This window comes from Gorilla gorilla, chromosome 19 (assembly GCF_029281585.2).
Source record: "Gorilla gorilla gorilla isolate KB3781 chromosome 19, NHGRI_mGorGor1-v2.1_pri, whole genome shotgun sequence".
Lineage (NCBI taxonomy): Eukaryota > Metazoa > Chordata > Mammalia > Primates > Hominidae > Gorilla > Gorilla gorilla.
In genome coordinates, this window is record NC_073243.2 from 110,792,557 (window position 1) to 111,073,709 (window position 281,153).

General features: G+C 56.1%; 4 protein-coding genes and 1 long non-coding RNA gene across 7 annotated transcripts; 3 read left to right on the forward strand and 2 right to left on the reverse strand.

Annotated features, from left to right (window-relative positions):
• Nucleotides 1–7,547: 7,547 nt before the first annotated feature.
• On the forward strand, nt 7,548–24,731 carry LOC129527852 (uncharacterized). Its single transcript, XR_008672952.2, has 2 exons — nt 7,548–8,053; nt 23,624–24,731. It is a non-coding gene; the product is annotated as an uncharacterized lncRNA (long non-coding RNA).
• An 18,582-nt stretch (nt 24,732–43,313) lies between these two features.
• CLPTM1L (CLPTM1 like) lies at nt 43,314–72,706 on the forward strand. Of its 2 annotated transcripts, none has more exons than XM_055366831.2 (17): nt 43,314–43,734; nt 43,970–44,070; nt 46,539–46,728; nt 48,699–48,844; nt 49,724–49,802; nt 52,465–52,582; nt 53,259–53,353; nt 55,359–55,443; nt 56,884–56,987; nt 64,709–64,774; nt 65,712–65,762; nt 66,657–66,739; nt 67,385–67,419; nt 68,477–68,532; nt 68,617–68,661; nt 69,659–69,774; nt 72,110–72,706. In XM_055366831.2, the coding sequence occupies exons 1-17, from the start codon at nt 43,573–43,575 to the stop codon at nt 72,192–72,194; spliced, it is 1,617 nt and encodes a 538-aa protein (XP_055222806.1). In that variant the 5' UTR covers nt 43,314–43,572; the 3' UTR covers nt 72,195–72,706. The 2 variants fall into 2 exon arrangements, with proteins under 2 accessions (XP_055222806.1, XP_055222807.1); XM_055366832.2 differs by having other exon boundaries at nt 43,329–43,734; nt 48,702–48,844.
• A 22,977-nt stretch (nt 72,707–95,683) lies between these two features.
• Nucleotides 95,684–137,704, forward strand: TERT (telomerase reverse transcriptase). 2 transcript variants are annotated; one of them, XM_019013021.4, is made up of 16 exons: nt 95,684–95,981; nt 96,086–97,439; nt 108,871–109,066; nt 111,218–111,398; nt 112,430–112,609; nt 113,104–113,259; nt 118,347–118,442; nt 119,460–119,545; nt 122,041–122,154; nt 124,436–124,507; nt 126,383–126,571; nt 130,357–130,483; nt 131,712–131,773; nt 135,362–135,486; nt 136,268–136,405; nt 136,942–137,704. In XM_019013021.4, the coding sequence occupies exons 1-16, from the start codon at nt 95,763–95,765 to the stop codon at nt 137,043–137,045; spliced, it is 3,399 nt and encodes a 1,132-aa protein (XP_018868566.3). In that variant the 5' UTR covers nt 95,684–95,762; the 3' UTR covers nt 137,046–137,704. The 2 variants fall into 2 exon arrangements, with proteins under 2 accessions (XP_018868566.3, XP_055222862.1); XM_055366887.2 differs by having other exon boundaries at nt 95,698–95,981; nt 113,140–113,259.
• A 6,652-nt stretch (nt 137,705–144,356) lies between these two features.
• Nucleotides 144,357–165,140, reverse strand: SLC6A18 (solute carrier family 6 member 18). The gene is made up of 12 exons (XM_031003400.3): nt 164,884–165,140; nt 157,690–157,830; nt 157,162–157,299; nt 154,512–154,693; nt 152,052–152,162; nt 150,766–150,878; nt 149,665–149,793; nt 147,671–147,827; nt 146,775–146,979; nt 146,161–146,320; nt 145,764–145,926; nt 144,357–144,681 (listed from the first exon to the last, which is right to left on the reverse strand). The coding sequence occupies exons 1-12, from the start codon at nt 165,041–165,043 to the stop codon at nt 144,469–144,471; spliced, it is 1,872 nt and encodes a 623-aa protein (XP_030859260.1). The 5' UTR covers nt 165,044–165,140; the 3' UTR covers nt 144,357–144,468.
• A 313-nt stretch (nt 165,141–165,453) lies between these two features.
• On the reverse strand, nt 165,454–188,446 carry SLC6A19 (solute carrier family 6 member 19). The gene is made up of 12 exons (XM_004059083.5): nt 188,190–188,446; nt 181,109–181,249; nt 179,440–179,577; nt 177,746–177,927; nt 176,700–176,810; nt 176,207–176,319; nt 173,585–173,713; nt 173,326–173,482; nt 171,152–171,356; nt 170,722–170,881; nt 169,043–169,205; nt 165,454–168,694 (listed from the first exon to the last, which is right to left on the reverse strand). Exons 1-12 carry the CDS (start codon nt 188,389–188,391, stop codon nt 168,491–168,493), a joined length of 1,905 nt encoding a protein of 634 aa, XP_004059131.1. The 5' UTR covers nt 188,392–188,446; the 3' UTR covers nt 165,454–168,490.
• Between the last annotated feature and the right edge of the window lie 92,707 nt (nt 188,447–281,153).

A 281,153-nucleotide genomic window follows, 5' to 3' on the forward strand; every position in this document is an offset into this window, starting at 1 on the left:
AAGTCTGACAACAGAAAAAAAGCCACCTTTTTTGAAACGCAATTCATCAGCAAATCCTACATTCCCTGGCGCCTCGCCTGCTCTCCTTCTCCTGAGGATGCACCAGATCACAAACACAGCTGGCCCTGGCGCCACAGCCAGGACCCATGATTCAGCAGGACAGAGCCAAGGATACTCATGCCCTACTGACAGATGGGTGTCCCACAAACCAACTGCCACTGTGCCGGTGCCTGACTGGGGGAGCTGGGGGAAAGCAGAAATGGAACCGATGGTCACACCCTGGCCTCCTCCTCCCCTCACCCCAGCCTGTCACTTAAGTGAACCAGGGCCATGGGGAGCTAGGTGTGGCCTGACCTGCAGCCCCCAGCTGCTCTCTGCAGCCAAGAGTGAGAACCGCGGCACCAGCCATGACCCACAGCTGTCAGCATCCCCACAGAGGACGGGAACCTCCAATAACCACCCTCCTGGCAGAGAGGGCCAAGGGCTGTTCTGTGAGACCTGTGTCTCAGGTGTGTGTGTGGGAGAGAGGCAGGCAGACATTCAGACAGACAGAGGGGCAAGGGCGGTTCTGTGAGACCTGTGTCTCAGATGTGTGTGGGAGAGAGGCAGGCAGACATTCAGACAGGGAGAGGAGGAGAGAGACAGAAGGAGACTCAGCAAAGCAGAGAGAACTTAGATCAGGGTCAAAGACTTTGGACGGCCCTCCCCTAGTCAGGGTGGTCGGCCATCCCGGTCCGCCCCGGACTGAGGGGTTTCCTGGATTCAGGATTTCTGGGGACCAGTGGTCGCCCCTGTCCTTAGTACTGGCCAGCCCTGCTCTGCTGAGTTGGGGAGAGCAGCCCCAGGCAAGCAGGTCTGAGGAAGGGGTATGGAGCTCGAGATGGGGGTGGCAGAGGGGAGATCACAGGAGAGCAGGTGGGGCAGGCTCAGACCAGCTCCCCATGTGTCGGGGTGCAGGAGGGGCAGCAGTGGCCGTGCACAGCGGGAGGGCGGTGTTTGGGGTGGACTGAAGGTGCCAAGCTCCAGCCCCGCTGTGTGGGACGCACTCAGCCTTTAAGGTGCTGCACCTGCACTTCCGCAGCAAGGAGCGAGCGTCACAGAAGCCAGTGCAGCCGGCCAGGGAGGACAGGGCAGAAAGCCACGAGGACAGGACCTGCGGGCAGCTGGCGGAGCCAGGCCAGACCAGACGCTGCCGGCTTTGAAGAGCGGCTCAGCCGCGGCCACGCGCGCCCGGCGTCAACGGGGCGTCTGACGTTTTCCTTTGTTTTCTTTTGTTTGAGAAGCCGGAAGTTCAGACTTTTACATTTGGGTAAAACGCTCCAGTGTTTGGGTGTCGGTGGCTGCGTCGCTGCGTCAGTCACTCACTCGGTGGCAACAGCAGCAGCAGGGGCGCCCACCTGGCTGAGGAGCAGAGAGACACGGTACTCACGGCGGGTGTGGGGGGCACAAGGCGCTCACAGAGGCCCCAGAGAACCGGCTCAGAGGCCAGCAGGGCACAAGGGGGAGTCGGCCGGGTGAGCAGCTCTGCGCCCCACCGGCCCCCACACCGACCACAGCAGAGGAGACCGGCGGCCTCACTCCCCGCGCCGGCCCCAGAGCCGCGCCCGTGCAGGTGCAGTAGGGCCCGGGGCACAGGCGCGGGGGAGCCGGCAGGGATGGCTGCGCCCAGCCAACGGCAGCAGGACCACGAACACCCCACTGCACCCCGTTCCATGAGGGCAGCTTCGTGTGAGCCACACACGGCCCTGTCCAAGGGATCCTACTGCCCCGGCCCAGGCCACGCCCCAAGGAACGCCCCGTGGGTGGTGCTGAGCGGCACAGTCCCCAGGCCCCGCGGCCGGCCCTGCATTCACTCTCTCGTGCCTTCCCTGGGGAAACGCCCAGCCTGGCAGCACAGAACCTTTAGTTACACAGGCCTGAGTTTGAGGTCCGGGGAATGGGAAAGTGAAACGTGATAGCTGAACCTGCGTCTCCCATGTTCACACTATGTCCAGCAGTGAAAGTCCATCGAGCCTCCGACCCAATCAACAGGCATTCTTCTACTCTTCCCCTGGCTGGCCTCCCTTCCCACCTCACAATGCTTACGTGAATAAAGCGTGTCCCTCATGCCACTAGAAGAGCCCAGCCTGGGCCACAGCCCCCTCTTGGTGGTCCTGGAGAGGCCTCCTCTCCAAGGACACCAGCCCACCATGGTCCTCTGAGGACACAGGACCAGACACCAAGCGGGCAGGTGGCATGGAAAGAAAATATCGCAAGCTCTATTTGCCTAAAAATATCGCTCTTCTAAGGTGAATGCAGAAGAATTTTCATGTATATGACTGACCTTCACAAATCCAGCCAGCATTAGCCCATCAAGCACTGAACACATTTATCTAGAATTTAAACAATTTTACTTATTCTGCAAGCTGAGATCCTCTTTACCTAAAACTGTTTGTCATACAGATGAAGGGACCCGTCAGACAGAACATTTTATTTGATTAAAAATTGGATGGCATACATATTTACACAGTATTAGTGGGACAGAAATGACCGTTTTGAAGTATGCCCTCAGCCATGGCTGCCGGCCATGGGCTCCAGCCGGCCACGCCCTACAGGTCCCCATCGTTAAGCTCATCCTGGTTCAGAATCAAAGTTTAATATTTAAGTGGCTTTTCAATATGTGTATTCAAAGATAGTATTATGACCTGTAAGCTACAGAAACATTCTCATATCCTTTAAGCCTTGTTCACACAGAGAAACTGTATCTAAAATTCTAAAAAGTTCTATTAATCACAATGGTAATTTTTAAAGCTTAGAAAGAAGAGGAAAAGACATCACCTGTAGGTCTGTTACCCAGAAACGGCCAACACCCCACCGGTGCCCTGAGTTCATCCCGTGCCCATACCGAGTCCTGGTTTGCTCCGGGTCCTGTCGCCGGGACACTGGACATTGCAGCTGGGCAGCTGCAGACCCTCCCTGTACTTTCTCCACCCAGGGTCGGGCATCGGGGTTGTGGAGGGAGCAGGCAGATGGGAGAGGGCAAGGGCGAGACTCGGGGCTGGGGCCCTGGGTTAGAATCTCTGGCTCCCTCACTTTTTGGCAAGGGTCCAGGCACCTGTGCCTCAGTTTACTCATCTGTGCAGAGAGCAGTCATCGCGCCCAGCACAGAAGGTTGTTGAAAGGATTGGACAAGTTAAATGATGGAAATGGCTCAGATGTTTATGCGCCAGTGCCACAGATGTCCCAGATCCATGTAACTATCAGTCTAATGCTACCGTTACCACTCTTAAAAGTATTTCAGATAATGAAATAAAACAGACTTTCCAGATTCCGACATGATGTAAAAAGGCATCCGTGGGGATCGCTGACCTGAGGTTTCTGGAGATGAGCCTGGCCCTGCCATGACACAGGTGGGGTCATGATGCAGAGGACAGCCACCTGCAGCTGCCACCACCTGACAGGATACAGGACAGTCACCCCCACCTGTCACCACCTGGGAGGACAGATGGGACAGCCACCCCCACCTGTCACCACTTGAGAGGACACAGGACAGCCACCCCCACCTGTCACCACCTGACAGGACACAGAGGGCTTCTTGGAACCACTTGTGTTGTCTGTGTGTCCAAAGGGCGTGAAAGGACAGCCCAGTGGCTGTTGACTGCACAGAAATGATGCCCTTGAGACCGGAGGCCCAGGACACCTGCCCCGATGGGCTCAGCGCTGATAGGCTCAGCGCGGGGCTTGAGAGCAGGAGTGTGTCCTGCTTCTGCATGTGTGTTCTGAGCAGAGTCCTTTTCCTGCGTGGCTGCCAGGACACTCAAAGCCACTGCTGAGCTCAGGTTCAGTGATGGAGTGGAGCTGTCATTTCCTCCTGTGTGGTAGCCATACTCCCAAGGCCCCCCACCTCCTGTTGGTGACACCCTTGTTTGGTGTCCCGGCGATAACCATCTTCTAACCCACAGAACACAGCGAAGTGGAGTGGAGGAATGTGATTGTGTCACACAGGATTGCGATGCCCATTTCTTTGGAACCTGGCCCTCCCCTGTGGCTTTGAGGAAGCACATGGCTGGGCTGGGGAGCCCCAGGTGACAGGAACAGCAGGTGGCCTCTGGAAGCTCACGCAGCCTCTGACCAGCAAGGAAGTGAAGTCCCGAGTCCACAGCCGCAGGGCCCGGGATCCTGCCAATATCCCGAGGAGCAGAACCCAGGTGGACCCCGGCCCACGGGAGCCTTGAGTGAGACGGTAGCGGTCTGACATCCGCGCTGCACTGGTGAGGCCTGAGCAGGGGACCCCGGAAACCCGGAGGGAGATGTGGGCGGTGTTCAGCCGTTTGGCTCATGGCTGGCATTGCCATACGTGGGAGGCACTCGCTTCTCTGCCATTTTTATTTTATATTTTCTTGTTAGCAGCCCTGGGAGGGGCCTGGCACAAAATATGCCTCAAACACTGTGGAGAGAATGAAGGAGGGTGAGCGGGGGGGTGGGGGGTGGGGTGCTCAGAAACCCCTGGGGAAATGAGGTGTGGTATGTAAAAGCAAACATTTATTATTTGTAATAAAAACATTCACTGTTTTGTGTGTGTGTGTTTGTTTATTTGTTTGTTTTGAGACAGAGTCTCACCCCATCGCCCAGGCTACAGTGCAATGTCGCCATCTTGGCTCACTACAACCTCCTGGGATCAAGCGATTCTCCTGCCTCAGCCTCCCGAGTAGCTGGGATTATAGGCGCCCGCCACCACACCCAGCTAATTTTTGTATTTTTATTTGTTTTTGTTTTTTGTTTTTGAGATGGAGTCTCACTCTGTTGCCCAAGCTGGAGTGCAGTGGCGCCATCTTGGCTCACCGCAACCTCCACCTCCCAGGTTCAAGCAATTCTTCTGCCTCAGCCTCCCGAGTAGCTTTGTATTTTTAATAGAGAGAGGGTTTCACCATGTTGGCCAGGCTGGTCTCAAACTCCTGACCTCAAGTGATCTGCCCGCCTCAGCCTCCCAAAGTGCTGGGATTACAGGTGAGCCACTGCGCCCAGCCAAGACTCACTATGACATGGAACTTCTTCCATTTGTTTTCGCGTTTTGGGCTCTGAAATACTTACTGGTAGTGCGTGATCACCGCAGTGCCTTCCCTAAACGGGGAGCCGTGCCCACGACACAGGTCCCCCGACGCACCAGTGTGCCCCCACCCCTCCAGCCTCAACAGGCTTTCCCAGGCCTCCGCACGACCGGGGTGCTGGAGGTACATCCTGGGAGGTCCTTACCCAGGGACTGAGGTGTGAACGCATGAAAACGCAGCCTCCCTGCCTTGCACGGGCAGCTCAGAGCCATAACTCGTCCCCCAGACCGCCTCTCGGCCTGTCGCCACCCACGGGGCACTTCCTGAGAGCAGAGCCTGCTCTGCCACCTCCCTCTGAGGCCTCCCTGCTACTGTCGGAGACCACCTCCCTCCGAGGCCTCCCTGCTACTCTCGGAGACCACCACCCTCCCAGGCCTCCCTGCTACTCTTGGAGACCACCTCCCTCCGAGGCCTCCCTTCTACTCTCAGAGACCGCTTCCCTCATTAGCTCTGCGGAAGCAAGCCCTCTTCCCGGGACCACGGTGGCTGCACTACGGGGAAGTGGGTGCCGCACTGGCTTTTTCTGGAACCACACGATCAAGAGGGTTTGGCTATCGAAATGCCTAGAAAGCTTCAGGACCAGGTGCTCTCCTGAAAAGCTATTTGGTCAAGTGAGTGGTTTAGGTGGGCATGCGTGTATATGTGGGCGTGTGTGGGTGTGTGTCCATGAAAGTGGCCATGTCTGTGTGCGTGTGTGCATGTAAGAGTGCCTGAGTGGGTGGGTGTCGACCATGTGCATACGTGGGTGTGTGCAGGTATGTAAGGTGTGTGCACATGTGGGTGTGGGCATGCATGTGTATGGGTGTGCGTGTGGGGGTGTGCATGCATGTATGTGTGTGCACAGGTGAGTGTGCAAGCATGTGCAGGTATGCATGGGTGTGAGGTGTGCACGTGTGTGGGGGTATGTGCCTGTGTGTGGATGTGCATGGGTGTGTGCCGGCATGCATGGGTGTGGGGTGTACACAGACAGGTGTGTGCATGGGTGTGCATGTGTATGGGCACGTGCACGTGTGTGGGTGTGTGCACCTGTGTGTGGGTGTCCATGTAGGGGTGAGCATGTGTGTATGGATGTACGTGTGCACAGGTGGGTGTGCAAGTGTGTGTGGGTGTGGGGTGTGCACAGTGCAGGGGTGTGTGGGTGTAGGTGTGCACATGCCTGATGGTGGACAGGAACCTCAGGTTCCTTCCTACTGCTCTTTCTGGCCCCACTAGTGGATCCGGAGTAGAAACCAGCCAGAGAGAAGCGCACAGGGGAAGCACAGCCATCACTTAGCAAAATCACTTAGTGAAATCTGGGGGAAAATGAGAGTGGGCTGAAAGCAAAATCAGTGTGTCTTTCAGCTGGAGAACATAGCAATCAGGGGAACAGGGGCATGGAACAGCCCGGAAACTGAATACACAGAGCTGCGCAGCCGTCATATGCCCCAGGAGGAGGAGGGCGGCGGGTGTGTTCACGCACCACGTGCAGCCCCGGCTGCTCTGCTGCTGGAGTCCATTCGGGCTGCTGTGACAACACGCCTAAGCCTGAGCCACTTGTCAACAACAGACATTTATTTCTCACAGTCCTGGAGGCTGCAAGTCCAAGACCAGGGTGCTGGCGGATGTGGCGTCCCATGAGGCCGCCCTCTGCTTCCAAGACGGCGCCTCTTGACAAGGCTCAGGGTGGACAGAGCGAGAGAGCTCCCTGGAGCCTCTTCTACCCGGGCCACTCATGCCATTCGTGAGAGTACAGCCCTCGTGATCTACTCACCTCCCAAAGGTCCCACCTGTTAACACCATCACATTGGGTATTAGGTTCCAACCTATCAATTTTGGGGGCCACTAACACTCAGGCTACAGAAACTACTAATGCATCCTGGGATATTGTGAAACTGAAAGGTGACAACGTGCCAGCAGCCCTCGCTGGCTCTCGGGGCTTCCTGGGCCTCCGTGTCGGCTCTGGCCGTGCTTGAGGAGCCCTTCAGCCTGCCGCTGCGCTGTGGGGCCCCTCTCTGGGGCTGGCCGAGGCTGGAGCCAGCTCCCTCTGCTGGCGGAGAGGCGCGGGCGGGAGCGGGGGCTGAGCCCAGCGCTTGCGGGCGGCGCGGGTTCCGGGTGGGTGCAGGCTTGGCTGGGCCGCCGCCTGCTGGGCTTGATCGGGGGATGAGCTCCCTCTGGGCTGCCGGAGTGCCCAGGGTAGGTGCTGCAAAGTCCTAAGGGGAGTGCTACTGAGAGGCGAGGCCGGCTGGGCTTCTGGGTCCGGTGGTGACTTGGAGAACTTTTCTGTCTAGCTAAAGGATTGTAAACGCACCAATCAGCACTCTGTAGCTAGCTAAAGGTTTGTAAATGCACCAATGAGCGCCCTGTCCAAATGGACCAATCAGCTCTCTGTAAAATGGACCAATCAGTTCTCCGTAAAATGGACCAGTCAGCAGGATGTGGGTGGGGTCAGATAAGGGAATAAAAGCAGGCTGCGGGAGCTGACGGTGGCGATTTGTTAGGGTCTGCTTTTGCATTGTGGTGGGTTTGCTGTTTTGGTTTTTGTGGTAAGTTTTAATTGCTGCTCAGTGTTTGCGTTCGTGCTGCGTTTGTGAGCTGCAACGCTCACGGTAAAGGTCTACAGCTTCACTCCCGAAGCCAGCGAGACTGTAAATCCCCTGGGAGGGGCAAAGAACTCTGGACGTGCTGCGTTTTAGGAGCTGTGACACTCACCGCGGAGGTTTGCGGTTTCACTCCTGAAATAACTGAGACCACAAACGCACCAGAAGGAACAAACTCCAGACCCACCATTTTTGGGAACTGTAACATGTACCGCGAGGGTCTGTGGCTTCATTCTTGAAGACGAGACTAAGAACCCACCAAGTTCTGGATACAAAACCACCTCAAAATGTGAGTTTCTAAAGGATGAACTAAAAATAAAGACCACGAAAGTTGCCCATGGTGATAGCTCCACACGTCCGGAGACGGTGTTCAGCGCTGCTCCAGGAGAGGTATGTGGGCAGAGTGGGGAACCGCATTCCTCCATGGAGGCTGCTCTGGAGGGCTGGTGCCTGCATCGTGGTTGCATTCAGCCCTTAACAAAGCTGTAGGCAGCCGCTCCGTGTGGTGCGGGGGAAGCCGGTGCAGGCATTACTTCTACAGCGTTCTGTGTGCTTTCTTCTCGGGAGTGATACAACCCACTGCCTCCACTGTGAGGTTTAGTTAATGCCGGATGACAGTCTGATCTCACGTAGCCAGGTACAGATAAAGTACAACACACTCCTTAGTTCCCTTCCGTTCCTGTCTGTCAGGTGCCCACAGGGGGCCTGCACTTCAACTCTTGAGCAGCTGGGCTCCCACCCCTAGCCTGAGCCCTGCTGTTTCCTGCTCTCTGCCCTGTACCCTTGTCAGAGCCTCAGCCCTCTCCCTGTGCTGGGTTGGCCCAGGTGAGACGGAGGGACGGACGCCTGGCCCTTAACGTCAGTGCCCAGTGCACACTTACCCAGTGTGTGCATGGCCTACCAGCGGTACCCAGCCATGGGGCGGCAGGAATCCCTCTCTGCCTGCAGTCCTGCCACCCTGGTCTTCTGCCTCCCCAGGGAGTTTCCACTTTGCAGGAGAAGTGGGGGCCAGAGAGATGGGGGGAGTCAGTGGAGGGAACAGGGAGACAGGCCCTTCCCTTCATGGTCCTCAAAGGTACAGGCGCTGGTGGGCTTGCCTATTATGGAGGCTGCAGCCTTTGTGTTCCTTCCAGGACCACAGAAATATAACACACACACCCCCAAAGTAAATAAGTGATTAAAATCAACCAGGATGGGGTCTTGAAGCCAAAATGGAATATAAGCAGTAACAGGTGAACTTTATCGAAGGGAGTGGGGAAAAGAAAACCTACTACATGCTTTGGAAGACAGTATCATGGGCTGTAAGACAAAAAGAATGGCGTGCAGACACTGTGCCCTAGTTTGTGAAGCTGTTTTGCCCGGCAACCTGAGTTAGCAATTATGAGATTACTTTGTGTGTGCTCCAGAATTGAGCAAGGAAGCGTATTGTGGGTAATTAGAGCCGGATACATAATTTGCGGGACCTGGTGCAAAATGAGATTGCAGGGCCCTTGCTCAAAACTCATTAAGAACTTAAGGATGGCGACAGCAGAGCCTTAAACTCTCTGAGCAGGAGGCCCTGTCTGGCCGCTCGGGTCACCTTCCAGCGGCCGCGCTGTGGGTGACGAGCCTCGCTGCTGGAGAAGGGAGCTACCAGTAAGGAGCATGAGAGGCTGGGAGGGGAGGCGGCAGTAGGAGCTTGTAGTTTCAGCACGGAAGTGTCGGTAGATAGCTGGGTAGACAGGTGTGAGCCTGGCATGGGCCTGTGTGTTCTCACCGAGGCTTTAGCTGTGTCCACTGGGGGACCTCGGAGCAGGGACACCCTACAGCCATGGGCACCCCCAGAGCCGGATCTCGGGCACTAACATCCTTCTCCAGGGTCAGGCACTGGGGCCCCCAGATAGCACTGAGGCAGGGAGGGTTCCCGGGTGAATGTGGAGTGGTCCCGCAAAGTAAGGTAGAGCGCCCAAAGGGCAGCGTGGGGGGGCGGGTGGTCAGTAAGGCAGAGCGCTCAGAGGGCAGCGGGGGGCCAGGAGGACGCAGGACCAATCTACACGGTTCCAGAGCCAAACCTGGGACAATCGGAGCAAAACGATACACAAGTATACCAATGGGCCAGGTGCAGTGGCACATGCCTGTGATCCCAGCACTTTGGGAGGCCGAGGCAGGTAGATGGCTTGAGTCCCAGAGTTCTAGACCAGCCTGGACACATGGTGAAACCTTGCCTCTACAGGAAATAAAAAATTAGCTAGGCATGGTGGTGCATGCCTGTGGTCCCAGCTACTCAGCAGGCTGAGGTGGGAGGATCATCTGAACCCAGGAGGCAGAGGTTGCAGTGAGCTGAGATCATGCCGCTGCACTCCAGTTTGGGTGACAGAGTGAGACTCTGTCTCAAAAAAAAAATTATAGTAATAGTTCATAACTCATAAGGCTAAATGCCCACAAGTCCATACGTAAATGTATAGATAAATAAGGGGAAAGAGGGTGAAATGCTCGTCTCCTCCGAATTGCAGTTAATGTAGAAGGAATAATGGCAACAGAGAATGGCCATTTGGCCAACAACACGGGAACCATCGAGGGATGTTGCGATTAGTAGGCAAAATTAGGATGAGAAATGGGATATTTCTTGGCCTCAAACTATCTCCCGACAAGATAATTAAAGGGAAAATGTAACTTTGTGGCAGAGAGGCCTGGCAGATGCCCCTGCTCCCAGCAACCGAGCTTAACACACCAGTAAGAGGCCCAGATCGTAGGTCTCCTGATGAGATGCCCTGAAGTCAGCCTGGCATAGCTTCTGTGGGTCCTGCCCAGAGGACGTGTCCTAAATGCAGTCATGAGAAGCAGCTGTGTGCTGGGCAATGGCCCCACACTCCAAGCTGTCCCCACTGGGAGGCAGCCAGGGAGAATGACAACCAAACGCAATGTGTGGTCCTGGACTGGGCTGTGGGCCAGAAAGACACTGGGATGGGGCCTGTAGATAGTTAATAGTATTGCACTTCAAATAATTTGTTAAAAATAGTATTGTGTGGGTGTTAACTTCCTAATTTTGAACATTGCACCATGGTTCTATATGAGATAACTTCTAGGGAAACTACTTACAGGATATGCTGGAATTCTTTGCGCTGTTTTTGTTTTTTGTAACTTTTTTCATGACTGTGAAATCATTTCAAAATGACTATTTAGAAATTAAAAATGAAAACAAGATGGTCTTTTGTCCTCAGAGAATATCCTTGTAAGTATAAACAGTGTGAGTGCTGTGCTTACAAGTCACCTGAAGGCTGGGCGGGGTGACTCACGCTTGTAATCCCAGCACTTCGGGAGGCCAAGGCGGGCGGGTCACCTGAGGTCAGGAGTTGAAGACCAGCCTGACCAACGTGGTGAAACCCCATCTCTACTAAAAATGCAGAAATTATTCCGGCATGGTATCCCAGCTACTCAGGAGGCTGAAACAGAATTGCTGGAACCCGGGAGGTGGAGGTTGCAGTGAGCCGAGACCACGTCACTGCACTCCAGCCCGGGCAACAGAGCGAGACTCTGTCTCAAAAAAAGAAAAAAAAAAATTATTTGAAATAATTATTTCACTTGTGTGGTTGCATCACCAGCACTGTGATATGTAGTTGTCCTGTGGCAAACGGTGCCCTCCAAACACATGTCCACCCCCAACTTCAGAATATGAACTTGTTTGGAAACAGGCTCTTTGCAGATGCAATGAGTTAAAGTGAAGTCATTCTGGATTAGGGTGGGCCCTAAATCCTATGGCTGATGTCTTATGAGAAGACATCAGACAGGCTAGCACAGAGGAAGGAGCCCCACGCTGAGAGGGAGCAGACTGGAGGGATGCAGCCAACAGCCAGGGCACACCCAGGGCCACCAGCAGCCACTGTGTGGGAGAAGGGGGTGGGAGGAGCCCACTCTGCCTACACGTCACTGTCAGACCGTGGCCTCTGAGACGGCAGGTGCCTGTTGTCCTGAGCCATGTGGTGTGCAGCACCTTGTTATGGCAGCCACAGGAGACCAACATCACCATCCAGCTCACGTCTCCAGTTTAGAGTTCACCTTCTTCCTTTCGATGGTGAGGACGGCATTCTGCAGACGTGGAAGACTTACACGCTCGGAAGCCAAAACCACAAAGCAGGATTCGTTTGGAGAGGTCTAGCTGCTGTACAGATAACTGCTGTATTAGATTTTAGGTTCCTTCCCACCCAACCTTCATTTCCCCCATGATCAGACCAACAGTAAGGCAGCCTCACCCTTTCTGCCCCTTCGTCCTTTAATGCAGGAAACATGAACCCTAAAATTGGGGTTTTGCCGGCAGGGTTCTTGACTTCACCCAGGAAAGAGTTTGACGGCAAGCTGGAGGTGTTAGCTGCTCCTTGTGGAGCGGGGTTGACTCACAGGCAGTGCGCCCAGAGTCCACAGTGTATGGGCTGTTGGCAACTGTATTTATATCTACTTTTTACGTGCAAATTAAGTAGGGATCAATGCAAATTGAGGGGTGGGTTATTTAGAATTGTCTAGGAAAGGAGTGACAACTTCTGGATCGTTGCAATGAAAAAAGGTGGTAACTTCCAGGTCATTGCCATGGCATTTGCAAGCCATCATGGCCCTGGTGGGAGGCTCTTATGCCAATGAGCAATGATGGCAGCCAGGGATCACCCTCCTCGCCGTCCCGATTCCTGTCTCCACTTCATCCCATCCAGCCCAGATCCTGTTTTTGGTCAGTGGGTCAGTGACCAGAAAACAAGTCCTGCCACTTTCCTACCTCATCCCCTCTCTTCAGAGATGAGATCCTTCCCCTTAATCTTAAGGGGGTGCAGAAGGGCAGGGTCTGTCTTCTGGAATTGCTTCCTGCTGTGTTCATGGGCATAGGTCCTGCGTAACATTGGAGGAGGGAAAATCTCTGATCTAAGGGCCCCAGAGGCCAGACACTTTCATTCTCCAGGTCAGAGGATAGGATGGGTTGAAGCCTGTACCAGTGTTGTCTTTGTGTGGAATTGTTGCAAGCTATAGGACTCGAGCTTTGCTAGGAACCAAACGTTAGTAATGATAAGATAGTTATTAAAGGTCCTGGGAAAGGTCCTTTGCGTTTCCTACAGCCCACATGGTTGCCAACAGCCCATACGCCGTGGACTCTGGGCGCACTGCCTGTGAGTCAGCCCCGCTCCACAGGGAGCAGCTCACACGGCCAGCTTGCCCTGTAACTCGTTCCTGCGTGAAGCCAAGGACCCTCCTGGCTAAACCCCAATTTTAGGGCTCATCTTTCCTGCATCAAAGGAAGATGAGGCTGCTTTACCGTAGGTCTGATCATGGGGGAAATGAAGGTTGGGTGGGAAGAAACCCAAAATCCAATAAGGGAGCCAAAAGTTAGTAATGATGAGATGTTATTAAAGGCCCTGAGAAAGGTCAGAACCAGGCAAGAAGAATCAGTATGGCCGATGACTGCACGTGCTCCTCGCCATGTGATTTGTGTATTTGCAAAACAGCTTTACGCCTTCCAGGGGCTCACAGGTGAAGGGCATGCTGTCCTCCCCTCATGCCTGCAGGGACGCAGAAGACGCAGGTTTAACCCTGGACAGGTGTACCCAGTGAGTGACTTCCTGCAGTTTAACAGCAGTGGGAACACTTAATGCCCGACATAGGCCCTTTTATTTTGGTTGTAATTGATCCTTACGGGATCCTCTTTTTTAAGGTTTTAATAAGACTGAGTCTTTTGGCTGAACAGGGAGTATTTGCCATCATTAGCCTGCCATCATGCCTGGCAAATTTTTGTATTTTTCGTAGAGATGGGGTTTCACTATGTTGTCCAGGCTGGTCTCCAACTCCTGACTTCAGGTGATCTGCCCTCCTCACCCTCCCAGAGTGCTGAGATTACAGGCGTGAGCCACTGCTCCTGGCTGCCTTATAATTTTTGAAGGGCCTTTGCCTGGCCTAAATGCCAGGCAGGGGGGCATAGTGAGGCGTGTCCAACCCGTTTCCTGTCATGGCCTGAATTAGTTCTTTAGGGGTGTTTTTGGTGGGGGGAGCAGGGAGGGGATTTCCTTTGACCAAAGGACTTAGAATCAAAAGACTTCTAGCCAATAAAACCTTCTAGGCCAGACAAGAATAGAGGGGGGCAGGCATGCATTAGTCCTCAGAACCCTTTAGAGCAATAAGAGTCAAAAACTAGAAGCCGAAAATAAGGTTATAAGTCAAGAAAATCCAGGAGCATAGCATCAGGCTGTACTGGGGAAAACACTGCTCCCACAGATCTCTAAGATGAAGCCTTTAGCATCAGGCCACAGCATCAGTTAGAACTGGAAGAGAAAAAACTACAGGAGCTGACCAAGAAGCTGAAGGAAAGAGCCACCATCCCAGACCTTTTTCAAAGGGAGAAAGCTGACAGCAGAGACACACAACAGCTGAACCTCTGGGACACCAACCCAAGCAGTTTTTGTTTTGTGGGACAGGGTTTCACGCTCTCGCCCAGGCTGGAGTGCGGTGGTGTGATCACAGCTCACTGCAGCCTTGACTTCCTGGCCTCAAGTGATCTTCCCACCTCAGCCTCCCAAGTGGCTGGGACTGCAGATGTGCGCCACACCCACACTACATTTTTTTTTTAAAGTGGTTTTTTTTGTTTTTGTTTTTGTTGTTTTTGTTTTTGTTGTTTTTTTTGTAGAGATGGGTTTTTGCCATGTTGCCCAGGCTGGTTGTGAACTCCTAGGCTCAAGTGATCCACCTGCCTTGGCCTCCCAAAGTGCTGGGATTACAGGCGTGAGCCACCGCACTCAGCCCAAAGAAGTTTTAGAAGAAGCTGGCCATAGCATTAAAAGCAAAAATTCTCATAACTTAATAAATCAATACCTTAAGAAAACGCAGTTGCAATACATAGACCATTCCCTAGAAAGTCTGCCACAAACCATTTTTCTTTAATCGACAGGGTGCAGTGGCTCATGCCTGTAATCCTAGCACTTCAGGAGGCCAAGGCGGGCAGATCACAAGGTCAGGAGTTCGAGACCAGCCTGGCCAATATGGTGTAACCCTGTCTCCACTAAAAATACAAAAATTAGCCAGGCGTGGTGGTGGGCACCTGTAGTCCCAGCTACTCAGGAGGCTGAGGCAGGAGAATCACTTGAACCCGGGAGGCAGAGGTTGCAGTGAGCCTAGATCATGCCACTGCACTGCAGCCTGGGTGACAGAGTGAGACTCTGTCTCAAAAAAAAAAAAAAAAAAAATTTCTTTAATCACAGCAGGCTTAATTGCACACAAAACTACTCTCAGAAGTTCCCCTTCACAAACCCCATTACAACCCACACAGACCACCCATGACATGCCTGGACTCTCTGACCTGTCCTACACCTCCCTCGCAACCAGTCTCTTTATTCTGGGACCAGAGATCCTTTCTCATACAAAGTCACTCTTTCTTGGCCGGGCGCAGTGGCTTACGCCTGTAATCCCAACACTTTGGGAGGCCGGGGTGGGTGGATCACCTGAGGTCGAGTTTGAGACCAGCCTGGCCAACATGGTGAAACCCCGTCTCCACTAAAAATACAAAAATTGGCCAGGCATGGTGGCGGGCACCTGTAAGTCACTCTTCATATCCCTCCTGAAAAAAAAAAAAAAATATATATATATATATATATATTTATGTATGTATAACTCCCCACTTCTCTCTTTTCTACTCGTACTGGTTCCCTCATATTTTGAGCCCGTCATTTAATACTTTCTGGACAAAAGTTATTCTTTTCCCAATAAAGAATATATCTTCCCTAGCACATTTTATATTCAGGTAGGAAGCAAGAAATCTTCAACTGCCCAACAGACATTAGCATCCTGTAGATGAGAAGCATTCTACAGTTTCAAGATTTTTAACCCATACAAAAAAGCTCACTACTTAAAGCCATTTTAACCATTCCAAAACCTATGAACATCTGGTTTACCTAGGTAAAAATTAAGTTAAATTTTAGAAGACACAACATTCCCTTCAAACTAACATGTTTAGACTTGTTTATGAGCACTCTTTTATTTATAAGCCAATGTGATAGCATGCTAGTCACAACACATACCATGCAAATGAAGTGACCTGTACAAGACAGCTGGACCCAAATTATTTATAAAATTGGGACCTGTTTACCTGACCAAATTTTATTTGCCCTGATAAGTATGAAAGACAAGGGGAAGTGGAGAAAGATTCTGTAGGAAAGGGGGTGGTGGTGAATTACATGGCTCAGTGTGAAACCTTGCTTGCAGTCCCTGAGCCACCAGAGAGCTCACCCAGCAGCAGAGACACCAAAGAAAAATGAAGTGGCCACTTGTCAGCCTGCAGGAAGCCATCCACCAGGCCAAGGGTCTGAGGCCCCCAGTACACTTACTTGAGCAGAACACCTCACTGGGGTCAGGAGATAGAGACCATCCTTGCTAACACGGTGAAACCCCATCTCTACTAAAAATGCAAAATATTAGCCAGGCGTGGTGGTGCACACCTGTAGTCCCAGCTACTTGGAAGGCTGAGGCAGGAGAATCGCTTGAACCCAGGAGATTGAGGTTGCAGTGAGCCAAGATTGCACCACTGCACTCCAGCCTGGGTGACAGAGCGAGACTAAATCTCAAAAAAAAAAAAAAAAAAAAAAAAAAATTTCATTGGGACTAGCAGAAGAAGGTTAACTGTAGTGTTGACAGGCAGCTTTTATCTTTCTCACCAGGGAGGGTTAGGATGTTCTCATTGCCAATGGCCCTTTTGCTTATGGTAGGCACACTGATTCTGACCCAGGGGCCAGCAAGTCAAGAGCTCTTGTCTGGGTGTGTCAGATGCCAGTCTTAAAACACACTCTCAGGATGGGTAAGGCTGAGGGGCAAGGCACTGACAGCAACTGTTAGCAATTGCACATTTTGGTTATTTATCTTGCTTTTAATTCTGCCTCTCTTGCCCTGTTTGTATTGTTGCAAACTTTAAAGGGCATGTTTAGGAGTTGGCTCAGGGGTTTCAGGTCCCATTTCTGCTTTCTGTAGCTTCCTCCTCATGTTGGAGGCAGGTTCAGGGATAAAATGTATACCCAGGAGACCTTGCCCTTCTGGGGAGTTGGGGCCTGCGTCAATACGTTTCCTGAGTGCCTCAACCAACCTACCTTGAAACAGTGTGATTTTCATCCTTCCATGAGTTATTTCTCTAACCTTGTCATAACTGACTGGCTTAATCTCACGCTTCTCCCTCTGCCTCTCCCTCACGTCACAGCAAGTGAGCAACAATGCTTGTAAGCCATGACAAGTGAAAGAGCGTGGTAGACTTGATTCTTCCATAAAACCCCGGATTATCTGAAAACCGGCCACATGCCTCCTTGCATGAAGCCAAGTCAGACATAGAAAATGGCACCTGCACTCCAAGTGCCCCCATTTCCGTCAGCTGCCTCTTGCCACAGACACAAGTTTGACTTGAAGGGCTGATATGGGGCCCTGCTTCTGGGGGTGCCCTGCTTCTGGGGGTGCCCATTGGACTTGCTTTCTTGGCAGTCGGGGGTATAGGCTGGGGCTAGTTGGATAAGGGGGGTGGGGGCCTGATGGCCCTGGGTGGAATCCTGCGCTGGCTGAACCCCCCTCAGAATTGGGGAACTGACGAGGGTCCAAGGAGGGCACAGGCCTTCTAGGGGGAGCAGCTATGAGGGGTTCCCTTAGATGTGCCTTCCTGGTGCGTGGAAGTAACATGAGCCAGTAAAGGGCCGTAAAAGCCTGTACATACGGGACCTCCTCCCACTTTTCTTCTTTTTTACGGAATAAGTCCAATTGTGAAATAGCATTATAAAGTGTAGAACCATGTTTAGACCAATTCTCTTGATTTTCTCATTTTTGTATTGGACCCAAATGGTCTTGCAATAGAAAATGAATTTCTTTAAGTCGAATTTCATCTATTACATATTCTATACATCAAAGATGAAATTAACAACCCTTCGCTTACCATCAAAACTACAGGACACTGATGATACTGATGCTATGAATGTGCAGATTATGAAGACTTAAATTTTGACTCTTCCATACTCAACAGATCTAAAGCCGGGAAAGCTGTTGATTACTATGAGCTATGATGAAGTTGACAATTGAGTAGTCTTCCCTATAGAAATATAAATTCATGTACTAATTTCATCAGAGGATGTTTTACGTTCATGAGCCGTACCGTCACCGGGCCCGAAAACAGATGTAATTCCAGAACATTGAAACCAAGCAACCTTAATGTCTACACCACCAGGCCTTTACCACGACCAGTGCTCAGAAATCTGCAGGTCTAACCACAGCTTTATGCCAATTGTTCTTGGGCTAGAACTAGTACCCTGAAGAACATCAAACACTGGCCAGCATAAAAGACACTCCAGCTGCAAGTGTTCTGGGATGCTCATCATCCTTATGTCTAGCAAGGATTTCTACTGGGCACAGGCATTTTTCTAAGTCTAGCAAGAGCAGAAGCAGCTGGACCTTTGCTGTCATCCCCTTTCAGATTCCCATGTCCTGCAGAGAAGGAATAAGTCAAGGTAGCAAGTCATTAAAAAAGCGCTGGCAAACAAAATATGACAAAACAAGTATTTTTACTAAGCAAAGCGTAGAAGGAAAAGTAGATAAAGTGACAATAAGAAAATGCTGTTTCAGAAAATAACTCTCGGTACGAAACAAGAAAAGGCAAGGCCAAGATTCCCCTAGGGTGGCCTCTAACACCACAATCCTAGAGGGAATACCAGTGCCAAAAACTCTGGAGTGTCTGGGGGTGGCCTACAATCCCAAATGCCAAAAACCCAGAGCAGTCGAGTATCAGCTAACAAGGGTCCCCACACCAATGTCAAAAACCCCATAGCATCTAGCTGGTGGCCCACAGTGAACCCCAAAGGCCAAGCTGGGGCCACAGAACAACATGACCCTGCTGTCCTAGGGTCAGCACAACAGGGGACCTCCCACAATCAAGTGTCCTGCCTTAAGTAACTGCCCAAGTAGAGTTAGCAGGGAGCCAAAGCAAAAATTGCAGATGAAACGTACATTTCAAAGCAGAAATTAAAATGGCCAACAGGCAATGAAATGGCATTAGAGGAGAAAGGATTGAGAGAAGGAATGACAAGGATGTGGCTGGTCAGGTGTGCTACCGGGACTTCAAACTGACCATCTAGCCAGAAGCCTAATTTCCTGGCTCATATTGGCAGGGGTGGGCAGAGGGGAGGACACTCACCCAACCACAGGGGCCAAAATGGTGCTGATCATTCTCCACCTTAATCCCTAGGTAAAGGTCTCCTCCCAGGGTTTCCCCAGCTTGGGCAGGCTTGGCTGCTGCGAGGAGACTGGCACATGGACCAGTGACCTGCTGGCCAGGGCAGGGGTCCCATGCGTGGTGGTGGCACTGTGGCCACTACCCCAACCACTTGGCTCTGCTACCTACCAGGAAAGATGACGGCTCTGAAGAGAGCCTTTGGCTGAGGTTACAGCTCTGCTGCAATAGCCGCTCTATGACTTTGATTTTCTTTGATCGCTGCAGAGCCAATCGCCATCTCTCTGATCGCTGCTTCTTCCCATCTCACCAATCACCGTGTAGCCAGTCACCAGATGACTGGTTGCCGTCTTGCTACTTTGCTGGACGCCTTCCTGTCAATTGCCACCTCACCACTTCTTTAGAGAGATGGCAGTTGTCCTACCCACTGCGGACCATCACCTCTCTGCTTTCTCACCACCCCTCCACCCACCACTGCCATCCCCACTGTTTCATCTTCATGGCTGCCAGGTGATGCAGGCCAAAACTGGGGCTTAGCCCAGGAGGGTTCTTGGCTTTGCCCAGGAAAGAATTCAAGGGCAATCCGGCAGTGTTAGGCAGCAAACTTTTATTGGCCAGCACTGTTCCTTGCAGAGTGGGGCTGACTCATAGGCAGTGTGCCCAGAGTCCACAGCATATGGGTTGTTGGCAACTGTATTTATACCCACTTCTACCCGCTTTCAATTACATGCAACTTAAGGGACAGGTCAATGCAAATTAAGGGGCAGGTTATAGAGAACTTCCTAGGAAAGGGGTGATAACTTCCAGGTCATTGCCATAAAAAGCAGTGGCAATTTCCGTAAACTGTCATGGCATTTGTAAACTGTCATGGCACTGGTAGGCATGTCTTAGGCTAGTGACCAACAAGGGCAGCCAGGGTTTGCCCTCTTACCATCTGCTGGTCTTTGCCAGCTTCTCCACTTCACCTCATCTGGACCGGGTCCGGCTTTGGTCAGCAAGGCTGTGACCAAGAAACAAGCCCCACCACTCTCCCGCCTCCCTTGCACTTAACGCCACCTCTGGAAGATAACTGCCTATCAGCACAGAGATACCTTTTTTATTCTTCTTTGCAGATGCATTTTGTGGGTGTGTCTCAGTTATTTATTAAACCTTCTGCTCTTTGATATTTGGGTGTTTCCAAACCTTTGTCACTACATGTGATGCCACAGTGAACAGCATGGAGCACTTGCTGCGCGTCTGGCCATCTCAGGGACAGATGTCACATTTGTTGCTGTAGCTGGGTAAGTGGGAGGCCCCCCCAACAAAAGCCACCTCCCCTCCCAGGCAGCGGCGCCCCCATGAGCCGCCCATCTCCTTGGGGATGCAGAGGCGCTGTTGGAAGTCTGCCTCTCGGACTAGGACTATCTGATGGGTGGGAAATGGCGTGCAGAGGACCTGGGGTGTGCACTTTTACTGTAAGTGAGGCTGAGTGTGTCTTCACAGGGGAGAGCCCATTGCCTTTCTTCTTCTGCCCATTTTTCCAACAGATAATTAGGTTTTTGCCTTGATTTTTAGGAGCTTGTTATAGTTTGCAGAGCTTGATTCTTTGTGCGATAAGTTGGAAGCATTTTCTCATGTGCTATGGCTTTCATTTCCCCATGTGCTACACCTTTGATTTTCTTCATGGGGTTTTGTTCATGCAAAAATGTATATTTTTTGGTTTTTTGTTTTGTTTTGTTTTGTTTTGTTTTTTGGTTTTTGGTTTTTTTTTGAGACGGAGTTTCGCTCTTGTTGCCCAGGCTGGAGTGCAATGGCACCATCTTGGCTCACCACAACCTCTGCCTCCTGGGTTCAAACAATTCTCCTGCCTCAGCCTCCCGAGTAGCTGGGATTACAGGCATGCGCCACCACGCCCAGCTAATTTTTATATTTTTAGTAGAGACGGGGTTTCACCATGTTGACCAGGCTGGTCTTGAACTCCCACCTCAGGTGATCCACCCTCCTTGGCCTCCCAAAGTGCTGGTATTACAGGCGTGAGCCACTGTGCCCAGCCTGTATATTTCATTTTTAATGTTTTATTTTTTAGAGCAGTTTTAGGTTCACAGTAAAATTAAGACGAAGGTACAGAGATTTCCTATAGCCCCCCTCCCCAACTACAGCCTCCCCATGATGAACTTCCCCACCAGCGGTGCATGTGTTACAGCTGATTCTCCTGCACTGACCCCTGTCGTCATCACCCAGCACCTGAAGCCTACATTCAGGCTCAGTCTCGGTGCTGTACTCTCTAAGGGTTTGGACAAATATCTAACGACACGTGTCTACAATTATAGCATCACATAGAGGAGTTTCACTGCCCTAAAAATCCTCTATGCTCCTCTTGTTCAACCTTCCCTCCCCCCAGCCTCTGGCAACCACTGATCTATTTAACATCTCCATGGTCTTGCCGTTTCCCAAATGTCCTAGAGTTGGAACCCCACAGGGTGTAGCCTTTTCACATTGGCCACTTTCACTCAGTGGTAAGTATGTAAGTTCTTTCCCTGCCTTTTCATAGTTTCGGAGCTCATTTCCTTTTAGTGCTGACTCCACTGTCTGGATGTGCCACAGCTTGCTAACCCATTCACCTACTGAAGGGCATCTCGGTTGCTTCCAGGTTTTGAAACTTATGAATAAAACTGCTATAAACACCCATGTACAGGTTTTGTGCGGACAGAAGTTTTCAGTCCCTTTGGGTATATACCGAGGAACATGATTACTGGACCGTACGGTGAGATCATGTCTAGTTTTGTGAGAAACCGCCAAACTGTCTTCCACAGTGGCGGTCCCATTTTGCATTTCCACCAGCGATGAACAAGAGTTCCTGCTGTTCCGCATCCTTGTCAGCGTTTGATGTTGCCAGTGCCTGGGTTTTGGCCACGCTAGTAGGTGTGTGTGGTGTCTCATGCTGCTGTAATTAGCATTTCTCCGATGATGCGTGACGCTGAACATTCTCACGCATGTATTGCCATGTGCAGAACTTCTTCAGTGAGATTTACATTCCAGTATTTTGCTCACTTTTAAAATCTGTTGTACATTTGTTATTGTTGAGTTTTAAGAGTTCTTCGCATATTTTCAGTACTGTCCTCTATCAGATAAGTCTTTTGCAAGTATTTTCTCCCAGTCTGTGGCTTGTCTTCTCTTGACAGTCTCTTGCAGAGCAGAAGTTTCTCACATTAATGAAGTCCAATTTACCCATTATTTTCCTCATGGATCATGCCTTTTAGATCCAACAGGTATGTTGAATGTTGAATCTAAAAGGTCATCTCGTGCCCAAGGCCATCTAGGTTTTATTCTATGTTATCTTCTAGGAGCTTTATAGTTTTGTGTTTTACATTGAGGTCTGTGATCCATTTTGAGTTCGTTTTTGTGAAGGGTGGGAAGTCTGTCTGGATTTGCTTTCCTGCACATGGGTGTCCTGCTGTCCCAGCACCATTTGTTGAAAAGACTCTCTGCCCCACGGAATTGGCTTTGCTCCTCTGACTGCATCCACATGGGTCTGTTTCTGGGTTCTGCACTCTGCCCCCTTACCCACCCACTTACCCGCCCCCTTATCTGCCCCCTACCCGCCCGCCCGCTTATCTGCCCCTATCCGCCCCCTACCCACCCCCTTATCCACCCCCTACCTGCTCCCTCATCCATCTTTCATTCACCACCCTGCTTTGATTAGTGCAGCTTCATCAGGAGCCTAGGAGCTGGGCAGCATGAGTCCCGTGACTTTGTTCTTCTTCAATTTTGTGTCGGTTGTGCTGGGTCTTTCCTTTCTCTACGTAAACTTCAGAATCATTTCTCAATAGCCACAAAATAACTTGCTAGGATTTTGAGTACACACACACACACACACACACACACACACACACACACACACACATTTGAGATGCTCCTGGAGTGCAGTGGTGTGATCTCGGCTCACTGCAACCTCCACCTCCCGGATTCATGCAATTCTCCTGCCTCAGCCTTCCTAGTAGCTGGGGTTACAGGCGTGTGCCACCAGGCCTGGCCAATTTTTGTATTTTTAGTAGAGATACGGTTTCACAATGTTGGCCAGGCTGGTCTCAATCTGCTGACCTCAGGTGATCCTCCTGCCCCGGCCTCCCCAAATGCTGGGATTATAGGTGTGAGCCACCGTGCCAGACCTGAGTATACATTATTTTAAGTGATAAATTTTGGCAATCTTGTATTTGTTCTTCTGAATTATAAGATATGGTTAGAAAGCCTTTTCCTCTCCTGTGACATCCTGCAGCTGTGTTTTCAACCAGACCTTACTTCCTTCTCGCATGAAGATCTCTGGTCTTTGGGGATTATTTTGGTGTGGAAAATAAGCTAAAGGTTAAGTTGTATCTTTTAGTTTTCTTTTATTTTTTTCGAGATAGTCTTGCTCTGTCACTCAGGCTGGAGTGCAGTGGCACGATCTCAGCTCACTGCAACCTCCGCTTCCCAGGTTCAAGCAATTCTCCTGCCTCAGCCTCCCAAGTAGCTAGGATTGCAGGCACCCACCACCACACCCGGCTAATTTTTGTATTTTTAGTAGAAATGGGGTTTCACTGTGTTGGCCAGGATGGTCTCAAACTCCTGGCCTCATGATCCGCCCACCTCAGCCTCCCAAAGTGCTGGGATTACAGGCGTGAGCCACTGTGCCTGGCCAGTTGTATCATTTTCTATGTGGCTATCCAACTGTCCCAAAAAATTGTCAAAAGTCTGTCTTTTTCCACCTCATCGTATACCTAATCTCTACATATATTTGGTTCTATTTGTAGACTTTATCTTCTATTCCTTTGGTCTGCCTATCTAAAAAGCAAAATTTCAAATACTGACACTGATAGATGAAGTTGCTTTCGCTTCTTCCCTGTTTCATCCAGTTGGGGGCTAAGTGTCCTTCGGTTTGGACTGTGCAGCTCAGGTCACCTTCTCTCTGTGGAACAGCAAGTGAAGAAAGAGGCGCAGAGCCCTGTGTTCCAAACCATGGAGACAATTGAGAAAGTGGGAACCCATTATTCCCCAAGCCCAGCCAGCAAACCTCACCAATGAAACAGATAAGCACTTCCTGCAGGTGGGGCTGACACTGGCCAGGACACAGCCCTCTCACAGCAGTGTTCCAGGTTGTTTGTGCACAAAATTTCACAAAGGTCAGAGCTTGTCTCTCCAAACAGATGAGCTTTGCGGTTAACCTGAATTCACTGAACTGGGATTTTTATTATTGTTATTCTATTTTACCTCTAACAGAAGTTTAAGGTCTGTGTAAGTTTCGTTCCTCTGATTGTAGGGGAGATGCCCAGAGCGCCGTTTGGAGGACAGAACCTGGCGTCCTTTCCTTACCTTCATTTCAGGTACCCAGCTCCTAGCAAATGTGTCTTCCTCCCGGGTTCTTTGGGGTAAAGAATTTGGTGAGAAGGAGTTGAATGTTATGGCTGCACTTCTCAGACACCTGCTCAGAGCCAAGCATCCTCTCACCCTTTCTTTCAACTGGTAGCCAGAAAATACGGGTTGAGCATCAGGGATTCTCAACCGCGTCAAGCTCCAGCCCTGCCTGTTGTGACAGACATTTCCTGATGCCTGTTGGTCTCTGGAATGAAGGTCATGGGCATTATTACCCACACAGCCATTCAAAATCAATCGGCTTCATGACCTGTTGTGAAAGGATGGTGATTGCCGTGCCAGCACGTGACATGGATTCGGATGCCTGTGCACACAGGTGCACCTTCCAGAAGGTGAGGTCACCCAAGCGCCCACCGCCACGTGAGTGTGCTGCTGCACAGCGACCAGTTGCTGGAATGTTCTGAACAGAGCCCAGTGCCACTCCACTTTGATGTGCGCTATTGTTAGAACTCCAGAAAAATCAGAGTGCGTTAAATTCCTGCAAAAATTCTCTGTGTCTGTCTCTACGTAAATGAGCTAGGGCTTTGCTCAGCCTCCTCCCTGCATCTGGCAAGAGGAGAAGCAATTTTTAATTCATGTACTTGAGGGCAGCCAGCACCCAGCACCACACCACAGCAGCCCCTGGGGAGGGCAGCACCCAACACAGCACAACCCTAATTCGTGTACTTCAGGGTAGGCAGCACCCAACACACCACAGCCCTTCCCAGCCAGCGGGACAACCAGCGAGAGCCCCGAGAACTCCCACAGCAGCCCCCGGGGAGGGCAGTGCAGGGCCGTGCATGCAGGGAGGAGGGAAGAACCAGGAGCAGCCCAGGCTGCCTGGACCCCAGCAGATGAGTCCACTGGTCCACAGAGTGCTCACTGCATGGCCCAAACTGCTTCTTTTTTTTTTTTTTTTCTTTTGAGACAGAGTCTTGCTCTGTCACCCAGGCTGGAGTGCAGTGGCGTGATCTCGGCTCACTTGCAACCTCCACCTCCACGGTTCCGGTGACTCTCCTGCCTCAGCCTTCCGAGTAGCTGGGACTACAGGCACCCGCCACCATGCCTGGCTAATTTTTGTATTTTCAGTAGAGACAGGGTTTCCCCCGTGTTGACCAGGCTGGTCTCAAACTCCTGACTTCAGGTGATTCGCCCTCCTCAGCCTCCCGAAGTGCTGGGATTACAGGTGTGAGCCACTGTGCCTGGCCAAACTGCTTCTTTTACTTTCATTTCCCTATGGAGAGCCAATGCCAGTCACTTTCGGTGGAAACCTGATATTGGCTCTTGTCGCTGAACTAGAAAGAGGATGGCCGTGTGGACTCCTCCGGAGCTTTCTCAGCCTCGCTCACATTACCCTCCTCACCATGATAAGGACTAGAATTATTGCAAAAGCTGGAGCCACACACTTAAGAATAGGGAATGAAAACTCACTTTTTTTGTGGATAAAGGAAAGCTGTTCCTCGATTCACGACACGGCCGACCACAAGCGTGTGGGTTTTGCACACCAGCCAATTCTCCGGGTCTCTGCAGACACCACCCGAGTGTCCTGCAATTTAATTCAGCTTCAACACTGCCCGGTGCTAGCGCAGACCCTGAAGGTCAAAGGCTTTGCCCACGAGGCTGCCCCCACTCCGCCAGTCACAAGCATCGTGTCCCCAGGCTACCCACATGTCTGTCCAACGTGGCTGCAAATGGAGAGTCCCACCATCCCCTCCTTAAATTCAGTAATTTGCTGGGATGGCTCGTGGAAGTCAGGGAAACACTTTGCTTACCACTACTGCTTTCTTGGAGAAGATATGAAGAATACAAGCGAACATCCAGATGTGGAGGTGCCTGGGCCAAGGTCTGGTGCCTGGGGCGAGGGCTGGAGGGGTCCCCGGCACAGGAGATTCCGTTGTCCCCGTGGAGTTGGGGTGCATCCCCTCCCACACACGGACGTGTTCACCAACTCTGAAGCTCTCCAAATCCCATGGGCGAGGGTTTCTGATGGAGGTGTCATCACGTGGACACAATTGGTGACATCACTGGTGATTGTTCATTGGCCTCCATCTCCAAGCCCTGGCCCCAGAGATTGAGGAATGGGGCTGAAAGTTTCAGCCTTCAATCACACGGCTGGTTCCGCTAGTAACCAGCCCCACCCTCAAGCTATCTAGGGGCCTACCAAGAGTCCCCTCGTAGCATAAGCTCAGGAGAGGTTGAAAGGGGCTTGTTATGAATACTCACCTCCTACCATGCAGGACATTCCAAGAAGCACTGTGTCAGGAACTGGGGACAAAATAGAATAAATATATATATATATATATATGTAATATTTTTTTTTTGAGACGGGGTGTTGCTCTGTTGCCCAGGCTGGAGTGCAATGGTGCGATCTCGGCTCACTACAACTTCCACCACCCAGGTTCAAGCAATTCTCCTGCTTCAGCTTTCGGAGTAGTTGGGATTACAGGCACGTGCCACCACGCCCAGCTGATTTTTTTAGTAGAGACGGGGTATCACCATGTTGGCCAGGCTGGTCTCAAACTCCTGGCCTCAAGTGATCCACCCATCTCGGCCTCCCAAAGTGCTGGGATTACAGGCGTGAGCCACTAGGCTAATCCTGAATATACATTTCCTACTGTCACAGCAGATATTCCCAGCATCCCCCTCCAACTTCCCACCCCTGAACCCAGCCCCACCATGAGTCCCAGCCTGCAGAAGACCCCACACCAGCCTCAGTCCCAACCCAAGACAGCCTCCAGCCCTGTCCAGCCCCTGAGTGTTCCCTCCAGTGTGCCCCCTGGAACCTGCAGACCTGCCCTCCACCCTGCCCTGATTGGCCCCAGGCCTGTGCATCCCAGCCCTTTGTCCTCACCAGCTTTCTCTTCTCTGACAGGGCGACCCACCAGCAGCCACACCCTGAGGCTTTTTTCTTAACCCCACCCCCCAATGAGCCCACTGCACATCTCATTGATGCTGGCAGTTACCTGCATCATCCACGCCACAGCCCACTCCTCCCGTGGCTTAGCACCTGCATTGGACACCATTAACCACACTCTCCTCCTGCCCTCTGCCCTCAAAACCCCTAGGGCTCCCCAGCTTCTGGTCCCCCAATCCCTGCGTGTGGATGTCTGGGACACTCAGTAGCCTGGGTGCCCCTGGGACCTTGGAGAGTGCAAAGGTAGCTAGGACTGTGCTCCACCCGGCCAGAAGATTCCAGGGTGTCACCAGGACCATGAGGGGCCCTTGCAGGGACCCCTTGGCCACCATCTCACCCCATCTGTCCAAAGCTGGTACCTTTGGAAAACTCTTCTCACACCCCTCATGCTCTGAAGCAGGAGCTGGGTGTCGACTGGAGGGACTCTGCCGGGAATCCTTTGAGTGACCAGGGCCTGAGAAAGCCTCAGGCTGTGATCACCCCGAGAGCCACTGTCAGGGCCCGCATGGACCAGAAGCCACGTGAGGGTCAGACCACAGAAGAAGGGTCCCTCCATCTGGCCCACTCAGGGCACTGTGCAAAGTGAAAACGTGGAGTGCCTCATTAAAAAGCAGGGGAAAGTGCTGTGCAAGGTAGTAAAATATACAAGTTTTTCTTTTTTATCAGAGTCTTGCTCTGTCACCCAGGCTGCACTGCAATGTCACCATCTCAGCTCACTGCAACATCTCCCTCCCGGGTTCAAGCGATTCTCCTGCCTCAGCCTCCCAGGTAGCTGGGACTACAGGCATGAGCCACCAAGCCCAGCTAATTTTAGTATTTTTAGTAGAGACGGGGTTTCACCATGTTGGCCAGGCTGGTCTTGAACTCCTGACCTCAGGTGATCTGCCCTCAGTGCTGGGATTACAGGCATCAGCCACCGTGCCTGGCCTAGCTTTTTCTTTTTCCACAGTTTCTCAACTTGTTATTTTTTAGTTGCTATTTTATGTCATTCTAAGTAAAGAAATTCTGAAAATTAGAATCATTAGCATGGATCTGCCATTCATCTTATATCGTCCAGTTTTTTTTTTTACTTTAAATTTTAAGAAATGAGTTTGAAGAAATGAATATAAGATAAATCAAAACCACGGTGAGTTATTAAACCCATTTTCTGTATTGAAACACTAAAATTCCGAAGGTGGAACGTCATCCAGTGTGAGACATCATAGCCCGGCCCATATGTACGCAGCACACACAGCTCTGCCCGCACTCATCTGTGAATTGCTCATTTACATGTCACTGATACAAAACCTGCAAGGGAACTTCTACTCCTCAGTTCTCTTCCCGATACATCGTCACCTATTCTTAAGGAACTTCAGGGATATGAAGAAAATGCATTGAAGTGAGCTTCTGCGAAGGGCTCTCCGTGTTTTGCTCTGACCGATTACGCGCTACATCTTGAGAAAAACTTGCAGCTCATTTCCAGCTAAGACAGTAGAAAACTCTAGATCTTTGCCAATACGATGTTGTCCGGTTTTAAATGCAAAAAAGAAAGCATGGAACTCATCCGGAAGGTGAAATCTCAGTTTCTGTTTCACAGTTCGCACATGCACCTGTCCTCAGGGACCCCCAGAAAGGAGGAAAGGTCCCACAAAACCAGCGCAGTGGCTGCTTTTATGCCACCTCCCAGTCACCACGTTCCACCCTCTCTGTTACCACATTCCATCAGCACCGCACCTTCCACAGGACCGCCTGAGGAGGAAGGACGGGGCCCGGTCGCTGGCGTTTCCTCCCACTGGAAGCTGCTCGGCTTGAAGGGAAGGCGAGGCTGGGGCTGCAGCTCCTCACCCCGTCCTGGCTGCGACCAGCCCTGTGGCCGCCGTGAGCCTTGCTTATGTGCTCTGTTCAGGTTCTGAGCGGCGTTGCGCTCAGAGGGTGCCCGTGGCTTGCTCTTGCAGGGGCTCCATGCCCATCCTATCTTGCTTGAAAAACATAAGCTTAGTGATAAAATTGGTAAGAATTTCAAGACAGTGACCCTGGAGCCTTAAACCCGAAGTGACCCTTGCCCTCCCCAGGCACAGTGGGGCACCCAGGGGCAGGCAGAGTGGTCCTGGAGGTCATTCTGGGAGGGGCCAGTGCCTCGGCCTTGATGCCCATGCTGTTCCCTCTCCACGCGTCCTCACCTATCCCCAAGAGCTGAGCGACCGCCAGGAGCCAGCATGCACCCCCGCTGCAAGGCCTGGCCCCGCTCCTGGCACTGCAGGCTGGAGTTGCCTGTGGGGCTGCCCAGTGCACAGCTCCTGCACCACGCGGGCATGGGTCCATGCGGGCATGGATCTCCATGGGAGGGCGGTGCTGATGCCGAGTTCACGCCTCGGCCTGTGCAGATGCAGAGGCACAGCCCAGCTCCTGCATGGGGTGCTGGGTCCCCCACGTGTGACCCCGTGGTTGGGGGCTTGCAGCCCTTCCTGCCACCTGCTGGCCTCTCCACGGCCACGTGCTTCCTTCCCACTCCCTGGATGGCACAGGTGTGGCGTGGCCTGTGTCCTCCAATGTCGGGGGCACATGCACAGCCCCCAAGGGTGGCTCCCAGCCTTGCTCCCACCCTCTTCCCCCTCAGGTGAGGCTGGGAGTCTCAGGACAACATCATCTCCTCCCCACGGCCCTCCTCGTCGGCACCACCCGGCCCTTGCACACACTTGCCAGGGTGGGCCGAGCAGGCAGTTCAGTGGGTGGTCCTGAGCCCTGGCCCCAGCCCAGGCATCTGGCAAAACCCTTCCTGGCCTCGGCTCCTCATCTGCAGTGGGCATGACTATCACTCCACCTCGGGCAGTCGTGGGCATGGAACTGAGTTAATCCACCAACGGGGCGCAGGATGGCACCCACTTAGGTCCATTGGTTTCTTTTACATCATCTGACGCCATCTCTTGTCAAGCACTTGGGCCACATCTCTGTGACATGGGGCTTCCTGCCACTGGCATGCACCTGGGAGCACTTCAGGCCCTGTCTGCACCCGCACCCCATGTCCCAGGAGCCCAGGGTCCCCCAGTAGCCTGGTCCGCTTGGCCCACAGGGGAACTGCCTTGCTCTGGGGGGGGCTCTGTGTCCCGCTTTGTAATCGTACATCACAGCTGTCACCATTGCAGTGGTCAAGGGGGCAGTGACAGCAACAGTCAGGCCAGGGGCTGAACTCTGGGCACCCGTCGGCACAGAGCGAGGGAAAGCTAGATGAAGCAGCGGGCGCGGCCGTGGGGAACCGACTTCTTCTGCCAGGAAAAGGGCTATTTCCATAAGCTGCTGGCTGTCAAAAGGCATTTAGCTCCCCCTGTGTTCCAGAGAACATAATCTATTATTTGTTCAAAAGTAGGTTTCCTGAGGTAACTACAAAACCCCCAATACTGATGCTAAGTCACATGGAGAGCTGCGGGAGGCTGGCCTGGCTTTTTGTAAGATAATAGCAGGGCTTGTGTGTGCTCTGCTGAAACCTGCCATCCCATCCATTTCCTCCTGGGAAACTGGGCCATCGATGAGGGTGACAGCCCTGCCAGCCAGCGACATCCTCCTATGCTCAGTGCCCAGCAGCACGGTCAAAGGATGAAAATATGAGTGCTGGAGAGCCCTCTCCTCCCTGCAGTGCCTGCCACCCATCCCTTCCTCCTTCTGACACTGGCCCCCAGTAAGGACAAGGGCAGCACGATGCCCCTCCCTACAGCCATGCCCAGGTGGGGACCCCGTGGGCGGAGTCCAAGGTCCTCCCTCTTCCCGCCTCCCTCCGATCACTTCCGGCCCTCATTACCCTCTTGACTCTCATTCCCATGAAGCTCACAAGGGCAGAGCCTGTGCTGACCCTTGGGGAAGACTCGAAGTGAGATTGGAGGGCTGTGGAGGACAATGGGCTGTGATGGGTGGGACTGTGCCTGCCTCCAAGTTTAAATGTTCAAGTCCTGACCCCCAGGACCTCAGAATGTGACGGTATTTGGAGATGGGATCTTTACAGAAAGGATTTCAGTTAAATGAGATCAAGAGGGTGGGCCCGTTGTGACTGGTGTCCTTGTAAGAACAGGAGATCAGGAGGCGGACATGCAGAGAGGGGCGACCCGGTGAGGACTCAGGGAGAAGATGGTGTCTGGAAGCCAAGGAGAGGCCTCAGGAGGAAGTAGCCCTGCCACACCTCGATCTGGGACCACCAGCCTCATGGACTGTACTTTGAGCAATAAATGTCCTGTCTAAGCCCCAGCCTGCGGTCGTCAGAAGCGCTGGAACCAGAGCGACTCCACCTCGAGTGAGGGCTGGAAAACGAGGCTAGGGCTTGCTAGGCTCCACTCCCAGAGAGTCAGGCATTCCCAGCCTCTAGACGTTTAGGGATAAGGGAACAAATAAATAATGTTTACTAAACAGACCCAGACTTGGGAGTCCAGATACCCTGATATCCAGAGAACAAAGGCATTCCTAATTTTGCTTTAAAGATAAATAATATTGATTCTTGCAAAATATACTAATTAAGAAAATTCTTTATCATCAACCCTTGTAGCAGAGCACATCTCCCCATATATACCAGGATTGTACCCCAGGTGGGCGCCTTTCTCCTCTTAGTTTCGGGAATGTCCTGCTCTGTCTATGGAGCAGCCGTCCTTTCACCACTTTACTCTGTTAATAAACTCGCTTTCACATGGGACTGTGGACTCCCCCTGAATTCTATCTTGTGCGAGATCCAAGAACCCTCTCTTGGGTTCTGGATCAGGACCGCTTTGCTGTAACACGGTGCTGCTCCATGGCCACATGAGCCGACGGATGCAGAGACCGACGGCGGGCTCTTCGTTACCCTGGCCCGCCCAGGCTCCCTCGGACCCCAGCCCTTCTGTCCTCATGCTCTGATGGTGGCGCCGTGTGGCCTGCCCTGCACGCTGGGCACTGCTCAGCTGCTCTGTGGGTCGTGGGCACTTCCTGACACTCTACAGAGAGGGGCCTTCCTGGAGTCATGAGACAGGACACTGAGAGCAGCCGCCTTGTCTGGAGACTGAGTCCAGTGTCAGGGACAAGCAGTGACTGCCTCCCTGACCTCTGCTTCCTCCACGCTGGCAACAAAGGCGGGAAGCAGGAGGCCGGCCTGACACCAAGAAGCAGATGGCAGGGGCCGTGTTTCATCCCAACGCCCAGGAGCTGTTCTTGCAAATTCTGCTTGTACGTAGGTGACGCCCAAACTGCATTGTCCACACTTCCCCAAGCCTACAAATTCACTTCGTAGGATTTTATTTTTACTGAATGAATCCTACAGGGCTTGTCTCCCAAATGCTGAGATGAACAGATGGTGGTTGCTGTCATCCCTGGAGCTCACACATCCCCCAAGGGCACCACAGCTCCTGCTGCAAATAAGCCTGTTGTTTTCTTTTTTCTTTTTTTTTTTTTTTGAGATGGAGTCTCTCTCTCTTGCCCAGGCTGGAGTGCAGTGGCACGATCTTGGCTCACTGCAACTTCCACATTCCAGGTTCAGGCAATTCTCCTGCCTCAGTCTCCTGAGTAGCTGGGATTACAGGCGCCTACCATCACGCCCGGCTAATTTTTTGTATTTTTAGTAGAGATGGGGTTTCACCATGCTGGCCAGGCTGGTCTTGAACTCCTGACTTCAGGTGTTACACCCGCCTTGGCCTCCTAAAGTGCTGGGATTACAGGCATGAGCCACCACACCAAGCCAAGCCCGTTAGTTTTCATGATCCGAGAATTAGAAATGAGAACACTGAGTTACAACATCTCTCCTATCAGGTTGGCAAAACTCCACAAGGTCACCAGCACACCCTGATGGGGAGGCTGCAGGGAAACACACAACCTCATGCTTTGCTGCTGGGATGCAAACAGCACAGCCCCTGCGGGAAGAAGCTCAGAGATGCCCGGAAAGACCTGTGTGCATTCACAACTGCATCCTTCAATTCCACTTCTAAGCAGCTACCTTAAAGTCACAAAATATCAGAAAATGGATGTTCAAGGTCATTCAACGTAACCCTGCTTTTAATACCTACAGACATTTTTTTAACCAAAGGATATATCCTGGCAAAATATATTATGTATGTATATAACTAAATGGAACCTCTGAGATGAAAAATACCTTTGAAATGAAAAATTCATAAAATGAGCTTAGCAGCAGTTTGAAAACTGCAGAAAAATACCAGTGAACTTGAATACAAGTGAGAACTTGAATACAAGCATTAGAAAGTATTCAAACCTAAGCACGGAGACGGGAGAAAAGTTTCAACATAAAAATAAACAGAACCTCACTGACACTGAAACAGCATCAAGCAGCTTATATACATATAACTGGAGCCCCAAAAGGAAGAGGCAGGCAGAGAAATATTTGAAGAAGCCTTCACTGCAACTTTTTCAAACTTGAATCTCACAGATTGATAAGCTCAGTAAGCCCCAAGCAGGACAAACAAGGCAAAAGCAGCCAGACAAATAACACACTAAACACAAAGAAACACAGAAGAACAGCTGCCAATCTGTCGTCAGAAGCAATGCAAGTCAGAAGACAATGGACTGAACGATGTGATTTAACATGACAGAAGAAAAAGTGCCCATCAACCTAGAGAATTAGTGAAAATATCTTTCAAAAAACGAGGGCAAATTAAGGATATTTCCATACAAATGACAATTGGTAGAATCCACTTTCAGTAGATCTGCATAACACAAAATGCTAAAGGAAGTTATTGAGGCTAAAGGAGTATATATCAGCTGTATTTCACGTGAAAGTGAAATGTATGACAATAAAGAAAGGAATAGAACAGAAATGGAACGTTACTGTTTAAAGTCATTAAAATCCACATGAAGGGTTATAATATCTGGAAGTAGACTAGCTTAAGTTTAAGCTGCAAATTGACAATTATAGAAAAAAACACTGAACAAGTAAAGCAAAAAGATCTAGCTGAAAAGCCAATAAGAAGACATATTTGAATCCAAAAAGATAAATTTATAATTCTAAAGGAAGAAAAAAGAGGAAAAAGAACAAAGAATGAATAGGACAAATAAGAAAACATTGATAATTAAATTTAAATGATGTAACACTCTAATTAAATGGCAGAGATTGTTGATTGAAATACAGAACTAACTCTAAGCTGCCTACAAGAAACCCGTTTTAAATATAAATACACAGATAGGTTAAGGCCAAGCATGGTGGCTCGTGCCTGTAATCTCAGCACTTTGGGAGGCTGAGGTGGGAGGATTGCTTGAGTCCAGGAGTTCAAGACCAGCCTGGGAAACATGGTGGAACTCCATCTCTACAAGAAATACAAATATTACCTGGGTGTGGTGGTGAACCCCTGTGGTCCCAGCTACTTGGGAGGCTGAGGTGGGAGGATTGCTTGAGCCTGGGAGGGTGACGCTGCAGTGAGCCAAGATGGCACCACTGCACTCCAGCCTGGGTGATAGAGCAAAACCCTGTCTCAAAATTTTACTTAAAAAAAAGAAAATAGGCTGGGCATGGTGGCTCACACCTATAATCCCAGCACTTTGGGAGGCCAAGGCAGGTGGATCACCTGAGGTCAGGAGTTCGAGACCACCCTGGCCAACATGGTGAAAACCTGACTTTACTAAAACTACAAAATTAGCTGGGCATGGTGGCAGGTGCCTATAATCCCAGCTACTCAGGAGGCTGAGGCAGGAGAATCACTTGAACCTAAGAGGCACAGGTTGCAGTGAGAGTTAGATAGTGCCATTGCACTCCAGCCTGGGTGACAAGAGCAAAACTCCATCTCAAAAAAATGTGTAGATAGATAGATAGATACATATGTATATTTAAAACACAGGTAGGTTAAAAGTTAAAGGAGAGAAAAGGGCATACCAGGGAAGCACTGTCAAAAGAAAGCTGAAGTAGTTATGTTGACACGACACAAAGCAGATGTCAGAACAAAGAACATCACCAGGGATAAAGAAAGACAACAGGGTCAAGTCATCAAGAGGACACAATGACCCCAAATGAGTATGCTCCTACTAACAGAAATTCAAAACACATACAGCAAAATTCAAAAACTTTTATCACTGAAACATGATTACGTTGGATGTAGTAAAAATGTTCAACTTTTCTCTTTGAAAGTCACCAGAAGGAGAGTGGTGTTGGCAACAGGGCTGACTAGAACTGTCTGGCGCTCATCCCCTCCTCCCCACAAGGAAGGATCAAGGCAACAAGCTGACAGTGACAATTTGACTGGAGCGTCGAAGGCAGAGTGCTGGACTGCAGCAGAGGCCCGGAGACACTCCTGTGGTGCTCGGAAGCCCAGGTGGCCTCTGCTGCCCAGTCTTCCTCACCCACCAGTTTGACCTAGAAGCAAAGAGGGACTTCCTGTGGCAAGGAAAAGATAAGCAGATCTCCACCAGCTGCCACTGCTACAGCAAATGCTGGTAGTCCTTGCTGCAGGAGAACCCACAGTCCTTGCAAGCCCTGAGCCCAGTTGGGAGCACTGCAAGGAATTCTCACAGCAGTGTTCCCCCGATTAGGAGCAAAAGGTGTGCACCTCCCACCCCACACCCATGCCATGAGCCAAGCTGCTATTGCATCTGGAGGGGCTCTGCCCTGGAGCCAGTAGCACATGTACCTCTCCAGCACTGGGGCTCCACTTTCATGCCACCAAGCCCACATGGGCAGCTGAACACCACAACCCCAGCTGCATAGAGCTTGGGCCCAGGCTTAGCTGTGGCTCTGGTCCTGCACAGCAGGGAAACCCATCCCCACCGCAGCTCTTCCAGCTGTCTGCTCCTCCCACCTGCAGCAAACCCACCCTTGAGCCAGCCAAACAGCTGCAGGTCTCCCCACATAGGACCCACCAGCCTCCAAGCAACTGATAGCAGGAGCTCAGGGCCTGATAAATCAGCCCCACAGCACCCCCACCTGCAGGTACGCCCCTGGCCTGCCCAATGGCTCTGTGCCTCCAATAAGGGCCTAAGAAAAAGTCCCACAGGCTGCCCCTGGCAATATACAAAAATTAGTAGCATTTCTATACACAAACAAAAACCTAGCTGAAAAAGAAATCAAGAAGGCAATCCTATTTTCAATAGCAACAAAAAATATAAAATACCTAGGGATAAATTTAACAAAAGAGGTGAAAGACCTCTACAAGGAAAACTACAAAAAACTGATGAAAGAAATTGAAGAGGATATGAACAAATGAGAAGACATCTCATGCTCAAGGATTGGAAGAATTAATATTGTTAAAACGATTGTGCTTCCCAAGGTAATCTACACATTTAAGGCAATGCCTATCAAAATACCAATGGCATTCTTTGTAGAAAAAGAAATAATATTAAAATTTGTATGGAACCACAAAAGACCCCAAACAGCCAAAGCCATCCTGAACAAAAAGAACAAAGCTGGAGGCATCACACTCCCAGACTCAAAATACACTACAAAGCTACAGTAACCAAAACAGCATGGAACTGGCATAAAAACAGACACACAGACACACAAACCAATGGAGCAGAACAGAGGGCCCAGAAATTAATCCGCTTTCTACAGCCGACTGATTTCCAACAAAGGTTCTAAGCACACTCGCTGTGGAAAGGACAGATTCTTCAATAAATGGTGCTGGGCAGTGGCTCACACCTATTACAGCTACTTGAGAGGTGGGAGGATTGCTTGTGCCCAGGAGTTCAAGACCAGCCTGGGCAACACAGCAAGACCCCGTCTCTACAAAAAGTTTAAAAATTAGCCAAGTGTAGTGGTGTGTGCCTGTAGTTTCAGTTACTTGGGAGGCTGAGGTGGGAGGATTGCCTGAGCTCAGGAGTTTGAGGCTGCAGTGAGCTATGAGCCACTGCCCTCCAGCCTGGATGACAGTGCGAGACCCTGTCTCTAAAAAAAAAAATTGTACTCTAGTGCTTACAGCAGACCAATTCATAGTAACTGAAAATGGGGACATCCTACTGCCTATCAACTGCCCATCAGCATCTGGGTGGCTAGCCCAGCTGTGGTGCATTCACACCAAGGAATGCCACTTGGCAATTAAAAGGAACTACTGTTATGTGGAACAATGATGAGTTTCACAAACACTGTGCCAAGTAAAAGAAGCCAGATACAAAAGACTGAATGATTCCATCCATGTAAATTTCTAGAACAGATGCATCCACAATGACAGAAAACAGTCTGGCTGCAAAGGGGCAAGAAGGAAGTTTTGGTTTTTGTTTGGAGTCAGGGTCTGACTCTGTCACCCAGGCTGGAGTGCAGTGGTGAGATTGTGGCTCACTGCAGCCTCCACCTCCCAGGCTCAAGCAATCCTCTTACCTCAGCCTCCCAAGTAGCTGGGATCACAGGCATGTACCACCATGCCCAGCTAATTTCTTCTATTTTTGTAGAGATGGGGCATCACTATGTTGCCCAGGCTGGTCTTGAACTCCTGGGCTCAAGTAACCCTCTCGCCTTGACCTCCCAAAGTGCTGGGATTACAGGCATGAGCTACAGCGCCTGGCTGTTTTTCAGTAATGGAAATGTTCTATATCTCCGTTGTAGCAGGATTTGCATGGGTGAAGACATTTGTCAAAACTCATAGAATTGCACACTTAGAATGGGTTTTCTTTATATAAATTATTCATCAGAAAATTAAAAGGGAAAAAAGGCTGGGGGTAACAACAAAAATACCCTTTTAGATGAATATAAAATAATCCTTAGAGAACTATCGTCTCCTTATCCTTGGCAAGCATCCCCTCAGGGAGAGCTGCTGTTCTCTTTCCACCCCTCTGATGTCAGCCCCAGTTCCTGGGAGCCCAGATCCACAGCGTTGTCAGCCTAAGAGAGAGGTTCTCTAGAAGAATAGATGTTCGCTTGAGAACAGAACATTACAAGGAGAGTACACATGCCATAGTAAACCATATGCCTATTCAGGGAGGTCAAGGAAGACAAAGGTCTTTAAAGGAAAAACGAGCAGGATCACAATGGTTTTGAGATAATTCTCCTTGGCTACAAACATCAATAACAAAGGTCATTCCAGTCTGAGGTTGGACAGGCAATTGCTGGGCAGTTGTCCTTGCAGAAATACTTTTTGTGTAAGGGTGTGATGGCCTCTGTGCCGGGTTGTGGTTTTTGTAGTCCTTTCTGGTATCAGGCATGCAAACATAAGTGTCCTCTCTTCATGGCCTTCCCCACCACTCTTTGTCAGGGCTTTCTTAACATTAGTGACTCCATTTTGATTCTGACAACTTTCACAGCATGTATTTAGAGCAGCCGCTAGGTGTTCATCCACAGAGGTGGCCGTGAGCAGTTCCTGGGATCATAACAAGAGTCCATTCTGCTTGGGGCTTACCATAAATGAAGTAAAGACAGGCCCTTGGGGAAAGGTTGGGCAGACTGAGCCCCACATGAGCAGGGCAGGAGATGGGCCCGCGCCCCAACAGAAATGTCAGGCGATCATCAGGTGATGGTCAAGCTGTTGTTAAACTAAAATAATTATTGGTTGCAGCTGGTGCCAGAGAAAGGTAGGCTCCCAATAGATAGAAAACACCTAAAGCTGGTGATGAGCCACTTCCCGATAAGATCTCAGGAGTTGGCACAGGTGGGAATTGAACAATGAGAACACTTGGACACAGTGCGGGCAACATCACACACCAGGGCCTGTCGGGTGGGAAGGATAGCATTAGGAGAAATACCTAATGTAAATGACGAGTTAATGGATGCAGCAAACCAACATGGCACACGCATACCTATGTAACAAACCTGCACGTTGTGTACATGTACCCTAGAACTTAAATTAAAAAATTAAAAAAAAATCTCAGGAGTTGGTGAGTGAGGTCAAGCATGCACACTACGAGGCAAAGTGGCAAAGTTTAACCAGCGTGTGACCTTCCCCTAGGAACTGGTAAGGGAAGACTGCCTCAAGAGGGCACCGCACAACTCCAGTAAGCACACTGTACACGTGGCCCTCCCAAGTGCCGGCAGGCCACTGCGCATGCGGACAGCCCACCCCAAGGGAAGAATCAGGGGAGAAGGGACGCAGCCCCCCAGAAGCATGCCAACATATAAACCCCAAGTCAAAGGTCAAAACTGTGTACTTGCTCTCTCAAGATGTCCACCTGGCCCTCCTCCAAGTGTACTTTACTTTCTTTCGTTCCTGCTCTAAAACTTTTTAAATAAACTTTCACTCTTGCTCTGAAACTTACCTCAGTCTCTGACCCTGCCTTGTGCCCCCTGGATGAATTATTTCCTCTGAGGAGGCAAAAGCTAAGTTGCTGCAGACTTATACGGATTTGCTGCTGCTGACACCAGGAGATGGCATTCTGGGCTCCCTGTGGCCCTGGAGAGTAGCAGCCTCCCCTCTTTCTCCAGGAGCCCCCCCGACTAGGAAATGGCAGCAGGCACTCAGCTCGTTACAGCCCTTGCCATTGATACCTGTGTGTGCATGAGCCCGAGTCTCACCCAGGGCCCTAGGAATGAGCCACGGCCTCCCTCTGGCATGAACGGTTAGCCTTTGGGAAACCCTCAACAGATGCGCACATTCAACTGGCAAGATTCTCAAACACCGGCCCACCAGCCAGCACCTGGAGGGCTGCTCATGCACATGGTGGCACTTATCAATAACTTTTCAATGATGGAAAAATCTTATCAATAACTTTTCGATGATGGAAAGATGTTCTTGGGTGGGCTAGGAAGTCCTGTAAGAGCTGTGTCCTTGCAAGAGGAGAGCCAGCAGCCGGGCACAGGGGTGACACCTTGGGCCTAGATGTCCCTGCCCCTGACCTGCTAGAAAGCTGACTGGTCTGCCACAGAACGCTTCTGCTTTGCCTCCAGGAAAAGGCCTTGTTATCTGCGAACTCCCAGAGGCACCCATCGCAGGATACCCAGCTTTGCCTGAGGGCTCTTGTCCCTGCTTGCCTATAAATATCTGCACCTGGGACAGAATTTAATCCAGATCAAAACTCAGTCTGAGACTTCCTTTCCTAGAACTACAACCCCAGGGGCAGGTAGTGTGGGCAGAGACAGAGTCCCACCTCGCCCTGCCGACACAACATCTGTTGAATGAGACCAAATGTGGGTTTGTGGCCCTTCATCCATAAATCCTGCAGATGTGCCAGGCCCGGTGGCTCACGCCTGTAATCCCAGCACTTTGGGAGGCCGAGGCGGGCGGATCACAAGGTCAGGAGATCGAGACCATCCTGGATAACACGGTGAAACCCCGTCTCTACTAAAAATACAAAAAATTAGCTGGGCGTGGTGGCAGGCGCCTGTGGTCCCAGTTACTCTGGAGGCTGAGGCACGAGAATGGTGTGAACCCAGGAGGCGGAGCTTGCAGCGAGCTGAGATCGCGCCACTCCACTCCACTGGGCGACAGAGCGAGACTCTGTCTCAAAAAAAAAAAAAAAAAATTCCTGCAGATGTCAGAATGCGCAGAAGAGAGAAACCCAAAGTGTGAATGAATACAGAGAGGCAGGAGATCCAACACCTTCCTCCCCAGGAAAGCCTGGGCACGAGGTCCCCGAGCTGAGCTGAGCCTGGGGGCTGGCTCCAGTCTGAGGACCGCCCACAGCCCTCAGCAGGGTGTGTCCACATTCAGATGCCCTCCTCTCTCCCTCCATCCCCCTCCCAAGGCTGCATCGGCAGCTGTGGCCTCGTAGGGAGAGGTGTGGTTTGGGGGTGATTTCCTATTTCCTTCGTGTCTGACCACTGCCCGAGGGCCTCACAAAGGAACCAAATCTTTTGGAGCCTGCATTTCCTGTCATCCTGAGTGGCCTTTGGAGTCCTCCATGTATAAGGACAGCAAGGGCCCGCTGTTCATGTTAGCTTTCTGGAACATTCCAGGCACTCCATGTACTAACAGGTTCCTTGCCAGAGGGCCCTCAAATGATGGAATTGATAAAAGCATTATAAAATGTTGATAAATTCTCTAACCATAGACGTGGAGCTCAGTGAGTACGAATGCAAGATGTGACACCCCCAGGCCTAGAAAGAAAGCCTTAGCTTCAGAGACGTGGGTAACCTTGGCTCTCCACGGGAGTGAGGCCAACAAGGCCAGCAGAACAGGGTCAAGCAGCTCCTGTTGCCCAAGCAGCCACACCCGCCTGGCCTTCACTGCATCCAGCTGTGCAGTGGCAGAGAGGGTGCTGCGTGGGGACAGCAGGAGGAGAGGCCTTCAAGACCCAGGCCAGCTAAGCCTGGGGAGATAGAAGCAGCCACCACGCTGGGGGAGTGTGGATGCAGGAGTTTGAGGAGTTCTGCGGGGTGCTGAAGCACCTCCTGCGGGGTGCTTTCTTGAGGGAGTTCTGCAATGATGCACATTCTTTCCAGGGACTTTCTTTCAAGTGCTGTCATATGCTGGCGCGGCTTGCCGGCAGCCCAGCCTCAGGTGGTTGGAGTAGGAAGGCGACAGATGCAGGGCTCCCTTTCCTCATCGGGTCTCTCAACAGGGCAGGGGGACGGCCATGAGTGTGCAAATGTGTCCAGACCACTGCAGAACCTCTCATCTGCTCAGCTGGAGAGGCCCTTCCTGTCTCTGTGATCTTTCCCAAGATGGCCAATGTCCTGCACCACCGGCCACCCCTTCCGTTGGTCACTGTGGATGACACTAGGGGTGGACACTGACCAAGGAGGCACCAACCTGATTCCAGCTCCTAGAGCTGGCCAGGTGCCTGACAGGAAAATGAGGCATCTGAAGAACACGGAGAGATGGGGGTAGGGTGGTAGGGAGGAAGGGAGATGAAGCCACACCCCAGAGCTCCTGGGTTTGCAGCTCCTTCCCGAGGCCTGGCTAGGTCCCTGCCTCGGTCCCTGCCTCTGGATACCGTGAGACATCCACCCTGGATAGCCTACCAGTCCCCTTATGTTTGACAGCTGGAGTTGGAATTTGCCTCCCGCAGACCACAGGTCTACAGCCTTCATTCACATGTCGCACAGACTGTGGCAGGACCAGCACCCGCTACCGGTGTGGGACGCCTGGCCCTGTAGGGGACCCCAAGAGTGGCTGGAGAGCAGGGCGTGATGCCTCTTGGGCCACCCTGCAAAGGGCTCACGAGCCTCCTCAGGAGGATGCATTTGATCAGGGTAACAGGAGTCAGCAGAGGGCTTTCCAAGGACAGGTTTGCCAAGAAGCGAGAACAGACTGAGGGGGGAAGGATAGAGGCACTGGGTGTAGTCAGACACCACTGCAATGGTAGACGAAAACCGCGCCGTGAGAAGACTCTGTGGGGAGAGTAACTAGGTGCATGAGAGTGAGAGGGGCGAAAAAAGCCTCGGATGGCTCCGAAGCTCCTGGCCCAGCTTCCAGGGGTTGGTGGCCCAGAACCGCCCCTGCACGCGGCCTCGGGTGCCTGCTCCAGGCAGACCTGCTTCTCTGGCTCATTCTCGGCACCAATCACTGTCCCATCCGCCAGTCAGCCAAGTCCTCTGAGTTCTTCCCGGAGCCCAGCACCCTGATGGAATTGTCCCTGCTCTGAAAACCCTCAGCAATCTATTGGGTCTTCAGTAGCATCTACTCTTTCTAGAAATGTCGAACAAGGTTTTTCGATTGTGGTGCACGTGTGGCAGACACAGAAACGGAAACGACCTTCCAGAGAACTGGCCAAAGGACGGGAGCTGCTCCAGTAACTGAAGGGCACAGACTGAGCGCTTCTGATGGAGTCGGGGAGGTCGCCGGCCCATCCACCGGCTGCCCGAGGGCCTCCCACTGACCTCCCCCGGCCGCCCTCCGAGGGGCCTCTGCTGACCTCGCCGTGCTGGGCACGCTCGGCTTTAGCGGGAAGCTGGGGGTCAGGTTCAAGGCTGTGAGGAGCCACTTCGGCCTAGGAATTTGAATTTTTTCTTCAAAAGCGCCTGTCCCCACAATGGGTTTGTACTGGGGAAAAAACCCACACGCGGGATGAGGTGCCCGGCTTCTGTGAGGGTTCTGAGCACTTCGTTTTTCTTCCCTTTAGATGCTGACAACTGTGGACTAGAAGGGTTGCAAGCCCAGTGCCGGAATTCCAGTATCACCTTCCACCAGGCTCCCCACACGTCGACATGGCCCCCACTTGGTGGTCTGGCAGGCGTCGGCGGTTGGGGACGGCGCCCCGGGGACCCCGCGGCCCTAGCCTTCCCCGGCGCCCCGCGAACGCCCTCCGCGGCCCCAGCAGCTGAGCGCCTGGGTCCCTGAGAGGCACGCCAGGAGGGCGGCGCGGGCGGGTAACGTCACATACGCGCCGCATCCCGGACGCGCGTGCGCGGCGGCGGCCGAGACTCCGTTTCCCAGGGAGCCGCGCGGCGCGTCCACTTCCGGCAGGCGGCGGGGCCCGGAAGCGGCGCGCGGGGCCGGCGAATCCCGCGGCGCCAGGTGGGAGCGGGGCCGGAGCATGCGGGGCGGCCGGCGGTCTGCGGCGCGCGGCGCATTCGTTCCCCTGCGGCGGTGGCGGCGGCGTGCGGCGGCTCTCCAGTGAGCGGCGGAGCCCGGAGCGGCGGGCTGGGCGCCGGGCGGGCGGGGCCCGCGGCTGAGAGGCGGGCGGGCCGGGGGCGCCGGGCGCGGGGCCGCCATGTGGAGCGGCCGCAGCTCCTTCACCAGCCTGGTGGTGGGCGTGTTCGTGGTCTACGTGGTGCACACCTGCTGGGTCATGTACGGCATCGTCTACACCCGCCCGTGCTCCGGCGACGCCAACTGCATCCAGCCCTACCTGGCGCGGCGGCCCAAGCTGCAGGTGAGCGTCCACGGGGCCGGGGGCCGGGGGCCGGGCGGGTTGGGGTGGGGGCCTCTCCTCCAGGCCCCAGACGTCGCCGTCCCGTCCCAGTTCGGAGCTGTGGCCGCGCGAGTCGAGATGGAACCTTTCCTGGTTCCCCAGCGGCCAGGTCTTCCGCTCTCCAGCTGGCCGTGGGATGCGAGTGCGTCCTGCCAGGGCCTGGCCGAGCTGACTGTCGACGCCCCCTCCTTTCCAGCTGAGCGTGTACACCACGACGAGGTCCCACCTGGGTGCTGAGAACAACATCGACCTGGTCTTGAATGTGGAAGACTTTGATGTGGAGTCCAAATTTGAAAGGTATGGGCGTAGGACAAAATGCCAGTGAAAGGGAACACATTACTCATGTTCAGATTGTTTAAAAGTTAGCTTTCTGCACATAACATGTTTATTTTAGAGAACTAGTCTTACCGAATGTCTTGAAGTGGTAGAATATCGTAACTGGAGGCCTATGCGTGGCCTGTAAACATTCAGCCTGGAAGGTGACAGGTGATGAATGTCGTTTAAGAGGTAGTTCTCAGCAGAGTGTGATGGCAGTGGGATGTCCTGGAGGGGGAGGCCCCGAAGGAGCAGGGGCCACGCTTGGTGAACCAGTGGAGAGCAGACAACTCTGCAGTTTCACTACCGGGGACCAACTTGTCTTCCTGGTGGAAGTAGTTCGCTTAAGTTACTTGTGAGGGAAAAGAGATGAGGATAGAGGGAGCAATTTTGTAGAAAATCATAAATGAATGACATGTGACGTTAGAATAGATCAATGTCCAAATATGTAGAGTGCCTTAAAAATTACATCTGACATGGCCTAATTTTTTTAATTGAATAAGTATAACTTTAAATATGATTTGCTTCTCACAAGTCAACCATTTCCCTTCATTGCCTGGGAGGTATCTGAGGAGAGAATAATGAAAGTTTGAGACTCATGCTGGGCTCCACACCCTCTAGGCAGCCAGTCCCTGTGGGTAGCTGGAGGCACTGGCAAGCCGGTTTCTGCCTGGCCTCTTTGGGCCTGTGACCTCAAGCCAGTTCCTGCCCTGTCTCTGCCTCCACGAAAGGGAGGCCAGAAGTGCTGGTGACCAAGCTGCCCGCTCGGTTGTGGCTGCCCACACCTTTCAAAAATGCTCAGGATTCGTCTGCACTGGATTTAATTTCCCAGACATGAATACTGCCTCTTCCGTGCCGGGCCCTGTACCAGTTACCAAGGACAGCTAGTGAGGTTTTCCATTTGACCTGGCACAGTGTCAGCCTGGAGGAAGTGGGGAGAATGAGCACTCTAACACAGCTCCCCCTCAAGTGTCTCCAAGTGCACATTCCACCAGAAATACACAGCCCTGCACCCTCTGCCTGAAGAGAGACACTTAAGATGTCCTGGTGGAAACGTACTCTTTCCTGGGTAGTGAGGAGCCATAGATGCCTTTGTGTTTTTCATTACAACTTTGGCCGTAAGATTTTTTTTTTTTTTTTTTTTTTGAGATGGAGTCTTGCTCTGTTGCCAGGCTGGAGTGCAGTGGCGCGATCTCTGCTCACTGCAACCTCCGGTTCCCGGGTTCAAGCGATTCTCCTGCCTTAGCCTCCAAAGTAGCTGAGACTACAGGCACCCGCCACCACGCCTGGCTAATTTTTTTATTTTTAGTAGAGACGGGGTTTCACCATGTTGGCCGGGCTGGTCTGAAACTCCTGACCTCGTGATCCGCCCAGCTCGGCCTCCCAAAGTGCTGGGATTACATGCGTGAGCCGCCGCACCTGGCCAACCGTAAGATTTTTGAGAGGCCGGGCACAGTGACTCATGCCTATAATCCCAGCAGTTCGGGAGGCCAAGGCGGGAGAATCACTTGAGCCCAGCAGTTCAAGACCAGCCTAGGCAATGTGACAAAACCCCATCTCTACAACAGTTTTCAAAGTTAGCCAGGCATGGTGGCACGCCCACCTGTAGTCCCAGCTACTCGGGAGACTGAGGCAGGAGGTCACTTGAGCTCAGGAGGTTGAGGATGCAGTGAGCTGTGATTGCACCCCTGCGCTTTCAGCCTGGTGACAGCGAGACCTTGTCTCAAAAAAGAGACTTTTAAAGAGGAAGAAGAACTCATGTAACCATAAACAGGTGGAATGCGAGGTTTTTCCATGGGGCTGGAGTATGGACGTCAGGCCCTGGTGTGCGGGTGAAGAGCCAGGCGCCTGGTCCGAGGCCTACAGTTGTAGCAGCTCACCGGGCCTTTCCTCAGCTCGTGCTGGATGCCGCACAGTCAGGACTGACAGCCTTGAAAGTCAGTCCTTTGTGGCTGATCATCTTTTTATCCTTAAAACTACAACACCCAAAAAAACTACCCACATTAAATTTCTGAGGTTCCAGTAATGTGGGCCGAGGCACCTGGAGCCCTCGCGGCTGCTGCCCTTCGCTTCTGTCGCTTCGGAGTTGGGTGATTCAGTGTGTGTGGTCAGCTGGTACCCTGGCCAGGCCCAGAAGCTGCTTTCCATCTGGCTGCTTCAGCCTTGTGGCCTCAGGTGGGTTATTGACCTCTCAGCCTCCTGAGATGGAGGCAGGAAGTGCGGGCCGTTTTGCTTTCGGCTGTAGGCGCCCACACCTGTGCCGAGTTCTCAGGACACACATACACACGCACACGCACACACAACTCGTAAAGCCCTGGGCAGGTGGGTTTCATTTTTAGTACTTCTGAGCTAAAATTAGTTTATTGAAGCAGCTTCATAAAGGTATTTGAATAGGCTCTAGAGACACAGAATATAATATGTATGTAGTGGAAATGATTGTTCTGTTTCAGGACAGTTAATGTTTCTGTACCAAAGAAAACGAGAAACAATGGGACGCTGTATGCCTACATCTTCCTCCATCACGCTGGGGTCCTGCCGTGGCACGACGGGAAACAGGTGCACCTGGTCAGTCCTCTGACCACCTACATGGTCCCCAAGCCAGAAGAAATCAACCTGCTCACCGGGGAGTCTGATACACAGGTGAGGGTCTTCATGGGTTACTGATAACAGGCTGTGCCTCTCCGTCAGAACAGACATGTCTTTCTCCACACAGGCGGGCGATGTCTAGGGCTCCAGTGACTTTGTTGGGAGTAAAGCCAAAAGCCATTGGAATGTTACTGGCGTGCATTTTTGACTTTCAGCTGAATCATATCCATGAGTTTGCAGGCAAGTTTTATCTAAAATTAGGGACAGTTGAAGTGATCGCTGGCATTCTTGATGCAGAGTCCCTCGGGGAGTGGGCCCTCTCAGTCTCTGGGGGCACCTACTGCACCTGGTGGGATGGAGCGCTGGTCCTGCAGAGTTGGCTTGCAGCTTCTCACCAGGAGCTCTGGGGATGAGAGCTGGGCTCATTCTGCACTCTGTGTAGGACTGGGCTATTCCTAGGTGTTTATTCTAAGAATGTAATTGGAGATTATGGAAAAGGTAGAGGTAAAAGTTGTAGTTTGTACATCTGTAGAAAGGTGTATGCGCAAATAAAAACTGGAAGTCACTTAAGTGATCATGAATACAGGCCAAGGATAAAGCAAGGGAATTCTGACACCCACCTTTGTGTTGAGTGGAAGGTGAGATAATTTACAAAATAAGGCCGGGCGCAGCGGCTCATGCCTGTAATCCCAGCACTTTGGGAGGCTGAGGCAGGTGGATCACCTGCAGTCAGGAGTTCGAGACTAGCCTGGCCAACATGGTGAAACCCCGTCTCTACTAAAAATACAAAAATTAGCTGGACGTGGTGGCACACGCCTGTAATCCCAGCTACTCGGGAGGCTGAGGGGGAGAATCATTTGAACCTGTGAGGTGAGATGATGCCACTGCATTCCAGCCTGGGTGACAGAGGGAGACTGCCTCAGAAAAATTTACAAAACAAGAAAGATGGCAGCTTTCCAGGAAGAGGCTGTGAAATTGTTCCAGACAGAGAGAAAGAGAGGTCTCTCGGAGTTGATGGGGTTTTGAAAGCCCTACCAACACCTGCTCCTGCCTCTCCCCAGTTTGCATCTGTCTCCTTAGGAACATCCCTCACCTGCCCCTCTCCGTGTCCCTCTCATCTGGGGCCCCCATCCCTCCTCTCCAGTGTCCTGAAAAGTGGGTGGGGTGATGGGTATGTAGCATGTAGCGCAGGAAGCCTCCCTTGCAGGTAGCAAATGTGAGGAGGTGTGGAAAACCGTTTGTAATGTAAATTATTGCTAAACTGTATCTTTAGGTAGGAAATGGGTAAGGCGATAGTGTTTCCTAGGATGTATCAGATCTGAACCGAGCTAAGATTTCCCTGTCAGTCCGTGTCCCATTTAAGTTTAACTTCATGTAAGAGCCATGCGTAATCCTCAGTATGTCTCCTTTAGGCAGTCCCACATGCTTGGTTTTAGAAGCTGACTCCCTCTCAGTCTCCTTATAGCCACAGGGCTGTGTGAGCTCTGGACTTGCACAGTCTTCTGCCAAGGTCAGGGGGCTCTCACCCTCTCAACTTCTGAGAAGTGGGCCCACTTAGTTTGAGGACCCCAAAAAAGGAATTGGTGAAGTCCGTGACCACATGTTGCAAAGCAGCACCCCCTGGCTTCCGTGGAGATAAGGATCGGGGGGGGGGGTGTTTGGCGAGAGTCTGGGGGAATTGGCAGCTGTGGGGCCGCTGTGCCCTCTCTGCTGGGCTCTCCCCCAGTTGTGCCCGTGCGTGGCCGTCTGTTCACAGGTTAGGGTGCCGACCCTGCTGTCCGGGCGTGGTTTTTCCATGTGCGTGGCCATCTGTTCACAGGTTAGGGCGCTGACCCTGCTGTCCCGGGCACAGTTTGCCCGTCTGTGTGGCTGTTCTGTTCACAGGTTAGGGTGCTGACCCTGCTGTCCCGGGCACAGTTTGCCCGTCTGTGTGGCTGTTCTGTTCACAGGTTAGGGTGCTGACCCTGCTGTCCTGGGCATGGTTTTCTGTCCCAGCACTGGCCTCTGTTTTCCTCACTTAACAGCAGATCGAGGCGGAGAAGAAGCCGACGAGTGCCCTGGATGAGCCAGTGTCCCACTGGCGACCGCGGCTGGCGCTGAACGTGATGGCGGACAACTTTGTCTTCGACGGGTCCTCCCTGCCTGCCGATGTGCATCGGTACATGAAGATGTAAGTGGGGCCCCAGAGCTGGAGCGCCGGGGGGAGGGTGCTGGGACCCTGGCTGGCCAGAACTCGCCAGCAGGCCACTCCTGCACCCTGGAGTCCCCTCTGTGGGGAGGCACTTGCTGCCCGGGCCTCCCAGCTCTTTCCCACTCCCTCGTTGAGGTTGTGCTGCTACCACAGGGCTGGAAGGGGGAAGAAAGGAATTCAAGCTGGAGCATCCTGCCCTTTGCTCCTGGCTGGCTAAGGCTTCCATGGAGAGAAAACGGAAGGCGCTGATGGGAACGGGTTGCTTTGCTCCCCTTGTGATTTTTTAACTTGGCTCATTCAGATTTACTTAAAAGTTAATCTTTAGATTATTTAGTATCACTTGCCATCAGTTAAATACAATTATTGGAATTCACGTGTTTGGCCACCTGAGCTCACCTCGTCTCTCCCATGTGTTGGGGATCCCGCCCCCCCAACTCCCGCGCCACAGCTCCGCCTCCCAGGTGGCTGCAGGTGACTCGCCCTTCCAAGTGTAGCGGCCACATCCTGGGATTGCTCCGTGTCAGTGCGTCCTGGGATTGCTCCGTGTCAGTGCGCAGAGGGCCCTGGGTTCTGCTGTACGGCCGTGTCCCTGTAATTCCCCCGCTCCTAGTGGCCGTGGAGGCATTTTCCCACCTGTGGCCATCACTTCGTGGGGAGTGGGTCTCACAAGCGTGCATATGTTGTCAGGCTCTCTGCTTCCGTTTGGGGAGGCTGTGCCCTGGGGTCATTGTGACTGAGAAGCAGTTGAGGGTGGTGCTGGGGGCACTTCTCTGGGGTAAACCCAGTGTCTAGATGTGTTGATTCATTGAAAAGTAAAAGCCTTGGTGCTGACTTTGGAAAGTTGTGCTTTAATCCCAGGATCCAGCTGGGGAAAACCGTGCATTACCTGCCCATCCTGTTCATCGACCAGCTCAGCAACCGCGTGAAGGACCTGATGGTGAGTGACACCTCCGCCCTCTGGTCGTGCAGCTGGCGAGACACTGACCCCAAGACTGGCCCCGCAGCCCCTGCACCCTAATGGACCGGGCCACTGCTGACATTTGACATGGAGCTTTTACCCATGCTGGGAAGCACTGCCTTCGAGTGTGCGAGGGTTGTGACGGGGGGGGCCCTGGTGGTGCGCTGGGTTTGCCGTTGGCTGGCTGCGGGGTCCTGCTGAGCCTCTGGACTGTCACTGGTGAAAGGCCCCTGGAAGATTGTTTATGCAGCGCGTAGAGGGCAGCGCTTAGAGGGCAGGCACATGAGCACGGTGTGAAACAGTGTCTGCGTGTGAGCTCCTGGTGTGCCATGTAGATTAATTCACAGTGTCCTGAGCAAACTCCTGCTTTCCCCACCAGGGCTGGTCCTGCACAGGCGGCCAGAGGAGCGGGTGACAGCCCTTCCTCGGAGCTGGAGCCCCCGGGGTGGCCCCTGGCAAGGCGGAAGGCCTATGCGAATAGAAGTGGCTGCTCTCTGGGCTCTGGCGCCCTGTGGTTACGGGCAGTGACAGCGCCTGCTCTCCCAGAGTTGCTTTGAGAGGAGATGAAATGTGGCCAACCTTTGGCCAGTATTGAGACTCACAGAAGCGGTTAATATTTAATGTCTCTTACCGCACATGAGGCACTGTGCTAAGCACTTTGTGAATCTTTCTGTAATCGTGGTGCTGGGAGCTGTGGCGTTGTTTCACGGATGAGGTTATTTGGGGTTCAGAGGTGAACGCTCAGCTGGGGCCCTGCAGGATCGCCGCCCTGCCCTGCCTCCCTTCAAGCCATCACTGTCACTCCGGACCACCCACTAGGAGCCCGCCACTTCCACTTAAGGCTCTCGGCACCTCTGACCTCTGAGGCGGGCCCTTTCCCCTTTTTTGTTGATGAGGAAACAGTCCTGGGGAGAGCAGAGGGCTTGCTTGCTGGCGGGGGGGTGCAGCTGGGAAACGGAGAAGCGAGCACCTGGCTGCTTTGATCTGTGCCCAGGCCCTGCTGCCTCCTGCTGACTGCGGCTCTCAGAACAGTCCCTCTGTACTGCTGTTCCCTCAGACCCCTTGCAGTCCCTAACATATTGTCTCCTTCACTTCTGGGGTCACTGATTGCTCCTATACAACCTGCAGGCTGGGGGCTGCGCAGGCAGTGGCTGGAGAGCAGGTCTGGCACCAGCCTGTCCCTGAATAGTTTCTCTGTCGGCCCCTGCAATTCCAACCTCTTTCTCTGTTTGCTGGAGTTTGCTGGTGTGCTGCTGACAAACCTCAGGACAGCAAGTTCTGCTAAAATGCCCCATACAGAGCTGTGTGAGCTGTGGTACCAGCTCGTGGTCACCTCTTGTGAAGCCTCATGCCGCTGGCTCCTTGCAGGCATTCAGGAGATGGTAGACAGGGGCAGGCAGCTGCAGAAGGCTGCCCTGTGTGTCTGTCTGCAGATCTGTTTCGTTAGAGGCCCGGGGCAGGCTTTGCGGCGCAGCTGTGCCAGTGGTGGCCTGCGCTCCAGTGGTTATGGAAACACGTGTGCCGACAGCAGCTTTTCCCCCGAATCAGAGTCTCTCTCATGTGTCGCTGTTGCTGTGTCTCACTTGGGGCCAGATTCGAGAGGTGCTGTCTTGAGAGAGGAAGCAGGCAGCTGGGATGCAGCAGGTGCAGGAAGTCGGCACCTTCTGTGGCTGGGCCCAGCACTGCCAGATGGAGGAGGCAGTGACACCCTTCGGACACACTTGGCAGCTCGAGGGGTGCCTGGAGGCCACCGTCCACGTGCACTGATGCCACTTGGCTGCGTGGGGCACCCTGACAGCCGCTCTCAGGACAACCTGGCACCTGCTGGTTGTGGCTCTGATTCCGCCACACCCTGACACCAGCCGTGCCCGCCATGGCAGAGCAGGCGGATTAGAGCACAGCCCTCGCTGGATGTTCCAGCACGTGGAGGGTGGTGCTCACCGGGTGTGGTCACTGCCCACGTGCTGTAGGGTGTGGGTTCGCGCTTGTGAACCCGTTCCTCACCCTCCTACCTCGGCACCCTGGGACCTGGCCTGCAGCCTGTGTGCGTGAGGCCCCGGCAGGCTGCAGGACTAAGCTCGTGGTTCTGAGGCCTACACATCCACTCTACTGCCCGTGCTAGCTTTGCGTTCCAGAAGCTTTCTGTTGTCCCCATGGCCACCCCCTGCTCTGTGCTTTAGGCCCTGAGGGCACTTTGCCCATGTGCTGCAGGGCTGTGCTTGTCCCGTGGTCTCCAACTCTTAGGACAGGCCAGGGCTCTGCAGGCCAAGCTCAGCGCTGTATGCTGTGCCATGGATTCCTAGCAGCTGGGTGGCAGGCACCACCTCCGGGGCACCAGGACTTGTGCGGCTTGAAATTGAAGGGGCACGTGCAGCAAAACAGACCAGGCACTGCTAGCGCTGCTGAGCTCACGGGGTCCTGGTGGGGGTGGGAGCCTCCCTGTGCTGGAACGCAGCACGCTGGGGCCTGAGGCCTGTGGTGACAGAAGGAGGGACTGGGGGACGACGCTTGCTGGGCCCAGTCATGGCTGACCTGGGGCCACACAGGGATGGGAAGGGGGATGGCAGGGTTGGCGAGGGCTGCCAGGCAGCTGGGTGCAAGGGTATGAGGGCAGGGCCCTCAGTGTGGCTTTCTTCATCAGGTCATAAACCGCTCCACCACCGAGCTGCCCCTCACCGTGTCCTACGACAAGGTCTCACTGGGGCGGCTGCGCTTCTGGATCCACATGCAGGACGCCGTGTACTCCCTGCAGCAGTTCGGTATGTGCCGCACACGGCCGGTGTCTGGGTGAGGCCGCCCTGGAGCCACTCGGGCGTCCAAGTGCGAATCCTGACACAGGCCGGGGCCTCCTCGCCTCCTGCTGCAGATCCTTGCACAGACATTGAATCAGAGGCTAGTAGCGCCTGCCTCACTTTTCTCCTTGGAGATGACCTGTTGATTGTCTGGAAATTGGCTTTATTAAGAACATAATATGTGAAATGCCATGAGTTTGGTCAAATGAACCTTAACTGTTGACGAGATTGACTTTTATTTGTTTGTTTGTTTGTTTGTTTGTTTGTTTGTTTTGAGACAGAGTCACGCTCTGTTGCCCAGGCTGGAGTACAGTGGCGCAATCTCTGCTTACTGCAGCCTCCGCCCCCCGGATTCAAGTGATTCTTGTTCCTCAGTCCCCCCAGTAGCTAGGATTACAGGCGCGTGCCCCCACGCCTGGCTAATTTTTGTATTTTTAGTAGAGATGGAGTTTCACCGTGTTTACCAGGCTGGTCTTGAACTCCTGACTTCAAGTGATCTGCCTGCCTGAGATTCCCAAAGTGCTGGGTTTACAGGCATGAGCCACTGCGCCCGGCCTGAATTTTTATATTGAAAACTGTATTTGTAATGTTAGGTAAGATTGACATTGCCTGTTTTATATTGTATGTTTTTTTTCCTTGACAGGGTTTTCAGAGAAAGATGCTGATGAGGTGAAAGGAATTTTTGTAGATACCAACTTATACTTCCTGGCACTGACCTTCTTTGTCGCAGCGTTCCATGTGAGTCGTCCACCGGGGGGCTTGCCGCAGGCACTTGGGGGGCTCCCTGGGCCCCGGGCCTCCTGCAGGGGTCCTGGAGCTGGGGTTTGTGGGCGCCATCCAGCCCTGTGGCCCTCAAGTGTCCACTCCCATCACTCAGCAGCCAGCACGCCTGACACCAGGCGACCATTGTCCCAGTGGGCGGTTTCTCCTAGTTCTGAAAAGGGAGGGACCATAAAGCTCCGTCCACAGCCTTGGCGACTTGGGGTGTGCTGGCTTTGGGGGCGGTTTTGAAAAGGATCCAGGGTACTCTGAGCAGTGTCCACACCAATGAGATGAATAGGTGTAGGCATCTCACTCTCCCCTGCCCAGGCCCCGACCCCATGCAGAGCCAGGGGTGGAGCTGGGCAGCCTCTAGCAGAAAGTAGTTCTCTTGTATAAATTCTAACACACTGATTTTTAAATGTAAAAAGTCAGTCCTGTGTGTATACAGTAGTTCCCCCTTACCCGATGTGTATACAGTAGTCCCCCCTTGTCCTCATCCGGTGTGTCTACAGTAGTCCCCCCTTATCCTCATCCGGTGTGTATACAGTAGTCCCCCTTTATCCTCATCCGGTGTGTATACAATAGTCCCCCCTTATCCCGTGTGTGTACAGTAGTCCCCCCTTATCCTCATCCGGTGTGTATACAATAGTCCCTCATCCTCATCCCGTGTGTATACAGTAGTCCCCCCTTATCCTCATCCGGTGTGTATACAGTAGTCCCCCCTTATCCTCATCCGGTGTGTATACAGTAGTCCCCCCCTTATCCTCATCCGGTGTGTATACAGTAGTCCCCCCTTATCCTCATCCGGTGTATATACAGTAGTCCCCCCCTTATCCTCATCTGGTGTGTATACAGTAGTCCCCCCTTATCCTCATCCGGTGTATATACAGTAGTCCCCCCCTTATCCTCATCTGGTGTGTATACAGTAGTCCCCCCTTATCCTCATCTGGTGTTATACAGTAGTCCCTCATCCTCAGGGGGTGTGTTCAAAGACCCTCATTGGATGTCTGGATATATATCAAATAATGTAATGAATGAATATATGTATTATGTAATGGTTATGATAAAGTTCAATTTATAAGTTAAGCACAGTAAGAGATTACTCACAATAACTGGTAACGGAAACAGGACAGGACAGTGTGATAAAGTTACGTGGGTGTGGTCTCACTCTCAGAATATCTATCTCATCGCACTGCTCCGTGCTAACCGAAACCATGGACAGTAAACCATGGGTAAAGCAAGGCTGCTGTGCTCTTACTGTCGTTCGTGGAGCTGAGCTGCTAGGGAGAGCCATCCTTGTGGCTGTTAGGCTGGCCTGTGGTTAGGCGGCACCCAGGAGTGCGGCCAGCACTGGTTCTGAGTGCCTGGGAGTTTGGCTGCCAGTCAAGCTAAAACTTTCCAAAGCCGTACTAGAGAATTAAACGATTTTTATTAAAAGGTCAGTGTCTCTAAGGATGAGCTCATGCATGGTTAGGTTTTTTTAAGTTTTTTTTGGAGACAGGTCTCACTACATTGCCCAGGCTGGTCTCAAACCCCTGGGCTTAGGTGGTCCTCTGGCCTTGGCCTTGCAGTAGCTGGGACCACAGGCATGGGCCACCATGCCCAGCCCTTGCGTTTTTAGCACAGTTGAGAGATGAGGCTGCCCTGAGTGGGCACAACCCCAGAGCAGGGGTGCCCAGCCAGGCCCATGATCCAGGGGAATCCAGAGCCTCCAATTGCCTGGGGGCCTTTCCAGCAATTCAAGTCAAAGATACGTATTATTTCAGAAGTGCCCCTGCAAAGCCTGCCTGGGCACTCTAGGTTCTGACATGGCAGGCCAGGTGCGTAGAGGCATGGGTCCCGAGTGTAGACACTTATCTTGATGCGTCCTGAGGCTGAGTACACCTGCAGTCTCACGGTCACACACGAAGCCTCTATCTCTGTGTCACAGGAGATAGAAACAGCAGGAGATGTGAGTTGCTGTCGTGTGTGTTCTCTCTAGCTTCTCTTTGATTTCCTGGCCTTTAAAAATGACATCAGTTTCTGGAAGAAGAAGAAGAGCATGATCGGCATGTCCACCAAGGCAGGTAGGCGCCCCGAACGTGGCCCTGCTCAGATACTCTGCCCCGGGGAGCTCACTGGAGCCTGCGGTAGAGGGCTGCCTGCCTCACTGCTGGCTGCAGACACAGCCCCGGGTGTGTGCTTGGCTCTTGAGAAGCCTCTGAGACCAGGCACCGTAAAGCCCAGGGAGCCGTTGCGGCAATTGTGGTGGGACCATCAGAGGCTGCACGGCTCAGGGCCTCCAGCGGCTGCGCGTCTCAGGGCCTCCAGAGGCTGCACAGCTCAGGGCCTGGCTGTGGACTCTGGCGTGCATGGGGTCTGGGTCTGGGCTGTGGAGAGTGAGATGCATGGACCTCTCGAGCCTTCCCGGCTGCTCATGGGCGCTGAGCAGGGCTGGGGCCTCACATCTCCTGTCTTGGTTCCCTCGCCCCATCCTCCTGCCGGTGTTCCTTCCCCGACCAGCGCAGGCCTGGGCGTGTGGGGCCTGCCAGGTGATGGCAGTTGATAGGCCCGTGGTGCTGTGCCCAGCAGTGACAGGCAGTGTGCAGCTGTTAGGTAGGGCAGTCAGGGACCCCTGAGGCCAGGCAGCCCAGGCAGGAGGCCTGCCAAGATCTGGGACCAGTGTTCCTGGCCAAGGGTGCCTGCCGTGGTTTAAGGGGCCCAAGTGAGTGAGGGGTCCTCCTGACCTTGCGGGGGTGGAGGTTGTCACAGTGGGGTGGGGAGCGGCGGTCTGGACAGGGGCGAGGGGTTGATGGGTGTGAGGACGAGGAGTGGGTGTGTCCTGTTGGTTAGGAGTGAGGAGCATTTGGCTCCAGTATCAGACCCGAACAAGTTGTTTTTCTCGCATGGAAAAGACACCCAAGCAGGTGGCCCTGGCTGCCTGGGGGCCCTGCCGTGTTCTGCGTTGTTGTCTCCTAACCCTAATGCCTTTCCTGGCGTCCCGGGTTGGAGTGGCCAGCAGACAGCGGCTGTGGCCTTGACCACTGTTTGTCCTGTGGCTCCATGGATCTGCTTCCCCTGCGTGCCCTCGGGGCTTGCAGGAGGAGGAAGACGTGTTGAATAAGCTGGAGTGGTTCTTAAGGTACAGCTGGGGAGGAAACAAATCCAGACTTGAAAAGCCACGCGCTTATCACAGAACTGGCATAAGACACGCCCGGAAGCAAAGCTGTGCTGGCCCCGTCATCCGACCTCTGCCCACGTTCCGTGCTCATTTGCAAGTGTGGCTCAGACACGTGTTTGTGGAGCTGGTGTGGGGCCAGCTGTTCAGTTCAGCAGCCTTCCAAACACTTTCCTAGCTGCTGAATGCTTCATTGTTCTTTTTAAACGGGGTGACGTGGACTGAGGAGTACCTGAAGCTTCTTGGGCATGGTGGGTTGGGATGGGGGACTGGGGGTATGTGTGTGACTTGGGGAACACAGGTGGGGTCTGCCCTGCACCCCCTCCCAGCCCGACCATCCTGTCCCCAGTGCTCTGGCGCTGCTTCAGCACCGTGGTCATCTTCCTGTTCCTGCTGGACGAGCAGACGAGCCTGCTGGTGCTGGTCCCGGCGGGCGTTGGAGCCGCCATTGAGGTGAGTCCCGGGCGGTGACCTGAACTGTCTGAGGTCCATGTGCCTCCACGCACTCAGGAAAGGCTTTCAGCCCCGGGACATGAGACCTTCTGTGGAAGCCTGTGTGCTTCTTCCTGATGGCCTCAGTGTTCTGGAAGCTGTGGGAGGGCAGGCAGTGGGTGTAAAGGCTTTGAACAAGTGGAGAGCAAGGAAATGGGTGTTCGGATGGTATCAGCTCATGAGGCCCTGTCCACCAAGCAGAGTCCTGAGGCCCTGTCCACCAAGCAGAGTGTCCTGAGGCCCTGTCCACCAGGCAGATAGTCCTGAGGCCCTGTCCACCAAGCAGAGTCCTGAGGCCCTGTCCACCAAGCAGAGAGTCCTGAGGCACTTTCCTCCAAGCAGAGAGTCCTGAGGCACTTTCCACCAAGCAGTGAGTCCTGAGGCACTTTCCTCCAAGCAGAGAGTCCTGAGGCCCTGTCCACCAAGCAGTGAGTCCTGAGGCCCTGTCCACCAAGCAGAGTCCTGATGCCCTGTCCACCAAACAGAGTGTTTTCATGTGCTTGAGAAATCCCACCATGTGCAAAGCAGAGGTGTAAACCGTGGGGCCTTGAGAGGCTTGTGCTGTGGCTGGAGATCTGAGCACAGCGGCCAGGTAGGCAGTGACGGAAATCACTCGGTGCCCTGTGGTCCAGCCTTGGTTGTTCCAGAGCTCAGAAAAGCCGGCCAAAAGGGAGCCTCGTGAGGCAAGACCAGCTCAGGAGCAAACCCTTGAGGGGGGCGATGGCCTTCAGGGTGAGAGGGCCCAGACTTCAGCCTAGCTCCTCCCTGAGCTCTGTGCCACACCGGCAGGAGCCGGAGTCTGAGGTCTCCGCAGTTGGTGGCCCACCTGTGGGTGGGGGCCTCTGCGGCCGTCATGCCTGTAAAGGAGGAGCTGGATTAAACGTGCCGGCAGAGGAGAAGCTGGATTAAACGCGCCCCCAGTGGAGGAGCTGGATGAAACGCAACCACAGAGAACGAGCTGGATGAAATACACCCGCAGAGGAGGAGCTGGATGAAACGCGCCCGCAGTGGAGGAGCTGGATGAAACGCGCCCGCACTGGAGGAGCTGCATGAAACGCGCCCGCACTGGAGGAGCTGCATGAAATGCGCCCGTCGACGAGGAGGTGGAGGAAACGCGCCCGTCGGGGAGGAGCTGCATGAAACGCGCCCTTCGGGGAAGAGCTGGATGAAACGCGCCTGTCAGGGAGGAGCTGGATGAAATGTGCCCGTCAGGGAGGAGCTGGATGAAACGCGCCCATAGAGGAGGAGCTGCATGAAATGTGCCGGTCGACGAGAAACGGCATGAAATGTGTCTGTAGAGGAGGAGCAGCATGAAATCTCCCCGTAGAGGAGGAGCTGGATGAAATGTGTCCGTAGAGGAGGAGCTGGATGGAATGTCCCCGTAGAGGAGGAGCTGGATGGAATGTCCCCGTAGAGGAGGAGCTGGATGGAATGTCCCCGTAGAGGAGGAGCTGGATGGAATGTCCCCGTAGAGGAGGAGCTGGATGAAATGTCCCCGTAGAGGAGGAGCTGGATGGAATGTCCCCGTAGAGGAGGAGCTGGATGGAATGTCCCCGTAGAGGAGGGGCTGGATGGAATGTCCCCGTAGAGGAGGAGCTGGATGGAATGTGTCTGTAGAGGAGGAGCTGGATGGAATGTCCCCGTAGAGGAGGAGCTGGATGGAATGTGTCCGTAGAGGAGGAGCTGGATGGAATGTCCCCGTAGAGGAGGAGCTGGATGGAATGTGTCTGTAGAGGAGGAGCTGGATGGAATGTGTCTGTAGAGGAGGAGCTGGATGAAATGTCCCCGTAGAGGAGGAGCTGGATGGAATGTCCCCGTAGAGGAGGAGCTGGATGGAATGTCCCCGTAGAGGAGGAGCTGGATGGAATGTCCCCGTAGAGGAGGAGCTGGATGAAATGTCCCCGTAGAGGAGGAGCTGGATGGAATGTCCCCGTAGAGGAGGAGCTGGATGGAATGTCCCCGTAGAGGAGGGGCTGGATGGAATGTCCCCGTAGAGGAGGAGCTGGATGGAATGTGTCTGTAGAGGAGGAGCTGGATGGAATGTCCCCGTAGAGGAGGAGCTGGATGGAATGTCCCCGTAGAGGAGGAGCTGGATGGAATGTCCCCGTAGAGGAGGAGCTGGATGGAATGTCCCCGTAGAGGAGGAGCTGGATGGAATGTCCCCGTAGAGGAGGAGCTGGATGGAATGTCCCCGTAGAGGAGGAGCTGGATGAAATGTGTCCGTAGAGGAGGAGCTGGATGAAATGTCCCCGTAGAGGAGGAGCTGGATGAAATGTCCCCGTAGAGGAGGAGCGGGATGGAATGTGTCTGTAGAGGAGGAGCTGGATGGAATGTCCCCGTAGAGGAGGAGCTGGATGAAATGTCCCCGTAGAGGAGGAGCTGGATGGAATGTCCCCGTAGAGGAGGAGCGGGATGGAATGTGCCCGTAGAGGAGGAGCGGGATGAAATGTCCCCGTAGAGGAGGAGCTGGATGGAATGTCCCCGTAGAGGAGGAGCTGGATGGAATGTCCCCGTAAAGGAGGAGCTGGATGGAATGTCCCCGTAGAGGAGGAGCTGGATGGAATGTCCCCGTAGAGGAGGAGCTGGATGGAATGTCCCCGTAGAGGAGGAGCTGGATGAAATGTCCCCGTAGAGGAGGAGCTGGATGGAATGTCCCCGTAGAGGAGGAGCTGGATGAAATGTCCCCGTAGAGGAGGAGCTGGATGGAATGTCCCTGTAGAGGAGGAGCTGGATGGAATGTGTCTGTAGAGGAGGAGCTGGATGAAATGTCCCCGTAGAGGAGGAGCTGGATGAAATGTGCCCGTAGAGGAGGAGCTGGATGGAATGTCCCCGTAGAGGAGGAGCTGGATGGAATGTCCCCGTAGAGGAGGAGCTGGATGGAATGTCCCCGTAGAGGAGGAGCTGGATGAAATGTCCCCGTAGAGGAGGAGCTGGATGAAATGTCCCCGTAGAGGAGGAGCTGGATGAAATGTCCCCGTAGAGGAGGAGCTGGATGGAATGTCCCCGTAGAGGAGGAGCGGGATGGAATGTCCCCGTAGAGGAGGAGCTGGATGGAATGTCCCCGTAGAGGAGGAGCTGGATGAAATCTCCCCGTAGAGGAGGAGCTGGATGAAATCTCCCCGTAGAGGAGGAGCGGGATGAAATCTCCCCGTAGAGGAGGAGCTGGATGGAATGTCCCCGTAGAGGAGGAGCTGGATGGAATGTCCCCGTAGAGGAGGAGCTGGATGAAATGTCCCCGTAGAGGAGGAGCGGGATGGAATGTGTCCGTAGAGGAGGAGCTGGATGGAATGTGTCTGTAGAGGAGGAGCTGGATGGAATGTGTCTGTAGAGGAGGAGCTGGATGGAATGTCCCCGTAGAGGAGGAGCTGGATGGAATGTCCCCGTAGAGGAGGAGCTGGATGGAATGTCCCCGTAGAGGAGGAGCTGGATGGAATGTCCCCGTAGAGGAGGAGCTGGATGGAATGTCCCCGTAGAGGAGGAGCTGGATGAAATGTCCCCGTAGAGGAGGAGCTGGATGGAATGTCCCCGTAGAGGAGGAGCTGGATGGAATGTCCCCGTAGAGGAGGGGCTGGATGGAATGTCCCCGTAGAGGAGGAGCTGGATGGAATGTGTCTGTAGAGGAGGAGCTGGATGGAATGTCCCCGTAGAGGAGGAGCTGGATGGAATGTCCCCGTAGAGGAGGAGCTGGATGGAATGTCCCCGTAGAGGAGGAGCTGGATGGAATGTCCCCGTAGAGGAGGAGCTGGATGGAATGTCCCCGTAGAGGAGGAGCTGGATGAAATGTGTCCGTAGAGGAGGAGCTGGATGAAATGTCCCCGTAGAGGAGGAGCTGGATGAAATGTCCCCGTAGAGGAGGAGCGGGATGGAATGTGTCTGTAGAGGAGGAGCTGGATGGAATGTCCCCGTAGAGGAGGAGCTGGATGAAATGTCCCCGTAGAGGAGGAGCTGGATGGAATGTCCCCGTAGAGGAGGAGCGGGATGGAATGTGCCCGTAGAGGAGGAGCTGGATGAAATGTCCCCGTAGAGGAGGAGCTGGATGGAATGTCCCCGTAGAGGAGGAGCTGGATGGAATGTCCCCGTAGAGGAGGAGCTGGATGGAATGTCCCCGTAGAGGAGGAGCTGGATGGAATGTCCCCGTAAAGGAGGAGCTGGATGGAATGTCCCCGTAGAGGAGGAGCTGGATGGAATGTCCCTGTAGAGGAGGAGCTGGATGGAATGTCCCTGTAGAGGAGGAGCTGGATGGAATGTGTCTGTAGAGGAGGAGCTGGATGAAATGTCCCCGTAGAGGAGGAGCTGGATGAAATGTCCCCGTAGAGGAGGAGCTGGATGAAATGTGCCCGTAGAGGAGGAGCTGGATGGAATGTCCCCGTAGAGGAGGAGCTGGATGGAATGTCCCCGTAGAGGAGGAGCTGGATGGAATGTCCCCGTAGAGGAGGAGCTGGATGGAATGTCCCCGTAGAGGAGGAGCTGGATGAAATGTCCCCGTAGAGGAGGAGCTGGATGAAATGTCCCCGTAGAGGAGGAGCTGGATGAAATGTCCCCGTAGAGGAGGAGCTGGATGAAATGTCCCCGTAGAGGAGGAGCTGGATGAAATGTCCCCGTAGAGGAGGAGCTGGATGGAATGTCCCCGTAGAGGAGGAGCTGGATGGAATGTCCCCGTAGAGGAGGAGCTGGATGGAATGTCCCCGTAGAGGAGGAGCTGGATGAAATCTCCCCGTAGAGGAGGAGCTGGATGAAATCTCCCCGTAGAGGAGGAGCTGGATGGAATGTCCCCGTAGAGGAGGAGCTGGATGGAATGTCCCCGTAGAGGAGGAGCTGGATGGAATGTCCCCGTAGAGGAGGAGCTGGATGGAATGTGTCCGTAGAGGAGGAGCTGGATGGAATGTGTCCGTAGAGGAGGAGCTGGATGGAATGTGTCCGTAGAGGAGGAGCTGGATGGAATGTGTCCGTAGAGGAGGAGCTGGATGAAATGTGCCCGTAGAGGAGGAGCTGGATGAAATCTCCCCGTAGAGGAGGAGCTGGATGGAATGTCCCCGTAGAGGAGGAGCTGGATGGAATGTGTCTGTAGAGGAGGAGCTGGATGGAATGTCCCCGTAGAGGAGGAGCTGGATGGAATGTCCCCGTAGAGGAGGAGCGGGATGAAATCTCCCCGTAGAGGAGGAGCTGGATGGAATGTCCCCGTAGAGGAGGAGCTGGATGAAATGTCCCCGTAGAGGAGGAGCTGGATGAAATGTCCCCGTAGAGGAGGAGCTGGATGAAATCTCCCCGTAGAGGAGGAGCTGGATGAAATGTCCCCGTAGAGGAGGAGCTGGATGAAATGTCCCCGTAGAGGAGGAGCTGGATGAAATGTCCCCGTAGAGGAGGAGCTGGATGAAATGTCCCCGTAGAGGAGGAGCTGGATGGAATGTGTCCGTAGAGGAGGAGCTGGATGGAATGTGTCCGTAGAGGAGGAGCGGGATGGAATGTCCCCGTAGAGGAGGAGCTGGATGGAAAGTCCCCGTAGAGGAGGAGCTGGATGAAATGTCCCCGTAGAGGAGGAGCTGGATGAAATGTCCCCGTAGAGGAGGAGCTGGATGAAATGTCCCCGTAGAGGAGGAGCTGGATGGAATGTGTCTGTAGAGGAGGAGCTGGATGGAATGTGTCTGTAGAGGAGGAGCTGGATGGAATGTCCCCGTAGAGGAGGAGCTGGATGGAATGTCCCCGTAGAGGAGGAGCTGGATGGAATGTCCCCGTAGAGGAGGTGCTGGATGAAATGTCCCCGTAGAGGAGGAGCTGGATGGAATGTCCCCGTAGAGGAGGAGCTGGATGGAATGTCCCCGTAGAGGAGGAGCTGGATGGAATGTCCCCGTAGAGGAGGAGCTGGATGGAATGTCCCCGTAGAGGAGGAGCTGGATGGAATGTCCCCGTAGAGGAGGAGCTGGATGGAATGTCCCCGTAGAGGAGGAGCTGGATGGAATGTCCCCGTAGAGGAGGAGCTGGATGGAATGTCCCCGTAGAGGAGGGGCTGGATGGAATGTCCCCGTAGAGGAGGAGCTGGATGGAATGTCCCCGTAGAGGAGGAGCTGGATGGAATGTCCCCGTAGAGGAGGAGCTGGATGGAATGTCCCCGTAGAGGAGGAGCTGGATGGAATGTCCCCGTAGAGGAGGAGCGGGATGGAATGTCCCCGTAGAGGAGGAGCGGGATGGAATGTCCCCGTAGAGGAGGAGCTGGATGGAATGTCCCCGTAGAGGAGGAGCTGGATGGAATGTCCCCGTAGAGGAGGAGCTGGATGGAATGTCCCCGTAGAGGAGGAGCTGGATGGAATGTCCCCGTAGAGGAGGAGCTGGATGGAATGTCCCCGTAGAGGAGGAGCTGGATGAAATGTCCCCGTAGAGGAGGAGCTGGATGGAATGTCCCCGTAGAGGAGGAGCTGGATGGAATGTCCCCGTAGAGGAGGAGCTGGATGGAATGTCCCCGTAGAGGAGGAGCTGGATGGAATGTCCCCGTAGAGGAGGAGCTGGATGGAATGTGCCCGTAAAGGAGGAGCTGGATGAAATGTCCCCGTAAAGGAGGAGCTGGATGGAATGTCCCCGTAGAGGAGGAGCTGGATGGAATGTCCCCGTAGAGGAGGAGCTGGATGGAATGTCCCCGTAGAGGAGGAGCTGGATGGAATGTCCCCGTAAAGGAGGAGCTGGATGGAATGTCCCCGTAGAGGAGGACCTGGATGAAATGTCCCCGTAGAGGAGGAGCTGGATGGAATGTCCCTGTAGAGGAGGAGCTGGATGGAATGTCCCCGTAGAGGAGGAGCTGGATGAAATGTCCCCGTAGAGGAGGAGCTGGATGGAATGTGTCTGTAGAGGAGGAGCTGGATGGAATGTGTCTGTAGAGGAGGAGCTGGATGAAATGTCCCCGTAGAGGAGGAGCTGGATGAAATGTGCCCGTAGAGGAGGAGCTGGATGGAATGTCCCCGTAGAGGAGGAGCTGGATGGAATGTCCCCGTAGAGGAGGAGCGGGATGAAATGTCCCCGTAGAGGAGGAGCTGGATGGAATGTCCCCGTAGAGGAGGAGCTGGATGGAATGTCCCCGTAGAGGAGGAGCTGGATGAAATGTCCCCGTAGAGGAGGAGCTGGATGGAATGTGTCTGTAGAGGAGGAGCTGGATGGAATGTCCCCGTAGAGGAGGAGCTGGATGAAATGTCCCCGTAGAGGAGGAGCTGGATGGAATGACGCTGGAGCTCCACAGGCAGGGTCCCTCCATAGGTACTAGTCACAGTGCCGTGCCCGGCTCTGGCACCCGTCCTGAGCTCCGTGGGTGATGCCTTCCAATGATTTAGCCATGAGGTGGCGGCTCTCAGAGCGGTCCCAAAACTGGCTCCAGGGCTCTCCGAGCGCCAGGCAGAAGTAGGTAGGGGCTTATTTGGGTGCATGTAGCGTGGCGTAAAGAACCGCACTCACGTGCTGTGTTTGTTGTCTGCTGGGCGGTGGCTGTGCAGCCCATCTGACCAGGTACGCCTGCCGTGTGTGAGTTAGAGGCCCAGGTCCAGCCTCCAGCGCTCTGACCTGAGCTGTGGGAGGGACAGGAAGAGGACAGTGGGCTGCGCGGGGCCATGGGCAGCGGGTCCTACCGGTTACTGTCTGGGTCGTCATTCATGGCTCCTGGCCTTTGAATATTAAAGGAACTATTTCCTGATTTCTCCCCTCAGCTGTGGAAAGTGAAGAAGGCATTGAAGATGACTATTCTTTGGAGAGGCCTGATGCCCGAATTTCAGGTAGGATTTAGTTGTAGTGGCTGAACCCCAAGCCTCTCTGAAGAGTGTGGTTTTGCCCCCTGCGCAAAGAGTAAGATGGCCATCTGCAGATGAGTCACTGCGGGCCTCTGTCAGGGGAGCCTCCGTGGTGGAGGCAGCACTGGTTTCTGATCGCAGCCACTCTCTTCGCCTGAGGATTCCCCAGTCATATACCTAGTTCTGAGCGTCTTCAGTGCAGACGGCAGCACTTCTGGGCCTGAGCCGGCCTCTGGGAGGAAGGATGCTGGCTGGCCAGCGCGGGTGCTTCGTTTTGGCACCTTGTCCAGAGGCGCTCCCAAGGCTGGTGCTGACTGGGGTCCGTACAGTCCTGGCAGTCCTGACGTGAGTGAGCCCCTGCCCTGAGCTGGTGGCTGCCCCAGTGCCTGGGCGCTCATAAGGCCCCTAGGCAGATGAGGGCTGGGGCAGAGCTGGAGTTGAATCTCAATGCCCACGGATGGACCTTGATTGAGGCGGGGCCCTCAGCAGTCACAGGCTGAGATTTTCCATGCTGTGGGCAGGGGGGTCGGGAAGCCCAGCAGATGCAGCGCAGCCACTGTGTTCCACCTGGCACCATGGCTCCTGGCCGGCTGGTTCGGAGCAGTGTTGGCTGTGCCCGTGCCCTCTGCAGTGTTCTCACTGAAGCGGTGGCACTGAAAACTGAGCCGCCTGAGCGAGGAACAGCAGTGAGGCCGCGTTGCCCCCGTCAGGCTTGCGGGACCCAGGGCCAGGGTGAGGCGGGAAGGATCCATGCGGATCCCTGTCCTCTGGGTCCTCTCCTCGCCCAGTAGGGACCTGAGCGCCCTCTGTAGTGAGGCCTGGGTCAGCTCTGCAGCGATATGTGACGCCCCTTAGTCACAGCTCAGCTGTGCTCAGATCCTCCCTGAGTCTATTAATATCACTGTGTTGAATTTCACAACAGTTTGGCACTTACAGCGAATCTGAGAGGAAAACCGAGGAGTATGATACTCAGGTAAGTCACGTGTGATTCAGGGCACGTGCATGCCAGGCAAATCCAACACCCTCAAAGACGGGGCTTTTACTGTCATTGCTCAGTGTGGAAGTCTCCTTGGAATACGGGTCAGCCCGCCTTGAGCAGGGATCCCAAGAGTGAACACATAAAACCCAAATTTCTTACTGGGAAGGGCGGGGGCTCGCAGAGACTCATTTCCCAGTCCTTACGGGCACAGCCTGCCTGTGTCACCGTATAGTAGGGATATTTTCATCGTTTGTAAGTCACATTCGCCAGGCAGCTGACACAGGCCATGGTGTCTGCTGTGGTTGCTGCGAACGCACTTGCCGTCACCAAGGGCATAACGGCCGTGGCTGCACGGTGGCCTGGAGGAATGGCCCCAGCAGCACAGGGCGTCACCTTTCCCCATTGCTGTTGGGGGAGCTGGAATTCTCAGTTCAAGTTAATAGAACATTTCTGCACAGGAATGATTTTAGTTTGGTTTAATCTTCACCAGCTTACATCCAACTTTCATGGAGTGGTAAAGCTGAAATCAGAATAGATACGCTGGCAATGTAACTACATTACTTAGTAGGCAGTTTTTTCAGGTTTCTTTCCATTATGTTTATTGATCTGTTGTGGGTTGGTTGGTTTTGACCAACCGGAATTGATCTATTATTGTTAACTAGCGCCTGTAGTTACACCCGGGCTCTGGCGTGTGCAGTGCCTCCTGGGGCTGTGGCGAGTGCACGATGCCCTGCCTGTGCCCCTCACGCTGCCCCCTGCAGAGCAGCCCTGCCACCCCGAGTGCTGTAGCTCGTTCTGTCTGTCCCTGTCGGGGTGAGCTCCATGCAGTGTGTTTACAGAGGCTTGGCGTTTGGGCCTCTAACTGGAAGCCATCTTTGTTCCCTGCAGGCCATGAAGTACTTGTCATACCTGCTGTACCCTCTCTGTGTCGGGGGTGCTGTCTATTCACTCCTGAATATCAAATATAAGAGGTAGGTTGCCGCACACGCTTCCCCTGCTGCGTCTTTCCCCTGAGAAAGCCATTTGGATGACTGAGCCAGAGTAGGGTGCGACTAGAGGGCAAACTCGGGGCCGGGGCACTTGGGCGAGCGCCTGGGAGGGGTCCTGGCCCTGCAGCTGCACACAGTGGGCTCTGGGCCTCAGTGTCCCCCTGGTAAGGTGTAGCTGAGAGGACTGACTCCAGCCACCAGGCTTCATGGGAGGCTTGGGCCTGAGCTGAGAGGGGTCCTGGGGCCCCCAACCTCTGTTGCCCGGGTGGGGTGCTGGCCCTGGGCCAAGAGGGATCCCGGAGCCTACAGCCTCTGCTGCCCGGACAGGGTGCTGGCCGTGAGCTGAGAGGGGTCCTGGAGCCCCGAGCCTCTGCTGCCCAGGTGGGGTGCTGGCCTTGAGTTGAGAGGGGTTCTGGAGCCCCCAGTCTCTGCTGCCCAGCCAGGGGTGCTCAGCGCTGTCTCCAGCTTGAGAATCAGGCTCAGCACTGCTGCTCTTGGCTGCCGAGCTGCCGTGAGAGCACCTGGGTATTTTCAGAGGATTTTTAATGAAAGAATTATTTTTCGTCAATTTAATACAGATATTAAGCTATGGGAGAAATGGGACTGCTCCTTTTTTTTCCGTTTCAGCTGGTACTCCTGGTTAATCAACAGCTTCGTCAACGGTGAGTCCATGTGCTTCCCTGCTTCAGTAATAGTGTTTCCAGCAGGCACCGATTTCATTGTTCTTGCATTGAAACCCAGTGTGGCAAGCCCCCCTGTGATTTGAGGCTAATCCCTCCCCACCCTGTTCTGGCACATGTGCGGTGCCCAGGGCTCCCCCCAGGCTGTGAGCAGATAAAGCCCTGCGTGGCTTCACAACAGTGACTGGTTCTGAGAAACAGGTCCTTGTACAAGCGACAGGGAGTGCTCACACCAGCTGTGGCAGCCCCTCCACGCCAGGCTGTGTGGTGCAGCCGCCTGGTATATGTGTCCATCACTGATGAAAACAGCGTTGTGTGGTGCATGACTGTTGTCTGTTTTCTTCATGGAAACAAGGAAACCTAAGCATTAAAACAACACCATCCACGTCTGGTTCCTTAGAGCAAATGGAAGCACCAGGCTCTGGTGCACGGCGCGCCCCCTCCTGCCGATGCAGTGTGGGGACCCTGCAGAGCCCTGTGCTCAGGGCCACATGTCCTGGGAGGCCCGCCTGCCCCAGGTGGCACCTTCAGCTGCATGGGCTGCTGTGTCCATCCCCCGGCCCCACCAGACCAGCCCCGATCGCAGCTTTGTGGTCTCTTGGGGAAGTGGTCCCGTGAGCATTAAGGGCGAGGGCCTGTCTGGTGCAGAGCAGGTGGGTCCTGCACTGCCGTCCTCCCTGGTAGGAGTCTCACACCTGACCCCTGGGGCAGGACCTTGTGGGTCAGGAGGCCGTGTCCTCATAGCCCCAGGGTGCTCCAGTGCTCTTACTGACTTGACCCCGTGGGCAGCAGTTACACTGATAAATAAATAGAAGAGCTTTGCTCTCCAAAGTTGCCGTAGACTCTTGATAAACTTACCAGCCAGAAAGCTGCTTCACACCATGATAGACTCTGAAGTTGTCTGGATAGCAGACCTTGTTTTCTGCCCACTATGCATAGACGTGGCAGCTCGGCCCTCCACGCCTCGTGAGTGCCGTCTGTGCGTAGATGTGGCAGCCCGGCCCTCCGCACCTCGTGAGTGCTGTCTGTCTTTCTGCAGGGGTCTATGCCTTTGGTTTCCTCTTCATGCTGCCCCAGCTCTTTGTGAACTACAAGGTAAGGCGGTGTGTGCTGCCCGCGGCCCGGCCCCCGTCTCCTGTGCTGCCCACAGCTGACCTGGGCCTGTCTCTCCTGTTGCAGTTGAAGTCAGTGGCACATCTGCCCTGGAAGGCCTTCACCTACAAGGTGAGTGTGACAGCCGGTGAGGAATCCCTTCTCACTGAGCAGAGCGTGAGCAAGGGCGTCTTCCAGCCAACAGCATTACTGGGGCCATCTCTGCCCAGAGTGCATCTGCAGCTGTCCCTTTCATTGAAAAATATTGAGGAGGCTCCTTTAAAAAAAAGCGAAGAGCTGTAGAGTAACTTCAGACCCTGAAAGACTGGGGTGGTTCTCTCACTTGTCACAGATTGGTTTTCTTTTTCTTTTTCTTTTTTCTTTTTTAGTGTTTATGTTTCTTCTTAGCACATGTGTCAAGACACAGACCGCCTGTGGCCCAGTAACCGGTGCCTGGGGACAGCGGATTCAGGCCTCCCAGGCAGGAATGGAAGCCGCCCTCATGGGCCGTGGCCATTCCCCGCTGGCAGAGCTGTGGAGGCCCCCTCGGCTCCGTGTGGGATTAGAAGTGCCTCAGCATTGCAGGCGGAGCTGAGTTAATGGGACATGATTTGCACTTTTCTGAAGTCAATTACAAGCTCCCAGAGGAAAGGGCAATGCTCAGGTGGCTCTGCCCTCGGCTCTCCCCTTGGCTCTGGTCTCGGGCGGCTCTGCCCTTGGCTCTGGTCTCGGGTGGCTCTGCCCTCGGCTCTGCCCTTGGCTGTGGTCTCGGGCGGCTCTGCCCTTGGCTGTGGTCTCGGGCGGCTCTGCCCTTGGCTGTGGTCTCGGGCGGCTCCAGCCTTGGCTCTGCCCCTGGCTCTGGTTTCAGGCCATTCTCTTTGGGTTCCCCGATGTGGGAGCCTGGGCAAGACCTGCAGTGTGTCGGGTGCCAGCAGCTGTGGGGAGCCCATGAGGGAACAGAGCTCCGTGTCTCCACTTGCCGGCTTTCTGCTCTTTTTGTTGTTGCTGTGAGGAGTTCCAGTTAGTTCCAAGTATCTGCCAAAAGCTGTTTGCTTGGTTAGGTTACCAAAAACAGTAGGATTCCAGCCCCAGCAACTGGGGTTCACCCTCCTCCCGTCTGGCCCTGCAGGCTTTCAACACCTTCATTGATGACGTCTTTGCCTTCATCATCACCATGCCCACGTCTCACCGGCTGGCCTGCTTCCGGGACGACGTGGTGTTTCTGGTCTACCTGTACCAGCGGTGGTGAGTGTGGCTGTGTATGCTCGGCTGTTGGTCCGTCTCAGCGGCGTGGCTGCTGCTAAACGGAATGACGGCTTTCACCGCACCCTGCGCCTGTTTATCCATTTGAGGGAAAAGATAATTTGCAGGTGGTGGTTTTTCCTGTCTTGCCTAAACTTGGGTTCCAGTTGCCCATGATATGTCCTGGCAAGAAACTGTTCCAGCTCTGTCTCCTCACTGTGCTTTAGAAATGCTCATTTCTATGTGAATTATTGATGAGCCACTGAAAGCAAATGTCTCTCCTTAAGCGATTTATTTACCTATTCACAGTCATTGCTATTGAGCAGAACAGAGACCGTAGCACGGCTAATCCATACTTGGCGCTAGCCTTGAAGTGTCCAGCCAGCAGTGTAGACCTGCAGGGCAGAATGTCACTGGGGAGCTCACTCACCTCAACATTGGCCACACCCCTTAAACCAGCCACCAGGGCCTCTGAAGACGACATTGTGTGGACCTCTCAGCTTGGCCTTCAGGTTGAAGGCTGACGGCTGAGGAAAAGGCTTTGTGGAATTTTCTAAACGCAGAGGCTCAGGCCCCACCCCGGGTCTCCCGCTTCTCCTCCAGGGCTTACATCTGTCCTCTCTATCAGCATTTCTAAATGCAGAAGCTCAGGCCCTACCCTGGGCCTCGGAATTTTCTAAACGCAGAAGCTCAGCCCCACCCCGGGCCTCGGAATTTTCTAAACGCGGAGGCTCAGGCCCCACCCTGGGCCTCCCGCTTCCCTCCAGGGCTGACATTTGCCCTCTCAGTCAGCAAAAGCTCCCTCTAGCTCTGCTGTGCCAGGGTAGGAGCCAGGGATCTCGGGCTCCCCTCGGGAGGGTTGCATCTGGACCACTGCAAGCACTGCCCTCGCCTCCAGTCCCGGCCCCAGGGCCTTGTCCAGGGGTGGAAGGAGTGTGTGTCACCCCCAAGGCCTGCTGCCAAGTGTCTCAGAGCCTCCTGGCTATGTCCTTTCTCTGGCCCTCGAGGTCCCTTTTCCCATCTCCCTCCCCCGACCAGGAGGCCACCTCACACACCACGGCTGTGACACTTCCCTGTGCCCTTCCCAGGCCATGGCCCTCCTCAGGGCCTGGGGCCATCCTACTAGTGCAGGAGAGGGATCCTCTTCCCCCAGGCCGTCCTGGTGGGTCCTGCCTAGGTCCGGGGTGCCGGCCCTTGGGGAGGGCAGTGCTCCCGTCCCCGCCCTGTCTCCACACTCAACCTCGCCAGGTGTTTCAGAGCCTCTGTCCCAGCCAATGTGAGGCTGGTATTGTTCTGCCTGTTTTAACTCTTTGTTCGGGTGCAGTTGGCACATCCACACAGTGGCTCATGGCCGCCCTTGCCTAGCTCTCCAGGCCTGGCCGCCGGCTGCCCACCCAACCCTGTTGCTGTCTCGTGCAGCCCCTGCACTGGAGCTCCAGCTTGTGTCAGCGGGAAGGGCTATTTCACCATAAGCAACACACACTCACACGGGGCTTGATTCCTGTCCCCCATTCACCATTCTCAGATCCCCCAGCTGGCCTCCTGCCCCCTGCAGAGCTTGAAGTTGTCCAAGCCATGGAGCCCCGGACGCTGCTGCGCCTGGTGTGGTTGTCTCAACTGTGAGCCCTTCGAGTGGCTCCCAAGTCCTCACAGGTGGCCCGGGGCGTGCCTGAAACTGTGCTGTACTCAGGCTCTGTGTTTCTGGCTCCAGACCTGCAAACGGTGTTTGGCCAGGATCACAGGGCCCTTGGTGGGCAGCAGGTCTGTTTTTAAGCTGAAACCCTGTATTTCTGTTCACGGCCGTGTAGAGCTGCCCCTTACGCCACAGCTTCCTCATCCATACGTAAGGGTGATGTTGGCAAGGCCTCCGGGGCGCTCAGGACCAAAGGCGGCGGCAGTGTCCTGCCAAGTGTTCACAGCTGAGGAGACGCGGTCCCTGAACACGGCGGTTCCTGTTCTGATCAGTCGAGTCTCCGTGATGCCACCGTTCCCAGAAGGCAGCTCGTGCAGCCTCCAGGTCGTCCCTTCAGCCGTGGCAGCCCGTGCGGCCTCCGGGTCCTCCCTTCAGCCGTGGCAGCCCATGCGGCCTCCGGGTCGTCCCTTCGGCCAAGCTTCCCTTTCCTTGAGAGCAGCGCGCTGGCCTGGCCATGCAGAACAAAACACAACTCAGAAATCCCTCCTCAGCCCTCGGCAGTAAAACTTCTGAGGATTCGACTTTTTAGTTAATTTGCTCACTGTGGCAGCTCACTGGAAAATAAATCGAGGATGCCAAGTCCTCCTCTTAGAAAAATAGCCCCTGCAGTGGGGTTTGCTGATGTGCTCATTTGTGTCGTTGCAGGCTTTATCCTGTGGATAAACGCAGAGTGAACGAGTTTGGGGAGTCCTACGAGGAGAAGGCCACGCGGGCGCCCCACACGGACTGAAGGCCGCCCGGGCTGCCGCCAGCCAAGTGCAACTTGAATTGTCAATGAGTATTTTTGGAAGCATTTGGAGGAATTCCTAGACATTGCATTTTCTGTGTTGCCAAAATCCCTTCGGACATTTCTCAGACATCTCCCAAGTTCCCATCACGTCAGATTTGGAGCTGGTAGCGCTTACGATGCCCCCACGTGTGAACATCTGTCTTGGTCACAGAGCTGGGTGCTGCCGGTCACCTTGAGCTTTGGTGGCTCCCGGCACATGAGTGTCCGGGGTTCGGCCATGTCCTCACGCTGGCAGGGGTGGGAGCCCTCACAGGCAAGGGGGCTGTTGGATTTCCATTTCAGGTGGTTTTCTAAGTGCTCCTTATGTGAATTTCAAACACGTATGGAATTCATTCCGCGTGGACTCTGGGATCAAAGGCTCTTTCCTCTTTTGTTTGAGAGTTGGTTGTTTTAAAGCTTAATGTATGTTTCTATTTTAAAATAAATTTTTCTGGCTGTGGCATTTTTCTTGACCTGGTATAATGAAAGTATTTCAGATATTTGAGTTTAACCCTTTTCCAGAAAGTAATACATGATATGGATTTATTTATGCATTAAAAGAGCAAATTTAAAGAGCCGTTCCCAAGCCTTTGAGTCATGAGTGTTCTTAAATACGTAGCATCTCAGTTTTTTAAGACTAAACTATTGTACAGAGCCATGACCCATCAGGTCAAGCTTATCTTGCCCTAGGTTGAGGCAGAGAGAGAGAAATGGAATAGAAAGATGGGTGGAGAACTGCTGGACTCGGTGTGTAGTGAAGTTTAATGTTTGTTGAAGTTAGTTTTTGTGGGGTTTGTTGTTCTCAGCTCACAGCAGCCTCCACCTCCCATGTTCACACAATTGATCCTCTTGCCTCAGCCTCCTGAGTAGCTGCGACTACAAGTGTGCACCACCACATCCAGCTTTTTTGTATTAATATTTTTAGTAGAGATGGGGTTTTGCCATGTTGTCCAGGCTGGTCTCGAACTCCTGATCTCAAGTGATCACCCGCCTCGGCCTTTTGAAGTGCTGGGAGTACAGGCATGAGCCACCACACCTGGCCTCTAAATATATAATCTTTTTTTATTCCTGGTCATTTCCTTGCTCTAAGTCTCCTTTGCCAATAACAGCTTTCATCCTATTGTGTTTCTGGAACAGGCTCCCCTCTCATGGGCCTGGCTTCCTCATGGCTGAGGGGCTTTGGGAGCCCTGCTCAGAGCCCCAAGCCTGCAGGAGGCCTGTTCCATGTGTCTCCACGTAAATGGACGAGACACACCATTCCAGGATGCTCATTCAGGCTGAGAACCAAATCCAGATGCTCTCAGTCCATTCGCAGATGACAGTGAAGTTTCTGTACACTCTGCTTTCTTTCGGATCAGATAAATCTTTTATAATTAAGGTGTTGTAAACTTCACTCGATTTGAGAGGAATGCACTGGGGCTTCAAGTTGGCGTCTTTCAGTTTTATTCATTAAAATACGAAGATACCAGATGAGATGGCACAGGAAAACAAATACGAATACACGGCCTGTACTGTGTTACTTAGTCGTGTGTTGTAAGTGGGGTCTGGAAGGGTGGCTGGGAGAGTGGGTGAACTGCCGGTTCCAGATGGGACGCACAGCACCTTAAGGGGCCTGGGGGGGCACACGGGAGGCGGCTCCAGAGGCAGGGCAGATAGTGGGGGCCCGCAGGCAAGTCAGCGGTGGGGGAAAGACAGCAGAAGGCGTGAGGGTCTTCATTGGTGTGTGTGAAGGTCACGAGGTCATACGGCCCTGCCCATCACAGGTGCGTCGGTCTGCGGGGAAGTTGAGGCATCAGGGAACAGGAAGTTTTAAACGTTTACAATGGACCTTACCCACACAGGCCGTGCCTTTGCCTGCGGTGTCAGATTACTAGGGTGGGGTGCGGTGGAGGGTGTCCCTTCCACACCTGTGGTTTTATTTGTCTTTGGGGGAGGGGAGCCTTGCTTTATAAAACACAACTGGCTGTGTTCTGTAAGGCTTCACCCAGCACATCCTGTTGGCAGCAGCTAAGCACACAAACGGGAAAGGTGTATCGCCCAACTCCACCGATGAACTCAAAGTGCCTGGCTTTGCCTGGGGGATGCTGGCAAGGTCAGGTGCGGTTCCCAGCGTTTCTTCTGCCTCCTGGGGCACATCCTGCCGTGGGTCAGCGCCTGCGGCCGGCTGCTGCAGAAACAGCGTCATTCAGCCCCTGCATCAGCAGCCAAAGCCAGGCCTAACTGTCAGGAGCTCCGTGGACAGCTTTGCTGCTCTCGCTTTTCAGTTTCAGTATCAAAAATAGTAGCTACAAGAACTGATTTTTGTCATAGCACCTGCTCTTCCATTTGGGCTGGCGTGCTGAGCAAAGGTGGGTGCAGGAGCCTCATCAGCCTGACAGCAGAGTCAGCTTAACCTGAGTTTTCAGGAAGCACCATGGCAGGCCCCCAAAAGGGGCAGATGTCCACCGTGCACTGCGTCTCCTTCTGCAGTCGGCCCTCCAGTGCCGTTTTCTTTCACCTGCAAAGGGCCTTAATGCGTGAACCAGCTGCTGGCGACTGTTAGTCTTGCTCTGTTTAAACAGTAGCAAGTTGCAGAGTGTTCCTTTGAAGACACCGCAAGTCACGTGTGTCAGTTACTCCTGAGAGGTTGCTGGGGCGCCTGCCTCTCCATTCTTTAAGATGAGCAGAGGTTTAAAAAAAAATGAGTTTGGGGAATGAGCCTTGAAAGTCCTTCCAGCTTCAGGACCAGCACTTGCTCTGACAGTCCGACTTCTGCCCTGTGGGCCGGCGCTCCTGCAAATGGGCAGTGTTTCAAGAGATGACTGAGCCTCATGCAGATCCATCTCATGGGAACCCTGAAGCTTCACTGACCAACAGAGGCTCCACCTGGGTGACTTGAAACATGCTTAAAGGGTTTATCCGTCATTCATCCCGATGAGTTTAGTTCTGTTTTCCTCTTGGATTTCATTGATATTTCTGCATACCATCAAAGCCCTGTCTTACGATTGATCATAAGGTGGGACTTAGAAATGCTCTAAGTACCTGTGGATTTTAGAATGTGTCAAAGCCCTCGAAGCTGAAACAGAGGACTGACATGGCGAGGGCCCAGGGTCCCCCACGGTGGAACTGTAGTGTCCTGATCGCAGCTGGTGGGCTCCGTACCTGGGCAGGACGGGCTCTACTGGAGCAGCCAATGTCCGGAAGGAGCTTCTGTCTCTACCCCTTGGCACTGGCCACTCATTTTATAGAAGACATTTTCTTTAGACCAGAGTTTATTAGAAAGCCAAGGAAAATGGGAACACGTCCCCCTGTGAAGTACCTGCCACACATAGCCCTGTTGAAGCCAGTTTGGTGGCTGTCGGGTCTTTGGCATCGAGATCAGTCTGTTGGCCTCGGCCCCGGTGAGCCCCACAGGCCAGGGGTCTGGAGGAAGGATGGGGTGCAGCCTGCGATAGGTGAGGCTACGGAACCCTGACGAAGCAGGGGCTGTGTTCGAGGAGTGATCCATGCGGAGGAGGGAAACCAGGAGGAGGTCTTGGCGTATACCACACTGCTTACCCCTTTCCTGAAGCAGGCACAGGACCCAAGGGGGCGTGGCGCCCTGTGGCCCACCATGCTTTCAGAGCAGCAGCCTCTGCAGAGACACTGGACCCAGAAAAGCCACCGCCTGAGTGTCCCCCAGCCACGGCCACAATCCCCACAGCTTTCATGCTTCAAGCAGCATATTTGTTCTCTGCCAGGAGTCCAGACCAGACCTCCCTGGGCGGCCGCTGGGGTGTGGGCAGGCTGTGCCCTCCAAGGGCTCCAGGTGCTCCATTCCTCACGCTCACCACCTCGAGAGCTGTGCTCCTTGCATTCCCGGGCTTGTGGCCTTCGCCTCACCCTAACCTTTGCCTCCGTGGTCATATCCCTGATTCTCACCCTGACCCTCCGTGGTTCCATCAGTCCCAGACGATTACCCAGCATCATCTCCCATCCAAGATCCAAGTGTGATGGGGGCCACCGAGTCCACTCTGGCACGTGGGATCACATCCGCGGTTCTGGGGCTGAACAGGGATGTCTGGGGGGACATGCCCACCTCCCCCTCATCCTGCCATTTCCCTTGTTGAACCTTCAGTTGTGATGTCCCAGTGGCTTCTGTCCTGCTGGCTGGACTCAGCTGGTGCACTGAGAGGCAGACACTTTTTTTTTTTTTTTTTTTTTTGAGACGGAGTCTCGTTCTGTCACCCAGGCTGGCACTGCAACCTCTGCTGCCCGGGTTCAAGCGATTCTCCTGCCTCAGCCTCTTGAGTAGCTGGGGTTACAGACATCTGCCACCACGCCCGGCTCATTTTTGTATTTTTAGTAGAGATGGGGTTTCTCTATGTTGCCAGGCTGGTATTGAACTCCTGACCTCAGGTGATCTGCCCGCCTTGGCCTCCCAACGTGCTGGGATTACAGGCATGAGTTACTGCGCCTGGCCGGCAGGCACTTTTAAAAAACTTGTTGCTATACAATTTCCACACAGTGTCATGGCAGATGCCCCCCGTGCAGCTCAACAAGCCCTGCATGCTTCCAGACTCCAGCACCAAGCACCCGAGTCAGGCTACAGGCAGACCCCGGCCCCACGGGGCCCTCTCAGTGGAAACCAGGCAGGTGAACCCAGCCCATGGGTCACCGGGTCCAAGTCCCACACATGAACAGTCATGCTGGGAGCTCTGGTACCCAGGTTCTCGGGCTGGGCTCTGTCTGGCGTCCATCTGTGTTGTCGCAAGTGGCGCTCATTGTGACTTTCTTCCATGTGGCATTCCATGGCACGAACCGGGGCCGTTACGGATCAAATCATGCACGTGGCTGTGCCTGCCTTTGGGCACAGACCCAGGGGGGACATGACTGTCGTGGTGCGTGTGTGCTGAGCTCCAGTACATGTCACCCGTGTTCTAAGGGGTCTGTGCCACTCTGGCTGTGCACCGTGGCATGTGAGCCCCATGGCATCACCCCTTCTCCAGCACACAACGCTGCTGTCTAATTTTAGCCACTCTGGTGGGTGTGTAGTGGAGTCTTTTTGCGGTTTAAATGTGCATTTCCCTGCTGACTAGCGGCGTTGAAAACCTTTTTGTATCCTCACCAACCATCTGGGTGGCTTCTCTTTGTGTTTTCTGTTTCCTGTTCCCTCCAATCACACCTTGCAGAGCTGATTGTGCAGGGCTGGCTCACTGAAGCTGCCGTGGCCACGGCCGGTGAGGCTGAGACCATTTCCTCCTGTCTGTTGTCTAAAATCATCCCCTAAGGCATTTGTGGATGCAACTGATGAAACCGCCTAAGTCTGCGGTTTCCTTTGTGGGATATTTTTTTCACTACTGTTTTAATTTTTGTAACTTCTGTGATAATAATACCATGCAGATTTTCTATTTCCCCTTGATGTTTTATTATATTTTGTTTAAAGAATTTGTCCGTTTGACCTAAAATGACAACTGTCTTTTTTTTTTTTTTCAAGACAAGGTCTAACTCTGTTGTCCAGGCTGGAGTGCAGTGGTGCAATCTCGGCTCACTGCAGTCTCAACCTCCCTGGGCACAGGCGATCCTCCCACCTCAGCCTCCTGAGTAGCTGGGACTACAGGCACACCTGGCTAATTTTTGTATTTTTAGTAGAGGCGGTTTCACCATATTGGCCAGGGTGGTCTTGAACTCCTGACCTCAATTGATCTGTCCGCCTCAGCTCCCAAAATTGCTGGGATTACAGGCCTGAGCCACCATGCCCAGCCAATTTTTGTATTTTTTTGTAGCAATGGGGTCTTGCCATGTTGCTTAGGCTAATCTCGAACTCCTGGGCTCAAGCAATCCACCACCCACCTCGGCCTCCCAAAGTGCTAGGACTACAGGTGTGCACCACTGCGCCTGGCCCAAATATCAACTGCCTTGGCATGACGTTGGCATAGCACTGTCTTGATTTATGTGACACCTGTGGCAACGTCTGCTTCTCCACCCCTGTGTGAGCTTGTGGGGGCGGCCACAACAAAGCACTGTGGCTGGCGGCTTCAATAGCAGACATTGGCCAACTCAGTTCTGGAGGCCACGGTCCCAGATCAGGTGTGGGCAGGACTGGCTCCCTCTGAGGCTGCGAGGGATGCTCTGTGTCAGCCTCTCCTTGGCTTGTACATGGCCGTCTTCTCCCTGTGTCCTCACATCATCTTCCCTTGATGCCCGTCTGTCTCTGTGTCCAGATTTCTCCTTCTTATGAGGACACCAGTCACTGGCTTAGGGCCACCCTAATGACCCCATCTTAACTAATCACACGTGCAAAGATCCTATTTCCAAATAAGGGCATATTCTGAAGTTCTGGGGGTTAGGACTTTAACACGTAGATTTTGGGGAGAACACAGTACAATCCATAACAACTTCTTATGAGATCAGAGGTGGGACTTGGACCCCGGACCCAATTGAGGACTAGCTGAAACACGGCCAGGGCGGAAGCGGCTTTCCATGAGACACGCCCACCAGTGTTTACCATTGCCGTGGCAACCCCCAGGCGTTACCACCCACTTCCATGGCAATGACCCCACTACCCAATGGTTACTACCCCTTCCCTAGAAATTTCTGCATAAACCGCCCCTTAGTCTACATGTAATTAAAAGTGGGTACAAACCTGACTGCAGACCTGCCCTGAGCTGCTGCTCTCAGCACACCACCTATGAGGAGCCCTGCCTGGCAGGAGCAGCCCCGGGGCTGTCACACCACCTGTGGGGAGCCCTGCCCTGGACGCACTGACTTCGGGAGCCCTGCCCTCGGTGCGCTGCCTGTGGGGAGCCCTGCCCCACAGGAGCAGTCCTGGGGCTGTCACACTGCCTGACCTGTAACCCTGCTGCTTCCATACAGCTGTTTCCTTCCACCCTACTGAGGCAGGCGAATAGGGTCTGGAGGTGGGGAACCTAAGGCTGATTCACGCTGACTTCCTAGAACTAAATCAAAAGGAAAACCCCAACTTTCCGTGCCCAAGTTACCAAAGAACCAGAAGCTATTCCCTTTGCAACACCTCCCCCATTTTTCTGAGTGGCAGATGAAAAATTGAAAGTACCTCTGATGAGTCCCCTCCTGCAACCAATCAGACTGGTCGTGGGCCGAGTCTTCATTTGTATGGGAATATAATGCTGTAACTTCACTTCAGCCTCTGATTGTTTGCTTCCCACAACCAAGCCAACCAACTGTGGGTCACTACTTCATTTACATAGGGCATACACCAAGTAACCAATGGGAAACCTCTAGAGGGTATTTAAACCCCCAAAATTCTGTACCTGGGCTCTTGGGCCACTTGCTTGAGCCCACTCCCACTCTGTGGAGTGTACTTTTGTTTTAATAACTCTGTGCTTTTTTTTTTTCATTGCTTTGTGGATTTTGTCCAATTCTTAGTTCAAAACACCAAGAACCTGGACACCCTCCACTGGTAACACTACCACTGGCTCATCCTTGAGTGAAGCCAAGAACCCTCACCTGCTAAGCCCCACTTTGGGGCTTGCGTGTCCTGCATCACTTACATAGTTACTTGTATCTTTATTTTTCTGGAATGACCTGTTTTTGTCATTTTCATTATTATTAGTTTTTCTTAGAAGAGTAAATGTTAAATGTTTAGCTTTGTTGATTGTTGATATTTTGTTTTCTCCTTCACTAATTTCTGCTCAGATCCATTACTTGTTTCTTTGTACATTCATTGGTCTATTTTCATATTTCATTTCGTACCTTTAGAGCTGGTTAATGAGCTCATTAATCTTTAGCCTTGTTCTAGGAACTTTCACTTCTGGACAAAATGAAGCAACAGGAACGGGATTCGTCCTCCCATTTGACATGACAACACCACCAACAATAGACTAGACAAAATGTATGAAATCACAGCCCTAAAGATCCTGGAGCTCGGCCAAGGAAAGAAGGTGAACCTCAAAAGGCAGGAGCCACATGCGGCAAGCCTACAATCGCTTACCTGGGAAGACTGTCCGGGCAATGGTGTCCACCTGAGGCTGGACCTGGTCGTCTCCCTGGGGCGAGGAGATGGAGCTGGAGACCAGGGAGGCCAAGGTGGCTGAGGTCTGAGAAAGCACTGGAGGAGTGAACTGTGTGGAAACTGGGCTTTGGGATATGTGGCTGATGACTGGTCGGCATGTGTGTCAGAAAAAGGACTGGATTACAGGAAAAGGTCCAAATAAGAACCACCCAATAGGATTGGAAGGAATGGTGTTCGCACAGCAATAGTGCCAGTTCTAATTAGCCAGAGTCGAAAAGCTTCTAATTCACCAGGTTTTTTTGTTGTTATTTGTTTTGTTTTGTTTTTGTTTTTGTTTGTTTGTTTTTGAGACAAGGTCTTACTCTGTTGCTAAGGCTGGAGTGCAGTGGCGCGATCTTGACTCACTGCAATGTCTTCCTCCCGGGTTCAAGCAATTCTCCTGCCTCAACCTCCTGAGTAGCTGGGAGTACAGGTGCATGCTACCATGCCTGGCTAATTTTTGTATTTTTAGTAGAGACAGGGTTTCACCATGTTGACCAGGCTGGTCTCAAACTCTTGGCCTCAAGTGATCCACCCATCTCGGCCTCCCAAAGTGCTGGGATTACAGGCATGAGCCACCGCCCCCAGCCCTAATTCATCAGGTATTGACTGGAGTACTCAGTGGAGCCTGGCCTCAGAGACAGGGTCTCACTGTCACCAAGGCTGGAGTACAGGGGTGCGACCTTGGCTTACTGCAGCTATGACCTTCCCAGGCACAGGTGATCCTCTCACCTCAGCCTCCCAAGTAGCTGGGACCACAGGCACATGCCACCCCATGTGGCTAATTTTTATATTTTTTGTAGAGACAGAGTTGCACCATGTTGCCCAGGCTGGTCTCAAACTCCTGGGCTCAAGCGATCCTGATCCACCTACCTCAGCCTCCCAAAGTGATGGGACTACAGGCGTGAGCCACCACGCCCAGCCCAAACGTCAATTTTCTTGGCATGATGACTCTTTGGAGTACTCCAGTCAATACCTTGTGAGTTAGAAAAGCCCAATTCACAAGGTATTGACTGGCGTATTCAGAAGAGTCTGGCCTCAGTAGCAGAGAAAAAATCTTCCTCATGGATCAACCCCTGCCCTGGTCCCACTTACTAGAGCCCAAACACAGAATTCAGAAAGATCGAGTTTTTCCAAGGAATGTAACTGTTTCCCAGGAAAAAACTAAACAATATTTTTAGGAACACAAAAATATACATCACCAAACAAGATGAAACGCACACTGCGTGCATCCATATTACCAGGCATGCGAGGAAACAAGGAAACAATTCCTGCAATGGGGAGAAAACCACCCAGAGCTGACTGGGGAGCTACAGACATGACATAATTAGTAGAAGAGGACATTAAACCCATTATTCACCTTTATTCCACGTGTTCAAGTCGCTAGAGGAAAGATTAAGATGTTAAGGCAGAGACATGGAAGATAGATAGCAAAAGATCCTTGTCAAACATCTACAGATAAAAAGTGTAATGTCTGAGAAGAAAAATACATTGGATTAGATCAATGGAAGATGAGGCATTGCAGAAGAAAAGATTAATGGATTTGAACACACAGCAACAAAAACTACGTGAAGTGAAACACAGGAAAAAAAGATAAAGAAACGAAAAGAAAAGGGCATCAGTGAGCTTCAGCAGAAGTTCCATCGGCCTTACATATGTGTAAGCAGAGGCCCTGTAGGAGCAGAGGCAGGGGGAAAATACTTTAAGAAATAATGTCTAAAAGTTTTTCAAATATGAGGAAAAACATAAAACCACAGATCCAAGAAGCTCAACAAAACAAAGCACAAGAAACAGGAAGAAATTAAAAGTTATATCACAGTCAAATTGCTGAAAACCAGCAACAAAGAGAATATCTTAAGAGTATCAGAGGAAAATAGATTAATGACAGGCCAAGAAACAATGAAAACAATACAGATTTCTTGTAGGAAACAACACAAGATAAAAGACATTTTTTAAAACCAAAAGGAAAAAAAATGCTACATTAAAATGTTTTTTACCCACTGAAAGTATATTTCAAAACATATTTTAGGCCAGGCTTGGTGGCTCACACCTGTAATCCCAGCACTTTGGGAGGCCAAGGTGGGTGGATCGCTTAAGGTCAGGAGTTCGAGACCAGCCTGGCCAATATAGCGAAACCCCATCTCTACCAAAAACACAAAAATTAGCTGGGTGTGGTGACACATGCCTGTAATCCCAGGTACTCAGGAGGCTAAGACAGGAGAATCACTTGAACTGGGAGGCAGAGGTGGTGAGCCAAGATTACACCAGTGCACTCCAGCCTTGGTGACAGAGTGAAACTCCATCTCAAAAACAAACAAACAAACAAAATACATATATATAAATATATATACACATATATAAATATATATACACATATAAATATATACACATATAAATATATATACACATATAAATATATATATAAATATATATACATACATAAATATATATACACATATAAATATATATACATATATAAATATATATAAATATATATACATATATAAATATATAAAAATATATATACATATATAAATATATATAAATATATACATATATAAATATATACACATATAAATATATATAAATATATACATATATATAAATATATACATATATAAATATACACATATATAAATATATATACATGTATAAATATATATACACATATAAATATATATACATATATAAATATATACATGTATAAATATATATACATGTATAAATATATATACATGTATAAATACACATGTATAAATATACATATATAAATATACATATAAGTATATACACATATAAATATATAAATATATATACATATATAAATATACATACATATATAAATATACATACATATATAAATATACATACATATATACATATATAAATATATACATATATAAATATATATAACTATATATACATATATAAATATATATACATATATAAATATATATATACATATATAAATATATACATATATAAATATATATACACATATATACATATATACATATATAAATATATATACATATATACATATATACATATATACATATATATACATATATACATATATAAATATATATACATACATAAATATATATACATATATAAATATATATAAATATATATAAAAAAAGAACTTTTGGCTGGGCACCTTTGCAAATCTCATGGCACATGTAAGTCTCATGGTAACCTCAAATAAAAAAACACATAACAGATACACCAAAAATAAAAACCAATAAATTAAATCATACCACCAGAAGAAATTACCTTCACTAAAAGGAAGACAGGAAGGAAAGAAAGAAGGAAGAGAAGACCACGAAACAACCAGAAAACAACAAAACAGCAGGAGTAATTCCTGACTTATCAATAATAATGCTGGGTGTAAATGGACTAAACTCTCCAATCAAAAGACATAGGGTGGCTGAATGGATGAAAAAAACAAGACTCAATAATCTGTTGCCTACAAGAATGTACTTCACCTATAAAGGGACACAGACTGAAAATAAAAGGAAGGAAAAATATTCTATGCAAATGGAAACCAAAAAAAGAACAGGAATAGCTATACTTATATCAGACAAAATAGATTTCAAGACAAAAAGTACAAAAAGAGACAAAGTAATTATACAATAATAAAGCAAAAAGATATAACAATTGTGAATTTATATGTGCCCAACACTGGGGACACCCAGATATATACAGCAAATATTATTAGAACTAAAGAGAGAGAGAGATCCCCATACAATAATAGCTGGAGACTTCACCCCGCTTTTAGCATTGGACGGATCATCCAGACAGAAAATCAACCAAAAAATTGGACTTAATCTATAATATAGAACAAATGTACCTAATTGATATTTACAAGACATTTCATCCAGTAGTTGCAGAATACTCATTTTTTCCTCAGCATATGGATCATTCTCAAGGATAGACCATATATTAGGCCACAGAACAAGCCATTAAAAATTCAAAAAAATTGAGCCAGGCATGATGGCTTATGCTTGTAATTACAGCACTTTGTGAGGCTGAGTTGGGAGGATCTCTTGAGTACAGGAGTTTGAGACCAGCCTGGGCAAAACAGTGAGACCCTGTCTCTACAAACTTTTTTTTTTTAATTAGCCAGGCACAGTGGTGTGTGCCTGTAGTCCCAGCTACTTAGGAGGCTGAAGTGGGAGGATCACTTGATCCCAAGAGTTCAAGGCTATGGTGAGCCATGATTGCAACACCACACGCCAGCCTTGGTGACAGAATGAGACCCTGTCTCAAAAAAAAAAAAAAAAAAAATCAAAAAAATTGAAATAATATAAAGCATCTTCTCTGGCCACAGTGCAATAAAAGCAGAAATCAACAACAAGAGGAATTTTTAAAACTATACAAACACATGAAAATTAAACAATATACTCCTGAATGACCAGTGAGTCAATGAAGAAATTAAAAAGGAAATTGAAAAATTTATTTAAGCAAATGATAACGGAAACATAACATCTCAAAACCCACGGTATACAGCAAAAGCAGTGCTAAGAAGGAAGTTTATAGCTATAAGCAGCTACATGAAAAAAGTAGAAAAGCCAGGCGCAATGGCTCATGCCTGTAATCCCAGCACTTTGGGAGGCCAAGGCAGGCAGATCACCTGAGGTCAGGAGTTCGAGACCAGCCTGACCAACACAGAGAAACCTTGTCGCTACTAAAAATACAAAATTAGCTGGGCATGGTGGCACATGCCTGTAATCCCAGCTACTCGGGAGGCTGAGGCAGGATAACCGCTTGAACCCAGGAGGTGGAGGTTGCGGTGAGCCGGGATCGCGCCATTGGACTCCAGCCTGGGTAACAAGAGTGAAACACTGTCTCAAGAAAAAAAAAAAAAGTAGAAAAACTTAAAAATACAACCTAATGATGCATCTTAAAGAACTAGAAAAGCGAGAGCAAACTAAACCTAAAATTGGTAAAAGAAAAGAAATAATAAAGATCAGAGCAGAGATAAATGAAACTGAAAGATAACAATACAAAAGATCAACAAAATTAAAAGTTGGTTTTTTGAAAAGATAAACAAAATTGACAAACCTTTGCCCAGACTAAGAAAAAAGGAAAGAAGACCTAAATAAATAAAGTCAGAGATGAAAAAAGAGACATTACAACTGATACCACAGAAATTCAAAGGATCACTAGAGGCTGCTATGAGCAACTGTACACTAATGAATTGAAAAACCTAGAAAAATAGATAAATTCCTAGATGCATACAACCTACCAACATTGAACCATGAAGAAATCCAAAGCCCAAACAGACCAATAACAATAATGGGATTAAAGCCATAATAAAAAGTCTCGTAGCAAAGAGAAGCCCAGGACCCAATGGCTTCCCTGCTGGATTTTACCAATCATTTAAAGAAGAATGAATTCCAATCCTACTCAAACTATTCTGAAAAATAGAGGAAAGAATACTTCCAAACTCATTCTACATGGCCAGTATTACCCTGATTCCAAAACCAGACAAAAACACATCAAAAACAAACAAACAAAAAAACAGAAAGAAAGAAAACTACAGGCCAATATCCCTGATGAATACTGATACAAAAATCCTCAACAAAACACTAGCAAACCAAATTAAACAACACCTTCGAAAGATCATTCATTGTGACCAAGTGGGATTTATTCCAGGGATGGAAGGATGGTTCAACATACGCAAATCAATCAATGTGATACATCATCCCAACAAAATGAAGTACAAAAACTATATGATTATTTCACTTTATGCAGAAAAAGCATTTGATAAAATTCAGCACCCTTCATGATAAAAACCCTCAAAAAACCAGGTATACAAGAAACATACAGGCCAGGCACAGTGGCTCACACCTGCTATCCCAGCACTCTGGGAGGCCAAGGTGGGATGATTGCTTGGGCCCAGGAGTTTGAGACTAGCCTGGGCAACAAAATGAGACCTGGTCTACAAAAAACTTTTTTAAAAAATTAGCCAGGCATGATGGTATATGCCTGTAGTCCCAGCTAGTCTGGAGGCTGAGGTGGGAGAATCACTTAAGCCTAGGAGGTCGAGGCTGCAGTGAGCCATGAACATGTCACTGTACTCCAGCCTAGACAACAGAACAAGACCCCACTGAATAAGAAGAAGGAGAAGGAGAAGGGAGAAGGGAGGGAGAAGGGAGGAGGAGGAGAAGGAGGAGGTGGAGGAGAAGTGGAAGGGGAAGGGGAAGGGAAAGAGGAAGAAGAAGAAACATATTTCAACATAATAAAAGCCCTATATGACAGACCGAGGTAGTATTATGAGGAAAAACTGAAAGCCTTTCGTCTAAGATCTGGAAAATGACAAGGGCCCACTTTCACCACTGTGATTCAACATAGTACTAGAAGTCCTAGCTAGAGCAATCAGATAAGAGAAAGAAATAAAAGGCATCCAAACTGGAAAGGAAGAAGTCAAATTATCCTGTTTGCAGATGACATGATCTTATATCTGGAAAAGACTTAAGACACCACTAAAAAACTATTAGAGCTGAAATTTGGTACAACAGGATACAAAATCAATGTACAAAAATCAGTAGTATTTCTATATTCCAACAGCAAACAATCTGAAAAAGAAACCAAAAAAGCAGCTACAAATAAAATTAAACAGCTAGGAATTAACCAAAGAAGTGAAAGATCTCTACAATGAAAACTATAAAACATTGATAAAAGAAATTGAAGAGGGCACAAAAAAAGAAAAGATATTCCATGTTCATGGATTGGAAGAATAAATACTGTTAAAATGTCCATACTACCCAAAGCAATTTACAAATTCAATGCAATCCCTATTAAAATACTAATGACGTTCTTCACAGAAATAGAAGAAACAATTCTAAGATTTGTACAGAACCACAAAAGACCCAGAACAGCCAAAGCTATCCTGACCAAAAAGAACAAAACTGGAAGCATCACATTACCTGACTTCAAATTATACTACAAAGCTATAGTAACCCAAACTACATGGTACTGGCATAAAAACAGATGAGACATGGACCAGAGGAACAGAATAGAGAATCCAGAAACAAATCCATGCATCTACAGTGAACTCATATTTGACAAAGGTGCCAAGAACATTCTTTGGGGAAAAGATAATCTCTTCAATAAATGGTGCTGGAGGAACTGGATATCCATATGCAAAATAACAATACTAGAACTCTATCTCTCACCATATACAAAAGCAAATCAAAATGGATTAAAGGCTTAAATCTAAAACCTCAAACTTTGCAACTACTCAAAGAAAACACTGGAGAAACTCTCCAGGACATTGGAGTGGGCAAAGACTTCTTGAGTAATTCCCTGCAGGCACAGGCAACCAAAGCAAAAACAGACAAATGGGATCACATCAAGTTAAAAAGCTTCTGCCCGGCAAAGGAAACAATCAACAAAGAGAAGAGACAACCCACAGAATGGGAGAATATATTTGCAAACTATTCATCTAACAAGGAATTAATAACCAGTATATATAAGGACCTCAAACTACTCTATAAGAAAAACACCTAATAAGCTGATTTTCAAAACTAAGCAAAAGATCTGGGTAGACATTTCTCAAAAGAAGTCATACAAATGGCAAACAGGCATCTGAAAATGTGCTCAACACCACTGATCATCAGAGAAATGCAAATCAAAACTACTATGAGATATCATCTCACCCCAGTTAAAATGGCTTTTATTCAAAAGACAGGCAATAACAAATGCCAGTGAGGATGTGGATAAAAGGAAACCCTTGGACACTGTTGGTGGGAACGGAAATTGCTACCACTATGGAGAACAGTTTGAAAGTTCCTCAAAAAACTAAAATTAAAGCTCCCATACAGCAATCCCATTGCTAGGTATATACTCCAAAAAAGGGAATCAGTGTATCAACAAGCTATCTCCACTCCCACATTTACTGCAGCACTGTTCATAGCAGCCAAGGTTTGGAAGCAACCTCAGTGTCCATCAACAGACGAATGGAAAAAGAAAATGTGGTGCACATACACAATGGAGTACTATGCAGCCATAAAACAGAATGAGATCCTGTCATTTGCAACAGCATGGGTGGCACTGGTCAGTATGTTAAGTGAAATAAGCCAGGCACAGAAAGACACACTTTTCATGTTCTCCCTTACTTGTGGGAGCAAAAATTAAAACAATTGACATAGAAATAGAGGAGAATGGTGGTTCTAGAGGAGTGGGGGACAGGGTGACTAGAGTCAACAGTAATTTATTGTATGTTTTAAAATAACTAAAAGAGTATAATTGGATTGTTCGTAACACAAAGAAAGGATAAACGCTTGAGGGTGATAGATGCCCCGTTTACCCTGATGTGATTATTACACATCGTACGCCTGTATCAAAATATCTCATGTATGCTATAGATATAAACCCTACTATATTAAAAATTAAAATTTTAATGGCCAGGCACGCTGGCTCATGCCCGTAATCCTAGCACTTTGGGAGGCCGAGGTGGGTGGATCACCTGAGGTCAGGAGTTTGAAACCAGTCTGGCCACCATGATGAAACCCTGTCTCTACTAAAGATACAAAAATTAGCCAGGCGTGGTGGCACATACCTGTAGTCCCAACTACTCAGGAGGCTGAGACAGGAGAATCGCTTGAACCTGGGAGGCGGAGGTTGCAGTGAGCCGAGATCATGCCACTGCACTGCAGCCTGGGTGACAGAGCAAGACTCCATCTCAAAACAAAAACAAAAAAAAGAAAATTAAAATTTTAATTTTTATGTACCCTATAAATATATACTCTACTATATTAGAAATTAAAAATTAAAACAATTATAAAAGGTAATTAACCACTTAGTCTAAAATAAGAACAATGTATTGTGGGGTTTCTAGCTTCTGAAGAAGTAAAAGTTATGGCCACAATGGCAGAAATGTGAGGAGGGAACAGTGGAAGTTACTGTTGTTAGACGCTCATACTCTCTGTAAGTGACTTAATTTTAACCAAAGACAGGCTGGGAGAAGTTAAAGAGGCATTCTATAAACCCTAAAACAACCGCTAATAATGGTGAAAGGTAATCTCTATTAATTACCAATAATTACAGATATCTCTAAAATCGAGCTGCAGAATTGGCACATCTGATTACACTGTGTTTTTGTGCCCGTCTTGTTTCTTCCACCTCTCACTCACGGTGCTTTTTTTCTTGCATGCTTGGAGATTGTCGATTGCGTGTTCGTGTTTGGTTAAACTTAGTATGTATGAATCCTGAAACGAAAAATGTTGGTGATTTCCTCCAGAAGAATTAGAGTACCTGGCAGGAAGCAGGTGGCCCTGTGGACCTGAGCCACTTCAATCTTCAAGGGTCTCTGGCCAAGGCCCAGGTGCAAGGCCTGATGACCCGAGGGCAGGAAAGCTCGGGTGGGAAGGGGCGATGAGAAGGCTGCCTCGCTGGTGAGCAGCGCATGAAGTGCCCTTATTTACGCTTTGCAAAGATTGCTCCGGATGCCATCTGGAAAAGGCGGCCGGCGGGAATGCAAGGAGTCAGAAGCCTCCTGCTCAAACCCAGGCCAGCAGCTATGGCGCTCACCCGGGCGCGTGCCAGAGGGAGAGGAGTCAAGGCACCTCGAAGTATGGCTTAAATCTTTTTTTCACCTGAAGCAGTGACCGAGGTGTATTCTGAGGGAAGCTTGAGTTAGGTGCCTTCTTTAAAACAGAAAGTCATGGAAGCACCCTTCTCAAGGGAAAACCAGACGCCCGCTCTGCGGTCATTTACCTCTTTCCTCTCTCCCTCTCTTGCCCTCGCGGTTTCTGATCGGGACAGAGTGACCCCCACGGAGCTTCTCCGAGCCCCTGCTGAGGACCCTCTTGCAAAGGGCTCCACAGACCCCCGCCCTGGAGAGAGGAGTCTGAGCCTGGCTTAATAACAAACCAGGATGTGGCTGGGGGCGGACAGCGACGGTGGGATTGAAAGACTTAATTCCATGAGTAAATTCAACCTTTCCACATCCGAATAGATAATTTTATCTTACTATTTTCTTAAATTTCATCAAATAACATTCAGGAGTGCAGAAATCCAAAGGCGTAAAACAGGAACTGAGCTATGTTTGCCAAGGTCCAAGGATTTAATAACCATGTTCAGAGGGATTTTTCGCCCTAAGTACTTTTTATTGGTTTTCATAAGGTGGCTTAGGGTGCAAGGGAAAGTACACAAGGAGAGGACTGGGCGGCAGGGCTATGAGCACGGCAAGGCCACCGGGGAGAGAGTCCCCAGCCTGGGAGGCTGACAGCAGGACCACTGACCGTCCTCCCTGGGAGCTGCCACATTGGGCAACGCGAAGGCGGCCACGCTGTGTGTGACTCAGGACCCCATACCGGCTTCCTGGGCCCACCCACACTAACCCAGGAAGTCACGGAGCTCTGAATCTGTGGAAACGAACATGACCCTTGCCTGCCTGCTTCCCTGGGTGGGTCAAGGGTAATGAAGTCGTGTGCATGAAATGGCCATGTAAATTATACGACTCTACTGATGGGGACCGTTCCTTCCATCATTATTCATCTTCACCCCTAAGGATTGAATGATTCCAGCAACTTCTTCAGGTGTGACAAGCCATGACAAAACTCAGTACAAACACCATTCTTTTACTAGGCCCACAGAGTGCGGCCCACACCCCTGATGTATTAGAGTCCAGGAGAGATGAGGCTGCTTTCAGCCACCAGGCTGGGGTGACAACAGCGGCTGGAACAATCTGTTCCTTTAGACTAGTAGACCCTGGGAGACAGGACCCTGAGGCTGCCCCGGCAGGCAGTCCCCCAGATTCTAGGGCCTGGTTGCTGCTTCCCGAGGGCGCCATCTGCCCTGGAGACTCACCCTGGGGTGCCACACTGAGGCCAGCCCTGTCTCCACACCCTCTGCCTCCAGGCCTCAGCTTCTCCAGCAGCTTCCTAAACCCTGGGTGGGCCGTGTTCCAGCGCTGCTGTCTCACCTGTCCCACTGTGTCTTGTCTCAGCAATGTAGCTCGCACGGTTCCTCCTTACATGGGGTGTCTGTCTCCTCCCCCAACACTCACATGCGTTGAAGGGAGGAGGTTCTGCGCCTCCCAGACTGGCTCCTCTGAGCCTGAACCTGGCTCGTGGCCCCCGACGCAGGTTCCTGGCGTCCGGCTGCACGCTGACCTCCATTTCCAGGCGCTCCCCCTCTCCTGTCATCTGCCGGGGCCTGCCGGTGTGTTCTTCTGTTTCTGTGCTCCTTTCCACGTCCAGCTGCGTGTGTCTCTGCCCGCTAGGGTCTCGGGGTTTTTATAGGCACAGGACGGGGGCGTGGTGGGCCAGGGCGCTCTTGGGAAATGCAACATTTGGGTGTGAAAGTAGGAGTGCCTGTCCTCACCTAGGTCCACGGGCACAGGCCTGGGGATGGAGCCCTCACCAGGGACCCGCCCTTCTCTGCCCAGCACTTTCCTGCCCCCCTCCCTCTGGAACACAGAGTGGCAGTTTCCACAAGCACTAAGCATCCTCTTCCCAAAAGACCCAGCATTGGCACCCCTGGACATTTATCCCACAGCCCTGGGAATTCACGTGACTATGCACATCATGTACAAACTCCCGTCCACGACCGACCCCCGCTGTTTTATTTTAATAGCTACAAAGCGGGGAAATCCCTGCTAAAATGTCCTTTAACAAACTGGTTAAACAAACGGGTCCATCCGCACGGTGGACAGTTCCTCAGCAGTGAAGAGGAACATGCCGTTTAGAAAGCCTGCAGGCATCTCAAGGGAATTATGCTGAGTCAAAACTGCCACCTCCATGGGATATATACGCAACATGCTCAAAAAGAAAGAATTTCACCCCATGGCAGGGGAGTGGTTAGGGGGGTTAAGGACGGTAGGGGCAGCAGCTGGGGGCTACTGCACGCACCTTTTACTAAAGCCAGTTTCCTGGTTCTGACGGTATTGGCTCAGTTATGGGAGACTAACCATAGGGGAGTGGGGATGGGGGAACCCGGAGGCTGTGCCATCTTTGCCATGCCCGAGTGTCCTGGGCAGCATAATGCTCTAGAGATGCCCACGTCCTGATTCCCCCAGACCTGTGGACAGAACCCGCCCGGCCCCAGGGCCTTTGCAGGTGTGATCACCGCGAGGACCCTGAGGTCCGGGATCCTTTGGGATTACCTGCAGGCCCGAAAAGTAATCCAGGGGTTCTGGGAGGAGGCGGGTAGGAGGGTCAGAGGGGGGCAGCCTCAGGACGATGGAGGCAGTCAGTCCGAGGCTGAAAAGGGAGGGGGGGCCTCGAGCCCAGGCCTGCAAGCGCCTCCAGAAGCTGGAAAAAGCGGGGAAGGGACCCTCCATGGAGCCTGCAGCAGGAAAGCACAGCTGGCCCTTAGCTCACCAGGGCCCATCGTGGACCTCCGGCCTCTGTGCCATAGGAGGGCACCCGTGCTGCCCTTCTAGCACGAAGTGTGTGGGGATTTGCAGAAGCAACAGGAAACCCATGCACTGTGAATCTAGGATTATTTCAAAACAAAGGTTTACAGAAACATCCAAGGACAGGGCTGAAGCGCCTCCAGGCAAGGGCAGGGCAGGCACGAGTGATTTTATTTAGCTATTTTATTCTATTTACTTACTTTCTGAGACAGAGTTATGCTCTTGTTGCCCAGGCTGGAGTGCAGTGGCATGATCTTGGCTCACTGCAACCTCTGTCTCCTGGGTTCAAGCAATTCTCGTGCCTCAGCCTCCCAAGTAGCTGGGATTTCAGGCGTGCACCACCACACCCGGCTAATTTTGTATTTTTAGTAGAGATGGGCTTTCACCATGTTGGTCAGGCTGATCTCAAACTCCTGACCTCAGGTGATCCGCCCACCTCAGCCTCCCAAAGTGCTGGGATTACAGGCATGAGCCACTGCACCTGGCCTATTTAACCATTTTAAAACTTCCCTGGGCTCAAGTCACACCCACTGGTAAGGAGTTCATGGAGTTCAATTTCCCCTTTACTCAGGAGTTACCCTCCTTTGATATTTTCTGTAATTCTTCGTAGACTGGGGATACACCGTCTCTTGACATATTCACAGTTTCTGTGACCACCTGTTATCCCATGGGACCCACTGCAGGGGCTGCGATGCCCCCACCCTGCCAGCAGCTGGGAGGCTGCAGGCTTCAGGTCCCAGTGGGGTTGCCATCTGCCAGTAGAAACCTGATGTAGAATCAGGGCGCAAGTGTGGACACTGTCCTGAATCTCAATGTCTCAGTGTGCGCTGAAACATGTGGAAATTAAAGTCCATCCCTCCTACTCTACTGGGATTGAGCCCCTTCCCTATCCCCCCCAGGGGCAGAGGAGTTCCTCTCACTCCTGTGGAGGAAGGAATGATACTTTGTTATTTTTCACTGCTGGTACAGAATCCACTGTTTCATTTGTTTGTTTGTTTGTTTTGTTTTGAGAGGGGGTTTCACTCTTGTTGCTCAGGCTGGAGGGAGTGCAATGGTGCGATCTTGGCTTACTGCAGCCTCTGCCTCCCAGGTTCAAGTGATTCTCCTGCTTCGGCCTCCCATTTGGCTGGGATTACAGGCACGCGCCACCATGCCCAGTTAATTTTTTGTATTTTTAGTAGAGACGGGGGTGTGGGGGGGGTTCACCATGTTGGCCAGGCTGGTCTCGAACTTCTGACCTCAGATGATCCACCTGCCTCCACCTCCTAAAGTGCTGGGATTACAGGTGTGAGCCACCATGCCCAGCTCAGAATTTACTCTGTTTAGAAACATCTGGGTCTGAGGTAGGAAGCTCACCCCACTCAAGTGTTGTGGTGTTTTAAGCCAATGATAGAATTTTTTTATTGTTGTTAGAACATTCTTGATGTTTTACACTGTGATGACTAAGAAATCATCAGCTTTTCAAAGACAGACTAACTGCACCCATAATACTGGGGTGTCTTCTGGGTATCAGCGATCTTCATTGAATGCTGGGAGGCGTTTCCTCGCCATGCACATGGTGTTAATTACTCCAGCATAATCTTCTGCTTCCATTTCTTCTCTTCCCTCTTTTAAAATTGTGTTTTCTACGTTGGCTTCTCTGCAGAGAACCAGAGTAAGCTACAACTTAACTTTTGTTGGAACAAATTTTCCAAACCGCCCCTTTGCCCTAGTGGCAGAGACAATTCACAAACACAGCCCTTTAAAAAGGCTTAGGGCTCACTAACGGGATTTCTAGAAGAGCGACCTGTAATCCTAAGTATTTACAAGAAGAGGCTAACCTCCAGCGAGTGTGACAGCCCAGGGAGGGTGCGAGGCCTGTTCAAATGCTAGCTCCATAAATAAAGCAATTTCCTCCGGCAGTTTCTGAAAGTAGGAAAGGTTACATTTAAGGTTGCGTTTGTTAGCATTTCAGTGTTTGCCGACCTCAGCTACAGCATCCCTGCAAGGCCTCGGGAGACCCAGAAGTTTCTCGCCCCTTAGATCCAAACTTGAGCAACCCGGAGTCTGGATTCCTGGGAAGTCCTCAGGGGTCCTGCGGTGGTGCCGGGGCCCCAGGTCTGGAGGGGCCCAGTGGCCGTGTGGCTTCTACTGCTGGGCTGGAAGTCGGGCCTCCTAGCTCTGCAGTCCGAGGCTTGGAGCCAGGTGCCTGGACCCCGAGGCTGCCCTCCTCCCTGTGCGGGCGGGATGTGACCAGATGTTGGCCTCATCTACCAGACAGAGCGCCGGGGCCCAGGGTCAAGGCCGTTGTGGCGGGTGTGAGGCGCCCGGTGCGCGGCCAGCAGGAGCGCCTGGCTCCATTTCCCACCCTTTCTCGACGGGACCGCCCCGGTGGGTGATTAACAGATTTGGGGTGGTTTGCTCATGGTGGGGACCCCTCGCCGCCTGAGAACCTGCAAAGAGAAATGACGGGCCTGTGTCAAGGAGCCCAAGTCGCGGGGAAGTGTTGCAGGGGGGCACTCCGGGAGGTCCCGCGTGCCCGTCCAGGGAGCAATGCGTCCTCGGGTTCGTCCCCAGCCGCGTCTACGCGCCTCCGTCCTCCCCTTCACGTCCGGCATTCGCGGTGCCCGGAGCCTGACGACCCGCGTCCGGACCTGGAGGCAGCCCTGGGTCTCCGGATCAGGCCAGCGGCCAAAGGGTCACCGCACGCACCTGTTCCCAGGGCCTCCACATCACGGCCCCTCCCTTGGGTTACCCCACAGCCTAGGCCTATTCGACCCCTCTCCGCTGGGGCCCTCGCTGGGGTCCCTGCACCCTGGAAGCGGGAGCGGCGCGAGGGCGGGAAGCGCGGCCCAGACCCCCGGGTCCGCCCGGAGCAGCTGCGCTGTCGGGGCCAGGCCGGGCTCCCAGTGGATTCGCGGGCACTGACGCCCAGGACCGCGCTTCCCACGTGGCGGAGGGACTGAGGACCCGGGCACCCGTCCTGCCCCTTCACCTTCCAGCTCCGCCTCCTCCGCGCGGACCCCGCCCCCGTCCCGACCCCTCCCGGGTCCCCGGCCCAGCCCGCTCCGGGCCCTCCCAGCCCCTCCCCTTCCTTTCCGCGGCCCCGCCCTCTCCTCGCGGCGCGAGTTTCAGGCAGCGCTGCGTCCTGCTGCGCACGTGGGAAGCCCTGGCCCCGGCCGCCCCCGCGATGCCGCGCGCTCCCCGCTGCCGAGCTGTGCGCTCCCTGCTGCGCAGCCACTACCGCGAGGTGCTGCCGCTGGCCACGTTCGTGCGGCGCCTGGGGCCCCAGGGCTGGCGGCTGGTGCAGCGCGGGGACCCGGCGGCTTTCCGCGCGCTGGTGGCCCAGTGCTTGGTGTGCGTGCCCTGGGACGCACGGCCGCCCCCCGCCGCCCCCTCCTTCCGCCAGGTGGGCCTCCCCGGGGTCGGCGTCCGGCTGGGGTTGAGGGCGGCCGGGGGGAACCAGCGACATGCGGAGAGCAGCGCAGGCGACTCAGGGCGCTTCCCCCGCAGGTGTCCTGCCTGAAGGAGCTGGTGGCCCGAGTGCTGCAGAGGCTGTGCGAGCGCGGCGCGAAGAACGTGCTGGCCTTCGGCTTCGCGCTGCTGGACGGGGCCCGCGGGGGCCCCCCCGAGGCCTTCACCACCAGCGTGCGCAGCTACCTGCCCAACACGGTGACCGACGCACTGCGGGGGAGCGGGGCGTGGGGGCTGCTGCTGCGCCGCGTGGGCGACGACGTGCTGGTTCACCTGCTGGCACGCTGCGCGCTCTTTGTGCTGGTGGCTCCTAGCTGCGCCTACCAGGTGTGCGGGCCGCCGCTGTACCAGCTCGGCGCTGCCACTCAGGCCCGGCCCCCGCCACACGCTAGGGGAACCCGAAGGCGTCTGGGATGCGAACGGGCCTGGAACCATAGCGTCAGGGAGGCCGGGGTCCCCCTGGGCCTGCCAGCCCCGGGTGCGAGGAGGCGCGGGGGCAGTGCCAGCCGAAGTCTGCCGTTGCCCAAGAGGCCCAGGCGTGGCGCTGCCCCTGAGCCGGAGCGGACGCCCGTTGGGCAGGGGTCCTGGGCCCACCCGGACAGGACGCGTGGACCGAGTGACCGTGGTTTCTGTGTGGTGTCACCTGCCAGACCCGCCGAAGAAGCCACCTCTTTGGAGGGTGCGCTCTCTGGCACGCGCCACTCCCACCCATCCGTGGGCCGCCAGCACCACGCGGGCCCCACATCCACATCGCGGCCACCACGTCCCTGGGACACGCCTTGTCCCCCGGTGTACGCCGAGACCAAGCACTTCCTCTACTCCTCAGGCGACAAGGAGCAGCTGCGGCCCTCCTTCCTACTCAGCTCTCTGAGGCCCAACCTGACTGGCGCTCGGAGGCTCGTGGAGACCATCTTTCTGGGTTCCAGGCCCTGGATGCCAGGGACTCCCCGCAGGTTGCCCCGCCTGCCCCAGCGCTACTGGCAAATGCGGCCCCTGTTTCTGGAGCTGCTTGGGAACCACGCGCAGTGCCCCTACGGGGTGCTCCTCAAGACGCACTGCCCGCTGCGGGCTGCGGTCACCCCAGCAGCCGGTGTCTGTGCCCGGGAGAAGCCCCAGGGCTCTGTGGCGGCCCCCGAGGAGGAGGACACAGACCCCCGTCGCCTGGTGCAGCTGCTCCGCCAGCACAGCAGCCCCTGGCAGGTGTACGGCTTTGTGCGGGCCTGCCTGCGCCGGCTGGTGCCCCCAGGCCTCTGGGGCTCCAGGCACAACGAACGCCGCTTCCTCAGGAACACCAAGAAGTTCATCTCCCTGGGGAAGCATGCCAAGCTCTCGCTGCAGGAGCTGACTTGGAAGATGAGCGTGCGGGACTGCGCTTGGCTGCGCAGGAGCCCAGGTGAGGAGGTGGTGGCCGTCGAGGGCCCAGGCCCCAGAGCTGAATGCAGTAGGGGCTCAGAAAAGGGGGCAGGCAGAGCCCTGGTCCTCCGGTCTCCTTCGTCACGTGGGCACACGTGGCTTTTCGCTCAGGACGTCGAGTGGACACGGTGATCTCTGCCTCTGCTCTCCCTCCTGTCCAGTTTGCATAAACTTACGAGGTTCACCTTCACGTTTTGATGGACACGGAGTTTCCAGGCGCCGAGGCCAGAGCAGTGAACAGAGGAGGCTGGGCGCGGCAGTGGAGCCGGGTTGCCGGCAATGGGGAGAAGTGTCTGGAAGCACAGGCGCTCTGGCGAGGGTGCCTGCAGGTTACCTATAATCCTCTTCGCAATTTCAAGGGTGGGAATGAGAGGTGGGGATGAGAACCCCGTCTTCCTGGGGGTGGGAGGTAAGGTTTTGCAGGTGCACGTGGTCAGCCAATATGCAGGTTTGTGTTTAAGATTTAATTGTGTGTTGACGGCCAGGTGCGGTGGCTCACGCCTGTAATCCCAGCACTTTGGGAAGCTGAGGCAGGTGGATCACCTGAGGTCAGGAGTTTGAGACCAGCCTGACCAACATGGTGAAACCCTATCTGTACTAAAAATACAAAAATTAGCTGGGCATGGTGGTGTGTGCCTGTAATCCCAGCTACTTGGGAGGCTGAGGCAGGAGAATCACTTGAACCCAGGAGGCGGAGGTTGCAGTGAGCTGAGATTGTGCCATTGCACTCCAGCCTGGGCGACAAGAGTGAAACTCTGTCTTAAAAAAAAAAAAAAAGTGTTCGTTGACTGTGCCAGGACAGGGTAGAGGGAGGGAGATAAGACTGTCCTCCAGCACAGATCCTGGTCCCATCTTTAGGTATGAAGAAGGCCACATGGGAGCAGAGGACAGCAGATGGCTCCACCTGCTCAGGAAGGGACAGTGTTTGTGGGTGTTCAGGGGATGGTGCTGCTGGGCCCTGCCGTGTCCCCACCCTGTTTTTCTGGATTTGATGTTGAGGCACCTCCGCTCCAGCCCCCTTTTGGCTCCCAGTGCTCCCAGGCCCTACAGTGGCAGGTAGAAGAAGTCCCGATTTCACCCCCTCCCCACAAACTCCCAAGACATGTAAGACTTCCGGCCATGCAGACAAGGAGGGTGACCTTCCTGGGGCTCTTTTTTTCTTTTTTTCTTTTTATGGTGGCAAAAGTCATATAACATGAGATTGGCACTCCTAACACGGTTTTCTGTGTACAGTGCAGAATTGCTAACTCGGCGGTGTTTACAGCAGGTTGCTTGAAATGCTGCGTCTTGCGTGACTGGAAGTCCCTACCCATCGAATGGCAGCTGCCTCACACCTGCTGCAGCTCAGGTGGACCACGCCGAGTCAGATAAGCGTCATGCAACCCAGTTTTGCTTTTTGCGCTCCAGCTTCCTTCGTTGAGGAGAGTTTGAGTTCTCTGATCAGGACTCTGCCTGTCATTGCTGTTCTCTGATTTCAGATGAGGTCACAATATGCCCCTGGCTTGTGCAGGGAGTGAGGCGTGGTCCCCGGGTGTCCCTGTCACGTGCAGGGTGAGTGAGGCGTTGCCCCCGGGTGTCCCTGTCACGTGCAGGGTGAGTGAGGCGCGGCCCCCGGGTGTCCCTGTCCCGTGCAGGGTGAGTGAGGCGCGGCCCCCGGGTGTCCCTGTCACGTGCAGGGTGAGTGAGGCGTGGCCCCCGGGTGAGTGAGGCGCTGTCCCCGGGTGTCCCTGTCCCGTGCAGGGTGAGTGAGGCGCGGCCCCCGGGTGTCCCTGTCACGTGCAGAGTGAGTGAGGCGCGGCCACCGGGTGTCCCTGTCACGTGCAGGGTGAGTGAGGCGCGGCCCCCGGGTGAGTGAGGCATGGCCCCCGGGTGTCCCTGTCCCGTGCAGGGTGAGTGAGGCGCGGCCCCCGGGTGTCCCTGTCACGTGTAGGGTGAGTGAGGTGTGGCCCCCGGGTGAGTGAGGTGTGGCCCCCAGGTGTCCCTGTCCCGTGCAGGGTGAGTAAGGCGCTGTCCCCGGGTGTCCCTGTCCCGTGCAGGGTGAGTGAGGCGCTGTCCCCGGGTGTCCCTGTCACGTGCAGGGTGAGTGAGGCGCAGCCCCCGGGTGTCCCTGTCCCGTGCAGGGTGAGTGAGGCGCGGCCCCCGGGTGTCCCTGTCCCGTGCAGGGTGAGTGAGGCGCGGCCCCCGGGTGTCCCTGTCCCGTGCAGGGTGAGTGAGGCGCGGCCCCCGGGTGTCCCTGTCCCGTGCAGGGTGAGTGAGGCGCGGCCCCCGGGTGTCCCTGTCCCGTGCAGGGTGAGTGAGGCGCGGCCCCCGGGTGTCCCTGTCACGTGCAGAGTGAGTGAGGCGCGGCCCCTGGGTGTCCCTGTCACGTGCAGGGTGAGTGAGGCGCCCCCGGGTGAGTGAGGCGCTGCCCCCGGGTGTCCCTGTCACATGCAGGGTGAGTGAGGCGCGGCCCCCGGGTGTCCCTGTCACGTGCAGGGTGAGTGAGGCGTGGCCCCCGGGTGTCCCTGTCACGTGCAGGGTGAGTGAGGCGTGGCCCCCGGGTGAGTGAGGCATGGCCCCCGGGTGTCCCTGTCCCGTGCAGGGTGAGTGAGGCGCGGCCCCCGGGTGTCCCTGTCACCTGCAGGGTGATTGAGGCGTGGTCCCCGGGTGAGTGAGGCGTGGCCCCCGGGTGTCCCTGTCCCGTGCAGGGTGAGTGAGGCGCTGTCCCCGGGTGTCCCTGTCACGTGCAGGGTGAGTGAGGCGCAGCCCCTGGGTGTCCCTGTCACCTGCAGGGTGATTGAGGCGTGGTCCCCGGGTGAGTGAGGCGTGGCCCCCGGGTGTCCCTGTCCCGTGCAGGGTGATTGAGGCGCGGCCCCCGGGTGTCCCTGTCACATGCAGGGTGATTGAGGCGTGGTCCCCGGGTGAGTGAGGCGTGGCCCCCGGGTGTCCCTGTCCCGTGCAGGGTGAGTGAGGCGCTGTCCCCGGGTGTCCCTGTCACGTGCAGGGTGAGTGAGGCGCGGTCCCCGGTTGTCCCTGTCACGTGCAGGGTGAGTGAGGCGTGGCCCCCGGGTGAGTGAGGCGCTGTCCCCGGGTGTCCCTGTCCCGTGCAGGGTGAGTGAGGCGCGGCCCCCGGGTGTCCCTGTCACGTGCAGGGTGAGTGAGGCGTGGCCCCCGGGTGTCCCTGTCCCGTGCAGGGTGAGTAAGGCGCTGTCCCCGGGTGTCCCTGTCCCGTGCAGGGTGAGTGAGGCGCTGTCCCCGGGTGTCCCTGTCACGTGCAGGGTGAGTGAGGCGCGGCCCCCGGGTGTCCCTGTCCCGTGCAGGGTGAGTGAGGCGCGGCCCCCGGGTGTCCCTGTCCCGTGCAGGGTGAGTGAGGCGCGGCCCCCGGGTGTCCCTGTCCCGTGCAGGGTGAGTGAGGCGCGGCCCCCGGGTGTCCCTGTCCCGTGCAGGGTGAGTGAGGCGCGGCCCCCGGGTGTCCCTGTCACGTGCAGAGTGAGTGAGGCGCGGCCCCTGGGTGTCCCTGTCACGTGCAGGGTGAGTGAGGCGTGGCCCCCGGGTGAGTGAGGCGCTGCCCCTGGGTGTCCCTGTCACATGCAGGGTGAGTGAGGCGCGGCCCCCGGGTGTCCCTGTCACGTGCAGGGTGAGTGAGGCGTGGCCCCCGGGTGTCCCTGTCACCTGCAGGGTGATTGAGGCGTGGTCCCCGGGTGAGTGAGGCGTGGCCCCTGGGTGTCCCTGTCCCGTGCAGGGTGAGTGAGGCGCGGCCCCCGGGTGTCCCTGTCACCTGCAGGGTGATTGAGGCGTGGTCCCCGGGTGAGTGAGGCGTGGCCCCCGGGTGTCCCTGTCCCGTGCAGGGTGAGTGAGGCGCAGCCCCCGGGTGTCCCTGTCCCGTGCAGGGTGAGTGAGGCGCTGTCCCCGGGTGTCCCTGTCACGTGCAGGGTGAGTGAGGCGCAGCCCCTGGGTGTCCCTGTCACCTGCAGGGTGATTGAGGCGTGGTCCCCGGGTGAGTGAGGCGTGGCCCCCGGGTGTCCCTGTCCCGTGCAGGGTGATTGAGGCGCGGCCCCCGGGTGTCCCTGTCACGTGCAGGGTGATTGAGGCGTGGTCCCCGGGTGAGTGAGGCGTGGCCCCCGGGTGTCCCTGTCCCGTGCAGGGTGAGTGAGGCGCTGTCCCCGGGTGTCCCTGTCACGTGCAGGGTGAGTGAGGCATGGCCCCCGGGTGTCCCTGTCACGTGCAGGGTGAGTGAGGCGCGGTCCCCGGTTGTCCCTGTCACGTGCAGGGTGAGTGAGGCGTGGCCCCCGGGTGAGTGAGGCGCTGTCCCCGGGTGTCCCTGTCCCGTGCAGGGTGAGTGAGGCGCGGCCCCCGGGTGTCCCTGTCATGTGTAGGGTGAGTGAGGTGTGGCCCCCGGGTGAGTGAGGTGTGGCCCCCGGGTGTCCCTGTCCCGTGCAGGGTGAGTAAGGCGCTGTCCCCGGGTGTCCCTGTCCCGTGCAGGGTGAGTGAGGCGCTGTCCCCGGGTGTCCCTGTCACGTGCAGGGTGAGTGAGGCGCGGCCCCCGGGTGTCCCTGTCCCGTGCAGGGTGAGTGAGGCGCGGCCCCCGGGTGTCCCTGTCCCGTGCAGGGTGAGTGAGGCGCGGCCCCCGGGTGTCCCTGTCCCGTGCAGGGTGAGTGAGGCGTTGCCCCCGGGTGTCCCTGTCACGTGCAGGGTGAGTGAGGCGCTGTCCCCGGGTGTCTCTGTCACGTGTAGGGTGAGTGAGGCGCGGCCCCTGGGTGTCCCTGTCAGGTGCAGGGTGAGTGAGGCGTTGCCCCCGGGTGTCCCTGTCCCGTGCAGGGTGAGTGAGGCGCCATCCCCGGGTGTCCCTGTCACATGCAGGGTGAGTGAGGCGCGGCCCCCCGGGTGTCCCTGTCCCGTGCAGGATGAGTGAGGCGCGGCCCCCGGGTGTCCCTGTCACGTGCAGGGTGAGTGAGGCGCGGCCCCCAGGTGTCCCTCTCATGTGTAGGGTGAGTGAGGCGCTGTCCCCGGGTGTCCCTGTCATGTGCAGGGTGAGTGAGGCGCTGTCCCCAGGTGTCCCTGTCAGGTGTAGGGTGAGTGAGGCGCTGTCCCCGGGTGTCCCTGTCACGTGTAGGGTGAGTGAGGCACGGTCCCCGGGTGTCCCTGTCACATGTAGGGTGAGTGAGGCACTGTCCCCAGGTGTCCTTGGCTTTTGCTCACTTGAGCTTGCTCCTGAATATTTGCTCTTTCTATAGCCACAGCTGCGCCGGTTGCCCATTGCCTGGGTAGATGGTGCAGGCACAGTGCTGGTCCCCAAGCCTGTCTTTTCTGATGCTCGGCTCTTCTTGGTCACCTCTCCGTTCCATTCTGCTACGGGGACACAGGACTGCAGGCTTTCGCCTCCCGCCTGCCAGGCACTGCAGCCACAGCTTCAGGTCCGCTTGCCTCTTTTGGGCCTGGCTTGCTCACCACGTGCCCGCCACATGCATGCTGCCAATACTCCTCTCCCAGCTTGTCTCATGCCAAGGCTGGACTCTGGGCTGCCTGTGTCTGCTGCCACGTGTTGCTGGAGATGTCCCAGAAAGGGTTGTCTGTGGCCTGAAGGAAAGCAAGTCACCCCAGCCCCCTCACTTGTCGTGTTTTCTCCCAAGCTGCCCCTCTGCTTGGCCCCCTTGGATGGGTGGCAACACTTGTCACCTTATTCTGGGCACCTGCCGCTCATTGCTTAGGCTGGGCTCTGCCTCCAGCCGCCCCCTCACATGGATTGACATCCAGCCACAGGTTGGAGTGTCTCTGTCTGTCTCCTGCTCTGAGACCCACGTGGAGGGCCGGTGTCTCCGCCGGCCTTTGTCAGATTTCCCTCTTGGGTCTTAGTTTTGAATTTCACCGATTTACCTCTGACGTTTCTATCTTTCCATTGTATGCTTTCTCTTGGTTTATTCTTTCATTCCTTTTCTAGCTTCTTAGTTTAGTCATGCCTTTCCCTCTAAGTGCTGCCTTACCTGCACCCTGTGTTTTGATGTGAAGTAATTTCAACATCAGCCAGTTTCAAGTGTTCTTAAAATACTTAAAAGTGTTAATACTTCTTTTAAGTATTCTTATTCTGTGACTTTTTTCTTTGTGCATGCTGTGTTTTGACGTGAAATCATTTTGATATCAGTCACTTTTAAGTATTCTTTAGCTTATTCTGTGATTTCTTTGAGCAGTGAGTTATTTGAACATTGTTTATGTTCAAGATACGTAGAGTATCAAGATACGTAGAGTATTTTAAGTTATCATTTTATTATCGATTTCTAACTCAGTTGTGCAGTGGTCTGTATAATACCAATTATTTGCTTTGTGATCTAGTGTGTGCATGATTTCCAGAACTGTCCATTGTAAATTTGACATCCTGTCAATAGTGGGCATGCATGTTCACTATATCCAGCTTATTAAGGTCCTGTGCAAGGCTTCTGTCTCCTTCTAGATGCATGAAATTCCAAGAAGGAGGCCATAGTCCCTCACATGGGGGATGGGTCTGTTCATTTCTTCTCGTTTGGTAGCATTTATGTGAGGCATTATTAGGTGCATGCACGTGGTAGAATTTTTATCTTCCTGATGAGTGAATCTTTTGTAGACTTCTATGTCTCTAGTAATCTAGTAATTCTTTTTTTAAATTGCTCTTAGTACTGCCACACTGGGCTTCTTTTGATTAGTATTTTCCTGCTGTGTCTGTTTTCTGCCTTTTATATATATATATATATATATTTTTTTTTTTTTTGAGACAGAGTCTTGCTGTGTCGCCCAGGGTGAGTGCAGTGGTGTGATCATAGGTCAGTGTAACCTTTACCTTCTGGCCTGAGCCATCCTCTCACCTCAGCCTCCTGAGTAGCTGGAACTGCAGACACGCACCGCTACACCTGGCTAATTTTTAAATTTTTTCTGGAGACAGGGTCTTGCTGTGTTGCCTAGGCTGGTCTCAAACTCTTGGACTGAAGGGATCCATCTACCTCGGCTTCCCAAAGTGCTGAATTACAGGCATGAGCCACCGCGCCTGGCCTAATTTTCAACACTTTTATATTCTTATAGTGTAGGTATGTCCTATTAGCAGCATGTAGGTGAATTTCCAATCCAGTCTGACAGTCGTTGTTTAACTGGATAACCTGATTTATTTTCGTTTTTTTGTCACTAGAGACCTGTCTGGTGCACTCTGATTCTCCACTTGCCTGTTGCGTGTCCTCGTTCCCTTGTTTCTCACCACCTCTTGGGTTGCCGTGTGCGTTTCCTGCCGAGTGTGTGTTGATCCTGTCGTTGCCTCCTGGTCACTGGGCATTTGCTTTTATTTCTTTTTGCTTAGTGTTACCCCCTGATCTTTTTGTTGTCGTTGTTTGCTTTTGTTTATTGAGACAGTCTCACTGTGTCACCCAGGCTGGAGTGTAATGGCGCAATCTCGGCTCACTGCAACCTCTGCCTCCTCGGTTCAAGCAGTTCTCATTCCTCAACCTCATGAGTAGCTGGGATTACAGGCGCCCACCACCACGCCTGGCTAATTTTTGTATTTTTAGTAGAGATAAGGTTTCACCATGTTGGCCAGGCTGGTCTCAAACTCCTGACCTCAAGTGATCTGCCCGCCTTGGCCTCCCACAGTGCTGGGATTACAGGTGCGAGCCACCGCGCCCGGCATACCTTGATCTTTTAAAATGAAGTCTGAAACATTGCTACCCTTGTCCTGAGCAATAAGACCCTTAGTGTATTTTAGCTCTGGCCAACCCCCCCCCAAGCCTGTGTGCTGTTTTCCCTGCTGACTTAGTTCTATCTCAGGCATCTTGACACCCCCACAAGCTAAGCATTATTAATATTGCTTTCCGTGTTGAGTGTTTCTTTAGCTTTGCCTCCGCCCTGCTTTTCCTCCTTTGTTCCCCGTCTGTCTTCTGTCTCAGGCCCACAGTCTGGGGTCCCCTTCCTTGTCCTTTGCGTGGTTCTTCTGTCTTGTTATTGCTGGTAAACCCCAGCTTTACCTGTGCTGGCCTCCATGGCATCTAGCGACGTCCAGGGACCTCTGCTTATGATGCACAGATGAAGATGTGGAGACTCACCAGGAGGGCGGTCATCTTGGCCCGTGAGTGTCTGGAGCACCACGTGGCCAGCGTTCCTTAGCCAGTGAGTGACAGCAACGTCCGCTCGGCCTGGGTTCAGCCTGGAAAACCCCAGGCATGTCGGGATCTGGTGGCTCCGTGGTGTCGAGTTTGAAATCGCGCAAACCTGCGGTGTGGCGCCAGCTCTGACGGTGCTGCCTGGCAGGGGAGTGTCTGCTTCCTCCCTTCTGCTTGGGAACCAGGACAAAGGATGAGGCTCCCAGCTGTTGTCGCCCAACAGGAGCATGACGTGAGCCATGTGGATAATTTTAAAATTTCTAGGCTGGGCGTGGTGGCTCACGCCTGTAATCCCAGCACTTTGGGAGGCCGAGGCGGGTGGATCACGAGGTCAGGAGGTCGAGACCATCCTGGCTAACATGATGAAACCCCATCTGTACTAAAAACACAAAAATTAGCTGGGCATGGTGGCGGGTGCCTGTAATCCCAGCTACTCGGGAGGCTGAGGCAGGAGAATCGCTTGAACCAGGGAGTTGGAAGTTGCAGTGAGCTGACATTGTGCCACTGCACTCCAGCCTGGCAACACAGCGAGACTCTGTCTCAAAAAAAAAAAAAAAAATTCTAGTAGCCACATTAAAAAAGTAAAAAAGAAAAGGTGAAATTAATGTAATAATTTATTTGACTGAAGCCCAGCATGTCCACACCTCATCATTTTAGGGTGTCATTGGTGGGAGCGTCACTCACAGGACATTTGACGTTTTTTGAGCTTTGTCTGCGGGATCCCGTGTGTAGGTCCCGTGTGTGGCCATCTCGGCCTGGACCTGCTGGGCTTCCCGTGGCCATGGCTGTTGTACCGGATGGTGCAGGTCCGGGTTGAGGTCGCCAGGCCCTGCGGTGAGCTGGATGTGCGGTGTCCGGATGGTGCACATCTGGGATGAGGTCGCCAGGCCCTCAGTGAGCTGGATGTGCGGTGTCCGGATGGTGCACATCTGGGATGAGGTCGCCAGGCCCTCAGTGAGCTGGATGTGCAGTGTCCAGATGGTGCACGTCTGGGGTGAGGTCGGCAGGCCCTGCTGTGAGCTGGATGTGTGGTGTCCGGATGGTGCAGATCTGGGGTGTGGTCGCCAGGCCCTTGGTGAGCTGGATTTGTGGTGTCCGGATGGTGCAGATCTGGGGTGAGGTCACCAGGCCCTGCGGTGAGCTGGATGTGCGGTGTCTGGATGGTGCAGGTCTGGAGTGAGGTCGCCAGACGGTGCCAGACCGTGCGGTGAGCTGGATGTGCGGTGTCCAGACGGTGCAGGTCCGGGGTGAGGTCGCCAGGCCCTGCTGTGAGCTGGATGTGCGGTGTCCGGATGGTGCAGATCCAGGGTGAGGTCGCCAGGCCCTGCTGTGAGCTGGATGTGCGGTGTCCGGATGGTGCAGATCCAGGGTGAGGTTGCCAGGCCCTGCTGTGAGTTGGATGTGGGGTGTCCGGATGCTGCAGGTCCGGGGTGAGGTCGCCCGGCCCTGCTGTGAGCTGGATGTGCGGTGTCTGGATGGTGCAGGTCCGAGGTGAGGTCGCCAGGCCCTGCTGTGAGCTGGATGTGCGGTGTCCGGATGGTGCAGATCCAGGGTGAGGTCGCCAGGCTCTGCTGTGAGCTGGATGTGCGGTGTCCGGATGGTGCAGATCCAGGGTGAGGTTGCCAGGCCCTGCTGTGAGTTGGATGTGGGGTGTCCGGATGCTGCAGGTCCGGGGTGAGGTCGCCCGGCCCTGCTGTGAGCTGGATGTGCGGTGTCTGGATGGTGCAGGTCCGGGGTGAGGTCGCCAGGCCCTGCTGTGAGCTGGATGTGCGGTGTCCGGATGGTGCAGGTCCGGGGTGAGGTCGCCAGGCCCTGCTGTGAGCTGGATGTGTGGTGTCCGGATGGTGCAGATCCAGGGTGAGGTTGCCAGGCCCTGCTGTGAGTTGGATGTGGGGTGTCCGGATGCTGCAGGTCCGGGGTGAGGTCGCCCGGCCCTGCTGTGAGCTGGATGTGCGGTGTCTGGATGGTGCAGGTCTGGGGTGAGGTCGCCAGGCCCTGCTGTGAGCTGGATGTGTGGTGTCTGGATGGTGCAGGTCTGGAGTGAGGTTGCCAGGCCCTCGGTGAGCTGGATATAGGGTGTCCGGATGGTGCAGGTCTGGGGTGAGGTAGCCAGACCCTGTGGTGAACTGGATGTGCGGTGTCTGGATGGTGCAGGTCTGGAGTGAGGTCGCCAGGCCCTCGGTGAGCTGGGGGTATGGAGTCCGGATGATGCAGGTCTGGGGTGAGGTCGCCAGGCCCTGCGGTGAACTGGATGTGCGGTGTCTGGATGCTGCAGGTCCGGGGTGAGTTCGCCAGGCCCTCAGTGAGCTGGATGTGCGGTGTCCCCGTGTCCAGATGGTGCAGGTCCAGGGTGAGGTCGCCAGGCCCTTGGTGGGCTGGATGTGCCGTGTCCGGATGGTGCAGGTCTGGGGTGAGGTCGCCAGGCCCTTGGTGGGCTGGATGTGTGGTGTCCGGATGCTGCAGGTCCGGCGTGAGGTCGCCAGGCCCTTGGTGAGTTGGATGTGCGGTGTCTGGATGGTGCAGGTCCGGGGTGAGGTAGCCAAGGCCTTCGGTGAGCTGGATATGAGGTGTCCGGATGGTGCAGGTCCGGGGTGAGGTCACCAGGCCCTGCGGTTAGCTGGATGTGCGGTGTCCAGATGGTGCAGGTCCGGGGTGAGGTCACCAGGCCCTGCAGTTAGCTGGATGTGCGGTGTCCAGATGGTGCAGGTCCGGGGTGAGGTCGCCAGGCCCTGCTGTGAGCTGGATGTGCTGTGTCCGGATGGTGCAGGTCCGGGGTGAGGTCCCCAGGCCCTGCGGCGAGCTGGATGTGCTGTATCCGGATGGTGCAGGTCCGGCGTGAGGTCGCCAGGCCCTGCGGTGAGCTGGATGTGCTGTATCCGGATGGTGCAGGTCCAGGGTGAGGTTGCCAGGCCCTGCGGTGGGCTGGATGTGCGTTGTCCGGATGGTACAGGTCCGGAGTGAGGTCGCCAGGCCCTGCGGTGAGCTGGATGTGTGGCGTCTGGATGCTGCAGGTCCGGGGTGAGTTCGCCAGGCCCTCGGTGAGCTGGATATGCGGTGTCCCCGTGTCCGAATGGTGCAGGTCCAGGGTGAGGTCGCCAGGCCCTTGGTGGGCTGGATGTGCCGTGTCCGGATGGTGCAGGTCTGGGATAAGGTCGCCAGGCCCTTGGTGAGCTGGATGTATGGTTGTCTGCATGGTGCAGGTCTGGGGTGAGGTCGCCAGGCCCTTGGTGGGCTGGATGTGCGGTGTCTGGATGGTGCAGGTCCGGGGTGAGGTCACCAGGCCCTCGGTGATCTGGATGTGGCGTGTCCTTCTCGTTTCAGGGGTTGGCTGTGTTCCAGCCGCAGAGCACCGTCTGCGTGAGGAGATCCTGGCCAAGTTCCTGCACTGGCTGATGAGTGTGTACGTCGTCGAGCTGCTTAGGTCTTTCTTTTATGTCACGGAGACCACGTTTCAAAAGAACAGGCTCTTTTTCTACCGGAAGAGTGTCTGGAGCAAGTTGCAAAGCATTGGAATCAGGTACTGTATCCCCACGCCAGGCCTCTGCTTCTCGAAGTCCTGGAACACCAACCCCGCCTCAGCGTGCGCCTGTCTCCACTTGCCGGTGCTTCCCTGGCTGTGCAGCTCTGGGCTGGGAGCCAGGGGCCCCGTCACAGGCCTGGTCCAAGTGGATTCTGTGCAAGGCTCTGACTGCCTGGAGCTCACGTTCTCTTACTTGTAAAATCAGGAGTTTGTGCCAAGTGGTCTCTAGGGTTTGTAAAGCAGAAGGGATTTATATTAGATGGAAACACTACCACTAGCCTCCTTGCCTCTCCCTGGGATGTGGGTCTGATTCTCTCTCTCTCTCTTTTTTCTTTTTTTTTTTTTTTGAGATGGAGTCTCACTCTGTTGCTCAGGCTGGAGTGCAGTGGTGTAATCTTGGCTCACTGCGACCTCCACCTCCTGGGCTTAAGCGATTCTCCAGCCTCAGCCTCCTAAGTAGCTGGGATTACAGGCACCTGCCACCACGCCTGGCTAATTTTTTTACTTTTAGGAGAGACGGGGTTTCACCATGTTGGCCAGGCTGGTCTCGAACCCCTGACCTCAGGTGATCCACCCACCTTGGCCTCCCAAAGTGCTGGGTTTACAGGCTAAGCGACTGTGCCCAGCCCCTGATTCTCTTTTAATTCATGCTGTTCTGTATGAATCTTTAATCTATTGGATTTAGGTCATGAGAGGATAAAATCCCACCGACTTGGCGACTCACTGCAGGGAGCACCTGTGCAGGGAGCACCTGGGGATAGGAGAGTTCCACCATGAGCTAACTTCTAGCTGGCTGCATTTGAATGGCTGTGAGATTTTGTCTGCAATGTTTGGCTGATGAGAGTGTGAGATTGTGGCAGATTCAAGCTGGATTTGCATCAGTGAGGGACTGGAGCGCTGGTCTGGGAGATGCCAGCCTGGCTGAGCCCAGGCCGTGGTATTAGCTTCTCCGTGTCCCACCCAGGCTGACTGTGGAGGGCTTTAGTCAGAAGATCAGGGCTTCCCCAGCTCCTCTGCACACTCGAGTCCCTGGGGGGCCTTGTGACACCCCATGCCCCAAATCAGGATGTCTGCAGAGGGAGCTGGCAGCAGACCTCGTCAGAGGTAACACAGCCTCTGGGCTGGGGACCCCGACGTGGTGCTGGGGCCATTTCCTTGCATCTGGGGGAGGGTCAGGGCTTTCCCTGCGGGAACAAGTTAATACACAATGCATGTTACTTAGACTTTACACATATTTAATGGTGTGCGACCCAACATGGTCATTTGACCAGTATTTTGGAAAGAATTTAATTGGGGTGACCGGAAGGAGCAGACAGACGTGGTGGTCCCCAAGATGCTCCTTGTCACTACTGGGACTGTTGTTCTGCCTGGGGGGCCTTGGAGGCCCCTCCTCCCTGGACAGGGTACTGTGCCTTTTCTACTCGGCTGGGCCTGCGGCCTGCGGTCAGGGCACCAGCCCCGGAGCACCCGCAGCCCCAGTGTCCACGGAGTGCCAGGCCGTCAGCCACAGATGCCCAGGTCCAGGTGTGGCCGCTCCAGCCCCCCGTGCCCCCATGGGTGGTTTTGGGGGAAAAGGCCAAAGGGCAGAGGTGTCAGGAGATTGGTGGGCTCACGAGAGCTGCTTCTGCTCTTTGGCTGAGCTGCCCTGAGCAGCCTCTCCCGCCCTCTCCATCTGAAGGGATGCGGCTCTTTCTACCTGGGGGTCCTGACTGGGGCCAGCCTTGGGCTACCCCAGTGGCTGTACCAGAGGGACAGGCATCCTGTGTGGAGGGGGCATGGGTTCATGTGGCCCCAGATGCAGCCTTGCACCCCATCCTGGGTGGCGGCCACCAGACAGGCAATCTGGGGGGTTGATCATGGGACCAGGCTCCCTGGTGCTGACGGTGGGACAGTCACCCTGGGGGTTGACCACCGGACTGGGCGTCCCCAGGGTTGACTATAGGACCAGGTGTCCAGGTGCCCTGCAAGTAGAGGGGCTCTCAGAGGCGTCTGGCTGGCATGGGTGGATGTGGCCCCAGGCATGGCCTTCAGCGTGTGCTGCCGTGGGTGCCCTGAGCCCTGAGTCGGTGGGGGCTTGTGGCTTCCCGTGAGCTCCCCCCTAGTCTGTTGCCTGGCTGAGCAAGCCGCCTGAGGGGCTTTCTATTGCAGACAGCACTTGAAGAGGGTGCAGCTGCGGGAGCTGTCGGAAGCAGAGGTCAGGCAGCATCGGGAAGCCAGGCCCGCCCTGCTGACGTCCAGACTCCGCTTCATCCCCAAGCCTGACGGGCTCCGGCCGATTGTGAACATGGACTACGTCGTGGGAGCCAGAACGTTCCGCAGAGAAAAGAGGGTGGCTGTGCTTTGGTTTAGTTTCCTTTTTAAACAGAAGTGCGTTTGAGCCCCACATTTGGTATCAGCTTAGATGAAGGGCCCGGAGGAGGGGCCACGGGACACAGCCAGGGCCACGGCACGGCTCCAACCCATTTGTGTCCACGGTGAGGTGGCCGAGGTGCCGGTGCCTCCAGAAAAGCAGCGTGGGGGTGTAGGGGGAGGTCCTGGTGCAGGGACAGGCTCTGAGGACCACAAGAAGCAGCCGGGCCGGGGCCTGGATGCGGCACAGCCCGAGGTCCCGGATCCGTGTCCTGCTGTGGTGCGCAGGCTCCGTGCGCTTCCGCGTACGGGGCCCGGGGACCAGGCCTCGGCTCAGGCACCGTGCGCTTCCATGTACGGGGCCCGGGGACCAGGCCTCGGCTCAGGCACCGTGCGCTTCCGCGTACCGGACCCGGGGACCAGGCCTCGGCTCAGGCACCGTGCGCTTCCGCGTACCGGGCCCGGGGACCAGGCCTCGGCTCAGGCACCGTGCGCTTCCGCGTACGGGGCCCGGGGACCAGGCCTCGGCTCAGGCACCGTGCGCTTCCGCGTACGGGGCCCGGGGACCAGGCCTCGGCTCAGGCACCGTGCGCTTCCGCGTACGGGGCCCGGGGACCAGGCCTCGGCTCAGGCACCGTGCGCTTCCGCGTATGGGGCCCGGGGACCAGGCCACGGCTGCCAGGAGCCCACTGGGCTCTGAGGATCCTGGCCCTTGCCCCACGGCTCCTGCTCCCCACCCCTGTGGCTGTGGTGGCTGCAGTGACCCCGTCATCTGAGGGGAGTGTGGGGTGAGGTGGACAGAGGTATGGCATGAGGATCCCGTGTGCGACACACATGCAGTCAGGAGCACGTTTCAAACAGGGTCTGAGGAAGCTGGGAGAGGTTCTAGGTCCCGGGTCTGGGTGGCTGGGGACACTGGGGTGGGGCTGCTTTTCCCCTGGGTCCCTATGGTGGGGCGGGGCACTAGGCCGGGTCCACTTTCCTGACTGTCTCCCATGCTGTCCCCGCCAGGCTGAGCGTCTCACCTCGAGGGTGAAGGCACTGTTCAGCGTGCTCAACTACGAGCGGGCCCGGCGCCCCGGCCTCCTGGGCGCCTCTGTGCTGGGCCTGGACGATATCCACAGGGCCTGGCGCACCTTCGTGCTGCGTGTGCGGGCCCAGGACCCGCCGCCTGAGCTGTACTTTGTCAAGGTGGGTGCCGGGGACTCTCGTGAGCAGCTCTGCTGGACCTTGGGAGTGGCTGCCTGATTGGCATCTCATGTTGGGTGGAGGAGGTACTCCTGGGTGGGCCGCAGGGAGTGCAGGTGACCCTGTCACTGTTGAGGACACACTTGGCACCTAGGGTGGAGGCCTTCAGCCTTTCCTGCAGCACGTGGGCCCGACTGTGCACCCTGACTGCCCGGGCTCCTATTCCCAAGGAGGGTCCCACTGGATTCCAGTTCCCGTCAGAGAAGGAACCGCAGCGGCTCAGCCACCAGGCCCCGGTGCCTCGCACCCCAGTCCTGAGCCAGGGGCCTCCTGTCCTGAGGCTCAGAGAGGGGACACAGCCCGCCCTGCCCTTGGGGTCTGGAGGGGTGGGGGTCAGAGAGAGAGTGGGGGACGCCGCCAGGCCAGGCCCTGAGGGCAGAGGTGATGTCTGAGTTGCTGCGTGGCCACTGTCAGTCTCCTCGCCTCCACTCACGCAGGTGGATGTGACGGGCGCGTACGACACCATCCCCCAGGACAGGCTCACGGAGGTCATCGCCAGCATCATCAAACCCCAGAACACGTACTGCGTGCGTCGGTATGCTGTGGTCCAGAAGGCCGCCCATGGGCACGTCCGCAAGGCCTTCAAGAGCCACGTAAGGCTCACGTGTGATACAGTCATGTCCAGGATGTGTGTCTTTGGGATATGAATGTGTCTAGAATGCAGTCGTGTCTGTGATGTGTTTCTGTGGTGGAGGTACTTCCATGATTTACACATCTGTGATATGCGTGTGTGGCACGTGTGTGTCGTGGTGCATGTATCTGTGGCGTGCATATTTGTGGTTGTGTGTGGGGTACGTGTGTGTCCATGGTGTGTCTCTGGTGTGTGTGCCTGTGGTGTGCATGTGTGTGTGTCTGCGACACGTGCGTGTCCATGCTGCATGCTGCATGTCTGTGATGTGCCTATTTGTGGTGTGTGTGTGTGCATGTATCCGTGACATATGCGTGTCTATGGCATGGGTGTGTGTGGCCCCTTGGCCTTACTCCTTCCTCCTCCAGGCATGGTCCGCACCATTGTCCTCACACTCTCGGGTGCTGGTTTGGGGAGCTCCACATTCAGGGTCCTCACTTCTAGCACAGGTGCCCCTGTCCTGTCACAGGGCTGGGCCTTGGAGACTGCAAGCCAGGTTTGAGAGGAGAGTAGGGATGCTGGTGGTACCTTCGTGGACCCCTGGCACCCCCAGGACCCCAGTCTGGTCTTTGCCGGCTCCATGAGATATAGGAAGGCTGATTCAGGCCTCGCTCCCCGGGACACACTCCTCCCAGAGTGGCCGGGGGCCTTGGGGCTCGGCAGGGGTGAAAGGGGCCCTGGGCTTGGGTTCCCACCCAGTGGTCATGAGCACACTGGAGGGGTAATCCCCCAAAGTCATGCCAGGCTGGGGTGCAGAGGTGAAGAAGTATCCCTGGAGCTTCGGTCTGGGGAGAGGCACATGTGGAAACCCACAGGGACCTCTTTCTCTGACTTCTTGAGGCTATGGCAGCTACTTGCAAATCTCAGCAGAATTTTACCCTCGTGGAAAGCTGATGGCCACCACCTGTGCCCAGGTGTAGAAAGTCACCAGAGCCCAGGAGACCCCCCGTCCCCGCCGCCCACCTGTGCTCGGTTGTAGAAAGTCACCAGAGCCCAGGAGACCCCCCGTCCCTGCCGCCCACCTGCGCCCAGGTGTAGAAAGTCACCAGAGCCCAGGAGACCCCCCGTCCCCATCGCCCACCTGTGCTCGGGTGTAGAAAGTCACCAGAGCCCAGGAGACCCTCCCTCCCCACTGCCCACCTGCGCCTGGGTGTAGAAAGTCACCAGAGCCCAGGAGACCCCCCATTCCCACTGCCCACCTGCGCCCAGGTGTAGAAAGTCACCAGAGCCCAGGAGACGCCCCCCCATCCCCGCTGCAGCGGAAGCTACCGCCCCCACCGTGACCCTGGTTCCGACCTCGACCTCCATGGTCTCCCTCTCCTGGTCTCCACGTGAGTGAGATCAGGCAGGAGGTGGGTTTTGGGGTTCAAGCCTCAGCTATGCTGAACGCCTCAGCTACGCGTTCTGTCCATGAATGGCATCCGTTGTGGAACACGCCATGTGGATGTATCCTTCCTGCTGCTGTGGAGGCTCCTGGGTGCGGACTGCACGGCTGCGCCTGCTGTGAGCCTGCTGGGTTCTGGGAGTGTCCCAGCGGTCAGAGGCCCTTGCCTCTGGGTGAATTCCAGGGATGGGGTTGCTGGGTCACAGACGTGCTTTAGGGATGTTGTGGGAGTTTCCAGGGGGGTGACAGTGACACCCCGGCTGGCTGCTTGCGAGGGCGATGCCTCCGGTGGCCGCTGGCCTGAAGGTGTCGAAGCCGCCTCGTGGGATTGTGCAGGGGGCTCTCTTGATGCCCACGTGCCCACAGTGTTCCCGTGCTGGCCGCCCCGGTGCTCTTGCGGGAGGTGGCTGTCCATCCTGCCCCTCTCTGTATGGGACGCCTGCCTGCCATCATTGGCTTGCAGGAGCTCTTTGTGTGTTCTGCTGCAAGTCTGGCATCACATGCGTGCACTGTGAATCTTTGTGCCGTGTGTGTCTTGCTTTTGTGCTCTCAAGTCAAGCCTTTTGAGGATTGGAAGATTGTATTTCTATTGCAGTCCACTAACACAGTCCACTTTATCAGCTGTTTGTGGTTAAAGCTGTTTGTGTTCTCTCCAGGAACTCTGTTTACCTTGAGGTCCTGGTGACGTTGCTTCTGCGCCTCCCTTTAGAACAGTCTTTACTGTGTCAGCTTGCAAACCTGGGTGGGGATTGGTGGAATTGGTTTTCATGTGTGGGGTAGGTGGGGATCTGTGGAGTTGGTTTTCATGTGTGGCGTAGGTGGAGATCTGTGAATTGGTTTTCATCCGTGGGGTAGGTGGGGATCTGCGGGATTGGTTTTCATGTGTGGGGTAGGTGGGGATCTGTGGAGTTGGTTTTCATGTGTGGGGTAGGTGGGGATCTGTGGAGTTGGTTTTCATGTGTGATGTAGGTGGAGATCGGTGAATTGGTTTTCATCCGTGGGGTAGGTGGGGATCTGTGGGATTGGTTTTTACGCGTGGGGTAACACAGAGTTCAAGGCGAGCTTTCTTCCTGTAGTGGGTCTGCAGGTTCTCCAACAGCTTTATTGAGGAGACCACATCTTCCTTTGAACTATGGTCGTGTTTACAGTAAGTCAGGGATGTGGAGGCCTCCCCCTGGCTCCCTGTTCTGTTCCTTCCACTCCGGGGTCATGCGGTGCCTGCTGTGGTGTGTGGCCGGTGGGCAGGGCTTCCAGGCCTCCTTGTGTTCATTGGCCTGGATGTGGCCCTGGCTGGGCTCCGTCCTTGGAATTCCCCTGCGAGTTGGAGGCTTGCTTTCTTTCTTTTTTTCTTTCTTTTTTTTTTTTTTTTGATAACAGAGTCTCGCTCTTTTTTGCCCAGGCTGGAGTGGATTGGTGTGATCTTGGCTCACTGCAACCTGCGCTTCCTGAGTTCAAGCAATTCTCTTGCCTCAGCCTCCCAAGTAGCTGGAATTATAGGCGCCCACCACCATGCTGACTAATTTTTGTAATTTTAGTAGAGACAGGTTTCTCCATGTTGGCCAGGCTGGTCTCGAACTCCTGACCTCAGGTGATCCTCCCACCTCGGCCTCCCAAAGTGCTGGGATGACAGGTGTGAACTGCCGCGCCCGGCCGAGACTCGCTTCCTGCAGTTTCCGTGAGATCTGCAGCAATAGCTGCCTCCAGCCTTGGTGCTGACATCCTCCGTTTTCCTTCTCCAGGTCTCGCTAGGGGTCTTTCCATTTCATGACTGTCTTCACAGAAGAGTTTCACGTCTGCTGATTTCCCGGCTGTTTCCTGCGTAATTGGTGTCTGCTGTTTATCGATGGCCTCCTTCCATTTCCTTTAGACTTTGTTTATTGTTCTTTTCCCGGCTCCTTGAAGGAAAAGCTTCGATTATGGATGTTTGAACTTTCTTTTCTAAACAAGCATCTGAAGTTGCAGTTTTCCCTCTAAAGCAGGGATCCCGAGGCCCCTGGCCATGGAGTGGCACCGGTCTGGGGCCTGTTAGGAGCCAGGTGCACAGCGGGAGGCTAGGTGGGGTGTGGTGAGCCAGCGTTCCCGTCTGAGCTCCACCCCTCTCAGATCAGCAGTGGCATGCGGTGCTCAGAGGCGCACACACCCTGCTGAGAACTGTGCGTGAGAGGGGTCTAGATTCTGTGCTCGTTATGGGAATCTAATGCCTGATGATCTGAGGTGGAACCGTTTCCTCCCAAAACCATCCCCTTCCCCACTGCTGTCCTGTGGAAAAATCGTCTTCCATGAAACCAGTGCCTGGTACCACAATGGCTGGGGACCCTGTGCTAGAGACCTGCTTCAGCAGCGTCTCGTCAGTGTTGATATATTGGCTTTTCTGTGTTGAGTCCAGAAGAATTACGGATTTCTGTGATGCTTTCCGCCGACCTCAGACCCATGGGCTATTTGTGGGCGTGTTGCCTGCTCCTGGGTTGGGAAGGGTGCAGGCCCATGTACCTTCCTGTTACTGCCTTCCAGGTTGGTGTTCAGGGTTGAATCGTACTCGATGTGGTTTTAGCCCACGGCCCTGCCGCCAGCTCCTGGGGGCTGGGGAACATGCTAAAGCACAAAGTCACCGTGCACCTCTTTTGATGCCTCACAAGCTCGAGGCCTCCTGTGTCTGTGTTAGCATGTGTCACGTGCCTGCTCATATCCTGTCTTGGGGACGCAGGGGCTTAGCGGGTCCCGTAGTAAATGACAAGCATCCTGGGGGAGTCTGCAGAATAGGAGGTGGGGGTGCCGGTCTCTCTCCCGCATCTTCAGACTCTTCTCCTGCCTGTGCTGTGGCTGCACCTGCATCCCTCCAATCCCTCCAGCACTGGGCTGGAGAGGCCCGGGAGCTCGAGTGCCACTTGTGCCACGTGACTGTGGATGGCAGTCGGTCACGGGGGTCTGATGTGTGGTGACTGTGGATGGCGGTTGTGGGGGTCTGATGTGTGGTGACTGTGGATGGCGGTCGGTCACAGGGGTCTGATGTGTGGTGACTGGATGGCGGTTGTGGGGGTCTGATGTGTGGTGACTGTGGATGGCGGTCGGTCGTGGGGGTCTGATGTGTAGTGACTGTGGATGGCAGTTGTGGGGGTCTGATGTGTGGTGACTGTGGATGGCGGTCGGTCACGGGGGTCTGGTGTGTGGTGACTGGATGGCGGTTGTGGGGGTCTGATGTGTGGTGACTGTGGATGGCGGTCGGTCGTGGGGTTCTGGTGTGTGGTGACTGTGGATGGTGGTCGGTCGTGGGGGTCTGGTGTGTGGTGACTGTGGATGGCGGTCGGTCACGGGGGGTCTGATGTGTGGTGACTGTGGATGGTGGTCGGTCGTGGGGGTCTGGTGTGTGGTGACTGTGGATGGTGGTCGGTCACGGGGGGTCTGATGTGTGGTGACTGTGGATGGCGGTCGGTCGTGGGGGTCTGATGTGTGGTAGCTGCAGGTGGAGTCCCAGGTGTGTCTGTAGCTACTTTGCGTCCCCGGCCCCCCGGCCCCCGTTTCCCAAACAGAAGCTCCCCAGGCGCTCTCTGGGCTTCATCCCGCCATCGGGCTTGGCCGCAGGTCCACACGTCCTGATTGGAAGAAACAAGTGCCCAGCTCTGGCCGGGGCAGGCCACATTTGTGGCTCATGCCCTCTCCTCTGCCGGCAGGTCTCTACCTTGACAGACCTCCAGCCGTACATGCGACAGTTCGTGGCTCACCTGCAGGAGACCAGCCCGCTGAGGGATGCTGTCGTCATCGAGCAGGTCTGGGCACTGCCCTGCAGGGTTGGGCACGGACTCCCAGCAGTGGGTCCTCCCCTGGGCAATCACTGGGCTCATCACCGGACAGACTGTTGGCCCTGGGGGGCGGTGGGGGGAATGAGCTGTGGTGGGGGCATGATGAGCTGTGTGCCTTGGCGAAATCTGAGCTGGGCCATGCCAGGCTGTGACAGCTGCTGCATTTAGGCACCTGCTCACGTTTGACTGTGCGGCCTCTCTCCAGCTCCGCAGTGCCTTTGTTCATGATTTGCTAAATGTCTTCTCTGCCACTTTTGATCTTGAGGCCAAAGGAAAGGTGTCCCCCTCCTTTAGGAGGGCAGGCCATGTTTGAGCTGCGTCCCGCCCAGCGGGCCCCTCAGTGCTGGGTCTGAGGCCAAAGGAAACATGTCCCCCTTCTTAGGAGGACAGGCCGTGTCTGAGCCACGCCCCGCCGAGCGGGCCCCTCAGTGCTGGGTCTGTCCACGTGGCCCTGTGGCTCTTTGCAGATGCGGTCTGTCCACGTGGCCCTGTGGCTCTTTGCAGATGCGGTCTGTCCACGTGGCCCTGTGGCTCTTTGCAGATGCCTGTTAGCACTTGCTCGGCTCTAGGGGACAGTCGTGTCCACCGCGTGAGGCTCAGAGGCCTCTGGGCGAATTTCCTTGGCTCCCAGGGTGGGGGTGGGGGTGGCCTGGGCTGCTGGGACCCAGACCCTGTGCCCGGCATCTGGGCAGCAACTCCTGGATCACATATGCCATCCGGGCCACGGTGGGCTGTGCGGGTGTGAGCCCAGCTGGACACACAGGTGGCCCAGAGGAGACATTCTGTGTCACGCACTCTGCCTAAGCCCATGTGTGTCTGCAGACACTCGGCCCGGCCCGCCCACGATGGCCCTGCATTCCAGCCCAGCCCCGCACTTCATCACAAACACTGACCCCAAAAGGGACGGGGGGTCTTGGCCACGTGGTCCTGCCTGTCTCAGCACCCACCGGCTCACTCCCATGTGTCTCCCGTCTGCTTTCCCAGAGCTCCTCCCTGAATGAGGCCAGCAGTGGCCTCTTCGACGTCTTCCTACGCTTCGTGTGCCACCACGCCGTGCGCATCAGGGGCAAGTGAGTCAGGTGGCCAGGTGCCATTGCCCTGCGGGTGGCTGGGCGGGCTGGCAGGGCTTCTGCTCACCTCTCTCCTGCCCCTTCCCCACTGCCCTTCTGCCCGGGGCCACCTGAGTCTCCTTTTCTGGCCCCCGCCCCCTCCGGCTCCTGGGCTGCAGGCTCCCGAGGCCCCGGAAACATGGCTCGGCTTGCGGCAGCCGGAGCGGAGCAGGTGCCACATGAGGCCTGGAAATGGCAAGCGGGGTGCGGACTTGCTCCTGTGTGGAGGACGAGGGGCGGGGGGTGTGTCTGGGTCAGGTGTGCGGCCGAGCGTTTGAGCCTGCAGCTTGTCAGCTCCAAGTTACTACTGACGCTGGACACCCGGCTCTCACACGCTTGTATCTCTCTCTCCCGATACAAGAGGATTTTATCCGATTCTCATTCCTGTCCCTGTCGTGTGACCCCCGCGAGGGCGCGGGCTCTTCTCTCTGTGACTGGATTTCCCATCTGGAAAGTGCGGGGTTGACCGTGTAGTTTGCTCCTCTCGGGGGGCCTGTGCTGGCCATGGGGCAGGCGGCCTGGGAGAGCTGCCGTCACACAGCCACTGGGTGAGCCACACTCACGGTGGTAGAGCCACGGTGCCTGGTGCCACATCACGTCCTCTGGATTTTAAGTAAAACCACACACCTCCCGGCAGGCATCTGCCTGCGACCCTGCGTGTGCCCGGGGAGAGTGGTAGCACGGAGGAAATTCGTGCACACTCAAGGTCATCAGCAAGGTCATCCGCAATCAGGTGGAACGTGGAGGCCTCTCTCTGGGATCGTCTCCAGCGGATAAAGGACTGTGCACAGCTTCGGAAGCTTTTATTTAAAAATATAACTATTAATTATTGCATTATAAGTAATCACTAATGGTATCAGCAATTATAATATTTATTAAAATATAATTAGAAATATGAAGTAGTACACACATCCTGGAAAAACGCAAATTGCACATGGCAGCAGAGTGAATTTTGGCTGAGGGACACGTGTGCACATGTGTGTAAGCGGCCCCCAGGCCCACAGAATTCGCTGACAAAGTCACCTCCCCAGAGAAGCCACCACGGGCCTCCTTCCTGGCCGTGAATTTTATTAAGATGGATCAAGTCACGTGCCATCCACGTGTGGCAGGGCTTTGGGGAATGTGAGGTGATGACTGCGTCCTCATGCCCTGACAGACAGGAGGTGACTGTGTCTGTCCTGTCCCTAGGACACGGACAGACCCGAAGCTCTAGTCCCCATCGTGGTCCAGTTTGGCCTCTGAATAAAAACGTCTTCAAAACCTGTTGCCCCAAAAACTAAGAACAGAGAGAGTTTCCCATCCCATGTGCCCACAGGGGCGTATCTGCTTGCGTTGACCCGCTGGGCTGGCCGGACTCCTAGAGTTGGTGCGTGTGCTTCTGTGCAAAAAGCGCAGTCCTCTTGCCCGTCACTGTGATATCTGCACCAGCAAGGAAAGCCTCTTTTTTCTTTCTTTCTTTCTTTTTTTTTTTTTTTGAGACAGAACGTCACTGTTGTCTGCCCGGGCTTGAGTGCAGTGGCGCGATCTCAACTCACTGCAACCTCTGCCTCCCGGGTTCCAGCATTTCTCCTGCCTCAGCCTCCCGAGCAGCTGAGATTACAGGCACCCACCCCCTGTGCCTGGCTAATTTTTGTATTTTTAGTAGAGAGGGGTGTTTGCCATGTTGGCCAGGCTGGTCTCGAACTCCTGACCTCAGGTGATTCACCCACCTCGGCCTCCCAAAGTGCTGGGATTACAGGTGTGAGCCATCACGCCCAGCCAGAAAGCCTCTTTTTAAGGTGACCACCTACAGCGCTTCCCGAAAATAACAGGTCTTGGTTTTGCAGTAGGCTGCAAGTGTCTCTTAGCAACAGGAGTGGCGTCCTGTGGGCTCTGGGGGTGGCTGAGGGTCGCGTGGAAGCCATGCCTTCTGTGTGCACCTTTAGGTTCCATGGGGCTATTCAGCTCTCACTGTTTGTCTGAAAACGCACCCTTGGCGTCCTTGTTTGGAGAGTTTCTGCGTCTCGTTGGTCGTGCTGAAACTAGGGGCAAGGTTGTATCCGTTGGCGCACAGCGGCTACATGTAGGGTCATGAGTCTTTCACCGTGGATAAATTCCTTGAAAAAAAAAAAAAAAGGAGTCCGGTTAAGCATTCATTCCGGGTCAAGTGTCTGGTTCTGTGAATAAACTCTAAGATTTAAGAAACCTTAATGAAAGAAAGCCTTGATGATTCAGAGCAAGGATGTGGTCACACCTGTGGCTGGATCTGTTTAAGCCGCCCCAGTGCATGGTGAGAGTGGGGAGCAGGGATTGTTTGCTCAGAGGTCTCATCTGGTATGTTTCTGAGGTGTTTGCCGGCTGATGGTAGACATGTCGTTGGTGTGTATGAGGGTCTGTGTCTGTGTGTGGCTCTGTTTGAGTGTACACATGTCCAGCACATGCCCTGCCCGTCTCTCACCTGTGTCTTCCCGCCCCAGGTCCTACGTCCAGTGCCAGGGGATCCCGCAGGGCTCCATCCTGTCCACGCTGCTCTGCAGCCTGTGCTACGGCGACATGGAGAACAAGCTGTTTGCAGGGATTCGGCGGGACGGGTGAGGCCTCCTCTTCCCCAGGGGGGCTTGGGTGGGGGTTGATTTGCTTTTGATGCGTTCAGTGTTAATATTCGTGGTGCTCTGGATACCATGACTGCTCTGTCTTGAGGAACCAGACAAGGTTGCAGCCCCTCCTTGGTATGAAGCCGCACGGGAGGGGTTGCACAGCCCGAGGACTGCGGGCTCCATGCAGGCTCTGTCCAGCGGCCATGTCCAGAGGCCTCAGGGCTCAGCAGGCAGGAGGGCCGCTGCCCTGCATGATGAGCATGTGAATTCAACACCGAGGAAGCACACCAGCTTCTATCACGTCACCCAGGTTCCGTTAGGGTCCTCGGGGAGACGGGGCTGGTGCAGCCTGAGGCCCGGTATCTCCCAGCAGGCCCTCGACAGGTGGCCTGGACTGGGCGCCTCTTCAGCCCATTGCCCATCCCACTTGCATGGGGTCTACACCCAAGGACGCACACATCTAAATATTGTGCCAACCTAATGTGGTTCAACTCAGCTGGCTTTTATTGACAGCAGTTACTTTTTTTTTTTTTTATACTTTAAGTTCTAGGGTACATGTGCACAACATGCAGGTTTGTTACATAGGTATACATGTGCCATGTTGGTGTGCTGCACCCATTAACTCATCATTTACATTAGGTATATCTCCTAATGCTATCCGTCCCCCCTCCCCCCATCCCATGACAGGCCTCGGTGTGTGATGCTCCCCTTCCTGTGTCCAAGTGTTCTCATTGTTCAATTCCCACCTATGAGTGAGAACATGCAGTGTTTGGTTTTCTTTCCTTGCAATAGTTTGCTCAGAGTGATGGTTTCCAGCTTCGTCCATGTCCCTACAAAGGACATGAACTCATCCTTTTTTATGGCTGCATAGTATTCCATGGTGTATATGTGCCACATTTTCTTAATCCAGTCTATCATTGATGGACATTTGGGTAGGTTGCAAGTCTTTGCTATTGTGAATAGTGCCGCAATAAACATACATGTGCATGTATCTTTATAGCAGCATGATTTATAATCTTTTGGGTATATACCCAGTCATGGGATGGCTGGGTCAAATGGTATTTCTAGTTCTAGATCCCTGAGGAATCACCACACTGTCATCCACAATGGTTGAACTAGTTTACACTCCCACCACCAGTGTCAAAGTGTTCTGGTGCTGGAGAGGATGTGGACAGCAGTGACATTTTTATGAAAATAGTATCACTGAACAAGCAGACAGTTAGTGAAGGATGCGTCAGGAAGCCTGCAGGCCACACGGCCATTTCTCTCGAAGTCTCCGGGTTTTTCCTGTGCATCTTTTGAAACTCTAGCTCTAATTATAGCATGTACAGTGGATCAAGGTTCTTCTTCATTAAGGTTCAAGTTCTAGATTGAAATAAGTTTATGTAACAGAAACAAAAATTTCTTTTTTTTTTTTTGAGATGGAGTCTCGCTCTGTCGCCCAGGCTGGAGTGCAGTGGTGCAATCTCGGCTCACTGCAAGCTCCGCCTCCCGGGTTCACGCCATTCTCCTGCCTCAGCCTCCCGAGTAGCTGGGACTACAGGCGCCCGCCACTGCGCCCGGCTAATTTTTTTGTATTTTTTAGTAGAGATGGGGTTTCACCGTGGTCTCGATCTCCTGACCTCGTGATCCGCCCACCTCGGCCTCCCAAAGTGCTGGGATTACAGGCGTGAGCCACCGCGCCCGGCCACAAAAATTTCTTGTACACACAACTTGCTCTAGGACTTGGAGGGAAGTGTCCTCGAGCTGGCGGCACACTGGTCAGCCCTCTGGGACAGGATACCTCTGGCCCATGGTCATGGGGCACTGGGCTTGGGCCTGAGGGTCACACAGTGCACCATGCCCAGCTTCCTGTGGATAGGATCTGGGTCTCGGATCATGCTGAGGTCCACAGCTGCCATGCTGGTAAAGGGCACCACGTGGCTCAGAGGGGGCGAGGTTCCCAGCCCCAGCGTTCTTACCGTCTTCAGTTATTTTTCCCTAAGAGTCTGAGAACTGGGGCCGCGCCTGCTGGCCTTCGTTCGTCTTCAGCTGGCACATAATTGCACAAGCTGATGGTAAACACTAAGTACTTATAATGAATGAGGAATTGCTGTAGCAGTTAGCTGTAGAGAGCACGTCTGTTGGAAAGAAATTTAAGTTTTTGATTTAACTGCTTTGGAGAATGTTACTTTATTTATGGCTGTGTAAATTGTTTGACGTTCAGTCCCTCGTAGACAGATACTACGTAAAAAGTGTAAAGTTAACCTTGCGTGTGTATTTTCCCTTATTTTAGGCTGCTCCTGCGTTTGGTGGATGATTTCTTGTTGGTGACACCTCACCTCACCCACGCGAAAGCCTTCCTCAGGTGAGGCCCGTGCCGTGTGTCTGTGGGGACATCCACGGCCTGTGGGCTTTGCAGAGTTGAGCCCCCCGTGTCCTGCCCCTGGCATCGCAGCGTTGTCTCTGCCGAGTCCTCTCTCTCTGCCGGTGCTGGATCCGCAAGAGCAGAGGCGCTTGGCCGTGCACCCAGGCCTGGGGGTGCAGGGGCACCTTCGGGAGGGAGTGGGTACCGTGCGGGCCCTGGTCCTGCAGAGACGCACCCAGGTTACACACGTGGTGAGTGCAGGTGGTGACCCGGCTCCTGCTGCTCTTTGGAAAGTCAACTGTGGCGGCTCCTGGGGCCCCAGTGAGACCCCCAGGAGCTGTGCACAGGGCCTGCGGGGCCGAGGCGGCAGCCTCCTCCCCAGGGTGCACCTGAGCCTGCGGAGAGCAGGAGCTGCTGAGTGAGCTGGCCCACAGTGTTCGCTGCGGTCACGTTCCCGCGTGGGGTTGTTTGGGATCGGCGGGAGAATTTGGATTTGCTGAGTGCTGCTGTCTTGAACCATGGAGATGGCTAGGAGTGGGTTTCAGAGTTGATTTTTGTGGCTCAAACTAAAATCAGGCACAGGGGACCTGGCCTCAGCACAGGGGATTGTCCAGTGTGGTCCCCCTCAAGGGCGCCCCACAGAGCCGGTGGGCTAGTTTTAAAGTGCGATTTGACGAGGGACGAGAAACCTTGAAAGCTGTAAAGGGAACCCTCAGAAAATGTGGCCGCCAGGGGTGGTTTCAGGTGCTTTGCTGGGCTGTGTTTGTGAAAACCCATTTGGACCCACCCTCCAAGTCCACCCTCCAGGTCCACCCTCCAGGGCCGCCCTGGGCTGGGGGTACGTCCGGCGTTCCTTGTGCCGCAGCCCGGAGCACAGCAGGCCATGCACATTTAAATCCACTAAGATTCACTCAGGAGGAGCCCAGGTCCCAAGCAACTGAGAGCTCAGGAGTCCTGAGGCTGCCGAGGGGACGGAGCAGACGGGGAACGCTGCTTCTGTGTGGCAAGTTCCTGAGGGTGCTGGCCAGGGAGGTGGTTCAGAGTGTATGTTGGGGTCCCACCAGGGGCAGAACTCTGTCTCAGATGAGTCGGCAGCCATGTAACAGGAAGGGGTGGCCGCAGGGAGCTGGGAATGCACCAGGGGAGCTGAGCAGCCGGCCGAGGTCCCAGGGCCAGGCCACAGGAAGGGCAGGGGGACGCCCGGGGCCACAGCAGAGGCTGCAGGAAGGGAAGGGGATGCCCAGGCCAGAGCAGAGGCTGCCGGGCAAAGGGGGGCTCCCTGAGCTGGGTGAGCGAGGCTCATGTCTCGGCGAGGGAACCTCCTTGACGTGAAGCTGACGACTGGTGTTGCCCAGCTCACAGCCCAGCCGGGTCCCACGCCCGAGCAGGAACTCAGAACCCTCCCCTTTGTCTAAAGCACAGCAGATGCCTTCAGGGCATCTAGGAGAAAACAGGCAAAGTCATTGAGAAACGTCTTAAAAGAAGGTGGGATGGTGGCAATTTCTTGTCCAGATTTTAGTCTGCCCCGGACCACAGATGAGTCTTTATAACGGGATCGTGGTGTTGCCATGGGGACACATGAGATGGACCATCACAGAGGCCACTGGGGCTGCACCTGCCGTCTGAGTCCTGGCTGTCCCGGGTCCAGGCCAGGTTCTTGCATGCTCACCTACCTGTCCTGCCCGGGAGACAGGGCAAGCACCCCGAAGTCTGGAGCAGGGCTGGGTCCAGGCTCCTCAGAGCTCCTGCCAGGCCCAGCACCCTGCTCCAAATCACCACTTCTCTGGGGTTTTCCAAAGCATTTAACAAGGGTGTCAGGGCACCTCCTGGGTGATGGCCCCGCATCCTGGGGCTGACATTGCCCCTCTGCCTTAGGACCCTGGTCCGAGGTGTCCCTGAGTATGGCTGCGTGGTGAACTTGCGGAAGACAGTGGTGAACTTCCCTGTAGAAGATGAGGCCCTGGGTGGCACAGCTTTTGTTCAGCTGCCGGCCCATGGCCTATTCCCCTGGTGCGGCCTGCTGCTGGACACCCGGACCCTGGAGGTGCAGAGCGACTACTCCAGGTGAGCGCACCTGGCCGGAAGTGGAGCCTGTGCCCGGCCGGGGCAGGTGCTGCTGCAGGGCCATCACGTCCACCCCTGCTTTCGTGTGGGGCAGGCGACTGCCAATCCCAAAGGGTCAGAGGCCACAGGGTGCCCCTCGTCCCATCTGGGGCTGAGCAGAAATGCATCTTTCTGTGGGAGTGAGGGTGCTCACAAGGGGAGCAGTTTTTTGTGCTATTTTGGTAAAAGGAAATTGTGCACCAGACCCGGGTGCACTGAGGTGTCTTCAGAAAGCAGTCTGGATCTGAACCCAAGACGCCCGGGCCCTGCTGGGCGTGAGTCTCTCCAAACCTGAAACACAGGGGCCCTGCTGGGCATGAGTCCCTCCGAACCCGAGACCCTGGGGCCCTGCTGGGCGTGAGTCTCTCCGAACCCAGAGACTTCAGGGCCCTTTTGGGCGTGAGTCTCTCCACTGTGAGGCCCACACTCCAAGGCTCGTCCACAGTCTACAGGATGCCATGAGTTCATGATCACGTGTGACCCATCAGGGGACAGGGCCATGGTGTGGGGGGATCTCTACAAAATTCTGGGGTCTTGTTTCCCCTGAGCCCGAGAGCTCAAGGCCCCATCTCAGGCTCAGACACAAATGAATTGAAGATGGACACAGATGCAGAAATCTGTGCTGTTTCTTTTATGAATAAAAAGTATCAACATTCCAGGCAGGGCGAGGTGGCTCACACCAGCACTTTGGGAGGCCGAGGTGGGTGGATCACTTGAGGCCAGGAGTTTGAGGCCAACCTAACCAACATAGTGAAATTCCATTTCTACTTAAAAAATACAAAAATTAGCCTGGCCTGGTGGCACACGCCTGTAGTCCCAGCTATGTGGGAGGCTGAGGCAGGAGAATCATTTGAACCCAGGAGGCAGAGGTTGCAGTGAGCCGAGATCACACCACTGCACTCCAGCCTGGGCAACAGAGTGAGACTTCATCTTAAAAAAAAACAAAAAGTATAGCATTCCAAAACCATAGTGGACAGGTGTTTTTTTTATTCTGTCCTTCAATAATATTTACTGGTGCTGTGCTAGAGGCCGGAACTGGGGGTGCCTTCCTCTGAAAGGCACACCTTCATGGGAAGAGAAATAAGTGGTGGATGACTGTTAAACCAGTGGTTTAAACTGGGGTCCTGTCGTTCTGAGTTGAACAGTCCAGATCTGGACTTTGCCTCTTTCCAGAATGCTCCCTGGGGTTTGCTTCATGGGGGAGCGGCAGGTGTGGACACCCTCGTGATGGGGGAGCAGCAGGTGCAGACGCCCTCATGATGGGGGAGTGGCAGGTGCAGACGCCCTTGTGCATGGTGCCCAGCATGTCCCTGTTGCAGCTCCCTCCCCACAAGGATGCCGGTCCCCTGTGCTCCCCACAGTCCCTGCTTCCCTCTCACAGCCTTACCTGGTCCTGGCCTCCACTGGCTTTGTCTGCATGAATTCCAGATTTCCTGGGCTCCCAGCACCTCTTCGCCTCTCCCAGGCACCTCTGCAGCGCTGGCCATACCAGTCAGCTGTGAACTGTCCAGTGCTTATTTTGCTCCCCATGAAATGTATTTTTTAGGACAGGCACCCCTGGTTCCAGCCTCTGGCACAGCATCAGTGAATGTTATTGAAGGACAAAGGACAGACAAACAAATCAGGAAAATGGGTTCTCTCTAAACACATTGCAAAGCCACAGAGGCTAATGCAGGATGGGTGGGCATCAGGTCATCAGATGTGGGTTCAATGCCAGAATATTCTGTGCACCCAAAGGCCACTTGGTCAGAGTGCATGCTTGCAGAGGTGGCTCTAAAAGCTCAGCAGTGGAGGCAGTGGTTCGCCATACTCAGGGTGAACTCACATCCTCTGTGTCTGAAGTATACAGCAGAGGCTTGAAGGGCATCTGGGAGAAGAAAACAGGCAAAATGATTAAGAAAAGTGAAAAAGGAAGAGTGGTAAGATGGGAATTTTCTTGTCCAGATTTTAGTCTCCCAAACCACAGCTCAGATGGCAGAATGTGGTCAGAACTGATGGACAGAACAATAGAACAAAATGGAAGCCCTATCTCTCAGAAACGTGTGTTAATGTGGCGTGTGGCACAGCTGATGGAAAAGAGAGTGTGTGTGTAATTTTTTTTTCTGAGAAAACTGACTGGAAGCAAATAAGTTGTGTCTTTACAGCATATACCAGAGCAGATTCTAGGTAGAAGAGGAGATACATGCAAACAACACCAGCAACAGAAATAAAACAAAAGACTCAAAGGGAAGGGAGGTGAACATTCCCTGGTTTGGTGTTGGGGAAGGACACACAGGGAGGCGGATGAAACCAGTGAGGCAACGGGCATTGCTTTCACTGCAGAGAAACTCAGCTTGCCTGAGCCACAGTGAAAATGGCCATTCCCTGGAGCGTTTGTGCACGTGATTTATTTAAGGCGCCCTGTGAGGTCCTGCACATTCATCCTCTCACTTTGTTCTCCTAACCACCTGAGAGGTAGAGGAGGAAAGGCTCCAGGGGAGCAGCCACCCTTGGTCACCCAGCTGGCAAGGGGCATACATGATTGCAGCCTGGCCTCCTGCTCCGGGGCCCTTGCTCTGCCCGAGGACCCCACACAAGTCAGACCCATAGGCTCAGGGTGAGCCGGAGCCCAAGGTCATGTTGGGGATGGCTGTGAAAGAAGAAATGGACGTCTGATGCACACTTGGGAAGGTCCTACCAGCAGCGTCAAAGAAATGCATGTGAAACTGACAGCGAGACCCGTCCCTCAAAGAAACGCACGTGAAACTGACAGCGAGACCTGTCCCCATCCCTCATGCTGGCTCCTTTTCTGGGCTTGCCAGGAGCCAGCACCAGGTTGAGGCAAGCTGGAAAGACTTTTCTGGAAAGCAGCTTGTTTGCATGGAAGTCCTCACAATGTCCTGTGTCTTCCCAGTAATTCCACTTCTGAAGTGAGCAGACATTATCACGGGTCTTATTTACCATTTCCAGTGTTCCAGGCAGGGGGACTTGCCACAGCAAGTCACGAACCTGCCCAAATACAGGGCTAAGCAGATATTATGCATCACAAAACTTACTCTGCCATTAAACATTTTTCAAAGAATTTTTGAAGAATGTTTAATGGCACAAAACGTTTATTTCAATGTAGCAGTGTTCAAAGCTGGATGTAAAAGAACACACCCCAGGAGCCTGCCGTGGATGTCATGTGTGTTCATCTTTGGACATGGATGTACATGGGCAGTGAGTGGTGGTGAGGCCATGGAGGACATCGGTGGGATGTCTCCATCCTGCCCCTCTGGAGACACCATGTGTGCCATGTGCACAGCCGTTTAGCTGGTGCCACCTGGCTCTTCCATCCCTGAGATTCAAACACAGTGAGATTCCCCACGCCCAACTCAGTGTTCTCCCACAAAAAATCTGAGTCACACCTGTGTTCACTCGAGGGACGCCCGGGAGCCAGGGCTCCATGGTTTATTATGTGTTTTTGGCTGAGTTATGTGCAGATCTCATCAGGGCAGATGATGAGTGCACACACACGGCTGTGCGAGGTTTGGATACACTCAACATCACTAGCCGGGTCCTGGTGGATGTTTGGTCATGCAGAGTCTGGATGGCGTGTAGCATTTTGAGTCCATGGAGTGAGCACCCAGCCCTCTCGGGCTGCAGCGCGTGCCCCAGGCAGGGCAAGGAAGTGGGAGGAAGGCAGGAGGCTCTTTGGAGCAAGCTTTGCAGGAGGGGGCTGGGTGTGGGGCAGGCACCTGTGTCTGACATTCCCCCCTGTGTCTCAGCTATGCCCGGACCTCCATCAGAGCCAGTCTCACCTTCAACCGCGGCTTCAAGGCTGGGAGGAACATGCGTCGCAAACTCTTTGGGGTCTTGCGGCTGAAGTGTCACAGCCTGTTTCTGGATTTGCAGGTGAGCAGGCTGATGGTCAGCACAGAGTTCAGAGTTCAGGAGGCATGTGTGCAAGTATGTGTGCGTGTGTGTGTGTGTGCGTGTGCCTGCAAGGCTGACGGTGACTGGCTGCACATAAGAGTGCACATGTACGCATATACACGTGAGCACATACATGTGTGCATGTGTGTACATGAAGGCATGGCAGTGTGTGCACAGGTGTGCAAGGGCAGAAGTGTGAATGTGCACATGCAAATGCATACCTGACATGCATGTGTGTTCGTGCGTAGTCGTGTGGGCATTCACGTGAGGTGCATGCGTGTGGGTGTGCAGTGTGAGTAGCATGTGTGCACATAACATGTATTGAGGGCTCCTCGTGTTCGCCCTGCTAGGTCCTCAGCACCAGTGCCCCTCCTTACAGGGTGAGACGGGGTCCCAGGCCTTGGTGGGCTGAGGCTCTGAAGCTGCAGCCCTGAGGGCATTGTCCCATCTGGGCATCCGCGTCCACTCCCTCTCCTGTGGGCTTCCGTGTCCACTCCCCCTCTCCTGTGGGCGTCCACACCCCCTCTCCTGTGGGCATCCCTGTCCACTCCCTTTCCTGTGGGCATCTTTGTCCACTCCCTCTCTCCTGTGGGCGTCCGTGTCCACTCCCCCCTCCTGTGGGCATCTGCATCCACTCCCTCTCCTGTGGGCATCTGCGTCCACTCGTCTCTCCTGTGGGCGTCCGTGTCCACTCCCCCTCTCCTGTGGGCATCCGCGTCCACTCCCTCTCCTGTGGGCATCTGCGTCCACTCCCTCTCCTGTGGACATCTGCATCCACTTCCTCTCTCCTGTGGGCGTCCATGTCCACTCCCTCTCCTGTGGGCGTCCGCGTCCACTCCCTCTCCTGTGGGCATCTGCGTCCACTCGTCTCTCCTGTGGGTGTCCGTGTCCACTCCCCCTCTCCTGTGGGCATTTACATCCACTCCACTCCCCCTCTCTGTGGGCATCTGCATCCACTCCCTCTCCTGGTTCCTTCCTGTCTTGGCCGAGCCTCGGGGGCAGGCAGACGACACAGAGTCTTGACTCACCCAGGGTGGTTCACAGCTGCCGGGTGAGGACCAGGCTGGATTTCACTGGGAAGAGGGATAGTTTCTTGTCAAAATGTTCCTCTTTCTTGTTCCATCTGAATGGATGATAAAGCAAAAAGTAAAAACTTAAAATCCCAGAGAGGTTTCTACCGTTTCTCACTCTTTCTTGGCGACTCTAGGTGAACAGCCTCCAGACGGTCTGCACCAACATCTACAAGATCCTCCTGCTGCAGGCGTACAGGTGAGCCGCCACCAAGGGGCGCAGGCCCAGCCTCCAGGGACTCTCTGCGCTCTGCTCGCCTCTGACCCGGGGCTTCGCCTTGGAACTCCTGGGTTTTAGGGGCAAGGAATGTCTTATGTTTTCAGTGGTGCTGCTGCCTTTGCACAGTTCTGTGTTCGCGTGGCCCTGTGCAAGGCGCCTGTTCTCGGTCCCGAGTTTTAGGGGCAAGCAGCGTCTTGTGTTTTCAGCGGCGCTGCTGCCTCTGCACAGTTCTGTGTTCGCGTGGCTCTGTGCAAAGCGCCTGTTCTCCATCTCTGGGTAGTGGTAGGAGCTGGTGTGGCCCCAGGTGTCCCCACTGTGCCTGTGCACTGGCCGTGGGACATCATGGAGGCCATCCCAGGGCAGGAGGGGCATGGGGTAAAGAGATGTTTATGGGGAGTCTTAGCAGAGGAGGCTGGGAAGGTGTCTGAACAGTAGGTGGGAGATCAGATGCCGGGAGGATTTGGGGTCTCAGCAAAGAGGGCCGAGGGGGTGGCCCCACCCCCGGGAAGGTGCAGCAGAGCTGTGGCTCCCCACACAGCCCGGCCAGCACCTGTGCTCTGGGCATGGCTGTGCTCCTGGAACGTTCCCTGTCCTGGCTGGTCAGGGGACGCCCCTGCCAAGAATTGACAACTTTATCACAGAGGGAAGGGCCAATCTGTGGAGGCCACAGGGCCAGCTTCTGCCTGGAGTCAGGGCAGGTGGTGGCACAAGCCTCTGGGCTGTACCAAAGGGCAGTCGGGCACCACAGGCCCGGGCCTCCACCTCAACAGGCCTCCCGAGCCACTGGGAGCTGAATGCCAGGAGGCCGAAGCCCTCGCCCCGTGACGGCTGAGAATGAGTGTGAGCATTTGTGTTACCCAGGGCCGAGGCTGCGCGAATTACCGTGCACACTTGATGTGAAATGAGGTCGTCGTCTGTCGTGGAAACCCAGCAAGGGCTCACGGGAGAGTTTTCCATTACAAGGTCGCACCATGAAAATGGTTTTTAACCCGAGTGCTTGCGCCTTCATGCTCTGGCGGGGAGGGCAGAGCCACAGCTGCATGTCACCGCCTTTGTGCCAGCTCCACAGGCTTGGGACCAGGCTGTCTCAGTTCCAGGGTGCGTCTGGCTCAGACCGCCCTCCTCTCTGCCTTCTCTCTCTGCCTCAAATCTTCCCTCCTTTGCATCTCCCTGACGCGTGCCTGGGCCCTCGTGCAAGCTGCTTGACTCCTTTCCGGAAACCCTTGGAGTGTGCTGGATACAGGTGCCACTGAGGACTGGAGGTGTCTGACACTGTGGTTGACCCCAGGGTCCAGCTGGCGTGCTTGGGGCCTCCTTGGGCCATGATGAGGTCAGAGGAGTTTTCCCAGGGCCATGTGACCTGCCACCTGCTCCTCCCATATTCAGCTCAGTCTTGTCCTCATTTCCCCACCAGGGTCCCTGGCTCCGAGGAGCTCCCGTAGAGGGCCTGGGCTCAGGGCAGGGCGGCTGAGTTTCCCCACCCATGTGGGGACCCTTGGGTAGTCGCTTGATTGGGTAGCCTTGAGGAGGCCGAGATGCGATGGGCCACGGGCCATTTCCAAACACAGAGCCAGGCACATGGAAGGCCCAGGAATCCCCTTCCCTCGAGGCAGGAGTGGGAGAACGGAGAGCTGGGCCCCGATTTCACGGCAGCCAGGCTGCAGTGGGCGAGGCTGTGGTGGTCCACATGGCGCTGGGGGCGGGGTCTGATTCAAATCCGCTGGGGCTCAGCCTTCCTGGCCCGTGCTGGCCGTGCCTCCACACGGGCTGGGGGTGGACGCCCCGACCTCTAGCAGGTGGCTATTTCTCCCTTTGGAAGAGAGCCCCTCACCCATGCTAGGTGTTTCCCTCCTGGGTCAGGAGCGTGGCCCTGTGGCAACCCTGGGACCTTAGGCTTATTTGTTTGTTTAAAAAACATTCTGGGCCTGGCTTCCCTCGTTGCTAAATGGGGAAAAGACATCCCACCTCAGCAGAGTTACTGAGAGGCTGAAACCGGGGTGCTGGCTTGACTGGTATGATCTCAGGTCATTCCAGAAGGGGCTCAGGGAGTCAGTGAGACCAGGTACATGGGGGGCTCAGGCAGTCGGTGAGACCAGGTACACGGGGGGCTCAGGCAGTCAGTGAGATGAGGTACATGGGGTGCTCAGGCAGTCGGTGAGACCAGGTACACGGGGTGCTCAGGCAGTCGGTGAGATGAGGTACACGGGGGGCTCAGGCAGTCAGTGAGAACCAGGTACATGGGGGGCTCAGGCAGTCGGTGAGGCCAGGTACATGGGGTGCTCAGGCAGTCAGTGAGAACCAGGTACATGGTGGGCTTAGGCAGTGGGTGAGGCCAGGTACATGGGGGGCTCAGGCAGTCAGTGAGACCAAGTCCATGGGGGGCTCAGGCAGTCGGTGAGACCAGGTCCATGGGGGGCTCAGGCAGTGGGTGAGACCAGGTACACAGGGTGCTCAGGCAGTCAGTGAGAACCAGGTACCTGGGGGGCTCAGGCAGTGGGTGAGATGAGGTACACGGGGGACTCAGGCAGTAGGTCAGACCAGGTACACGGGGGCTCTGATCACACGCACATATGAGCACATGTGCACATGCGCTGTTTAATGGTAGCCAGGTCTGTGCACACCTGCCCCAAAGTCCCAGGAAGCTGAGAGGCCAAAGATGGAGGCTGACAGGGCTGGCGCGGTGGCTCACACCTGTAGTCCCAGCACTTTGGGAGGCCGAGGCGAGAGGATCCGTTGAGCCCAGGAGTTTAAGACCAGCCTGAGCAACATAGTAGAACCCCATCTCTATGAAATATAAAAACAAAAATTAGCTGAGCATGGTGGTGTGCGCCTGTAGTTCCAGTACTTGGGAGGCTGAAGTGGGAGGATCGCTTGAGCCCAGGAGGTGGAGGCTGCAGTGAGCTGAGATGGCACCACTGTACTGCAGCCTGGGTGACAGAGTGAGAGCCCGTCTCAACAACAACAAAAAAGGCTGACAAATGCAGTTTCTTGGAAAGAAACATTTAGTAGGAACTTGACCTATGCACAGAAGCCAAGTCGGTGTCTCGGTGTCAGTGAGATGAGATGATGGGTCCTCACACCATCACCCCAGACCCAGGGTTTATGCACCACAGGGGCGGGTGGCTCAGAAGGGATGTGCAGGACGTTGATACACGATGACATCAAGGTTGTCTGACGAAGGGCAGGATTTATGATAAGTACCTGCTGGTACACAAGGAACAATGGATAAACTGGAAACCTCAGAGGCCTTCCCAGAACAGGGGCTAATCAGAAGCCAGCATGGGGGGCTGGCATCCAGGATGGAGCTGCTTCAGCCTCCGCATGCGTGTTCATGCAGATGGTGCACAGAAACGCAGTGTACCTGTGCACACACAGACACGCAGCTACTCGCACACACGAGCACACAGACATGCATGCATGCATCCGTGTGTGTGCACCTGTGCCCACGAGGAAACCCATGCATGTGCATTCGTGCACGCACACAGGCACCGGTGGGCCCATGCCCACACCCACGACCACCGTCTGATTAGGAGGCCTTTCCTCTGACGCTGTCCGCCATCCTCTCAGGTTTCACGCATGTGTGCTGCAGCTCCCATTTCATCAGCAAGTTTGGAAGAACCCCACATTTTTCCTGCGCGTCATCTCTGACACGGCCTCCCTCTGCTACTCCATCCTGAAAGCCAAGAACGCAGGTATGTGCAGGTGCCTGGCCTCAGTGGCAGCAGTGCCTGCCTGCTGGTGTTAGTGTGTCAGGAGACTGAGTGAATCTGGGCTTAGGAAGTTCTTACCCCTTTTCGCATCAGGAAGTGGTTTAACCCAACCACTGGCAGGCTCGTCTGCCCGCCCTCTCGTGGGGTGAGCAGAGCACCTGATGGAAGGGACAGGAGCTGTCTGAGAGCTGCCGTCCTTCCCACCTTGCTCTGCCTGGGGAAGCGCTGGGGGGCCTGGTCTTTCCTGTTTGCCCCATGGTGGGATTCAGGGGGCCTGGCCTCTCCTGTTTGCCCTGTGGTGGGATTGGGCTGTCTCCCGTCCATGGCACTTAGGGCCCTTGTGCAAACCCAGGCCAAGGGCTTAGGAGGAGGCCAGGCCCAGGCTACCCCACCCCTCTCAGGAGCAGAGGCCGTGTATCACCACCACAGAGCCCCGCGCCATCCTCTGCTTCCCAGTCACCGTCCTCTGCCTCTGGACACTTTGTCCAGTGTCAGGGAGGTTTCTGATCTGTCTGAAATTCAAGCCATGTCGAACCTGCGGTCCTGAGCTTAACAGCTTCTGCTTTCTGTTCTTTCTGTGTTGTGGAAATTTCACTTGGAGAAGCCGAAGAAAACATTTCTGTCGTGACTCCTGCGGTGCTTGGGTCGGGGCAGCCAGAGATGGAGCCACCCCGCAGACCGTCGGGGATGGGCAGCTTTCCGGTGTCTCCTGGGAGGGGAGCTGGGCTGGGCCTGTGACTCCTCAGCCTCTGTTTTCCCCCAGGGATGTCGCTGGGGGCCAAGGGTGCCGCCGGCCCTCTGCCCTCCGAGGCCGTGCAGTGGCTGTGCCACCAAGCATTCCTGCTCAAGCTGACTCGACACCGCGTCACCTACGTGCCACTCCTGGGGTCACTCAGGACAGGCAAGTGTGGGTGGAGGCCAGTGCGGGCCCCGCCTGCCCAGGGGTCATCCTTGAACGCCCTGTGTGGGGCGAGCAGCCTCAGATGCTGCTGAAGTGTTGACGCCCCCGGGCCTGACCTTGGGGGCCTGGAGCCACGCTGGCAGCCCTATGTGATTAAACGCTGGTGTCCCCAGGCCACAGAGCCTGGCAGGGTCCACAACTTCTTGAACCCCTGCTTCCCATCTCAGGGGCGATGCCTCCCCACCCTTGGGAGCCTTCTGACCCGTGACCTGTGTCCTCTCACAGCCTCTGCCCTAGCTGCTGCCCTGAGCTCCTGGGGTCCTGAGCAAGTTCTCTCCCCGCCCCGCCGCTCCGGCGTCACCGGGCTGCCTGTCTGCTCGCCCCGGTGGAGGGGTGTCTGTCCCTTCGCTGAGGTTCCCACCAGCCAGGGCCACGAGGTGCAGGCCCTGCCTGCCTGGCCGCCCACACGTCCCAGGAGGGCTGGAGGATGCCACCTCTGGCCTCTTCTGGAACGGAGTCTGATTTTGGCCCCGCAGCCCAGACGCAGCTGAGTCGGAAGCTCCCGGGGACGACGCTGAGTGCCCTGGAGGCCGCAGCCAACCCGGCACTGCCCTCAGACTTCAAGACCATCCTGGACTGATGGCCACCCGCCCACAGCTGGGCCGAGAGCAGACACCAGCAGCCCTGTCACGCCGGGCTCTACGTCCCAGGGAGGGAGGGGCGGCCCACACCCAGGCCCACACCGCTGGGAGTCGGAGGCCTGAGTGAGTGTCTGGCCGAGGCCTGCATGTCCGGCTGAGGCCTGAGTGAGTGTCCAGCCAAGGTCTGAGTGTCCAGCACACCTGCCGTCTTCACTTCCCCACAGGCTGGCGCTCGGCTCCACCCCAGGGCCAGCTTTTCCTCGCCAGGAGCCCGGCTTCCACTCCCCACGTGGGAATAGTCCATCCCCAGATTCGCCATTGTCCACCCCTTGCCCTGCCCTCCTTTGCCTTCCACCCCCACCATCCAGATGGAGACCCTGAGAAGGGCCCTGGGAGCTCTGGGAATTTGGAGTGACCAAAGGTGTGCCCTGTACACAGGCGAGGACCCTGCACCTGGATGGGGGTCCCTGTGGGTCACACTGGGGGCGGGGGCGGGGGCTGTGGGAGTAAAATACTGAATATATTGAGTTTTTCAGTTTTGAAAAAAATCTCATGTTTGAATCGTAACATGCACTGCATAGACACCACTGTATGCGTTTACAGAAGCCTGTGAGTGAACGGGGTGGTGGTCAGTGCGGGCCCATGGCCTGGCTGGGCCTGGGAGGTTTCTGATGCTGTGAGGCAGGAGGGGAAGGAGGGTAGGGGATAGACAGTGGGAGCCCCCACCCTGGAAGACATAACAGTAAGTCCAGGCCCGAAGGGCAGCAGGGATGCTGAGGGCCCAGCTTGGGCAGCGGGGATGATGGAGGGCCCGGCCGGGGTGGCAGGGATGATGGGGGCCCCAGCTGGGGTGGCAGGGGTGATGGTGGGGGGCTGGTCTGGGTGGCGGGGAAGATGGGGAAGCCTGGCTGGGCCCCCTCCTCCCCTGCCTCCCACCTGCAGCCGTGGATCTGGATGTGCTTCCCTGGTGCACATCCTCTGGGCCATCAGCTTTCATGGAGGTGGGGGGCAGGGGCATGACACCATCCTGTATAAAATCCAGGATTCCTCCTCCTGAGCCACCCAACTCAGGTTGAAAGTCACATTCCGCCTCTGGCCATTCTCTTAAGAGTAGACCAGGATTCTGATCTCTGAAGGGTGGGTAGGTTGGGGCAGTGGAGGGTGTGGACACAGGGTGGGGCTGGTGATGCTCTCTCATCCTCTTATCATCTCCCAGTCTCATCTCTCATCCTCTTATCTCCCAGTCTCATCTCTCATCCTCTTATCTCCTAGTCTCATCCAGACTTACCTCCCAGGGCGGGTGCCAGGCTCGCAGTGGAGCTGGACATGCGTCCTTCCTCAGGCAGAAGGAACTGGAAGGATTGCAGAGAACAGGAGGGGCGGCTCAGAGGGACGCAGTCTTGGGGTGAAGAAACAGCCCCTCCTCAGAAGTTGGCTTGGGCCACATGAAACCGAGGGCCCGGCGTGAGTGGCTCCAGAGCCTTCCAGCGGGTCCCTGGTGGGGCCTTATGGTATGGCCGGGTCCTACTGAGTGCACCTTGGACAGGGCTTCTGGTTTGAGTGCAGCCCGGATGTGCCTGGTGTCGGGGTGGGGGCTTATGGCCACTGGATATGGCCTCATTTATTGCTGCTGCTTCAGAGAATGTCTGAGTGACCGAGCCTAATGTGTTTATGGTGGGCCCAAGTCCACAGACTGTGTCGTAAATGCACTCTGGCGCCTGGAGCCCCCGTATAGGAGCTGTGAGGAAGGAGGGGCTCTTGGCAGCCGGCCTGGGGGCGCCTTTGCCCTGCAAACTGGAAGGGAGCGGCCCCAGGCGCCGTGGGCGGACGACCTCAGTGGGAGGTTGGACAGAACAGGGTGGGGACTCCCAGGAGCAGAGGCCGCTGCTCAGGCACACCTGGGTTTGAATCACAGACCAACAGGTCAGGCCATTGTTCAGTTATCCATCTTCTACAAAGCTCCAGATTCCTGTTTCTCTGGGTGTTTTTTGTTGAAATTTTACTCAGGATTACTTATATTTTTTGCTAAAGTATTAGACCCTTAAAAAAGGTATTTGCTTTGATATGGCTTAACTCACTAAGCACCTACTTTGTCTGTTTTTATTTATTTATTAATTATTATTATTATTATTATTAGAGATGGCGTCTACTCTGTCACCCAGGTTGTTAGTACAGTGGCACAGTCGTGGCTCGCTGTAGCCGCAAACCCCCAGGCTCAAGTGATCCTCCGGCCTCAGCTTCCCAGCGTGCTGGGATTACAGGTGTGAGCCACTGCCCTTGCCTGGCACTTTTAAAAACCACTATGTAAGGTCAGGCCCGGTGGCTTCCACACCTGTCATCCCAGTAGTTTGGGAAGCTGAGGCAGAAGGATTGTCTGAGGCCAGGAGTTTGAGACCAGCATGGGTAACATAGGGAGACCCCATCTCTACAAAAAATGCAAAAAGTTAGCCGGGCGTGGGGTCCAGCATCTGTAGTCCCAGCTGCTCGGGAGGCTGAGTGGGAGGATTGCTTGAGCCCGGGAGGTCGTGGCTGCAGTGAGCTGTGATTGTACCATTGCACTCCAGCCTGGGCAACAGAGTGAGACCCTGTCTCAAAAAAAAAAAAAAGAAGGAGAAGAGAAGAAGGAAGAAAGAAGGAGAAGGAGGCCTGCTAGGTGCTAGGTAGACTGTCAAATCTCAGAGCAAAATGAAAATAACAAAGTTTTAAAGGGAAAGAAAAACCCCAGCTCTTTGGACTTCCTTAGGCCTGAACTTCATCTCAAGCAGCTTCCTTCCACAGACAAGCGTGTATGGAGCGAGCGAGTTCAAAGCAGAAAGGGAGGAGAAGCAGGCAAGGGTGGAGGCTGTGGGTGACACCAGCCAGGACCCCTGAAAGGGAGTGGTTATTTTCCTGCCTCAGCCCCACGCTCCTGCCCGTCCTGCACCCGCTGTAACCCTCGATGTTGGTGCCAGGTGCCCACCTGGGAAGGATGCTGTGCAGGGGGCTTGCCAAACTTTGGTGGGTTTCAGAAGCCCCAGGCACTTGCGGCAGGCACAATTACAGCCCCTCCCCAAAGATGCCCACGTCCTTCTCCTGGAACCTGTGAATGTGTCACCCGCAAGGCAGAGGCTGGTGGAGGCTGCAGGTGGAGTCACGGCTGCCAGTCAGCCAATCTTAAGGTAATCCTGGATTATCTGGTGGGCCTGATATGACCACAAGGGTCCCTAGAAGTGAGAGAGGGAGGCAGGGGAGAGTCAGAGAGGGGACGTGAGAAGGACCACTGGCCACTGCTGGCTTTGAGATGGAGGAGGGGGTCTCCAGCCAAGGAATGGGGGCAGCCGCTCCATACTGGAAAAGCAAGCAATCCTCCCCCGTCCTGAGGGCACACAGCCCTGCCCACGCCTCGATTTCAGGCCGGTGGGACCTGTTTCAGCTTTCCGGCCTCCAGAGCTGTAAGATGATGCGTTTGTGTTCAGCCACTAAGCTGCAGTGATTTGTTACAGCAGGAAATGGAATAGCAGTACAGGGAAATGAATACAGGGACAGTTCTCAGAGTGACTCTCAGCCCACCCCTGGGGATCGTGTGGGACAGCTCAGGTGGAGTTGCTGCCAAGAGGGAGAAAGGAACAGAGACAGTGGGGCTGCCAGCCTCCCTGCGTGCTGGTCACCTGGGGTCATGATGAAATGTGTGTGCTGGGGCAGCAGGGCTCCTGTGCCCATCCATCTCCAATGGCCGAGGCTGCTGGCGGGGTCCTCACACTGACGGGCAAGGGATGGAGCCTCTTCACCCTGGATCCAGCTTTGACCAGGGCCCCCGGCGAGTGCAGGTCACCCAGGTTTGTGGAGCCTGGTGTTGAGCATTCCACTGTGGCCTGCAGGAGGGTCGGACAGGTCTCCAAGGTGCCATCTGGATGCACAGGTTCCATGGTCCCATTTCTGCGGCCCCAGAGAGCGAGCATCACGACAGGCCTGGGCCTCACCTCAGCCTCATGCAGGCATGAAAGAACCGAGTCTTGCCGGAGGGGACCTGGCTGGCTTTCTCCTCTGACACGGCACGAAGCCCCGGGCTCGCCACCTGGAGTGGTGCGTCCCCAGCCCCCAGTGTGGATGGGAGACTCATGCTCCCTGGCCGTGGCAGTGGGGTCCTCTCTGTCAGGTCCAGGCCCACCCTTGCTGGAAGGGGCTGCTTCCCTTGGAGCTGGGTGGGTGAGTCCTGAGGCAGCTCCAGTGCTGACTGCGCCCTCCATGACCTCCCGCCTCACTTCTTCTGCGCTTATGTCCTTCACGCATTCTCCTCTGGTTCTTGGTGACCTCAGACTCTCCCCTGAGGATGAGCCCCATCAGGCTTTTGAAAACTGGGCCCTGAACCTGGTTTTCCCATCAAGTGCTCCCTGACTCCTCTGTGCCTGGCAAAGCAGCCCTGGGGTCACCCTCTGCCAGGAACCCGCTCATGGGACAGCCTGTCCTCATGTGATCACCACGGTCATGGGAGCTGTGTCCATCTCTGGGGCCAGCTGGCCTCATTTGCAGCCGGCTTTATTTCCAGTTCAACACAGTGGCCCCTGGAAGGGGAGAGCCCCTGTGGAGCTACAGATCCTCTATTCCAGCCACTTCTGGTCAGGTGATAGGAGCATTTTGTCTGAGACACCCGCCCCTGGAATGTTTTTCCCAAGGGTGAGGGACAAGTTGAAGGTGTTGAGTATGGGGCGTGGCCACGCAGGGTCAGTCCCTCCAGTTCTGCTCTCGCCACCTGGCCCTTGTCTCCCCCTCCCTCGATGGTGCTCGGGTACCTCCACAGCCCATGAGGCCTCAGCCCCTGTCCCTGAACAACCTTGGCAATGTGATGGGACAGACCACCTCTGCCTCCCTTTGTGGCGTCCGTCTGTCCACCTGTCATCACCTATTGGGCCACCTCTGTCCCTCCTCCTTTCTACCCACTTTTATCCATGGCTGCATCAGGCACATGGGTGATATGGCATTTTCTGGAGGGCTGAGCGTCCACTGTGTCCTCTGTGTCCCAGCCCCCCACCCCTTCCCTTTTCGTCAGCTGGACAAGGACTCTGAAGCTTCAGGGTGGGGCTATAGATGCTGCTTCTAGCTCCCCCCATACAGAGTGTTGGGCAGAGCCCCAGCCCTCGTTAGGATGTGCTACACCCAAAAGTCTGATCCAGGGTGGGAGCAGGGGGTACCTGCTCACATCCTAGTTATTTTCTAAGTATGGTATTGACGCAAAATGTAACCTCGGATAAGTCCGAGTGGCTTGTCAGCACCCCTGCTGCCAACAGCTGCCTGTTTTTCTCGTCCGGGTCAACGACAGGACTTGCAGGCCCTATGGTGAGTTGGGGAAGGTGTCCCAAGAGCTGCCTTTGGGGATACACGCCCCTTGGCAGTGTTGGCTTCTGAGCAGGTTACTCTACCTTTTGCGTCTGTGAGTTGGTGACACCATGGAACGCAGCTGTTGCTTTGGCTTCTGGAGGCTTTCCTTTGGGGAAGCTCCCCTCCCTCCACCCCACCCTCCAGGCTCTGTGAGTTGGTGACACCATGGAATGCAGCTGTTGCTTTGGCTTCTGGAGGCTTTCCTTTGGGGAAGCACCCCTCCCTCCACCCCACCCTCCAGGCTCTGCAATCACTTTTCCCTGCAATTTCATGTCTAGACTCTGAAGGGGGAGCATCTCACCCAGATCATGAACCAAAAGGATTTTGGAATAGTCACAGAGACGCCCTACTTAAAAAAGCTGAACAGTGTGGGGAGAGAGTCCCATGGATCCTGTGAACTCCTGGGTCCAGTAGGGCCTGAAGCCCACCCTGAACTTGGCCAGTTCTGAGAGCTGGTGAAGGCCATTTGGTTTGAGTTTGTTTGTGTCAGTTACAATGGAAGAGGCTGGAGTTGTGGCAAGATTGTGAGGCTGAACTGGGGGATGCCAGACTGTCCTCTGCAGCAGCCCCATCTCACAATAGACTGACTCGCTTTGTGACATGTTCATCCTCAAGTCCCCCTGCCTTACCACGGGTGTGGGGGGCATCACGACTGCAGGACGGAGGGACGAAGTGCAGCACTCCCCTGCTGTGGGCTCGGGACACGCTTAGGTGGGCAGCTTCCCCTGCCGTGGGGTTGGGACACTCTTAGGTGGGCAGCTTCCCCTGCCGTGGGCTCGGGACACTCTTAGGTGGGCAGCTTCCCCTGCCGTGGGCTCAGGACACGCTTAGGTGGGCAGCTCCCCACCTGCCGTGGGCTCAGGACACATTTAGGTGGGCAGCTTCCCCCACTGTGGGCTCAGGATGCGCTTGGGTGGGGTGCACTGGCGTTAACTGCATGTTTAGCACTCAGCTTATCTGCAGGTGGGTAGCGGTGCACGTGCTTTTGTTTACTCTGGGCTGGCCATGGTCAAGGACGGGTTCCCGACAAGAATGCGTGTAATGGACGCTTGGCACCGCGGCCGCGCCTTGATGCTGGGATTTTTCAGCACCACGGACAGTGCTGCCTGGCCAGGCGCCCTTTTCCAAAGCGGGAGCAGGTGCCTTGGGTCTTCACAGGGCCCCTCCCGGCGGCAGGAAGCCAGGACCTGCGGGGCCTCCCTCCGTGTGGCGAGTCAGAGACCTGATCCCTGGCTCCGTGGTGCTGTTGCAGGGGAAGGAGGAGAGGAAAAAGGATGGGGAGGAAAGAGGGAGGAGGGCGGAGGGAACAGAGGGAGAGGGAGGAGGGAAGCACGCGCGTGGCGCCTGGAGCCGGGGTACTCTGGAGCAGGGCGGGCTGGACGGGGGCTGCACAGTGCGCTTGGCGCCCGGGGCGCGGGTGACTGCCCCACGTGAGCGAGCTCCTGCGTGTCGCCCCTCTGCCCCGGGACAGCAGGAGCCTTTTGGTACCTCCTTAATACAATTTGACAGTTTGGGAAAATAAAAGTGGCAACCTATAGTGTTTCTCAGAAATTTCAGGAAGGGTCAGCCAGACCGCAGACTCCAGACCCCAGGCCCCCGCTCCCAGGCGGGAGGAAGCATCTGTCCTGGGTACCCCTGCCGCCTGCGAGCTGTAGGGGGACAGCCCGCCTGGGACCTGGAGCCGGGGTGCAGGCGGCCCCCTGAGCCACCCAGGCGGCCGCTCTTCCCCAGAGACCAGCCAGGCTAGGTTCAGAGTCTGTGAGACTGGGAGCCCCGCAACTGCGAAGATCTCTGAGCCAGCCCGGCCAAGCGCAGGGACCCCAGCCGCTGCAGGACGCCCAGGCCGCGGGCTCAGCAGGGATGCCGGGGCCCTGCGAGACCTCCCTAGGTGCGGGCCCCAAGCAGCAGCGCTGCCCGGGCGTCGGGAAAGCAGTAACCACACGTACACAGCGGCATCAAGGTTGAGTCGCTGGTGTATTGGGGTCGGCCCTGTGGGCGGGGCCCCGCCCACCATCAGGCCCAGCCCCCCACACAGACCCGCCCATGCAGGCCCTGCTCCGGCCGGCTTCAGCGCGTGTCCGTGTCTGGGCGCGTGTCCGTGTCCAGGCGCATGTCCGTGTCTGGGCGCGCGTCCCTGTCCCTCCACGTCCGCCTCCGCCGGGTGAGCAGCTGAGCAAGCGCGGCCACTGGGACCCACAGCACGGGCAGCAAGGACAGCAGCACACAGGCGGCGCGCACCCAGCCCGGGTAGAGCTTCTCCTGACGCGAGGGGAACAGCTCCTGCGGGACCACAGCCTCATTAGCTGGCGCCGGCCACCCTGGGCCGTGAGGCTGACCCCCGTGCTCCTCAATCCAAGGGGCAAGAGCCACCTGCCCACCCGGACTTGGATGGGAATGGAAAAGGCACGGCCAGAGCAGTGGCCAGGACGTGTGGCCGCTCACCACCGCCCCTCCGGGCCAGGAGTTTGGGGACCTGGGCTGAGCTTCTCCTGGGGCTGGGGCCTCCCCGAGGTAGGCCTAGGTGTTGTGTTCTGGAACCAGAGGGGCTACATGGCCTCAACCCATTGGGCGTCGTTGGAGGCCGTGTCCCCAGCTTTCTCCCCTATACACTGGGTGGCACCACCCACCCGGCTGCAGGTACCGTGGAAATTCTTCAAAAATACATGGTCACTCCTCCTTCACCTGCCCTTGGTGTTCTGCTACGGAGGGACTTTCCAAGACACATTTGGAGAGGAGTGGCGTCCACATTCCCGAGAAGGGGTGGCATGGTGAGGTTTTGAGCGGCCACCAGTGGGGACTCAGACAGTATGTCAGGGGCTAGCGCTGCTCAGAGCCCCTGAGGCATTTTCAGAGTGTGGCTGGCACTCTGATCCCTCCTCAGGAGGCTTTTGTGTGGAAACAGCCTCCAGCCAAACTGACCCACTGGGTGGCAGTAGGGGTCTGTGCACAACCTCTCTTGTCACAGACCAGGAATGGGCAGTTGTCCGGCTGCCCGTCTCCGTGCCACATGGGCAGGACACAGGCAGGGAGGATGAAGCCACATCCCCAAGGAGGAGCTCCAGGGCCCTGCGGGGTCCCTGGGCTCTGGGCACTGCTCAGGTCCTCACTCCACTGACCAGGCGCTTGCCCATGGTCACCCCGATGCCATTTCTGATCCCAGCGGGCACTCAGGGGCGCTGCACAAAGCCCATCCTGTTCACATCCCTGGCTTCCCAGTTTGCCAGGCAGAAGTGACCAGGCCACCTTGTCACTAGCACGTGAATGTGCACCACATGGGTCATCGGGCACCGGATGGCACCATAGGGGCCAGACCAAGCCCAAGGGATCCCAGGACTCCCCAGGTTCCCACCGGAAGGACCTACGTATTTGGGGTTCCAGGCCTTGTAGCTCAGTGGCTTCCAGAACAGGAGGATGATGTAAGCCACGAAGATGGTCAGCAGCAGCAGGGGACTGACCACCCTCCAGGTCAGCCGCCAGTAGGGGCTGGGCCGCCTCCCGGTCATCCACGCAATGTCATCGCAGAACCTGCACCAGATGCTGGGCTCAGGCTTCACATGGCCTGTGGAAGGTCCACCCACTCCAAGCCGAGGATCGGACCCTAACTGGGGTCCAACCTGCACCCTCTGGTGCCTCGGCAGCTCCCCAGGGCAGAACATTCTCGGCGGTCTGGGCAGCTGCGGGTTGAGCCTGTGCCCGGCAGCCATTCCCTGTCCCACCCTGGTGGGTCCCAGAGGAGCGCTCGGCGGGGCGGCAGCTCACCGTTTCATTCCATAAACATAAACGACACCCACAACCTCGAGAAAGGCCAACATGAGCAGGTTCAGGGAAGCGGCAAAATTGTCGAAAATCTCCAGCCAGTAGTTCCCAGACTGCAGCGTGAAGCAGGTGGCGGAGAGGAAGCAGACCAGGCAGACCAGCCCTGGGGCAGTGGGAAAGGGGTGTGGGGGGTAAGGGGGTGGGGGGTGGAGGTGTGGGGAGGGTCAGGAGGAAGCCAGCCAGGCAGACCTGCCCTTGGACAGTGGGGAGGGCCAGGGCACCTGGGCTGGAGACTTCTCTCGGCTTCCCACCCTCCTTCCCTGCCCTCCCCAGTCTCTTTCCTGTATTGTGCTCAAGGAGCAGGAAGGACCTGCTTTCCTGTTCCGGATGGGGGATGTGGCCTCCGGGGCCGTGGGGGAGGGACAGCCCTGACCCTCCCTCGACCCTCAGCTCTCCGTTGATGGCTGTCAGCAAGGAGCAGCCTGGCTCAGCCTTTCCCTGAACTCAGGCTTGGCCCCTTGCGCTCTCCATCCAGGAGGGGCGTCTGGACAGCGGGCGGGAGTGGACAGTCAGATGCTGGGGACGGGTCCTCCAGGGCGGCGGAGCTGTGCGCTCACCAGTCAGGGCCTCCTTGGGGACCCATCTGGGCAGGACCCCCACGTCCAGCAGGGGCGTGATGACCGCCTCCACGGTCCCGAACATGGTCGATAGCCCCAAGGTGAACAGCATCCCGAAGAAGAGCACGGCCCACACAGGAGCCCCCGGCATGTGGAGGACGGTCTCCGTGAAGATGATGAAGGCCAGGCCCGGGCCCGAGGCACTCTGCAATACACAGAGCCCCAGGCTTCAGGCCACGCACACACACACTCCACCACACACACACGCCTGCCTGCAGGACACACACTCTCCCAGGCCGAGGACACGAGTGCACATCACCCCTCCTGGTGTCGGGCTGAGGTGGCTCAGGGCTGGCCATGCCTTCTGGGAGACGAGGCTGCAAGCGCAACTCTGCAGGGGAGGGTCCTTCCCCTTTAATAACCCACAGCAGGCAGCTGGGCCTAGAACCCAGCGCCTTTTATGCCTAGAGTCAGGCACCCTGAGATGCATCCCACACCTGCCTCCTGGCTGTGCACCCCTGCCTGGTGCCCCTAGGTCCAGGCATCCACTGGCCCTGAGTGTGGCTTGACCCGAGCCATGCCCTGGCGCTGTGACCCTCATGCTGGCCACCCCCTCTCCTGGGGTCTGGGCACCAGCAATGCCCACTCTCTCGGGTCAGCCCAACCCCTAAGACTGCTGGGTGCAGCGTCTGCTGGACACAGCTGCCCCCGGGACTTCAGGCTTTCCAGGAGGCCTGGCAACCTGAGACAAAGATAGACTGGGGTTCTTGGTTCACAGGCCCTGGCCCTGGGTCTGTGGGAATTGTTTGCAGCCTTTGGCAGTGGGACACAGCCAGTGCGGCCCTGGTGCTCCTGTGGATGGTCCCACCTGGCTACCCCAGGGGGTGTGCAGGTACCTTATCCAGAAAGTCTTCCAGGAGGCAGGCCTTCAGGGGGAGCTGGGCCACCCTCTTGGGCCAGGTGGCATTCAGGTGCATGAGGACGGCTGGGTAGTCGTCCCTGGAGATGCTCTGCTCTGGGAAGTCAAACTCGTTGATGAGGCTGAGGATGTTTCTACGGGGACAGAGAGGACTGTGGGCTCATGGCCCTGGTTCCCAAACACATCCAGAGAAACCCTTGGTTGGTGCTGCGAAGCACAGCATCCCTGGGAGGGCTGGGCCCCTCCTGCCCCTGTTGGGATCGTGTGGACGCCTCCTGCCCCTGTTGGGATCGTGTGGACGTCTGTGCTGTGACAGGGCAGCACTGGTAGGGGCACAGTTTACTCCATGCACACTGCTGGGTGGGGGGAGAAGCTGTTCTCTACCCCCCTGGGCTTGGAAGGGGAGCACTCCCCCATGGGTGCAAAGGGGGTGGGGGTGGTGGCAGCTTCCTCACTTTGAAGGTGGGTCCTGATTCGCCCTGTGGGGCCGCCCTGCAGACAAGGACCTGGGCTTCTGAAGGTTTGCTGGGAGGACTTCAGCCCACCCGCCCGCCCTTCTGTCTCCACTGCCAAAGGCTCCTTCTGTCCTCAGGGCTTAAGGTTCAAGCACAGACAGCCAAGGGCGGGACACATGTATGCCAGCAAACACCTTTTTGGGGCTCCAGCTGTTCCTAGAACAATCCTGAAGAGAGAGGCCTTGCTCCCCTCACTTCTAGCCCCATGTGGCATGCGAGGCCAGCTTGGGCTGCACGGCGCAGGGCGTTGTGCGCACGGCTGGTCCTTATCCGCCTGCTCATTGAGATGTGCTTGTAACCCCGTCAATATTTGCGCACTTTTGCGGTTATTTGCGACATTCAGAGTGAGCAGAAATCAGAGTTGCCCGCCATGCACGTCCCCGGCTGGGGCTGAACAAAGCCCAGCTCTGCCTTCTTGACCCGGCTCATCCTGTAAATCCTATAAATCACCGTCCTCCCTGACCCGGCTCATCCTGTAAGACACTGTCCCTTCTGTGGCCTGTGAGTGCCATGTTTTCCACTTTTGTGTGCGTTTTCTTGGTGACGTCCCCATTGAAAACCACCATCAGGTGCAGTGCTGACGTGCTGCCCTGCTCCCAAGCACAGGAGGCTGGGGTTGGAACACTCAGGGCAGGTCACTCTCTGGGTGGGGCCGTCCTGGACACTGTAGGGTGCTGCGTGGTATCCTCGGCCCCCACCCACTGGATGCCAGGCCCACCCCTCACACAAGTGTGGCCAATCAAAAATGTCTCCATATGCTGCCAGATGTACCCTGGTGGGGTCAGAGTCACCCCATGTTGCAGGGACGTGCTGTCTGCCCAGTGGGTTCTCAAGGACCCGCCTGAAGGTAGTTCACAAGCAAGTCGGGTGCTCTAAGAAGGCCGTGGGTCTGACGAGGCAGCTGCCTGTGCAGGGGACAACCTAACTGCATCAGGTCCTGGGACCACCGCAGCAAACGACCAGCAATGGTGCCTCAAAACCACGGAAATTCATTGTCTCCCATTACGGAGCACCGTGACATCTGAAATCCCAGTGTGGCCAGGCCGCGCCCCTCCTGAGCCTGCACGGGAGACTCCTCCCGCCTCTTCCAGCTTCTGCACCTTCAGGCGTCCCTGGGCTGTGGCCACAAGCGCTGCGACCTCTGCCTGTCTTCATGTGGCCTCCTCCTCTGTGTCTGTCTCCTCTTCTTATAAGGACTCCGGTTATTGGATTTAGGGCCTACCCTACTCCAGGGGGACCAATCCTACTTAATTACATCTGCAAAGACCCTTTTCCAACCAGGTCACATTCTGAAGTTTTGGGTGGAAGTGACCTTCTGGGGACACCATTCATTCCACACCCCTACAGAAATGAAATGTGCCCATGCCACCCTTCCTCATGCCGTGGGATTCTCGGTGCGGCGGGCACCTGCCTGGCGGCTGTGCCCCACAGAGCCAGGCGCGGCACCTGTGCTCACCTGTCCAGGCAGTGCTCGTAGTCATTAGTTGCTTTGAACCCCAGGACAGAGAAGACAGCGATGGACGCGTACAGGGAGGTCATGCTGTTGACCAGGGCGATGACCACCGCATCCTTCTGGCAGTCATTCCTGGGCACAAACGCATGCTCATCACGGGCTTTGCAGGAGGTAACTGGGCCTCACCCAGGGGAGGAAGTGAGGAGGGGGCTTCCCTCCTTGACCCTCTCTCCCGCCTGGGATGCCCCTTCTCTGACCCAAGGACTGCTGCTGCCAGTCCTGGAGTCTCAGAATGGCCTCAGATCCCCCCCGCCCACAGTCTACTCCAGCAGCCCCAGCTCAAGGCAGCTAAGGGTCTGAAACCCATTCACACCCCCACCAAGGCCTTTAGGCCCACAGGGAGCTGAGAGGCAGGGCATTCATAGAGGATCTGAAATGTACATGTTTTGGAAAATCATCTCCAAAGGAGAAACGCACACAAGCGCAGCTCCAGTGTGAGTTCAAGGAAGTAAGGTGTCAATCACAAACATTTAAAGCTTCCCTGGCATCCCAGCTGGCACTTCCTTCCCTAAAGGCCGCCAGCGGGCAGAGCTGCCCAGGGACCAACCTGCCCCTCCTATCTCATGCAAACTGCCTGCCTCCGAAGGGGGCAGAAATACTGGCAGCCACAGGAAATAAGGCTTGTTTCAGGTTCACCACAGTGCACTGGGCTATGCACTTTATGATCCGTGGAATTGCACTTTGTAGGGCTCTGTGCGTATTAAGATATCATGAAAGCAGCACCTGCTCATGTCGGCACCAACGGGCCTTGAGTCTATTTCAGGTGACCATTGAGGCTTTTATGGCCCCACGTGTCATGTGCATTTTGATTGGTATCGTGCCCAGTTACACCCTGGTTCCTGGGTATGATTATCCAGGCTGTCTTCCTGCAGCCAGCTCTGGACGTGCTGGGAGCTGCCGTGAGGGCCCAGACTGTGGCGTGAGGTTCTTATCTCAGGTTCACACAAGGCCACCCTTGGATCCACAGTGTGATCCTGAGATCAGGAAGTGCTCGGGCGTCTCCCCAAAGCTTCCCTGGCTGGCCAGCTGAGCCCGACTGCCTACCTGGGCGAGTTGTAACTTGCAAAAGCGATGTGTCCTCCGAAGGCCAGGGACAGAGAGAAGAATATCTGGGTGGCTGCGTCCAGCCACACCCGGGGGTTCTGGAGAATGTGCATCTGGAATGAGTCAGGGAGAGCGTCTCACTCAGCAGGCAAACCACATGAGCTGGTGGCCCTGACTGTTCCAGAACGTTCCCAAGGCGGCTTTGGGGACACTCGTGAGCAAGTGTGACCTGTACAGACACCAGGAACAGGGTAGGACCACGCAGGTGTGCAGGTGTGGAGTGGCAGCTCTGGACACGGCAAATGCCAGGCCCCTGTCCGGGATGTGGCCGAATGAGCCGGTGGCTGTCAGGCGCACGTGAGAACATAGCTGGCAGGGTTTTCGGGGCTGGAGATGGGTTTGAGCAGCTCCTGCGTGGGCATGTTTACTGTGCCCTCTCTAACCGGGCGGTTCTGGGTGATTTGAAGCCCCGAGGGCAGGGATGCCATGCACGGAGCCTGGCTTTTCTGCTTCTGGGGGCCTGGGAAGGTGTCCTCTGTCTTCTGCTAGGACTCCAGGCAGACATGCCCATACCCAAGTGCCCACTCCCACACCAGCCCCTGGAAACTGCCTCGGGATGCTGGGCAGGGAGTGCCGCGATCTGGGATAGTACAGAATGCTCTAGAAGCCGTGCAGGCTCCTGGAGCAGGCGCTGGCTCCTGTGGCTTCCCAGTGGGGTGCATGCAGCTGGACAAGGCCCTTGGTGGAGTCGGGCCCAGAGCAGGGACATCCAGTCCCCAGCCAGCCTCTCCCAGAACCCTGTCCCTCCTCCCCTGACCCCTCACATCCATGTCCACTTGGTGTCCCACAGTTGCCAAAGTCCACCTACCCCAGATCGAGTCCTCCTCCAGGCCCACTCCAAACCTGACGTCTTTCCTGAGGCCCCAGGCCCACTCCAAACCTGACGTCTTTCCTGAGGCCTCAGGCCCACTCCAAACCTGACCTCCTTCCTGAGTCCTCCAGGCCCACTCCAAACCTGACCTCCTTCCTGAGTCCTCCTCCAGGCCCACTCCAAACCTGACCTCCTTCCTGAGTCCTCCTCCAGGCCCACTCCAAACCTGACCTCCTTCCTAAGGCCCCCCTCCCCCCACGCCATCCTGGGCCAACCTCACCCCTGACCACCAGGCAACCCAGCTGCTGGAGTGGCTCCTGGCCTCTCACGCTCCCGGGTGAGGGAGGGAGCTGCTGGCCACAGCCCTGAAATGTGTGTGCTGGAGGCCCTGAACTTTGATCCGAGACCCACTTACGTTGGGAGTGAACAAGTAGATGAGTCCTTTTGTTGCCCCCGGCAGGGTCAGCCCTCTGATGAGAAAGATGGTCAGGACCAGGTAAGGGAACAAAGCTGTGAAGTAAATCACCTTGAAACAAAAGGTGGAGTCATGAGACTTGAAATGGCCTCTGGTCCATCCACAAGCCTCAGAGAAGCAGGCAGGCTCCGGACACCGCCCTTGTGGTCAGAGTGGCTGCCTCTGGTATGGGATTGACCAGGACGGATGGGGGTGCACCTTGGGGGATGGTGGGGTGCAGGCTCAGGGCAAGCTCGGAGGGTTTGGGGCTCACCAGAGACAGTCACATGCACATTCGTTTACATGTTTGTGCCCTGTGGAGCACTGGCTGTCTGGGAGACTCAGGCCTCCTTTGAGCAAAGGGGCTGGGCCCTGAAGAGGGGTCTGGGCCAAACTCCCTCCCTGGCCTCCCTCTCTCAAGCCACCTGCCTCCACTTGCCTCTCTCCTTGTCACCCTCGTTTCTGACCATATCCTTTCCCTGCTTTGGTCCCCTCTCCGGCCTCCCTCCTGTCCACTCTCAAGTTCTCAGCCCTTCTGTGTGGCCAGAGTCCTCTTCCTCCCACCTCGATGCCCCCACCTGGCTGCCCTACCCTATACCGCTTCTGCCCATATAGAGCTGTTTCCTGCTTCTCATCAGCTGTAGACAAGGGTCTGCACACTAGGCATCCACATGGAAGAGCATCTACAAATGGACACTCCTCTCTCACTCCTCTCCTCAGTTCCCCCAATACAGACTGACTGCAAAATCACCTGGGATGCATTTTTTTTTTTTTGAGACAGAGTCTTGCTCTCTTGCCCAGGCTGGAGTGCAATGGCCCAATCTCGGCTCACTGCAACCTCTGCTTCCAGGTTCAAGCAATTCTTCTGCCTCAGCCTCGCAAGTAGCTGGGATTACAGGCTCCCAACACCACGGCTGGCTAATTTTTTTTATTTTTTATTTTTAGTAGACACGGGGTGTCACTATGTTGGCGAGGCTGGTCTTGAACTCCTGACTTCATGTGATCCGCCTACCTTAGCCTCCCGAAGTGCTGGGATTACAGGCATGAGCCACTGTGCCCAGCTTGGGATGCATTTCTAAGGGCCTTTATAATAGGATTATTTGGAATTTCTGGCTGGCTGCTTTGTCTAATTCAGTAATTCCAGTCCCCTCAAGCATGAAGACCCCCACCCTCCATGTGGGGTGGGGAATGACACCCTCATGTCATTCCTCAAGAGGAATGACAACCTCAGCACACTGAGACACTGCACAGGGCATGGGGCACTGGGGTCCTGAGACACTGCACGGGGCATGGGGCACTGGCGTCCTGAGACACTGCATGGGGCATGGGGCACTGGCATCCTGAGACACTGCACGGGGCACGGGGCACTGGCGTCCTGTGTCTGTGGCCCATGGGTCAGGAGGCACGGTCCAGGGTGCATGGACTGAGCGCTGTCATTTGAAAAGAATCCACACATGTGTGATACCAGACTGGAGATGATAGCACACGCTAGAGAATACAGGGTAAGGACTCTTCTTGCTTGAGGGGTCCAGGCAAGCAGGAGGCTCAGGTTCTACTGGTCCTTTCTGCTGCTCCCAATGGAAACCACATGGTTGAACATCAATACAGTTTTTCTCATTATTTAAGCCTCTTTGAAAGATAATCGCTTGTTTAAAACAAAACTGATAACAATGCATTTGCTGTTTATATAACATGTTATAAGTAAAATGTATGACAACAATAGCGCAAAGCCTGGGAAGGGAAATGGGATAAAATGCAATGACATCCTTAAATGACCATAGAATGCCCCAAGATCACTTAATGATAGACCATGACAGGCTAGAAATGTAGACTGTAACCTCTAAAGCAGTTACTAGAATAACAAGAGAGAGTTAAAGCTAAACCAACCAAGGAGATAGAGAGGGATCCTGAAAAATACCTAGAGAAAGAGAGAAACAAGAATAAAAAAAACAGATGGGGCACATGGAAACACATCTGAGGACAGAGCTAAACACAACCATATCAATAATCACATTAAATGTAAATGCTCTAAACACCCCCCAAATAAAAGGCAGAGATTGTCAGATTGGTTAAAACAGCCAGATCCAATTGTATGCTGTCTACAAGAAAAACACTTTCAACATAAAGATACAAAAAGTTTAAAAGAAAAAGGATGGAAAAAATACACTCTGTTAACATAGCCCAAAGAAATCTGGAGTGGCTATTTTAAAACAAAGTCAGTTTCAGAGCCAAGAATATCACCAGAATAAAAAAGGTTGATTCACAGTGATAATGGGATCAATTCCCTAAGAAGACGTTGCAATCCTAAATGTTTATGCCCCTCGCAAGAGCTTGTAGACACGAAGCGAACGCAGGTCAATGGGGAGGGGTCTTGGGGGCTGGAGGAAGCAAGAGAGGGGATCAGGCCCTGCCAGCTCTCACCTTCCCTGTAGTCTCAATGCCCCTGATGACACACATGTACACGACTGCCCAGGAGGCTGCCAAGCAGATGAGCAGCCACCACTGGATGGAGCCACTGTCATCGATGTCGGCTGTGATGTTCAGTGTCTGCCGGTACCAGAAGTAGCTCACGGCGCTGCTGCCCTGGCACTCCTCCACAAACCCTGAAACCAGGGGGCCTGTCACAGGCTGGCTGTGGGGCGTAGGCGCCCTCACCATGTGGCTCTTGAGCTCAATTTCCCTGGGCTGCTCACAACACTGCCCTTTTGGGCTGAGGTGCCCTTTCACTTCTTTCTGGGCCCAGGGCTGAGATGGAGAAACAGACGTGGCTGTGAAAATGAACAGGCTGAGTGAACCTCAAAGGGAAGCTCCACTTTGCGAAGGTTTACGAGCCCTGCTGAGCCAGGGCAGCCTGCAGCCCCTTGGACATCACTGTCACCGTGTAAAGCTGGTCCCCTCACTTCCTCCTGCCACCCACCATCCCAGACCCCCAAGGGTGGCACAGGAGCACTGGACGGAGAGCAGCTGCATGTGTCAAGTGTGTGGCTGGCTAGTGCTTGGGGAGAAAGTGAGGCTGTGGCCAGGTGGGCAGATTGTCCTGTGACTCCCACTTCCTCCTTGACGGGGCCACAGGCCGATGCAGGGATCCAGAGGCAGCGTCTGACAACAGCAGGCTCCCGTGACGTCTCTCATGACCCACTGCAGCCCATTTCTGGGACACTTGACTGGGGAAATGTGGGGGGCCCCTCATGGAAAAGTCTGAGGATTACCGGTATCCCGACCGGGCCACTGCCCGTGCCACAGGGCTCCTCCCTCCACACTGTCCTTGGGCCCCAAGTCTTCTTCTAGGTCTCCTTCTAAGGCCCTGCCAGTCATTGACATCGAGCACTGTCACAGCCCAGCTCTGAGTGGGCACTGCCTGCCCCACGCTTGGCTGAGGGAAGGGCATGGGCAGAGCTGGCCCCTCCGGGCCCTTTTCTTGGGAAATTTTCCTTCAGTGGAGCGTGGGGCAGATGTGGGAAGGGCAGTTATGGGGCCCTGCCATGTGCATTGAGAGAGGACTTAACTCCTCTCAGCCTGCCTGAAAATCAAAGGGCTGGCCTAAGTGACCCCAAAAGTAAACGCTTGGACAAGGTAGAAGGAATTTGGGACCCACAAACCATCACCCAGGAACTCGGGCTGCAGATAGCCTGTACTGGGGCCGCTTCTGGAGTGTGGCTGGGAGGAACCCTGGCAGGACCACCCACCCTCAGAGAGGCGCCAGGGGGCTGATGGCACAGCCAGGGCTCTTGGCCTCCCCAGGGTGCCCAGCTCTGGCCCAGGGCATCCAGGTGCAGACTCAGTGCTGGTCCCTGAGGCCGGCCTCATCCAGCACCAGCCCAGCGTGAGTTTTAGCAAAAGGCAGGAAGGAAAGAAAGTCAGAGTTGCTTCCTGAGCAAGTCATTGAAAGATACGACTGTCAGTTGAGTGCAGTGGCTCACACCTGTAATCCCAGCACTTTGGGAGGCCGAGGCAGGCGGATCACGAGGTCAGGAGATCGAGACCATCCTGGCTAACATGGTGAAACCCTGTCTCCACTAAAAATACAAAAAATTAGCCGGGCCTGGTGGCAGGCGCCTGTAGTCCTAGCTACTTGGGAGGCTGAGGCAGGAGAATGGCGTGAACCTGGGAGGCAGAGCTTGCAGTGAGCCAAGATAGCGCCACTGCACTCCAGCCTGGGCGACAGAGCAAGACTGCATCTCAAAAAAAAAAAAAAGAAAGAAAAATTAGCTGAGTGTGGAGGCACTTTTCTGTGGTCCCAGCTACTTGGGAAGTGGAGGTAGGAGAATCACATGAGCCAGGAGTTGGAGGTTGCAGTGAGCCATGCTCGCACCACTGCACTCCAGCCTGGGCAATAGAGGGAGACCCTGTCCCAAAAAAAAAAAAAAAAAAGAAGAAGAAAATATAACTGTCATTCATGTCTCGAGGATCTCCCCAGATGGAGCTCCTGGCTGAGGTCTGGACCCAAAGTCTGTTTTTTTGTTTGTTTGTTCGATTGTTTTTTGATACAGAGTCTCACTCTGTCACCCCGTCTGGAGTGCAGTGGTATGATCTCGGCTATCTGCAACCTCCACTTCCCGGGTTCAAGCAATTCTTCTGTCTCAGCCTCCCGGCTAGCTGGGATTACAGATGCCCGCCACCATGCCTGGCTGATTTTTGTATTTTGAGTAGAGATGGGGTTTCACCATATTGGTCAGGCTGGTCTTGAACTCCTGACCTCAAGTGATCTGCCCACCTCAGCCTCCCAAAGTGCTGAGTTGACAAGCGTGAGCCACCGCGTCTGGCTAATGTCTTAAATCTAACAACAGCAGTGCCCTCGCATGACCACGCCATGCACATGGCTGCAAGGGGACCTTGGTGGTCCGGACCTGGCAGGGAAGCACAGGACAGCGTGGAGGTCATAAGAACTGGACTGCACGTGTGCTCCTGGGGAGACCGAGGCGCGTGCATGTGCACACAGAGCAACCGGTTCCCCGGCCCTCCCCCTGCGGTGAGCATCCGCCACCCGCAGCTGCTCTGATGCTGGGCACGCTGCAGCGCATGCCTCTCTCGGCCGTGCACGGACCCACACAGCAGGCGGCGCCCAGCTCACCTGTTCTGTTGAGGTCCGGTGGGCAGGAGCTCCAGGGCAGCGGGTGCTGGAAGGAGTTGAGGAGGTACCACAGCACCCACGCCACGATGGTGTTGTAGTACAGGCTGATCAGGAAGGACAGCGTGACACAGCCCAGCCCTGTGGACAGGGACCATGTCAGGCGGCCCCAGGGCTCCTCCCAGCTCCCTCTGCCCAGAAGCAGTGAGAATAAAACAAAATAACAACATAAAATAACACATGCTGAAGGGCGCAGCTGAAAGCCAGGCCTCCCTCACACCTCACATGTGAATGGCAACACCAGCTTCCAGGTCCTTCCGGGATGTCCTGGCACACATGGTCTCCATCTCTAATTCTCCCCGAGTCACCGCTGCTTCTCACACACACCCAAGGGCTCCCTGCCACCCCACCCGCCGGCCTGGCCTGGCCACTTCCGTACCACAGGCATGGACCCGCCTCCGCCCCCCCCCTCATCCAGGAGGGCCCTGTCCCCGGCAGCCTCAGTCAGGGCAAGGGAGGACAGTGGCCTACCTACTCCACTGAGGTACGGGGAGATGGCCGTCCACACGCCGACGCTGCCCTTCCGCAGCCGCTGGCCGATGGCGAGCTCGACGTGGAAGATGGGGATCCCCTCGAAGACCAGCGCGATGACATAGGGGATGAGGAAGGCCCCTGTGAGGAGGGGGTGGTCAGCACCTGCCCAGGGTCGTGGTCTGGGGGGGACTGTGGCGTGGGCCAGGGGGAGCCACCTGTGGTCTTCAAGGGGCAGACGGGACCTGAATGTTGGGGGCACCACTTGGGTGGTGGAGACACCCTTGGGGCACTGTTGGGTTGCCAAACCCTGCCTCTGATTTTGGCTCAGTTGCTGAGACCTCTGATCAAGAGGGCAGGGCCCTGGAGGGGAGCAGGGGGCCCAAAAGGAGGCAGCCGGCCCTGGACTAGGAGTTGGGGTCTAAGCGTGGCCCCTGTGTTGCATTTGCTGAGGGACCAGCATTGTTTGAGGCACCTGCCTTTTCCTGGGGGCTGCTGTGGCCGGCAGTGGGGACTCAGCCTCTGTGGGAAGGAGGCCTGCAGGGGCCTGGCGGAATCACACTCAAAACCTCTGCCATCGGCCTCCCCATGGGAAAACAGCTCCTTTCATTAACGTGATTTTCTGAAAATTCATGAGTCTGCAGAAATAAAGTGCTGACTGAGCATGTTTTTAAACACCCCAGTCAGCGGAGGAGGTCTGGCTGCTTTTGTGTGAGGTCGCCTGTTGGCTCCCCGGCTTCATGCTGCTCTTGTTGGAGCTTCATGCAACAGATGGCGTGAGCTGCTCTGTTCCCCCAGGGACCCCAGGGTGGCTTGAGGGCTGCTCTGTTCCCGCAAGGACCCCGGGGCGGCTGGCGGTCTCTCCTGGGAACTGGAACCATCTTTGCTCATGGGGATGTCGCAGGAGAGTGGTGTCTCAGACCAAGGCTCTGAGAGCTGCATCAGGGCTGGACCCGTCCACCCACTTCCTAGCATCTCGGGCCTCTGTCCCTCCATCCAGCGCCATGATGGGGGTGCCCATAGGCACGGCAAGATGAAGGCCCCACAGGCCCCAGGGCAGGGGAAACAGGCCGGCTCCACTTCCTGGAGCCAGTGGAAGCACCCAGTAGAGATGAATGGCCGTGCCTTCTGCCTGGGGCACCCGCAGTGGAAGGGGCAGACAAGGTGCCAGGGCCTGGTGCTGAGGATGCGAGCAGGGCTGGCTTCCCGTGGAGTCCACAGACCCTCCTGGCCCCAGCGGCAGAGCTGGGCATGATCGATTCCTGCAATTTGACCTCTAAGTTCAGCAGCTGCCTACAAGACCTGCTGGGAGGATGCTGGTTCTCCCGGGCTCCTGGTTCCATGGGCATCACTACGCTGCTGAAGAGGCCCCTGTGTCTGCATCCCGGGCTCCTGGTTCCATGGGCATCACTACGCTGCTAAAGAGGCCCCTGTGTCTGCATCCCGGGCTCCTGGTTCCATGGGCATCACTACGCTGCTGAAGAGGCCCCTGTGTCTTCACGCTGCGTCTGAGTCCTCCTGGTGACCTCACAGAGTTGGCAGCTGCACTGTTCCCCAAGCCAGTCACCATCTGTGCACGAGTTCGGGTCTCTGTGCAGCTCCACGTCCGTGCCCAGGGCTGTTGACTCCTCCCCACCTGCATGCACAGGTGCTGGGACAGGCTGCGGGGTGGCACTGACCTCAGGCCTTCTGCCCTAAGACGCTGACCTACATGGGTGCCAGCTGCCCACACTCTTCCCTGCCGTGTGTCTCCGCGCCTGGCGTCTCCCATCAGCTCCACTTTGCCAGGCAGGGTCCGGCTTCTAGAAGCTCGTTTCCAGGTCATCAACACAGCCTTGCTCTGGGTTTGTGTCACCATGAGAATGTTCTGTGACTGCCACGGGGACAGGGAGGCCCTAGAGTGGGAGGTGAGCCCTCACCCCTGTTGGCTTCTGCACAGGACTCCAGGGCCAGCATGTGGGGGCCAGACGGCTCTTGTCCGTGTCGTTTACACAGCGGCAGAAAGACAAGCATTGAAGAGGGGAAGCTGAGGTCTACGGGGTCAGCCTCAGGTGGAGGCACCTGATACCCCAAGATGCCTCCTGGGAGGGTGGGAACAGCTGTGGCCAGGGCCTGGAGCACAAGGGAACAAAACCCAGGGCACCCCAGGGAGCTCATGGCAGGGAGTCAGCATACCTGCCTTTCTCAGGGCCAGGCTCCCATGTGAATGGGGGGACACCCCCAAGCCAGCCTCTCTTCCCCCACCTCCAGCCTGTGCTGAGAGCCCCTCTTCCCTCCCCCACCACCAGCCTGCACTGTGAAAGCCCCTCTTCCCTCCCCTCCAGCCTGTACCGTGAGAGCCCTTCTTCGCTCCCCTCCAGCCTATGCTGTGAGAGCCCCTTTTCCCTCCCCCACCTCCAGCCTGCACCTGAGAGCTCTTCTTCCCCCACCTCCAGCCTGCACCTGAGAGCTCTTCTTCCCCTACCTCCAGCCTGCACCGTGACAGCCCTTCTTCCCTCCCCTCCAGCCTGCACCGTGACAGCCCTTCTTCCCTCCCCTCCAGCCTGCACCGTGACAGCCCTTCTTCCCTCCCCTCCAGCCTGCACCGTGACAGCCCTTCTTCCCTCCCCTCCAGCCTGCACCGTGACAGCCCTTCTTCCCTCCCCTCCAGCCTGCACCGTGACAGCCCTTCTTCCCTCCCCTCCAGCCTGCACCGTGACAGCCCTTCTTCCCTCCCCTCCAGCCTGCACCTGACAGCCCTTCTTCCCTTCCCTTCCCTTTAGCCTGCGCTGTGAGAGCCCCCTCCCCTCCTCCATCTCCAGCCTGTACCGTGAGAGCCCCTCTTACCTTTCCCCTGTTCAGCCCGCACTGTGAAAACATCACTTCCCCCCACCCCCAGCCTGCACCGTGGAGGCCCTCTTCCCCCCTACCTCCAGCCTGCACCTGAGGTCTCACGGCCGGTGTGTGACCAGCCACCCATCCCGCAGTAGTGGCTTCGTGGCCACACTCAGGCCTCAGGTGCACAGTGGCCGGGTGGAGGACGGATGTGGGTGGTGTGGGCACCACGTCACGGTGGGCAGGGGCTCCGGGTTCCAGATATGGGATCCATTGTCCAGGAAGCACTGCAGACTCCAGGCCAGCAGGTGCCCTGGGCCCCATTGACCCTTTATCTGTGGTGAGGGCCATCGAGCCTGGGCTGGGGCCTCAGGTGACCAGGCTGAGGTCAGTTTGTCAGAGACCAGCCTGACGAGATCATCGAAGGGAAAGATTTGGGGAGAAGTGAGCTTCTCTCTGTGACTGATTTGGGGAAGCTGAATCTGCTGTATTTAGGGGAGAGGAGATGAGAGGGTTTTCTGTGAATACGAGATTGCGGCCACAGCTGGGATCTTCACGAAACAGGAACATCGACTCCGTGGTACACCGGATGCATGTAAAGCCGTATGTAGACTGCCACGTGGGCATAAACGTAGATAAAAAATCAACCAGAGTGTTGTGGTTGGGGGTGGTAGCTCTGTTGGCCAACCCAAGTCCAGCACGGAGGGCACTTTCCCTGGCCTGCGTGGGCACGGGTCTCACTGGGCAGTCTTTACGTTGAATGCGCAGGAAGAGACAGTCAGTCCATGCATTTTTTCCGAATTTGAAGAAAGAAGAAGGGTTGATTCCACATGGTGAGAATGTCTACACAACTCCTTTTTGGGTGTTTGTTTTGAGACAGCATCTTTCTCTGTCACCCAGGCTGGAGTACAGTGGCACAGTCATGGCTCACTCCAGCCTCGACCTCCCAGGCTCATGCCATCCTTCCACCTCAGCCTCCTGGGTAGCCAGGGCTACAAGTAGATGCCAGCACGCCCGGCTAATTTTTATATTTTTTATGGAGACAGGGTTTCGCCATGTTGCCCAGGCTGCAGCTCCTAGTTTTAACAATTACGTGCTAGTTTTAACAATTACGTGAAGTTTAGCACCGTCATTCATGAGCATGTCTGCTGAAGACGGGAAAGGTGGCTGTGAACGGCTGGCTGCTGTTACAATCGTCCACACAGGATCGAGAGAAACCTGCACCCCACCACACCGAGGCTGAGAGATGCAGAGGCCGCAGTGCAGCCACTGAGCAAATGCAGAGGAGAAGCAGGCTCTGCTCAGAGCAGCGGCAAAAGCCAGGGATTGCTGAGAATCAACCAGAGACACGCCTAGGGTCATGATGGAGAGACCCACAGGAAGGCAGAAAGGAGACCGAGCCGGGAGCCGCGAGGGTGCAGACGGCAGACGGTGCTCCCGTGCCAGCCCCCACTGCCTGGGCCCTGCCTCCAAGGCGTGAAGGCTGTCAAGGTGGAAACTCCCCCCGGGCAGTGTAGAAAGCAGCGCAGGGCCAAGGGAGCGCCGAAGAATCTCTTCTGGAAATTGACAACCTGGTGTAAAGCTCAGAGGAAAAGTAGCAGCTGGCAAAAGTTCAAAGAATAAAAAAAAAAGGCCTTGCTCTACTACTAGGCGTCGAGACTAACGAAGAAGCCATAGTAATTAATACAGTGTCGTTTTTGGTGCAAGAATCCACAGATCTCAACAGCACCTACCAGATACAGAAGTTGGTTGAACACCGGAGGCAGGAAGTAGCAGGGAGGGGGCGCGCTTGATGAGTGACCTCACGTGTGTGGACACAGCCAGCCCAGGGCCACCAGCTTAGTCATAAAAGCTTCCTGGGTTGAAACCTTAAACCACAGCAAGTGTTAGAGTGTCCCAGGTAGCTGGCCTGAACCCATCGCTTGGCATTTACGAGTCTACGTTCCTTTGATTTAAAGACGCTGAATGTGTAACAAAGCAGCTGCCATGAAATGTCATAGGTGTGAGAAAATCACTGTAAATCTTTACCACAACGTTTTGCTACATTCTGTTACAATGTTGCTTTACAAGTCTTAGCTTTGAAGAGAACATTTATGTGGTTAAATACTTATGAATGGGAGAGCAAATAATATTCGCCTTTGGTAGTCATGAGTATATGCAAATTTTAAAAGCTGCACAGTACCTGCTTCTTAATTATATCTTGTTTTCAAAATCATCAATGAGTGATCCTCACAGCGAGACAAAGTGAAGGGCATGTTCACACACGGGGTGAGAATGCTGATGGCACGGCCCTTAGGAAACGTGTGAGTTAAATAAACGTGGATGTTTCATGACATGCAACCTGGTGGCTTGCATCAGGAGATTGATGGTAGAGTCGTTCATGAGTGGAGCAGCCCTGAAGTCCCCACGCAGCTGGCGGGCAGGGCTGTTCTCCCTCCTCAGCAGCACCCCAGGTAGGGGCCTCCCCAGCTTTGCCCCAGCGTGGAGCAGCTGAGTTTAAGGGAGGCTAGTGCCAGACACTTCCAGTACACTGCAGGCGCTTAGCAATGGTAACTGGGTTTCGGTGGGCAAGGCATCGGTGGGCAAGGCATCGGCGGGCAAGTCATCGGCGGGCAAGGCATCAACAGGCAAGGCGTCGGCGGGCAAGGCGTCGGCGGGCAAGGCGTTGGTGGGCAAGCCGTCGGTGGGCAAGGCGTCGGTGGGCAAGGCATCAGTGGGCAAGGCGTCGATGGGCAAGGCGTCGGTGGGCAAGGTGTTGGGCAAGGCATCAGCGGGCAAGGCATCGGTGGGCAAGGCATCAGTGGGCAAGGCGTCGGTGGGCAAGGTGTTGGGCAAGGCATCGGTGGGCAAGGCATCAGTGGGCAAGGCGTCGGTGGGCAAGGCGTCGGTGGGCAAGGCGTTGGGCAAGGCATTGGCGGGCAAGGCATCGGTGGGCAAGGCATCGGTGGGCAAGGCGTCGGTGGGCAAGGCGTCGGTGGGCAAGGCATTGGCGAACAAGGCGTTGGTGGGTAAAGCGTTGGGCGGCATTTCCAGCTCTGCGTGAAGCCTGCTGCCCCCACAACCTTGCACGCTCTGGTGACTCTTAGCAGATCGAGCCACAGCACAGGCAGTGAGGGCCCCGGGAGCCAGGGACGCTGCGGCGCGGGCAGCGAGGGCCCCGGGAGCCAGGGACGCCTCTGCCCTTGGGCTTTGGTGCTTTCAGAAATGCCTTCAAAGGGACTCTTTCATGAGGAGAAGATCCAAGGCCCAATGCACCCTCTCCAGCCCCAAACCCCCAAAGAGACCCCAGTGCCCCGAGGGTGGCAGTGACGGGTGTTTCTTTTTGTTTTTTCCATTTGTGCGCATTTCCTGCATTTTCTGCCTGTTGAGAATGTTTTCTTAAGCAGGAGGAAAAACACTTTAAAGGAGTAACCTTATAACAAGGGATAGTTGTGCGGGGCTCTGAGGGAAGGAGCTGAGGGCCCGGGGAACAGGCTGACCAAGCAGCCCGGACTGGCCTGAGGAGGACCCTGCGGCCTGGGAAGCCCCTGCCCGTGTTGCCTGGGGAAGACCTGGGTGTCCATGGGTGATGTTGTACGTCGGCTCCCTGAGAGCAGTGGTTCATGCCTGTCCCTACCTCCTGTGTCCCCACATGGAGAGCAGAGTGTGACCCCTGCATGAAGAGAAGCAGGCACAGGGTGAGGGGAGGCTCGGGGTGCGTGGGAGCCTATTTCAGTCACCAATGCACTTCTGGGGGTGGCGAGTCCAAGGTCACTAAAGTCACCCAGACAGTTCTGAACATCCTGGCACCCCCCACAGGGCTCTCCCAGAGAACCAAAGCCAGGGAGGTGAGGGGTGGGCCCCCAAATTCCTGCAAAGAACCTCGGGGAAGGGCACTTGAGCACATGTCTGGACACACCAAGGCTGTGGTGAGGAAACCCAGAGCAGAGTGTGTTCTTAAAAGAACTGACGACATTCAGATGGAAGAGCGCTCACTGTTTGTAGTGTGTGTGTGTCGGGCAGGGCGGCCCATTCAACCTGACGCCTGGCAGGAAGCTGCCCTGAGGTCCCGGAAGACCGCAGGTGGGCCCCGAGGGGACTGGATCCTCCCTGCTGTGGGCAGTGGTGAAGCTGCCCTGAGGTCCCGGAAGACCGCAGGTGGGCCCCGAGGGGACTGGATCCTCCCTGCTGTGGGCAGTGGTGAAGCTGCCCTGAGGTCCCAGAAGACCGCAGGTGGGCCCCGAGGGGACTGACTCTGCCGTGGGCAATGGTGCACCCTGGTTTCCTGGAGGAGTGACTCTGCCCAAGCACTGGGGATGCGTGGCAGGCGCCTGGCAGGTCAGGGTGGAGACGGCCTCCCCTGCTCGGGGGTCTGCCCCCGGGACGCAGGCGGGTGCTTACCTCCTCCATAGGTCTGGCACAGGTATGGGAACCGCCAAATGTTCCCCAGCCCCACAGCAAACCCGATACAGCTCAGGAGGTACTGGGCCTTGTTGTCCCACTTGGGCCTCTCATCCCCGAGGTCGCTGGCGGCCGGGTCTGGTTCTGGGGCATGAGCCATGGTGACTGAGTGCCCCAGGCTTCAGGGCGAGGGTGGTGCCTCACTCCACACCCAGCACTAGAGAGCCGTCTCCAGCCTCTGCCGACGTTTGGAAACCACAAGCAGCCCCCCCGCAGTTGTATTTATTCATTTCTTTAAAGGAAAACCAGTGGAGTGCCGTTAATGGGTAACTCAGGCCCAGGCCCTGGCTCTGACGCCGGGGTCCTTCCCTGGCACCCACGTCCTCTGCTCCTTCTCGCATGCTCTGTGTTCCAGGCAAACGCCGGGCCTGGCACCACCCCCAGCACCATGAGGACCGTTTGCAAGGACAGCCTCAAGTTTTTTTGTTGCGGACACCAGGATTCCCAAGACTGAGGCATATTTTAATTGTTTTAAATTTCTTATGTTTTATTTAACCATTTGATCTTGAGATACTTATAGGTTGTCACTCTGTCACTGTCAGAAACAACTCAGATCAGATTGCATGCACCCGAAGCCTGGATTCCCGCAGGGATCCTCTCAGCTGCTGTTGGGAGGCCGGGGGCTGCCCTCACACCCACTGCTGCCCTCAGGCCGCTGAACAGGACAGGGTGACAGGCACCCACCGTGCGTGGGGGCAGAGGGCTGAGTCCTCTCCTGTGCTCGGGGCACCCCTGTCCATGGGTGGAGGGTTGATGAGTTGACGCCGGGTGAGTTCAGCTCTAAGGAGCTCCCCACAGTGCTCCCTGGACTCTGGGGCTTCTCCTTGCAGATGCTCCCGCCACGGACAGGCCAAGGGCCCCCAGGCCCGCAATTGCCCCATTCCATGGGACACTGCACCCCTCAACCGTGTGGCCACAACTCCAAATCCATGAGTCCCAGGGCAGGGGCCCAGGTGGACACATTTTTGGAACGTTCTTATTTGAGTGAGAGGAAGTGTGAGGGAAGAAGATGAGAAGAGCTGGTTGGTCCCCATTGCAAGGCCACAGGCCTGGGCCATGGCCTCTTCAGAGCAATGCCCCAAAGCCAGACCCCCAGGAGGAGGCAGGAGCTGGACCTGCCGTCCCCACCATCCCGTCTGAGGTCACTGGCTCACTCATCCCTCTACGTCTGGACAACAGTAACTTTTAGGGTGAGGATACTAAATAGAAGGGATTTATTTAGAAACGTACACTTTATGCCCATAAAGCCTGCATTTCTACCACATTTACAGAGACATTGAAACCTGTGAAACAACACATGAATCAGGAGATGTAGATGAGATGGGAGCTCCCGCCCAGGGTCCTATGGCAGGCACACCAGGGTACACCAATGGATGCCAGGGCACACCAGTGCACACCTGTGCATGCCAGGGTACACCAATGCACACCTGTGCATGCCTGGCAGGGCCTCCTGGGCAGATGCCACAGGGCAGCATATTAATGGGCCACTGATGGGAATTTTCTCGATCCAGGGCCAAAGAGCAGGAAAAGATGAGGTGAGACCCTGTTGAAGCCATCAGCAGGCGAGCCCCTCGGTGGCATCACAGCTGGCGGCAGAGGATGTGATGTTTCCCCCCACCTCTGCTGCTGTGGAGTCTTGCACATCCCAGGGCCCAGTGACAGTCAGCAGGGGTGGAAGAGGCTGGTAGGAGGACTCAGTGTGTGCAGTCACTGCTGGACGGGGTGCTGGAAGGGACGATTGTGACCAGGTTTCTGTTGGTGGAACATCATACCGGCACACACCAGGTATGTGTGCCTTCCTGTAGGAAGTCCTTCCTGTAGGAATTCTCAGAACATCAGTTTAATGTAAGCATCCAGATTCTTCTGTGCAAAGCAGAGGTGACCTGTCCGTTGAAGCAGATGTCCCAAGTGCCGACTGCCTTTGGCTGCGATGGAATGTTGAACCCCAATGGGGGCCCATCCCGTGACGGGGGCAGGGCAGGCGCCAGGCTGGGCCTCACTGAGTGGTGCAGGAGCTGGAGGCTTCTGGGGGCTGCATGGTCCTCCAAGGTGCCCTGGACACACAGAGTGCCCAAGGATGGCAGCCAGGGTTGAGTTACCCTGCAACCCATCTTTTCCAAAGGCTGGCTAAAAATTCACACAGCTCATGTCCTCTTAAGAAAATGCACAGAGTGGTATTTGCCTTGAATTATGCCAAGTTGAGTTTTATTTAACTGCTCATCTATTTGTGGTGGCAGGAGCAATGATTAAATGGCTGGCATTCATTAAGCCGGGAGGCGGCCAGAATGCAGAGACTCGGCAGGGGCCGACTGGAGGCAGGGCCCCGGTGGATGTGGCCAAGTTTTCTCAGAATCGCCAGCGACTGCCCACTCCAGCTTCTGAGAGGCTGCTCCGGGTCGAGGGCTACAGGGCTCTGGGAACCCCCAGGTCAAAGGTCAACACCAAGGGGAAGGGGATGGGTGGGGGTGGGTAGCAAGAGTCGCTCCCAGGAGCCAAGATGGTAACCTGTGCTTTTGTCTCCTGCCACCCACACAGATGAAGCATAGAGGTGCTGCCCCCACCCCGGCTGCAGCTTCCGCTTCCCCTGGGCACGTGCAGGGCGCAGCACATCCCCAGTGGTCTGCTCCCCTCTGCACATGCACCCCGTGACTGTGGCAAGGACAAACACAGAGGGCAGCTGGGCCCCGAGTGGCAGGCATGTGTCCCAGTGACGCGTACGCACACATATCCACACATGTCCATATGCGTGTCCATATGTGTCCATATGTGTGTCCATATGTGTCCATATGTGCACATACATACACACTGGCATGCACAAATGCACACCTGCCTGAATATGCACACACATGAGCACACATCACACACATATACACAAACAGGTACAGACACACACATATACACAACACACACGTATACACACACGTACACATGCTCACATATACACACGTCACACAGGCATACATGTACATATACACATGTGCATATATACATGCAAACACACACACATAGAACACACATACACAAAATTGCATGCATGTATATACTCTCACAGGTATCCATATATGCGTGCATGTGGACACCCATTGTACGAGCACACGTGCATGCATGTATACACGTGTGTGTTCACACATATGCACACCACACACAACACAGGCATGTATGTCCACATATACATGCACACACACGGGCAGCAAATGTCGCACACATGTATATGCATGCACACTTGCACACTCACACAATGTCCATACATGTACATGCACACACACGGCACACATCTGCACACATGGCACATGCATATACAATACACACACCCACACACGTGTATATGTGTGCATACACGTGCACACTCACACAGTGCCCATGCATGTACATGCACACATGATACATATCTGCACACATGGCACATGCGTGTACAATACACACACTCACACACGAGCATACACTCACACTTACACACATGCAGGTGCAGCCCGGCCCCCACCCCACAGGTCTTGCTGGTTCCTCCTTCCCTGACACCAGTGTGTGGCATGCCGTGGGATGGGCCTTCTCAGTACTTCAGGTCCCCGTTCATGGAGGCTGTGGACAGTGTGCTCACCAGCCCCTGATGGTCCCCTGGCTTCTGGCAGTGGTTCCTGATGAGCTTGTAGATGGCATAGCCAGGGATGGTGAGGGAGGGCACTCCAGCCACAATCACCACCACCACATACACCCAGTTCGGGTAGGAGATCTTCTGGGATTTGGGAAATTCCTCCTGGGGAGAGAGCCCCATGGGTGAGTAGGCATCCCGGGAGCCAGCGGGGTTCACTTTGAGGCAAAGGCCCCTCACCCCATGACTCTCACCTCCTGTCCTGTGGGGCAGGCAGGGTGGCCTGGGGCTCCTCCGGCTTCCCCTTTCCCCTACCTCCCAACTCCCAGCCCACCCACCTCCTTCCTGGGATGGTGTGACACATTGGTGTCAGGGAGGGGGGAACCAGCAAGATGCGTGGGGTGGTGGCTGGACTGCACCTGAATGTGTGCATGCGCCATGTGTGTGGATGAGTGTCCTCCTTTCCCCTTCCCCATTCCTCTCCCCACCCCAGGCGACTGCCTGGACACTTACGTAGCCAGGGTCCCAGACACTGTAGGACAGCTCCTGAGTGACCTCTACCACGAAGAAGAAGAGGAAGATGATCAGCATGAGCAGGGGGCTGACCACGCGCCACGTGACTTGCCAGAAGATGTTGGGCTTGTGGCCAATCATGAACTCGATGTCCTTATTGAACCTGCCAAGGCCAGAGACAGCTGTCACTGCTGCTACCAGCTGGGCTTCAACTCGCTAAGCTTTCTGTGCGTTCTGCTACCCGAACAGATGGCGTGCTGCGAGGTGCCCGGCCTCCCCTTGCCAGGGCCCGATCCGTCCCTCCTGGCCATGGGTGCCTCCTCAAGCAGACCCGTCTGTGGGCACGGCCAGCAGCTGTCTCTGCCCTATGATGCCACCAGCCAGTGCTCGACGGCTTGCCCATGGTCAGAGGTGCCCCGCCCTCACCCACGTCTGAGGTGGTCACCGGTGCAGAATGGGGGGTTGGAGGAGGGAGCGCCGCCAGACACCCCCAGCCTCTCCTTCCTTAGCAGCACCCTGAAGTCAGAAAACCCCACACCTTCCCCACCCTACGGCTCAATTCCCATCCTCTGCTGAACCCTCTTCTGTGCAAAGGAGTTTATCGTCTGCAGAAATCAGGATGGAGCAGGCAGAAGTTTACACCCAAGCCAGTCCCAGGCCTGCGGTGTCCAGGTGGGTACCCATGGTCCCCACAGAAGCGTGTGAGGAGGAGCTGGTCTCACGTGCTCCACATTTAGGTGGTTATGCATGCACCTCACACCCGGCAAGGGCTTACTGCCCTTGCGTCCTGCAAACCCCACTGCTGGGGTTTTCCCAAGCCGGGAGCCTGCAGGGCTGTGCCTGCTCAATGTTAACTGAGTCTGTCCAATTATTTCTTTTCTTCCTCTTTTTTTTTTTTTTTTTTTTGAGATGGAGCCTCATTTTGTCACCAAGGCTGGATTGCAGTGGTGCGATCTCCCCTCACTGCAACCTACACCTCCCAGGTTCAAGCGATTCTCCTGCCTCAGCCTCCGGAGTAGCTGGGATTACAGGCGTGCACCACCCTGCCTGGCTAATTTTTGTATTATTAGTAGAGACGGCGTTTCATCACGTTGGCCAGGCTGGTCTCAAACTGCTGACTTCAAGTGATTTGCCCACCTTGGCCTCCCAAAGTGCTGGGATGACAGTCATGAGCCACCGTGCCCGGCCTTGTCTGATTATTTCTAAAGTTGTGGTGGCTCCAACCAAGAGTCCCTGTCTGAGGCTCTGCCAGACTGCTGGAGCCTCTCTGCCCTAAAAAGGCCTGGAGCATCAGGGAAATAAAGCACTCCCCACCCCCCTGCACACACACACACACACACACACACACACACACACACACACACAAGGAGCATCCCCGGCCGTGGGCCCTGCAGTGGCCTTGAGCTCTGGCTCTCTGCATGGGCACCGCCAAGGTCTGGGCTCCACCGGGCTTCCCGGCTTCCAGCAACACAAAGCTCCCATTATCGGCATGCCAGGGCCCTGCTGATGCCCTCTGCTCCCGCCAGGACAGGTCTACACCAGCCTCTGTGGCCGGCCGAGGCCCCGAGTCATAGACTCTCCCTCCGTACCCTGAACACGGCCCGGGTCCTCCCTCACAGGAACGCCCTGTGACCTGGCTTTTCTGCATTAGAGGCGCCTGTCCCCACCGTGGCCCCTACCTGTCCACACCATACACGTAGACCACAGAGAACATCTCGCAGAAGGCGATGATGAGCAGGGGAATGGAGCCGGCATAGCTGTCCAGCAGGGAGAGCCAGTACTGGCCGGAGTTCAGCGTGAAGATGAAGCCAATGAGGAATGTCCCCAGGCAGATGAGACCTGCAGGCCGGGGGACAGAGCTGCTCACACACCCAGGGGCTGCACACACGGCCGGGGGACAGAGCTGCTCACACACCCAGGGGCTGCGCACATGGCCGGGGGACAGAGCTGCTCACACGCCCGGGGGCTGCGCGCACGGCCGGGGACAGAGCTGTTCACACACCCGGGGGCTGCACACATGGCCGGGGACAGAGCTGTTCACACAGCCGGGGGCTGCCATCCCACAGGTGGCACCATTGCCATGGGGACCCCTCCCGACTGCACACGTACCTGTGAGCACCTCCTTGGGCCACTTCGGGGGGATGACTCTGAGGTCCTGCAGGGGCACAACGACGCCCTCCATGTTCCCAAACATAGATGACAGCCCCAGGCAGAAGAGCATAATGAAGAAGAGCACAGACCACAGTGGGGACAACGGCATCTTGGTGATGGCCTCGGTGAAGATGATGAAGGCCAGGCCTGTGCCCTCCACGGCCTGCACGGATGACACACAGTCACCAGGGCCTCTGCCCTCCGTGGGCTCCGTCTCCTCCCCGCCCGAGGTCTTGTGCGTCGCCAAGCCACGCAGCATGGGGCGGGCAGGTCTGAGCTGTCATGAAATAGCTAGATCTTGTCTTTTAGGCCCAAAGTGTATTTTCAAAAGCTGAACTATGCATCAGGACCAGCACCTGGATCCCATCACCAAGCGGCACTCAGAGCCCCGGTCCGCCCACAGACGGGCTCTCCCAACACAGGGAGCTTCTGAGATCTCACAGCCTGCACAGCCCTGATCCAGTGCAGCTGAGCCACGTACCCAAGGTGTTACGCGAGTCACCTGTTAATAAACACATACCCTGGACGTGCTCGGAAGGCAGGTGGCCAACGGCCGGGTTAGAGCAGGCTGTGCTCACAGACAGGCTCTCGGGTAAGAACCACCAAGGCGCAACCACCCGGACGCCTTCTGCTCCTGTGTCTGGTCCCAGACCGTCACCAAGAACCAGGCCCCGGCCCATCATGGTCCTGGTGATCAGTGGTCCTAGCTGTGGAATATCTGGTGAAAAACCTCCACCCATGAGGCTGAGGGACCTGCCCAGCTCCGTGGGGCTCCCTGCAGGGAACTGGCTCAGGGATTGGATATGGCAGGACTCAAGGACCCATCTGAAGACAGGGTCCTCCACGGCCGCTTAACACAACTATGCGAGTTCCAGAGGCAAGAGTGGAACCCCTTGCACAGCAGGACATGGCTTGTGGAGGGCTCTGAAGAGTTTAAAAGGAAATCGTCAGAAGCAGGCAGCAGCACGTACATACAAGGCACGCCGCTCTTCAGTGCAGGGCGGGAGGTGGGAGGAGGCGGGAGGAGGCGGGAGGTGGCGGGAGGTGGCGGGAGGAGGCGCCAGGATGGAGGCGCCAACCTGCAGCAACTCTGGTGCTTCTTGGAATGGCACTGCCGAGGGCAGCCCTGCCATGAGATCGCACACCACGGGGGTTTCTTTCTGTGGCGTTTCTAGAAAAGGCAGGTGGGCAGAGCAGCAGAGGGGGTGCCTGGGGCTGCCAGGGGTGGGGAGCAACAGCACACGGAAAGCTTGCAGGCGCGGACGGGGGTGCTGCACCTGGCTGTGCAAGGCACTGGAAGTGGGCGAATTTCATGGTGCATAATTATAGCTCACTAAAGTTGCTTTTAAAAGACATTTAGACCAGACGACCCTGTTGGGCCCCTCCTGCCTGCGCATCCTGCACTTGGAGGCCTCCTACAGTTGGTGGCACAGGGTCGGGAGAGGCCGCGGAGCCCTCTGCCTGGCTCCAGCTGGTGCGGAAATGGCTCGCTCTGCCCAGCTCTTCTCCCAGTGGCCACTGGAGAAGCAGCACTGGGCCCTGAAGTGCCTCATGCCCGCAAAATAAGGGGTGGCTCCCCAAAAGAACACTGCATAATTAAAATCAGCAAATGTCAACCTTTAATGGTAACAGCATCTGAACTTCGTTAACTATGGAAATAGTATTCAAAAACACTCGTTACGTGGAGTACCCTCAATATCAGCGTGGCTGAGCCTCGCCCACCAGTCCAAAATAAAACCTGTCCTGGTGGCCTCACAAGTTCAAAAACAGCTACAAAAACTCTTTCAATGTTGATAGAAGTCACCGTGTTACAGATGGCCCCAGGGGGTGTTTTGTGTGTGTGATGGGAGAGAATGGAGGGGCAGCCCGTGGTGTTCCCCGGCTCCTGCCTCTGAGCCTATGCCTCTGCGTTAACAGGAGCCTCGGAAGGGAAATCTCGTGGCCTGGCAGACACCAGCGCCCCAGACCGAAGAGCCCTGGACGCCAGGCAGAACAGACAGTGGGAGCTGGGCCTCCCTGCTGAAGCTCAGCATCTGCGTCCTCCACAGGCCAGGGGACCAGGGGTGGCCGGACTCTGAGGTGCCAGCAAGGGGTGTGTCCTCTCCCTGCCTCGAGCTCCGGAACGGACCTACCTCTGAGAGGAAGGAGTTGATGTCGCAGGTCTGGAACACCAGCTGCGCGTAGGCCGCGGGGTCAGAGGCGTTGCACTGCCGCTGCATGTCCACAAAGTTCTCCTGGGTCACGTTGCCTTCAGGCAGGTCGAACCCGTTGATGAGGGTCAGGATGTTCCTGCGGGTCAGATTGAGGCTGACGGCCACCTGGGGCCAGGGAGGCTGGGAGGCTTCCTGGAGGCGCAGCCCAAGGCACCAGGATGGTGGGACGGCCACTCACGTGCTGAAGCAGTCGTCGTAGCGCTGCGTGGCGCGGAACCCAATGACGGAGTAGACCACGATGGCCACGTACACCGATGTGAAGCCGTTGATGATGGACACGATCACCGAGTCCTTCTCGCAGTTGTTGCTGCAGACGAGACCAGTGTCATGGCGGCTGGCGATGAGGTCCCAGGTCAGGACACAGCACAGGGCAGCATCCGCATCCCGCCCAGAGCGCCAGCCCCAGGAGTGACAGGCTGAGCCACTGAGTGACACGGGGAGGCAGTCGGAGCCCCTGCCCCACTCCGAGCAGGCTCAGGGGATGCAGAGGTGGCCCCAGGGCAGTGCCTGGTCCCCTGCTCACCTGGCCTCAGCTTAGGGGCTGCCCTGGGCTATGACTGCTCCTGACTCCCCAGACCACTCTGGTTATAGAGCTCAGGTCTCTTCCCTCCCCATCTTGTGCCTGCGGTAACCTCCGTCAGGCCTCTAGGGACAGCTCCAGGCCAAAGACATCACATCCATTCTCCCCCAGCCTCCACCCTAGGCGTCCTGTCTAGCTGCTCGGCAGCTGAGACCTCACCATTTCCTAAAGGCACCCTGTGCTCAGTGTGTCTTGAACTTAAGCCCCGACCTCCCTGACCCAACCCAGCCAGCTCACTCCACCCTTCCCATTTTGGTTGATGCTGACACCATCCTTCCAGATGCTTCCATCAAAAGCTGAATCTGTTAGCCTCAGGGAAATGCCAATCAAACTGTAGTGAGATCTCACCACACCCCTGCTGGGATGGCCAGAAACAAAAGTCAGACAATAACAAGTGTTGGTGAGGATACGGGGAAACTGGAGCTTCCTGCACGCTGGTGGGAACGTGAGTGGTGCAGCCACCATGGAAAACAGCCTGACAGCTCCTCGAAGGACTGCACACAGAGGCCAGCATGACACAGCAACTCCACTCCTAGGTGCACACTCAGAAGAACAAAAGCATGCATCCGCAAAAACGCGTACACACAGGCTCACGTCAGCATGACTCACCACAGCCAAAACGTGGAAAATGTCCATGGATGGATATGCACAAACCGTAGCCCATGCACACCATGAAATATCGCTCAGCCCTAAACAGGAATGGCGCTCTGACGCCGGCTGTGATGGGATGAGCCTTGAGGATGTTGTGCCCCATGCAAGGATCAGACACAGGGCTGTGGCAATGTGGCCACTCCATTCACAGGAAATGTCCGGACCAGGCACAGCCACAGAGGCAGAGAGCGCATCAGTGCTCATCCGGGGCAGGAGGACAGGGCACTGGGGAGCGGCTGCTCACATGTGTGGAGCTTTTGCTGATTGGAACCTTCTAGAACTGGACAGTGCTGATGGCTGGCTTCACAACTCTGTGAATGTACTTAAGACCATTGAACTGGGCACTCCGAGTGGGGGAGTTGTGTGGTATTCAAATTATCTGAATAAAGCTGTTCTAAAAATAATTCACCCTCGGTTCCACCTCAGCCACTCCACGAAAAAGTCAGAGTCCTCAATCCTGCCTCGGCCCTGCCCCAGATGCCTGCAGTGCCCAGGGGTCCTCCTAGCACCTGCCCTCAGCACCCAGGGGAGCTCCTGAGGCCTGGGTGGGGCTTCACTGCTCCACCCAGTGCTCGCACAATGACTCCAGGGTCCTTTCTGTCCCTCCAACACCCTCTCTGCCCACAAGCCCATCTGCAGGTGCCTCCAAGCACATCTCCCTCTGCACCCCAGCCCTCCCTGCCTGGGCTCTGCACCTGCCAAGCCCCAGCCACGCCTCAGCTATGCCCTCCCTGCCCAGCCCCGCCCCTCACACCCAGGGTCCGTCCTCCCTACCCAGGCCCCGGTCCAGTCTAGGCCCCACCCTCCCTACCCAGGCCCTGCCCCCTTGCACTGAGGGTCCCCTGTGTCTGACTCCAATCGCACCTTCCCAGCCCTGGAGGGCCACCCTGACCCCTAGGAGTCCTCCCTCACCCCCAGCCCCTTCTGCTCTGAAATTCTGGTCACCACACAGAGGACAACTTCTGCACTTGCTTGTCAACCTGCAGAGCCACAGGTCACTGAGGGCAGGTCCTGATGCACCAGGTCGGGCACACCGTAGGTGCTTCATAAATGCTAGTGGAAATTAACTGACACCAGCTGTGCTCCTCCCAGACGCTGCTGGGGACTCCAGGGTATGCATCCTTCCCAGGGGCATTGGGAAGTGCAGTGGGTACATGGGGAAGGGGCAGTGGAAGGATCAGACCTTGGTCGGGGGCGTGGAGAGCGTCGGGGGCGCCACATGTCTGGGGGCCTGGGATGCCCAGGGGTGGGCTGGGAGCGATGTGGGTGTGGAGCAGGGAACTGGGGAGAGCACAGGAGGGGTCTGCACCAGGCTCGTAGAGGGACGGGTATGGGGAAAGCTGCAGGCTCCCGGCTCCTGGCCCTCCTCACAGGGAGACCTGCCCCTCCTCCACACGCTGCACTCTAGACTCAGCTCACATGGACCCTGAGCAGGAGGGAACGGGCCCATCGGGGCAGCAAGGCCCCGGCCACACAGCCACAGAGTGATTTCCACCTTGTCTTTTATCCTCCCAGCAAGATCCCCCCAGGACTGAGAGGGAAACTGAGGCCCGCCACGCTTGCACTCACTGCACAGAGTTGTAGCTGGAGAAGGAGATGAGGCCCCCGAAGGCCAGGGAGAAGGAGAAGAAGACCTGTGCGCCCGCGTCCAGCCAGGTGTCCGGCTGGACCAGCTCCGTGACCTGCGCCACATAGAGACCCTCAGCCACTCATGGTGCAGATGGGGCCATGGGGACCTGGGAGGGTGTGCTCCCAGGGAGGCTGGGGAGGGTCGAGGCTATCGGGGTGGTCAGGACAGGCCAGGGACCCCTGGGGTGGCAGCTATGCCTTCCCTGTGGGGGCTCCGTCAGCTCACAGGGGCAAAGCCACCCTCCCAGTAGCTGCCCCAGGCCCCAGGGACAGGCCTTGCCCTCGCTGGCCCCGTGGACCTCCTCAGGCCTGGGACTGGTGGAGCAGCAGGCTGCCTGTCCCCGTGGGTGAGAGCTGGTATTGAGGCTGGCGGGGGCACAGGGCAGCCAGGCCTCTCCCGGGGTCTGGGCCCAGGGCAGCCTCGGGGACTTACGTTGGGCGTGAAGAGGAAGACGATGCCATTGGTGGCGCCCTTCAGCGTCAGGCCTCGGATGAGGAAGATGGTCAGGACGACATAGGGCAGTGTGGAGGTGATGTACACGACCTGCGGAGGGCGGGACATGTGGGATGGGCGGGAAGTTGGGGGGCCGGGCATGCGAGGGGTGGGGCACGTGGGGGCGGGGCATATGGGGGCAGGGCATGTGGGGAATGGGGGCCGGGCCTATGGGGGGCGAGGCATGCTGGAAGGGTGGGGAGGGGGCCAGGCCTGTTGGGGGGACAGGGCATGTGGGAGGGGTGGGGATGGGGGCAGGGGCTGTGGGGGGTGGGGCCTGCAGAGGGCGGAGCATGTGGAATGGATGGGGATGGGGGGCCAGGCCTGCGGAGTCCGGGTATGTGGGATAGTGTGGATGGGGGCCGGGCCTACGGGGGTTGGGGCATCTGGGGAAGGGGGCCCAGGACGACGGGGGGCCGAGCATGTGGGACGGGTGGGGATGGGGGGCAGGGCCTGCGGGGGGCCGGGTATTTGGGATGGTGCGGAGGGGGGCCGGGCTTGTGGCGGGGGGGCATATGGGACGAGTGGGAACGGGGGCAGGGCCTCACAGGCTGCCGGCCCACCAGAAGAAAGGGATGGCTGCTCTGGACCTCGTACCAAAGATTCCCATGTAGGGGAAGATCGAGCCTCACTCTTCCATTTCCACTTTCCTGTTTTATCATCACCATCATCACCATCATCATCATCATCATCGTCTATCTCTTTCTGCTAGTTTGTATTACTCCCACATAACGCTAAGTGTCGTGTGGGCCAACGTCAAGTTCCTGGGGCCCCAAGTCTGGTCATTTCAGGAAACCTGGGGCAGGCAGGGCCCCTCCCGCCCAGGCCAGTGAGCCTAAGGGCAAAGGCAGCTCTCTTGGTGGGGTCTGGGGAAAGGCAGAGCCCGGGACCCCCAGAGCTGGGTTTTAGAGTGCAGCCGGCCGGAGGCAGGGCTGCCCGCACCCGCCCTCTGAAGCACCTGCAGCCTGGCCGGGCCCATGCAGTACCTTCCCTGTGGTCTCGATGCCGCGGATGGTGCACATGTACAGGACGCTCCATGCGCAGGCCAGGCACAGCAGCAGCCACCACTGGATGGAGCCTGAGTCGCTGATGGACGTGGAGATGTTGAGCGTCTCTCGGTACCAGAAGTAGTCCACGGGGGAGCTCCTGGCACACTCGTCCACATACCCTGGGGAGAGGGCCATTCACACACCTCAGGGTACGGGTCCCCCAAGGGAGGAGAATGGAAGGCCCTGAACTGGAAGAAATGCCAGCCACGTTCCAGAGGCCTTGACACCAGTGACACGCCCACACGTGCACATGAACACAGGCACACATGCTCACGTGCACGCACATGCATGCACGCACACAGCACACACATGCACACAGTACACATGCACAGCTGCACCCTCACATGCACATCTGGTCCATGCACCTGCACACCCCACACATGCACATGCACACACACACACAGCACACACATGCACACATGCTCACATGCACGCACATGCATGTACACACACAGCACACGAGCGTGACTGTACTCGCGCGTGCACATCCGGTACCTGTACCTCTACACCCCACACATGCACATGCACACAGCACACATGCTCACGTGCACACATGCATGCACACACATAGCACACACATAGCACACATGCACAGCTGTACCCTTGCATACACGTCTGGTACACACACCTGCACACGCCATGCATGCACACACCTTTGTGAGCACATGAGCACACGTTCCTATACAGGTGCACTGGTTAGAAGGCTCCAGCCCCAACAGTCAGGTGCACCCTGGGCCTCACACTGCTCCCTCTTCCCTGTGCAAGTCTGGCAGCCTCAGAGTGTTTGCGCTCCCAGGCTGGGGCCCTTGCCTGCAACTGCCCACTCCACACACTCTCACCACTGTGGGCCTCTCTGGGCTCGTGGAACCATCCTGAGACCTTTCTAAAGGGGAAGTGGTCTAATTCCAGAGGACCCCACAGGCCCGGAGGCAGGAAAGGGCCCCGACAGTCCCAGCGAGCAGTGAGGGTTGCACGTATCGTGGGAGGACCTGTCTTATTCCGACCCCAGGGGCCATCTTGCCGGCCTCAACAGAGCAGCAGCATGCAGGGAAGCCCCGCTGGCCCCGCTGTGCTGGTCGGACCAGAAGCCGGTGGTGACCAAGCCGTTCAGGCTCCAGGACCACGTGTGAATCGCCGTGAGCTGACTGCATGTCACACGTAGAGGGTCTGCCCCCTACGCTCCCTCCCTGGGCAAGAGGGTTCTGGAAGGGCCGGGGTGGGAGGGCAATGCGGGGCCCACATGGGCAGGACAGACCCACCTGTGCGGAGCAACGCAAGGATGCGTGGGGCGGGAGGCAGCAGTCCTGACACCACGTCCCTTCCTGGAGAATAGGGAGCAGCCTCCCAGCAGCCCCAGGCTCCAGGCTGGTGACCGGGGGCCCTCAGAGCAGGCACAGCCCCCCCGGGCTCCCACGCTTTCCTCCCAAGGGCCTCATCCTCCACCACACCCCCCACACAAGAGCCACCACTTTTAAGGTCTTTTCTTTCATGCTGTCATTTTTTGACACCCTGTTGCCTTGGGGCTCTGGTTTCTGCCACGCCTGACCTGAGTTTCCTGAGGCCACGTGCCTGCTATGAGAGACACAACAGCCCCACAGGTGAGACGGACGGGGCTGCTTGCAAGGACTCACCTGTCTGGTTCTCGTTGAGCGGGCACTCGCTCCAGGGCAGAGGCTCCTGGAAGGAGTTGAATAAGTACCACATGATCCAGGAGATGATGGTGTTGTAATACAGTCCCACAATGAAGGACGTGAGCATGGAGGCCAGGCCTGCAGGGAGGCTGCTGCTGAGGCTTGGGGCCGAGGCACACCCTCCACTGGCCACCCATCCCCACTCTGAGCAGGAGGTCCCAGGGCTGGCACAGGGTGTGGCTGGGATGGGCTACTCCAGAATCTGAGGGGCAGACCCAGTGCAGGCCAGGATCATGCAGCTGATGCCGTGGTGCAGCCTGTACACGCCTTCCCGGCTCACACCTTCCTGGCACATGCCTGCCTGGCTTGCCCCAGGCATGGGTCTCACCTGCCCAGTGCAGCCTCCAGCAGGTGCATCCAGGCCACTGCCTTGGCAGAGAACTTTTGATGTGCCAGTAGCCTGGTTGCTGCCTACGGGCTGGGGGACTGCCCACTTGGCCCTGCCCCAAACCGGGAAGCCCCCGCGGCCCAGGACAGGTGGGTGGGCTTCAGGAAAGCCTTCCCTGTGGAGGACTCATGAGAGGGGAGACAACAGAAACTGCAGAGGGGAATGTTCTCAATTATTTGGGGACAGCTAGGCAGGATGGAAAGTGTGCTATGTAGTACATGCTTTATTGAAGTTTCAAACTCAAAACCAAATGTGTGTTGTGAATATGTGAGTGTGAGATGGGGAAGAGAGACAGGGGGAGAGACAGAGATGGGGGAGAGATGGAGATAGGGGAAGAGAGAGAAGAGGGAAGAGACAGAGAGAATAGGAGGGGGAAAGAAAAAAAAGACAGACTGAGAGAGGGAGAGAGAGAGAGGGGGAGGAAGAGAGAGAGGGGGGAAGGGAGAGAATAGGAGGGGAAAGAGAATGACAGAGACAGAGAGAGAGGAAGAGAGAGGGAGAGACAGAGAGAGGAAGAGAGAGGGAGGAGGGAGGTCTTGGATACTCAGCTAGAGGGTGTGGGCTCTGCCCTGGGCCTGGAGGGAGGCCTTGGAGACTCAGGGAGAGGCTGGGATGAGGGTGTGGGCTCTGCTCCAGGCCTGCAGGCTTCCGAAGGGCAGGTGCTTCCTGGACTCAGACCCCTCTCTGGAGTGGACCCTGCCCTTTCCTCCTCCATCTTTCACCATCTGCCCATATTCTGAGGGCTTAATGAGCCGTGTCCTCTTGGTGAGGCTGCACTGGGTCTGCTCCTGGGCCCCAGAGCTTATAAATGAGTGACTATGTCTGGGGGTGTCAGTGCTGGGGACCTCCTCACTAGGTGTGGGGGAGTGGACACAGGAGGCTGGTGCCCCCTCCTGGGCCCTGGGCTCTCGCTGAGCGCCGCCATGGGCAGGGCTTGAGTGGTCACTCTGCTGTCCAGCGTCTGGACCCTCCTGGGCCCTGGGCTGCCAGGGACTCGGGCGGCCTCTGCTGGCCTGTCTGGTTCCTGGTGAACAGGAGTGGCCTGGAGTTTCCAAAGGCCTCCAGGAGGAGATGAAGCTTGGACCTTTGTTGCACCAGAAACAGACAGGGAAGGCGGAGCAGGGGCGCCGAGGCCGGCAAGGCGAACCCTGGGCCCGGGTGGAACGGCTTCCCAGCAGAGGCGACCCCTGGGCCCGGGTGGAACGGCTCCGAGGCACTCACCTAGGCCCTTCAGGGCCGGGTGGATGGAGCTCCACACGCCCAGGCTGCCCCGCCGCAGCCGCTGCCCGATGGCGAACTCCAGGTGCAGCAGGGGGATGCCCTCCAGGACCAGCAGGATGAGGAACGGGATCATGAAGGCTCCTGCAATGGGAGGAGTCCGCCATGCCTGAGAGCCGTTCCCGGGGGAGCAGGAAGGCCTCCCTCGGGAGCAGGCATTCACAGCAAGCCTTGCAGCCCCTATGGCCGGCCCACCACGTGGGAACAGAGCTGAGATGGAGCAGCCAGTCCATGGGATCAGGGCCAGAGCTGACTCCACGTTCTAGAAGCACTGCTGGGCAGCTGGACGTTCCTGACCATCGCACAGGCTGAGGTCGCCTATGGGACCTCAGGACGTTGCTGTCGTTAAGGGAGGTGTGGTCCATGCCTCACGCGCTCTGACCAAGGTGCAACCACAGCCGCTGCCTGGGAATCGACCTCCCCACCCACCGCCTGGCAGTCCAGGAGTCCCACGGAGGAGCTGCTTTTGCCTGTCCAGCCAGGGGCTTCCAACAGCAGCGTGCCACCCCTGCCCTGCCTGTGCCAGCTGCACCTGCCGCGTCCTTCCTTGGTTTAATGAACGTTCTGTGGATTTGGCATGCCTGTGGGGAGAGGCTGTTTCCTGGCAATGGTGTGTGGCCTCAGTGGGGAGTTAGGGTTTAATGGGGACCGTTTTGGTTCTTAAGACAGAGTTCTAAAGATAGACCTGAGCCCAGGTGCTGGTTACATGGCATTGTGGATGTCTTTAATACCACTGAATTGTACATGTAAAAATGATTAAAATGGCAAATTTTACATATATGTATTCAATAATAATAAAAAATTGCAAAAAGGAGAACCACGTTGAGACATTTCTGCTTCTGCTGTGACAACGGTTTTGTCTTATGGGAGATCTACCCACCTCTGCACTGCTACCTCTTTGCTCTAAAAGGACACCCTCAGCCATCATTCTGGGGCTAATTCTCTAATGTGGAACAGTGTAAGATCACCTTTGAAATATGATGCTATTTAATCTTTGTGAAATTGTAGTCATTCAGTCTGGGCTAGAACTGTAGCAGGAAAGTGGGACTGTCCAGGCGCTGACAGCCAGGAGACAGGTGACTCACTCATGGTCTAAACCGAGGGCCACGTTTAGTGTTTCAACTGACTGGAGAGTTGTTTGTTTGAAAGTTGGTTTGAAATAGATAAAAGATAGGGATGTGCTGATCCTGAGAGGAAGCCGAGTGGCTCCTGCCATCATCAGGCGCAGAGGCTCAGAGTCAGCCTGGGACCGGGAGAAGAGATTCAGGAAAAATCGCAGATGCCTAGAAGGATTTCACGCTCACATTTCCTCACATCTTTAAATTCTGTCTCTTTTAAAAAACCAAAGCTGAAAAGCATAGGTCAGCTTCCTCTCAGAGCCCAGTGGCAGCCAGCACCCAGAGAAGGGGCCTGGCCGCGCCCATGAACTCCACTTGCCCGGCCAAGCGGGCTGCCCTGACCGCTCCCTCTGTGGGTGGACGTACAGCCTCCCAGCTCAGCCACAAGGCCCCCAGGCTACACACAGGATGAGGTGCAGCCACTCCTGGGCATCATGACGGTGCCCAAGGTGCTCGGCAGAGGGCAAGGAGGGACACAGCCTCGGCAGGGCTCCCATCCGGCCAGGGCAGCGTGGACACCGGTGGGTCCTTCACTCGAAGGTGGAGAAGGACGAGGGTCAGGGAACAGCAGAGGTGAGTGCAGGCCGTGGCGCCCGGCTTCCGAGGCTGGCCTGGCACCGCGCAGTGCGTCTCCTACCTGAACCCGAGCACCCTGCTATGGGGACGTGGAAGCAGCTCCCGTCGCGCCTGCCCCAGGCTGGACGGAAGGGCCACGCTGCAGCCCGGGTGAGCACAGCGAAGCCGACAGCCTTTGGGACCGAGGTCAGCAGCTGCAACAGCGCAAGAATTGCAAACACAGCTGTGGCTGAAGGGCCTGGGGGTGTGCAGGTCCCAAACCCCAGTGAGCCTGATCCCGACATGGGTCCTGTCTCCTGGGGGCCACCTTTGTGTCCCGTGGTGACTGACCCTGAGAGGGAGGGCTGTGGGGATGCTCACATGACACTGGGGTCCCGGCGACAGCCCCTCCTCACGCTGCGTGTCCCTGGGGCCTCTCGAGGGATGCGTGACCCGCCTGCCTGCACCCTCCCCACTGGCAGAGCCAAGCCCCCATCATCCTCCTGCCCCCCAGGCCGGGCACCCTCACCCTCCTTCCCCACACACCTGTTCCATTTGTTCTTCTCCCACCAAATCTCTTAAATCCTGAGCTCCCTCCATTCCATCCCCATTGCCTCCCTTCCCCGACCCAGCCACTGTCTCCTTAGCCAGCAGGGCCATGTCAGACCCCAAACTACCGTCCTCAGGGGATGGCACAGCACATGTGTGAGAGACAGAGACACACACAGAGACAGTGACATAGAGAGACAGAGACAGAGAGAGAAGCAGGGAGAGAGAGAGAACACACACAGAGACAGAGTCACAGAGAGGGAGATGGAGACACACAGAAAAAGAGACAGAGAGACACACACACACACACAGAAACAGAGAGAGACAGAGGAGAGAAACAGACAGGGCGATGGAGAGAGAGAGAGAAAGAGAGAAGGAGGGAGGGAGGGGTAGAGGCGGGAGGGAGAAGCAGGTACTGGAGGCTGTGACTTCCTCACTCGGCCCCTGCCAGCCTTTCTCACTCCTCCCTCTCCCAGTTTAACACCGAGCCTTTTCTCTCTCCTCCCTCTGTGTCCACTTGGTGCCTGCCTGTTGAGTGCAGCAGGGCCCTCTGGAGCCCAGGACCTCTATCCCCACACAGGCCCCTCTCTCTGAGCTGGGGTTCCAGGGACAGGTTCCTTCAGAAGCAGGAGCTGCAGGTGGCAGGAGCAGAGCCAGGCGTGTAGGGTGGGCTGGCGGGATGCTGGATTCATCGTGAGATGAAAGGCAGAAGGGAATGGTAGCAGGTGCAGGAGATGCTCGCCAGCGGGTCCCTATGGGAGGGTGTGGGGGCTGCAGGCTCACCTGCAGGGACACCCAAGACCCCAGCAGGGCCTGCCCATTAGGTTAAAATAAGAAAAGATTCACTCCTCCAAATTTTTTTTCCCAAGAGTTTGATTTGAAACTCTTCCAGACAAAACTACCAAGAAAAAGCAAGTGCATGATCCCCAGTGTCCTCCACCCCCTCCCTTCCCTCCACTATGCCCTAATCCTAAATGCTCGGGTCTTCCTATCACTCCATCTCCATTGAGAAAACTCCTACTCATCCTTGAAAACCCCACCAGGGTGTCCCCTCTTCTGAGAGTCTCAGTTGTTGCCCTTGCTCCTGGTGGCTCTCCTTTCTGAAAGTTCCTCAGGGCAGGAGACCCTCAAATCCCCAACCCCTGGGGCTCAGGCTCAGCATGGAGCAGTGAACAGAGAGGACTGGGCGGGGCGGGGCACACACCCACTCCATCCCAAATGCAGCCCGGAGGCAGCCAGGCCCTCCGTTGCTCCCAATGAAGGAGGCTGTCCCGCCCCAAGAAACTCAAGGAAAGCCAAGCATTCTTGACAATTAAAGCCACCAGAATATGAATATTTGTCTTTTAAACGCAGCGACTTCTTCCTAGTGTGGGGTGAGGTGCAGAGGAAGGAGAGAAGGAAAGGGGCGGCCAGCGCCCAGGGGACACTGCGTGGCCCTGCCTGGTGGGGCAGTGCAGGGCACCTGGACGTGGTTACAAAGGTCCCTGGAAACCAGGCCTCTCTGTGGCGCTGCAGACGTTGGCTCACTCAGGTGGAAGCAGGTAACTGAGAGAATGGGGTGGGGACGTGGCCAAATGGAAAGCACCCAGAGGGAAAGAGACACTGGGCACAGAAACAGTTCCTCCTGTCTGTCCTTGAAAAAGTAGGAAACCAGGAGAGGGAGGAGGGGGAGGAGGGAGCTGCAGTTCTCACGCAGGGACTAAGCTTCCCCCTTTTTCTCTCTCCAGCAGGTGGTGTTTGTGGCACCAAGTAAATACTGCATGGATTTTTGCTAAGAATTAGCTGCAGATGGACTAAGGGGAAAGCTGACCCTGGGGCCAGGCGTTGAGCAGCAAAGAAGAGACAGCTGGAAACAGCTGTGCTGGCGCCACATGGTCCTTGAAGGGGCGGCTCCTCCGGCTCCCGCACGCCGCCTCGCTCACGTGCAGCATCACTGCCATGTGCAGAGGAGCTGGGGGGCAGCCCCTGAGGGGCCAGCTGTGGGGTGGGCTCTATCAGCAGCCACTGATGGGGACACACGGGGCAACTGAGGTTTCTGGACAGACACAGGTGGGCATGAATGCATCTCCGCCTGCGCCACCAGCACTGTGGGGCCCCGCTGTGGGGATGTGGTGCTCCCAGGTGGGGGTGAGTGGGGTGAGCCCTGGCTGACCACGCTTCACGGCTTTTGGTTGCTGTTCCTGCACACCTGCCCACTGCCCCCAGCACCACCCTCGGGGTGCTCTGCCATCACACCCATTTCCCAGGTGAGAATGCCCAGGCGCAGCACGCCCTTGAGGTGGCTCAGGTGAGTGGGGCGGCTGAGTTTGGAAATGCCCTTCCTCAGGAAAGGGTCCCTTGAGCCTGCCCACCTGGCACAGGCTCTCCAAGGAGGGCAAAATCTGTTAAGACACAGGAGACTCGGAGGCACGCGTAAATGGTTTTTAACCTCGAAGGACAATCCCAAACACTCAGGAGGCTTCCAAGAGGGAACCAGGAGGACCTGGCTGCCTGCTTCCCCTCGATTTGGTCTCGATGACCCGCATCAATTAGGAAATCTGGTGTCACTGACATGGCATGCATGCTGGGGCCCTCACTAAGATGCACAGAGAGAGAGTGTGCTGTCTGTGGGTGTGGCCTCCCAGGGACGCGGCCTGCCCCACTGTTTTGGTGCCCATGAGGCCCCCAGGAGCCAGATGAGGGGACCCTGTGTCCCCGAGTCCTTTCAGCTGCCTCCCTGAAAGCTCCCTTGTGGCAGAGCTGCGGCCCAGATTGGATTCACCAGGAGACGGGTGCCCTGCTGGGAAACCCGGTGGCCTGCAGAGCCGTCTCCCATTCTTGGGGCCCTGCCCTTCTGGCCCGAGTCCCTCTGGCTGCAGTGTGGGCTTCAGCTCTTTCAGGCTGGTGGTCTGGTATGTGGGGTCCTGGTCAGCCCCCACAGCATGACCACAGCAAGGCACAGGGTTCCTCCAGGCCGGGGCGACTGCCAGAACCCTGTGGAGCCATCTGCGATGCCGCAGCTGATGGGGGCCCAGGTGACAGTGGCCCTCAGAGTCTAGCAGGTGACCTGGTGGCCCAGCTGAGAGTCTAGCAGGTGACCTGGTGGCCCAGCCGAAGGGCCAGGTCAGGGGAAGCTTGTCTGGGGTCTGGGGAGAAGGGCCTGCTGGTGTCCACCCCAGGAGTGGGACCGTCTGAGACCCAGCACATCCCAGAGCCCTGCTCGGCCCTCCTCACCTGGGCCTGCCTGCCCGGAACCCGCTGCCCGTTGCCCGCTGCCCGCACCTGTCCACCCCAGCATGGCCCAGGGTGCAGCGCCAGCACCCGCTGCTTGAAAGCTGCTCGCTCCCAGGCTCCACCGTGCACAGCGGCTGGTCTCTGGGTGTCAGAGCGGGGACTATCTGAGGTGCTGGGAGCCCCATCAGATTCCCGCCCAAGCCCGCATCTTAGAACTTGCCCTTCTGTGCAAAGACAAATAACTTCCCAGGCAGGTTCAGGCAGTCCCAACCCCTCCTCTTCCCAGGAGGCATGTGTCTGCCCCTCCATCCCCAGTGCCTGTGACTCAGTTTCTCCTCCAAGCTAAACAAACTCAGGGTGTGGGTGAGCGCAGGGATCCTCCCCACAGGATAGGGCCCTGGCGGAGGGGGCGAGGACAGTGGCCAGGAAGTCCCTGAGGCTTTGGTGAGCTGAGACTTGGGGACTGTCAGGGACTATAGTATCGGAGTGGCCAAGGTCCCCCGCCCTGCCTCCAGTGGAAAGTGCAGGCTGGACCAGAGGCTCATGAAGCGCCCACCCCCGCAAGGCAGTGATCAACTCCTTGACAATGCTGGAGGCGAAACTGATTCAGGAAAAGCCCATTTCTGTTTTTCTTTAAAAACTTTCACATCACAAAGCCCGCGTGAGAGACAGCAGCTCTCCATGGTGAGAAGGAACAGGGCCCCCTGAGGGCGGGCTCCTCTAAATGGAGGCTGAGACCCTCACGGCCCCCCGTGAACTGCCCCAGGGCAGCAGGAAGCCTGTTTCCCGAGGGTGCCCGGCCCTCCTGGACCTTCCACTGAGAAAGCAGCAGGTTTATGAGGGCAGCAGCTTTGGGGTTCGCCAAGCCCAAGGCTGAGTTCAAGTGTGGGGGTCCTAGGTACAGCCCCCTGCCAGGCCTGGGAGCCACTTCTCAGATGCTTAGGGCCACTGGACAGGAACACAAACGTCACCTCCATGCCAGCAGCGGCCACGCCCACCTGGGCCCCAGGAGCCAGAGGAACGAGGAGCAGTCAGGCTTGTGTGTTGGGTGGGCACAGCGGCTCCCGGCCTCCAGGCCTGAGGGCACCTGGCTCAAGAGCCAGGCCCGAGTCCACAGGCTCCAGCTACCTGCTCTGCTCCTCTAGGGTCACCTGCCCCCAACCCAGCTACCTCCTCTGCTCCCTGCACTGGCAGGTGTCCGCCTGTGGGGCTGGGACGAGAGGTGATGCCCAGGAGGGCTCGGCCCCGCGTCCTCCGAGGAGGGGCTGTACCGGGAGAAACACCCTTCCCCCGGCCCCACCCTCAGGCCAGAACGTTCCAGGACTGCCAGTCTGGAACACAGGGCCCTCCCTGGAGCCCCACACGAAGTCCTGGGGCCGTGCCGGCCAGGCCCATCTCCTCACCAGCAGCCTAGGAACCGGGCACGGGGGCCCGTGGGGGCCCCAGCTCCCCCCACACCCTGCGGCTTCTCCTCTCCCTTCCGTGCTTGGGGAGCCGAGGGTCCGGGGAGGACGTCTGCCCAGGGCCTCTGCGTGTGTCTGTGTTTCCCTGGCCACGGCCTGGCCCGCAGCCCCGCCCGGCCAGCCTACCTCCTCCATGGCTCTGACACAGGTAGGGGAAGCGCCACACGTTGCCGAGGCCCACGCAGAAGCCCAGGCAGGTGAGCATGTACTGCGCCTTGTTGTCCCACTTCGGCCGGGAGCTGGCCTCCTCCTGCTCGATGGTCTCCAGCTCAGCCAGGGACGGGATCCGGGCATCTAGGCCGGGGTTGGGCAGCACAAGCCTCACCATGGTGGTCGCTGGATGGCTCCGCACACAGCAGGCAGGGCAGAAGCTGGAGGGCGAGTGGCCGTGGGCCGGGAGCCGGGCACTTTATAGAGAACCTTTGGCACCTCGCCCCACGCACCTGGGCAGAACGGAGCCAGTCGTCAGCAGATCTGCAGGGTGCGTCTGCGGAGGGACTGTTAATGCCTTATCTGCAGAGACGCCCGGCCCCGGGGCCAGCAGAGCCACCCACTGCCGTCGGGCAACTGGAGGCTGCTCCGTGGGCGCTGGCCACCCCTCCCCCTGCACAAACGCACACACAAATGCGCACAAACGCCGGTGCACCCCGGGGAGGAAGAACCAAGGCAAACAGGATGCTGGCTCTGCCCCAGTCTGGGAGCCCCCGGCTGCCGCACACCCCCACCTGCAGGAAGCCGGGTGGGCCTCTCCACAGCTCCCTGGAGGACAGGCATCCCTGGCCCCCACCCCAGTCCAGGGAGAGGGAACTCAGTGGGAGCAGGGGCCCTGGGGCAGCTCTTGGTCTGCTCACACCAAGCACAGCGAGGCCCTGGACCCCTCCAGCCGGGCTCTGGGCTCTAGACGGCTGCTCGGGGGCCCGGCTTCCCACCAGTCCCCACGGAACCACGGCTGCTTGGGATGTGGCCTGAATCAACCTGAGAGTGGGGTTCCCGTGGCTGTGCCCCCTGGGCCACAGTTTCATTCTGCGGTTCGTAATGAACTTCATAATGAACCGCTCACGCTGCCCAACCCCAGCCTGGATGCCCGGATCCCATCCCTGGCTGAGCTGGAGAACATCAAGCAGGAGTTCAGCTCCCGGCCATAGGTTCAGGACCCAGAGCCACCCTCTGGGGCAGCCTCGTCCCCAAGGGCCCTCTGGGGTCACCGGGGATGCAGGGTCCCGTGTCATGGAACCTGCAGCCACCCCAGATCCCCGCCTTCCCGGTGACTGCAGGGTTTCTGTCCTTCTGTGGAGCACTTTGTGGGGGGCAGTCCTGTGCCGGGCACGGGACAGCGAAGGAGATGGCGTCCCTGCTCCCCAGCAAAGAGGCCATGCAGGGAAGCCACAGGGCTGACCACGGGGTCCAGGAGGGGCCGGAGAAACATTTGCGGGGAAGCCACAGGGCTGACCACGGGGTCCAGGAGGGGCAGGAGGAACGTTGCGGAGAGTTCAGGAGAGGATCCTACCCTGGGGGTTGTGTCTCCAAAGCCAGAGTGGGATTCTCTCCTGGTTTTCCACACAGGGAGTTGGGGGCCCTCCTCTGTCGGGCGCTGCCTGTTTGGGCCCCCACTTGGGCCTCCCCTCACGTCTCTCCCATCCAGGAGACCTCAAGCTCTGGAATCCCGGACCGGCCTTCCTGGGGCCAGGGACGGTGCCACACCCTGCCCCTCCCCAGGCCTTCCTCCCTTCGCCTCCGTTCAGCCTCTGGGCTCACCTCCCTAGGGGCCCTCGCTGGCCCCCTGCCCCCACTGCCCACATGGCTCCTTCCATAGCCGGGGCCTTCCCAGCAGGCATGGGACTTTCTCCCTAGCCTCCTGGTTCCTTTATCTCAGTCTGCACCGCTGGGCGATAAGGACCCAGAGCCGCCCCCGCCCCCACCTCCACCCTGCACAGGGCTCATCGACATTCGCTGAGTAATGGAGATGAAGGCGCTGGGGGCGTCACTCAGAGATGAGCGAGTTTAGGCGCCTGACCTTTGCCCCTAGGACACAGGAACTCAGAAAGGGAGGCCAGAAGGAAGAGATCACGTTTGCATTTAAGGACGCCTGGCTTCCGAGCACAGTGCAGATTGGAGGGAAGGGTGGGGACCTGGGAAGACAGAGAGAGAAAGACAGAGACAGAGAAAGAGAGACAGGGAGAGACAGAGACAAGGAGAGACAGAGAAAGAGAGACAGGGACAAAGACAGAGAAACAGAGAGACAGGGACAAAGACAGAGAGAGGTAGAGACAGAGAAACAGAGAGACAGGGACAAAGACAGAGAGAGGTAGAGACAGAGACGAGGAGAGACAGAGACAGAGAAAGAGAAACAGGAACAGAGACAGAGAGAGGGGAAGACAGAGAGAGAAAGGCAGAGACAGAGACAGGGAGGGACAGACAAAGAGAGACAGGGAGAGAGAGAGAGACAGAGAAAAAAGAGAGAGACAGAGAGAAAGACAGACAGAGAAAGAGAGACAGGGACAGGGACAGAGAGAGGGAGAGACAGAGACAGAGAGAGAAAGAAAGACAGAGACAGAGAGACAGAGAGATGGAGACAGAGAGAGAAAGACACAGAGAGAGACATAAACAGGGAAAAAGAGATGGGGAGACAGAGACAGAAAGAGAAAGACAGAGAAAGAGAGAGGGAGAGACAGAGACAGGGAGAGACAGAGAGAGAGAGAGAGACAGATAGACAGAGACAGAGAGAAACAGAGAGATAGAGGCAGAGAAAGAGACAAAGAAAGAGACAGGGAGAGCCAGAGAGAGAAAGACAGAGACAGACAGAGGAAGAGAGACAAGGAGAGACAGAGATAGAGAGAAAGGGAGAGACAGAGAGAGAGAAAGTACAGAGAAAGAGAAACGGAGAGATAGAGGCAGAGAAGGAGAGAGGGAGAGACAGAGACAGAGAGAGGGAGAGACAGAGAGAGAGAGAGAAAGACAGAGAAAGAGAGCCAAGGAGAGACACAGAGAGAAAGACAGAGAGAGACAGAGAGATAGAGACAGAGAAAGACAGAGACAGATAGAGAAAGAGAGACAGGGAGAGACAGAGATGGAGAGACAGAGACAGAAAAAGAGAGAGATGGGGAGACAGAGGCAGAGAGACAGGAAGAGAGAGAAAGACAGAGACAGAGACAGAGAGAGATAGGGATAGACAAAGACAGAGAGATAGAGACAGAGAAAGACAGAGACAGAGAGAGATGGGGGAGACAGAGAGATACAGAGACAGAGAGAGAGAAAGACAGAAACAGAGAGAGACAAGGAGAGACAGAGAAAGGGAGAGACAGAGAGAGAAAGACAGAGAAAGAGAGACAGGGATAGACAGAGACAGAGAGAGACAGAGATAGAGTCAGAGAAAGACAGAAACAGACAGAGAAAGAGACAGAGACAGACAAAAAGAGAGAGAGAAAGACAGACATAGAGAAAGAGAGACAGGGAGAGACAGAGACAAAGAAAGAGATAGGGAGAGACAGAGAAGAGAAAGACAGAGACAGACAGAGAGAGACAGAGATGGAGAGAGAGAGGGAGAGACAGAGAAAGAAAGTCAGAGAAAGACAGGGAGAGAGAGAGAAAGACACAGACAGAGCAAGATAGACAGTGAGACACAGAGAGAGAAAAAGAGACAGAGACAGAGAGGGGGAAGAAACAGAGACAGAGTGACACAAAGAGACAGAGACAGACAGACAGAGAGAGAGAGTCAGTGGCTGGCCCAGGCCTGGAGTGGGGACCCAGGAATGGCGGAGGGGACAGGACAGTCTTCAGATGGGGAGGACGTGTCTCCTGGACCCCAAGGACCAGCAAGGGAGAATGAGCATGGGATGGTTAAGGGCAGGTCTTCTGAATGAGCTTTGTGGGAGAGTCCACACCACAGACGATTGGAGGCATGAGCCCAGATGTGTGTGGAGGGTCCGTGCCCCTTGCAAGCCCCACTGGACACACCTGAGTTTCCCAGGGGCCTTGGGGCCCAACTTAAAGAGTGCCTGGGGCCAGTGGCCTTGAGGCTTCCTCCTCTCCCCAGTGCCTCTAGAAACTTCTGCAGAGGCAACCAGGTTGCGGGGTAGCAACCAAAACCAACTTGGACCACATTTGCTGGGCCACTGGCCCCACAGTTCTTAGCGCCCTCAGGCCCAGCATTCGTATATGTAAAACAAAGTGTAGTACCCAACTCTCACAGTACCGAACTCCTGCAGTACACAACTCCCACAGAACCCAACCCCCACAGTATCCAACCCCCACGGTACCCAACCCCCGCAGTACCCAACCCCCGCAGTACCCAACCCCCGCAGTACCCAACCCCCGCAGTACCCAACCCCCGCAGTACCCAACCCCCGCAGTACCCAACCCCCACAGTACCCAACTCTCACAGTGCACAACTCCCACAGTACACAAATGCCACAATACCCAACTCCCAACTACTCAACTACCACAGAACCCAACTCCCACAGTATCCAAACCCCACGGTACCCAACTCCCGCAGTACCCAACCCCCGCAGTACCCAACCCCCACAGTACCCAACCCCCGCAGTACCCAACCCCCGCAGTACCCAACCCCCACAGTACCCAACCCCCGCAGTACCCAACCCCCGCAGTACCCAACCCCCGCAGTACCCAACTCCCATAGTACCCAACTCCCACAGTACCCAACTCTCACAGTACCCAACTCTCACAGTGCACAACTCCCACGGTACACAAATGCCACAATACCCAACTCCCAACTACTCAACTACCACAGAACCCAACTCCCACAGTATCCAACCCCCACAGTACCCAACCCCTGCAGTACCCAACTGCCACAGTACCCAACTCCTGTAGTATCCAACCCCCACAGTACCCAATCCCTGCAATACCCAACTCTCACAGTACCAAACTCCTGCAGTACACAACTCCCACAGAACCCAACTCCCACAGTATCCAAACCCCACGGTACCCAACTCCCGCAGTACCCAACCCCCGCAGTACCCAACTCCCACAGTACCCAACTCCCGCAGTACCCAACCCCCGCAGTACCCAACCCCCGCAGTACCCAACCCCCGCAGTACCCAACCCCCGCAGTACCCAACCCCCACAGTACCCAACCCCCACAGTACACAACCCCCGCAGTACCCAACCCCCGCAGTACCCAACCCCCGCAGTACCCAACCCCCGCAGTACCCAACCCCCGCAGTACCCAACCCCCGCAGTACCCAACCCCCGCAGTACCCAACCCCCGCAGTACCCAACCCCCGCAGTACCCAACCCCCACAGTACCCAACCCCCGCAGTACCCAACCCCCGCAGTACCCAACCCCCGCAGTACCCAACTCCCATAGTACCCAACTCCCATAGTACCCAACTCCCACAGTACCCAACTCTCACAGTACCCAACTCTCACAGTGCACAACTCCCACGGTACACAAATGCCACAATACCCAACTCCCAACTACTCAACTGCCACAGTCCCCAACTCCCACAGTACCCAACTCCCACAGTACCAAACTACTATAGTACTCAACTCCCACAGTACCCAAATCCCGCAGCACCCAAATACAATAGTACCCAACTCCCACAGTACCCAACTCCTGCAGTACCCAAATCCCACAGTAGCCAAATACAATAGTAGCCAACTCCCACAGTACCCAACCCCCACAGCACCCAACTCCTACAGTACTCAACTACAATAGTACCAAACACCCACAGTACCCAACTCCCACAGTACCTAACCCTCATAATGCCTAACTCCCATGTACCTAACTCCCATAGTACTCAACTCTCACAGTACCCAACTCCCAAAATACCTAACTCCCAATGTATCTAACTGCCACAGTACTCAACCCCCAGAGTACTCAACTGCCTTGTACCTAGGTAAGTACTCCATGCTTGTTCCCTGAGAAAATATCTAGAAATAGCTATGACTGATGGAAGACCAGTGCCTGACGCCTGCAGCAGCCTCGAGGGGCCACTTTTGTTCTGATCCTGCACTGGAGCTTTCTTCCTGCAGAAGAGAGCGTCTCATCTGTCCCTGCCTCTGAGGAATGGGGAGCCCTTGGGAGGGTCTCAGCGCCACCACCGCCTGAGCTTCCCGAAGCCCCCACAGCCCTTGCCAGCCCTGCCCATTGCCGGCTGGGAGGAGGGACCAGGCAAGCCAAGGACCATGGACCTCACTTCCTGCTGCAGAGCCTGAGGCCGGGTCACCAGCATGAGGCCTCTGTGATGCTGCTGTGGTCTCAGAGGCCATCGACTGCGTGCCCGGGAGGTGGGAGGTGACCGTCGGCGATGGCTGTCGACTGCGTACCTGGGAGGTGGGAGGTGACCAGCTGTGATGGCTGTCGACTGCATGCCCAGGAGGTGGGAGGTGACCGTCGGCGATGGCCGTCGACTGCTTGCCTGGGAGGTGGAAGGTGACTGTGATGGCCGTCGACTGCATGCCCAGGAGGTGGGAGGTGACTGTCTGTGATGGCCATCAACTGTGTCCCCAGGAGGTGGGAGGTGACTGTCTGTGATCGTCATTCCTCAGAGGCAGGGAAAGATGAGGTGTCCTCTTCTGGGCTCCAAGGTGGGGCAGGGGCCAGGGAAGCAGTTCTCAGGGCCTCTGCACTCCCCAGGTAGTCACCAGGTCCCTCTCGCTCAGAAACCTTCAGTGTTCATTAGAGCAAAGGCCATGATCCCTGAGGGCCAGCAGGGTCCTACCTGCCCTGTGCACGGCCTCTGACCCTGCAGGGTCCTCCTACAGGCCTGGCCTGCACCTGCTGCCGGCTGAGGGCTGCTTCCCAGGAAGTCGGCTTGGTCCGCACAGGCGAAGCATGGGCCACGCAGTGGGACTGCGCTTCTCCTTGTTTTTCCTTTGCATAGCAGGGTCTCCTCCAACAGGCTGTCCAGTTTGTTTAGCTGTTGGGCTAAGGGCTCATGCTCTCTCTTCCCCACTTGGACATAAGAGGGACCAGGTAGGAATCTTTGTTGCCTCTGTTTACTGGTGAGCCCTGAGCCCCCAGAACCCGCCTGATGCCTTATGAGCCCTCCTCAATATCTGACGCCCTGCAGCCTCAGGGCCCCAGAGACATCCCCGGGGCAGGTTCGTCCCCACCACCTCTACCACTCCCTTCCCAGCTCCAGGTACTGCAGGAGACCCCTACCATCTTGCTGATGGGGGTCAGGGAGTGAAGCTCCCTTCTGAAATCTGGGGCAGCTTGGGGGCAGGTGAACTACCCCGGGCTTCTGCCTGTTCCGGGTTGCATTTGAGACTCATCAGAAAGGCCACGGTGGCCAGAATGATGTCCTCCCTGAAGGCCGGAGAGGCCACCTGGGGCACGTAGTGAGAAGTTACCTTTGTCCGTGATGAGCACATGGAGGGGGTCATTGTTGTGGGTCTTTGCAGGACAGGTTTCCATGCACCTTGCCCACACAGACCTGAGGAGGGTCCTTGGGGTCCGCAGTCGGAAACAGTGTGCCTTTGTGTCTACGGAAATGTCTTCTTGCAAAAGCAAGTTATTACAAGCTCAGCAAAGGAAACTGGAGCATTTTCAATACCTCCTGGAGGAAAACGCTGTCAATGGTTTTCTCCCTGTCCTGTGCTTTATAAATATCTGTGTGTGATACACTCACTCAACTCTGTGCATGATTTTTACTAAACATCATGTCTCGTCTGCACAGTATGTCCCTCACAGCACTATTCACAACAGCAAAGACATGGAATCAACCTACATGCCCATCATCGGTAGACCGGATAAAGAAAATGTGGCACATGTGCACCATGGAATACTATACAGCCATAAAAAGGAACCAGATCATGTCCTTTGCAGGAACATGGATGGAGCTGGAGGCCATTACCTTTAGCAAACTCACACAGGAACAGAAAACCAAATACTGCATGTCTCACTTATAAACAGGAGTTAAATGCTGAGAACACCTGGGCAGATAGAAGGGAATATAAGACACTGGGCTTGTCAGAGGGTGGGCGGTGGGAGGAGGGAGAGGGTCAGGAAAAATAATTAATGGGTACTAGGCTTAATACCCAGGTGATGAAATAATCTGTACACAAACCTCCCCCGACACACATTAACCTCTGTAACAAACCTGCACATCCTGCACGTGTGGCCCTGAACTTAAAATAAGTTTAAAACATTAAAAAATAAACATTATCTCATGAGGAGTTCCTGTTTATTAAATGTTTAGATTGTTAGATTTGAATTTTTATTTAATTTTTCTTTCAAATACCATCCGGAGTGTGACATCGAAAACACTCTACACCAGCGGCACCCTCGTTGATTATGGAAATTCACCGCAGCCTTGGCTTTCATTTTCCCCAAGAAGCCTTGCTGGGGTGGACGAGCTGCACCTGCGTCTTTCTCCAGGTGGATGAACTTTCAGGAAGCGGCACATCCGCGGAACAAACCCCTGCCCAGAGCAGGAAACGCAGTGTTCCAGAACCCCAGCAGCCCGGCTCCCTCAGCCCCATCCCACTTCGAGAAAGGAACCACTGTCTCGAGCTGGACGCTGCAGGTGGCTCGCTGTTCCGCTCAGAGCTGTCCAGGCCTCGCACCCTCGTTCGCTGTGCCTGCTCCAGGTCCACGGCTGCAGCTCCTTCACGGCTCCATTGTTGACGGTAGGGGTCCCGTTTGCGCCATGAGGATGAAAGCCGCCGTGGACGTCTGTTCCTGCCTTTCGCACATTCACGCCCGGAGTTCTCCGAGGTAAGCGCCCACGAGGGGAGGTGCTGCCTCCTGGGGCGAGTGTGTCCGGCCGGAAAGGTGCAGGCAGGTGATTTCCATGAACAGTCCAGCTGGTCACCCTGGCCCTGCCTCTCCACCCACACCCACCCCTGGCGTCCAGCCTTTCCACCATTCAGCCACAGGATCTCCATGCTTTGAATTCTGGTTTTCCTGGTGGCCAGGGATGCTGGACACCATCTATGGCTTGCACGGGCCATCGGCTGCCCCAAGGAACGCCTGTCCACATGCCGTACGATACTGATGCTGACTTCTTCATGGGGATTTTCAGGACTCTCAACATATTCCAAAATGTCCTGTTCCTGAAGCATCTCCCCCTACTCACAGCCTTTCCTCCCCCACCGTGACATCTCCCCCAACTCACGGCCTGTCCCTCCTCTCCGTGACATCTCCCCCGACTCAAAACCTGTCCTTCCCCTACACGACATCTCCCCCAACTCACGGCCTGTCCCTCCCCTCCACCACATCTACCCCTACTCACCGCCTGTCCTGCCCTCCATGACATCTACCCCTACTCACAGCCTTTTCTCCCCCAACGACATCTCCCCTACTCCACAGTCTTTCCTCCCATGACTTCTCCCCGACCTCTTCAGCCTTTCCTCCCCTCATGAAACCTCCCCCACTCCTCAGCCTTTCCTCCCCTCATGATATCTCCCCCCAATCCTCAGCCTTTCCTCCCCTCATGATATCTCCGCCCAATCCTCAGCCTTTCCTCCCCTCATGATATCTCCCCCCAATCCTCAGCCTTTCCTCCGCTCATGACATCTCCCCCACTCCTCAGCCTTTCCTCCCCTCATGATATCTCCCCCCAATCCTCAGCCTTTCCTCCCCTCATGACGTCTCCCCCCAATCCTCAGCCTTTCCTCCCCTCATGATATCTCCCCCCAATCCTCAGCCTTTCCTCCCCTCATGACCTCTCCCCCCACTCCTCAGCCTTTCCTCCCCTCATGACCTCTCCCCCCACTCCTCAGCCTTTCCTCCCCTCATGACGTCTCCCCCACTCCTCAGCCTTTCCTCCCCCCCAATGACATCTCCCCCCACTCCTCAGCCTTTCCTCCCCCCCATGACATCTCCGCCACTCCTCAGCCTTTCCTCCCCCCCATGACATCTCCCCCACTCCTCAGCCTTTCCTCCCCCCCATGACATCTCCCCCACTCCTCAGCCTTTCCTCCCCTCATGACATCTCCCCCCAATCCTCAGCCTTTCCTCCCCTCGTGACATCTTCCCCACTCCTCAGCCTTTCCTCCCCCATGACATTTCCCCCACTCCTCAGCCTTTCCTCCCCTCGTGACATCTTCCCCACTCCTCAGCCTTTCCTCCCCCATGACATTTCCCCCATTCCCCCCATTCCTCAGCCTTTCCTTCCCCCCCATGACGTCTCCCCCACTCCCCAGACTTTCGTGCCCTCATGACATCTCCCCCCACTCCTCAGCCTTTCCTCCCTTCATGACATCTCCCCCCACTCCTCAGCCTTTCCTCCCCTCATGATATCTCCCCCCAATCCTCAGCCTTTCCTCCGCTCATGACATCTCCCCCACTCCTCAGCCTTTCCCCCCCTCATGACATCTCCCCCACTCCTCAGCTTTTCCTCCCCCCCCATGACATCTCCCCCACTCCTCAGCCTTTCCTCCCTTCATGACATCTCCCCCACTCCTCAGCCTTCCCTCCCCACTGACATCTCCCCCACTCCTCAGCCTTTCCTCCCCCATGACATCTCCCCCACTCCTCAGCCTTTCCTCCCCCATGACATCTCCCCCACTCCTCAGCCTTTCCTCCCCACTGACATCTCCCCCACTCCTCAGCCTTTCCTCCCCCATGACATCTCCCCCACTCCTCAGCCTTTCCTCCCTTCATGACATCTCCCCCACTCCTCAGCCTTTCGTCCCCTCATGACGTCTCCCCCACTTCTCAGGCTTTCCTCCCCTCATGACATCTCCCCCACTCCTCAGCCTTTCCTCCCCTCATGACATCTCCCCCACTCCTCAGCCTTTCCTCCCCTCATGACATCTCCCCCACTCCTCAGCCTTTCGTCCCCTCATGACGTCTCCCCCACTTCTCAGGCTTTCCTCCCCTCATGACATCTCCCCCACTCCTCAGCCTTTCCTCCCCTCATGACATCTCCCCCACTCCTCAGCCTTTCCTCCCCCCTGACATCTCCCCCACTCCTCAGCCTTTCCTCCCCCCTGACATCTCCCCCACTCCTCAGCCTTTCCTCCCCTCATGACATCTCCCCCAATCCTCAGCCTTTCGTCCTCTCGTGACATCTTCCCCACTCCTCAGCCTTTCCTCCCCCATGACATTTCCCCCATTCCCCCATTCCTCAGCCTTTCCTCCCCCTCCATGACATCTCCCCCATTCCCCAGCCTTTCGTGCCCTCATGACATCTCCCCCCACTCCTCAGCCTTTCCTCCCTTCATGACATCTCCCCCCACTCCTCAGCCTTTCCTCCCCTCATGACATCTCCCCCCACTCCTCAGCCTTTCCTCCCTTCATGACATCTCCCCCTACTCCTCAGCCTTTCCTCCCCTCATGACATCTCCCCCACTCCTCAGCCTTTCCTCCCCTCATGACATCTCCCCAACTCCTCAGCCTTTCCTCCTTTTCCACGACATCTCCCCCCCTCCTCAGCCTTTCCTCCCCTCATGACATCTCCCCCTACTCCTCAGTCTTTCCTCCCCCCATGACATCTCCCCCACTCCTCAGCCTTTCCTCCCCCCTGACATCTCCCCCACTCCTCAGCCTTTCCTCCCCCCATGACATCTCCCCCACTCCTCAGAATTACTCCCCCCATGACATCTCCCCCACTCCTCAGCCTTTCCTCCCCCAATGATGTCTCCCCCACTCCTCAGCCTTTCCTCCCCCCATGACATCTCCCCCACTCCTCAGCCTCTCCTCCCGGCATGATATCTCCCCCACTCCTCAGCCTTTCCTCCACTCATGACGTCTCCCCCCACTCCTCAGCCTTTCCTCCCCCCACGACATCTCCCCCCCTCCTCAGCCTTTCCTCCCCTCATGACATCTCCCCCACTCCTCAGCCTTTCCTCCCCTCATGACATCTCCCCCTACTCCTCAGCCTTTCCTCCCTTCATGACATCTCCCCCCACTCCTCAGCCTTTCCTCCCCTCATGATATCTCCCCCCAATCCTCAGCCTTTCCTCCCCCCATGACGTCTCCCCCATTCCTCAGCCTTTCCTCCCCCCATGACGTCTCCCCCACTCCTCTGCCTTTCCTCCCCCCATGACGTCTCCCCCACTCCTCAGCCTTTCCTCCCCCCTGACATCTCCCCCACTCCTCAGCCTTTCCTCCCCTCATGACATCTCCCCCACTTCTCAGCCTTTCCCCCCTCATGACATCTCCCCCACTTCTCAGCCTTTCCTCCCCCCTGACATCTCCCCCACTCCTCAGCCTTTCCTCCCCCCATGACGTCTCCCCCACTCCTCAGCCTTTCGTCACCTCATGACTTCTCCCCCACTCCTCAGCCTTTCCTCCCCTCATGACATCTCCCCCACTCCTCAGCCTTTCCTCCCCCCATGACATCTCCCCCACTCCTCAGCCTTTCCTCCCCTCATGACATCTCCCCCCAATCCTCAGCCTTTCCTCCCCCCTGACATCTCCCCCACTCCTCAGCCTTTCCTCCCCTCATGACATCTCCCCCACTTCTCAGCCTTTCCTCCCCCCTGACATCTCCCCCACTCCTCAACCTTTCCTCCCCCCATGACGTCTCCCCCACTCCTCAGCCTTTCCTCCCCCCTGACATCTCCCCCACTCCTCAGCCTTTCCTCCCCCCATGACGTCTCCCCCACTCCTCAGCCTTTCCTCCCCCCATGACGTCTCCCCCATTCCTCAGCCTTTCCTCCCCCCTGACATCTCCCCCACTCCTCAGCCTTTCCTCCCCTCATGACATCTCCCCCACTCCTCAGCCTTTCCTCCCCCCATAACGTCTCCCCAACTCCTCAGCCTTTCCTCCCCTCATGATGTCTCCCCCACTCCTCAGCCTTTCCTCCCCCCTGACATCTCCTCAACTCCTCAGCCTTTCCTCCCCCCGTGACATCTCCCCCACTCCTCAGCCTTTCCTCCCCTCATGACATCTCCCCCCACTCCTCAGCCTTTCCTCACCTCATGACGTCTCCCCCACTCCTCAGCCTTTCCTCCCCTCATGACGTCTCCCCCACTCCTCAGCCTTTCCCCCCCTCATGACATCTCCCCCACTCCTCAGCTTTTCCTCCCCCCCCATGACATCTCCCCCACTCCTCAGCCTTTCCTCCCTTCATGACATCTCCCCCACTCCTCAGCCTTTCCTCCCCACTGACATCTCCCCCACTCCTCAGCCTTTCCTCCCCCATGACATCTCCCCCACTCCTCAGCCTTTCCTCCCTTCATGACATCTCCCCCACTCCTCAGCCTTTCCTCCCCACTGACATCTCCCCCACTCCTCAGCCTTTCCTCCCCCATGACATCTCCCCCACTCCTCAGCCTTTCCTCCCTTCATGACATCTCCCCCACTCCTCAGCCTTTCCTCCCCACTGACATCTCCCCCACTCCTCAGCCTTTCCTCCCCCATGACATCTCCCCCACTCCTCAGCCTTTCGTCCCCTCATGACGTCTCCCCCACTTCTCAGGCTTTCCTCCCCTCATGACATCTCCCCCACTCCTCAGCCTTTCCTCCCCTCATGACGTCTCCCCCACTCCTCAGCCTTTCCTCCCCTCATGACATCTCCCCCACTCCTCAGCCTTTCGTCCCCTCATGACGTCTCCCCCACTCCTCAGGCTTTCCTCCCCTCATGACATCTCCCCCACTCCTCAGCCTTTCCTCCCCTCATGACGTCTCCCCCACTCCTCAGCCTTTCCTCCCCTCATGACATCTCCCCCACTCCTCAGCCTTTCCTCCCCCCTGACATCTCCCCCACTCCTCAGCCTTTCCTCCCCACTGACATCTCCCCCACTCCTCAGCCTTTCCTCCCCTCATGACATCTCCCCCAATCCTCAGCCTTTCGTCCTCTCGTGACATCTTCCCCACTCCTCAGCCTTTCCTCCCCCATGACATTTCCCCCATTCCCCCATTCCTCAGCCTTTCCTCCCCCTCCATGACATCTCCCCCATTCCCCAGCCTTTCGTGCCCTCATGACATCTCCCCCCACTCCTCAGCCTTTCCTCCCTTCATGACATCTCCCCCCACTCCTCAGCCTTTCCTCCCCTCATGATATCTCCCCCCAATCCTCAGCCTTTCCTCACCTCATGACATCTCCCCCTACTCCTCAGCCTTTCCTCCCCTCATGACATCTCCCCCACTCCTCAGCCTTTCCTCCCCTCATGACATCTCCCCAACTCCTCAGCCTTTCCTCCTTTTCCAGGACATCTCCCCCCCTCCTCAGCCTTTCCTCCCCTCATGACATCTCCCCCTACTCCTCAGTCTTTCCTCCCCCCATGACATCTCCCCCACTCCTCAGCCTTTCCTCCCCCCTGACATCTCCCCCACTCCTCAGCCTTTCCTCCCCCCATGACATCTCCCCCACTCCTCAGAATTACTCCCCCCATGACATCTCCCCCACTCCTCAGCCTTTCCTCCCCCAATGATGTCTCCCCCACTCCTCAGCCTTTCCTCCCCCCATGACATCTCCCCCACTCCTCAGCCTTTCCTCCCGGCATGATATCTCCCCCACTCCTCAGCCTTTCCTCCACTCATGACGTCTCCCCCCACTCCTCAGCCTTTCCTCCCCCCACGACATCTCCCCCCCTCCTCAGCCTTTCCTCCCCTCATGACATCTCCCCCACTCCTCAGCCTTTCCTCCCCTCATGACATCTCCCCCTACTCCTCAGCCTTTCCTCCCTTCATGACATCTCCCCCCACTCCTCAGCCTTTCCTCCCCTCATGATATCACCCCCAATCCTCAGCCTTTCCTCCCCCCATGACGTCTCCCCCATTCCTCAGCCTTTCCTCCCCCCATGACGTCTCCCCCACTCCTCTGCCTTTCCTCCCCCCATGACGTCTCCCCCACTCCTCAGCCTTTCCTCCCCCCTGACATCTCCCCCACTCCTCAGCCTTTCCTCCCCTCATGACATCTCCCCCACTTCTCAGCCTTTCCTCCCCTCATGACATCTCCCCCACTTCTCAGCCTTTCCTCCCCCCTGACATCTCCCCCACTCCTCAGCCTTTCCTCCCCCCATGACGTCTCCCCCACTCCTCAGCCTTTCGTCACCTCATGACTTCTCCCCCACTCCTCAGCCTTTCCTCCCCTCATGACATCTCCCCCACTCCTCAGCCTTTCCTCCCCCCATGACATCTCCCCCACTCCTCAGCCTTTCCTCCCCTCATGACATCTCCCCCCAATCCTCAGCCTTTCCTCCCCACTGACATCTCCCCCACTCCTCAGCCTTTCCTCCCCTCATGACATCTCCCCCACTTCTCAGCCTTTCCTCCCCCCTGACATCTCCCCCACTCCTCAGCCTTTCCTCCCCCCATGACGTCTCCCCCACTCCTCAGCCTTTCCTCCCCCCTGACATCTCCCCCACTCCTCAGCCTTTCCTCCCCCCATGACGTCTCCCCCACTCCTCAGCCTTTCCTCCCCCCATGACGTCTCCCCCATTCCTCAGCCTTTCCTCCCCCCTGACATCTCCCCCACTCCTCAGCCTTTCCTCCCCTCATGACATCTCCCCCACTCCTCAGCCTTTCCTCCCCCCATAACGTCTCCCCAACTCCTCAGCCTTTCCTCCCCTCATGATGTCTCCCCCACTCCTCAGCCTTTCCTCCCCCCTGACATCTCCTCAACTCCTCAGCCTTTCCTCCCCCCGTGACATCTCCCCCACTCCTCAGCCTTTCCTCCCCTCATGACATCTCCCCCCACTCCTCAGCCTTTCCTCCCCTCATGACGTCTCCCCCACTCCTCAGCCTTTCCTCCCCTCATGACGTCTCCCCCACTCCTCAGCCTTTCCTCCCCTCATGACATCTCCCCCCACTCCTCAGCCTTTCCTCTCCTCATGACGTCTCCCCAACTCCTCAGCCTTTCCTCCCCTCATGATGTCTCCCCCACTCCTCAGCCTTTCCTCCCCCCTGACATCTCCTCAACTCCTCAGCCTTTCCTCCCCCCGTGACATCTCCCCCACTCCTCAGCCTTTCCTCCCCTCATGACATCTCCCCCCACTCCTCAGCCTTTCCTCCCCTCATGACATCTCCCCCACTCCTCAGCCTTTCCTCCCCTCATGACGTCTCCCCCACTCCTCAGCCTTTCCTCCCCCCTGACATCTCCTCAACTCCTCAGCCTTTCCTCCCCCCATGACATCTCCCCCACTCCTCAGCCTTTCCTCCCCTCATGACATCTCCCCCCACTCCTCAGCCTTTCCTCCCCACTGACATCTCCTCAACTCCTCAGCCTTTCCTCCCCCCGTGACATCTCCCCCACTCCTCAGCCTTTCCTCCCCCCATGACATCTCCCCCTACTCCTCAGCCTTTCCTCCCCACTGACATCTCCTCAACTCCTCAGCCTTTCCTCCCCCCGTGACATCTCCCCCACTCCCCAGCCTTTCCTCCCCTCATGACATCTCCCCCACTCCTCAGCCTTTCCTCCCCTCATGACGTCTCCCCCACTCCTCAGCCTTTCCTCCCCTCATGACGTCTCCCCCACTCCTCAGCCTTTCGTCCCCTCATGACGTCTCCCCCACTTCTCAGCCTTTCCTCCCCCCATGACGTCTCCCCCACTCCTCAGCCCTTCCTCCCCCCATGACAGCTCCCCCACTCCTCAGCCTTTCGTCCCCTCATGACGTCTCCCCCACTTCTCAGCCTTTCCTCCCCCCATGACGTCTCCCCCACTCCTCAGCCTTTCCTCCCCTCATGACGTCTCCCCCCACTCCTCAGCCTTTCCTCCCCTCATGACGTCTCCCCGACTCCTCAGCCTTTCCTCCCCCCATGACATCTCCCCCTACTCCTCAGCCTTTCCTCCCCTCATGACGTCTCCCCCTAATCCTCAGCCTTTCCTCCCCGCATGACATCTCCCCCTACTCCTCAGCCTTTCCTCCCCACTGACATCTCCCCCACTCCTCAGCCTTTCCTCCCCTCATGACCTCTCCCCCCACTCCTCAGCCTTTCCTCCCCTCATGACGTCTCCCCCACTCCTCAGCCTTTCCTCCCCTCATGACATCTCCCCCTACTCCTCAGCCTTTCCTCCCCACTGACATCTCCCCCACTCCTCAGCCTTTCCTCCCCTCATGACCTCTCCCCCCACTCCTCAGCCTTTCCTCCCCTCATGACGTCTCCCCCACTCCTCAGCCTTTCCTCCCCCCATGACATCTTCCCCACTCCTCAGCCTTTCCTCCCCTCATGACGTCTCCCCCTAATCCTCAGCCTTTCCTCCCCTCATGACATCTCCCCCCACTCCTCAGCCTTTCCTCTCCTCATGACGTCTCCCCAACTCCTCAGCCTTTCCTCCCCTCATGATGTCTCCCCCACTCCTCAGCCTTTCCTCCCCCCTGACATCTCCTCAACTCCTCAGCCTTTCCTCCCCCCGTGACATCTCCCCCACTCCTCAGCCTTTCCTCCCCTCATGACATCTCCCCCCACTCCTCAGCCTTTCCTCCCCTCATGACATCTCCCCCACTCCTCAGCCTTTCCTCCCCTCATGACGTCTCCCCCACTCCTCAGCCTTTCCTCCCCCCTGACATCTCCTCAACTCCTCAGCCTTTCCTCCCCCCATGACATCTCCCCCACTCCTCAGCCTTTCCTCCCCTCATGACATCTCCCCCCACTCCTCAGCCTTTCCTCCCCACTGACATCTCCTCAACTCCTCAGCCTTTCCTCCCCCCGTGACATCTCCCCCACTCCTCAGCCTTTCCTCCCCCCATGACATCTCCCCCTACTCCTCAGCCTTTCCTCCCCACTGACATCTCCTCAACTCCTCAGCCTTTCCTCCCCCCGTGACATCTCCCCCACTCCCCAGCCTTTCCTCCCCTCATGACATCTCCCCCACTCCTCAGCCTTTCCTCCCCTCATGACGTCTCCCCCACTCCTCAGCCTTTCCTCCCCTCATGACGTCTCCCCCACTCCTCAGCCTTTCGTCCCCTCATGACGTCTCCCCCACTTCTCAGCCTTTCCTCCCCCCATGACGTCTCCCCCACTCCTCAGCCCTTCCTCCCCCCATGACAGCTCCCCCACTCCTCAGCCTTTCGTCCCCTCATGACGTCTCCCCCACTTCTCAGCCTTTCCTCCCCCCATGACGTCTCCCCCACTCCTCAGCCTTTCCTCCCCTCATGACGTCTCCCCCCACTCCTCAGCCTTTCCTCCCCTCATGACGTCTCCCCGACTCCTCAGCCTTTCCTCCCCCCATGACATCTCCCCCTACTCCTCAGCCTTTCCTCCCCTCATGACGTCTCCCCCTAATCCTCAGCCTTTCCTCCCCGCATGACATCTCCCCCTACTCCTCAGCCTTTCCTCCCCACTGACATCTCCCCCACTCCTCAGCCTTTCCTCCCCTCATGACCTCTCCCCCCACTCCTCAGCCTTTCCTCCCCTCATGACGTCTCCCCCACTCCTCAGCCTTTCCTCCCCTCATGACATCTCCCCCTACTCCTCAGCCTTTCCTCCCCACTGACATCTCCCCCACTCCTCAGCCTTTCCTCCCCTCATGACCTCTCCCCCCACTCCTCAGCCTTTCCTCCCCTCATGACGTCTCCCCCACTCCTCAGCCTTTCCTCCCCCCATGACATCTTCCCCACTCCTCAGCCTTTCCTCCCCTCATGACGTCTCCCCCTAATCCTCAGCCTTTCCTCCCCGCATGACATCTCCCCCTACTCCTCAGCCTTTCCTCCCCGCATGACATCTCCCCCTACTCCTCAGCCTTTCCTCCCCGCATGACGTCTCCCCCACTCCTCAGCCTTTCCTCCCCTCATGACGTCTCCCCCACTCCTCAGCCTTTGCTCCCCCCATGGCGTCTCCGCCACTTCTCAGCCTTTCCTCCCCTCATTACGTCTCCCCTACTCCTCAGCCTTTCCTCCCCTCATGACATCTCCCCCACTCCTCAGCCTTTCCTCCCTTTCCATGACATGTTTTGTTGAACAGAAGCTGTCAAGTGTAAGTCGACCAATCGTCTGCTCTTTATGAGCACCTCTGCCCGCCTTCAGGCCCTGGAGCTTCCTCTTCCACCTCCTGCCTCTGTAGGCTGCCCCTGCCTCCCACCCATGTCCAGGCCTGTTCGATCGGCTTCTGCACTTCCTCTTTTGTTCATTGGTCTTCTTGTCTACTTTGCACCAATAATACACCATCGTATTCCCTGTCGCCTTCCAATAATCCTTGGTATCTGGTGGTAAAGTCCTTCCACTTTATTTTTCTCAGCAACAGACATTTTATAGCAATCTTGTCACTTTCCACAGAAAAAAGGCAGCTGGGATTTTAATGGAAATGCATTTAATTGACTCTGTAGATCTGTAAATCAGTTTAAGTGGAAATCTTTACAGTGTTAAGGTTTTCAGACCATGAACACTGTGTATCTCTCCATTAATTTAGGCTTTCTTTGTTAACGTTTCATAGTTTTGTGTAGAAGTCCTGAAGATCTTTCATTAGATTTATTCCGAGTTATTTATCTTTTGACTCTGTTGTAAATGGTGTTGTTTTTAAATGTCCGTCTCCTAACCTGCCTGACTGGTGGACGTCATGTGAGAGCTGTCAGATTTGAAACAGGGTCCCATGGATTGAACCCGCTGAAACCGGAACCTGGGAAGGCTCTGAAGGGAGGTGTCTCCCGCCTGAATGCCTGACAAGAAGAACCACAAAAAAGACTGCAAACCCACAACCTTGCACAAAATGCTTCTTCGTGGACATCGGCCCACTCACTGCCCGTCCAACCTTGGACTGACGCCACCCTCATTGTTGATGCTGTCACCAAGGGGAATTGTTCCACAACAACATGTGCGACCCTCTTCATTTTCCCTTTAAAGCCCTCCTGACTGCGTTCGCCTGCTCCCCTCACAACGCCTGTTCCCAAGGAAATAGTTTCTTTCTTTTTTTTTTTTGAGACAGAGTCTCGCACTGTCACCTGGGCTGGAGTGCAGTGGCGTGATCTCGGCTCACTGCAACCTCCGCCTCCTGGGTTCAAGCGATTCTCTTGCCTCAGCCTCCTGAAGAGCTGTGATTACAGGCACCCACCACCACGCCTGGCTAATGTTTTGTATTTTTAGTAAAGATGGGGTTTCACTATGATAGCCAGGCTGGTCTCGAACTCCTGACTTCGTGATATGCCAGCCTCAGCCCAGCCACAAATAGTTTCTTTTAGTCTCTCTCTAACCAGTCTCTAGGTTTTACAATAACAGTGCAATTACTTTTTCTATATTTACCTTACATCAAAATCTTTTTCTAATATTTTACCCATTGATTTTTAGAGATATCTTTTTTTTTTTGAGTCAGAGTTTCGCTATTGTTGCCCAGGCTGGAGTGCAGTGGTGCGATCTCAGCTCAGCGCAACCTCTGCCTCCTGGGTTCAAGCAATTGTCACGTCTCAGTCTCCCGAGTGGCTGGGATTACAGGCACCTGCCCCCACACCCAGCTAATTTTTTGTGTTTTTAGTAAAGACAGGGTTTCACTATGGTAGCCAGGCTGGTCTTGATCTCCTGACTTCATGATCTGCCCACCTCAGCCTCCCAAAGTGCAGGGATTACAGGCGTGAGGCACCGCGCCCGGCCCTTTTAAGATATCGTAACACAAAATTATGCCAACTGCAGGTGCCGGCTTTATTTCTCCTCTCCCACTCTGTCACCTTTGCTTCTTCTGTGTTTCTTGTCTTGCCGCGTTGTGTCCAGCACAGTGCTGGGTGGGGTCCCCATGGTGGCCTCCTGGCCTTGCCCTGCCTGTGGGAAGCCATCAGCACGTCACCCCCGGAGTCACCTAGTATGGTGGAGACTTTTGTACAAGCTTATTTCAGATTCAAGTCTCCTCCTTCTGTTCCCAGTTTACTAAGAGTTTCTTTTAATTTTTTCATGAGCTTTATTGATTCTCACACCGTAGAATCCACTTGCTTCAAGCCCATGATCCAGTGGCTTTCAGGGAACTCACGTCATCCTGCAACTGTCACTGCAATCGACGCTGGAACGTGCTCATCCCGAAAAAGAAATTCCCATTGCCCTCAACCCTCCTTGATGTTCTGCTTTTTATCATGAATGGTGATAAACTTCATAAAATTATCTCCTACATTTTTGAGGAGACATTGTTCTTCTTCATTCTTCATTATCTTCATGAGGTGATTACACAGTTTTTTTGTTTGTTTGTTTGTTTGTTTTTTGAGATGGAGTCTCCCTCTGTTGCCCAGGCTGGAGTGCAGTGGCGTAATCTTGGCTCAGTGCAATCTCCGCCTCCTGGGTTCAAGTGATTCTCCTGCCTCAGCCTCCTGAGTAGCTGGGATTATGGGCGCGTGCCACCACACCCGGCTAATTTTTGTATTGTGAGTAGAGACAGGGTTTCACCATGTTGGCCAGGCTGGTCTCGAAATCCTAACCTCAGGTGATCCACCCGCCTCGGTCTCCCAAAGGGCTGGGATTACAGGCACAAGCCACCGCGCCTGGCCCACAGTTTGATTGTTAAATATTAAACCAATTTTACCATCCTGGAATAATCCCAACCTGTCCATCATGCATAATTTTTACAACACTGGCTTCAGTTCACCACAAATAGACTTAGAGTTTTATAATCTATGTTCCTTGACCATATGACTTAATCCACATTTCCAACGGTGTCCTTGGGGTGGATTGCTGTGATGGGAATTATAAGGCCACAGGCTGCCCTTATCTTCCGGGTAGACACGTACATCACAAAATTCTCCATAAAAAGCTGAGTTATGCTTCCGCCAGCAGGAATTACGGATCTTCTACTCACTGAACTTTCTCTCACAGTAGGTAATATTATTTATTTAAAACCTTCACTAATTTCATAAGCTTAACAACATACAGCTGAAATATACCAAAGAGCTTCTGGAATCCTTTGTAAAGGGGATTTGACCCTTAATCAATTTCGTGTTTTTGCGTCTCGGATTTTATTGAGATGGGGCAGGCTTTCAGCTTTAGATGTTTCCCACATAAGATGCCCCATCTTTCAAATCATCTGGAAGAGATGACATTTTAGCCGGCACAAGAGAGGCTACGCTGCAGGAACAAACATCCCCCAACTGTCCATGACAATGTTCTATGGGCCAGGGATCCTCCAGGCAGCTGCACCTCCAGAGCACCTGCAGAGTCCACAGCTGCTTAGGCTGGCGGGGTAGAGCTGGGGACCCAGTATGGACCACCCCTGCCCACAGTCTGCTGGCCAAAGCCATTCCAACATCCAAGCACCTGCACCTTCAAGGGGACAAGGAGGCACAGCACCCTCAAGGCTGGAGGAGGAGAGCCTGAAAGCATGGTCAGAGGTACCCACGTGGCCAGGATGGACGGCCAGGGGCCAGGCACACCAAGGACCGGCTGCAGCCGCCTCAGCCCCACACAGGCCCAGCACTGCATTTGGACACGCTCTCTGGCTTCTTTCTCTCCTAGGGGACGGCCGCCTCCTCCCAGCCACTGTGCCACCCCAAGCCCCCACCCAGCCTGCTGGCAGAGGCCTCAGCTCCCAGCCAGGACCTCTCAGTGCTGAGCAACACAGGCCTCCAGCTGTGCCTTCAGCGCAGCGTGGTGGGTGGACCCTCAGGTCTGCAGAGGACTGCTCAGGCACAGCAGACTCGTAATGACCTGGCTGCTCAGCCGGGCCCTCACTGAGGGGCAGCATTTGGAAGCCGCCAGGCCAGCAGGGGTCCCAGCATGCCCTGGCCTTGGCTTTTCAGGGCCCCGGGGCATCTCACAGGGACCAAGCCCGCAGGAGACACACACGTGGGAATCATTACTCAGGTCCTCGCTCCCCTGCAGGGAAGAAGAATGACCTCCCATTGGGTAGGGTGGCGGGGAGGGGGCCCACCTCGGAGGCACCGCCCTTTCAGAGCCTCTGAGCCTTTTCAGGAGATGGAAACAGCAGGAAGCCAGACTTGGTCCTCCTGTGCCACCCCCACCATCTGCTCACAGCCAGCCAAGGCGGGGCTGCCGTCCCCAGCACGGGGTCAAGCGCCCCAACAAGGACTGGACCTGCTGCGTCCTGGACTCCACAGCCTTCCCACCCATCCCTGCCTGATAATTATCAGTGGAGGTTCATCCCCAAGGCCCACGTCACCCCAGCGGGGCCACAGGGCTCCTGCATCTGCCCTGGAGGAGCTGCCAGCTGGAGCATGGTGGTCAAACCTGAGGTGTGGCTGGAGCTATCACAGCGAAGTACAGGTCTCTCCTGAGGAGGCCCAAGGCCCTGATTCCATCCCTTCTGGAAACTTCCAGGTGCAGAAAGATGAGTGTGAGGCTGGGCTGGGCCCAGGAGAGAAAAGCAGGAGGGGGTGGGGGTGCCCACATCCTGGGGCAGCCACCAGGACAGGGCAGAGACATCCTGAAAGCACGGATTCCCCCCATGCCCAGCCAGAGAAAGGTGCCAGGGATGCTGATGGCTCATTGGTGGTGCCTCTCACGTCCCTCAGCACCCGGCATCGGGCAGCAGCCAAGAGGGCAGCCATGGAGAGCCTCGTGATCGCGGATCAGTAACCTTTGTTCTGCATGGGGTGGTTTGTTTTCATGGAGGAGCCGAGTTTGTAAGGCCCAAGTTATTGAGCAGCAGCTTCCTAAGTCATGAGACCCTGAGGCCTCCCACCTCCCCCAGGCCTGGAGCTAAATCCACAGGGTCAGCTCCACCTCCGACATTCCTCCTGGTCACCTTCACCCCTGCCCTTGCCTCTACTTTTGCTTTCCAGGGAAGGGGAAGCAGAGTGTCCACCCACCAGGGCAGGAGGCCGGTGGGGGGCAGGGGAGAGAGACAGCAAGACACAGAGGCAGAGAGACAGGGAGACAGACAGAGAGGCAGAGAGAAACAGAGACAGAGAGACAGGGAGACAGAGAGGCAGAGAGAAACAGAGACAGGCAGAGAGAGAGAGAGACAGAGAAGGAGGGAAGAGGAGAAGAGAAAGGACAGAAGGGGGGAGAGGGGGCCAGTGCCCACGGTCCTGTCCCTGGCACCCACGGCACTCATGGGTGCTCCACGCTGGGGCCACTGCATTCCCAGGAGGGGCCTTGCCCCAGATGCTCTGGTCCCTGGGTGGGAATTCCCAGGACACCTGTGCGTGTGGCGCTCTGGGCACCTGCCAGCCAGGGGACGCTGGCCTTGCACTGGCACTGTGCCTCCCCAATGGGCATCACATTCCTGGCTGTGTTTACTGCTAGGTTATCAGGAGAGCCAGTGCTTACTCAAACGTGGATCTTTGCGGAAATAACCCAGAGATAAGCTGGGACAGGCTGCAGTTTGACTTTCCTCTGTGTCAAGATAACAGCGGAGATCAGCGGGTGGCAGCGGAAGCACAGAGAGGGGCTGCGACCTCCTCTCCACAGAGTGTGTCAGATGGGGCCCTGGCTGCCCTGAGTGGACAACATCCAGGGAGGCTACCTGGCCAGAAGCCCTGGGCCTGGAAGCGGCTGGCTTGAAGCTTGTGGCCTGGAGGCCTGGGGGCCAGAGTCCTGCACGGAAGCCCTGGTCGCATCCATGGAACCCTTCTGCTCTATGGTGCACAGCTGGGAAAAGTGAAGGGACACCCCTAGTTATTGTCAGAGAAATAACAAGTGTAAATGTGTGTTTTTGTAACTTTTGTGATTATAAAATACAGTTTTGTAACATATTTGGAAAATGCAGAACAAACATGGAGAGGAGAAGCGTCCTCATTTCACCATCCATGGGGGCGAGAAACAGCCAATTCAGCATTTTCCATCCTGACGCATGTGTGCATATGTACACACATATCACATGTATGTGCCAGCTCCATCCTGACGTGTGCAGATGCACACACATATCACACATGTGTGCCAGCTCCATCCTGACATGTGTGCAGATGTGTAAAGATGCACAAGCATGTTACACATATGTGCCAGCTCCATCACGACACGTGTGCAGATGCACACACATCACATGTATGTGCAAAGTTCATCCTGACACGTGTGCAGATGCACACACATGTGCCAATTCCATCCCGACATGTGTGCAGATGCACATACATATTACACATATGCGCCAGCTTCATCATGACTTGTAAAGATGCACAAGCATGTTACATGTATGTGCCAACTCCATGACACGTGCAAATGCACACACATATCACACATATGTGCCAACTCCATCCTGACACGTGTGCATATGCACACACATATCACATGTATGTGCCAATACTCCCTCTGGGAGTTGGGGGAGGAGCTCCTTCCACAGACCCTCCAGGCACTCCAGGTACCTGGTGACAAAGGGTGGGCTGGGTCAGCCCTCATTCTACAGATGAGGAAACTGAGTCCTGGGGACAAAGAGACCACTCAGGCTGGAGGCCAAGGGGCACCAGACCCCAGGTCTCCTTCCCACAACCCAGCCCAGTCCAATGGCCCTGCTCACCTCACAGCCTCATCCAGGATAAAGCCCTCCCAACGGCCTCTCCCAGAGGAGCCTCCCCAGGCAGGACCTGCCCCATCTTCCAGCTGGGGGCCCAAGCATCCACCCAGGGCCTGGTCAGTAAATGAACCCAGATCTTCAAACTAGCAGCTCAGCCATCCCTGGCCTCCATGGCCCAGAAGAAAGGTCCTGGGATGTGGGCACAGTGTCCGTGGGTCCCAGTGAGGGGGAGTGGTCCTCACCTCCGTCCACCTGACCCCAGGGCGTAGAGGGGCCTCCACTGCAGGGGAGGCTCGGGTGCCAGTCTCAGCCCCAAGAGGCGCCAAGTTGAGTTTGTGGATGGGACAGAAGGGGCATCCAAGGCCACAGCCTGACCCGACCCCGCAGCACCTGGGTTATCCCTGAGCTCCTTCTCCAAGCACCTCCAGAATCCTGTAAAATGGTTTCTAAGCAACGGTTTGTGATTAACCGTCAACTGGGGAGGTGTCTTCTCAGTGGCCTGTGGTTTTCCAAGAAGCACCTGTGACCCTGATGAACATCTGCGAAGAGAACCCGGGCAGAGCGGGGTCCGCCTCTGTGGAACATTCCAAGAGCTCTGCCTGCCTAGCACCTGCACCCGTGCGGGGTACTCAGGCAGCTCTCGTCCCCAGGTGAGTCTGCTCTCTGGGGCCTCCAGGTTTCTGCCCACGGCTAGGATGCCCGTGTCCCACCCATCCAGGCCCCTTCCCCCAGACTCTGGGTGCTCCTCCTGCCCCACCCCAGGGCCGTGTGTGCCCAGCCCTTCATCATCTCCATGCCCTGATGCACAGAACCCTTGGTGGCCCTGGCTGGGCCTGCCCATGGCTCTCCAGCCTCGCCAGCCTATCGGGAGCCTGGGGCTGCACCCGGGGTGGGGACAGGGGCTCCCCATTTAGCAGCCCAGACTGGAAGTCTTAGGTGGAGGTGGAGCACACACAGCTGGCCAGAGGGGGTCTGCTGCCCTGGAAAGGGTTGGGGGAGAAGTGAGCTCCCCTTACATCTCCTGTTTCCCCCTCATGCCCCTTCTTTCCCCTCCCTCACCCCCTGCAGCAGCCCCTGAGGGGTCTCAGAGCTTGAAAACCAAGCAAGGAGGAGCTTCGCTGTTACCCAAAGGCCGCTGGCCCTGCCCCTTCCTGCCTCTGCCCAGCCCTGACCACAGAGCCACCTGCTCTCCCCCTCTTCCCTGGGGCCGGCCCTGGTGTCCTCCAGGTCTTACTGAGCACAGTGCCGGGTGCTGGGTTCTGGGTGCTGCATGTGGTTTACCCCATTCCTGCCCCACCCCCATCCAGGGCTCCTGGGGATTTTGTCCTCCTGTCCAGGTGAGGGGCATCCCCGGCCCAGCATCTGTGCATCTGGGGTCTGCACCCTGGCCTCAGAGCTGGCCTTGGTATCTTTATGGAGCTGCCCCATGTAATGACAGCAGACTCCCAGGAACAAAGCCTGACTTGTCTACAGAGCCTGTGCTGCTGCTGACAGCAAGGAGCGTTATTAAAAACCCTTTTGTCTCTGCCCCTTCTGCGGGCTCATTGACCTTCACGGGCCAAGCAAGGCACTTTGCAGCTGTATTTTGAAATGGAAGTGCTTCCAAGGAAACATTGTTTGGGGGAACATTTTTAGCAGGTGAACGAAACTCACAGTTCACCAATAGCAATCACGCCGGAGACGTTTCTCACTGTGCCCCACAGCTTCTCTGGGGCGAGCAGGCCTGGCGACAGGACACACGTCTCTGGGAGCCGGGTTTATTGGAGCCAGCGTGGACTGCCTGGGCACCCTCCCCCCAGCAGCTGTCTGCAGGAGCTGCGAGCTGCTAGCTGCGCTATCACAAATGTTAAAATATAACTCCTCTTTGCTCTTCCTCAACCAACAGCAGCGCAGCTGAGCAAAGGTGAACCGTGTGGTGTTGATAAGCTCATCGGGAGCACAGTGCCTCCCCGGGCGGGTGCCCCATTCCGATCCACTGCCCCTGAGAGGTGGGCCTTGGGAGAGGCAGGGCTCAGACGCCCTTCCTCGGGACAGCAGGGTGCGGGGAGAGCTCTTCTGGCTGTGAGTCCCGGAGTGCCCGACCCTGGCACCCCTTCAGCAAGGTTCTCAGGCACATCTGCCGGGGGCGCTGAGGGGACCTGAGATGGATGGGCTGGGAGGGAGGCTGAGGTAAGACCTGAGGCTGAGGTAAGACCTCAGTCTGAGGTAAGACACAGTGCTGGGGCCTCCCTCGAAGCCCACTTGAGGTGAGGTCCCCACAGCTGTAAGAGGACATGCAGGGTGGGGGCTCCTGGGTGGGGAAACAGGTAAACCTCTTGGGCGCCTGGGGCTGGAGGCCTGAGTGGTCCTGAAAAGAACATTCAGGCCAGGCGCGGTGGCTCACACCTGTAATCCCAGCACTCTGGGAGGCTGAGGCAGGTGGATCACAAGGTCAAGAGATCGAGACCATCCTGGCCAACATGGTGAAACCCCATCTCTACTAAAGACACAAAAAGTAGCTGCATGTGGTGGCGCACGCCTGTAGTCCCAGCTACTCTTAGGGAGGCTGAGGCAGGAGAATCACTTGAACCCAGGAGGCGGAGGTTGCAGTGAGCTGAGATTGCGCCACTGCACTCCAGCCTGGTGACACAGCGAAACTCTGTCTCAAAAATAATAAATAAATAAATAAAAAGAAAAGAAAAGATCATTTAGTGAAAGGAGCAAGAAAGAGAAGGCATTCTGGGCAGACCCTGGCCCCCGGGGCACAGGTGTGCAGAGTTTCCCTTCCGGGGTTTGGTGGACACTTGGAGGGACCAGGTCGGGGTGTGGCCTGGGAGGGGTGGCCGAGGTCCAGGGGTCAGGGTCACTTCGGGGAAGTCCAAGGGGCAGCGCAGAGCCACCGCTGTGGGCATGGGAGGAGCCTACCAGCCAGCATGGCCCAAAGGAAGGAGGGGCTGAGGGTCAGAGGTCATGGGAGAGAAGAGGGAGTGGCGCAGACCCTCTCCCAAGGCCATGGGGGTGGGGGAGAAACAGCGCCTTAGGGCCTGTCCTGATCCTCCTCCAGGGCCTGCTCAGAGTGGGAGCAGCCCCTCCTCCCTTCCCCTCCACCACCCAGGCGCAGGTGCGGCCTCTCCCTGGCCCGGGGACCTGCATGAGGTCAGCCCTCAAAGCGCTGTCCCTTCTGGCTCACCTGGGCCCAGGGTGAGGCCCGACCCCAAGGTGGACCCTGAGTCACTGCAGCTTCTGTGCCCAGCTCGGGAACAGAACAGCCTTCAAGGCCAGGACCGGGGAGGGGCTTGGCTTTTCCGGCCCTCGGACGCCACTCAACTCTTCCTGCCCGTGTGTTGGCAAAGAACTAGCATGGCCTCTGAAGCACTGAAAAGACAAGGGCTCCCTCTTTTCCAGAAGGTCCCAGAGCCCACCATGAGCAGGCACAGTGTTTGGGAAAAGCCCGGGGAGGCGGCGGGGGCTCCTAGGAGCAGGGAATTCTAAGGGGTTATAGCTGCGCTGAGCCCCGGGCTCCTCAGAAGCCTCAGAAGGAGAAAGGGGCTCCTTTGGGGGCATCCTCCCTGCATCCGGGGTGTTGCAGGGTGACCTCCCGTAGTGCCAGCAGGGGCGGCCCCTCAGTCTGGCCGGAGAAGCCCAGCCACTGTCCCGTATGGTGGATGTCAGGCCCAGTGCCGTGTTTCCGAAGGAGGGAAGGGGTGAGAGGCAGCAGCCAGACACCCCGCTGAGCCTGCCCCGACCCTGAGCATGTGGGAGCTGGAGACGGTGTCACACACTCGGCCTGGCTTTGAGACCATCCCTAGGGCTTCTGTGGGGAGGAGGAAGGAGGAGCAGACGTGGAGGGGCTGCCAGGGCCCCAGCAGATGGGGTGGGGGGCGGGGGAGAGCCAGGAAAGTGTGGGCGCCTGGGGGAGTCACAGATGGAGGTCTGGTACCTAGAGCCTGGAGAACGAGGGCTCTCGGGACAGAGGGCCTCAGACTCTGGCACACCAGCCGTACCTATGACAAGCTCCATGGGGGAAGAACCAGGCACCTGGATGCATGGCTGTGAGGCCCCCACCCCACAGGGGACCCAGAGGCACAGGCTCCAGGCTCCAGCAGGGAGGGCGCTGCTTCCCATCCTGGGAGCATGGCTATGAGGCCCCCACCCCACAGGGGACCCAGAGGCACAGGCTCCAGGCTCCAGCAGGGAGGGCGCTGCTTCCCACCCTGGGAGCATGGCTATGAGGCCCCCACCCCACAGGGGACCCAGAGGCACAGGCTCCAGGCTCCAGCAGGGAGGGCGCTGCTTCCCATCCTGGGAGCATGGCTATGAGGCCCCCACCCCACAGGGGACCCAGAGGCACAGGCTCCAGGCTCCAGCAGGGAGGGCGCTGCTTCCCACCCTGGGAGCATGGCTATGAGGCCCCCACCCCACAGGGGACTCAGAGGCACAGGCTCCAGGCTCCAGCGGGAAGGGCCCTGCTCCCCACCCCCACCCCCCACCTCAGACTTCACTGAGATGGGCCCCGGGGACCCCAGGAGCTTTCTGTGACTGCTCAGCAATGGGTTCCCCAAGGCCTGGCACAGGCTTTCCTTAGAGCCAAGCTGTTGACCCAAAGCCTCGGGCCAAGTCTCAGGACCAGATGGGCAGCTCTGGAGAGGACCCCACAGTCCAGGGTGAGGTGCACCCCGCTGGGGGCAGTGTTGCCCGTGGCTGTCTCCATCCATCTCACCCTGACGCAAGGCCGGCTTCCTCTGCGTCCAGTGGTCGGGGCCTTGGAGAGGCCAGCAGGGCCCGTGGGGGTCGCGTTTCTTCCCTGTGGCATCAGCTCTTTTCCCAGCAGGCCTCTTTGCAGCTGGGTGCAGCAGCCAAGCCCTGGAGTCTTTGGAAAACTGTGGCCTGGCGGGGGCCCAGGCAATGCCACCTTACAGGGGACACCCACACAGGCGGTCCCGAGGAGGGGTGTGCTGCCGCCCTGAGCTCAGCCAGGCATCACCGTGGTGTCACCGTCAGCTCGGGTGGCACCTCCCGGGCTGCCCTCTCGGCTGCCACTTCTCATGAAACTGACGGGGACTGAACACGAATGATGTGGCTTATAGCTGGGTGCCCCCATCCTGACCACAGGTGCCACGCGACGGGAGCCACATTCTCTTTCTGATTCTAACTCCACGGGTACAGAGACAGAAGCTGCCATCTTTAGAAATAAAACTTTTTTCTAACTACAAAATAATACAGTTGAATATAGGAAATGTGGAAAATGGGGTATTCGGGGTGGATATTGAGAAGAGAGAAGCAACACCAATTCTACGTGCGAGACGCTGGCACTTCCCAGCGTAGCCTTGTGTTCGTGACCCTGGGGTGGCCTGGGCGTGGTCTGTGGGGCCCCTGTGTCCAGGTGCGGAGGGGGCCCTGAGTCATGCAGGGCAAGTGGTCAGGGCCCCAGGCCCAGGCTGCCTGGAGCAAGATGACTGGGCCTGGCCCCTGGGGACTTGCTCTGACAAAACCCCCCGGTCCCCACTCCTGAGCCCTTGCAGGAGCAGCCCTGGGAACGTGGGGAGCAGCTCCTTCTGCCTATGTGCTCCGGACTCAGGAACTCTGGAGAGAAGAAACACGACCCCACAGGCCCCGCCTGCCTCTCCTGTGGTCTCGAGGCCCCAGGGAAAGCCCCCGCTGTAGGCAGGGGGGTGGGTGCCCGAGCGAGGGTGTGGAGTGAGCAGGGTCCTGAGCATGTCAGGGCTGCGCGGGGCTCCAGCGGGCCAGGTGTCTCTCGCCCTGCAGGACGTGGCTGGCCTGGTCTGCCCTCAGCTGAGCCCCACCTGAGGGAGAGCTGGGGTGGGCCGCCTCGTTTACGACCGTGTAGTTGTCTTTCGCACACAAAGCCGTGTGAGTCCATACGTGAGTCCTGTGGAAAGACAAGACATGGAATAGGAGTGACGTCCGTCCCCAGGCATGAAGTGGAGAGCGTCACGCTGTGTGGGTTAAACACTGGCCAAGCACGGCGTGAGTCGGAGCCGGGGACCTGGCCAGATGAGGGCTGCGCACAGCTTTCACATCCCAGGCACGTGAGCACCACCAAGCCCAGCCTCAGCCGGCAGCTGCTCTGCAATGTGGAGTCACCAGTGGCCCCAAGGATGGCAGGTGGGGGTGGCCTTGGGACTGAATTAGGCCGACACCCAAGGCCTCTGTTCCTTCCCGTCCCTTCTCTCCCTTCGGAGGATCAAATGAGAGTTTCTAGGAAAGAAAACATGGCCAGGCCCTCCTCCAGCGCCCAGGCAGGGCTCGAGCGGACGCCCGTGTGACCCCCACATCCCTTCTACCCCTGTGGCTCTCTGACTCTGATATCCCAGTGGGAGGAATGAGGAGGGGACGGGGGAGGAGGAGGAAGAGGAGGAGACATGAGGGTCAGGAGGAGCACGTCCTGAGTTTGTGAGGCTTCACTGACCTCTGGCCTCACAAACACACACAGGCCTGAGCTCCGGATATTTCTCCTGTTCTGGAGACAGTGAGAAGTGAAAGAGAAATGGCTGCCCCTGCACCACTTACCGCGAAGGAGGCTCAAGGCTGGGGGGCCCCTCTGCCTTCCAGTGACAGCCCGTGTCACATCCTGACCCGCTCAGCAGGTGAGCTGCAGGCTGCCAATGCACTGGTGCTACTTGCCTCTGGGTGTCTGGGTGACTTTTGTGCGGCTGTGGCAGCTTGTGGGCCCACATCCCAGGCACGGGTGGTCCTGAAGGTGCTGGGGAAGGGACACGCCCTGGGAGGCAGGATGTCCACACTAAGTGGGTTGCTCGCCTCCACTGGAGGAGAGACGGCCAGAGGCATGGATACACGCTGACTCGTGGATGGCCGCTGTTTGACGAGACCATCAAGGAGGGAGGAGCACCCGTGGAAAGGCGTGGCAGGGTGGTCGGGGCAGAGGTGTATATCAGCCTATCCAATGCTCACGGCTGGAGGACGCCGTGGCCTGTGAATGCTCACTGAGGACCATCCTGGGCACTGGGGCTCTCCATGTGAGAATGGACAATATGCCGCCTTCCCAGCTGCCCCGTCCTTCCTGCGAGAGCTTGGGGATGGGTGGCCATAGTGGCACTGGGGAGAACACGAGGGCTCCCCAGCAAGCGTTTTCTCTCATGGAGGTGGCTCTGGTCACAGCGTCACTGCAGGGCGCAGCCACGGTGGCGGCCAATGGAAACTGGGCTCTTCTTTTTCTTTTGTTTGAGACAGAGTCTCGCTCTGTCACCCAGGCTGGAGTACAATGGCACGATCTCAGCTCACTGCAACCTCCACCTCCCGGGTTCAAGCGATTCTCCTGCCTCAGCCTCTTGAGTAGCTGGGATTACAGATGCCAGCCATCACGCCCGGCTAATTTTTGTATTTTTAGTAGAGACAGGGTTTCACCATGTTGGTCAGGCTGTCTCGAACTCCTGAACTCGTGATCCGCCCGCCTTGGCCTTCTCAAAGTGCTGGGATTACAGGCATGAGCCACCGCGCCCGGCCCAAACTGGGCTTTTCTACGGTGGGGAGAGCAGAGCTATTCTCTCTGGGGTGGGTGCTTGTCTGGGACTTGTCACCATCCCTTACTCCAGGGCTGTCTTCAGCACTGTCGCCCACAGTCTTTCCGAACGCCTTATTCAGATGTTATAATTTCCCACACAATGTTCCTGACCAGGAAACGCATTTTACAGCAAAGGGGTGAGGAACAGATCTGTGACCATAGGATCCCAGAGCCGTGTCCCCGCCACTCAGGAGCAGGCGACCTGAGCAGAAGGGCTTGGCGCTGGTGGGCAGTGGGAGCCCTGCCATGGGCGGCCCGAGGGGTGATGGGATCCCCGCCGTGGGCAACCCCGGGGGCGGTGGGAGCCACGCTGTGGGTGGGCCGGAGGCCCTACTGGGTGTGCTACCGGAAGGGAGGTCCTGACTGTGAGTCCATGTTCCTGGCATGTTGAACAAAGAATTGAACAAAACTCACAAAACAACAAATAACAGAGTAATGAAAGCGCAGATCCTTTGCAGCGAACATGCACTCCACGGGGGGGACGCGGACTCCAGCAAGTGCTCCGGAGCCCCCATTAGGGATTGTATTGGGCTAAAAGAATTTGGTAACACCCCCAGGTGTCCTTTCGAGGTCTCTGATTGGCTGCACCCTATGAAGGACTGGCCTGCGGCCAATCAGAGGCTGAGGTGGAGACTCCCGTCTTGTTTTACCAGGAAGGAGGCTGCGGCCTGTGTGCCGCCCAATCCAGCCAGGAACCGGCGGCACCTACTGCCCTCCTGCTTCTGCCTTAGCCCTCGGTGACCCCATTCCCTGTTCTCCTGCCTCAGGTGCAGGGCGATGGTTCTCAGTCAACGCTGGGGCCAGAGCTGGGGCTGGGGCCGCTCCTTCTGCACAGGTCCCGGGAGTGGCGGTGAGCAATGCTCTCGCTCTCGCTCTCAGCGACCCACGTGCAGAGCGCCCCCCGACCCCGCAGCTTTGGGCCCTGCTGACTTCAAGGCTTGATTCTTCCGCCAGGAGAACACAGCAGGTCCCTCCGACCTCAGTCGGCCTCTCCAGCCTGCCATGCCTCTGGCCATGAGGCGACCCGCTGGAGTGATGGATTCCGGTCACTACCACCCACAGGGCGAGGGGGTGCATTGGTCTGCTTGGGCCGGTGTAACAAAATGCCACAGCCTGGGTGAGTGACTGACATTGATTGCTTCCCCACCGTTCTGGAGGCTGGAGGCCCGAGATCGAGGTCCGTGACACTATTTCAGTGATGCCGGAGCCCAGGAGGAGTCGACTAAGCCCCAGCGTGGCCATAAGCACCTTCGCAGGACCACGGAGTCGCTGCAGGTGTTCAGCCCTGCTGAGAGTGGGAGTCGGTGTCGATGGTCACAGCTCAGTAACTCATCGTCACCAGCGAGTACCACAGAGCAGACACAACTGCGCTTCTCTGTAGAGCCTCCAGTCGATACTGAAAGCCACTGGGGCGTCTGACACCCAAGGGTGCAGAGACGTTCACTCCGACTAAGTCCAGAGACCGTGCCCTTTCTAAGGCCCTGACTCACAGTCGCCCCATGCTCATTGTGCCGGATGTTTCCACAGCCACAAAGACGGTGCATGAAGGTGGGTGATGCAGGGTGGGCACTCCAGGTACAGAACCCAGAGGTGCTTCCCGCCCCCCTTCCAGGCCTCGCCCCCGCCCCCTCCCTCAGCAGCAGCAGGGTTGGGCCAGGGCCTTCCTCGACATCCATCATGTATTCCAGTGATAGTTTAAGTAGATCCCACACTAAATGGCCCACTAAAAACACGATTTTGCCTCGGGAAATCTTTCTGAGTTTAGTCCACATGCTGATTTCATGTTCAGGGGGTGAATGTTAAAATCTATGTGAGATGCAGCCTAGTGCATATGACTGACAGAAACAAGAAGCCGCAGTGGACGCCTGGATAAGACACAGATCACCTTCCAAATCTGAGTGTGGCCTTGGGACCAACCAGGCAGCCAGGGAGAAGGCAGAGACCAGAGGGAACCCAGGTGCCCTCAATCCCAGCCTCCTCTATCCCAGCCTCCCAATCCCAGCCTTCCCAATGCCAGCCTCCTAATCCCAGCCTCCTCTATCCCAGCCTCCCAATCCCAGCCTTCCCAATGCCAGCCTCCTAATCCCAGCCTCCTCCATCCCAGCACCCCCACTCCCAGCCTCCCGATCCCAGCCTCCCCAATCCCAGCCTGCTAATCCCAGCCTCCTCCATCCCAGGACCCCCACTCCCAGCCTCCCAATCCCAGCCTCTCTGATCCCAGCCTCCCCTAAAACCCAGACTCTATGAATCCCAGCCTCTGAGGTGGGAACTATTAGTATCCCCACTCCATGGACAAGAAAGCTGGGGCCTGGCGAGGCTAACAGACTATCCTGATGGTGTGAGGGAGGGATCGGCCTCTGAGGGCTGCTTCCACCCATCTCACCAGTAGCTGCAGGCTCCAGGAGCCACTTTCCTTGAGTCTATGTTCTTTCCAAGCATCCTGCTGCTCCAGAAGCTCTGGAGCCGCCAGTACTGAGAGAAGCGATGGTGCTGCATGCAGGGTGAGTTTAGGACTGGGTGGAGCTGCTCTGTGGCTGGCGGGCACATTCTTTGTCAACATGAGCATCACTGTTCCTAGACCCCCTGGCTCCCCAGCTTCCTTGGAGCCAGGCGTGGCCACAGGAAAATGTTTAGGTCAATGACAGGTGAGCAAAAGTGTGAATACAACCTCCAGGAGTTTTCTTAAAGGAAGGGACAGGCCCTTCCCCTCCTCATGTCTCCTTCTGGCTGCCTGGAAGGCACATGTGAGGGCTGGAGCCTGAGCAGCCACCTTGGGCCATCAGGAGGAAGCCTGTGCTGCAATGGTAACTCAGTGACTTAGCGAGACTCACGGAGCCTGCATTCCCGACACCTGGTGCCCTATACCAGCCCCGGGCATATTCTTAGTGTGGGAGAAAAATCAGCTTTGGTCTAGCTTAAGACTCTGGGTGGGGGACAGAATGGGATAGAATGGGGAGTCCGGTTCCCCCAGCTGAGCCAGGTGAACGTTCCTCAGGAAACTTTGTTGACAGCGGTGTCTGGATGGACCAGCAGAGGGCACTCTCACCCACGGGGAAAATCGCGCGCCCGGCCTCGTCCACCGCCAGAAGACGCCGCTACACAGTGAGTCATTCCACAAATCCCTGCTCTCACGGGATCTCTGGAGATAAAGGCATTTGAGAATCGACAAATAGGACTCTTTCTCCGTTTATGAAATTTGAGCTGCCCTTAGACTTCACGGCAGAGAATATAGAGACAGTAAACCCTGGGGTTGAAGATAGGACCACGAACCTGGGGCCACCTTCTAGGGACGGATGCTTCGTGTGGGGCATCCCGGGGAGGGGGTGCCCTGGAGCCTGAGTCAGTGCCAGGCACCTTAGGTCTAACGCTCTCAGTGCAGTTGCCTCCTTTGAAAAATAAAAGGCTTGGACAAAATAAGCTCCAAAGTCTCATTCCGGTTTGAAATTTTTAACAAGCAGAACCAGTTCCAGTGTCACCGAGGACCTTTTGGAAATGACTTTCAGCCTCTGCCTCAGTCTCAGCATCAGTCTGCTGGGGAGGGACTGGGGGTGCTTCAGGGAGAGGGCAGCCCCCCAGCAGAGGGAGGGGAAGCGGCCCAGGGCCACCCCTTGGAGGGGCCTGAGGTGGGAGATGGCACCAGCAGTGCCCCAGTGCTCACGGTACCCCAGGGGCGGCTCAGCCCCACCTGCGTCCACGTGTGTCCCTGGGCACGGGTAGGACGAGGCCCCTCGGGCTGGGTGGGGCGCTCCCCTCCTGACAGTCTGAATTGCATCCTCAAGTACTCAGACCCAGTGATTTCTCCCCGCTGGGGACAGGGGGCAGCAACACAGGCATCGCGCTGGGTTTTATACAAGACACTGACTGCATTCTGGTTGCCACCCGCCTCACGGTGGAAGATGATGTGGATATGCTTTCCCAGAGGTGCCTGCGGCCAGGGCCTGTGGAGCCTCCCTGCCCTCTATCCACACCAAGTCCACTGAGCAGCGATCAGCTGGCCTGGTCCTTGGTCAGGCCAGACGCAGGCCCCTTCACCATCGTGGGCACTCTCTGCCCTCAGGCACAGGAGCTCCCAGGGTCTCTGCAGTGCAGACCCCGACTACCATCCACCCCACACGGCCGTTTCTTTCTTTGTTTTATTTTTTTGAGATGGAGTCTCGCTCTGTCGATCAGGCTGGAGTGCAATGGTGCGATCTCGGCTCACTGCAATCTCCACCTCCCGGTGAGAGGTGAAGCCAGCTGGACTTCCTGGGTCGAGTGGGGACTTGGAGAACTTTTCTGTCTAGCTAAAGTTTGTAAACGTACCAATCAGCACTCTGTAAAAATGGGCCAATCAGCACTCTGTAAAATGGACCAATCAGCACTCTGTAAAATGGACCAATCAGCAGGATGTGGGCGGGGTCAAATAAAGGAATAAAAAGCAGGTAGCCGAGCCGGCAGTGGCAAACCCTTTGGGTTGTTCTCAGTACTCTGGTGGCTTTGTTGTTTTGCTGTTTGCAGTAGATCTTGTTGCCGCTTGCTCTTTGGGGCCGCACTATCTTTGTGAGCTATAACACTCCCCGCAGAGGTCTGCAGCTTCGTTCTTGAAGCCAGCGAGACCACGAACCCACTGGGAGGAACAAGCAACTCCAGACGCGCCACCTGTAAGAGCTGTAACACTCCATGTGAAGGTCTGCGGCTTCACTCCTGAATTCAGCGAGACCAGGAACCCACCGGAAGGAACTCCGGACACAAAGAACTGCAACACTCACCCGAGGGTCTGTGGCTTCATTCTTGAAGTCAGTGAGATTAAGAACCCACCGGAAGGAACCAGTTCCGGACGTACCGAGTTCAAGCAATTATCCTGCCTCAGTCTCCGGAGTAACTGGGATTACAGGTGCACGCTGCCATGCCCAGCTAATTTGTATTTTAGTAGAGTCGAGGTTTCACCGCGTTGCCCAGGCTGGTCTCGAATTCCTGAGCTTGGGCAAGCCACTCACCTCGGCCTCCCAAAGTGCTAGGATTACAGGCGTGAGCCACCAGGCCGGGCCCGTATGGTGGTTTCTACTCCGGACTGACTCTCCCGGGTCTTGGTCACTGCAGAATCCTGGACCGGAATGGGGCCTCGGCCGGGGGAGGGCTTGCGAGGAGCCCTGGACCTACTGGCCATTACAGGGTGACGGGAAGTTCCCTCCATCACGGGATCCCATGGCACTTGGTCAGGGAAGCCTCCCCAGAGAGGCCCAAGTCCCCAGATCCAGGTGGGGAATCAGGGTACCAGCCAGGCAGTGTTCCCACCCCAGCCATGCTGCTGGCTTCCGTCCCTGTGGTGGGGTCACCCAGGTGGCTCATGCCTCCACGCACAGCCTTGTGGACACCCCCACGTCACCCATAGTCAAGTCAGAGCTCATAAGCCCACAGGGCAGATGTGGCCCGCCACGAGGGGACGGTGGGCCAGGAGGGTCCTCCGTGGGCAGCGTCTTGTTCCTGATCTCCCCAGGCTGCTGGGGGATGGGGTGGGGCAGAGGAGGCCACCTTCCCATTTCACACTTTGCTGGGTCTCTCTCTATGCTGGACAGTGCTGGGGCAGGTTACACACCCATGACAGTGTGAGGACTGAGGGTGCGTCCTGGAGCCTTCAGGGCTTGGGTGGAGGGGGCAGCTTGTCCCCCTGAGGCCTGGGCCAGAGATCACATTCTGAATGCGGGGAGCCAAGATTCTACCCAGATCCTGGCCTTGTGGGTAACTGTGACGGCCCAGAGCTGACTTTATGTGACAGTTTGTCCTGAGATTTAAAACTGAATATTTAGACACGTGGGATCTGGGCATCCACTTCAACCAAGGATGGGGACAGGCAGCAGGGTGGAGGGTGGACGATGCAGGAAGATGCTGTAGGACCAAGAACAAGGGGGCTGTGGGGCAAAGGAGCAGCATGAGGAGCCGTGTGTGCCCACTGCCACTTGCAGCCTCATTTCTCAACCCGACTGTGATGACTGCCGCTTGCTGGAAAGATGCTCTGAAGACACAACAAACTGACAATGCGTCACCCCGACTCCTGCCTGAGCCACTCCATTCCTTAAAGACGGTACGTGACTCACATCCTTGCTGTGTCCTGCACGAGATAAGGTCTGGCAGGGTTGGTAATTATGCCTCTGGGATCTGTAACCAGACATTCTCTGTAACCATTCTGTATAATCTGGACGTTCTCTGTAATCCAGATGTTCTGTGTAAACTGAAGTTCTCTGTAATTGGACTTTCTCTATAACCAGTTGTCCTCTGTAACCTTCTGTATAATCCAGATGTTCTTTGCAACCAGATGTTCTCTCTAACCAGACATTCTGTATAATCCAGACATTCTCTGTAACCAGATGTTCTCTATAATCCAGATTTTTTTTTTTTTTGAGACAGTTGCACTCTTTTTGCCCAGGCTGGAGTGCAATGGCGAGATCTCGGCTCCCTGCAACCTCCACCTCCCAGCTTCAAGCGATTCTCCTGCTTCAACCTCCCTAGTAGCTGAGATTACAGGCACGCACCACCATGCCTAGCTAATTTTGTATTTTTAGTAGAGACGGGGTTTCTTCATGTTGGTCAGACTGCTCTCGAACTCCTGACCTCAGGTGGTCTGCCCGCCTCGGCCTCCCAAAGTGCTGGGATGACAGACGTGAGCCACCGCACCCGGCCCCGGATGTTCTTTTTAATCCACATATTCTCTATAATCCAGACGTTCTCTACAACCAGACATTCTCTGTAATCGGACATTCAGTACAATCCAGGCTTTCTCTGTAACCAGACGTTCTCTATAATCCAGACGTTCTCTGTAACCCACACGCAGCTCCGGGTGACTCTGCTCTTCCGTGACTTCTGTGTCTGTAATCCAGACGTTCTCTGTAACCCACGCGCAGCTCCGGGTGACTGCTCTTCCGTGACTTCTGTGTCTATAATCCAGACGTTCTCTGTAACCCACGCGCAGCTCCGGGTGACTCTGCTCTTCCGTGACTTCTGTGTCTATAATCCAGACGTTCTCTGTAACCCACGCGCAGCTCCGGGTGACTCTGCTCTTCCGTGACTTTTGTGTCTATAATCCAGACGTTCTCTGTAACCCACGCGCAGCTCCGGGTGACTCTGCTCTTCTGTCACTTTTGTGCACATTTCGAGCTGCATCACCAGAGCTGTGCCAGGAGCTGGGACTGTTCCGCAGCAGCCTGACCATGTGCCTCTGAAAGACCCCTCCCGGGCTGCAGTGCTCAGAAAAACTTCCAAATAAGACGAACTCCCCTTATTTAAAAGCTTGACTCCTTTTTTGGTGGACAGGGCTATGAGCTGAGGGACACGAGACGTCCAGGACAGGAGGGCCGGCCTCGGCTCAGGCCCTGCTCCCTCACCAAAGGCTTTGTGCTCTGTTCTCCTTCTGAGCCAGCTGTCCTGAAACGGAGGCCCTTTTGTGACCCGACTTGGTCTGTTGGCGGGGGACAGACACCAAGGCCATGTCTCACACCTGTCATGGCCAGCCCCCGGCCCTCCTTCCCTCCTCCCCTCCTTCCCTGCTGTAGCCTTTAGTGTTCAGACCCTGACTGTCCTGTCCTCATTGGGGCTGATGCCCTGCCATGCCCCCCAGGAGCCCCCGTGCTCGGCAGGCTTGGACTGGGAAGTGCAGTCTCCAGTCTCCAGCAGACACCACCTTACCCAGGAACATGGCACTTTCCTCATTAGGGTGACATTTTCCTCATTAGGGAGGCTCTCGCCTCCTGAATTGCACCACCCCTGCGCCAGCGTGGTTGGTCTCCAGAGTCATGCAGGAGCATGGTGGGCTTGCCTCCAGGAACCAGAGGGTCCTCTGGTGGTTGGGGCACAAGGGGCCGCCCTGACCTCCCCAGACCCTAGTGCGATTCCTACAGCTCTCGTCCACGAAGCACCAGGCCTTGGCCACGTTTCTAATCTTGTGCTCCCTCCTGGAAATCTCAGACATGACAGATCCCAACGGGGTGATGCTCGCATCACTGAACCAACCCCAGGACACTGGAGAGCTGGCCGTGTGGGGAACCCGTGGATCCACCTGGGCCCTGGAGCTGGGGATGTTGAGAGTGTGCGGGGAGGCGGCAAGGCAAGACGGGCAGGAGGAGGCAGCTCTGTCCAGGGCCCAGGCAACCCTCACGCCCTTTCCAGGCACCTGCAGACTTCAGGAGTCTTAGTCATTGTTGGGTGTTTGGGGCTCTCTAGTCCCAGTAGGTGCTGGGACTCTCAAACCTCACAGCTACCACCCTGGTGCTATCGTTATGGACGATCGCACTTTTGAGAAAATTGGGCACCGTTGCCAGAGCAGCAGTTAGGCCTCAAGCCAACTAGGCTCCAGAGCTCCTGCCGCCAACCATCACACCACAGGGCACGGTCTCGGATATTAAACGTCCGGTTGGATAAAAATCAAGACCACAATTTCTCATTGCACTGGGAGCTTCGCCACGCACCATCTCTGGGCTGACGCAACAGCCTAAGGCCCTGGGTCCCTAGAAATAGATCCTGTGTGTTGTAAGTGGGCCGGCCTGGTGGTCAGGGCAGCACACGGGGCCTCTGGGCGGTGGCTGGGTGGTCATTTCAGTTGTGCGGTGGGGTCCTGTGATGGGGCATGTGTTGGGATCTTTATGACCTTGAGAATCATGGTTTTTGAGGGAGACCAAGGCCTCTGTGTCAGGGCCAGCCTGATGGGGGTTGGGGCAACTGAGCCCAACACCAACAAGCGGAAACAGGCAAGTTATCTCTTGCTCTATGCCTCAGTTTACTCATCTGTCTATCGTAGTAACACTTGTGTTTTTAAGGATTCTGCCAAAATAGCATCATGTATATGAAGTGCTCGCAGCTTCCTAGAATGGACGGTGCTGAGCAGACGTGGCTGTTGTTCTATTCCAGCAACCGAATGCCAAAAATACGGAGGAGGCAGTGCGGCATGGAGGCGGATCTGCCTTACGAAATGGGCAGGGGCCCCACGCGTGGGAAACGGCACAGGCATTTGGAAGAGTGTGGCACTTTTTCAGGAAATGCAACATCCTTCCATTCTGTGCCCCAGCCGCTCCCCCTGGTGTTCACCAGAAAGAAACGGACGCAGACATCTGCCCAGATGCAGGCACAGGAAGGTTCGTAGCCGCTGTGTTTCAATATTGTAATTGCGCCAGACTGGAGATGACACAGAGTCCAGGCTCAGGAGCGTGACTGGCAGCTGTGGCACATCTGTACCATGGAGTGCTGCTCAGCACCAGGGGCAGGGGCTGTGGACGGAGCTGTGGACACAATGTCAGGACCACGGTGGGCGAGGAGACGGGAAGGCGGGGGCCCTGTCCTGTGGGGTTCTGGAGCAGGCAAAGCATGCCTGGGACAGAGACGGCCAGGCCAATATTAGCCCTGGGTGAGGGCCAACAGCAAGGCCAGGACTGAGCTTTCTGGGGTGGTGTTGATGCAGGTGGACACAGCTGTCTACACGGAGTCCACCTCCCCCACTGCCAGCATCTGTACCGGAGGGCTCGGCTCACTGGCAGTTTGTCCGCAAGGTGGTGCTCAGTCACCATGCACAAGACATTTTTGACCGAAAGTTCTGTTTTTGCCATAAGTTGCACCCTGACCACACCTGCTTCTTCTGAAAGCACCTGGTACCCAGATGTGCCCATCCCCAGCTGCATTTCCTGAGTACGAAACTTGCAGGAATTTGTAGCAGGGAGGATGGGACTAAGATTATGTGTGTGTGGAGTGGGCAGGAGCTACCAAGAGCCCTGAAACCACTCAGGGTTTTGCTTGGCCGTAAGGAGCCACGGAGCCTTCTAGGTTGAGGGAGGCCTTTGTGGAGAAAGAAGGAAGCACCTGGATCAAGAAGGTTATTTCAGTGCTTGTCATCATCACCTCCTGGACCATAAGTGGCAGGCACACATGTTGAAAATAACAACAGAAGACAGAGGCTACTTTGACTCAGATGTCTGGGCAGGCAGGGCTGGCCAGGAAGCTGGAGGCAGGACTAACCACGGCCTCTCTCTGCAAATCTGTGTCATTTATTCCCTGACGCTGGTAGCCTGGGGGTCCCCCTGCCTGAACACCTTCTGGCTCTTCTTAACCGCTCTGAACCCCTGGCATCAACCTGATGGGCAGGTGTTTCCCCCATGCCTCCTCTCCCTGCACTGCCCACCCCGCGACTGACCTTCCCTGGGTTCCCTACACACCCCTTCAGTGCCTCTCACTTCCCTCCTGATGGCAGACGTCTCAGGACTGCTACCTTGGGGGGTTTCCCTTTGTGTCCCCAGCCACGTAAGGTGTCTCATTCTCTGCACATCCCTGTACCATGAATGGATGGATTGGTGGATGGATGAATAGATGGATAGCTGGGTAGATGGATGGAAGGATGGATGGATGAGTAGGTGGGTGGGTGGATGGATGGATGGATGGATGGACAGATGAGTGGGTGGGTGGATGGATGGATTTATGGATGGAAGGATGGATGGATGAGTAGGTGGGTGGGTGGATGGATGGATGGATAGTTGGGTGGGTAAGTGGATAGATAGAAGGGTAGGTGGATGGATGGATAGACAGATGAGTGAGTGGGTGGATGGATGGATGGATGGATGAATGGATGGATAGGTGGGTGAGTGGGTGGGCAGATGGATGGATGGATGGGTGGATGGATGAATGGATAGACAGATGAGTGGGTGGGTGAGTAGGTGGATAGATGGATGGATGGGTAGATGAGTGGGTGCATGGATGGATAGATGGTTAGGTGGATGGATGGATGGATGGATAGATGGGTGGGTTGGTGGGTAGATAAAAGGGTGGGTGAAAGGATGGGTGGATGGAAGGATGGATGTATGATTGGATGGATGGATGGATGGATGGATGGATGGACAAATGAGTGGGTGGGTGAGTGGGTGGATGGATGGATGGATGGACAGATGGGTGGGTGAGTGGGTGGATGGATGGATGGATAGATGGGTGGGTGGGTGGATGGATGGGGAGATGGGTGGGTGGATTACTGGATGTATGGGTTCATGAGTGAATGAAAGAATGAGTGAATGAATGAGTAGGTGAATTTGTTCCTCAGGCCCTGGAGCTGGATCTACCCTACTGTCCCTGAGTGGCCTGTGTCCCATGCACCAGTCTCTGTGAACTATGCTCCACACAGAGGCAGGAGCCTGACTCCTGAGAGATATGGGTGTAACCTCTCAGGGCGTTACTCACTGGGACCACCCAGGAGCTCTTTGCAAAGGTAAAGGCTCCTGGTCTCCCAGTAGGCGCAGCCTCAGTCCCCAGGACGTGGCCTGGGGCCAGCATTTTTCCAGCCCTGGGTGGGGCCCCTTACATCCGCCTCTAAGCGCCCCCTTAGAAGGGGCTGGTCTTTCCACTCAGCTCTTTGTGTCCTTAGGGGCCAAAACACCTCCTTGCACCCTAGGGGGATGACCCTGCTCTGGTGCGCCAGGGCCCTTATTTTGTGTCCCAATAAGAGAGGGCTGAACCTGGTTTTTCTTCATCGGAAGGATGGTGCGGCCAGCCTGGGAGGAGGGGCTGCCTGGGTGGAGGCTTCTGCATGGCTGCTCAAAGTGCGGCTGTGCTGGCTGCCCAGTGCCTCCTGTCTCAAGGCACAACTCTCAGGTGGACGGAGGACAGAGGCCCTGGAAACCATGGGCCCGGCTTGTCCCCACCCTGGTGCTACAGCTTCAGCTTAGGGACAAGAGCTCCTGCCAGTCCCCGGGCCTGCAGAGTCTCAGCTTCCTTCCTCCTTGCTCAGTGTCTGCACTTGTGTCTGGAAAGGGCGTGAAGCAGAGGTTGTGACATTGGCCCCAGACACTCCCTCCGAGAGCCCTGTGCCCTCCCTGACCTTCATGGGCCTCTCGTCTGGGAGACACAATGTTATCTGATTGAGGAGGACTCCCCACTCCGCATCACTGCCCTCCTCCCACAGAGACACAGGGTGTCCTGCAGGGAGAAAAAGGGCCCAGCCAACTGGCTCTGCATGAAAAGTACCCTCTGGAGACGGATTTATCCGTGTGCTGGCTGTTCATGCAGCTAGAACATGTGGTCTCTGAGGCCAGCACGGGGAGCGCAAGGGACACAGGGAGCGCAAGGGACACGGGGAGCTCAAGGGACATGGGGCCACACTCCCCCCAGCGCTGGTGGCTTCATTTCAGCAAATTAGGAGCAAAAGCTTCTCAGTCAATCAGGGTGGGCCCCTGGAGGAGGTGGTGAGGTCACAAAGGTGGAGCAGCTGGCTGTGTGTGTGTCTGTGTGTATCTGTGTGTGTCTGTATTTCTGTGTGTGTGTCGGTGTGTGTGTCTCCATATCTGTGTGTCTGTGTATGTGTGTATCTGTGTCTATTTCTGTGTGTGTCTCCATCTGTGTGTTTCTCTGTGTATCTGCATGTCTGTGTGTATTTCTGTGTATATCTCTGTGTGTGTTTATCTATGTGCATCTGTGTCTATGTTTGTGTGTGCACAGATCCACACTGTGAGATGAGAGTCCAGGGTGCTATGTGTCTGGTCCTGGTGGCCCAAGGGGGGCACCTGATGTCCCTGTGGATGTGACTTCCCCAGGCCTGAGTCTGTCCCCCAGTCTTTCGGACTCCCATGACCCTCAAGTGAGCCCACACCATCCTTCTCACCCACTGCCGCTTACCAGGCTGAATCCTTGGTGGGCCACAGCCCCCACCACCCCCGTGCAGCAGTGCCCAGGCCACTCACGAGGGAGACAGAGCTCACGGGCATCTGCAACCCCCTGCACTCGAGGGCCACAGGCTCCTCCTTGGGAGGCACCTCAGCGGGGCTTGGGCCAGCGTACCCCGAGCGCCTCTTGCTGGAATAGGCTGAGGAAGCCTGGAAACCAAACCTCGATGGGGAGCCCGGGGCCCACAGGGCCGCAGGATCAGGTAGCAGTGCTGGGCCAGGCCATGGGTCAGGTCGCCAAGTTTCCATGTTTGCAAGTTTCAAGTGGGGCAGGTCTCACCGTGGGGAGGGGCCCGTGGGCAAGGACTGGCCCAGTGACCTTTCGGCATCAGGCAGGGCTGCAGGCCAGGAAGGCAGGCCAGGCCCACCATAGGGGTTTCTGAGCACCCTGACCCTGGGGGTACCCCAAGACTGATCTTTCAGCCCAAATCCAGGAGACCCATCTGGGATGTCACCCCTGACCCCACAGCACTGGGCACAGCTGCTCAATGAGCCAAGGTAAGAGCCAGGACCATGTGCCCCTGATTGGCTACTGGAACTGGGCCGTGGACCCCACGACTGTGGCTCAGTGTCCCCATACCCCTGCCACGGCCCAGGGGAGACCACCACCCTGACCAGACCGCCTTGCCTGCTCCACAGAAAGACGCGTCCAGAAATGTTACCGTTCCCTCAACCCTCACCCCGTGACCGGCCCCCACACCTGGCTAGTCAGACCCTTGTATTGTGCCTAAACTGAGCGCTGCAGGGGCAGGCCCTGGAGATGGCTCAGACCTCTGCCCCCAGGAAGTCCCCAAGGGGAGGGAGCACAGCCACCCTCCCAGCGGGGAGCCCCAGAGCTTACTGCAGAGCACAAGAGTGGGAATGGGAGGTTATAGAGACACTCTGAGACCACGGAGAGCCCCTCCAGCACTCAAGGCCTTCCTGGCACCCAGCCCAGCACCAAGCTCACAGCTCCAGCTGCTCACCGGCTTGCTGGGCCCAAATCCCCCTCCTCTTCTTCCTAGCAAGGTGACCGACGGCTGTGGCCTTTGGTTTGCTCCTCTATAAAATGGGGACAGCCATGGCCTCTCCCCCAGGGCTGCCATGGGAAGAAAAGTTCTTAAAATAAGCCCTTAGCTGCCTCCTGGCAGGTGGCAAACACACCCCTTGTGCTGAGCTCATTGTTAAAGAAAGAAACAGATATTGAAAAGAGTCTAGAGACAGGAGGGAACGTTTCGGAGGGAAGAAAAATCATTGAATCCGGCCAGTCAAAAGCCAAGTTTCTTCCTCAAGAAAAGCAGAAGTTGCCTTCGTTGGCATCCTCACTAGGCTGGGGCAGGTGCCAGCTCTCAGCCCCTGTCCCTGAACAGAACCTGCTGCCAGGTGGAGGCTGCACCCAAAAGCCAGGCCCCTGAACGTCTGGATGTTTCGTTTCCACTCTGCTCAGAGTCCCCTAGAGCCCAAATTCTATCCTAGGCCCAACCCTGTGCACATCACCCACCCTTTGCACGTCACCCACCCTGCAAAATCCCAAGGGCAGCCGCACCTTAGACAGGGATTCCTTAGTCTGAGAGAGGACACACCCACCCCCCACCCCCAGGGCCTCGAAGGGCATCCTCGGATGCAGGAGGCACATGACAAACGCAGGGGTGACTAGGGGAGAGTGGCTTGGTTTCTGCTGCCTGGGAGCTTCCTCTCATCCTGTTCCAGTGGGTGGCCGCGTGGCCAGTGCTGGGTCAGCTGCCTGTCCCGTCATGGGACCCCTCGGGGTCAAGGTGGCCTCAGGAGGACTGGCCATAGGAACATGGCGAGGACACATCCTCGGGCCATGGGCAGCTGGCTTTGCTGACGTGGGGTGGGTGGCTGGCCGGCCACCACCCAGTGAGTGGGCAGGGGTCTCGGCCAGAGTGGGCGCTGGAATGGGGCTGGAGGAAGGTTCTAGAAGCAGAGAGGGTACTGGAAGAAAAGGAACTCTGCTTTGGGTCATCTGCGGACCCCAGGAAGCTCCTGCTGTGGCCTTGCGTGCACAGAAAGCTGGGAGCCCCTGTGTCCGCACGGTGAGGGCGCCCCGGCTGGATGCACCTTCTGGAGCAGTGGGGATGCAGGATCCTCCCCCTCGGCTTCTGTTGTGACTTGCTCCCTGGCTGCTGTCCAGTAGCTGGGCACATGTCCAGCACCCTCCGTCGCTGGGCACTGCACATCCCAGCCACAGCCTCACCCCAACCCCTCCCGTAGCTCCTCCCTTGGCTGGGGGCCAGCAACACAAGGCCAGGCTGCCCAGCTTAGCCTGAACATGACCTCCGTGGACGGGCAACGGCTGGGGCCCCGGAGCAGCTCCTACTCCTGTAGGTCTGCTGCAGGTCCCCCACTGGCCTGGCCCTGGTGAGGGTGATCCCAGACCTGGCTGAGGGTCAGCAGATGCCTAGCCCTGCGGCGGCCGCCCCCAGCAAGGGGCTGTGCCCTGTAGCTGCGCCCTTCCTTAGGTAGCGCTGTCTCCACGGCACCCTCAACCCTGGGCCTTCGTCTCCAGGAAATGCCACTGAGCTAGCTGCTCACAGAGGGCAAATCGTGGACCAACAGACCATGCGGGAGTAGAGAGCTGAATGGGACACTTTTATTTCAGCAGGTGAAGTAGCACCTTTGCAAACAAGGTGCAGAGCACCAAGGGGGAGTTTCAGGAAGCGCCTGGGCTGGAGGACACAGTGGGTGTGCACCTGGCAGCTGGAGTTACAAAGCGAGCCTGTTGTCTCTCCCACCACAGAACCTGCCCAGAGGGAGGGCCCAGCCCACAGAACCAGGGAGCAGTCTCACGCCCAGCACCGTGGGCCATGGAACAGGCTGCGGGGAGGGAGCTGGGCCACCTTCGCCTGGTCCTGGAAGTCAGGAACAAGAGCAGCATTCACAGAGGCCTGGGCGTGCAGAGAATTCCCCTGTGCTGAGTCATCTCAACCTTGAGCCCGTCCTGGGGCGGAGGCACCATTGTTCTCCCAACTTCGGATGTGAGGAGGCTGAGGCCCTGGGAGGATTTACCTCCGCAAGGGGGTGCAGGAGAAGTGCATCAGTCTGCTGTTGGGTCAGTAACACTGCATATCAAGTCGAGCTGCGGTTACTTATCCCTGCTCACTGCTGGGGCCAGCTGGTCTAGGCTTATCGGCCCTTCTGGGCTGTGCTCTGGGCTGAGGTTGGGCCCAGAACCTCTCTCCAGGTCTCTCACCCTCCAGGGGCTGGCAGCCTTACCTGGGATGTGTTTCTTTTCTTCTTTTTTTTTTGAGACGGAGTCTCACTCTGTCGCCCAGGCTGGAGTGCAGTGGCGCAATCTCGGCTCACTGCAAGCTCTGCCTCCTGAGTTCACGCCATTCTCCTGGCTCAGCCTCCCGAGTAGCTGGGACTACAGGTGCCTGCCACCACGCCTGGCTAATTTTTTGTATTTTTGGTAGAGGCGGACGGGGTTTCACCGTTTTAGCCAGAATGGTCTCGATCTCCTGACCTTGTGATCCGCCCGCCTCAGCCTCCCAAAGTGCTGGGATTACAGGCGTGAGCCATCGCGCCTGGGCCCTGGGGTGTGTTTCTTACGGTGACAGCAGAGGCCAAGCCCAGCCTGCTTGAAATCCATTATTGATCCACTATTGATCCAGAGCAGAGCATGCTTGTGTCCTCGGAGGGGTGGAGGGGGAAGAGACCAGGTGTTTGCTGAACAATAATCCAAGTACCCCCCGTGATCTCGAGGCAGAGGGAATGGAACCCAGCCCCCAGCAGCAGTGTCGCTGTGGCGCTGTGGTGGCACCCTGCCTGCTCCCCCACCACCCTTCAGCAGCTCCTCTCCAAAGTCTGCCCCTCCAGGACCCCATCACAGGGTGGGGGGAGGAGGCGTCCCATCGTCCAACGTACAGTTCAGTAAATGGTGGGGAGAAAGGGTTAACATCCTCTCTCCTGCCCCTTGCCTCCACCCATCTCCGTCTCTCTCTCTCTCTCTCTCTCTCTCTCTCTCTCTCCCTCCCCCTCCCTCCCTCCCTCCCTCCCTCCCTCCCTTCCTGTCTCTCTCTGTCTCTCCCTGTCTCTCTCTGTCTCTGTCCTTCTGTCTCTGTCACTCATCCTGTGTCTTCTCTCTGTTTTTCTCCCTCCCTCTCTCTGTCCCTCTCTCTGTCTCCATCTTTCTCTGTCTCTATCACTCTCCCTGTCTCTCTCCCTCCCTCTCTGTGTCTCTCTCTCCCTCTCTTTCTCTGTCTCTGTCTCTGCTCCCCATTGCACTTCCATCGCTCCTCACTCCCAAAGGCTCTCCCGTTCCCTGGTCACCTGCCTTGTTGAGGCTCCCCCAGGAGGGCCTCCAGGTCTGTGGTGAGACCCCAGGGATCTGACAGCAGGTGGGAGTGAAGTCATGGGAGCCCAGGTGCGGGTGACCCCTGGAGGTGACCCCTGGGTCCCTCTGACCTGGCTGCAGAATGAAGGCGGAGGTGCCTGCATGGGGCCAGACCACCCTCCTGGCCCTTGCAGTCAGCCCTCCACAGAACTTGCAGGAAAAGTGGCGAGTCTTACTGTTCGCAGATCAGACCTCAATTTTGCAAACTGACAATTGAAAAAATTAGGGGCTATAGGTAGGTTGTTAGTCAAAGAGATTAAAGTTGTCATTACAAACAGTGGAAAACAATGACACCAAGAGGCCAAGGCTGTTTTCAGGGGAAACTGTGTAAGCTTCACTGTTTTCTCTATTTAGCAAGATAAACAAAAAGCATGAAGGAGTACTCAGATCAAGATGGGAGGAAAAACCGTCTTGAAACAAGAAAGTGATAGAAGCAGAATTTAAGACCTGGAGAGGAGGATAAAGCAGGAACAGCAGTTAGCCTGTGCTCAGCCTCCTGGTGTCTGCAGCCGTCTCCCCACTGAGGGACGCGTGTGGCCGGTGCACCTCTCCCCTGTCCTCAGCCACTCGGCATCCACAGCCCTTGTCCTTCTTCCCATCCACTGCTCAACGTGGAGAACTTACGGGAGCCAGGCGGCATTTTTCTGTCTTTAGCATTTCATAAAAGAACCTGGATTCTTACATCCTTTCTCTCCTGCGGAGGCGTCGGACGATCAGAGCCCGTTGGGCCGCCTGTGTCTCCAGTCCTGTCTTCGGGAGGCATTCACCACAGTCCTCCCGGGACACATGCAGCCACTGTCCACGGGAGGCCAAGGTGGGCAGTGGCCGCAGTGAGCCCCATCGCTCAGGCTGACTCAGCATGGCTAGAGGCTTCTAAGGGGCTCCAGGGCCTCCCAAATTTCTGGAGCAGCCTCAAACCCAGGGACAGGGTGGGCAGAGGGTGTGGCTGAATGGCAGATATTGGGGCATTTGGAAATGAAAGCTGGGGACAGGCTGCCTTTGGGGCAGGGGTCCAGAGGAGCTCTCACTTGAGGAGCGTGAACAGGGGAGGCGGAAGGCCAGGAGGTGAGAGGATCTGAGTTGTGGGATCTCCTTCCTCCTCAAGTCCGTCCCAAGCCGCCTCCGGGTCTCAGGGGAGGTGTCCAGGGTCAGCCTCATGGGGTAGAGCAAGAGGCAGCACTTCAACTCCCCAGGCAGCACAGTGCTTCCCGGAGACACCAGAACCACCCTCACGTGGGTCCAGGCCACACACTCAGTTCCACCAGCAACACAGCCCTGGATATCGCCCTGGAATTTCTAGGAAATTCCAAAACAAGAACAAAGGGGTGAAAAGAAAACAGAAGAGGTAAAAACGACAAAAAAGGACAACGATATCATGACTTACAGGTTAAAAAAATTCCTTGCACGCCGGGTGCGGTGGCTCACGCCTGTAATTCCAGCACTTTGGGAGGCCGAGGTGGGCAGATCACTTGAGGTCAGGAGTTCGAGAAAAGCCTGTCCAACATGGCGAAACCCCATCTCTACTAAAATACAAAAATTAGCCGGGCGTGGTTCGCACCTGTAATCTCGGCTACTCGGGAGGCTGAGGCAGCAGAATTGCTTGAACCTGGGAGTTGGAGGTTGCAGTGAGCCAAAATCGCACCACTGCACTCCAGCCTGGGTGACAGAGCAAGACTCAGTCTCCAAAACGAAACAAAACAAAACAAAACAAAACAAAAATTCCTTGCAAAATGCAAGAGGTTGAACTGGAAATGTATTTGAATAATAGGATTTAGAGTTCTGCGAGGTAGAAGATTACAAAAGAAACACACAACAGCCAAAGGTGTTTCATCCTGTTTTTACATGTCAGTCCAGTAGTGACAAGAATGTGAATACACACACATAAATTAATGGAAAAAATGTGCAGGACCTGGGTGAAAATATTTGACACCATAAAGATGTCAGTTCTCAGCAAATTTATTTATACATTTAGTGACTTTTCAACCAAATCAGAAATGTATTTGGGGGGAACTTCCAAAAATGATTCAAAAGTTCATCTTGGAAAAAGGTGTGGGGAGGTGGGAACAGGTGTGAGAAGGTTGAGCAGGTGGGAAGAGGTGTGGACAGATGTGAGCAGGTGTGAGCCAGTGTGGGCAGGTGTGGGCAGGTGGGAACAGGTGTGAGTAGATGTGAGCAGGCTGGAACAGGTGTGGACAGATGTGTGCAGGTGTGAGCCAGTGTGGGCAGGTGTGAGCAGATGGGAACAGGTGTGAGCAGGTGTGGGCAGGTGGCACAGGAGTAGGTGTGGGCAGGCTGAAACAGGTGTGGACAGATGTGTGAAGGTGTGAGCCAGTGTGGGCAGGTGTGAGCAGATGGGAACAGGTGTGGGCAGGTGGGAACAGGTGTGAGTAGATGTGAGCAGGCTGGAACAGGTGTGGACAGATGTGAGCAGGTGTGAGCCAGTGTGGGCAGGTGTGAGCAGGTGGCACGGGGTGAGTAGGTTTGAGCAGGCTGGAACAGGTGTGGACAGATGTGAGCAGGTGTGAGCTGGTGTGGGCAGGCATGCCTGCCGGTGCCACATGAGTGGAGGCGGGGTGATGGTGAGAGGATGTGCTGAGAAAGGAGTTCTCGTCCTCCCTGGTCTTTCCACTGGTGCTAGACGTGCCCTTGAGACCCAGCCTCTGGTGATTTCTTAACCACAGCACCACAAACATGGGTGAGGCGTGTTTCTCAGCCTTCTGCACATGAAGGTGTGGCCACAGGACTAAGTTCTGGCTAACAGGATAAGCAAAGGTGCTATGTGCACTCCTAGGCTTCCTAGGCTGTGCTCTGCAAAGGAGTGGCTAGCTACCTTTCCCGTTTCCTCACTCTACTGCTGGGATTCAGATGTGATGGCTGGACCAGCAGCAGCCACCGTGGACGACGAGGGCAGAGTATGACTGGAGGCAGCACAGCTGACCACTTGCTCCCTGTAAGTCACTGTCTAGATGTCACCTGAGGCCCTCCCCACACCTCAGAGCTCTTACCCTTGCCTCCCTCTAGAACGTACACTTCACAGAGGCAGGGGTTCCCTTCTGTCACCTGCAGGGCCCGGCACAGGTCAGCATTCATAAATATTTATTGAATCTGTGAATACATATTGTAAAGTGCTCAATACTTCCACGCAAGGTGGTGGCAACAGCATCATTAGAGGGGAGGAAAGAGCCAGTTGCAGAATTTGTGCAGCTGCGGTGGTTGCAGGAACCCTTGAAGAGCAGGCGGGGTCTCCCAAGACTTCCAGGGTCCGCGGCTCCCAGCGCCTCCGCAGCCAGGCTGGCCTCCGCCTTCCACCCTGGCTGCCCCGGAGGCCTTTCTCCCCAGGTGGAAGTCCCAGGAGGAGGCCTCTGCCTCGCACGCAGGCACGGCTGAAACCTGCTTGGCCAAGGGCTGGAGTCTGGGGATGGGGGAGGTGGAGGCCCCAGATCAGGGCGCCCCTCCCCACGGACCCAAAGGCCAGCGAGACCTCCACCCTCACCGGCCCCCTGGTCCCGGCCCTCGGTGGGCGTCGCCAGAGACCCCAGGCTGCAGAGCTGCTGCCAGGGTTGGTCGTCGTCGGTTCCAGGCGGCGCAGAGCGAGGTCTGTTCCTCCCCTCAGGCTTCTGCACCGCGCGCTGACCCGGTCGCCTGGCTGGGGCGTCTCCAAGGTCACGCAGCGAGACCCGAGGCCGCTCTTCGTTCTTCGGGGGCTGAGGCCGTGGTCCCCCCGCGGGCAGGGACCGCTGCCGAGGTGTCAGCCGGAGTCCGCCTCGCCCTCCTGCCCCCTCCCCGCGCCGCGCGGCCCCATCCCCGGCGGTGCGCTCGGTCCCTCTCTCCCTCCCGGCCTCCCTCCCTTCCTCCCGGCCTCCCGCGCCCGCCCCGCCGGCCCCGCCCTCCCCGCGCTCAGGTCCCCGCTCGCCGCAGCCGTCGCGGACACCATGTCCCAGCGCTTCGTGGTGACCCCCGCGGCGGGGGGTGCGGGGCCTGGGGCCAAGGAAGGCGGCAGCCAGCGCCCCACCCCGAGCCCCCGCTGGGCCCCCGACCCCGGCCTGGACCCCGCAGCCGCGCCCGAGCCGCCTGACGAGGACCCGCTTCCCATTCTGCTCTACTGCCGCGAGCCCGGCCGCTACGGTAGGTGCGCGCAGGTGCCGGTCCCCTCGAGGGGCGCAGGTGGGCGGCGGCGGCCTGGCGGGCCGGCGGGGGTGGGGCTCCTGGTCAGCCCGGGGGTCGGTCCCTGCCTGGCGTCCCCCCAGCCCAGCGGAGCCCCGCCCCTGCCGCCCGCCGCGCGCTCCGGGTACCTGGGGCAGTTCCCTGCGGGGACCCCGCCCTGTCCGGGGCCTGCAGGTGACACCGAGCCGGGGCAGGGGCCGGGTGGGGACGCCGTCCGCGGGGATGGGCCGACAGCTCCCGGGGACGCCCTCTGACCTCGCTGTTCCCGCGGCTGCAGAGTCCAGACGTGGTCACCTCGCGGGGAGGGCGGGGACCAGGCAGAAAAGGGGCCCTGTTCCCGTCCAGGGCTGCCTCTCTCGGGACCACTGCGGGTCCCTGAGGCCTTGGGCGGGGCTGTGATTTGATGATTTATAGCGCGGGAGGGTCGCAGGGGTCTGGCCCGGAAGATCTGGGAAGCAGTGGGGGCTCGTCCCTGCGGGGAGCAGAGCCGTGTCCTTCTGACCACTCACTGCTCACACGGGGGTCCCGAAGCCTGAGGTGGGCGAGGGGCCTGGGAGGGCGGGACGGGGGCGGGGGGAGGCAGAGGACCCGCTTCCAGTGGGCTGAGGAGGGCCCTGCCTGGGATCATGGAGTGCCCCCCGCCATCCTTGGCCACACAGAGGCCACCAGGCCTGGACCCTGGCTTGGGCTTAAAGCTCGTGGGCCCCGAGGACAGATGTCCCTGAGCTGTCACTCTCTCGTGGGACCTGGGTGCCCCGAGGGTCCATCTGCTGTTCCCGCCTGGCATGGCCAGGGTGGGCCGCTCTGAACACCTGCGTTTACTGTGATGTCTTGCCCTGTGAGGGGCCGGGGATGAGGCAGGTCCCGGGCAGAAGGGCTCCAACGGGCCCTGGGGGACCCAGCTCACGTGTGTGGGGGCCGTGCGTGTCCGTTTCGCCTGTTCATGTATGTCACACATGTGAGAGTCCACAGCGAGGGCAGCCTTTACACGTGATGGCCCAGAGGAGCGAGCATCTCAGGCTCCTCAGCACGTCTCTGTGCTGACCTCCTGCAGCACTGCCGGGAGCCATATGAGTGTCCACGCCTGTGTGTGTGTGTCCGTGTGTGTGTCTATGTGTGTGGTGTGTGGTATGTGTATATGTCTATAGTGTGATGTGTGTATATGTGTGTGTGTATGGCATATGGGGTTTGTGTGTCTATATTATGTGTACTGTGTGTCTGTGTCTAGATGTGTGTGGTGCATTGTATGTATGTCTCTCTGTGTGTGTGTGTGTGTGTGTTGCGGACACCAGTTCTCCAGGACTGCATGGATTGGTACAGGGGTGTGGTGGGAGCTGCGGTCTGTGTCTCAGTTGGATTCGGCTCAGTGCCCTAGATAGGTTGTGGACACACACGCTTTGGAGACAAGGTTAGGGTTAGGGTTGGGGTTAGGGGTTAGGGTTAGGGATTAGGGGTTAGGGGTTAGGGTTAGGGTTAGGGACACATGCGTGTGGAGATGAAGAGGATGGGACACTTGCTATTCTCGGTTAGGGTTAGGGTTAGGAACACATGCGTGTGGAGATGAGATGGACAAGACACCTGCCCTTCTAGGTGGCAGCTGTGGCTCTCGGGTCCAGCCCTGTCCTTCTCCTGAGCCTGGAGTCATTTCTTGGACTCCAGGGTCATGCCCTGCAATGTCTGATACAGGATGCTGTGGTCTCCTCCCTAAAGGAAGACCCTGTCTTCAAACAGCTGCTGTGTGGCACTCCCCAGATGCGCACAAAGGTTTCTCTCTAGTTCTGAAGTCAGCCCGCTCACCAGGGTGCACGTTCCTCTTGATTTTCTCTGTGGAGGCCAACAAAGGAGCTGGTGATTCTGCAGGTCACCGGTTAGTGTGAACTAGAGCACCAAGTCAGGGCTGCAGGGTTCTCGGGCGTCCTCAGGCCTTGTTTGTTCTGGGGGAAATGGTTTGACAACACGGCTTGTGACAATAGGGGCTTCCCCATGGGCTGTTCCTTGGCTCTGTAGTGCCAGGGCCCCAGCACCCCGGGCATGGACAGGGTCCTGAGTCGGGCCGACCCTACTGGTCTCCTCCATGCCTCATTCTCCTTTCTAGGGAGCCTTGGCCTCTCCTCCGGGTGCCCAGCACACTGGCCCATGGACCCCCCAGAGGCCTCTGAGGAAAGCGTGTGGGGGCAGGTGAAGGTCTCAACTCATCTGTCCTTCCTGCTTCAGGCTGTGAATGTTTGCACATTCATGTGGGCATGGAGGGAGGTGTTGCCTTAATCCTGGATGGAGCAGGTGGGAGACCCCGTTCAGGCCTAGCATTCCCCCACCCACCTCATCTCCTCTTTGGAGTGGGTGCTTGGAGGCTGGGCTGGACCGCCCAGGGGCTGGGCAAGCCCGTCCCTCCTCCCACGTCAGCACCCGGGGGTAGAGACCCTGTGCCCACGGCCATGCGGCTGCCTGGCTGCCGTGGACAGCTGGGCTCCAGTCCTGTGGGGGTTGGAGGAGGATGGCTCCAGCCAACCATCAGCTGAATGATTTTGTGTCGTGCCCGCTACATATGAACAGAAGACCTATTATTTAACAGTGCCATTAAGACAATGTAAACTAAGTTTAAAAAAGCAAACAAACATTTTATTGGCATGCCTTGGGCGCCACAGGAATTGCACGCCAGGCGGGCCATTTGTCCTGGGCTGACCTTCCCTTGCAGATGTGTGGCCCGGTGATCAGATGAACTTTCTAATCCTCCAGAGACAGCTCCTCTCTGCTCACAGGCCCCAGGGATAAGTCAGTAATCCCTGCAGGCCTCCCCCGTCTCGGTCATCCCTCAGTTTTCAATGCAGGAATCCACACCGACTTTGTACTCATTTGACTTTGCTGAGAATGGCTGGGGTGTGTCAGTGCTGAGGCAGTGCATGGTCGGGTGGGGTCTCCGTTCTGTAAGGGGGTCGCCCTTCTCTAGCTTGGGGGTCGCCCTTCTCTAGCTTGCGGGTCTCCGTTCTCTAGCTTGGGGGATCTCCCTTACCGGGGAGGTCTCCCTTCTCTAGGGGGTGGGTCCCTTCTCTCTGCCACAGGATGTAAACATGCCATTGGGACCCTCGCCCTGTGCCAGCATCCCCCTCGGTCCTGCTGGGTGAGCCCACGGGCGCAGGCAGGTCTGACAGGGGCTTTCCGGCTATGTTTTTGCATCAAGGAGGGTGGTGCCACTTCCTGCTCAGCAGGGAGCAGCCTGTGGCTTCTACACTCAGTTGGTGGCCGGCCGCAGAGTCCGCCTTGCAGGCATGACTGCCCCCTGCACACTGTGGCATCTTCCGTGGGCACAAGGGTGGGCGGCCGCGTGTGCAGGGCAGAGGGGAGATGAGCCGGGGAACACCAGACGATCGCACAGCCTCCCAGTCCTGCGGGAGGGTCCAGCTGGGAGGTGATGGGGCTTGGCCATTTCACAGAGCAGAGGAGAGGGGAGGGGAGGGGAGACAGGGAGCACCAGGCAATGGCAGAGCCCCCTGGCCCCGTGGGAAGGTCCAGCTGGGCATTGATAGGACCATTTCACAGACGGTTCCAGAGGCTCCAGAAGGTGAACGTGACTGCACCCTCTTTCCCAGTGAAGGGATGCCGATGACAGCCCCCATGTAGCTTCCTTTGTGGGACGGTTTCAGCGGGGTCCCAGATCCAGCTATCAGGACATGGCAGGATTCGTCACCTGCGTGCCCCCAGACCCGGAAGGGATGAGGAAAGGTAAGTCCCCAGCCTGCAAGGAGAGCCGTGTGCAGGAGGCTGCCCAGAGGACAGGACATTCAGGGAGATCCAAGTGGCTCAAGGCCACAGCTGAGGGGGAGCACAAGCTGTGCGCCCCTCACCACCCACCCCCTGCCCCCCGCCTCCCGGGCTGCACTGAGCCTGCTCTAGAGGATGGGCAGGCTGACTCAGGGTCCCTCAGCCTGTCGGACCCTTCTGGCACCGGTTGGTCCTGGTGGTTTTCACCCCTGGCACTGGGACAGAGACCAGTTCTGAGTCCCTGATTAGAGGGTTGGGCCTTTTGTTCCCTGCAGCTGTTGTTATGGCTGGTGGGGCCATCAGAGCCCTACAGACGCTCATAATTATACCTGGAGGGTTGTGTGCAGCCCAGAACACTCTGGGAGGCCAAAGGAACCCTCCCCTAGTGCTGGGGCTGGCAGAGGCCGGGCCCCTGCAGATGCCAGCTTAGCAACGGCAGCCCACTGACATCTTCAATGAGATGTGTGCCGAGGCCAGGCTGAGGTTTCTTTGTGTGTCTCTGTGTGTGAGTGGATGTCTGCATCTCTGTGGAGCGTGTTGGGTTTTTGCCGCTTAAGGAGAAGGTGAAGACTTCGTTGCCTGAGCCTTGGAAACTGCTCTGGCTGGGAAGCAACGCTCATGGTAGAAGGCGCCTTTGCAAGCCTGAGCTTTGTGAGCTGGGATCCCGGGGATCTGGAACAGAAGGATCCTTGGGTACCGCCCACGGGTCCAGACGCTGCTGGGCACAGCAGTGAGGCTCTGGCCCCGCCATCTCCGTCCAGCTCCCAAGGCCGCCCTCCCCATCCGTGGACCACAGGAGAGTGGGCTGCCCCTCAGCCTTTGCCTTCTGATGGGGGAAAGCCTCAGGAAAATCCCATGTCCTCAGCTGGCTCCAGGCTCTCCTTGTCGGGAAAATCAGACCACCAGGCTGCTTCTGCGTGCCCTCCTGGGCCGCTCAGAAACGTGGTGTGCAGATCCCAGGCGGAGGCTGCCGGTTCTGGTGTCTGAAAACCTGCCGGCCCCACGGGGCAGACTCTGTTTTCTTTTTGCTTAAATATTTCATGGAGCTCGGCCGTCGTGTTCATCCATGAGCTGCCTCTAGTTATCCGTGGAGCAGGACAAGCTTGCGTTTTGTCACTTTGCTCTTAAAGAAGTCTCGACTCAGTGATTTTAATTTTGGCTTTAAAAGAAAATGCTTGAACACATGTCCATCCTTTCTGTTCTTTGCTATTTAGTGTTTAATTTGGCTTCTTTTTCCACTGGAGGGGGCCTGGGTTTTGAGACACCAGCTCCATGTATACACCAGAATTTTCTTTAAATAAAGACTTAAATATTCGGAAGAGAGCCTGCAGCTCAGCTGCTTGTGGCATGAGTTGGGGTCCTCACTGTGGGCTGGGCCTTTGGGCCTTGGTGCAGGGCTCCACCCAGGTGCCTCCTCTGTTCCTCTGGTCGAGGCCTGTGCCCTGAAAATGAGGGATGGGGTTAGGGGGCAGGTGTGTGTGCATGGATGTCGGCTCCTGCATGGCTCTATCAGGGTCAGGGAAGGGGCAGAGGAAACCACAAGCACAGACTAAAAAAAATGCAAACACACATCAGAGGACACACACAGAGTAGAAGAACAGCTCCCAGGATGGGAGAGAGCATTTGCAAATCATAGAGCTGATGAGGGGTTCATACCCAGAGGATGCTAAGAACTCCTACAACTCAACAGCAACAGCAAACAAATACACCCTTTTAAAAATGGGAAAAGGGCTTAAATAGCTATTTCTCTGTTTTTATTGTTGTTGTTTTTTTCTTTGAGATGGAATTTCGCTCTTGTTGCCCAGGCTGGAGTGCAATGGCACGATCTCAGCTCACCGCAACCTCCGCCTCCCAGATTCGAGCAATTCTCCTGCCTCAGCCTCCCGAGTAACTGGAATTGCAGGCGTGCACCACCATGCCCAGCTAATTTTTTGTATTGTGAGTAGAGACGGAGTTTCACCATGTTGGCCAGGCTGGTCTCGAACTCCTGACATCAGGTGATCCGCCCACCTTGGCCTCCCAAAGTGCTGGGATAACAGATGTGAACCACCGCACCCGGCTTGAATAGCCATTTCTTCAAAAAGATACACAAATGATAATAAGCACATGGAGAGATGCTTCACATCCCTAATCACTAGAGAAATGCAAATCAACACTAATAATTGTGAAGACACCACTTCACAACTATTTGAATGGCTCTTATTTTTATTTATTTTTATTTATTTGTTTTTGAGAGGGAGTTTTTCTCTGTTGCCCAGGTCACAGTGCAGTGGCACCATCTCGGCTCACTACAACCTCCGCCTCCCGGGTTCAAGTGATTATCTTGCCTCAGCCTCCAGAGTAGCTGGGATTACAGGCACCTGCCACCACGCCTGGCTAATTTTTATATTTTTAATAGAGATGCGGTTTCGCCATGTTGGCCAGGCTGGTCTCGAACTCCTGACCTCAAGTGGTCTGCCCACTTTGGCCTCCCAAAGTGCTGGGATTACAGGTGTGAGCCACCGCGCCTGGCCAGACTCTTATTTTTAGAATGGACAATACCGTGTTGGTGAGGATGTTACAAGTGGGGACCCTTGTGTGCTGCTTGTGGGAATGTAAAGTGGCATGGCTGGAAAACAGATGTCAGAAGCTCACACGGTAGCATCATAGGATCCAGTCCCCCTTCTGGGTGTGGCATCATGGGATCCACAGTCCCCCTTCTGGGTGTGGCATCATGGGATCCACAGTCCCCCTTCTGGGTGTGGCATCATGGGATCCACAGTCCCCCTTCTGGGTGTGGCATCATGGGATCCACAGTCCCCCTTCTGGGTGTGGCATCATGGGATCCACAGTCCCCCCTCTGGGTGTGGCATCATGGGATCCACAGTCCCCCTTCTGGGTGCGGCATCATGGGATCCAGCCCCCCTTCTGGGTGCGGCATCATGGGATCCAGCCCCCCTTCTGGGTGCGGCATCATGGGATCCAGTCCCCCTTCTGGGTGTGGCATCATGGGATCCAGTCCCCCTTCTGGGTGTGGCATCATAGGATCCAGTCCCCCCTCTGGGTGTGGCATCATGGGATCCACAGTCCCCCCTCTGGGTGTGGCATCATGGGATCCACAGTCCCCCCTCTGGGTGCGGCATCATGGGATCCACAGTCCCCCTTCTGGGTGCGGCATCATGGGATCCAGTCCCCCCTCTGGGTGCGGCATCATGAGATCCAGTCCCCCTTCTGGGTGCGGCATCATGGGATCCAGCCCCCCTTCTGGGTGCGGCATCATGGGATCCAGCCCCCCTTCTGGGTGCGGCATCATGGGATCCAGCCCCCCTTCTGGGTGTGGCATCATGGGATCCAGTCCCCCTTCTGGGTGTGGCATCATAGGATCCAGTCCCCCTTCTGGGTGTGGCATCATGGGATCCACAGTCCCCCTTCTGGGTGTGGCATCATGGGATCCAGTCCCTCTTCTGGGTGTGGCATCATGGGATCCACAGTCCCCCTTCTGGGTGTGGCATCATGGGATCCACAGTCCCCCTTCTGGGTGCGGCATCATGGGATCCACAGTCCCCCTTCTGGGTGTGGCATCATGGGATCCACAGTCCCCCTTCTGGGTGTGGCATCATGGGATCCAGTCCCCCTTCTGGGTGTGGCATCATGGGATCCACAGTCCCCCTTCTGGGTGTGGCATCATGGGATCCACAGTCCCCCTTCTGGGTGTGGCATCATGGGATCCAGTCCCCCTTCTGGGTGTGGCATCATGGGATCCACAGTCCCCCTTCTGGGTGTGGCATCATGGGATCCAGTCCCCCTTCTGGGTGTAGGGGCTCAGAGAGACATTTGCACATCCATGTTCCTGGGAGCATCATTCACGGTAGACACAGGTGGAAGCAACCCAGTTGTCCGTGGGTGGATGAACGGATTCACAAAATGTGACATGTAGTTTTAAACAAAAATTATGGGCGGCTGTTGTTTTGAATGGAGCTCCTACACCAGGCCCCAATACATCACTCCATTTTGGTTTGGCCTGAAGGCTAAATGGCATCATCAAACTGAAACTTTAAAGAAGCAGATAGATCCCAAAGCTGACCAGTTTTTCCTGAAAACAGGAGACTCCAGTCTACCTGGTCAGTGTACTAAGGAAGTCCCTCTGCTTTAACCCTTACAACAAGGAACCCGAGGGAACCCGATGTCAATCGTCAGCCTTTCTCCTGTTCTGTGTCCCTGTACCCACTTTACAAAACCCGCTGTTGGCCATTGCCCAGGGGGAACTTTCATTCCTCGACTGAGGCTGCCCCATTCGTGAATCGAGAATAAAAGCCAATTCAATATACAGCTAAATTTGTTATAATTTTGTATAACATTTTGATAGTACACGTAGTGGAATATTATTTAGCCTTAAAAAGTATCAACAAAGGCCAGGTGCGGTGGCTCACGCCTGTAATCCCAGCACTCTGGGAGGCCGAGGCAGGTGGATCACAAGGTCAGGAGATAGAGACCATCCTGGCTAACACGGTGAAACCCCGTCTCTACTAAAATACAAAAAATTAGCCGGGCGTGGTGGTGGGTGCCTGTAGTCCCAGCTAGTACGGAGGCTGAGGCAGGAGAATGGCGTGAACCCAGGAGGCGGAGCTTGCAGTGAGCGGAGATCACACCACTGCACTCCAGCCTGGGTGACAGAGTGAGACTCCATCTCAAAAAAAAAAAAGAAAAAAAGTATCAACAAAAAAAAACAAACTCTGTAAAATATTTAAAGAGGTTTATTCTGAGCCAATGTGAGTGACCATGGCCCAGAAAACAGCTTCAGGAGGGCCTGAGAGCCTGTGCCTGAGGCAGTTACAGTTTGGTTGTATACATTTCAGGGAGACAGAAGTTACAGGCAAAGCCAGGCGAGGCATAATCCCAGCTCTTTGGGAGGCTGAGGCGGGGGGATTGTTTCCCTACAGGAGTTCAAGACCACCCTGGGCAACATAGCAAGATCCCGTCTCTACAAAAAATTTTCTAAAAATTAGCCAGGCATGGTGGTGCACACCCACGGTCCCACCTGCTTGGGAAGCTGAGGCTCCAGTCTGGGAGGTCAAGGCCACAATGAGCTGTGATTGAGATACTACTCTCAGCCTGGGTGACAGAGTGAGACCCTGTCTCAAAAAAGTAATTAATTAATTTAATTAAATAAAGAAGTTACAGGCAAAGGCATAAATCAGTACATGGAAAGTATACATTGATTCGGTGGGAAATGAGGGACATCTTGAAGGGGAGCAGAGAGATTTAAATGTTTTCCGATTAGTATTTGGTTGAAAGAGTTAAGCTGAAGACGTGAAGGCTTGCAGTGGGTGGAAAGAAACGCTTGGCTTCAGCTGAGGGGCTGTGGAGACCAAGGTGCTGGTGACGTAGAAGCCTCCAGGAGGCAGACCCGAGAGGACAGAGGGCAGGCAGGGCCATCAAATGTGTGGGCACTCCTGGCGGGTCTCTCCGGGTGTGGGACTCTCCGTCGGTCTCTCCCGGGTGTGGGGCCCTCAGCGGGCCTCTCCGGGTGTGGGGGACCCTCGGCGGGTCTCTCCGGGTGTGGGACTCTCCGTCGGTCTCTCCGGGGTGTGGGGCCCTCAGCGGGTCCTTCCGGGTGTGGGACCCTCGGCGGGCCTCTCCGGGTGTGGGGGACCCTCGGCGGGCCTCTCCGGGTGTGGGGGACCCTGGGCGGGTCTCTCCGGGTGTGGGGGACCCTCGGTGGGTCTCTCTGGGTGTGGGACCCTCGGCGGGTCTCTCCGGGTCGGGGGGACTCTCAGTGGGTCTCTCCCGGGTGTGGGGGACCCTCGGCGGGTCTCTCCGGGTGTGGGGGACCCTCGGCGGGCCTCTCCGGGTGTGGGGGACCCTGGGCGGGTCTCTCCGGGTGTGGGACCCTTGGCGGGTCTCTCCGGGTCGGAGGGACTCTCGGTGGGTCTCTATACCAGGGTCAGGCTGGATTTGGGGTCTTACCACCACAGAGTCTGTTCTGCCGTCTTTGGATAACTATTTTGGAGTTAGTGTGGGTCAGCTGCACCTGAACTCCTAAAGGCGGGGGGCGGGGGAGGGCGGGGGGGGCCGTGACGAGGAGAGTCCCTCCTCCCTTCTGTCACCGTGGGAATTTAGTGTTTCCTGTTGCCCTGGGTCCCCTTGTCCAAGAGGGGTGTTCCGTTCATTTGTCTGTGGGACTTTGGATTTTGTTTTTAGTTTACAAAAGAAAGGAAATTCAGACACACACTGCCACATGGATGGAGGCTGAGGACATTGTGTGAATGAAATAAGCCTGTCGACGAAAAGAGCGAAAGTCTGTGAAATATTTGAAGAGATTGATTCTGAGCCACACAGAGTGACTGTGCAGTGACATGGCCCTTGGGAGGTGGGCGGGTGCAGCTGGGCCTTAGACAGTTCAGGGGGGCATGAGACATCCATCAAATACATTTAAGATATACATTGGTCAGGTCCAGAAAGGCGGGACAGCTCCAAGTGGTGCTTCCAGGTCATAGGTAGATTTAAAAATGTTCTGATTGGCAATTGGTTGGGAGTTACTATCAATAGAAAGGAATGTCTGGGTTAGGGTAAGGGGCTGTGGAGGCCAAGGTTTCATCATGCAGGTGAAGCCTCCAGGTAGCAGGCTCCAGAGAGAAGAGATTGTATGGTGTTTCTTACCAGACTTAAGGTCTGTGTTGATGTTACTGCTGGTCGGCTTTTCCTAAATTCTGAAAGGGAGGAGGGCGGCATGAGGCATGGCCGACCACTGCGTCCTATCGTGGCTTGAAGCAGTCTTTCTGGTTAACGTTGGGGTGTCCTGGCCCAGAGGAGGGGTCCATTCAGACGGTTGGGGAGGAGCCTTAGAATTTTATTTTTTGTTTATACTGCAGAGATGGCTTTGAACACCTCTCAGCAGGCCACCACTGCTCCCACCCACATGCAGGCACCCCAGGCTTCATTCCACGGCCAGGTCAGAGGGACCCAGGCCTGGAGGTCCGTGGTCACTGGCCCAGGTGGTCACCTCCAGGGGTCACCAGCATCTGGGCTCCCACAACTCCACTCCAAAAGCCCACCTGCTGGCAGGTCCCTGAGGTCTCATCACAGACCTGGAGACTCTCCCAGAGGAGCCTCAAGAAGGTGGGTGACCAGGGAATGGCCCCTCCTGCTGGGAGCAGGTTCCAGGGAGAGCCTTTGGGAATGAGGAGGGATGGGGCAGCCAGACACAGAAAGGTCAATCCTGCAGGATAACAGTTGCAGGCAGAGCCTGGAGTTGTCAAATTCTGGGAGACGGAGGCAGAACGGGGACTGCCAGGGGCTGGGGGAGGGGAATGGGAGTCAGTTTAATGGGTGCAGAGCTGCAGTTTTGCAAAGGAAGTTCTGGAGAAGGATGGCGGTGATGGTTTTACAGCATTGTGACTGCATTTAATGCCACTGAACTGCTCACCCAAAAATGGTAAAAATGGTCAAATGTTATGTGTATTTTATCCCAATACAAAAAATACCAAAAAGAAAATGCAAGCAGACAGTAGGGGCCTAGAGATAAACTAAATCCTCCCCCACCTCCAGCCCCTTCCTTCTGCAGAGGACAGAGGCGCTTGATCCTGGCTTCTAGTTTTCTGAGAGGAGGCCAGTTTGATTAAATCAATTCACACCTAGGCAGGCTCTCCAGGGAGGGGGTCCTGTTTAACCTAAATTACTCTCTGCAAGGTGCTCTTTCAGGCCTCTTGGAAGAGATATTTTTGTCCAGGGACCTTCCTGTTTCAAATAACATCCTTTGTGAGCCCTTCCTGGCTGGTCCTGGAAAGGTCAGTGAAGGGGCTGGCAGCCTCTGACTTCCTGTGGGCAGATTCCAGGAAGGGGCAGCAAGCCTGGCCCCTAGGCAGCCTGCAGCCTCCGATGGCTCCTCAGTGCTCCAAGAGCAAGCACCTGGCCGCAGTTACCCCGCTGGGCACTCGGGGCTTCTGCAGAGGCATCTCAGCTGGGAATTAGGGGGAGGGGTGACCACCCCAGCAGCTGTGTCCCCACAGGGAGGGGGTCTGCGGAACCGGCCGTCATTTACTGCACAGACCGTGTGATGGACGTGAGCCCTCGCTGGTCTTCCAAGCCCACTGGCAGCAGCCCCTGCCTGGCCCTTGCAGCCACTCACTGTCCTGTCTCCAGAGACCCCACACCCAAGTGTGAGGGCCAAGTTCTCGGCGCAGGTTCCCTTTGAAGAAGGGGTGATCCCTGGGCCCCCTGCGGCCTCCAGCTGCTGTCCCACGCAGGCTCTCTCCAGCCCTCCAGGCCCGGCCTGGCCATGCCGACAGCACATGCTCCTCCCCCAGCCCCAGCCCGGTCGGTCCAGTGGTGCCGGCTGCTGCTGTGGGTGCTGCACTTCCTTCCTCGGATGCAGTAAACTTCACGTTTTGCCTCAGGACGTTCCGAATCAGCCGTGGGAATTGAACACTGGTTTAAAGCCACATTGGCGTCATCCCTGCTTTCTGCCGCTCGGAGGCCTGTGCATGCGCGGCCGGGATGGCAGCGGCCCCTGTTTACTCAGACGGGCATTTCAGCAGGGCTGGAACTCAGAGACACACCTGGTTCTAGTCTTTGCTTCCTTGCCTGTAATTTTCTCACATGTCCCCACCACAGCCTGGTGATCTGTTGGTCTGGAAGTGGTGCAGGTGTTAATGGATAAATATCTGTACTCAATCGTAAAGTGTGGTGCGGTCTGCTGGTTTGAGGGGTCATTTTCTTTTTTATTTTATTTTATTTTATTTTTATTGATCATTCTTGGGTGTTTCTCGCAGAGGGGGATTTGGCAGGGTCATAGGACAGTAGTGGAGGGAAGGTCAGCAGACAAACAAGTGAACAAAGGTCTCTGGTTTTCCTAGGCAGAGTGTTTGTGTCCCTGGGTACTTGAGATTAGGGAGTGGTGATGACTCTTAACGAGCATGCTGCCTTCAAGCATCTGTTTAACGAAGCACACCTTGCACCGCCCTTAATCCATTTAACCCTGAGTGGACACAGCACATGTTTCAGAGAGCACAGGGTTGGGGGTAAGGTCATAGATCAACAGGATCCCAAGGCAGAAGAATTTCTCTTAGTACAGAGCAAAATGAAAAGTCTCCCATGTCTACTTCTTTCTACATAGACACAGCAACCTTCCGATTTCTCAATCTTTTCCCCACCTTGCCCCCTTTTCTATTCCACAAAACCGCCATTGTCATCATGGCCCGTTCTCAATGAGCTGTTGGGTACACCTCCCAGACGGGGCGGTGGCCTGGCAGAGGGGCTCCTCACTTCCCAGTGGGGGCAGCCGGGCAGAGGCGCCCCTCACCTCCCGGACGGGGCGGCTGGCCGGGCAGGGGGCTGACCCCCCCACCTCCCTCCCGGAGGGGCGACTGGCCGGGCGGGGGGCTGACCCCCCACCTCCCTCCCGGACGGGGCGGCTGGCCGGGCAGAGGGGCTCCTCACTTCCCAGTAGGGGCGGCCGGGCAGAGGCGCCCCTCACCTCCCGGACAGGGTGGCTGGCCGGGCAGGGGGATGACCCCCCCACCTCCCTCCCAGACGGGGCGGCTGGCCGGGCAGACGGGCTCCTCACTTCCCAGTAGGGGCGGCCGGGCAGAGGCGCCCCTCACCTCCCGGACGGGGCAGCTGGCCGGGTGGGGAGCTGACCCCCCCACCTCCCTCCCGGACGGGGCGGCTGGCCGGGCGGGGGGCTGACCCCCCACCTCCCTCCCGGATGGGGTGGCTGGCCGGGCAGAGGGGCTCCTCACTTCCCAGTAGGGGCGGCCGGGCAGAGGCGCCTGAGGGGTCATTTTCAAGGCGGGTGCCCACCGGGCTGCCTGCCTCATCATCTCACTGTGACCCAGCGTGACCTCACCGTGCCCTCCACCCAGCGTGACCCGGAGCTGAGGGCTCCTCCCGTTCCACAGTTGAATTCCTGCCCCCAAATTGTCATGATGATGCTGGGACCGAGAACAGGTGGGTGGGGGTGGTGGCGGCGGCCTGGGAGCAACTGTTTTAAAGCTGGAGTGAAAACCCTGACTCTCCAGGATCTCGTTCAAAGGGGCCACTCCTTGTCGGAGCTGCCCTGAGCTGCCCTGGCAGAGCAAGGCCCTGGCGTGGAGCCCGGGACTTGGGCCCCTGCCTTGCGGGAGCTTGGGCATGGCGTAAGCCCCAGACACCATCCTCTCCCACCACCCGGCGCTGCGCCGGCCAACTTCCCCTCCCTGAGGTTGGCGGGTGCGTCCAGGTCCCCTCCCTGAGGTTGGTGGGTGCGTCCAGGTCCCCTCCCTGAGGTTGGTGGGTGCGTCCAGGTCCCCTCCCTGAGGTTGGTGGGTGCGTCCAGGTCCTCTCCCTGAGGTTGGTGGGTGCGTCCAGGTCCCCTCTCTGAGGTTGGCGGGTGTGCCCCTCCCTGCAGGGCTGTTCGCCCCCTCCCTATTTCTTGGTTCTGGGCTGCAGTCTTAGAACACACTGGTGACAGCTGCCCGAGCCAGCCAGGGGTAGGAGGGCAGGGTGCCCAAGAGGCCAGGTTTCCCAGCGCCAGGGTGCCCAGGAGGCCAGGTTTCCCAGCACCAGGGTGCCCAGGAGGCCAGGGTGCCAAGCGCCAGGGTGCCCAGGAGGCCAGGGTGCCCAGCACTCTGCCCGAGCGTGTCTGCTGGCCCCGGTGCAGCCACGGGTTTGCTGGTTGGTACTGAGGAAGGTGCAGGGCTTGCAGAGGGGACTGGGCAGGTCACATGTCTGAAGCTCAGCAGTGGGTGCCAGCGCTCTGGGTGGAGAAGCAGCACCAGGACACAGGGAGAACCCTGGGAAGGTCAGCGGAGGCGCACGCAGGACACAGACAGCTGCCGACTGAGTCGTGCCCCCAGATTCGCAGCTGAGGCCCAGGCCCAACGGGACCGTATCTGGAGCTAGGACCTTGAGGGAGGGACTTAAGGTTAAATGAGGTTGTGAGGAGGGCCCTGACCCAATAGGACGTGTCCTTGTAAGAAGAGAAAGCGACACCAGGGATGCGTGTGCACAGAGGAGTGGCCGTGGGAGGACACAGGAGAAGCCACCGTCTGCGGGCCATGAATAGGCCTTGGGAGAAACCGCCCAGCAGCCCCTTGGTCTTGCACTTCCAGCCCCCAGGCTGCGAGGGAACAATTTCTAGTGTTGAAGCCCCCGCCCATGGCGCTTTGTTACAATTGCTGGAGCTGATGAGGCCGGTCTTACACTTGCCCCTTATCCGAGAGGACTGGCACCAGCGCTGCGGGAGGTGGCGGGATGTCGGGAAGCTCCAGTCTTGGGAAATGCCACCTTCCGCAGGCGATCCTTGAGCTGCAGCTTCTGACCTGCGGACGGAGCGGCGTGTTGCCCGGGAGGCTGTGTTAGGGCCCTCAGGGAAGGACGGCCCGTGTCACAGATGGAGCCGTAAGCTCTGTGGTGCCCGGCACGGGAACGAGCCTTCTTTGGCCGCCTCTCAGCCCCCGTTACCATGAATACTGGGGCCCGGGGCCTGGGGCCCAGGGCCCAGTGCCCTCCCAGGATGGAGAATGGGCCAGGAAAGTCCATTTCCTCTTCTGCTGACCTACTCCCCCTTACCTCCCCTGAGTTCTGAGCACGTTGCCCAAAGAACAGGGGCTCTGAGTGAGTTTGGGATTGGAGGGGAGGGGTGTGTATGGGGGGGCAGCTGATGGTCACGGGTATTCTAGGGGGAAGATGTGGGGAGGGCCGTGAGCAGCTCCTGCCTGGAGTTCTGGGCAGTGGCTCAGGAAGGGGCGGGGGGGACAGAGAGAGACACAGAGACAGAGACAGAGACAGAGACAGCCAGACAGAGACAGCGAGAGACAGAGACAGAAAAACAGAGATAGAGACAGATGGACAGAGACAGAAAGAGAGACAGATGGACAGAGACAGAGAGAGAGACACACACAGAGAAGCAGAGAACGGGGAAGAGAGGGGAGAGGGGAGAGAGGGGAGTGGGGAGGGGAAAGGGGAGGGGGGAGGGGAGAGGGGGGAGTGGAGGGCGGAGAGGGGAGGGGACAGCGAAGATGAGAGAGTGGGGAGGGGAGAGGGGAAAGGGGAGAAGGGAGACGGGAGAGGGGAGACGGGAGAGGGGAGACAGGAGAGGGTAGAGGGGAGAGGGGAGAGGGAAGAGGAGAGAGGGGAGAGGAGAGAGGGGAGACGGGAGATGGGAGAGGGGAGACGGGAGAGGGGGGAGGGGAGACGGGAGAGGGGGGAGGGGAGAGGGGAGAGAGGGGACAGGAGACGGGGGAGGTTTTCTTCCTCCTGGTTATGGGGGCACCAGGGCTTATAGGGCTGGGCTGCCCCTGCCCTGTGGAGTGTCTGGGCTCTGTATGGAGGGGCCCTGTCTGGGGACCAGAGATGCTGCCAGGGGTGGCCGGGTGAACTGACTGCTGCCCAGTGCAGCTCTGGGGAGGGGAGCAGCCACCCTGACGCCACCTGCCCCGCCTCTAGCACCAGAAGCAAAGGTGGAGGCCGGGAAGCCCCGGGAAGTCCGGCAGGGCTGCAGGGAAGAGGGGTATCTCTAAGCAACAGCCACAGTTGGTGGCTGGGAGCACTTCAGACTCCACATGACCAGGTCTGATCCTGCCAGCAGCACCCATGATAATGGTGACTTGGACAAAATGAAAGTTCACTTCTCCCTCACTAAGCATTTTGTTCTGAATTTGTTCATCTGTTGATCTGTCCCGGCGAACCCTCTTGTCTCTGCCTGAGTGTCCAATGGCCTCTCTGCACCAATGGAGTTATTCCTTGTCCACGCTGTCCTATGCAGCAGCCACCGGCCACATGTGGCTATCGGCACTTGAGCTGTAGCTGCTGTGGCTGAGGACCTGGATTCTTCATTTTTAAAAAAAAATTTTAACTTAAATATAAACTTCAGTGACCACACAAGCTTAGTGGCTGCTGTCCCAGTGAGGTCTGGGTGCTGAGGACACAGCGGGGAAGACAGTCCCCAGGGAGCCTCCATCCCAGGAGATACAGAAAACAAGCCAGGGGAGAGCACAGAGAGGGAGGCAGGGACAGCTGTGGTGCCTGTGGCAGCTGTGGTGCCCATGGCGGCTGTGGTACCCGTGGCAGCAGGGACAGCTGGGACAGCCAAGTTACAGGCTCAGTGACATCTCTCCATTAGGACTGGGAGAGGACTGGGGGTCCTACTGCCTAGCACTTGAAAATGTGATGGTATTGGGAGGGAGCTGTTTGCAGAGGTCATCAAGGGACAGCTCACAGGGGTGCGTCCTAATTCAATATGACGGGTGTCCTAATTAAAAGGGGGAATCTGGACACAAAAATAGACACTCACAGAGCAGGGACGATGCAGAGACACAGGGAGAAGCTGGGGCCTGCAAGCCAAGAAGAGGCCGGAACCGGTGCCCCCCACAGCTCAGGGGAGCAGCCCAGCCACACACTGACCTGGGACTTCAGGCCCGAGGCTTCGAGACGTGTCTGTGGTGTGCGCAGCCTGGCTGCACTCATTTCCACAGCGGCCCGAGCGTATTGGTATAAACGTCCCGTGTCCACCCTCGCCCTCAGCCTGGCTGCTCTGAACTGGCCCAGGCCCAGCTTGCCCACCTTGGCTGCAGCCCCCCATGGCTCTGCCTCATGCTGAACCTCCCAAGGGGTTCCCCTCAGAACATTCTCCCATGGCGTGGTCACCAAGAAGCTACTCCGAGCTGTCATGCCGGTGCAGTGACCACATCCCTCCCCAGCCAGTGCTTGTCAACGGCCCTCCTGGGTGAATCTCCCTCCCCTGCACCCCCTCCGCCAGCCACCTGAGCCCTCCCCGGGGCCCTGGGCTCCGCCCTTGCGCCTCTCGTTGCCTGGTGAGCAGAGCTTTCTTGTCCCCCTGGAGTAGAGAGCGTGGAGCCAGCGGTGCGAGTTCCTGAGCACGGGGAACGCCGGGATTGCTGGGCATGCTGGCACCGTCCTGAACCCCATCTCCCTGTTTACAGAATGACGCCTCCCTCCAGGGACAGCTGTGGGGAGGGGAAGCCAGCAGGGAGCACCCCCTCACCAGCAGGGGGCACCCCCTCACCAGCAGGGAGCACTGCCTCGCTGGAGCTGCACCTGTTTCCTCCTCCCCTGCTTACCAGTGTCTTCCAGACCCGGGGTGGGAACGGAACCGAGGGAGATGGAGACGCAGGTGTGGCTGTGTGTGCAGATTGGCGGTCAGGATTCACCCGAGGGGCCATGGGGATCACATGCTTCATCGCCTGGGATGTGCTGGCTGGGGCAGGGATACATTCCTCAGGAGGGGGATCTGCCTGGGTTCCCATGGGGCCCTACTCCCTGCACGCAGGTGGGCCGGGGCTGCAGAGTCTCTCACATCCTGCAGCGGCTGGTACGAGACAGCCAGCCAGCGATGGGAAACAGCGTTTCTGGGGGGCCTTCTGAGGGCAGGACGGCGCCTCTGGGGTGCTGGTTGAGGCCAAGGTGGTGGTGCCCGGTCACCGACCTCGGAGTGTTTGATGCCCTGAGACCTGGGATGCTCTGGGAGACAGAGGTGCAGGTCGGGCGTGTCCTGACACCTTCCAGCATGTCCCGGCCTGGTCCGCATCTGTGACCACAGAGGTCTTCTTGGCACTTCTTGGGATCAGAGCCCTGAGGCCCATGCATCCGGAAACGCCGTTTGGAGATGTGGAAAGTCCCTTTTGACTCACAAAATCTGCCTTTGTCCCAGAAATCTGCAAGTGTCCCAGAACCGTGGGGATGTAGTGGCCCTAGACTGGGAAGTGGGGCTCGGGAACCAGATTCAGAATTACTCACCCTCCCCAAAGACACGGGGCCTGCTGGGAGGAGGGGCGTGGGTCACAAAAGTGGGCCGTGGCCACCCCAGGGTCAAGCAAGCTCGCCATGTGCACTCGGGGAAGGCAGGCTGTGCGGACGCCCGCAGAGGAACATGGGGGCCACTCTGCCTCCTGTTTCCCGGCACCCACACCCGCTAGGGCCACTGCCCAAACAGTTCTCGAGGCAACCTCGGCTCCAGGTTCCGGCATGTGGCACCATTGCTGCTGTGTGGACACCACCCCTCAGAGAAGGCCAAGCCAGCAAGGCCAAGCTGGCAAGGCCCAGGCAGTGTCAACCGCCCCAGCTCCCAGAACCGCATCTGTCAGGCTGAGCCGCCTCTTGGTTGGGGGCCCAGGGCCCTCGTGAGGATGTAGCTGAGCGCCAGTTGCATTTGCCTGGAGTGGTTCCTGCCTTCCAGGGGCTGCTCCCCACCAGGGCTGGGCTTGGGTGCAGGCGCTGGGGCCGCACGTCCTGGGGAGATGCTGTTACCAGCGAGGGTCCCCCGCCAGGATCCCAGCCGGCTGCTGTGGAGGCCAAGGGCTCACACTTTCCCCCTTCCTCTTGCCTACAGACCATGAGGACTCAGCAGCCACCTGGTGGGCTACGCCCATGGGGATGAGGAGGGAGCCCAGCTGTGGGGACCATCGGAGGCTCCCAAAGTGCACCTGCTGCCGCCCAGAGCCCCCCCCCCCAAGCTTGGGTGAGGGGCGACCCCTGCAGCTGTTTCAAAGTCAAGACTTCAGCTTGCTCTCCTTTCAGAGGCCTGGGTGGTGGGTGCAGGTCCCAGGCTTCTGGCCAGTGCCCTGGAGTCGAGTATCCCCAGCTCACCTCAGGGCACACGTTTTAGTGCCCAGTGTGTGTAAGGACCTGGTAGAAAGCTGTGTGTTGCAGCTGAACAGACACCCTGGGGCTCCCACTGTGCACACAGGGCTGTGTCCGGCAGTGGGGCTTAGCTTCCTGGGCCTCTCTCTGGAGCCCAAGTCCTTCTAAGTTTGGATCTTGATCCTGTTTTGGTTTCAAGGTTTGTAGTAAGCTAAATGGTGGCCTCCAAAGAGCTACATCTATGTCCTGATTCCTGGAACCCGAGAATATGACCTTATTTGGAAAAGAATCTTTGCATGTGGGGTAAAGATCTCCAGCTGAAGTCGCCCCAGTTTATCTGAGCGGGCTCTAGGCCCGCTGGCAAATCAGAAACAGACGAGGAGAGAGGCACGCAGAGGAGGAGGCCCTATGAGGTTGAGAGGTGAGACCTGCTGGGCTTCTGGGTCGGGTGGGGACTCGGAGAACTTTTCTGTCTAGCTAAAGGATTGTAAACACACCAATGAGCAGCTCTGTGTCTAGCTAAAGGTTTGTAAATGCACCAATCAGCACTCTGTAAAAACGGAGCAATCAGCGCTCTGTAAAATGAACCAATCAGTGCTCTGTAAAATGGACCAATCAGCAGGATGTGGGTGGGGACAAATAAGGGAATAAAAGCCGCCCTGCCCTGCCCCGCCCCACCGGCAGCGGGTGGTGACCTGGGGTCCATTTCAATGCTGTGGAAGGTTTGTGTTTTTTCCGCTTTTCCCCTTTTGCAATAAATCTTGCTGCTGCTCACTCTTTGGGTCCGTGCCACCTTTAAGAGCTGTAACACTGCAAAGATCTGGGGCTTCATTCTTGAAGTCAGCATAAACCAAGAACCCACTGGAAGGAACCAACTCTGGACACAGCGTGACCACTCCTGAGAAGAGGAGGGGCGGGTGCCGGCGGCTATCCTTGCTCCAGGGTCACTCAGGAACTAGGAGCCCAGGAACCAGCCCGGCAAGAGAGACTGCTCCTTCTGCCACAGCCCACTGGACCCCCTTAGGGTGTCTTCCACAGCACTGGCGCCGACGTCCATGATTCTCCCTCGCAGTGCGCCAGGCCCCGGGGAGCTGGTGCCGGGGGAGGGGCAGATCCGGGCGCCTGTGCTGGCTTCTCCGCCAGCCAGACCACGGGTTCTGATGACGCACCTGGGCGAGCAGGGAGGGCCTGACCTGCAGAGGCCATGTCCAGGAAGAGGAGCCCCGGCCCCGAATCGCCCAGATGTGTGGCCCAAGGACAGCCGTGCGAAGTCCTGGGGCGGGCCCTGTTTGCCGAGTCCAGGATGAGGCCGTGGACATGAGTGGGGACCACCTGGAGGGGAACGGGGTCATTCAGTGCCTGCTCGGGGGGTCTGGACGTCCAGGCAGGTTGAGGAGGAGGGGGAAGGTGTGGACAACGGGAAGGGGAGGTGTAGCTGGAGCTGAAGTTGGTCGTCTAGCAGTGGGGACCCCCTGGGGCTGGGTGGGGTGGATTTGACGTCCCTGGCAGGTGCTGAGCTGTAAGGAAACAAGGTGGGGAGGCAGGCAGTCAGGGATGGAGTCCTGGCTCTCTGGGCCAAGGTTCTTTGTCATTCGTGGTCTGATCCTTGTCCTTCCGAGTCCTTGGTTTCTCGGGGCACAGATGGAGGGGGCTACGCAGGAAGTGGCTCCGGATCGTGCCTGGCCTTGAGTGCTCTGGGAAGAGGGCACAGGTGGCCCCGCCTGTGATTGGGGCATGAATCCTTGGAGTAGGGGCAGGGTGAGCTTGAGGGGGTGAAAACCCGGGACTGCAGCCGCCTCACTGTGGCTAGGTGTGGCTCTGTGCAGCCAGCTCTGGGCTGGGAAACACTGTCTGTAGACACACGTGTGTCTGCATGCGTGTCCTGGTGTTGGAGTGTGTGAGCACGTGTGTGTGTCCTGCTGTTGGTGTGTGTGCACGTGTGTCCTGGTGGTGTGTGAGTACATGTGTGTGTGTCCTGGTGGTACGTGTGCACGTCTGCGTGTCCTGGTGTTGGTGTCTGAGCACGTGTGCCTGCGTGTCCTGGTGTTGGTGTCTGAGCACGTGTGCCTGCGTGTCCTGGTGTTGGTGTCTGAGCACGTGTGCCTGCGTGTCCTGGTGTTGGTGTCTGAGCACGTGTGCCTGCGTGTCCTGGTGTTGGGGTGTGAGCACACGTGTGCCTGTGTGTCCTGGTGTTGGTGTCTGAGCATGTGTGTGCCTGCGTGTCTTGGTGTTGGGGTGTGAGCACGTGTGCCTGCGTGTCCTGGTGTTGGGGTGTGAGCACGTGTGCCTGCGTGTCCTGGTGTTGGTGTCTGAGCACGTGTGCCTGCGTGTCCTGGTGTTGGGGTGTGAGCACGTGTGCCTGCGTGTCCTGGTGGGGTGTGAGCACATGTGTGCCTGTGTGTCCTGGTGTTGGGGTGTGAGCACATGTGTGCCTGTGTGTCCTGGTGTTGGTGTCTGAGCACATGTGTGCCTGTGTGTCCTGGTGTTGGTGTCTGAGCACATGTGTGCCTGCGTGTCCTGGTGTTGGGGTGTGTGCACATGTCTGTGTGTCAGTCGTGTCTCATGTCTTGGTGGGTGTCAGGAGTCGTGATTTCTCGGAGCTGGGTTGGAGGGACAGTGGAGTGTTTCCCTCTATTGCATGGATGGTTCCTTGGGAGGACAAAGCCGCACAGCAGTGCCTGCAGGAGCGGAGACGGCCACGATTCTCCCTCCTCCTGTGGCCTCTCCGCAGTCTCCTCTTCCATAGCCTCTGAACCTTCTCATCAGCAGCTGTTTGCTTAAACATGGGATTCTCAGCATGAATCAAGGGGCCATGTGCATCTGTGTCCTCTGGACCCGAGCCAGGCCTGGAGACGGTGTGCTGCTTACCCCTACACCCCGCAGGGCTGACGAGGCCACCATTTCTGTGGGAAACTTACAGGATGAGCAGGGAGGTTGAGGGAAACAGGGAGTGCGTTTTGGATGTGGGGATAGTGCAGTCCAAGCTGGCACTGTTTGTCAAACTCTTGAAGATATTTTTGGAAAACCCACCAGCTGTGAAACTGCACTCCTCTGCAAGAGACCTGGTGTGTTCCTGCCCTTAACAGGGCGAGGGACTTAAGCTGAGCCTTCAGTAAACCCTGAATGGGACGTTTGTCTTTCCAGGAATATCGTCACACTGTCACCACTCATGCACGCACCTGAAGCTGCGTGTGGCATCACTTTGCACGTGTTCACACTTACACAAACGGCACTAGGGGTAAGCACCGCCCTAGACTTGTTTTGGAGCTGTCTTTGCACCCCTGTGGCCCCTTCAACCCTGGGACCAGCATCATGTATCTCCATGGCCACCCTGGATCCTGGGGCAGCAGGGCCAGGGACGAGGGCCGCAGGTGACATCACCCACAGTTGACTGCACCTGGGCTGGAGCGAGAATGGCTAGTGTTGAGGCATTTGTCCAAGGCCCTGGAAACAGGCCTAGTGTTGAGGCATTTGTCCAAGGCCCTGGAAAACGGAGCATGGTGGTTGTGTGTGGTTGACTTCCTGGGTCCTGGGAACTCCCTCTGCCTGTTTAGTCAAAATCTCACAGGCTCAGCTGCAAATGCACCTTTCAGTTTCCTTACTAGGAAGGTTCTGGCTGGCCCCACAGTCTTTCCAGATGTTTCTCCTTTCATTTTCCATCTACTCATCCCCAGCTTACAGATGAGCAAACCGAGGCTCAGGAAGGTCAACGTCTTTTGTTTGAGATGGAGTCTTGCCCTGTCGCCCAGGCTGGGGTGCAGTGGTGAGAGATCTCGGCTCACGGCAACCTCCTCCTCCCAGGTTCAAGTGTTTCTCCTGCCTCAGCTCCACGAGTGGCTGTGATTACAGGCACCCGCCACACACCCGGCTAATTTTTGTATTTTTAGTAGAGACAGGGTTTTGCCATGTTGGCCAGGCTGGTCTTAAACTCCTGACCTCAGGTGATCCGCCCCCCTCGGCCTCCCAAAGTGCTGGGATGACAGCTGTGCGCCACTGCGCCCGGCCGAGGAAGGTCAGTGTCTTACCAAGGTCAGCCTAGGTGGTGTCAGGACTCTGGCCTGAAGTCAGCAAGCATCCTGAAGTCAGCAAGCATCCTGAAGTCTCACTCACTGGTGCACCTAAGCCTCAACTGTGAGCAGAGGGGAGCAGAAACTTTCAAAGGCAGGCGGGAGTCCCCCCACCGGGCAGCGAGCGGCTGGGCCAGCCCATCTTCCCCCTGAGGTGACTGGGGCTGCGGGGCCGAGGATGTGTTGGGAACTCCGGTGGCTCCACTGATGGGGACTGAAGTTAGATCTGATGGTGTCTGTTAACAAAGCATCAGGGGTGTGCACTGTGGGGGAGGGAGGTGCCAACGCTGCCTGTGAGCGTCCCAGGGCCCCGCTCCCCCAGCTGACCTCCTGACCTCTCCCCGCTGGTGCTGTGCAAGTGTCCAGCTTGAGTTCTCTTTCTTTATTGTGGCAAACATACACATTCTGCAACATTTACGATTTTTACCACTTTTAAGTGGACAGTTCTGAGGCATTCAGCACGTCCATGCTGCTGTGCAGCCATCCATGCCGTCCATCTCCTATCTGCCCAACAGACCCCTGTCCCCATCACTCACTCTTCTGCCTCTCCAGCCTGCACAGCCATCTATATTGCGTCTCTGTGGATCCGGCACCTCTGGGGACCTCCTAGGTGTGGGAGCGTACAGTCTGTGTCCTTTGTGACTGACTGATTTCACTGAACACAACGTTCTCAGCTGTCATCACGCTGCCGCCTGTGTCAGAATGTCCTTTTTTTTGAGATGAAGTCTTGCTCTGTCACCCAGGCTGGAGTGCAGTGGTGCAATCTCGGCTCACTGCAGCCTCTGCCTCCCGGGTTCAAGCGATTCTCCTGCCTCAGCCTCCTGAGTAGCTGGGATTACAGGCCCCTGCCACCACACCCAGGTAATTTTTGTATTTTTGATAGAGACGGGTTTTCACCATGTTGGCCAGGCTGGTCTCGAACTCCTGGTAATCTGCCCATCTCGGCCTCCCAAAGTGCTGGGGTTACAGGGGTGAGCCACCACGCCTGGCCGTGCCCTTCTTTCTTAAGGCGGAACAACATCCTGCTGTGTGGACGGACTTGTTTTGTTCATGGCTTTATCTGCTCACCACCTCTCGGGCTGATTCTGCCACCTGGCTGTTGTGGGTAGTGCTGCTGTAATCACGGGTGTGCAAATATCTGTTCGAGTCCCTTCTTTCAGTTCTTTATAGCACGTGCAGAAGTGAAATTGCTGGGTCAGAGGGTCATTCTATTAACTTTTTCAGGAACTGCCGTTCTGTTTCCATATGGACTGTACCAATTTACACTCCCACCGGTAGAAGACAAGGGCCCCGTATTTTCACATTCTTACAGCATTCATTTTCTCCTGTTTTGATAGTAGCTGTCTTCATGGGTGTTCAAGTTTTTTTTTTTTTTTTTTTTTTTTCCCTAAACGGAATTTTGCTCTTATTGCCCAGGCTGAAGTGAAATGGCACGATCTCAACTCACTATAACCTCTGCTTCCCGGGTTCAAGTGATTCTCCTGCCTCAGCCTCTCCAGTAGCTGGGATTATAGATGTGTGCCACCACACCCGGCTGATTTTTGTATTTTTAGTAGAGACGGGGTTTCATCATGTTGGCCAGGCTGATCTCGAACTCCTGACCTCAGGTGATCTGCCCACCTCGGCCTCTCAAAGTGCTGGGATTACAGGCGTGAGCCACCGCGCCCGGCCAAGTTTTTTAACTCACTAGAAACACGTAGCTGTCCCAGAATTGCAGAGCTGGAGCTGGGAGAGCCACCCAGCTCTCTCACAACATGAGAATCAGCCGGGAGGCTTTTAAAGGGGAGGCTGGGCTTGTACTAGGCTCCGGCTGTCTGGAGTGGGTCTGTGGTGGGCCAGGGAGACTGGCTGGGCTGAGCAGGCCTGTGGGCACAATCAAGCTCCCTCTCTCCATGGTGTACGTGCCGGGAAGTTCAGGGAGGAAGGCCGCGCAGCGGTTAGAACAAGAGCCCACCCCCACCTCCAGCTGCAGCTCCACACAACCCTCTCTGGTGTTGCTGCCTCGGTTGGTCAGGGAAATAACTTGGCTCCCCTGGGATTACTGGGAAAGTTATTTACAGGGTCTGAGAACCCCAGGGGGTTCCTGAGCTGCCCCCAACCTCAGCCTCTGAGATTCAGCAGCAGATGTCATACCCCGAAACTCCACACATAGAGGAAGTTCTCACCGAGGGGCGCACGTCCAGCCTCTCGTCTCTGACAGTGCTTTGGGGTGACACCCAGCAAGCATGCCGGCCAGCAAGCATCAGCAGCAGCCACAGCGGCCTACCAGTATTTGGGATTGTTCTCTCCACCCACAGTCAACCCCAGACAGCACTGTGTGGGGTCCCCCTCGCCTCTCTTGCCTTAAGTCCTGTCGACGGAAAGAACAGGCACCTCATGGCTCTGCCCCCACCTCACCCGGCCCTCTCCCCCAGGACCAGCAGGGCAGGGTTTCCAGGGAGCCGTGTGCATTTGAAAATCCTCCACTCCTGGAGGAGGTGGGGCTGACGGGATTCAAGCTGGGGTCTGAAGATCCTGAGGAGGTCGGGGGGTTGGGGGGAGCTCTTGCCCACATGTGCGACTCCCAGCCACTAGCCCAGCGCAGGGCGCCTGGTTAAATTTGTTTCAGACTAACACAAATAATTCTTAGTAGAAGCAGCTGGGTGCGGTGGCTCATGTCTGTAATCTCAGCACTTTGGGAAGCCAAGCCTGGCAGATCACTTGAAGTTGGGAGTTCAAGACCAGCCTGGCCAACATGGTGAAACTCCGTCTACCAAAAATACAAAAATTAGCTGTGTGTGGTGACGCACGCCTGTAATCCCAGCTACTCGGGAGGCTGAGGCAGGAGAATCACTTGAACCCAGGAGGCAGAGGTTGCAGTGAGCCAAGATCCAAGATCACGCCCCTGCACTCCAGCCTAGATGACAGAGCGAGACTGTCTCAAAAATAAATTCTTAGTAGAAGCAATATTTGGGTCACACTACATCAAAATAAAATTCATCATTTATCTGAAATTTGTGCTGGGCTGAGTGCCCGTGTCTTATCCGGCAGCCCTACGAGGTCCTTTGGCCGTGGACACTGCAGTGCAGTTCTTGGGAGGCGGCGCTGGCCGCAAGGCTCCAGAGGGAAGCTGGGCACACGCCTCTTAGGAGGGGCCGGAGCATGCCAAGGAGATGTTCTGGGGACATTAGGATGATCTCAGGAAGCCGGGGGGGAAAGCTGGCCCCGGAATGGTCCAGAAGGCAGGCAAGGGTTCTTCATGCATCAGGAACTGGAATGGTCCAGAAGGCAGGCAAGGGTTCTTCATGAGTCAGGGCCCCCTGGAAGGGAAGGGACAGAAAACAGCCCGGGTTTTAGTTCAAAAAAGAAAAGAAAAAAGAACTGTTACCAGAAAGGGGCCCCAATCCAGACGACCCCCGAGAGAAGGTTCTTGGACCTCATACAAGAAAGAATTGGAGGCGAGTCCATAGAGTAAAGTGAAAGTAAGTTTATTAAGAAAGTGAAGGGATGAAGAATGGCTCCCCGACCAAGGACACTTACTGTTACTTCTTGATTATGCACTGAACAAGGGGTGGATTTTTCATGAATTTTCCGGGAAAGGGGTGTGCAAAATTCCCAGAACTGTGGGCTCCTCCCCTTTTTAGGCCATAGAGGGTAGCTTCCCGACGTTGCCGTGGCCTCTGTAAACTGCCACCGTGCTGGTAGGAGTGTCTCTTAGATGCTAATGCATTCTAATTAGCGTGTAATGAGCGGTGAGGACAACCAGAGGTCACTTTCATGCCGCCTTGGTTTTGGTGGGTGCTGGGTATCGGACGGCTTCCTGACCACAACTTGTTTTATTAATCGGGTTTTAACAACCTGCCTCTTGCGCGGTCGTCCCGTCTCACCTTGTGACTGAGAATCCCTAAGCTCCTGGGAATGCAGCGCAGCAGGCCTCAGCCTCATCAGACCCAGCCCCTGTTCAAGATGGAGTCACTCTGGTTCAAACGCCCCTGACGGAACCAGGGGCACTGAGCTTTGCCATGTACACAGCCAGGGCGCTGGGCCCCGCCTGGGAAGCTGCTCCTGGCAGGCATTGCCCTACCTCCCAGGAGGATCACCTTGCTTACTGAGCCCTTCCACAGCACAGGCCACAGAGGGAGCCCCTTTCCCGTGTCCTGGACGAGGATCTGGGAACCCACCCCAGACAAGCCATGGCTGGGCAAGGCTCTGGGGGTTGGCCTGACTCAGGGTCTCAGTCCCAGCAGCCATTCCAGGGTGGATTCTGGGGGCCCCAAGGGAGGCAGCCCTAGCACCTGGTTAGGGACCTGGAGAGGTCAGGTGAGGCCCCCAGCACCGGGCAGGAGAGGTGGTCCTGGCAGGTTGCCTGGGGCATGCCCTCTGGGGGGTCCTCAGGGCTTGTGTTGACCACCAGGGCCGGTGCCTGCTTCCGACAGCGTGGCAGCCGTGCAGGACTGTGCCTCAGGTGCTAGGATTGTGTAGAATCCTGAGTTTCTGGAACCATCTGCCTGTTGCACCAATACCGGCTCCCTCCCCCACGCCCTTCAGCAGCTGCTGAGGCTGAGGTGCCAAAAGGAGGGGCCCAGGAATGCCCCTGTCTGAAAGTGGTGCCAGGCCCCAGCCTCTGGGTGACTCTCGGCAAGGAGCAGGACGGCCGGGAGGGACGGTGTCCCTGCACATCCCCGTGGGCCCCTGCAAGTCCCCGTGAGTCCGAGCGTGTCCCCACGTGTCCCCGTGAGTCCCCTAGCGATCCGGGACGTCCCTGTGAGTCCCTGTGTGTCTCTGCGAATACGGGCGCTGAGCTCTGAGTCTCTGTTTTGCTTTGATTAGGCCACCATCTCCTAGTCCAGGCCTTGCTACCCTCCCCCAGGCCTCACCCTGGAAACACCACCCCCTCCCTGTTCTGTGTCCTGGGACCCCATCTCCTAGGTGGGCCCCCAGCGGCCCTCAGACCACCCTCCGACGTGAGGTTCTGTCAGGGACCCCTGTGCTACTCCAATGCTGTCCCCAGGGCTTACTCCCTGAGCTGCCTCCCGGCTCAGACTGGCCCAGCCGCTCCCCTTGGCCGGAAGGAGACTGCATGGGCTGTGCTGAGCTCAGCCTCCTCCTCTGCCCGCTTCTGCCACCCTCCCACCACCCGCCCACCTGCGTCTGTGCTGGGTTTCCCTGGCAGGAGCTCCGTGCACCTGTCCAGGTGTGTCTGCTGGAAGCTCCCGCTGCTCCCTCTGGGCAGGCACAGGTGCACCTGCAGGCCCAGGGAAGAATGCAGCACGCCCTCCCTCCCTGCTGCCCCCGCCCTGGCTAAGGAGGTGAGGGGACCTGCGCGGGCAGCTGCCCTGACTAAGGAGGTGAGGGGACCTGCGCGGGCAGCCGCCCTGGCTAAGGAGGTGAAGGGACACGCATGTGCAGCCGCTCTGGCTAAGGAGGTGAGGGGACACGCATGTGCAGCCGTGGGCAGGGCTGTGGGAGGCCCCAAGTGGCCTCTCCTGGGGTGGGGCGGGGGCGGGCTTTCATTCAGCCTCTCTTCCTCCCACAGCTCAAGCTCTGGAAAGGCCACGTCTTTGCTCCTCCGCCCAGACGCAGATGCAGGTGCACCCTGGGTCCTCCTGTCCTCGCCGGGTGTCGAGCGGAGACAGGAGGTGCCTGCCCAGGTCCCTTGTCCTGACAGTGCCTCCTCCCAGCCAGCCTCGCCCGGTGGGGTCCTGCAGGTTACGACGGAAGCGAGTGCTGCGGCTTCTGGAAGATTCTGGAGGGTCCTGGGCTGCCCAGGAGGCCACTTGATGGGGGTGGTGGAAAAGGGGCCCCCACAGCTAACACTCCTGTAAACCAAACGGGTGCAGTTCTGGGTGATTTTCCGCAGATTTTTCTGAACCACATCCACAAGTAAAGTCATGGAGGAGATATCAAAGCTTCTTGGGTATTTAAACTTCCTCTTTCAGGGGAAGAAGCAGAGGTAGCTTTGACTGCCCCAGGTGGCCAGGGCGTCCCTTGAGCTCTGACCCCTGACCCACAGGCTCCTCACCTGGGAGTCAGGTGATGGCTTCACGCCCAGGACACAATGGGCTGTGCGGTTTCCAGCTCTGACGGCAGCAGGGCGTTCTTTTCCTCTTGAATCACCAGGTTTCGGGTCAGCAGTGTCGAGAGCCCGGCTCCAAGGTGCTTCTGAACAGTAATCTCAGCCGGGATCTTTTCTTCCTGTTTAATCATATCCAGAAATTACATCCCATCAGGGTGACCGCTGTGACTTTTTCCGTGAAACAGTGGGCGCCCCAGGTGTTCTCGTGTTCATCCGCGTGAGGGCTTTGGAAACCTTGCCAGGGACGCCTGAGCAAGTGTGTCTCTCGGGGGTTGGCCGATGCCCCAGCTGGGCTCCTGGAGCCGCCCTCCACCCTGTCGCCTGGGACGCTGTGGTTTCCCTGGTCCCGGTCCTGGTCCTGGGCGTCACAGGAAAGCTGAGGGGGCCAGGAGGGGAGGGTGCCTGGTTCTGTCCCTTACGCCAGGGGAAGCCCGGAACTTTCTCTGGCCCTTGTGGGCCTGGGATGCCCGGGACACTCCTGGTGGCCCTGTGGCCACCTCCTTGCCTTCGGTGGCTGCTAAGGCTCTGAGAGACTGGACTTCAGAGGTGGGGGTGTTACCGGAACGTCCTGCCCACCTCCGACTTTCACTTGGAGCCCGGAGGCGTTGTACCCTGCGGCAGCTCAGCCCTTGGGGATGCACAGAGGGGCCGGCAGCAGTGGCGGCTGGCTGAGGGAGGCCTCTTGGAGGGGTGTCCTCATGTGTCTAGGAGAGACGTGGCTGTCCCCCTGGCCTGGCAGGCCCTAGGCAGCAGCTGTGACCGAGGTTTGAGGAGCGGGACTTCTAGAGGCCATCAGACTTGGGATCCCAGGCCTTGCAGGGGATCCCAGGGGTGCTCCCAAGCCTTGCAGGGGCAGCGGGGTATGCTTGGCCATCGGGGAAAACTGAAAGCAGAGCTGGCAGGTGTGTTGGACGCACATGGGGATGGAGCACGTGGCAGGGAGCCACGTGACTGAGGGTCCAGCTTGTGTGGGTGGATGGTGGGAGTGGGTCTGGTTTTTCCATGTGTGTGCACATATGTGTGTATGCAAACATGTGATCCGTTCTAGGAAAAGGCTGGAAGCCGTGTAGAGACCAGGCAGGCACTTGGGGCCACTCCCATTGGTGTGCACGTGTGCGCACACACACACACATGCACACACGTGCACACATGCTCCGCTGCAGCCTGTCAGGACTGGTGGTCACAGGGCAGACCCAATACCCATGGGCCACCTGGTCTGTACCAGTCTCACTAGCCACCGCACCTGCTGAGCCTGTTGTTTATCAAATAGTTACTGAGCCCCAGAGGTCTCAGAGTGTTGGGGGCTGGGCAGCACTTTTCCTCCCTATGAGAAGACGAATTCTAGAATCTTCCGTCGAGCCTGTTGTTTTTCAAATATTTACTGAGCCCCAGTGGTCTCAGTGTGTAGGGGGCTGGGCAGCACTTTTCCTCCCTATGAGAAGATGAATTCTAGAACCTTCCGTCAACCACATGAGGAAGGAAACCCCTGTTGGGGGCTCCATCTGTACCCAGGCATGCTCCAGGGTCCCTGGGTCTGCGTGAGACGTCCCGTCCTGCCTCCATGCGTTGCTGGTGGCTTTTGTTTGTCTGAGTCTGGCTTCATTTCCTGGAGCGAGGCCACCAGTTTCCACTGGGCCTGACTGCTCTGTGAGAGCTCGTCCTGGGATTTGGCTCTTGTGCTGCAGATCAGCGGGAGTTTACCTGGCAACTCGGATCCAGCAACCCTGATCCCACAGGAGCTGGAGTCGACTTCCCGCCAGGTTGAGACCACAGGTGCAGGGGAGGCGGCGAGAGTGTTCCTCAGGCACCCACCTCCCAGCCACGCCCACTCCCGGCCTGCCTTAAGGACGAGATCTGTTTCCTCAGTGAACTTGCCCCAGTGCATGGCGTGAGAAGCTAAATGACACACATCCTACATTCACTGCTTCTGGAATAACCAGAGATCACGCGCCTGTCACCACCCCCAGATGAAAACCAGGACGTCGCAGCCCTGGAGAATCTGAGCCACTCTTGGGACACTTTCCTGGGGTGTGGGCATCTCTTCGTGCTTTATCTTCCCTTCCTTGATGACAAGTGCTAATTTGATAACAGGAGATGTGCAAAATTACTTCTTTTTTAAAATTCTCTGAAAGACTTCAATGTAACTGGTATTATTTCTTCCTTCAGTGTTTGGAAAAGTTTACCAGTGAGTCTGTGTGGCCCTGAAGGTTTTATGTGCAGGAGAGGGGCAAGGTTAAATCAAGGATTTAATTTCTTCATGAGACATAGTACTATTCAGAGCTTCTGTTTCTTTTTGTATGGATTTTGGTAGGTTTTGTTTCCCAGAGAATGTGTCTATTTTATCTCTATTTACAAGATCGTTATCACAGAGTTATCTGTGGTATTTGTATATCCGTCAGTTTCCTCGGACTGCTGTGATCACCACACACCGTGGCTTCACAGATCTGCCTTCTCAGTGGTGGAGAAAGGAAATCTGAAGTCCAGGTGTGGGCAGGGCTGCACGCCCTCCAGAGGCTCTCAAAGAGGATCCTTCCTGCCCCTTCCAACTTCTGCGGCTCCAGGCATCCCTGGGTCTGTGGCCCCATCGCCCCAACCTCTGCCTCCATCTCTGTGGCCCTTGCCTTTTGCCTCTCCTCTGTGGCCTCAAAGCTGTCCATATAAGGACATCAGTCGGCCAGGCATGGTGGCTCACGCCTGTAATCCCAGCACTTTGGGAGGCCAAGGCAGGTGGATCACGAAGTCAAGAGATCGAGACTATCCTGGCCAACACGGTGAAACCCCATCTCTACTAAAAATAGAAAAATTAGCTGGGCGTGGTGGCGTGTGCCTGTAGTCCCAGCTACTTGGGAGGCTGAGGCAGGAGAATCACTTGAACCTGGGCAGTGGAGGTTGCAGTGAGCCGAGATTGCGCCACTGCACTTCAGCCTGGCAACAAAGCAAGACTTCATCTAAAAAAAAAAGACATCAGTCATTGGATTGAGAGCCCACACCCTACTCCAGGATGACCTCATCTTCATGATGTGGTCCCAACTGCAAGGAGCTACCTCCCAGTCAGGGCATTCACAGGTACCTGTATTAGAACTTCAACATATCCTTCTGGGGGAGCCCAGCTCAACCCACCCCACTACCTTTATACTTTTGCAGGATCTACAGTGGTGACTCTTCCCTTAAGCACAGTTTCAGCTGCATCTTATGGTTTCGATAGGTTGTATTTTCATTATAATTTAGTTCAACAGAAAACAAAATACAGCATGTTCTCACTTATAAGTGGGAGCTAAACGATGAGAACACCTGGACACATAGAGGGAAACAACACAGCCTGGGGCCCACTTGAGGGCAGAGAGTGGGAGCAGGGGGAGGATCAGGAAAGATAACTAATGGGTACTGGGTTTAATACCTGAGTAATGAAATAATCTGTACAACAAACCCCATGACACAAATTTACCTGTGTAATAAACGTGAATATGTACCCCTGAAACTTAAAACACAACACAAAAACCAAAAACAAATCCAAAGAGAAAAACTAAACAATTTAAAATGTTTTAAAAAGTGAGCAACATCTCAATTATATTAAACATTAAAAAGAATAGGTAGGGGCTGGGTGCAGTGGCTCACGCCTGTAATCCCAGCACTTTGGGAGGCCGAGGCGATCAGATTACCTGAGGCCAGGAGTTCAAGACCAGCCTGGCCAACATGGTGAAACCCTGTCTCTACTAAAAATATAGAAAATTAGCCAGGCACGGTGGCCCATGCCTGTAATCCCAGCTATCAGCTACTTGGGAGGCTGAGACATGAGAATCACTTGAACCTGGGAGGTGGAGGCTGCAGTGAGCTGAGATCATACCACTGCACTCCAGCCTGAAGTGAGACTCTGTCTCAAAAAATAATAAAATAAAAAGAATAGATGAATTCATGGGTTAATATTGTGTAAATATACTATGTGTATATTGCTAAGAATTAGCTTAATAACATGGGTGACTTTTTGGAAACATTAACAATTAAATTAATGAAGATATAACAATATAAGCAGATAGACTTTTTTTTTTTTTTTTTTTTGAGGCAAAGCCTGGCACTGTTGCCAGGCTAGAGTGCAGTGATGTGATCTCAGCTCACTGCAACTTCCGCCTCCCAGGTTCAAGTGATTCTCCTGTCTCAGTCTCCTGAGTAGCTGGGATTACAGGCACATGCCACCATGCCTGGCTAATTTTTGCATATTTAGTAGAGATGGGGTTTCACCATGTGGGCCAGGCTGATCTCAAACTCCTGGCCTCAGGTGATCTGCTCGCCTCGGCCTCCCAAAATGCTGGGATTACAGGCATGAGCCACTGTGCCCGGACTAGGTAGACATTTTAACCATGTTTGATATATTTCATATTTTACCATTTATCCAAAGTAATTGGGATCCAATTAGTCAAAGTTATAAATAAATTAGAATAGTCTCCCACCGTAGATAAACTTTCCAAAACCACCGTTTTGGAGTTTGGAGAGCAGTGACATTTTCCGCAGTACAATTTCTAGCATGTTGACACGCCTGCAAATTCAATGAAAATACTAAAAGACCATTATTATGCACTATTCAGCATGAAAATACTAAAATAAACTTAAAAAGTGTGCCGTTCAACTTTACTTGCTATGCAGTATTCAGCATGAAAATACTAAAACAAACTTAAAAAGTGTGCCGTTCGACTTTACTTGCTTTTACCCATGAAGTGATGTTTCTATATGAAAGTCTTAGAATTAAAAAGAATTCACACACACACACACACACATACACACACTTTGGTTTAAAACATTATCTCATTCCGATCACGGCTCACTCTTCAGCACGTGGGTTTCTCCATGTGCTGCAGTTCCCAGGCCCCGGGGGATTTTCCATTATCTTTCCACAGCTGCTCTGTGCTCCATTCCCAGCTGTCAGAGCTCCTCTCTCAACCCTGTGGTGTGGAGTAGAGGCCGGGCAGTGGCTGGGTGCATTTCCACATAGCTGACCATTAGGTCAGTCTTGCTTATGTGTTGTTCAAATCTTCTTTCTCTCCAGTGATTTGTTTTACCAGTTATGGGGTGAGGTGTCTTGAAATCTCTAGCTGTTCCCTGGAGTAGTGTCTGTTTCTCCTCCAGTTCTCTGGATTTTGCTGAAGCGGGGTGTCATCAGGGCGTGAGATTCGAGGCCTGGCCGGCCGCCTCGGTTCTCCGGTTAGTGCAAGCACCAGTGTCTTTTCTTTTGATTATTTTGGATTAAACACTATTTTTTATTACTCCGTCTTCTCCCTGTGTTCGCTTGCTAGCTGTGTGTTCTGCTGTTCTCACGGTCGTCGCCCCAGTGTCTGCCCTGCACAGACGCCCTCGATGGTCCAGGTCTGCTGCGATCAGGGACTCCAGGGCCTCCCTCCCCTGTGCTGGGCGCTGAGTGTTCAATGTGTCCAGCGCCGCAAGGCTCCGCCGCCTGCCCCGCCAGTCTGTGTTCTCTGAGCTCTGGATTTCAGTGTTTCCATCAGGAACCATTTTCCCTCCACTTGGGATAAATCCTCACAGTTTTCGTTTGTCTGGAAATGTCTTGATTTTGCCTTCATTTTTGAAGATAGCGTTTGCTGGCGCAGAGGTCGAGGCTGCAGCTGTTTCTCTGTACTTTGGAAGCACCCTCCCATGGTCTTCTGTCCTCTGTGTTTTCTTTGACCACTGCACGCAGCTACTTCCTCATGACCAGGCGCTGGAGCTGCAAATCTTTTTGGTTTTTGTTTTTTAAATGTGCATTCCTTTTCTCCTCGAAAACAGTGAGGGATTAGGTGGTCTTTGAAAGACTTTTCTCTTGGCTTGTGGGCGCTGATCTCTATGCTGAAGATCTCTGGCCTGTGAAGTGTGTCCCTGAGGACGAATCTAGCTGTTGCTAGTTGTTGGAGCAGATCGACCTGCTGTCAGCTGTGGGTTTTGCATTGCGAGGTCCATGGAGGTTGCTGTCCTTCAAAAGCAATCAAAGCTTATTTTTTAAATGTGTTTTTAACTTATCGCCCTGAGAAGATAGAAATTGATGACTTGTGGTATTTGCACAGATAAGTCATTCTCCATTGAGAGCGATGAATTTAGTAGCGTATTGGCCTGACTGTTCTGGTGATGCAAGCCAAATATTTAAGGTTTCAATGAGGCAATTAGACCAAGAGAGTTATCTTAGAAACCGTTACTCAAACATGTTTCCTCTTCTCTCTTCTCTTAATGAAACAAACGAAGAAAGTCAAGAAAGAGAGGTGGATTTGGGTTCAGTTTGCCAAGCAAAATTTGAAGCTTAAACCTTCAGGATATGCTCCACCAGTTTGCAACACTGTTTGATGGAGGCCCCGATCCCGGCTCCTTGGCCAACACACGTGACGTGTGTCCTCCAAGACCAGGACACTCAGAGAAGCTGACCGCGGCCCCCGGCCCCTCGTCGGGGAACGCCCACTCCTGTGCGGCGGTCTCTTGCCGGCCTCGTTGCCTTGCTGAGCCGCTACCCCTCAGTGGGCCGGGGGGGCCAGGCTGGGCAGCTTTATTCATTTATCTGGGGGTCTTTGGCAGGGAGGAGGCTAGACAGCTTAACTCATTTATCTGGGGGTTCTTTTGCCAGGAACCCCAGATGTGAGCTGTAGTGCGCCTCCAGGAGTTGGTGGTGTTACCTGGCAGGGCTGTGCTTGCAGGTGCTGGGACCCAAGGGTTCAAGGACCCAGGAGTGGCCCCCTCCCCTCCTCAGAGCCGGGGTCCCTGCGACCACTCCTGCTCTGCACGCCCAGCATGCCTCTCTATGCGGCTCCCGGAACCCACTTCCCCAGAGGGAATGTGGACCCAGGGCAAGCCACTGCCTCCCTGGGGCCCCACAGAGTGACCTTGGGCACAGGCCACCCGAGACCTTATCTGAACCAAGTGTAAAAATAGGACAGAAATCACTGCCGGGAGCCCGAGCGTGCCCTGCTTATCTTGGGCAGTGGTAGTGGCAGCGGCTCAGCCAGAACGATCAGGAGGTATTTTTGGCTAGATGATGCTGGCGTAGCCACCCCAGGTAACAGGACAGAGGAGCGTAGGCAGAAGGTCAGGCCCCGCGCCCCCAGGCAGCCAGGGCGACGCCCCCAGCTCCTCCCAGAGGGCTTGTGCGTGCGCACGTGGGGCGCTTCACACATTTTACACATTTTCATTTTTACTTAGATACATACCTTTGAAGTTGTTACCCATCACTCTACATAGGGGGAATAGCAACCCTCGTGTCCATCAGCACGAGCGGGTGAACAAAACGTGCCCATCCACACAGTGGACACTCGACAGCCGAGAAAATGAAAGAGATGCTGGCACGGGCTACAGCACCAAGGAGCTGTGTGGACGTCATGCCGCGGGGCCCTGTCTGATCCCCTCCTGGGAGGTCCCTGGAGTTCCCAGATCTGTAGAGACCGAATGCAGAATGGCAGGTGCCAGGCTGGGGAGAGGCCTTCAGTTTGGGAGGACTCTGGAGACCGGTGGTGAAGGCGGACGCACAGCTGTGGGAATGTGGTTCGTCCGTCGGACACTTAAAGATGGTGAAAATGGCAATTTTATGTATTATTTTACTACAATTAAATAAAATGGATTTTTTTAGAAAAAGGAAAAAGCAAAGTTAAAACTAACAAACATTTTTACCAGTTATCTGAGCTGCTGTTGAGAACCCAAGCCCCTTGAGGTGTCAAGCGCAGTGGCGGGGGCTGTGCCGGGCAGCCAGAATTTTCATCCCCCCACTGCCCAGATGCTGGTGAGATCCTGACACCACCAAATCCCGCCCCGCCTTGCACAGCCCTGCCGGGGGTTCTGGTTTCTCAAGGGTTGGGGTGACACGTTTCTAGGGAGGCCCATGCGCAAGGGCAGGCGGTGGGGGCAGGGAAAGTTCCCAAGGACAGTGTCCCCCCACACCGTCCCTGTTTTCCCTGCTGTTCCCTTGACAGCTGGAGGGTCTGGCTCTCTGGAATGGGGGCTGCGTTGCCGTGGGCCCGGGGCACAAGGCAGAGAGGCTGGGTGGCGGGGCCTCCACAAGGGTCTGTGAGTAGGCAGAGCCCCGCCTCAGGGACCCCATCCCCGCTTCGTGCCTGCAGCGCAGTGTGTGCCTGGCATGAAGCAGGCCTAGGGTGGGCGCTGAGCTGATGAAGGGGCCCCCTCTCATGCCCCCCACACTTGCACAACCCCATCAGGGACAGTGGCCTCCAAGGCCTGCAGGAAGACAGGATGGCCCCTCCTGAGTCTGGGGCACAGTTACCCCTTCCTAGGAGGACCTGCGCGGCTCCGGGGCTGACCCATGGGTGCTTCCAGGGTTCACCCCTCAGTGCTGGGCATGGCTGGGGCGGGCGGGGGGTTCCCATCTGGGAAGGGTCCTTCCAGTCATCCATGGGACAAGGAATGTCCTAAGGCTTCTGGAACTCCCCCTTGTCCCCACCTGCCACTCACTGGCTGTGAGCCCTTGAGGTCACACTGCCTCTCTGGGTCCCACAAAGTGGCATGGATCCTTCCTGTGCCCACCGATGCCGCTGCCTTCTCTTTCCACGATTACTTGAGGCCATATGCTTAAAGGACCTCTCAGCAGCATTCCACCGGAGAGGAATGTGAGGGTGACGATCCTGCTTGGGACTCGGCTGCAGGGGGATCCACACATGGGCGCTGATGTTAGCCCTGCCCCCTAGCAAGTCCACGAGCTTTCCCGTGGGCCTCAGGGGCACAGCCCTCCACAGGCCAAACCCCTGCCAGGTGGCACCACTGCTGTCTGGGGACCAACACAGGGAATTCCACGTGTAAAGTCCAGGCCTTGGGACGGAGACAGCTGTGTCTGGGGACCGCACTGGCCAGACACTTGGTGATAAATATTTGCTGGCCTGGACTCTTCTTCACAGAGAATGTGACAGAAACAGCCCAGCTGTCCCACTGCCTGCAAGATGAGGGATGCGGGGACGTGCAGGAGGCAGCTTGGGGAACGGTGGCGGGGCAGCAGGAGGGCGGACTCAGTGTCAAGGTCAGGATGCACCGAGTCTACTGTGCAGCACATGCTCTGAGCCACTCTTATTTCCTCTGAGTGAGGTGCAGCTGGCACCCAGGGAGCGGCACACATCTTAAATCTTTGCCGGGTGAGCTCCGAGCACGGGCAGGCCCAGGAGCCCTTCGCGTCGAAGCGTGGCCGTTCCAAGCCCCGGAAGCCGTCTCTGCTGCACAGGGACTGCCGTCTGTGCTGGTGTGCGCCCCAGGGTGAGTCCTGCCTGCCCTTGAGATTCACGTAGACAGCATCATGCCGACCTCCTCCTGCCCTGCAGCCCGCGTGCGAGATCATCCCTGGCGTGTGTGGTGAGCACCCCCTGAAGGGACACGCCATCCGTGGCCCGTGGCCTGTCGCCCACTGCCCTGCTGATGGGAATGTGGGCTGTGTCCAGTCTGGGCTCCCAGGAAGGCCTTTGTGTGTCTTTTGCTTAGTGTCTGTGTGTTTCTGCTGAGAGTGGGGTTTCTGGGTGATGACGGAGGCGTGTCTGGAGTTTTCCACGGTGGCCGTGCATTCCACGGGCCTCCAGTTGTGCGGGGAGGTACAGCGGCTGTGAGCATCTGGCCAGCACACCCTGGTGTCCCCAGCACACTGCCGACGGCGCGCGTCCCCGGTTGAGGTGGCATCCGCACGTGCTCCTCCGTGTTAGTTCAAGTCCTTGCCCTCTTGTCCTCCGGGTTCGGCGTTTCCTTGCTGGTCTGTAAGCCGTCTTCGTGTGATCCGGACACTGCCGGTGGGGGGGCCCTGTGGACGGCAGGTGCCCACCCAGCTGCACCTGGGCTTGCTCCCCTGCCCTT

Excerpts from the sequence above, each read along its gene's own strand:
- CLPTM1L (XM_055366831.2), top strand. The coding sequence starts at position 43,573 with ATGTGGAGCGGCCGCAGCTCCTTCACCAGCCTGGTGGTGGGCGTGTTC. Across the intron at positions 55,444-56,883 it reads CGGCATGTCCACCAAGGCAG|TGCTCTGGCGCTGCTTCAGC; the intron begins GTAGGCGCCCCG and ends TCCTGTCCCCAG. Across the intron at positions 56,988-64,708 it reads GCGTTGGAGCCGCCATTGAG|CTGTGGAAAGTGAAGAAGGC; the intron begins GTGAGTCCCGGG and ends TTCTCCCCTCAG.
- TERT (XM_019013021.4), top strand. The coding sequence starts at position 95,763 with ATGCCGCGCGCTCCCCGCTGCCGAGCTGTGCGCTCCCTGCTGCGCAGC. Across the intron at positions 131,774-135,361 it reads CTCCTGCTGCAGGCGTACAG|GTTTCACGCATGTGTGCTGC; the intron begins GTGAGCCGCCAC and ends CCATCCTCTCAG. Across the intron at positions 135,487-136,267 it reads CCTGAAAGCCAAGAACGCAG|GGATGTCGCTGGGGGCCAAG; the intron begins GTATGTGCAGGT and ends GTTTTCCCCCAG.
- SLC6A18 (XM_031003400.3), bottom strand. The coding sequence starts at position 165,043 with ATGGCTCATGCCCCAGAACCAGACCCGGCCGCCAGCGACCTCGGGGAT. Across the intron at positions 152,163-154,511 it reads GCATTGAGACTACAGGGAAG|GTGATTTACTTCACAGCTTT; the intron begins GTGAGAGCTGGC and ends TTTTGTTTCAAG. Across the intron at positions 146,321-146,774 it reads CCCCAAGGAGGCCCTGACTG|GGCTGGTCTGCCTGGTCTGC; the intron begins GTGAGCGCACAG and ends CCACTGCCCCAG.
- SLC6A19 (XM_004059083.5), bottom strand. The coding sequence starts at position 188,391 with ATGGTGAGGCTTGTGCTGCCCAACCCCGGCCTAGATGCCCGGATCCCG. Across the intron at positions 169,206-170,721 it reads TACGTGTATGGTGTGGACAG|GTTCAATAAGGACATCGAGT; the intron begins GTAGGGGCCACG and ends TGGCCTTGGCAG. Across the intron at positions 168,695-169,042 it reads GTGTCTGGGACCCTGGCTAC|GAGGAATTTCCCAAATCCCA; the intron begins GTAAGTGTCCAG and ends CTCTCTCCCCAG.